At 43.1% G+C, this 288,358-nt stretch overlaps 1 protein-coding gene across 1 annotated transcript; it reads left to right on the top strand.

Moving 5' to 3' along the window:
• The first annotated feature begins 97,023 nt into the window (after positions 1-97,023).
• ANOS1 (anosmin 1) lies at positions 97,024-279,279 on the top strand. The gene is made up of 14 exons (XM_042926553.1): positions 97,024-97,315; positions 132,093-132,140; positions 207,527-207,589; positions 225,249-225,471; positions 233,574-233,758; positions 236,456-236,585; positions 247,740-247,945; positions 251,087-251,231; positions 257,673-257,819; positions 268,829-268,923; positions 270,963-271,134; positions 271,571-271,791; positions 273,990-274,131; positions 275,393-279,279. The coding sequence occupies exons 1-14, from the start codon at positions 97,109-97,111 to the stop codon at positions 275,449-275,451; spliced, it is 2,043 nt and encodes a 680-aa protein (XP_042782487.1). The 5' UTR covers positions 97,024-97,108; the 3' UTR covers positions 275,452-279,279.
• The last annotated feature ends 9,079 nt before the right edge of the window (positions 279,280-288,358 follow it).

Genomic DNA, 288,358 nt, shown 5'->3' with positions numbered 1-288,358 from the left:
AAAAGTGGACTTCACAGGAGCCCCTTTTATTTCCCATGTGCCTACCATGGTAACCAGCTTTCTAGTAGCTACACAAGTACACACTCAGTGAATGAATAGAATGAGTGATGGGAGGTTGGATAGTTCCACTAGGATCTTTCTCTGTAGTAACATAGGAATCCAGGACAGGATAGCACATTTGAATTATTTTTGAAAAATCTAACCAATAATTAGTGTGGTACCAAAAAACCTAGTTTCTCGAATATACCCTCATCTCCTTTTTGAAAAACTAGGGTCTTTACCTGAAGTCTGGGATTTCACCTACTCTATCATCTTCAAAGGTTGCTGATGCTGTTTCTATGGTCATGTCTTTAAGTCTTCTGAATTAGCTGGGATATAGTTTGTCTTGGCATTGATATAACTTATTTTGAACAACCAAGTCCTCTCTTATGCTCTTTCACAGTGGACTTTAATTTCCTGTGAATTATGTTTTCCTGTATATCCACTTTGAAGACTCTCTCTTCATCTACGCATTCAAGACACAATAATATAGAACTATAAAGCTTTCCCTCTGTTTCATTTAACACTATTTTTTTTCTGTCCCAAGTGCTGGATCTATACCTCCTTTGCTCCATGTTTTGCTTCAAATACAGCTCTGAAAATCATTTTGCTCTTAGAATTTTTGCCAAACCTATTAAATGATTCTGAGGATTTACCATCTGGTATAGGACTTAGAGTGAGAAACAAGAAAGAAAGAAAGAAAGAAAGAAAGAAAGAAAGAAAGAAAGAAAGAAAGAAAGAAAGAAAGAAAAGAAAGAAAGAAAGAAAGAAAGAAAGAAAGAAAGAAAGAAAGAAAGAAAGAAAGAAAGAACATAATGCGAATGTGCAATATGATTATGATTCAGGGAGATAAGGCAAAAATGCCCTTTGTGTCTTAACCATTCCTAGTGACATATCATCCCCTTTATAGCTTTATCTTCTGGAGGGAAGCACTGCATTAGTCATGGAAGCAGTGAAAGGAAAGAAAGACCCTTCTCTATTAGAGTTCTCCCAAAGGCAACTTGAACAGGCAGCATTACCCTTCAAACAAGCTTTGACTGGCGTAACTTGCTGGAAAACGTATCTAGAAGCCAATTACTCTTTAAATCACTTGTAAGAACTTAATTTTGAGGGGAAAGAATCTAGAAATTTACATGTGAATGGGCTTGACTTCATTAGCATTTCATAGACATGCCTCTTCTCATGCATGTGGAGTGAGGGAACTTTGCAGCTGAAGTGGAAATTCCACTCTGCGTTTGCATTTTGGAGTGAGCAATCTTCCTTATTGCCTCCGAATTCCTCTCATTCTTTGGCTCACACTCTCAAAAAGTCATTCTTGGTGGGGTTTGCTAATGAGGTGAAGAAAAGTGCCTTTGCTACATAGGAGATCTGTGCTTTACTCTTGAGGGAAACTGTAAAGGTAGCACTCTTTTGGGTTCACTACCCTATGCAGGATTTGGGCTGTCTAATCTATTATACCCTGGACAGTGCACAGAGCTATGACTTGTTCATGCCCTTCTAGGCTGATAATAACCCGAATGCTGGAGATAAGGGTACATAAATTGTATCATATCCTTAACTATCATATTTGGTGCCATGTGTCTAGGAGCAAATGAATAAATATTTATTGAACACTTAGTAGTTGAAAATCCATGTGCAAGGTACTTTTAGATAAACTGAATCATATGAGCTTTACAAATATCTTCATGCGTTATGACTACTATTGTATTTGGTGCAGAGACAGTAAAATAATTCTATGCAAGATGCAGACATTAAATACCAGGATGTAAACCAGCTCTTCCTATTCCAAGCCCTGCCTACTGGACGTGGCACCATGCATTTAGAAATTTTCAAATCTGTCTGTGAATATAGAACCATAGAACCTACCTTTCCCAAAGGACAAGAGATTCATGAATCTATTATCGTGCATAAGGTCCAGTGAGTGACAAAGACCACCAAGGCTGTGAGCAGCAGTAGGTACAAAATCTTTGATATATGTCCTTGCTACCTGGGTTTGCTACCAGCATTCCAGGTACGCACAGAAGAGTCCATGTACACGGGGAAATTGAAAGGGAGTTTCTTTGGACGAACAATAAGGCTTCCAATCACTCATACTGCTCAGACCACAACTTCTTTTCATTTACAAAAGCTTTTCTCTGTTCTATAGCATATGTAAGATTATAAACTGTTAAAAACATAGCTTAAATTAATTTTGCATGCCTAGTGATAACGAATTGAAGAATGCTTTTTGCAGGGTGGTGTATTTATTTCCATAGTCGTGTAAGCAGTGACTGCAAGCTGAGTGGCCTATAACACAAGTTACCATGTCAGTTTCTGTGAGGCAGAAACCAGGCATGGGTTGCTTGGGTCCTTTGCTCAAGTCTTCCCCAGGTGGAAATCACAGGGTTGCCCCTGGCTGCCCTTCTTTCTCATGCTCACGGTCCTCTTCTAAACCCTGAAGGTTGTTGGCAAAATAGATGTCCTTACAACTGTGTTTGAGGTCTCTATTTTTCTGCTGGCAATCTTCCAGGCCCCCTTCAGGTCAAAGAAGCCACCCACAGTTCCTTGCCACATGGCCCACGTTGACAGTTCACAGCATGGCTTTTGCTTCCTTATTTGAGTAGGGCAGTATCTGCTGCTGTATCTTGTCGCTTTTTTCTAATCGATTTTTTAAAAGATTTTATTTTTAAGTAATCTCCACACCCAGCATGGGGCTTGAATGTACAACCCCAAGATCAAGAGTTGCATGCTTTACTGACTAAGCCAACAAGGTGCCCTGCATCTTGCCGCTTATAAGGGCTCAACTGAGTAGGATAGGCCAGCACAGATAATCACCCTTTACTATAACTCCAAGTTCACAGATTAGAGGCCTAATCACTGAAGTAGCATCCATCATATTCATGGACTGTGCCCATACTCAAAGGGGGGTGGATTATATACTGTGTCTACACGAGGGGTGGGAATCCCAACATCCATCCTGTATTTCTGCCCACCACAGGTGAGAACTAAGGTAGAAAAGCAGGATATAGATCTCTAATGAGGAAGGCTGATAGGTTTGACCTTGCATGCATAGAAGTGGCTGCCTGGAGGACCATGAGAACATGCCAAGGCTTTGCAGGAAATAGTGCAAGTAGGAGGACAGAAGGGAAGTGTTTTTAGGCCTTCCCTTGCCTTTTGTGCTTGATGACAGCAGTTATCAATCCATGCACTGTGGCTCCAGAGGTGCGACAGAGTTATGGCAAGGAAGATACAAAGCCATGTGTGCATTGACAGAGTGCAGCTTGAGTAAATAATAGATTTCAGACTAAAGTTTTCAGAATGTATTAGATAGTGTATGAGTCTTTTATAGCTGCTGCAACAAATTTGCAAACTTACTGGCTTAAAAGGACAGAAATATATTACCTTAGAATCCTGGAGGTCAGAAGTCCAAAATGTGTCTCACTGAACTAAAAGCAAGGTGTCAGTCAGCAGGCCTGGCTCCCTCTGGTTCCAAGAGAGAGCCTTTTGCATCTTTCAGAGCTGTACTGCTGAGCTCTTGGCCCTTCTTCCATCATCAGAGTGCATCACTCGAACATCTGCACCCCTATCACCTTCTCTCTTTTTGACTCTGGTCCTCCTGCTTCCCTCAGATGAAAGCCTTTGTGGTTGCACTGGGTCCACTCCCTCAACATCTCCCTCACTTGCCTTCAACTGATTATGAACTTCAATCGCATCTACAGCATACCTTTGCCGCAACACCCAGCTTAGCATTTTGTCGAGTAACTGGGAATTGTACCCTAGCTAGACTGACATGTAAAATTGCTCATCACGGATAGGATGAATAAAATGCAAATTTGAAAGCACTGCTGGATTAAAGGGCAAAAAATTGTACTTTATCACTCTTGACTCTTGTATCTCTTTGTCATGGGTGAGGGGACCCCTGAAATCTTTTGAAGCTAGACAACTGTCTTCATCCCTACCAAGAACAGGAGCACTGGTTGATGAGGGTGGGCATCTTTTTGTTTTTTATGTTTTTTTTAACGTTTATTTATTTTTGAGACAGAGAGAGAGACAGAGCATGAACGGGGGAGGAGCAGAGAGAGAGGGAGACACAGAATCGGAAGCAGGCTCCAGGCTCTGAGCCATCAGCCCAGAGCCTGACGCGGGGCTCGAACTCACGGACCGCGAGATCGCGAGATGGCGAGATCGCGAGATCGCGACCTGAGCTGAAGTTGGACGCTTAACCGACTGAGCCACCCAGGCGCCCCAAGGGTGGGCATCTCTTGGGAAGGAAGAAGCTCCTGGGATCCCAGCGGTGAGCGTGATGGCCCTGGATACTCCCCACACCCACCTGAAAGTGGGTAGCAGAAAGGGAAACGCAGATGAGAGGATGCTGAAGACAGATTTTGCCTAACTCATAATTCTGTAAAACTTAGTCACCACTGCTGTAACTCCAGCCTACTTTGCACTCATTCTTTTTGTTTATTTTGGTCTTGGCTCAAAATGAAGCACAGGACTGTCACCAGAAATTTAGTACATTAGCATTCAGTGTCTTCATAAATTTCCTGCCTAAAAATCACAAGGAGAACCGTGAGAACAATGATTTTTTTCCCCTTTACTGAGCAATTAAATGTGATGAATATGTTACACACAATGGTGAATGTTGGAATTAATAAGCTGAAATGTCAATGTGTGACTATTTGTATACTTGACATCTAATAATTACATCATTTATCATTAAAAAAATCTGGCATTCTTAAATAGAGAGCATTTATAATTAATTTTCTTGCCCTGGAAAGTCCAATTCATTCCACAGTCAAAAAGAGTCAATGTTAATTTCTTTTCCATCAGCCATGGGCCACAAGTTAATGTATTAAAATCAGAACATTTACAATAACAGAATAATTAAATTATTTCCTCTACTGTAGTAGAAAAATGCATGGTTCTTATGCTGATAATCAGTCACCACAATAAACCCCATTTAATTCTCCTTGAAAGTCAAGTTCTTCCCAGTGGCAATTTTAAACTGTCAAGTGGGTTGAGAAATCCGGTTTGCTAGAGTAATAAAGAATATTGACTTTTGCATATCATTATTGTTAATATACTTTAAATGAGACTGAGAAGGAATTCATTAAAACATTATTTATCAATAGATGAGTTTGAGTCATCAGCAGATGAATGAAACAAGAAATTGTCTTAATTCTATAGAAGGAGCACAGATTTGAAATGTTTGTGCTGATGCACTTTCTATGACAAATTTAATTCAGTAAACAAGATACATATTTTAAAACAGAAACACAAGGCATCTCAAAACAGCTTTCTACTTGAGGGCAGGACTTGATCAACCAGGAGCAGTACAAGAAACATGAGAATATCAGTTTGGAATGCTCAAAAATATGACAGAAGAAAATATTTAAAATGTTGTCTGCAATAGTTGTTCTGGAAACATAAGCAAGAAAAAAATGACAGACGTGTAACATCTGTGGATCAGAGATATCTATATGTGTTCTACAAACGTAAGAAAAAACTGAGTATATAAAAAGGCTGATCTTATGCACAATATGGCAATAATGAGAATAACTTGGTGGCACAAATCTATTTCAGTCTCCCAAAAAGGAAGGAGAAAATAGAGAGATAGTCTTTGGTGTCTCTAAGGTAAGATCCAAAGGCTGTCAGGTTACCTCATCCATTCTTTGGTAGAAAGGGAATCTGCCAGAGAATTTTGTGGCTAAGCTGACAAACATTTCCTTAATAAAACCACAGAGGCTCATCAAGGGAAGATAACCTTCTTGGAATGGCCAGTACTCACCAAATTTCCTGGAATGTAATAGGTGTTCCGTATATATCAGTGGCACGATTGTAATTTCTTCCATGATTCATTATTTATTAACATCATAGAGTAGGCCTGCCAGTTGTTCATTTGAAATCCCCCTTTATTTCGCAACAGCTCTGCAAAGGTGGCATTGTCATTAAAGTGTTACAGGCAGGGAGGGTTTGTTCGAAAAATGCTGGTGAGGGTCAAACAAGCTGGCACTTGGCAAAACAAGGATTTGAATCCATCAGTCTTTCTCCTGCTCCAGACTCGACACTGCCCGGTTGCCAGCTGTGTGTGATAATGCAGGGATGAGGGAGGCACAGCTTGCTACATGCAGGGGATATTTTTTAGCACAGGAAGGCTGGGACATAGCTTGCTTTGTCTTACAGTTGTTGGAGGATGTGTGTATATATGTAAGAAGCAGGAGGAGGAGGGAGGAAAGAAGGGGATGGAGAGGGAGAAATTGAGGAAGGGAGAAGAAGGAGAATTAGAAGAAAAATTAGGAGTAGGATTAATATTTGAAGCAGTAGCGGGGCGGGGGGGGGGGGGTGCGTGGGTGGCTCAGTCGGTTAAGCGTCTGACCTTGGCTCAGGTCATGATCTCGTGGCTCATGGGTTCCAGCCCTGCATCGGGCTCTGTGCTGATGGCTCAGAGCCTGGAGCCTCCTTTAGATTCTGTGTCTCCCTCTCTCTGCCCCTCCCCCACTTGTACTCTGTGCCACTCTCTCTTGCTCTCAAAAATAAGTAAACATTAAAAAAATATTTGAAGCAGTAGGAAGAAGAACATTAACTCGTGGTGAGGGATCCCTGACTAAACTAAGAAACAGCATCACTTTCAGTAATAGTGAAGTTCCTAAAAGGAACTTGTAAAGGAAGGTGTGCAATCTTTAATGCCCTTAAGATCCTCAATAAGACAGAAGGACTTTAAATGCTCACGGAGTGTTTCATATATGCTAAAGACTTCACTCAAGCATCTAATTTAATCTTGCAGAGGAAAAGTAATTTGCATTCCAAAGAGATAAAATCACCTGTTTAACAATCCACAGAGCCACCCTGTGAGCCCAGAGAAGACACAATGCAACTCCAAAGGGATGGGGTTCCTTTTGGAGATGATAGGGAGTGAGTCTGGAGTTGGAGCCTGGGTTGTGCCCCTGGGTCTCCTTCCAGTCCCTGGGGTCATGGGTAGGGAGTGTGTCCTAAAGATTTACAAGGAATGGCCATCAAATGCAGCCTGTAGAGGACAGGTCCCCTCCAGCTCCCTATTGCCAATTTTGCTGCTAAAACCCAGCGTGCGTGGCTCTTCCTCAGAGGCTGTGAAGAGCCTAGGAATTTAGCTCCTTCCCCCCTCAGAGGTGACCTTCAGCCAGTGGTTTCCAGCTACAGCTGCGGGGAGCTGGGAGGGGATGCCATCTGGCTCTTGGGCTGGAACCTGAGTGACAGAGTATCACAAGCAGCACCAAACTAACACTTTTAGAGGCTTATTTCTTCAAGTGCCTTAATCTGACAGATATACGGGAGGGGTAAGAATACATATTGGAAAGAAGCTGGTCCTTCAGAGGAAGGACAATGAAGAGTGAGAAGAAGAACAGACTCTAAATTTAAAGACACTTTGGACTATTTGGAAAATAAACGACCTGATGTTCTAGGAAGGCCTGAGTGACCGGATCCATTATTGGTGAGGACACACATTTTCTGGAATTCTACCATCTACACTGCTCCATGCTCTATTAAGGAACCCAGATTCAGTTATTCAATATAAATGAAGTGACTTCAGATCGGGCTGCCTTCTGAAACGAACAAAAAAGAATATCCCTCTTTTTTTCTCATTTCTTTTAAAAAAAGAGCTGGGGCACCTAGGTGGCTCAGTCAGTTGAGTGACTTCGGCTCAGGTCATGATCTCCCGATTCATATCGGGCCCCACGTCAGGCTCTGTGCTGACAGCTTGGAGCCTGGAGCCCCTTCTGATTCTGTGTCTCCCCCTCTCTCTGCTCCTCCCCCCTTCATGCTCTGTCTCTCTCTCCTTGAGAAATAAATAAATATTTTAAAATAAAAAAAAAGGTCATGAGTTCAAGCCCCACATTGGATATAGAGATTACTTAAAAATAAAAATCTTAGAAAAAATAAGTAATTCAGCCACCATTGCCTAATCACCCCATAACACACACACACACACACACACACACACACACACACACACACACACACAATTGTTTATTCATTTTCAGAAGGCTTTTTTTTGGCAGTATATATTGTAGTAGTTGTTTACTTTTTGCAAACTTTAACCTATATGTTTGGCAAATGTGAGTGGACTGCATAGAATTCAGTTGAGTTTATATATTCCTTAAAAAAATCACACTGAAATAAATCTTCGCCAGCTTCTGGTAATAGTTGATATTTCCAACTTTAGTTGGGAGGGTGTGACTTTGAAGAAGAATTCATTCCTGGCATCTCTTGCTAGAATGAGTAAATGAGTTATATATTACATTTCATGCCAGAAACATAACCGATATATTTGTACAACAAAAAAGGTATTATGCCAGTCTTAAATGATTTCATGTCATAACTTGAGGAATACCTTCTGATCATAAAAGGGTCATTCCTTTCAAGAAAGTTTAAATTCTTTAAAATGTGTTAACTCTGCTTTAAGTCACAAACATTCTTCCTGTGTTTAAGGAGCTTATTATGGAATGAGCTGAACAGCAATAAACCATTTTGGGCTCTGAGCATTTAACAACCGTGAGCACAGAGGGAAGGGAGCCAGTATTAACTGCCTTCTTAATTATGTCTGCATTTCAGAGTGGGAAATTTCTGGGGTACAACATGTGAATAGATGTTGTAACATGGCTTTAAGGGGATTAGGAGACCTGATGTTTTTATATAAACTTAATATAACCCTAAATATAGCCCTAAATATAACCACCAATAAATATTGTATTTCCTTAATTCAAAGATAAGTATTTTTACTTATTTACTTTTGTTTATTTTGCGGGAGAGAGAGAAAGAGCACAAGCAGGGGAGAGGCAGAGAGAGAGGGAGAGAGAGAATCCCAAGCAGGCTCCACACTGTCAGCACAGAGCCTGATGCAGGGCTCGATCCCACAAACTGTGAGATCGTGATCGGAGTTGAAATCAAGAGTCAGATGCTGAACCGACCGAGCCACCTAGGTGACCCATAGATAATTAAGTACAGTACAACCTTGGTTTGTGAGCATAATGCATTCCAGAAACATGCTTGTAATCCAAAGCACTCATAAATCAAAACGAATTTCAAAAACATTGGCTCAGTTGTGATCATGTGACATTTGGCATCATGTACTACTTGCATTGCAAGACATTGCTCGCATATCAACTTAAAATTTGTTAGAAATGTTTGCTCGTCTTACAGAACGCTTGCAGAACAAGTTCCTAAAGATCCAAGGTTTTACTGTATTTTTAATTTCTCTTTGTTTTGGTCTTACATTTTTGTTTTGTTTGTTTCTGAAACCAGTCTGCATCTTACCTTCGGAGATGTCGTGGCATTTTTCTTCTCCCTGAAAATCTTCCATGTTAGATTTTTGCTGATTTATAGCTGATGGTGTCTGGGAATTCAGGGAATGGAAAGAATATTGTAAGCAATGTTGAGAACACTGCCTTAGGGGCCTGCTGCTGCCATAAAACATTACCACAGACTCAGCAGTTTAAAACAGCAGACATTCATTATGTCACAGTTTTGTAGGTGGGACATTGACATGGGGCTCACAAAATCATGGTGTTGGCTGGGCCAAGTTCTTAACTGAAGAATTCACTTCCAACTCATGAAAGTTGTTGGCAGCACTAGGTCCCACCCTGGGCTCTGAGGTCCCCATTCCTTTGTTGGCTATCAGCTGGGGGTGAGTATCCCTTCTCATTGCGTGGCCCACCGTCCCTCCCATCTTCAAAGCCAGCAGTGACAGGTTGCTGCCTTCTCATACCTCATATATCCAGCTTTCTTTTTCCCTCTGCACCTCCTTGATCCCAGCTGGGAAAGGTTCTCTGAAGGGCTCAGATCATTAGTTGGGGCCTGCCCAGGTCATATAAAATAATCTCCCCATCTCAGCATCCTTTATTGAACACATCCGTAAGATCCCTTTTGATATGTAAAGTAACATATTCTCAGGTTCCGGGGATTGGGATGTGGGCCTCTTTGGAGGCCATTAATCTGCCAGTAATGTGTCTTGTATGAATAAACTCTTTGTAAAGCACCGAAGCAGAGCCAGAACAGCAGACTGTGGAGGGCCCCACATAGAACAGTGAAATCGCGAGTGTGAACAAAAGTAGACTTTGAAAAGACATTTCTCATCTTGCAATGGAGAGAAATGTTGACACTGTTTTAAGCACACAGGTAAGCACACCTTGTATGTATGTCCGTATAGAGCATTTCTGTACATTGAAAGGCTGCGTGGTAACGACACAAAGAAACAAAACCGGGTCACCTTATGTGTGGCGTTTTATGGGATGCCTGTTAATAATTGATGGGTTTCGCTCTTGTTCATATAGAGAATATCCTTTACAGGCTCTCTAGCAAAGCTCCTGAGCAGGTTATTTCCTGACATCCACTTCACTGAACAACAACAAAATAATAATTTTCTTGAGAAGATTGGGCCATATTTCCAGACAATTGCACATTCTTTTATTACCCTTTCATTAAAGATTGGCCTACGGGCGCCTGGGTGGCTCAGTTGGTTAAACGTCAGACTTCAGCTTAGGTCATGATCTCATGGTTTGTGAGTTCGAGCCCCACGAGGGCTCTGTGCTGGCTCAGAGCCTGGAGCCTGCTTTGGATTCTGTATCTCCCCCTCTCTCTGCCCCTCCCCAGATCACTCTCTGTCTCTCTCAAAAATGAATAAATGTTAAAAAAAATAATAATAAAAAAAAAGAATTGGCCTAAAAATGTAGCTCCTCTTGGTGTCAGTGGAGTATAGTAAGTTCTCAAATCAAGTACTCTGTGCTACTTTTCAAGAGACTACCAGTATTTCCATTTTACAGAAAATAGTACTCTTTTAGTGGGCTATGCCATTTTTTCCTTTAATATTGTTGTTGTGGATGGCCTCGCATGTGGCAGTGTAATGAATTTAAAAGTCATCCTGTAAAAACCACAGAAAATGGAAGATGATGTACCTGTTCAACAAGGGCAGGAATTGACCTGAACGGGGAAAATTGGATTGTAAATTTCCATATACTTAGCTACATGGCTGAACACTAGAAAGAGGAAAGCATTTTTATAACCCAAATCTGCAAACAGCATACACTATTTTATACAGGACATATTAGTAAGTATGAGTCAGATATTACCTCCTTAAGGAAAACATTTCATATAAATGGTTACAACACTTATAGATATTTACATATCTGTATGTAAGCACTTACATATTTAACCTTGTTTAAATTCACTTTTTCACCATTTAAGCTCAATAGAGTTGCATGCCAAGTCTATAGTTCCACAAATGGTCATTTCATAAGACAGGCTGTGATTTTCAGGCGAAGCAAGATTGAGTTTTAGTAAGAGGCTGAAAGTAAGAAAACCCTACCTTTCAACAACTGCCCAGTCTTCAGAGAGTCAGCGAAAGAGTCTTACAGGAACAGAAATGACATATACATCATGCACCTTAAAAACTGCTGCTGTACACTTTCTTTTTCCCATTTTTAGAAACTTTAACAGATCATTGTATTTCCATAGATAACAGGATTTTTAGTCCAGTAACAAAATTGCATACCCGATGGGGTACGGTGATAAAAATACTCAGCATCTGCTTTTGGGAAATATGACTCCCAAATTTTCCAGATGAAAAGGTAATGAATCCATCCTGGCACTCCTTGTATTGCATTTGAATATGTGATGCGTGTCTCTCTGAATTTAAATCTCTCAGTTTTGTGCATGCTTTCTCTCTGCCAATGGTTGGAGATGCACTTTCAAGACTTTTAGTGCTGACTTGTCAGGATAGATATTTCCACTTACTTCTCCCTCTGGCAGGACTATCCTTTAGTGACAGCAGACCGGGCTTCACGTTCTGGGTCCTGCTGGTCTTTAGTCTTCTTTGTCTGAATGTCAATGGAATTTGGTTTTGCAGTTGGTGACGAATGATGTCCTACAGATGTGCATGATGAGACCTCTCAGGTACAGTGTTGTGAATGGGCTACAGTATGGACTTGTGTAGTGCCCATCCTGTACTATCCCCAAGGAAAGAGCCTTCAGCCATGGGTGCTCCCACCCAGACTGTGGACCACAAGGAAATCACTAGTTTAGTGCAAAACCTTGGCAAATCAGCCAACGTCCATCATTTGGACCAAGGTAACATCAGTGATGAGCTGGCACAAAAAGAAAAGAAAGTTGGGACCGTGGATGGTGGAACTAACCTAGCATAGGGCGGAAGCTTAACAGAGGGGGAAGATTGAGAGAAAGCTACTTAGCAGTTTGTCAACTGGGTGGATGGTGGTGCTTTTTCCTGGACTATATCATCTTGGAGGAGGAGCAAGTTGGGAAGAAGATGCTAAATGCAACAGGATATATTGGGCTTGAAGGGCCTGTGCATCTCCACATGCAGCTTTCCAATAAGTTTGTCGGCTCTATGAGGCTGAAGCACAGCACAGAAATCCACATGAAGAGGGTTACTGGTATCAGGGAGGGGAGCTGGGGAGACTGTAAACCAGGGTTTGGCATGCTTTAAAAAAAATTTTTTTAAATGTCTATTTACTTTTGGGGCGCCTGGGTGGCTCAGTCGGTTAAGCGTCGGACATCAGCTCAGGTCACTATCTTGCGGTCCGTGAGTTCCAGCCCCGCGTCAGGCTCTGGGCTGACGGCTCAGAGCCTGGAGCCTGCTTCCGATTCTGTGTCTCCCTCTCTCTCTGCCCCTCCCCTGTTCATGCTCTGTCTCTCTCTGTCCCAAAAATAAATAAAAGTTAAAAAAAAATTTTAAAAATGTTTATTTACTTTTGAGAGAGACAGACAGAGAGCAAGTTGGAAGGGGCAGAGAGACAAGGGGACAGAGGATCCAAAGCAGGCTCTGTGCTGACAGCAGAGAGCCTGATGCAGGGCTTGAACTCATGAACCACGAGATCATGACCTAAGCCAAAGTCAGATGCTTAACGGACTGAGACATCCAGGTGCTCTCTTCTGCCCATTTTTAAACTGGATTTTTTTGTGTGTGTTGAGTTGTATAAGCTCTTTATATATTGTTATTTTCATGTATTGTTTATTATTATATTATTTATATTTATATTATATATTTATATTTGTATTATTTTATATATTATTATATTTATATATATTCTATTTTATCATATATGTCATTTGCAAATATCCCATTCAGTAGGTTGTCTTTCAGTTTTGTTGATTGTTTCGTTTGCTGTGCAGAAGCTTTTCATTTTTATGTAGTCCCAATAGTTTATTCTTGCTTTTGTTTCCCTTGCCTAGAAAACTTGCTACAGCCAATGTCAAAGAAATTGCTGCCTGTGCTTTCTTCTAAGATTTTTATTGTTTCGGGTCTGGCATTTAGTTAGGTCTTTAATCCCATTTTGAGTTTATTTTTGTGTATGGTGAAAGAAAGTGGCCCAGTTTCATTCTTTTGCATGTAGCTGTCCAGTTTTCCCAGCACCATTTATCAAAGAGACTCTCTTTTTCCCATTGCATGTTCTGGCCCTTTTGTCATAGATTAATTGACCATATAATCATTGCTTTATTTCTCTCTATTCTGCTCCATTAATCTTTGTGTCTGTTTTGTGTCAGTACATACTATTTTGATTACTACAGCTTTGTAATATAGCTTGAAACTTGGAGTTGTGATATCTCCAGGTTTTGTTTGTTTGTTTGCTTTGTTTTTCTTTTTCAAGATTGCTTTGGCTACTTGGGGTCTTTTGTGTTTCCATACAAATTTTAGGATTATTTGTTCTAGTTCTGTGAAAAATGCTCTTGGTATTCTGATAAGAATTGCATTAGTGTGTAAATTGTTTGGGTAGTATGGACATTTTAACAATATTTGCTTTCTCAATCCATGAGCATAGACTATCTTCCATTTCTTTGTCATCTTCAGTTTCTTTCATCCAGGTTTTAGTTTTCAGAGTACAGGTCTTTTACATCCTTGGTTAAGTTTATTCTCAGGTATTTATTATTTTTGATGCAATCATCAGTGGGATTGTTTTATTAATTTCACTTTCTGTTACTTCATTGTTAGTGTATGGAATTACAACGGATTTCTGTATATTGATTTTGTATCTTGCAACTTTATTGAATTCTTTCATCATTTCTAGTAGTTTTTTGGTGGAGTCTTTAGTGTTTTCTATACATAGTATCATGCCATCTGTAATTAGTGAAAGTTTTACTTTTTCCTTACCAGTTTGGATGCGTTTTTTTTCTTTTTGTTGTCTGACTGCTGTGGCTAGGAATTCTAGTAATATGTTCAATAAAAGTGGTGGGACTGGACATCCTTGTCTTGTTCCTGACCTTAGGGGAAAGTGGGTTTTTCATAATTGGCCTTTATTATGTTGAAATATGTTCCCTGTAAATCTACTTTGTTGAAGGTTTTTATCCTGAATGGATATTACAATTTGTCAAATGTTTTTTTTCTGCATCTACTGAAATGATCTTATGGTTTTTATATTTTCTCTTATTGGTGTGATATATCTCATTGATTGATTTGTGAATATTGAGCCACCCTTGAATGCAAGGAATAAATCCTACTTGGTTGTGGAGGATGATTTTGTTAAGGTATTGTTGGGTTTGAATTTGCTGATATTTTGCTGACGATTTTTTGCATCTATGTTCATCATAGATATTGGCCCATAATTCTCTTTTTTTGTGGTGTCTATATCTGATTGTGGTGTCAGGATAATTATGGTTTCATAGAATGAGTTTGGAAGCTTTCCTTTCTCTCCTATTTTTTGGAATAGTTTGAGAAGAATAGGTACTAACTTTTTAAAAAATGTTTGGTAGATTTCACCTATGAAGCCATCTAATTCTGGATTTTTGTTTGTTGGGAGTTTTCTGATTCCCACTGGAATTTCCTTGCTAGTAATCAGTCTGTTCACATTTACTATTTATTTCTGATTCAGTTTAAGGAAGTTATATGCTTCTAGGAATTTATCCATTTCTTCTAGGTTGTTTAATTTGTTGGCATATATTTTTTTCATAATATTCAATTATAATCCTTTGTATTTCTGTGGTTTGGGTTGTTATTTCCCTCTTTCATTTCTGATTTTATTTATTTGAGTTCTCTCTCTCTCTCTCTCTCTCTCTCTCTCTCCCTTTCTCTCTCTCTCTCTTTTGATGAGTCTGGGTAAAGGTTTGCCAATTTTCCAGATCTTTTCAATGTATCAGCTTCTGGTTTTGTTGATCTCTTCTATTGTTTTTGTTTGTTTGCTTGTTTGTTTGTTTGTTTCTTTTTCATTCATTTCTGCTCTAATCTTTATTATTTCCTTCCTTCTATTCTTTTGGGGTCTTGTTTGTTCTTTTTTTTTCTAGTTTATTTAGGTGTAAAGTTAGGTTGTTTATGGGAGATTTATCTTGCTTCTTGAGATAGGACTGTAATACTATATAAACTTCCCTCTTAGAGCAACTTTACTGCACCCCAAAGATTTAGGACCAATGCATTTTCATTTTCAGTTGTCTCCATGTTTTTTTGATTTGCTCTTTGATTTCTTGGTTGATCCACTCATTATTTGGTAGCATGTTTAGTAGCATGTAACTTCCATGTATTTGTGTTCTTTCCAGATTTTTTCTTGTGGTTGATTTCTAGTTTCATAGGGTTGTGGTGAGAAAAGATGCATGGGATGACTTTGATCTTCTTGAATTTGTTTAGACTGTTTTGTAGACTAATGTGCAATTTATTCTGAAGAATGTTCCATGTGCACTTGAAAAGAATGTGTATTCTGCTATTTTAGGATGGAAGATTCTGAATGTATCTGTTAGATCCATCTGGTCCAATGCGTCATTCAAAACCACTGTTTCTTTGTCGATTTTCTGTTTGGATGATCTAGTCATTGGTGTAAGCAGGGTGTTAAAGTCTCCTACTATTATTGTATTACTCTCTAGTACTTCCTTTATGTTTATTAGCTAACAGCTGCTTTATGTATTTGGGTGCTTCAATGTTGGGTGCATAAGTATTTATAATTGTTATATCTTCTTGTTGAATTGTCCCCATTTTGATCATGTAATGTCCATCTTTGTCTCTTGGTATGGTCTTTGTTTTAAAGTATATTTTGTCCAATATAAGTACTCTAGCTCAGCTTTCTTTTCAACTGATGGTTGCTTAACTTTTAACCCATTCTAAAAACACTAAATTTTTACTTTTCTTTCCCCACCCATGTTGTAAGTATATGGTGTCATATACTACATTCTTTATTTTGTGAATCTCCAAACTTATTTTTATAGATATAGTTAATGTTTGTATTTTTGTGCTTCCAACTTTTCTTACTCCTGCTTATGGTCTTTCCTTTCTACTCAAAGAATCCCCTTTACCATTTATTGTCAGACTGGTTTAGTGTGATGAATACCTGTAACTTGTGTTTGTCTATGAAACTATTTCTCCTTCTATTCTGAATGATAGCCTTGCTAGATAGAGTACTCTTGTTTGCAGATTTTTTCTTTCAGCACTTTGTTCTGTTTTGTTCTTTTTGTCCTTCAAAATTTTATTTAAATTCTAGTTAGATACCATACAGTGCAATATTGACTTCAGAAGTAGAATTCAGTGGTTCATCACTTACATGTATTTGTGTTCTTTCCAGATGCTCATCATAACAAGTGCTCTCCTTAATCCCCATCACCCCAAGCACCCTCCTTAATCCCCATCACCCATCTAGCCCATCCTCTATCAGCCTCCCTCCATCAACACTCAGTTTGTTGTCTTAACACTAAGAATCTTTTATGGTTTGTTTCCCTTTCATTTCCCCACTCCTCCATATGTTTTGTTTGTTAAATTCCACATATGACTGAAATCATATGGTATTTGTCTTTCTCTGACTTATTTCACTTAGCGTAACACACTCCAGCTCCATCCACATTGTTGTAAATGGAATGATTTCATTTTTATTGGTATCTTTCAGCATTTTGAACGTAGCAGGCTGCTCTGGCCTGCAAAATTCTGCTAAAAAAAATCAGCTGATAGCCTTCTGTGGTTTTCCTTGTATGTAACTTTTCTCTTGTTGTTTTAAAAATCTCTCTTTGTCACTACTTTTTACCATTTTAATTACTCTGTGTTCTGGTGTGGACCTCCTTGGGCTGATTTTGGTGGGAACTCTCTGTGTCCTGGATCTGGATTTCTGTTTCCTTCTTCAGATTCAGGAGGTTTTCTGCTATTATTTCTTCAAATAAATTTTCTGCTTCTCTCTCTTCTTCTTTTGGGATCCCTATAATGCAAATGTTATTATGCTTGATGGTGTTGTTGAGTTCCCTTCATCTATTTTCTTTTTATATTATTCGTTTTTCTTACTCCTGTTCAGCTGGGTTGTTTTCCATTACTCTGTCCTACAGGTCACTGAGCCATTTTTCTGCTTCGTTTGGTCTACTATTGATTCCCTCGCATGTATTTTACTTTCACTTATTGAGTTCTTCATCTCTGATCAGCTCTTTTCTATGTTTTCTATCTCTTTGCTGAGGGTCTCACTGAGTTTGTCCACTCCAGTGAGTATCTTTATGACTGTTACTTTAAATTCTCTATCAGGCATATTGCTTATTTCCATTTTTCCTTAAGTCTCTTGCTATAATTTCATCCTGTTCTTTCATTTGGGACATATTACTCTGTGTCTCATTTTGTCTAACTCTGTGCGTGTGTTTCTCTATGTTAGGAAATTCAGCTATGTCTTCTGCTCTTGAAAGTAGTGGCCTTATGAAGAAGAGGTTCTATAGTGCCCTGCAGTTCTGTGTCCCCTGTTCACCAGAACCTGGTGCTTCAGGAGTACCTCTTATATGTGTTGTGTGCTCCTTACTGTTGTGGTTGAGCTGTGTTTGCCTTCAGTCCAGTCATCTGCAATGGTTCTATGGCTGTCTTTGCCTGTTTTGTGTGGGGTTTGGTCCCTGTGTTATTAGTGGTCCAGTCTGGGGACACCTTGGGGTTGAATTGAGTCAGACCAGCTATTTACCAGAGATGCCATAGCACTGAACTGCAAGGCACTTTCCCTGTGTTGTCTCTTGAGAAGCTTTTGTTGGTGGGCAGGACCAGCAATTAGATAATCTGCTTGCCCTAGCCCATTGCCAGGGCCTCAGTCAGACTGTCATTTGTGGTTATCGTACCCTCTCCCTGGGGCAGGAGTTGCTTTGGAGTGGTGCTCGTGCCTGTCAGGGCTGATGGCACAATGCCAGGCTTGTGGTGGTGCTGCTTTGGATGAGCTCCTACCAAGGGAGATACCATCACATCTAAATGCTGATGAAAAAACATTAGTAGAGAGCAGACATGGGTAATTCAGGAGAGATAAAGATGGATTAATGATCAAAGCTAGGATACTGAAGAGGCAACTGTTGAGGACGAGAGTTCATAGCAATAAGCATATTTATAAAAAGAGAATGAAAGCAAAGTGTCCAGCTGTAGGTAGATTTTGAGGCAAGACGATACAGTGATTCCAACTACAGCTTCTATTGTTTTCATAAGTAATGTGTTAAGTCATCTGCTCAGGGAGAGCAGAGAAGTCCCATGGCTGGTAGACTTGAGGAGAATGAAGTTCCTTGTAGAAGTTGGGAGAAAGAAGCAGGTGGATAAAAAAAAGAAGCAGATAGGAAAGTGGAAGGGTTTGCAGGCAGGGCTCTGCATCCAGACTCAAGTCCACATCCTCAGATGAGCCTTCTATTATTCTCTCCTGGGTGTTTTTCACTTTTGTTCACTCAGTCTAAAAATATCTGTGGTGCAACCGTTGTGTGCTGGGCTATGCGCCAAGGATACAAGATCAGTCAAACACCATCCTTGCTCTAGGGAGACATTAAAAAAAAGCAGTGCATTGTGATCCCTTGTAGGAAGAGAGAAACCAGAGCCCCACCCAGAGAGGCATATACACACAGGGGAGGTTGGGACACTCTTTCACACTTTGCATGCACACGGTCCACACCCAGCTGGGAGCCTTGCTTCCATTCTCCAAATCTTCCTGCTCTCTTCATCTTCAGGTATTAAAAATTGTATCCATCTTGAGAAACCTAACCCAAACCCTCACATGTGTTTCTTCCCATTAAGCACCTGGTGTATTGCTTTTCAATAAAGCATTCTTTATCACAAGGGAGATGGGGCAAGGAATGCCCAGGAGCACTGGATTCCAAGGCAAGCAAAAACCAACAAAGAAAATCATCTAAGCCGACTGCTTACACATCATTATTCCTGTGTGACATTTTCTTATCAAAAATAAATGATCCTGAATCTATTATGATGACAAAAACTGGAACAAGCATCAGAAAAACTAGAGGCTAAATCTATCCTGAAAATAATCACTTAATTCTCATATCCTCCCATCAAAAAATATTCAACACTTCTACTCAAAACAGAATGTCAAATCAATTAAGTGAATTGATTACCCCTTTCCAGTACTGTTTCATGAATAATGGAGCTGTATCTTAAATCAAAAGATCGTTTTCTATTCCTGGCTCACAGGGTAAAACCATTATACATAATGGATCAAATTAATTGAATTATTACCTGTAAAGTTACCAGTAATGGCTTGCACAGAGTTAGCTATAATCATTGTCAGTGGGATTAATTGTACTAATTCTATGTTCATTTTCCAAAGAAGGCTATAAAACATTGCTTCTTGGGATGTTCAGTAAATGCAAAGAGAATTAGAACCATCTATTTGGCAAATTGCTCCAAAGTCTGTCCTAAACAAATATCGAAAATGCACAACAGCAGCAGTTTATGCCCATTCCAAGTTTAAAAGAAGTGTCCAAAGTCATATGCCTACAAATCTCATACATAACTTAGCCCCATTTTGAGATTTTATTTCTTGTTAGAATTGAATGTCATTGCAGACCAGGAATTTTTAAACTAAGCGAATTCCCATCCATTCGTAGAATATTCCACAACCTCTTATGCCAGACAGAAGAATTACAGACTCTCCTTGACCATAAAGGTGAGAAGCGATGAAGAATAAGCTTAGTTCAGAAATGAACACTTCTAGAGTGCCTGGGTGGCTCAGTTGATTGTGTCCAGATTTTGGTTTCTGCTCAGGTCATGATCTCACAGTTTGGGGGTCAGAGCCATGGATTAGGCTTTGTGCTAAAGGTGCAGAGTCAGCCTGGGATTCTCTCTCTCCCACTCTCTCTGCCCCTCCCTTGATCGATCTCTCTCTCTCTCTCTCTCTCTCTCTTTCTCTCTCTCAAAAATACATAAAATTTTAAAACGAGAGAGAAATAAATACTTCTGTCTGAAGTTTAAGTAGACAGAAGAAGAGTGAAGAAAACTTCCTTAATCTACAATCTTAATAAATGGTATGTGACTGCAAAACCTTTGCATTCCTGGGATGTCTGGGTGGCTCAGTCCATTAGGCATCAGACTTCGGCTCAGGTCATGATCTCATGGTTCATGAGTTCAAGCCCTGCATTGGGCTCTGTGCTGATGGCTCAGACTCTGGAGCCTCCTTCGGATTCTGTGTCTTGTTCTCGCTCTTCCCCACCCCTGCTCATACTCTGTCTCTCTCTCTCTCTCTCAAATATAAATAAACATTACAAATAAAAGCCTTTGCATTCTCAATACACTTCTTTAACAAAAATTTTAGAACCAAATTTCCTTGTTTATTTAGTATGCAACAAGTATTATCAGGCACCAGCTGCATGCTTGGTTCCGTTGTAGGTATAGGCGACAGAGAGACAAAGTTCCTTTTTCATATTATAGTGTGTGTCTTGGGGCTGAATGGAGCATATATGGGGGAGAGTGCTTTGGGGGTTAGGGGGTGATACCTAGAGCTCTCTGGGCCCTGTTATATCATGGCCACCAGTAATTTCTTGTCTGGCTGCTGGTATTCCCAGCCCCATCTGACTCATTCTAAATTGATCTCCCTCAGTATTCATCTATTTTTGTTGCAAACACTTGACTTTATACCTTTATTTTTTTTTAAACCACTTCATACTTTTATTTCCCCTGCAAATTACAGATTTTACTGTTGGTGTATTAACTTTATCTGCCCTGTCCACTTTCTTTTAAGGACAGGATCCTACCTTCTTTTTGGAATTTCTCCCCAACGCCACATGGAAAGCATTGAAATACACAGGGTCTGACCCATATCACTGCAGGAGGCATGTGGCCCAGACCTGGCATTAATGGAGCTTGTCACACTGGTCATAGCCAATAGTTCATGGCTGGCAGTATAATCCTGACCAAGCCCATCAGAAGTCTCTTCTTTCTCTCGAAAGAGTAAGAAAATTGCAGGTGTCTTTGGGTTGAGTGCTGGAAATATTTGTTAAGATCTCTCCCAACTGCTCGAGAGAAATCTGAGTAAGCTAGGAGGAATGAGGACAGAACAGTTCAATATGTCCTAGAGAGAACAACCATGCTACACTCGAAATACTCTCTATTCTACACCCATAGCACCTATTTTTGTCCTGTAAAGCCTGCCTCATTTTTATAACCCTTAGCAATATCTGAAATTGTACTATTGGTTTTCTCCTTCTTTATTCACCTTTTTCTCCCTCTGGAATGGAAGCCCTATGACATCAGGGATCTTGTTCTATTTTCTTTCTTTCTCCACTTAACCTTGAAACCTAAAACCGTGTGTCATTATTTACAAGAACTCAGGATATTTTTAAGGAAGGAAAGAAGGAATTTTGAGCCAGTTCCGTGATGTTTCCATACTTTATTATTATAATATTAAAAGTAGGATTTACTTTACGATATCATAGGTTAAGTCTACCCTCATTCATTGCTGCTGGGAATGTACAATGATACAATCAATTTGGACAACTGCCAGTTTCTAATAAAATTAATACATTTCCACGGGACCCAGAAATTCCACTTGTGAGTGTATAGTCCAAAGAAAGGAGTGCTCATGTCTGCAAAAAGATTTATGAAAGATGTTCTTAATAGCTTCATTAATAATAGCCTCAAATTGGAAAAGTCCCAAATGTCCATCAATAAGAGAATTTATAAACACTTTCTGGGATATTCATTTAATGGAATACCACTCAGCCATAAGAACAAACTACAGAGTGGGGCACCTGGGTGGCTCAGTCGGTTAAGCATCTGTCTTCAGCTCAGGTCATGATCTCACAGTTTATGGGTGAGCCCCGCGTCAGGCTCTGTGCTGACAGCTCAGAGCCTGGAGCCTGCTTCGGCTTCTGTTTCTCCCTCTCTCTGTGTCCCTCCCCGGCTTGCTCTCTCTCTCTCTTTCAAAAATAAATAAAAACATTAAAGAAATTATTTTTTTAAAAAAAGAACAAACTATAGAGAAGCTTAACAATACAGGTGAATCTCTAAGTCATTATATGGAACTCAAAAACCCAGACACAAAGATGACATACTGTATGATTCCATTTACGTGGATTTCAGGAGTGGGCAGATAAAGGTCAGAGAAGGTGAACTCCTGGGGGTGGAGGGCAGGGTAGGGCAGTAATGGAGGGGCAGGAAGAAACTTTCTAAAAGATCAAAATGTTCAAATTGATTTGGGTGGTGGTTAAATGGTTATTTATAAATGTAAAGAGCCATGAAACTCCAGAAAATTAAGATTGGCATTTTACTGCATTGAAATTGTTCCTCAATATGTAAAGCACAGTGAGGGAGAAATGAAGATCTGTCACATGTATTCTATGTCCCCAGAGGCAGAAATCAGCTCTAGACTAGACTCTTTAACTGAGGTGATTAGAGAAAAACCTTAGCCATGGTGGCTTCTCTGTGAAGCCTCCCTCTTCTCCATCATGGGCAAAACTTAAGACTGTGTTATTAGAATCAACTCACAGGGCATTCTTAGCCTTGTTGAGACACCATTCCTTCTAAAGCCTCAAAATCTTCTCTGCAAAGTAGTGAATATTTAGATATCAGGTGCCAAGTGATTTAAACACATAAGCTCCAATTCTCGGAACATCCCTGACTGTTGAAGTGATTCGTTCCATTTTCTATATGTGCAGTTTTTAAGGAAATACTTGCCTTAAATGATCCAGCTAAAAGGAAAGAATGCCATATTCCAATGCATGAGGCTTTACCACCAGTTCCAGAGAGAGCACATCCATTTTAATGCAGAGTCCACAAAACAAGACATGCCTGCTCCATAGAATGATTTGTGGGAATGATACACCTATGGCATGCTGTGGGAACTCTGAGGCATGGGGGCACCAGGAGAAAGGGAATTCACTTTACACTCTTGTCTAGGGGAGACATGCTCTAGACTCTGGATTTTCCTTTGTCCAGTTTTGGTTATCAAATATTTATGTATGAACTGGTCAAATGGAAGGAGACATCTAAGCGGATGCCTCAACTGTTCAACACTTGTTACTCCCGTGTGGATAAGCGTCCTCCCTCATTATGACAGGTTATAGTAACAGTCATTCTTTTTTAATTATTATGATTGTGGTAAAATATATATCAAATAAAATGCAATTAATTGATTCTTGAACAACACGAATTTGAACTTCATGAATCCACTCAAAGAATTTTTCAATAAATATGGTACAGTTCTGTAACTGTATTTTCTCTTCCTTACGATTTTCTTAATAACATCTCCTTTAGCTTACTGTATTATAAGAGTACACTATATAATACATATAACATAAAAAATATGTATTGGGGCGCCTGGGTGGCTTGGTCGGTTAAGCGTCCGACTTCGGCTCGGGTCATGATCTCACGGTCCGTGAGTTTGAGCCCCGCATCGGGCTCTCTGCTGACCGCTCAGAGCCTGGAGCCTGTTTCAGATTCTGTGTCTCCCTCTTTCTATGCTCCTCCCCTGTTCATGCTCTGTCTCTCTCTGTCTCAAAAATAAATAAACGTTAAAATTTTTTTTAAAAATATGTATTAATCAACTTCATGTTATCATTAAAGCTTCTGGTCAACAGTAGGCTATTGGTAGTTGAGTTTGGAGGGAGTCAAGTTATACTCAAGAGTTTTGGCTGCACAGAGGGTTGTTGCCCCTAACACCTGCATCATTCAAGCGTCAACTGTATACCATTTTAAACATTTTGAAGGGCACAGTTTCATGCTGTTAATTCTATTCACCTTGTTATTCAGCTTTCACTGCTGTTTCTAAAACTTTTGCATCACCTCGCACAGAAACTGTACCATTAAGTAATAATTTCCCCTTGCCCAGCTCCTAATAACCTCTAATCTACTTCCTGTCTCTGTGAAAACCAACAGCTATTTTTAAAGTGATTTATGGGAGTTACTAATTTCTTAGTAGGAAAGGTTTACTTTAATGCCTTTGGTTCAAGATGCTAAAATTAGGGTCTTACTGGCCCCCTCTCTGTCACCATAGACATTTTGACAAATACCTGAATGACTATGTCGTAAAACACTAACATTTCCAGGAGAGAAAATAGCATTTTTTTCTTCTCTTAAAAGGTTGTTATTTCGCCAGTAGAGAAACACTGCTCTATCATGGGTGTATGTAAGTGATTGAGTGAGTTGTGTGAGTGTGTGTGCCTCTGTTATAGGTATACATGGCAGAAGGAGTTATCTTTGGTTTAGATCTCCGGGATATTATGGTAAAATTAATTAGTAGAAAATGATGTGGGAAACAAAGGCAGAAGGAAATGGCAGATAAAATTAAATTTCTTTAGAACCTGCAGCCCATTGACAAATACTTGAAACAGGCAGAGTAAAACATTTCTCCAGAAACTCTGTACTGTCTTAATGCTAATGCTTTGCTAGAGGGGAAAACAACCCTGGCTTGACAATAGCTAGGCCTCCAGTATCCTGGGAATCTTCTTTAGCATATGAAAATCTCACTGGAAACTTCCCCTGGACTTTACCTCCTCCAGCCCCATAGTATATAATGAGTCTCTCCTCATGGTCCTGGGGCAGCTCTTCCTGCCCATGGGTCCTGTCCCCGTGCTTTAACAAAATCACCTTTTTGCACCAAAGACGTCTCGAGAATTCTTTCTTGGCCGTCAGCTCCAGACCTTGTGAACCCCACTATCACCACAAAAACCTCACCAGAAAATTTAGTGGGGAAAAAATTTCTTTGCCAAATTCTAACGTTACAAATAATTATGGACAATGAGATACCTACCAATCGTTGGTACTAAGCTATAAATTGTTAGGTAACCAGTCTGGAATGCTGGCGGAAAAACCAAGAAGCACTTGGAGATCTCGGTGGATCGGAGATTTATTTAACACCGGCAGGCTCAGAGGAGATGGTTTCTCCTAAGATCTGAGCACTGAATGCAAGTGGGGAGGGTAATTTATAGTTGTCAGCTTCCATATCTGTGGGGGGTTTCTCGCACACAGCAAAGGAAGAAGAACCCAGAGGAGGGGTCTCTAAGCTAGAGACTAGAGTTTGTTTTAGTCCTGTCGGTCATCTTTGGTGCAGTATTTTATTCATTTCTCTAACATTCCTCCCTTTGATGCCTTTAAAAAAAACTTTTAGTAGGCATCACCTTTCAGTTTCACAGGTTGGTACTCTTGGAAGGCTAAGATACGTGCAGGAGTTTGGCGAGCAACATTGTTTTCAATAAAGCGTACCACGGCATTCAGTATACAGGGGCCAATGGATGCAAGTAAAATTATGGAGAAGAGGGGCCCTGCCAGGGCAGGAAGCCAGGATGCCCAATCCGTGAATTCCCATCCTTTCCATTGATTGATACTTTCCTGTTGTCTATGTTGAATTCTTTCCTTGAGTTCCTTGACCTTAGTTGTAACTATTCCTGACTGGTTTACAAAATAGCAACATTCCTCCCCCCAAAAGATGTGAGTCTCTCCTTTTTCTGAAGTGAGGAGGTCGAGGACTCGCCTATTTTGGAGGGTCACTGCTGCCAGAGTTTATTTGGCTTTGTAAGGTTACTAGAGAATCTGCCACCCGTTCCATGTCTTCATTTAGCTCTTGAGATAGTCTATGATATAGTCCTACAGATGAACCTACGCCCCCTTTTCTGGTTCCTATTCCTGTTGCAATTCCTGCTCCTATCAGAACGGGTAGCAGGATTACCCGTTTAGCCTGGGACTTGGGGCTAAATGCTGTTAGGAACTGATCTTCAGTGTATACGGATATCTCTGGGGTTAGGAAGACGGAATATCATATCTGAATCCAGTTGGCCTCTAAGCATCAGCAGGACGAATTAGAACACAGATAGAACACCCCAGGGGTGGAACATGGGTTGTATTCCTCTTTAAGGTTATATTTCTTCCACATAGAGAGGTACCGTTCAAACCTTCAGGAACTGTACAGGTTAGATTGTCGGCATTTGTGAGATGGACCCCAGTGGCCAGGGGTCCAATTAAGACAGAGGTGTTGGATGGGGCGCCTGGGTGGCGCAGTCGGTTAAGCGTCCGACTTCAGCCAGGTCACGATCTCGCGGTCCGTGAGTTCGAGCCCCGCGTCAGGCTCTGGGCTGATGGCTCGGAGCCTGGAGCCTGTTTCCGATTCTGTGTCTCCCTCTCTCTCTGCCCCTCCCCCGTTCATGCTCTGTCTCTCTCTGTCCCAAAAAAATAAAAAATGTTGAAAAAAAAAAAATTTAAAAAAAAAGACAGAGGTGTTGGTTTTGAGATTTTCAGGAGCTTCCAGGTCAAAGGGATGGGAGTGGCTAAGTAATCCCTCCAGCTGAAGGGCAAGCACATCCACCAGGTTTGCGTGTGAATATCTATTTTATGGAGGATTTGTAGAGTAGTGTTGGCCCAACGCTGGAGTGGGGAATTGGTAAGCACCTGATTGAGGGCTGAAAGGTTCAAACCCTAGTAGGCTGCTGGAAGAGTGGTCACCTTTATGGCTTGTATTACCCTATCCTGGGTATCCTTTATAACTTTTTGAAGGGCCCTGTAGTGCAACCCTCCCCTGTTTGAGATCCCCCATTGAGGAAGGTAAGTGTAGCAAGCTCGCTTCCCTCTCTGGAGGCCCTTGTTGTGACATGGGTTACTGGCGTTTTGGATTATCTCCTCAGTCCAATACTTAGTCCTTGGGGAACCCTGCAGCTGACAGAGAGTGGGTGTTTTTCCCTCGTAGGACTCTTTGTGGAGGGAGGTGAAGGCACTGAATGCCCTTGACCCCCCCTTATTGTCATATAACAATCCTGGGGGCAAAGTGGGTAAGTGGCAGTTGTGAGGGTGAGATGGGTTATCATCATAACCAGGCAATACTTGATAACCCTCCCATCCAGAGGAGGTATGTGAGACCCAGCATGCATCTTTTATCCCATGTCCAGCTTGTTGGTGCAGTCTCTATCAGCCCACCAGTAAGAAGTAAGACCAGGGTGATGACACCAGTAAGGGGCAAGAGCTGGCACAGTTGCATCCAAACCCCTGAGCTAGGTTCATGTGTTTGTTCTTTAAGCTTCTGCTGTGCACAGGCCAGCCAATTCTGGGGTGTGGCTGGAGCAGGGCTGGAAGTCTCAGGGGCCAGTTTCCCTTTTGAGGGTCAGTTTAAGCAGGTTGACTGGATCTGGATCACTTTGCTAGGTTGTGGGTTCTTGTGAGTTGGCCTTCTTAACTCTGGAGTGATGGACCCGTGGGGTGATACCTGAAACTTTAAAGGCTGTAGGAGTTGTTAGAATAACAGTATGAGGCCCAGTCCACCGTGGTTTAAGAGGTTCCCTCTTCCAATCTTTGACCCACACAGAGTCTCCTGGCTGAAAGGGGTGAATGGGGATCCCTCAGGAAATAGGGGCCCTCTCTATGGTGTATCTTTGTAACTTGTTTAGGACTGCCCCCAAGGTCTGGAGCTGTTCTCTTATTCCCTTGTCTCCAATCTGGTGTAGGTCTCCTGGGAGTTTTCCTAAACATGTGTGTGTGTGGGGGGGGGGGGGGATTGCCCATATAATAACTCAAAAGGGGAGACTCCCAATGCCCTAGGTGTGCATCTGGCACGCAGGAGGGCCAGCAGTAGTCAATATGGCCATGGGAGATTAGTCTCTTGGTGGAACTTAGCCAGGGTTTCCTTGAGGGTGCAATTCACCCTCTGTACTTTCCCTGAGCTCTGGGGTCGGTAAGCAGTGTGCAGTTTCCAGGTAATGTTGGGGGATTCTGTCAGGGTTTGTATAACGTCTGCCACAAATGCAGGTCCGTTATCACTGTGTATGGTTAAGGGTAAACCCAACAGAGGAACAATCTCCTGTAGAAGAACTTTGGACACCTCATGACTTCATTCCATTCTGGTCGGGAATGCTTCGACCCATCCCGAGTATGTGCAGATTATTACAAGAAGGTACCTAAACCCTTTATTTGGTTGTATGTTGGTAAAGTCCACCCCTAAGTCTTTGAAAGGGGTGGCCCCCATCCTTTGTGAGCCAGGCAGCGGCCGTGGGACAGACCAAGCATTGTTCTTGGCACACGTTACACATTGTTTGTTGACAGCTTGGCGTGATGCCGGCAGCTGGCTGATATAGTAGTTCTTTTTGAAGAGGGCCTCTAGTGCCGTGTTCCCTAGGTGCGTGAGGTCGTGTTTTCCTTCACTGGGTGTTTTCCCATAGACAATGGGACAAAACCCACCATCCCTCTTTGCTTAGAATGTGCCCTCTTCTGTCGAGGCCCAACTTTTTTCTTCATTTTTGTACAGGGGTGGGGAGGCTTCCTTCTGGGGTGCAAGAGTCAGAGTGTAGGTAGGAGCTTCACCTGGGTCACCACAGGCGGCTTCTCTGGCTGTTTTGTCAGCCAAGCGATTTCCTTGAGTTATGGGGTCATCTCATTTCTGAGGTCCCTTACAGTGTAGGATAGCTACCTTGTCTGGTAGCCATACGGCCTTAAGAAGCTTTAGTATTTCTTCCTCGTTTTTGATAGTTTTCCCTGCAGCAGTAAGGAGGCCTCTTTCTTTATAGATGGCCCCGTGTACATGCACAGTAGCAAAGGCATACCAGGAATCAGTGTAGATGTTAACTCGTTTACCTTTGCTAAGGATGAGGGCTCAGGTTAAGGCGTACAGTTCAGCCCGTTGTGCCGACCATCCTTCTGACAAGGCCTTGGCTTCCAGAACTTCCGTGGTGTGGTTACCACATACCCTCTTTGGCTGCACTCCTGTAAATAGCTGCTCCCATCACTGAACAGGGTGATCTCTGGGCTTGTTATACCCTGGTCTTGTAGGTCCAGGCAGCTGGCATAGACTTCATCCACTACTCCAGAACAGTCACGGTCGGGTTCTCCCTCCTCCGTGGGAAGGAAGGTGGCCAGGTTTAGTGTTCTTATACTGTTTCGAGAGTGAGCCTTAGGTTGTGATAGAGAAGGCCTTGGGATTATGTCAGCCGAGAATTGGAGAGGAAACGATATCCTTGGGTGCTCATGAGGGACATGACCACGTGTGGGACCTTAACATTAAGTGTTTGTCCCAGTGTGAGTTTGTCTGCCTCCTTGATGAGCAGGACTGTGGCTCTGAGCTCTGAGGCATGGGGGCCATCCTGCAGCCACAGGATCAAGTTTTTTTGACAGTTAGGCCACTGGCTATTGCCAAGGCCCCATGCTCTGAGTGAGCACTCCAAGGGCTATTTTGTCCTTTTCATGTATGAAGAGGTTAAAGGGCCTTTCTATCTCAGACAAACCAAGGGCTGGGGCTCATCCCAGAGCCAATCTTATGTCTATGAAAGTGGCCCTTGCCTCCTCAGTCCATGCGAGGGGCTCCAGGTTTGGCCCTCCCAACAAACAGGTCATAGAGGGACCTCACTATGGCTGAGAATCTGAGAATTCCCAATGCGACAGAACCCTCTGGCCCCTAAAAATTCACACAAGCCTCGTTTTGTTTGGGGCTGTGGCAGTGTGGTGCCACACTTTCTTCCTTTCTGGTCCTCGTTCTCTTTTTCCTTTTGTGAGGAGGGGGCCTAAGTATTGGACCTGCTGCTGACAAACCTGTGCCTTTCTCCAAGAGGCCTGATACCCCAAGTAGGATAAGAGCTATAGGAGGGCTTTTGTACCTTTCATACAGTCTTCTTGGGTGTCACTGGAAAGGAGGTGGTCTTCTACATATTGGAGGAGGACACACCCTGTGGTTTCCCTCGGAAAGTCAGCGAGGTCTGAACCTAGTGCTTCCCCAAAAGAGTGGGCGAGTTCTTGAAACCTTGGGAAAGTAGTGTCCAGGTCAGCTGCATCTGGCAATCTGTAACAGACTCAGTCCATTCAAAGGCAAACAATGATTGACTTTGCGGAGCCAGGCAGAGGCAGAAGAAAGCATCCTTTAGGTCGAAGCACGCAACCCTTCTGGCTGACCACGGAATTTGGCTGAGGAGAGTATACTGAGGGTTCAGAATGACTGGGTGTAAGGAAACAGTCTCTTTGTTAATGCCCCTCAAATCCTGTACTGGTTGGTATCCTCCTCCTGGCTTCTTGACTGGCAAGAGTGGGGTATTCCAAGCCGATTGGCACTCAATTAGAATACCTCTTTCTCTGAGCTTGGTCAGGTGCTCTTGTATGCCCATTCTAGCCTCTAGTGGAAGGGGGTACTGCCTTTGTCTCTGAGGTTGGGCTCCAGGGATCAGGTCAACAAGGATGGGGGCCCGACTCCAAGCTAGGTCAACAATGATGGGGGCCTAACTCCAAGCTAGGTCAACAATGATGGGGGCCCAACTCCAAGCTAGTCCCGGTGAGTTATCTTCAGCCCATACAGAGGGGAATGTAAGCCTGAATTCTGAGGGGCTACAGGATAGGGCCTGGGCACAGAATAGTCTCCACTTTTCTTCCCTTGGCAGGGTAATCGTCAAGACCAGGGTTTCCTTCTGCCTTGGGTTTAATTGGAGGCTAGTGTGTCCAGTAAGTTCAAAAGTTATCTGGGCCCCAAGTTTGGAGAGTAGATCCCGGCCCAGAAATCAGGCAGTCAGGTAAGTAGAGGAACTCATGCCGGACCTTGTGACCCCCAGGTTCACGTTGTCGAGCTTGACAGAAGGGCTGTTGCATCACGGTGATCTGTGTCCCAGTAGCCCCAAGTATGGTTGCCATCTTTTGGCTTAAGGGCGCCACCGGGGAAGTAACGACAGAGTATTCAGCCCCAGTGTCAAACATGAAAGTTATCGTTTGGCTCCCTACGTTCATTTCGACTGTGGGCTCATGGGAGCCATGAGAGAAAGAGCCCAGTCCCCCTCAGTCTGATTCTACCCTGGCCAAACCAACCGAGGTTCTCTCCTTGAGGTTCCTCCAGACATCGGCTGGGTTTGGAGGACCCCTTCTGATTCAGACATTCATTCTTCCAGTGTTCCTTCTCTTTGCAGTATGCACATTGGTCCTTTGCTAAGGGGTCTCTGGGCTTCCCCCCTTTTGGTGGTTGGGGTCTTCCCGTCTTTGCAGCATCTGTTTTTTTTAGTGCTGCTGTGAGAAGGGTGGGCTTCTTTTTTAGTCTTCTCTCTGCTTCTCTTTCGGCTGCGACTCCTCTGTTACGAAAACTTTATTGGTGTCCTCTAACAGCTGAGTGATATTCATCTGGCAAAGCCCTCCAACTTCTGGAGTTTTCTTCTGATATCTGGGGCAGCCTGTGCCACAAAAGAGGTATTTACCATGTGTTGACTTTCTGGTGCCTCGGGGTCAAACGGGGCGTATACACAGTATGCTTCACATAATATTTCATAGTAGTCTCCGGGAGACTCCTCAGGGTGCTGTGTGGCTGACGATATTTTAGTCATGTTCATGGGCTTTTTGGCTCCACCTCAGATTCCCCGAAGGAGGGCTTCCTGGTATCATCAGGTGTGGGCTTTTCCTTCTTCTGTGGCGAAATCCCATGTTGGGTATTCTTCAGGAGTGGCAGCTTGAGCCCAGACAGTAGGGTCATTGATCCCTGGAGGTGTGTGATCTTCTAGATACTGTCATGTTTCTGTCATTCTTCTTCTTTCTTGTGAATTAAACAAAGTATGGAGTAACTGTTGACAATCTTCCCAAGTTGGCCGGTGGGTCTGGAAGAGGGACTCCATCAAGTCGACCATTGCTTGTGGCTTTTCGGAGTATGGTGGAGTGTTGTGTTTCCAATTGAGGAGGTCGGTTGTAGAGAAAGGTAGATAACACATCATGGAATGGCTGGGCTGGACTGTTCCATCCTCTTTCTGTCTTTCAGGCTCTCTCGTCTCTGTTACATGCATTTGGAGAGTGTTAGGTCTGGGTCTGGGGCACAGTCTGGCTGCTGGCCCTTGTGGGGGAGGGTTATCTGGGTCTGAGAGGGGTGGGGAGATGGGCGGCACTGACTGCAGTGGCAGCTGCACTGACCCTGGCTGTGGCAGAGACAGATGGGGGAGGAGTCTCAAGTTCAGGGGGAGGGGAAGGGAGCTTGAGGAGTCATAAGGAGGTAGAAAGACAATATCATCCTCCGTATCTCCTTTAAATATTAGAGTAGCGGTGGGTCATTTCTTTGGTTCCTTGGGTGAGTCTCCGGATAAGGCGGCTAAAACCTTTGCCTGGCTCTGCTTGCTATGGATGAATTGCACCCAGGGCAGAGGATTTTGGGCAATTTCAAGCCAGGAGTCGATGTATGGAAATTGATCAGGGTGGCCTGGGTTCCCAGTGACTATTAACCAAACCCACTGCACTATTTGAGCATCTAATGTCCCTTCTGAGGGCCATCCTACATTGAATATGGGCCATTCTAGTTCACAAAATGTCCTTAACTTCCTGGGTGTCATTTTCACCCCATAATCACCTGAAAATCCCTTTTTAAAATTTTTGAGCATGACCTCTAAAATCGTAGGCTTACTCTGTTTTGATCCCATTATTAATTTCTTTCTCATGTTTGGTGTCACAAAGACAGACAAAGGGAGGGTATACCGTCAGATGAGAGGACTATTCAGATACTCCTCTGGTCGTGTTCCCGAGGCAAAGTTTAGGTGAGGTTTGGCCGTAGTGGACTCAACTTTGTGACCTGTGATCAGAATCTGATCTGATGTCACCCTAGACCTTATATTCTCACCATGACACAGGAGAGCCCATTCAGACCCTGTAGACTTTGGGGGATCTTAAGGATACCTGTCCATGGAGCCACAAACTCAAACTCGACTGGCAAACCTGGTCTAGCCACACATTCACACACACACACACACACACACACACACACACACAGCAGAGTCTATTACATTCCCTCCTGCAAAATTTTCTACCTGTGAGACCTATTGAGGCCTCCGGGGATTGATCAGGTCCCCCTTCCACCCTTTTGGGTGGGCCTGACTACTTTGGGTCCCTGGCCTTACCAGTTCCGATGTCGATGTCGGGTCCAGATCCTCACTTACCAGGTCTCTTTGAGTCTGGCGGGAATGACGGAGTGGGGCTGGCCTGAGGCAACTGAAGAGACTGCTGAAATTCAGGCAGGGCACACCTTCTCCCTTGCAATCCCTCACTACGTCACCACCCCGCCGTTCTCCCAAACCCGGTGGCAACAATGGGCCAGCGCATTTGGTTGGGTTTCCTGGTCAGGGAACCAAGTATGTTACAGAACCAGGCTGGAACACTGGCAGAAAACCCAAGCGGCACTCGGAGATCTTGGTGGATTGGAGATTTGTTTAACACCGGCGGGCTCAGAGGAGGCCATTTCTCCTAAGATCTGAGCACCAAATACAAGTGGGGAGGGTAATTTGTAGTTGTTAGCTTCCATATCTGTGGGGGTTTTCATGTCCGCAGCGAACAAAGGAAGAAGAACCTGGAGGAGGGGTCTCTAAGCCAGAGACCAGAGACCGGAGTTTGTTTTAGTCCCATTGGCCATCTTTGGTGCAGTATTTTATTCATTTCTCCAACAAAATAAGCACTCTTCTTCATTCTATAGCAAGCATGCAGCCAGAAGTCCTCCTTATCCTCATTCTGCACAGAGACAAGGGCGGGCATCACCCTGTTATCTTCAGCTACTCCTGTCTTAACAAACTGTCTAGCATCTTGGGGAGAAGCAGAGATAAGATTTTTGTTTTAATCCTCACTTCTTGGATGCCCATAAACCATTTCCAGGATTTAAAGATGCAACACTTTAACTCTTTCTCAGGTAGAAAGGATGTCCTGATGTCAGAGTCAAAGCTAGGCAATGATCTCATGACAAAGGAGAGATCTCATGCTTTAATTTGCCTCATTAAAGCAAATCTCTCTGCTTCAAGATTTCATTCTTCAGACAGTTTGTGTTGCATATTAATGATGCCATTTAGGATTTCCTGTTTTGCTCTCATATCTGACTACATATTTTTATTGCAGATTGACAATGGTACGATTTGGCTGTGCTGACTTGCCCCAGGGAGCAAGGAGATTAATCTATAAAAAGAGACTAACATAGGGTTGATTTCTGCATGTTGTCAGAAATGCTCTCGGTGTGGTTTCTTTGCCTCCTTGTTATCACCATCGTTTTCATCTTTTTGTCAACACACCCTTATCAGAACCTTTCTTTTGTGTCAACATTTCCTCATCTGTTACTCTGAAAAGGAAAAGGTCTTTCTAATATTCCATGATGGTTTCACACTCTTGTACGCTTGGCTAATTTAAAACTCTGTATTATTGCAATTGAATGTGACTAGTTATTACATCAAATCTCAATAATGATTTTAAATGGAAGAGTCATTCTTCTTCTTCCCCAGCCTCTGCCCTTCTTCCTAGTCATGCCTCAGGGGGGTCACCTAAATGCGGAACTTAATTTGCTGGGTTTAGTATTTAACAAAGCGGTTGAATGTGCATTGAATTCAGGTCTCCAGAGACCAGAGTTTATTCACCTTTTGCCAAACAATAGCTTTTCCTTTTAAGGACAAAAAAAGGATACTAAATATTTCTTGGCCTTCTTATAGTGTGTCCAGGGTTACTCTCTGTGGAAATGAGTAACATGTGAGAATAAGGACATATGTAATCCCCAAATGGAAACGTTGGATTCCAGACTAAGTTATGATGGACAATATGTATATATCGCAGGCCTTCAAAATATCTAGTCTGTATTCCTTATGCTTTCAGAATATGGATTGGTTTCTAGAATTGCTGTATGCCCTGAAATTTTCATGAAGGCAGCTGTACTACAAAGGGAGGTGTTCTGGGAGAGAGGAGAGAATTGGTTCCCATGGGCAGCTGACGCTCTCTGGTACTGTTCTCCCATAATGAAACATTGTTTGGTGGGCCAAGTAATAAGTGAGGTGAGGGTGTCTCTTATTAACACTAGCAGCAGGAATCCACCTAGTTTGGGAAGCATAACATCACCTGTAATGAAAGTCATACTTGTTCATTCCGAAAGGAAGACTAAAAATGAACCACTAGAGTATTGTCAAATAGGGTTTGCAGAGCAAAGAAAATATGGCCCTTCAATGAAGGAAAGAGTTTTCAAAGGTCCCTTATTTTGACAACATCAGAATTCAGTTTAGTGATAGCATGGAAGCCGGTGTGGATGGATGCCTCCATTATGCTCTTCCTATGGAAGAGTCTCAGTGGTAAGGCATGATGGGAATTAGGAAATAGAACTCAGGGGGAGCATGCCAGCTTCCAAGAGACTAGAGGAGGGCAGAACCTCGTCTCAGCTGCACGTGCCAGTGATGTGCTTGTCAAGCACCATCAGAGGCTCATTTGGATTGTACTCCATAGAAGGACGAAATGAGTAACATCTCTCAAGACCAGAACCCATCTGCAGCCCCATCACCATCTAAGATGAGTCCTCTCAGTATGTCCGTTGTCACCCATATCCACCCAAGGAAAGATGGGTAGATGGTGGGAATTTCCTCAGCTCCGACCAGGGGTAGAGAAAATGAAGAATGGGAATGCGTGCTGCTTATCACTTTTCCTTTTTTACTCAGTGTACCGGCATAAGTAACCGCTCCTCCATGTTTTAATGCCCGGTATAAAATGTGCCCAAGCAATTTTAACCATGCTTGTGATTCAGATGAAGACTGAGTTGAAATAGGCTATCTGTAATCATTCAAACTAGTCTAGAAGCCACCGTGCAAACAAGATATAAATGAGTGTTTGTTAAACGATTCAGTACATGTTTACTGACCACTCAGTCACTGGACTGGAAGTTCTTTATTTTTATTTGTGTATTTTTAAGTTGTTTTTAATGTTTATTTATTTTTGAGAAACAGAGACAGAGCATGTGTGGGGGAAGGGCAGGGAGAGAGAGGGAGACAGAATCCAAAGCAGACTCCAGGCTCTGAGCTGTCAGCACAGACCCCGATGCGGGGCTTGAACTCATGGACCGTGAGATCATGACCTGAGCCAAAGTTGGACACTTAACCGACTGAGCCACCCAGGCATGGGTGGCTTTAAAAGCAAGGCACCCCTCTTGTCCACCATTGTATCCCTAGTACTTGCCATCAGAGCACCATAATAGGTTCATTATGGGGTTGTTGGTTGAGTGAATAACATGCTTTTTTTATGTATCTGATATAAAAACAACTAAATGAATGCTATTCTCAAGGAACTCCCAGTGTGTGTGTGGGAGGGTGGGTAACCAGCCTCATATTAGTGTAATATCGTGTCTGTAATATGAAAGATTATGGTTTATAAATGGCAAACTACAGGAATAGAAAGGAAGAAGGCATTCATTCTGTGTTGGGGAGTCAAGACAGTACACGATGCCAAATTAGGAATGAGTTTGAAGGTTGAATAGAAGTTCATTAGTGAGAGAAGGGAAGAAGGAGGCAGCTTTCCAGACACTTAGAAACCTGGGTGTGAACAGCTTGCTCAGGGAACCAGGATATGTCTGCCATAACTTGAGTCTAAGATTTGCAAAGGGCAGTAGCTGCATGTTGAATAAAATTGCAAGATACAATCAGAATTTTAACTTTCATAGGGCTTCATTCTTTTTATTCAGTAAGATTCTATTTTATCATATGTAGGGAAAGCCCAGATTTAGGAAGCCAACTAGGGACTATGGATATTATTCAGACAAGACATGACCAGTGTCCCTAGTAGAGTATGGAATTGACCAGATCATGTATGATTGATGGTGTGAGGTACATGGAGGGATCTAAGTTGTCAGGAGCTTCTTTTTTACTCTAGAATATTTTGCCCTTCATTTACCTATATATCTATGCCACACCTGCCCCCAGAAACCCAGGTTAATTATGATGAGAAGACCAGGGGACTAGGGTAACCAACAGCCAGTGGTTTATGTTTCCACTCACAGTTTGTTGAAAAAGTACTGCTTACAGTTATGCCAAAATTTTAGCCCAATGCAATAATGTCCCATGAATGAGGGGGAGATTTTTAATGGGGTGGAGAAGGATCTTACATAAAACAGGGCAAAAAAATAGTTCATGTTTTGTTTAGAGAATTAATGACAGAAGCCCTGGATAATTGCTGACAGCCAGGGCATCTTCTCACCTAGAAGATTGATCAATATTTTATTGCAACAGCACATGACATATAATTTATCTAACTCTAGAAAGAAAAGAGAACTCAGAAAAGAGTGTAGGATTAGATGTGGTTCTTTCTAGGAAGGCTGAAGGCTGCCCACTAGGACGCAATTTGTGGAATACATGCAACAAAACAAAGAGAGCAAATAAAAAGTTCCAAAGCCATTAGTAACACAGAGACCATGCTTATAAGACACAAGAACACTGTACGAAATGAAAAATCAAACATTTAGCTTGGTGAAATCTAGAAAACATTTGACTTATGATTGGATCATAGAGGTGTTTCTCATAGGGTGGGAGGATGGAGGTCCTGAGGAAGCACATCAGATTTCTTGAAAAGGGGAGACACACACATGTGTGCATGCACACACACACACACACACACACACACACACACACACACCTCTGCTTGTGTGTGTAAACATATATGTATAGATAATTTGTAAATACATATTCTAGAATTATAATTTGGGGGGAATTTTAAATATCGTTAAAGAAGAGTACGTCATCTTTTCATCTATTCACATGAGACATGTTTCATCATATTTCTTTTTCCTTTAAATGCTCGAGGAAATGGGTATACATCTCTCTGGTTTAATTAGCACTACATATAAGTATTATGGTCTTGGTTTTCTTGTCACGTTAATGGCCAGTTTTGCTCTGCTAGTCTTCATGGGTTACAAGGATGCAAACGCCAGGTACTGTTTCCCATGTCGTGAAATATTTGGCCATGTAGTTTTAAGAATTTAGAAATTGAGGGACACCTGGGTGGCTCAGTCGGTTGAGCATCTAACTTTGGCTCAGGTCATGATCTCGCAGTTCATGAGCTCAAACCCCATGTTGGGCTCTGTGCTGACAGCTCAGAGCCTGGAGCCTGCCTCAGGTTCCGTGTCTCCCTCTCTCTCTGCCACTCCACAGCTCACATTCTGTCTGCCTTTCTCTCAAAAAATAAATATTAACAAAAAATTTTTGTAAAGAATTTAGAAATTGATTTTTAAATTCTCATATCCTATATAATTTAGCTATGGAAAGCATTATTATTAGTTACTTACTCTAATGAAAAACTTACATACTGCCAAAATATTTTGGAGAAGTTAAATTATAGGTATCAGTTTTATCTTGAGCAATTAAGGTTACTGTGTTAATCAAGTACAGTAAAATGTGGTTTTTATAGCCATTTAATGTTTAAAGAGATCTGAGATACTTCATAGGACATCTTTTCAGAAGAAATGTTTAATTTCAAAAAGTTTTTGAAAATGTTCTACAAATTAAGGGGGAAAATCACACAACCCCATAGACAAATAAATTGACTTAAAAATACTGCTTTATAGGGTACAAGTTTAATTTTTATAAAAGCAAAAGCAAAGATATTACTTAATAAAAATATGAGGCAGATTTCACATTACTCTTATGAAGCTTTGTCTAAAGCTGGGCTCTTACTCTAGGGTGGAGAAGGGTCTACAGGGGAATTTTGACCCCTGTAAATTACGTGTAAATTTTGTGTTCTTGTGTTAATAAACGGTCTAAGCCCAGATGGATGTTAAAGTATTTATTCAGTACATGCTTTCATTCTGGTTCTGCCTCTCTGTCACTTAACACTGAGTTCAGAATATACTAGAATTCAGGGGCGCCTGGGTGGCTCGGTCGGTTGAGTGTCCGACTTCGGCTCGGGTCATGATCTCATAGTCTGTGAGTTCGAGCCCCGCGTCGGGCTCTGTGCTGACAGCTCAGAACCTGGAGCCTGTTTCGGATTCTGTGTCTCCCTCTCTCTGTGACCCTCCCCCGTTCATGCTCTGTCTCTCTCTGTCTCAAAAATAAATAAAAACGTTTAAAAAAAAATTAAAAAAAAAAAAAAGACTAAAAATCATCTGTAATGCTCCTATCCAGAAAGAGTCACTATTAATGTTTTGGGGTGTCCTAGCTAGTTTTTTATGTGCACATTTCACTTAACTGCTTTTAAACCATTTCATTTTACTTAATAGTGAAATTCATTTTATAGCTATTCCTTCAGAAAATATTTTTCATGGTTGAGCAGTTATACCATTATATATATCTCATGTGGTTTGTTATTTTTGGATTTCCAGGTCATGTTAACTTTGTTTGAAATATCAGTGATGTGAATCAATGTGCATCTATCTTTTGGGTATATATCTCTAATTGTTTTCTTAGAATTATTTCATAGAGGTGGCATCGCTGGGACTAAGAGTACTGCCAGTTTAAGGTATTTGGTATTTATTTCCACATTGCCCTCTAGATAGATATACCAGTGTAAGGACCCTGTGAATTACCGTTTTCCACACCTGGACTGTACTGGTGGGCTAATAAAAATTCTTTGGCAATTCAGCTAGCATAGGTCATACTGGGAATTAGGTGTGTCCTAAAATACACCACCCAGATTGTTTGCACAGAAATGCATCACTTTCCAGTAGTAGAGATGAAAATAAGAAGTTTAAAAAACATTAGGACAGGTCAGGGGTGCCTGGGTGACTAACTCAGTTAAATGTCCGAATCTTGTTTTCAGCTCAGGTCATGATCTCATGGTTCATGGAATCGAGGCCCGTATTGAGCTCTGTGCTGGCAGTGTGGAGCCTGCTTCAGAGGCTACAGGAACCTAAGCAGGCTCCAGGCTCTGAGCCATCAGCACAGAGCCAGAAGTGGGACTCAAACTCTTGGACTGTGAGATCATGACCTGAGCTGAAGCCAGATGCTCAACCAATTGAGCCACCCAGGTGCCTCCCCCAATTTGTTTTTTCAATATTAGAATGGTTCAGAAGAAATATCATGCTGAAGTATAGGCAGTATACGTGTTTGTCAGCCTAGTGGTGGATGGCATGTTTTAGAATGGTCTCCTATACCCCCATTCTCATCTAAAAATTTACAAGCATTTTACTGTAGATGCAAATATTCATGCTATTCCTATAGCTCATTATAATATAAGGGGTGCCTGGGTGGCTCAGTTGATTAAGTGTCTGACTCTTGATTTCAGCTCTGGTCATGATCTCACAGTTCAGTTCATGAATTCAAGCCCTGAATTGGGCTCTGCATTGATAGTGTGGAGCCTGCTCTCTCTCTCTCTCTCCCCCCGCTTCCTGGCTCTCTCTCCACCCCCTCAAAAACAAACAAACAAATAAATAAGATTTAAAAAATAAAATAAAATAAAATACACCATCCCTACCTTCAAAGAGTGTACAATTTGGTTAAGGACATCTTACTTTAAACCCGTAAAAGGGTTAAACAGTGTTAGAGAAAATAAATAAGAGTTCAGGACCACAATACTAGCATTTTCATGAGGTATTCTATGATAATAATCCCATGGATTTCCCAAGGCGGATGACTGTCATGACAAAGGAGGACAAATTTGGTCAGACCTGAAGGAAAGGAAGGATTGGATTGTTACAACAAAATGGAGGAAGTATTGTAAGAGTTTCAAAAAAAAGTGTGGACAAAATTCCAAAGGAGAACAACTTACGACATCTTTTTCAGCCTTATTTAGGTATAATGGACAAATAAAAGTGTAAGATATTTAAAGTGTACAATGTGATGATTTGCTATGTATCCACACACTGTGAAAGGGTTACTCCCTCCCAAGTCAATTAACACATCAACCACCTCACTTATTTTCCTTCCTTCCTCTTAGCAAACTTCAATTATACAATACGGTGTTGTCCTCTGTAGTTGCCATGTTGTATATTACCTCCTCAGACTTTATTCATTTCACCCCTGAAAGTTTGTACCCTTTTCCTAACCTCTTACTATTTCCCTCATCCTGCAGCTCCTGGTAACCACCTTTCTATTCTTGGTCTTCTACCTATAAGTGAGATCATGCGGTACTTGTCTGTGTCTGGCTTCTCTCACTTAGCATAATTCCCTCAAGGTCCATCCATGTTGTCACAAAAGGCAGGATTGCATTCTTTTCTAAGGTTGAATAAACCAAGACCTTTTGGAAAAGTGCAATTAGACCTTTGTTCCCTTGGGTCCAAGGATTGACTTCTTTTAAGATCTAGATTCTGAGAGTTAAAGACTGGGGTAGGAAGAGAAGGAACACATTGGAATTAACAGGGTAGGAGCACTAATTTTGTTTTTTTTTTGTTTTTTTTTTGTTTTTTTTTGTTTTTTTTGTAAAAGTTTATTCATTTTTTTGAGAAACAGAGAGACAGAACATGAGCAGGGGAGGGGCAGAGAGAGAGGGAGACACAGAATTCGAAGCAGGCTCCAGGCTCTGAGCTGTCAGCACAGTGCCGGATGCGGGGCTTGAACTCACTGACCATGAGATCATGACCTGAGCTGAAGTCAGGACGCTTAACTGACTGAGCCACCCAGGCGCCCCCTAATTTTGGTTTTGTGCAGATTAGTTTATGGGCCAGTTCTCAGGTCAGAAAGAGAATTTAAGGAAAAAGAGAGATGGGATGCAGAGGGAAGGAAGCTTTTGAAGCATAGTGTGGCTAAGTGGTTGCAAGGCTAGATACAATGGACACGAAATGAACCATCTGAGAAGTTGATGTTCAAGCGTCAGGAAGAACGATAATAATAGTCCAAAGACAAAAGTATACAGTATCTTTTACTGATTAAATAATTTTACCTTGTGCTTACCTTGGTCATCATCATGATTGCCCTGAAATGTGTAAAGGTTCCCGGTGAAGAGAACAGAAGCTCCTATGCCATATATTTATAGGTCTTTGCAAATTTGCATGTGTGCACCTCTTAAGGACATTATGGTAGAGTATCACATACATTTTCATGTGTACAGAGACTAAGAAAATTATGAAAATGTATCCCCCTCCCCTTTTCCTCCCAAAAAGCTTTCTTGGTCACCTTGATGGCACCAACTACCTATTTGGAAAATGAATAAAGGAGAGAAAAATGCCACACATTTATCCTGTCTTTCCTGTGCGGACTGCACTTCATAATACCCAGGTAGTCAATGATGGAAAATTATTCTTTGCAGAGAATCACATGAATAAATGAAGGACGGATAGTAGGATTAGAATGTCTTGTTTTGCTACCTCTTAATGATATCATACATCAAGACAATGATCATTAGTGGCTGCTAAAACCTTTAGGTGAAAGATTGACAGGGCATTTCCACATGGCTTCATCAGTGACCCCTCTGGAACACCAGGTCAGTGTTATCAATATTCCACGTGCCTCCTGCTGGGATGCAACAAGGAGCCCCTAGCACCACTAAGGAAGTAGTCTTGCCAAAACAATTAACCCTGAATCTAATCAAGTTTCTAGAGCTAATCAGCGTTTTACATACAAACATTTGCAATAAAGGACCAGGTTAAACATTACCACAAGAATACCACAAGAATACCACAAGAATTACCACAATACCTACTTCAACATGTAGGTAGAATGTGGGACATTTTGTAGGAAAAAGGACTCTGATATTAAAGAAATAAATGACACAGAAAAAAAAAAAACAGGCTGGGGGAGTTTGTCTAGGTGGAAAGAAATGCAAGGGGTAAATTAACGTTAGGAATCCCGATACAAACAAATTAGCTGGGAAAATGTCATCTTTTTTCACAAAGTCAAGAAAAATGAATATGACTGGTATTAAATGATACTGTGGAATAGCCATTAATTTCATTTGATGGGGTATTTGTATTATGGTTAAGTTTTATAAAGCCCTTATTTGTTAGAAGTATATAGTGAACAGGTTACAGGTGAATGATAATGTCTTCACACCCACTGAACCTGCCACACAAAGGGCTTATTTACCAGTTAGACAATGGCAAGCTCAAGAACGAATTTATTTTCAGAGAACATTATTTATTTCTGAGACTTGTGTGAGCATGTATTGGAAATACGGGGCCAATATGCTTATACAGCATCTTTTCTTGAAGGAGCACTATCACTGGCAAATTAATTCTGTGGAGCTAAATCTGAAGTAGGCAGCAAACGGATATTTCTGAGAAACTGACTTGGATCTTTTGAATTAAAATGGCAGTTGAATGGCACAGAGTGAATTTGGAAAGGAAACCGAGACCACTGTCACATAGCCTAATATTTGACAGATGTTTAGACTATACATCCTGAAAGAGGCAAGCCAATGCCAGCTTACCCATATAATGTTAAAGAGGTAAAATAAAACAGTGGCAGGGGATTCTGGTCAGCCCCAAGTATTTTTGCTTCCTCATTAGATATAAGTTGACACTGCATTGGTTTCAAAACATCCTTTAAGCTTATTTACTTAAATAAAAAGAATGTGAGAAAAGCAAAAGGAAAGAAAGCAATGATGCCTGAATATGACAGAAGTAAGGGGAAAGAAGTCTGGAGGAGAACCCATGACCTGCTCCCTGCAGGGGCCCACACAAGAGACCTGTCCATGTCCTGTGTTTGCAGACCTATGTCTTCCAAAGACCTCCTGCACCCAGCAGGTATGTGAAAGTGTTCAGTCACAGAGGCAGATGGGACGCCCCAGGCTACCGATTGCTGTTGACCAGTCTTCTTGGGATTCGGTCATTCCAGCTTGTTTGATGGCTGGCTGTGCATGTTCAACTGCATGTGATAGACATCTGTGTATCCATCCCCAAACCTACACACAGACCCGGACACCACGTCCATTTCAGTTGCAGGAAACCACAAAACATCACACCAGAACAAGGGAGCAGTGGAGAGTGCTGACGAGCTTTTTATTTGACGCTGCCAGTGGTGTCCCAGGCGAGGGCTTGCTGGGATTCCAGATCACTGGCAGGGAGCAACCACCTCTGCTGTATTTTGCTGTCCAGGGGCTCCTAGAAAATCCAGTGAATGGGGTAAAATATGACCCTTTATGCGTACATTGAGGTGAGAGCAGCTGGGTTTTCACTTCTGGGAACTCAGCATTTAATAGAAAGTATCATTTGTTCAAAAAGCTCCAGAAGCAGGTTCTGCCTTCTGAAGGCCAGTTCAGTTGGACATGCACAATTCCCAGAGGAGTGCCAGCAACTGGAAGAAGTTTGCGGGGAGGAAACACCAACCTATCATTAAATCAATGTCTGGAGGCTCCATTGAAGAACTACAAATAAATAGGGAACTCAGAATCGAAGGGGCTGTCCAAGCAAATACCTGCGTGCTCTGAGCCAGTGAGAGGATGTGGGCTTGGAGCCTAAGTAGGATGGAGAGCCAGGAAGAAGAGAGTGGATGGCAGGGGGCTATGGCACCTCCTTCCTCTCAGGCCAGCTGACTGCCTGGCTGGGCCTGGCTGGACTCCTGAGTTCCAGAGCAAGCATGAATTGCAGATGAGGGGCCTTCCACCCTCAGCAGCCTCCTCCAAAATGTCTCTGCTCAGCCGGACTTTGTATTTCCTCTAAGAACAAGAAAAAATAGCCAGAAGCAGCATCGAGGATTAGCTAATGCATGTGGGAATTTCGAAAAGGCAGAGCTTTGCTGGAATCCCAGGGATTTACCCTTTCCTTGCTCTGTGACCTAAGTCATAAAACTTCCTCCTCAACCCATCAGTCTTTGCACTATAAAACGAGCACAATAGAAAAAAAATTCACAAGTTCCTTATGTAGACTAAATGAGACAGTAAAGGGCAAACATCTATGTGCTAAAATTTAACAAAATTCTTTTATTAAATAGTTAACACTAATATATAAACTCCAGTCTTGAAGGAAGAGAAATGGATATAAAATTGTCCCCCCCAAGAAGATGTGATTTGCTTGATATTCCCTTTGATGGGGCAGCAATTATAGAAAAAAGAGGCTCTGAAGCCAGAAAATTCCTAATTTCCTTAGGGTCAGACTTTTTGTAGAAGGATTCATACGTTACATAACCATTTTATTTTATTTTTTTTTTTTTTTTAATTTTTTTTTTACGTTTATTTATTTTTGAGACAGAGAGAGACAGAGCATGAACGGGGGAGAGGCAGAGAGAGAGGGAGACACAGAATCGGAAGTAGGCTCCAGGCTCCAAGCCATCAGCCCAGAGCCCGACGCGGGGCTCAAACTCACAGACCGCGAGATCGTGACCTGAGCTGAAGTCAGACGCTCAACCGACTGAGCCACCCAGGCGCCCCTACATAACCATTTTAAAGAGGGTCTTAATTAACAAGCATTAATAGCTAGAATATTCAGTGTTCATTGTTTTCTTTGAAAAATTTAAAACTATTTATTTATTTATTTATTTGCGTGAGCAAGTATGGAACTGGGGGAGGGAGAGAGACAGAGCAAGCATGGGAGGGGCAGAGAGAGAGGGAGAGAGAGAGAATCCCAAGCAGGCTCCATACTGTCAGTGGTTTGAACCACGAACCCATGAACCATGAGATCATGACCTGAGCTGAAATCAAAAGTTGGGCGCTCAACTGGCTGAGTCACCCAGGTGCCCAATGATTGTTGTTTTAAAGAGCCCCCTCTATGTGATATGTGCTGCATGAGACAATTTCACCAGGTCTTTCATTCTTGAGAACTGGCTCGGTGAAATTATACCTGTTTTTAGAGAGGAATGAACTGAATGAGGCACTGAGAGTGAGGTCTGGCTGGGTTCACAGATACAAACTTTCTCAGATAAATTCTGACCCCTACAGAGTGTATACTATATATATGTTTGCAATCAGTTATGGAATATGTAGTTCTTTCTTAAATGTGTGTGTAGTTTTCATGTAAAATATAAATGACAGTGAATAGTCATCTACCTATTAGTCATCTATGTAAGTTGATAGGACTCAGGTACAATTACATGTTTTGTCATGTAAGGAAAAAACAAACCTTTGCATGAAGCCATAATGTAATGATATTATATACTAGTTTGGCAATTTTACTATTTAATTGTTTTCTTCATTTTTCCTTTTTACTCTCTGTCAGTATTAACATAGCAATCTACCTATATATGGGGCTGCTTTAATAAATAAGAAACAATTAAGGATTGTACACTACTTTTAAAGTGAACTACATGGGAAAAATGAGTTCCGTATCCAAAGTGTAGACAGAATTTCCTCAGTTAAACATGTGCACTTATTGTCAGCTGATTTTAAAGTGCCCCACCCTATCTGGTCACTGTAGAAACACCCCTTTTCCTTCTGCCCGAGGCTCTCTGGGAAGGAAAGGATGGAGACACTGCCATCTTGTGTTGCGTTTCTTAAATGTTATTCAACTTGCCGTAGAGAAAGATTGAAATAAATCTTCAAATTTCCAGCCCTTGGGTTTCAGTGAGTAGGGAAAGCACTTAGTCTCAGATAAATGCCTTCCTCTGTTCTTCAAAGGAAGATGATTATAAATATATTTTAAATTCATTTAATGAATATTTAAATTAAAAATCCAAAAAACATCTGCATGATCATTTCTCTTCATACAGAAGAATTACTCTTTAAATCTGGCAACGCATGGATTTTGTTTGTTTGGTTTTTGGTTTTTGTTTTTTTGTTTTGTTTTGTTTTGTTTTGTTTCCTTGGTCTCATTGCATCAGAATATTGTTTAGTCACCCCAATAACTTGAGAATTCTTATTTAAAAGCTTTCAGCGTTATGAATGACTAGTATATTTGGATTTGAGAAGTTGCTGTTCAAAATGCTTTGGGGCTGAGAGAGTAGAAAAGGCATGAGGACCTGGAACAGGAAGGGATTTATCTCTGCCCATCTGTCTGGAGCCCCCATATGGTTTTGGGGACTTGGATCGGCCCTCTACATTGGTGGTCTTCAAACATTTTTGCTGGAATAATCTCAAAAGAATCTTGCCAGCCTCTAGAGCTTCTAGGACACTTTAATTACATGTAAAATTTTACCTCATCATTTTAACTAGATGGAAAGGATGAAATTTACACGATTGTAAACATAAGCATCTGAACACAAAATTGTAACATCACTCTCTTAAACATGTCTGATTTCATCTAATTACCACAGCAAGTGGATACCTATTACAATTAATTAAAACCCCTGAAAAAGTTCTTCTTCAACGGGGAAGTTTCACATTATTTGTTTTCCTCCTTGAATTTTAGTTTTTATTCACTTTCCTCAGAGAATTTTACCTTAAAGTAATATTACTTGTTGCTTGAAAATCTCTGATTGATAACTTATTTTACTTTCTGCTGTAGTCTGAATGCGTCCCCCCAGAATTCATACGTGGTGATGCTAACCCCCAACGTGGTGGTATTAGGAGGTGGGGTCTTTGGGAAGTGATTGGTCATGAGGACAAAGCCCTCATAAATGGGATTAGCGCCCTTGTAAAAGAGGCCCAGAGAGCTACCTGGTCCCTCCCCCATATCAGGACACAGCTATGAACCAGGAAGAGGTCCCTCACCTGACCAGGCTGGCATCCTGATCTGGGACTTGCAGCCTCCAGAACTGTGAGAAATAAATTTCCATTGTTTATAAGCTACCCAGCCTATACTATTTTGTTATAGCCACCTGCACAGCCTACGACACTTAACTGAAACAAAACTGTAAATTATTTTAAATATTACTTTTAAAAATGTAAAGATAAGATTCAAGGAGTTTTTAAAATTTCCTCTAGCTTGTGCTATTATTACATTTATTATTGTTACAAAATTAATTGAAACAACATAAACAGACATTGCTTAATTAAATTAACATAATTAAACATCAATATTAATTAAATATCAATAATTGTTACATAAAATTTATTTAAATGAATCTCTTAATGAGATAAGGGGAGTTTTTTCCCTTGATTTAAATTTTTTTACATATCCATATATAAAGCCTTCTCAACTTTGTTAGTATCGCACTTGGGACCAGATGATTTCATTGCAGGGGAGAGAGAGCTGTTCTATACGTTGGGGATTTTTAGCAGTATCTCTGGTCTCTTCCACTAGATGTCAGTAGTACATCCCCAGTTACAACATCCCAAGTCATCACTAGAGATTGCCAGATCTCCCCTGGGGAGCATGCCCCCTACTGAGACCCGCTGCTGACTATTCAGTCATGTCCTCCTTCAATTTTGTGAAAACAAGCACTTGCAAACACTGATTCTCCAAAGGATTGAAAATACGTGACTACAAAGGATTGAAAACATGTGACTATGATTGTTCATTTTCTCAAATGCTCATCATTAAACCAAAAGTAGTTATAACAAGACTTATAAAATGGTCATTAATTTTACCTGTTTCCCCCCGCCCCTTAAAGGTACTCTTTTTTTAAAAAATATATTTATTTATTTATTTATTTATTTATTTATTTATTTATTTATTTATTTATGACAGAGACAGAGGGGGAGAGGGGGAGAGAGAGAGAGAGAGAGAGAGAGAGAGAGAGAGAGAGAGAGAGTCCCAAGCAGGCTCTGTGCTGTCAGCGCAGAGCCTGATGTGGGGCTCAAACTCAGGAAACTGTGAGATCATGACCTGAGCCAAAATCCAGAGTTGGAAGCTTAACCGACTGAGCCACCCAGGCACCCCTAGAGGTGCTCTGTTAACCTTAGGAAATACAGAATTCAGAACAATCTGAATATTGTTGGCATTATAATAAATCTTTCTCAATACTACATTTTTTTATATATAAAAAATGTGCCTTACATATGTGCTTGTCAAAACATTGGATCTGTGTATAAGGCTTTCTGAGTAAATGGAAATTTCCACCATGTAATGTAATTAGCAAATCAGCCCCCTCTTTTCAAAGTAATCAACCATATCTGACTTCCTTTCTGTCAAAACAGTCAAACGAAATAGTTCAATTCAAATAAATGAATTAATATGTTTTTCAGAGAACATCATAAGACATACTGAGGAATAAATTACCATAGACATTTTAAGACTGATTACCAAAAGCAGTAAAGAGGTAATGTAATGAATTTATCCATTTTTATTATAGGTTATATAAACAAGAATAAATCTATATCCTGTTACACATTAATTTGCTGTAATACAATGCGATGTGTTGTTTAAAATTGCAAGTTCTTAGGAAGCAAGGGATATGATAAATGACATAATATTCTTTTGGTAAATATATGTACTGGTGTTAGGCTTTTGGGAATAATTAATTAAGAACAATCTATAAAAACTCAGACATAACTGCATTAATTCTGTTAGACATCATGATCTTATTTTCCTCTTTATTTAATGAGAAAGGATATAAAACTAAATTTAATCATTCCAGCAACCTGTATGTTTTATGTCTTATTAGTGAAAAGTAGAATATTAAACATTTTATAAGATGAAATATGGTGGGATTAACTGTAACTTAAGTAAATACAGTAGCACTTGTTTTGGTAAAACAGGTTTCCATTGTTATTGGATAACACATCAAATCCCAAAGAAATCCCATGGAATCTTTTTTATTCTGCTGGTGTTAATTCAAAGTCATGTGCAAATTTGGTAGACACAGACACCTATCAATTACGTCTAATAAAATCTGTATTGATTCAGCTGCTTGAAGATGTTCTTCTTCCCAGACCCTGACACCATCGGACTGTGTGTTTGAGGCTCTCTGAAAAGAATTGTTTGCGTTGAGATTCAGGGGAAAAATAATTTTTCTCATTCAACATTTGAAAATAATTCTCCTTTTGGGGTGCCTGGGTGGCTCAGTCAGTTAAGCATCCGGCTTCAGCTCAGGACACGATCTCACTGCTCGTGAGTTGGAGCCCCGCATCGGGCTCTGTGCCGACAGCTCAGAGCCTGGAGCCTGCTTCGGATTCTGGGTCTCCCCCTCTCTCTCTGCCCCTCCTCCATTCACACTCTGTCTCTCTCTTGCTCTTAAAAATAAATAAACATTTTAAAAAATTGTTTTAATAATTCTCCTTTCGCTTTTTTACCATACTTTCTGGAAAGACAAATGCGGTTCTGGAAAAGAGGAGATTGAGGTTGTTTAAGGAAAATGGGCATCGGTGTCACACTGCTCACACTGTACGTTCTATCTCATTTGGAACACCAGGCAGCACCAAAATTCCTCATTTCCAGCTGTGCCTCCCTCCTCAAATGGTGGCACAGTGTGATCAGAGCCTAGAGTGTAATTTTCGCCTTCCTCTTCAATTAGCATTTCACATTCACTTCCAGTTTCCAAAATTTGTTGAAATATCCTCTGTTACTGTGTCTTCTCCATTCTGTTCATCAATAGGGGTTAAAATCCATTGATTTCACTGCCCTCCTTGGGAGCTTTCAAAATGAGACGAGAATGTCTGTGGGTAATCCATCACGGATAAGCAGACCTCTTCATCTTTCCAGCCCTCAAAATTTAGGTCTTATTTAACAAGCTGGTTGATTTCATTAATAACTAACTCCTCTTAACGGCACTTACCATGGAGAGTTTGAGTTTTTACAGTATCACAAACCAAGCTTTTGAAGTTTCCCATGTATCCTGTTAGAGTAGATTCACAGCGTGGAGTAACCCTTGCAGTTGCTTTTAGTTCCTCTAAGTAAAAATCTTATCAACTGTATGAGCGGCTACCAACAGACTCTTCTTTTGCCTTAGGTCAGTGTTGGCAAACTTGAGCCGAAGGGTCAAATCCAGCTAGCCTCCTGTTTTTATGGATTTATTGGGACACAGTCACACCCATTCCTTTCTGTACTGTCTATGGCTGATTGTCAGCTAGAAAAGCAGCATTAGGTATGTGTCACAGAGACCACATGACCACAAGGCTGAAAAGATTTACTATCAGCCTCTTCACAGAAGTATTTGCTGGTCACTGCTTTATATTTCTACATGGTGGTGCTTGCTGGCTGGTTTGGTCTGTGCCAGCCTGGATTCATTCTATGTAGGAGATTTCAGATGATATAATTTCGGCTTTGGAGGATCTTTGTGACTCTAATATATTTACCACGGTTGATTTGAGCCATACATATTAACATGTGTTGGGCATATGCAACCCAGTCTTTCATTTTGCAGCTAATGAAAGATTTGCTTTGATCGAGGGGATTTTCCACCCAAGTCTCCCTTGAGTTAACAACCAATAGCACTATTGACGTATCCTATTTGTGTTTTGTTGTTTATATGATTCATGAATGGAAACCAATATTGATTCATTCTACTTGAATGCTTACTCTTTTAGGGACATGTACAATTTGTATTTATGGTCAGCCTTGCCAGATTCAGCAAATAAAAATACAGGATGCCCACCTGAGGTTGAATTTCAGATAAACACCAGATAATTTTTTGGCAAAAGCGTGTTCCATGAAAATATAATTCAAATTTAACGCAGTGTGTTGTGCTTTATCTGACAAGCCCACTTGTGATTTAAATTTATAGTATAATGTCAACTATACTTCACTAGTAATATATTTTTTAATATACCTCTCTAATGCCCCCCCAAAGTAAGAATAAATAAGTGTATATCATGTGCATTTTCTAGGGTGCTAGAGCTCTGGGCCCGTACCTCAAAGATGAGGAGTTGATTTGAACTAAAAAACCAAAAGCTCCCAGTTGCACAAATGCTTGCCGTTGTGTTGATGGCTGCCACCTGTGGAAGAGACAGGTTTATGCAGGCAGTAGAGTCCTTACTGGACAGGAATTAGGCTATAACCCAGATTGATTAAATATTGCCCACACTTAGGCAAAACGAGGAAGGAACCCATGCCCAAGAGACAGGAAATTAACAGAGTCCAGCGTGGAGTATGTGTGCCATAATGGCGTCCGAGTGGCAAATACCGATGGAAGCAAAATCAAGACACGTAAGAGTGTACTGAAATTGGCATAAAGTAAAAAGAATTGCTGGGTCTCATCCACAATTATTGCATGTACATTTTTGCCAACACAACTCGGTTTCCTTCCCCCTGAGTTTTTTTATCCCCCTCCTAAAGCTGTTCAACAGTTTCTTACCAGGTCACACTCTCCAAGACTTTGGGTTTCAGCTTGAGGTTAGTGAAAGGTTTTAAATATATATCTTTTATTTTTCATTCATTAATGGTAGCATCTATAACGCCCCACTTATAAAAGTAATATATTCCATAAATCTTTCTTAGAAATATTTTGCATGGGGTTCTACTTAGCAATCCTCCTTGACGTATACATCTAAGACTATTCATTTGGCAAAAGCTAATTAAACTTGTAAGGACAAAGGCAATTAGCCTTAGCTGGTCACCGGTATTTAAATTACATCCCTTGAAAACAAACTTTGATGTTTAAGTGGTGAAGTAAAGTTGAAGGTCCCGGACGATATTGAGATGATTTGGAGGACACAAGCTCATCCCTGATGATTCTCCCTTCTTCCACTTTCTCAGCCTCTCCCGCTACCTGCTCTTCTAGCATGGGAGATTTATTTATCTTTCCTAAGCAGCATGCAACACCTTCATTTTTATACTGAATCTATGGCTTCCATAAATCACAGGGTTTGGTTTTATGTATTATCCTTAGAGTCAAAATAAATGATTATGGATATTTATAATTACAGTTATTCATGGAATCAGCTCAATAATGGAGGGCTGTGTTAGTTTCACTGGGGGCTCTGTTTTATTTATACTGGAATAATTTTGTGACATAATAATATATCAAATAGGATGCTCTAGAGGGTGATTTTAGGGAACGTAGGCCAAAAGCTCTCCCAAGGGTTTACATGCAGTTTTAATAATATTCAGCTAAACACATAATCAGATGTTTCCCATATATTTTCAAAGGCCCCATATGGTTTGAAATGCCTGCCAGATTTCTCTGTTTTGATAAACAGAATGACATTTATTTAAACAGTTCTGAAAAATATCTTCGTTTTCTATACTCAGGAGAGTTAATGAAGTCCTTCTTTCAGGCAATGAAATGCTACATTGCCTGGACCTATCCTATTGATGAGTCTGATTTTATCCCTCAGATGTCATTCTGGAGAGACCCAAAGTATACTAGTCTTGAAAACTTTAAGAGTTTTAAACCAAGGATGGTTGATAGCAAGTGTCTGTGACCTCAGTGGACTGGCTGGCATTAATTTTGTAAAAAGTGATTTGTTATCTGTTACCCATGAAACTTGGTACGCTCTAAAGAGGTTGTTAGTTTTACCACATGACATCCAATATATTTATCAAAAATTCCAATTAATAGAAATCCAAACAGAATGACTGAGACAAATTGAATAGCCCAATGACTGAGTCCTTTTGACATTGTTAGATTACGTTGACATGTTTTCTACACTGACTCTGTGGGTCATTGCGCCTCACTATTTAGATAGCAATGAACTCGAATGGAACCGAAAGTGCTTATCCTTGAAAAATGGGCTGTTTTTCTTTTGTTTGGCTTTTTCCCTGTCAACCTTCCCCATCTTTGAGGTTTGCTTTGACAGCTCTGAAGTTTGGGTTATATAGAGTAATATACACAAGGTAAGGAAATAATTAGGCTGCATGATACATTTTCATTTTGCAAACCACAGCTTTAAAGTATTCCTACAGTTTTCCCCTGTCCTTGCCACCTGACTCCCCATTAACCGGACAAAGGGATAGGGAGCTGACCATCTACCACCTACAGCCCTCCTTCTTCTGTCGTCCCACATCAGGAAGCGTGTGGTTTAGATGAAGCATGACTGTCTGGAACAGATTTCCCAGAGCTATCAATAAATTACAAAAACATTTAGAATTGTGTGTTGTGGCCGACTGTTGAAGGAAGTCTGCACTTCATTTACTCTCCAAGAAACATGGGCAAGAAATATCGTGGTATCAGAATGTCGAGGATTGGAAAATGTGGGTTCATCCTGCTGAGGCCAAGGACAGTCCAGAGAATAAGCTGTGGTTGGCACCTCACAGAATGTATCTCCATGTTGAGTTATTATACCGGGAGTTTCCAAGATTTTCAGTGTGTTCTCTATGCTTTGTGACTTCACTTTTGTAAAATTGGGTGCTTGCAAACTTCTTTTCAGGAGTCAACTTCCAGATTTTCCTGATATCTATCTGTATCGCTTTTTTGAGTGATAACCTTTAAACCATGCTACTGAGTCCATATGAGAAGCTTCATAATAATGATAATCCTTATTTTATTATTATACCAATACTTGCTTAGGCTGATACCAATCCTTTCTCCACTACCTTCCTTGCAACTCTCAAAGATTATGCTGGAACTTTCCTTTTCAATACTCAGAATATCTTTCCAAAAGCATCTTGGTGTGCTTTGATACAACAAGCCTGCATTAGGTAGTTTTTGGTAATTACTAAAATTAATACTCATTTCGAGATGATTTCTGCACTCATCTGATGAAGCAAGTTTCAAAAATAGACCTAAATGTATTTTCAAATAACCACTGGCAAGTCCATCTGCTAACAGAGATTGAAATTTTCTATTTTAAAACTGCAGAATAAAATGCCATTTTTTAATTTGAGATTGTCTAAGATGTTGAAGGGAGAGGAGAATGTGTCAATGTTGGTTTCATTAGAAGAACTGTAGATATTGGAGGTAGAAGTTTCTAATGGCAATATTTGATATCTGACTCAAGTATTTCACTGTTAACAAGTCAGAGACATGCATGTGGGGTCAGGAGGAGTGAGTTTTCTGCTTTCCCCTGGAATGAATGGGCACAAAGGGCTCTCAGGTGATGCCTGTTAGCCTGCCCCATGGGGTCTGACAGGTACACACTGTTGCCTGCATGGCCTTCATTTGTCTCGGTTCCCAAATCATGGAAAATCTGTTGCTCTGTTAGGAAGAAATTCATAAGTTGGCTTCCATTTAAAGTAAGCATATTAATGGTCTAGATTTTGTAGAATTAAAAAAATTTTTTGAATAATTTCATAAGAAGAGGAGACCAGATATGTAGCGTTTATTATGCAAACACAATTTGCATAAACAATTGAAAAAATCACAGTGTGAAATAAAGTTAAAAGAACAGGTAGGAAATAAATCAGAGAGCTTCCATATACCAACACGTTATTTTTTATACTAAATCATCTGACTGCACTGCTGAATTGAAAATACCTGAATATATCACACAGAAAAATGTTTTGCCAATCTTATGAAAAGGAGTAACTGAATAGAATTTTCTGCTCACATTTTTTACTTGTCTTCGTAATAAATTTTTGTTTTATAGTGTGAATAACAGACCCATTGTTCATGTTGTCAAATGCAACTGACTTTTAAGAAATCTTCCCAATACTGATAGGATATTGCATGGTATTTTACTGTTCTCAACCATAGATGGGTCTTACTTTATGCCCGAAAACACTGAAATACAGCTTCAACAGATATGAATGTGAAGGACATATGGTGAGTTAACATTCCTTATATTTTCCAATAAATCTTTCTAAACCCATATGTATATATGTATACACACACACATATATATATATATATATATATATATATATATATATATATATACGAATATATGTGGGTTTAGAAAGATATATATTATATATATTATATATTTTATATATATAATATATATTATATATAAGCTTATATATATTATATATAATCTTATATATATAATATATATAATCTTATAATATATAACTTATATATTACATATCTTATATAAGATATATAATATATATAATATATAATATATATTAATATATATAATATATAAAATATTATAATATAATATAATATATAATATAATATAATATAAGTATAATAATATAATAATATAATATATAATAATATATATAATATATAACATATATAATATTATAATATATATATTTATTTATTTATTTATAAGCAGAATCAAATTTTGAAACAAGCAAGCCCAGAGGAGAAATAAATAAAAATACATGGATATTTTATTATCTCTTAAAATAGCCTTACTTGAAAAGACCATCATTCTGTGGTGAATGGACCCACTTAATTCTGAAATAACCATGAGTTGGATGTATCCCATTCCCATCAGCAAGTCAACTTTAAGGCAACAAGGTGTCCCAGGTCAGCACCCCTGGGGTTCCTATGGCCTGCTTAAGTGGGAAGGACCAGTAGGAAATCACTCGACACTTGACTTTTTTGAAGAAGAAATGGCCAAGGTCTGGGCCATTTAAAAAGTAGCAATGCCAACTCCTAGCATTTGTCTAGTTTTTGTACTGGGCAGCAGTTTGATAGAAGCTTTGTGAGTATTTCACCTGAGACTGAGGCACATAGTGGACTGGATGTTTCTCTTCTATGCAAATCCATCACTCCTTAGTGAGATCTCTAAAACACACCTACCCACTGCCTGCTGGTTTAGCAGATCTTGATATCACTACAGCATATCTGTCTGCTTATGATTACTGATGAATATTGTTAGTATTAAGATCTGAAGACGAGCCTGACTTTCTTTCATTCCCTAATTAAATATAGTAAGCATGTTATATAAACTAATGGACTTTTTTGCATGTAAACTTTTCTTATAATAGCCCCTCAAGGAATAAGATCTGAGAAAGAATGATAATTCAGTATCTTCACAGCTAAAAGGATTTTAATGGTATTTCTTGACATTTTGTTGGCTTGTAAGTGGACCACGTCATCGAATGCAATGTACACAGGGACATTTACTTGTCACAGCATCTTTGACAAGTGAAATTCCACCATTAGACTATAAATAAAAACAGCTGTGCAATCTCAGGCAAGTTGCATGAACTGAAGATGTGTCGAATACAAAAATGAAAGAGTTATTGGGGAATTAACCGCTTTCAGCTTTTAAATATCATTATAGACAACTTAATTTTAGATTAGCCAGGGCTTTTTGGGGAAAAAAAATACCGAAAAAACAAAAAACCCAGAGGCTTCCAACTTTAATCTAGAAAATTGTTTTCATTGTGAGTCCTTCCCAATTATTTGTTATGAAACAAAAAGCAAACCCAGAAAATATAGATAAAAATTCCATCAATAAGATTATTTCAATTACATATTTGATTAGAGGTCTTTTAAATTTAGATCATAAATCAAGTCAGATGGAGAATACAGCTACTGAAAAGCCAAGTTTCAAAGTGTTAAACAGTCTCTTGTCATTTAAATAGAAGCCATTTGTTATTCAGAGCTTTCTACTGATGCTGTAAATATTTTATAAATGATACATACTAGCTTAATATCCTGAGAGCTGAGCAAAGCTCTCTTAAAAATCTGGGTGAATTAAGCATCATTCATTCAAATATAACATGGAAATAGAGAGAAGTCATTAGAACAGTTCAAAAAAGTGTATGTGGTGGAGGAAGGAGAAGTCCTCCAATCCAGCAAAGGGATTCTGCAAAATAATATATAGTTTTCTAATAAAGACCAGAAGGATATAGTCCATGACATTATAAATTCATGGGACTTTTAAGGTTAGTCAGTCTGGGCCCCTCCACATAACAGAAACTCCAAGGACCTCATTATCTTGCTCAAAGTTGCAGGGCTACTTAGCAGCAGACTGAAAAGTAGGCTTTCTGTTGTTCTATACCTGATTGATTTCACTGAAATATCAGAATGTATACATTGTAATCTGAAAATTCCCCAAGATTTTTATTGATCTACCTGCAGATGTTACACCTGGATTCCCAAAGATATCTCACGTTGCCTTTTGTTGTTTGGTTTTCCCTGTAGATGCATTTTCTGTATCTAATTGACCCCTCACACTGAATAGACCCAGGTACTCTGGGAATGCTAAGTAAGACTGGGTAATCTTGCGTGTTCCTGACAGAGGAGAAGTTACAGGAACTCTGGAGGATATACGCAAAAAAAAAAGAGTTCTTTCTCATTTGCCCCTACAGCTGTGGCTCCTGATGCAATCCATAAGAATAGAACATTGCTTTCAGAGATTTCCTGAGGCAACTGGTGGTGAGGCACTTTGCGATAGTAATAGTATAGTATAGTAAGAGAGATCAAACTGACATTGAAGTTTGTAAAAGTAGATCTCAGTCTCCTGTGTGTTTCACACAACATCAGTCCCCAGGCAAATGTCCCCTTGACCACGTCTAGTTGACCATCATGTATACATACCTCAGCTGTGAGAAAATGGACCAAGAGTAGGCAAACTTCATGCTTCCCCTAGACAAAATGTCAATGGTTGGGTTATGCTAATAAATTATCCCTGCATCACAAATGTCAGTAGGTTTCTATGCGCAAAGGTATAATTAAATCCAGCCACAAAATTATGTGCATACTTTGAGCCAATATATATATATTGAGCCTATATATATATATATATATAGCCTATATATACATATATATGTATATATACATATATACAAATATATATATATACATATATACAAATATATATATATAAATTAAGAGAAGATTTTCCTTGCATTTTCATATAAAGGCTAAATTGTAGAGGTGTTTCTGGTGATGGTGCAAAATGCACACACTAAAACTCTTGGGCATTTGAGCCAGAGAATATACCTAAGGCAAGAATTAAGGAGTCCTGATGCATTGCTGCTCTTTGTAATTGTCTTGTCAAGCATTATACAAACCCTTATTAGCTTCATCTTTATGATCAGGATTGACTTCTACCAAGCCTTCAGGTAGAACAATTACATGTAATTGTTGATTTTGTTTCCATTCATTTTTCCTGAGGGCTGTGGCAGGCAGTGAGGACATACTGAGATGAAAGTCTTGTCCCTGTTTACTGAAGTCCATTAAGACCAGGAACATGGTACTTGATGTCTCTTAAACCATAAAAAGGTGACAAATACTCCTTTTGAGCATTCTTTTGATGTCCTAAAAGCTAATGGGTTCAGCCTCTGCTAGTTAACAGAGCAAACCATTTGGCTCTGGATAGAAGTGTCATCAGGCAAGACCCACTGGCATAGACCAGACAGATAATAGGGAGGATCATTAATAGGTTTCCAGGATCAGCAATTCTAGCCTTATACAAAGCTCAAGAGCCTAGATAGAGTGAAGAATATCTTCTTTGAAAAGAGCATCTGCTGGGAAAGGCAAGACAGACCACTCTTTTTTAAAAATATTTTTAAATGTTTATTTATTTTTGAGAGAGAGAGAGAGAGAGAGAGAGAGAGAGAGAGAGAATGAGCAAGGGAGGGGCAGAGAGAGAGGGAGACACAGAATCCAAAGCAGGCTCCAAGCTCTGAGCTGTCAGCACAGAGCCCAACGCGGGGCTCGAACTCACAGACCGTGAGATCATGACCTGAGCCAAAGTCAGATGTTTAACCGACTGAGCCAGCCAGGTGCTGCAAGACAGACCACTCTTAAGGGGAGAGGAAAATACTAGAACTACTTTAGCAACTACCATAAATGGAACCATTGTATATTTTTTTAGTAAGATGTTCACACCTGTAGGCATGTATTCATAAAAATGACACACCAATTACCCTATGGTAGCAAGACTGAGGAGGGGTTTTGTTGAAAAGAAAACACGAAGGGTAAACAGTACTCCTTCTTTGCATGTTCCTCTCTCACCTCCAGGCTTTCCAGAAGCCAGTGTGAGTGAGGGATGTCACACGGAACCTGTTGTGAGCTGGAGGTATGACGTTATCCATCACTGTGATTACTTTGGGTCCAGTTGTTTCATTAGTGTAGACCTTGCTTCTTCCTCAAAGATGGGAAAACTCTATTAACTGGGACCTCATATTCCTTTGAGGCATCAGCCCTCGACACTCCAATGGGATGTGTACTAAATGTTTGGAAAACATCCTTTTGGTAACTGAGGGAAGTTTGCCATAGATGAAACCGTGTAAACCATAGCCGGGCCACTTGCCGTCCAACCTCATATGATCCTCTGTGCCCATTTCTCAGTCCATCACCCATCCGGTCCCTGTGCGGGAGTCAGTAGTCAGTACTGTTTGAGAATCATGGTACCCTCACACAATCCAGTGAAAGCTATGGCCCTTTGCCACAGGAAATATCCAGTGCACACACAACTTAGCACACGTCATCAGGGTGTTCCTGCCCCGTCACTGCCAATGCATACATCCCTCATAACACCCACCTGCTCGCCAGCCCAGCCCTGTAGTCTTGCTGTGGTCTCCTCCACACAGGTTGCTTCTCCAGGGTCCTCCATATCCCTGAGTTCTTAGGTCAAGTGAACGTGGCTGCTGTTAAATGCCATGATCCCCTGTCACAGATATATACTTCGCATTATTATATGAAGGTTTATCTGAAATTGAGCAGGGAAAAAAGTCTTCTTACTTTGTTTCACTCAGCACTGAAGTCACAGGTGCACCAAACCCTATTTTGAGTGACATTTCCTAATGGGTGCAATGACATAATTGGCCAACACCTTGGGGCTGAAGGAGGAAACTTCCAGAATGTTTGCATGAGGAGCTTAGCAAATCCTCTTCCCCAAACGCCGTGATAAAAATGGAAAAGATCAAAAATAAACCAAAGGACATGCAAGAGGTGTCAAGGGTCTTCTTAGTAGTTCTCTTGTCAAAACTTTTTAAAAAAAGTTTTACTGATTTGTTTTGAGAGACACACAGTGTGAATGGGGGAGGGGCAGAGAGGGGGAGAGAGAGAGAGAGAGAGAGAGAGAGAAAGAGAGAGAGAGAGAGAGAGAATCCCAATCAGGCTCTGTGCTGACAGCACAAGCAAGGCTGGAATTCATGAAAAATCAGTGATATCCTGACCTGAGCTGAAACCAACAGTTGGATGCTTAATTGAGCCATTCAGGGGCCCCTGTCCTGTCAAAACTTTAAGATCTTGCATTGTGTTCCCGTTTTGCCCACTTTGCCAAGCCTAACCCTGGATCAACACAACAACTGCCTGCTCTTTCTGATCCAGCATCTGACAACAGTGCCCTGCTGGGAAAAAACAAAAAAAAAACCAACAAAAAACAAGCAACCAAATCAACCATCCAGCCCCAGAGCCCCAGGACTGTGCCACCTGGAGATGCCATGAATTCCACTTGTATCTGGGCCCGGGTACCACTTAGAGATGTTTTCATTTCCCCCTGCAGCCTCCTCTGACATTACCCAAGGCGGTTAGTCTACATTTTTACTTCTCACGTAGGCCTCCTTTCCCATTCTTGTTGATCCTCAGGTAATACATTTCCTTTTTATCCTGTAGGGAAAAGAACAGTCAAGTCAGAACTAACTCAAAGTACCTGCTCACTGAGCATCTTTCTCACTTGTCAGTATCCTCCCTTTGCCCAAGCCCAGAGCCCTGTCCTCAGCACCCTCCTGACCAGTTTCTCTCCCCTTGTCCTCCAGCTTTAGCTGCCTTCTCTATGGGTTCCTTTGCTTCAACTCTTCAAAACCTACAAAAATTGTACACTTACCTCCTTCCCAGGAAGACAAAAGTCTTCCCATCACCTTGTATCTGTCTGTCTGTCTCTCCCTGTCCTTTCCTTGAACTGCCAAATATTTGTCATATTGGAAAACACACGTAACACAGAATTCACCATTGGAACCATTTGAAAATGGCATTTCACCATTTTGAAGTGTACGTGTTGGTGGCATTTAGTTCACACATAATATCTGGCAATGCTCAGCGCTGTCAAGTTCCAGAACATTGTCAACACTCAAAAAGGAATCCCTGTAACCATTAGTAGTGACTCTCTCTCCCAGCCAATCATGAATTGACTTTCTCTCTCTGTGGAGTTTCTGATTCTAGATATGTTCCATAAATCCAGAGCCATATTCCCTGCAAAGATTGTAAACAACTAACAGCGTCCACAGTCTCCTCCCTGCATGTTATTCTCAATCTGACCTAACCAAAACTAGATGCGGGTGGAAACAGCCTCTTGTCTGCCACATGACAATCTAATTTGTCACCCGAGGGCTCTGTAGTCCTTTCCTCCTCCACACTTTGGAAGTATCTGAAACAGATCAGTAGGGTTTACTTGGGTTGCAATCTACATTTCTTGTTCTCAATAAGGAGTACAAGATGTCAGCACCACTGTGAGAGCTACTTATCATGCCATGTCCAGTGGAGGAAAATTGACAAGTACACAGTCCTCGGGCCGGGTTTCTAGACTGACTTTTCACTTCTATGCTTGCCTGCTTTGACTTTCAAAAAGACCATCTTGGGCTCATTTGCGTTTTCGATTTTCATTATAAATGTTGGTTTCCTGTGTTGAGCCCAAGTGGATTTTTCACATCATATCATTGTCTCCTGAGTTTATATACTCTAGGTCTGTGAATGGTTTTTGAAGCCTCTCGTGCATAAGCACATGTTGAGTTGGCCTAGATGTTCAGTTTTTATCAAGAATTGTGAGACTTCATCAGGCTCAAAAAGGAAGAATGTCCCTAAAGACATAAGTCTTCAGATGTTTTAGGTCCTATTTATCATGCATGTTTTGCATGAAAATATATTCTGTCTGCATAGAGAAAGCATTTGCAGGGCTATTACCTCTGTAGAAATGGGAAAATATTTAAAACTTAAAAAAATTCTATCTTATGACTAGAATGGGAATATGGAAAGACGGGAGTAGGATGAGGAGTGGATTTGTTTCTGGAGTTGTTTTCTATTCTTCCTAAAATGAGAGGGATTGTCACTGCTGATCTAAAAGCTAATGCCCTGAATAATTCACAGTTATCCAGGGACACCTTTGTTCTTGCTAGAAGTTGACACTTAACAGATTTGCAGAAGGTCATCTTGTCCCTTAGGCCAGAAGACAGCATAACATTAATTTCCCCATTTAATTAAATCAACTCCAGAGGAACAAGTGATCCAGGACTGTTGCCTAAAAATTATTACCCAGTTTGGAAGAATAATGGAGTAAACAAGAGAACATTATTTGTTAATGTCAGTGAAATAATAAGATTGCGATTTTTTGTTCCCATAAGACGTCATTACCCAGTAACACACTGAGTGCTGGGTTCCCAGCCTCAAGGTAAGCAGCTTATGCTAAGGTCAATAGACAAGGTAAAAAAAACATGTCTTAATTATAATGTGCTTGCAGCTGGAGTTGCAAACTTTCCTTATTATCATCAGTGTTTTTGGAAACCTTCTTTATATGTGAAATGGAGTTCATATAAAAAAAATCCTCTATGCTATATGGAATTAGTATTTTGATTGTTCAAGGGTTTGGGCCATACAATAGTTTAAAAAGTCCTTTCCCATCATCAACTTGGCTAGATGTTTTTTTCCCCCATTTACGTAAGCTATATTTTAAGCCTCTGATTAATTCAGAATTAGGTAGTGATTATTCATCGCTTCTAAACACGCAACTTATTCACTCCCTCGGAGATGAAAGGGATTGGGTTTTCTCTTGTTTCCTTGTTTTGGGGGGTGTGTGTGTGAGAGAGAGACAGAGACAGAGACAGAACGCACATTATTTCTGGTGACATGTGTGAAATATTGTCTACCAGGGAAGCTCATTAAAGAATCGGCACCCAGGTTTTAACTGGGGAGTTGATTACATAGGCACCCCCCTGCCTACCAGCATGTACTAAAGTTCCAGACTCAGAAGGAGAGCAGTTGTTCACCATAAACCACACTGCGTACAGTTTAGCACAGTGAGCCATTCTTGTCGGAGAATGGCGATGATCTTCCTGAACTCCCAAGTCCCCAAATGCCAACTGAGGGCCAACTTTGCAAGCAGGGGATGTCTAGGACAGCAGTCTCAGGTCATGTATGTTGATGCTTCTCTGCATGACCATCAGTCCCTCATGTCTGGCCCCTGCTTGTACATACCTCAAGATCCGTCCGCATCATGGAATCTTATGGTTCGTTCATAGGAACCACTTCCATTCCCTGAGAGTAGCATGTTCTCTCCCACCTGTTCAATGCCTCTTACTCCTTCTTCTGCCCGTGATGTTGTGGAGATGGCTTATACCTTGGTAAGCCAATGCAAAATACTATGCAGCCACTGTGAGACACACAGACATGAGTGAGTCAAGAAAAGACCAGTGTTTCTGAACATTGGTATTTGGCACCCTGATATTTCTGGACATGAATGTTTTCTGCACTATGTTTTTGAAGCAGGTATGTGTTTATTACAGGTTTTACCATCACTCCATTTCATAGAGCAAGCCATTAGAATTTCCTTCTGGAGCTTGTTTGCGTTTTTGTGCGATCATTCTTTTAAAAGGATGAATTGAAATGTGGTTCTATAATAAGCAATGATTGCTAACAAATATTAGTTTGTAGATTTCCTGATTAATGAAGGAAATTTACACTTACTGAACTGCTACCACCTTTAGGTTTTTTCCCCCTTATAATGTGAAATTCAAACATTAAGTTGTTTTTGGTACAGTAACTCACCTCTTCATGGAATATTCATCATTTCTTCTCAGTGATAAATTTCAGAGCATAACACACTGACAGGTGTTGGTCATGATGTGAAGTGTTTAGAACCCTCCCAACACAGCCAGTAGGGATGCAGGATGGAGCAACTGGTTTGGAAATCGCTTTGGCAGTTACCATGTGACTTAGCAGTTCTACTCCTAGATGCATGACTCAGCAGTTCTACTTATAGATGCATACCCAAGGGAACTGTAAATGTGTTCACAAAGAGACTTGAATACGAATATCTGAAACAACATATTCCTACTAGCCAAAAAGTGGAAACAACCCAAATGTCTATCAACAGATGAACAGAGGAATGAAATACAGTCTGTTTCTACAAGGAACTATTATTCACCCCCAAAAAGGAATGAAATAGTGTTTTGTGCTTCAGTAGGAATGAACTTTCAGAACATTATGCTCAGTTAAAAAAGCCAGACACAAAGGTTGCGTATCATAGGAGTCTACTTACATGAAATATTCGGAACTGGCAAATCTGTAGAGACAGAATGTAGATTTGTGGTTGCCAGGGCCCGGGAGAAGGGGATGGAGAATGCTGAGAACTGGTGTGGGGTTTCTGTGGAGTGATGATGGTATTCTGGAATTAGATACTAGCAGAGGCTGTACACTCTTGTGAACATAGTAAAATCATTGAACTGCACACTTTAAAATGGGGGGTTTTGGGGTGCCTGGGTGGCTTAGTCGGTTAAGCGTCCAACTTCAGCTCAGATCATGATCTCACAGTTGGTGAGTTCAAGCCCCGCATTGGGCTCTGTGCTGACAGCTCAGAGTCTGGAACCTGCTTCGGATTCTGTGTCTCCCTCTCTCTCTTGCTCAGTGCTCTGTCTCTCTCTCTGTCTCTCAAAAATAAATAAATGTTAAATTTTTTTTAATGGGGGATTTTATGCTGTGTCATTTGTATCTCAAAAAGTGAAAAAAAATCAAATCATGAATTTCCATTTGAAGATGAAATTTCATCTTCAAATTTTTTTTTAATTTTTTTAATGTTTATTCATTATTGAGAGACAGAGAGAGAGCATGAGCATGGGAGGGGCAGAGAGAGGAGGAGACACAGAATACAAATCAGGCTCCAGGCTCCGAGCTGTCAGCACAGAGCCCGATGCGGGGCTTGTACTCACAAACCACGAGATCATGAGCTGAGTCATAGTCAGACGCTCAACTGACTGAGCCACTCAGGCGCCCCGAAAAAATGTTTTAAGTTTTTCTGTGAAGCACTTTAAAGAAATTTACAACAGAAGATATAATGGCAATTTTAAAGAAAGATGAGAACTGGAAACCAATGTCAGCCCTACTTGATTTGACAGTCATGGGACTGTTTGCAGAATCGTTTCATTCAGCAATTAGAGTTTCAATTGTCAGAGGCCCAGTCACAGCTAATAACGCGTGGTAATGTACACTTAGTGATCCTGATGAAGTAAATTGCTTTCTTCATGTAAGTCTTCAGTCTGCTTACAATGCTTCGAAATAGCGCAGATTTTTCTCACAGATGCACGAGTAGCAGGAGGCAAGGACATATTGAGGTCATTTGGAAATTCTCACTTTTTCCTATAGCTCCACCAGCAAAAGTAAAAAAATGTGAATGATGACGTGCGCAGAAAGCTCATGTCTTTCTCTCTCTTACACTCAACTGAAATGCTGTTACATTTCTCACTCTTTTTAGCTTTGGTAGCTTGTGATCGAGCCAAAAACAATTGCTCAGAAAGAGGAATTAGTTCAAGCAATGCCACAGTTAAAATGGCATTTCCAAATTACTGGTTTTCCGAGTCTGATGACCTTGTTAGACCATGAGGCTTCTTCCTCAGTGTTTATGCTACTTGGACAAATATAATCATAAGTTTATATTATTTCAATGTTTGTGCCCTTTTTATTTTTTTACTTTATTCACACTTCATACTTAAGATATTTTATCTTTAATGCCATGCTATTTGATAAAGTAAAATTGCAACAAACTGCTTTCCCAAGAACAGGGGAGCAGTTGCGATACCTTGATTGTATAAACAGTGTCCTGGTAGAATAAATTAAGTGTCCATAAATGATGACAGTTTTTAAAAGATCCTTCTATTTTGCATTTCTATTTTTATGAACATGTTATAAAATGAGGCATGCTCATTACACGAAGGTAAGAAAAAATATTTATTCATCTGCTTAAGGAATATTGCTAAATATCTACCATCTGTCAGACTCAGGGAATGGAAGGTGAAGTAAGGCGTACAAAGGAACTCTTTGTGATGGCGGTGTCTCTTCGTGCGCCAGAGGGGTGCTCCATCTGGCCAGTGGGTGCATGCTGGTTCCCTGAAGCAGATGATCAGAGACCTCCCCTTACTTTCTTTCTACAGCTCAAAGACCCCACAGTTTGACTTGCCCCCAAGAGTGAAGCTATGCATGGGTGCCAGGAGTAAAAATAGTAAAAACCTAGCAATTGTATGGTCCACCTTTATTAACTATAATCCCATGAAGTTATGAATCAATGGCCAAAAATAACAGGAAACACAAATTACTTGGGAATTTGGGAATACTTCAAAAGAAATCTGAATCAAAGTATAAATCAACATTTTAGGGATGGGATTTGATCATACTTTTGCCTCCCACAAGACCCTTTACAGTAAAAGACAATGGGAAAAGTGATTCTAAAATGGTAAGACATTCTGGGGCGCCTGGTGGCTCAGTAGGTTAAGCGTCTGACTTACGGTTATGGTCTCACGGTTTGTGAGTTCGAGCCCTGCATCAGGCTCTGTGCTGACAGCACAGCCTGGAGTGTGCTTCAGATTCTGCGTCTCCCTCTCTCTGTGCTCCTCCCCTGCTCATGCTCTGTCTCTCTCTCTCTCTCTCTCTCAAAAATAAATAAAAGAATTTCAAAAAATTAAAAAATAATGGTAAGACATTCTAGAAGAGAAACGTCAGAGATGAGATACTTGTGTAACGTGGAAAGCCACTGCACACAGCTTTGGATTGCTTCACACAAATATCAGGAACGGAAGTTTCATTTTCTGCTCTGTGCTGCTTGTGGAGTTACCTGCATCATTTCAGGGAGGGGATGGAGAGAGCAGGACACCATTTGCCCACCATTCATGGTAGAGGAAGGTATGGTAACCTAATTGGAATGTTCCATAAGATTAACATGTAACATAATGGCCATAGACTAAGAATTTTAAGTTCTGTTATCTCGGTTGACCCTTCTGATAGCCTTCAAATTAAATATCATTAGTATCTCTATTTTACAGATGTGAAAACAGGCAGATAGAGAGCTAAATAAGTATTTTGCTTGGGAATGAATAGTGAATAATTGGTAAAGATGGACACAGTTCATATTTGATCATCATCACTTGTCTATTTTCTGTCTGTACTACACTTTCTATCTGTGCATACCAAACACCTACTGATTCATTTAAGACTTGGGTCAAAGATCTATACATCACCTTTTCTAGAATGCATCATCTTTTGGTTTTCAAACAGACTAGTGGTTGTTCTCTCTGTCGTGGTTCATCTCACACCACATATCAGGGCTGTTTACTTACTGGTTGCCCTTAGAGGAGACGTTCTGTTCATATTCATGGTTTTATTACTGGAATCTGGATACTCTCAGGCATACAGGAGGTTCTCAGTAAACATTTACTAAACAAATGGTGATCAATTGAAGGAGTAAGTGTTAAATAAACATTAATTCTCCTTCCTCTGTTTTTATGTGAATACTAGAATTAAGTTTACCTAGTTAAAACATTGCCTTGACATTTATTCAAACTCCCTGTTTTCTATGAATTAATCAAAAACTCCTTTGTTTTTTAAATTTTCACTAATTAACAAGTGACATCTCTTTGGAGTTATGTCATTTTAAAATATGAAGTAGAACAAAATCAGACAGTGCAGATAGTTGACGTCCGGGTGAGGGGTGAAACTCACCCAGCTGCCTTTCCAAGTCCCTACGCAGCACTTGCACCAACGTTGGTAAATGCACATTAAATCAAATCTCCTTCCCTTGCCTCCACATATGCCTGATTCAACAAGTCACTTGGTGATTATCTTCCACCTAGGATCAAGGTAAAACATGTGCTGGAGAAAGTTGTCTTGTAGAGATTCTTGAGATGGCTAGTTATACACAAACAAATAAATTACGAGAGCAAATGCTCTGACCTTTTAGAAAGAGATTTGTTATATGGGTTGAGAGTGAAGAAAATCGATTCTTGTTGAACTGATAAATGTCCCTTCTAGATAGTTTACGTTGCCATTAAAGCATGAAGTTGCCATTTTTCTTTATCTGTCACCTACTTATTTCCTGCATGAGCTATTCAGGCTTTCTAAATCATATCTGTTGGTCACCTGCCAAATGCTTGGCTGTTGGGTACATATGGAGTAAATTACCCAATGAAAAACATCTCAACAATTTCTAGCTATTTTATCAAGTGCACCTGTAAATCTTAAAATGCCTATAAAGAAACATCTAACCAGCACATTGGACACAAGATACAAAGATCTCACATAGGACAATAGTAACTAAAGTTTGGAATGTTAACTCAACTTAGGAAATTTCAGTAGCTTAGGGGGGAAAAAATCCCCAAGCCAAATTTTGAAATTCTGATAGATGGTAAACACTATTTATACACACATTTACGTTACTCTTCATATTGGAGAAGCTGATGGTAATGTTTCGTTTTTAGGGTAGAAGGGGGAATTCTCCAGTAATAGAAGGGGAGACCTACCCAGGAAAAAAAGGAGGGCTTTTTCAGGCACCTATTTTCCCAAGCATGAGGAAGGCTTGCCACTCTGAGTTGAGTATTTTCCTGTAGAATACTTGTCAAGGCTCCCTGTTTGGTGAAAGCTGTGTCCTCAGGCCCAGCATAATGGCAGGATATTAAATATTCGTTGAATAAATGTATTTCATTGCTAGTTCGTACCTTTTGTGCCTCTATCTGGATCATTCTTTTCTGCACGTATCTCTCAATACCCCTTCTGGGATTATGTACATCCTTCAAGATCTTGGAAGGCCTTCTTTCTTTGGGGGGGGACACTCTCTGAGCCCCCCTTGCAGCCTCCATGGGGAAAATCTCTCCACCTTTTTTTCGCGCTCTCTCTTGCATTCGGGAACCTTTATAACACACGTACTTCTTCCATTTCTTGTATGTGTTTGCATTCCCAGGATCTCGCACACAGTTTTGTTCAATAAATAGCACTTGAATGAGTGGGTGAATGAGTAAGCGAATAAAGATAAGATATCCTTTATTGCCTTTTCTCACTCAAGTACATCCTTGTTCTGTGCCTCTTTCAAAGAGGTGCACATTCACTGAGAATGCGGTTGCCAGATTTAACAAAACTAAGCAAACTCTTACCATACCATCCAGCAATCATGCTCCTTGGTGTTTACCTAAATGAACTGATACGTCATGTTCACACAGAAACCTGTATGCAAATGTGTAAGCAGCTCTATTCATAGAGCTTGGAGGCAATCAAGCTGTCCTTCAAAGGGTGAATGGATAACTAAGCTGTGATCCATCCGGACACTGGAATGTTATTCAGCAATGATGTCAAATGGGCTCTAGCACCATAAGAAGATGTGGAGAAAGCTAAAATGTCTGTTGCTAAGAGAATGAAACCAATCTGAAATGGCTACATACCATGTGATTCCAAGTAGATGACATTCCAGAGAAGGCAGGACTATGGAGACAATAAAAAGATCAGTGGTGGGGCGCCTGAGTGGCCCAGTTGGTTAAGCATCCTACTCTTGGTTTTGGCTCAGGTCATGATCTCACAGTTTGTGGGATCAAGCCCCATGTCAGGTTCTGCACTGGCCGTGTGGAGCCTGCTTGGGATTCTCTGTATCCCTCTGTCTCACCCCCACTCATGCTGTCTCTGTCTCTCCCAAAATAAATAAATAAACTTAAAAAAATTTTTTTAAAAAGTTCAGTGGTTGCCAAGGGTTGGGATATAGGGAAGGGAGGGATGAATCAGCACAGCACATAGGCTATTTAGGGTAGTAAAGCTACTGCAGACAATACTGTAATGGTGGATACTTCATTATAAATTTGCCCAAACCCATAGAACACACACATGTACCACTCTGGTGGTGGATGTTGATAGAAAGGCCGTGTGTGCGATGGGGAAGGGGGTAGATGTATGGGGACTATATGTATTTTCCACTCCGTTTTCCTGCTAACCTAAAACAATTCTTTTTTTTTAAATTTTTTATGTTGTTTTTATTTTATATTCGAAACTGAAGGAGACAGAATGTGAGCAGGGGAGGGGCAGAGAGACAGAGACAGAATCTGAAGCAGGCTCCAGGCTTCAAGCTGTCAGCACAGAGCTCAACGCAGGGCTCGAACTCATGAGCAGTGAGATCATGACCTGAGCTGAAGTCAGATGCTTAACAAACTGAGCCACCCAGGTTCCCCCAACCTAAAACAATTCTAAAAAATAAAGTCGACGGAAACAAAAATGCAGGGAACCCAATTAAATGTGAATTTCAGATAAACGTACCTTCTTAGTGTTAGCATGTCCCATACAGTGTGTGTGTGTGTGTGTGTGTGTGTGTGTGTGTGTGTGTGTGTGTGTGTACAAAAGAAACTTAGCTACTGCTAACTTTTATTTATTTGTTTTAATTGAGAGAGAAATTGGGCCACCTAGCTGGCTCAGTCCAAATAACGTGTGATTCATGATCTTAGGGTCATGAGTTTGAGCCTCACGATGGCTGTAGAGGTTACTTAAAAAATCTTTAGGGGTGCCTGGGTGGCTCAGTAGGTTGGGCATCCAACTTCAGCTCAGGTCATGATTTCATGGTCCGTGAGTTCAAGCCCCGCATCAGGCTCTGTGTTGACAGCTCGGAGCCTGGAGCCTGCTTTGGATTCTGTGTCTCCCTCCCTCTCTGCCCCTCCCCTGCTCATGCTCTGTCTCTCTCTCTCTCTCAAAAATAAATAAACATTAGAAAAATAAATTAATTTAAAAATTAGAAACTTTAAAAAAATTTGAGAGAAAACTTATATACTGTGAAATTCACCATGGTATACAGCTTACTGAGTGGTACTGTAGTCACAGAGGTGTGCCAACATCACTTTCTTAAATTCCAGGGTCTTTTTGGCTCCCAGAAGAAAACCCCCCACCAATGAGCAGCCCTTCCTCATTACTCCCTGCCAGGGGCTGTTCTCTGCCTCAGTGGATTTGGGACTGGTTGCTATCGAAGGCCTTCTGGAACTTGGGGAGTCTCTGTTTCCAAGTCCTCCCCACCCAAACACAAGCAGGCCATTCCCAAGGGCAAAGGGAGCCTCAGTGTCCTGGCCTTTCTGTGGAACTTGTATTTGGAATTGAAATAACTTCAAAGGCCCTGTCTTTAAATCTCATACTGATATCATGGCACCGTCTATTCAAATAATCTGCAAATTTTCACTATGTAGAATGCACACCACCTAGTCTGGGGCTTCAAGGAAAGCCTTGCATCACAATACTGACAATGACAGGTTACTTCTGGCTGCGTTGGTGTCTATAGTAAATTGTAGTTTGTATTCTTTTCTGAATATTGTGCCATTACAGATTGGAAGAAAGTGCTCACCCTTCCTCCCTCACTCACTCCCTTCCTTCCTTTCTTCCTTTCTTCCTTCCTTTCTTCCTCCCTCCCTCCTTCCCTTCCTTCCTTCCTTCCCTCCCTTCTCTCCTTTCCTTCCTTCCTTCCTTCCTTCCTTCCTACCTCCCTCCCTCCCTCCCTCCCTCTGTCCCTTCCTTCCTTCCTTCCTCTATCCCTCCCTCTCTTCCTTCCTTCCTTCCTTCCTTCCTTCCTTCCTTCCTTCCTTCCTTCCCGCCTTCCTCCCTCCCTTCCTTCCTTCTTTCTTCCCTCCTTTCTCCCTTTATCTCTATCAGAAATTATAATTCTGAAAAGAGGAACTAGGAATTTAAAAGAGTTTGCATGAAAACTCCCTGATATAGCGTGATTCGAGAAAATGTCTGTGGGCACAACCCTGGTACAGCCTAGGGTGGGTCCCCCCTTGCTCTGTCAGGAGGGCCCAGCAGCACCCACACCTGTCTGCCTATTCCTTTTTTGGCAGGCCATGAAAAGGTTGGCTGCAATCAATCACTGTGCAGCCCAAGACATTTAGGATCAGATAAGTTTTATGATAGGAGCATATTTAGGCAGTGATGAAGAAGTGTGCTTTTTATTCTTAATGTATCACATCTGGGTTATCCTTTGCCAAAGTCTAGTAATGTTATAATTAAGCATGAATTTGAATTCTTACACAATTCAAAACTAACAAGAACCATGATTAAAAACACATGAGAGTGACAGTTCATTGAAAAAGCTAGCACTTTTATTTATTTTAAAGCTATCATAAGAAAACGGCTTATGTGGCCACAGTCAAATCCTCTGCAGTTAGAATTAAATACTTTTCCTTAATGCTGTTCCTGCCCTGGGTCTGTTCAGAGGGCTTTATGAGTAGAGGAGAGGTTCCTATTCTGTAGAATAAGAGTAAGTAAGATATGCCCTCTACGGGAGAGCCCAGCCGGCTCAGTCAGTACAACATGTGACTCTTGATCTTAAGGTTGTGGGTTCAAGCCCCACGTTGGATGTAGAGATTACTTTAAAAAAAATAAAATAAAATCTTTAAAAATATATGCACTCTATGATGAAACACAGCATATTAGTGGCCTGCAAATAACTTTAAGAGCTCCCTTTTTTCCTCGAGGAAGTATTTGTGAACTTTCTATATTTGAGGACAATTAGAGGAACCTCATAAGGTTGGAGCAGTGTGAGAATGTAATAACAACTGTTTTACCAGATAGCTTCCTCACAGCTGCTGTGTGACGGTCCTGGGGCTGCACACAGGAGGATCCCGACCTGTAGACGTGGGAGGCAGCGAGTATATGAACCACTGTGAGACAACAAAAAGTACTACTGGCCACATCACGGCGAGGAAGTGCTATATAGTTGTGACAGATCATGCTGGCCTGAGCTACAGAACATAGATCCCCCAGGAGGAGGCCCTGGAGTCCGTTAACAGAGCTGATGGGAAGATTCAGCCAAGCCGTAAGGCCACACACTCACTAAGCAGCAGCATGGTGGCCTCCACCAGTTTGGCTTGCCACTCTTCCATGGATTCCCAGTAAGAAGACAAGGGTCCCAGTGGATTCAGACAGGACAGGCAGCAAAAGGAGGGTCAGCATGGCATCAGCTGTCCACAACTCCAGTCACACAGGACAACACAGAACCAAAAGGGCCAGATGAGAGCTGCCACAAGCTGTGGGTGGTTGCTCGCAGGGAGATGCAGGAGAAGTGACCATAAAGCAGGGCTGGGATCTGCCTGACAGCGGCTCCGCACAAGGCTTATCTCCCCTGGTTCCAGAAGGAGTCATAAGATACTCCACCAAGCCGTGGGTCAAAGGGTGGCCAGGCTTTGCCTGTGTGGCCCATGGGGAGACATGCAACATGCCAGGACACCATAGTGGAGGCTTTTCCCTACAGATAATTGATCAGTGTCAGAGGAAGGGATCTGTGCCTTCACTTTCTGTGCTGCACAGCGTGTGTCCCCTTTGATCTATCAGAAGCATTCCTGGTGGAAATTCTACAAGGAACTTGTGAAGCCAGCATTGGCTAAGAGGGTGGTAAGATTGCATGGAGATCTTCCCTCATGAAAGCTGGGGCCAGAACTCATGGTTCTCTCTCTTGACTGTTCCCAGTAGGATAGAACAGTTCATTTGTCTTCTATGCCTCCCGCTCTTCCATTCTGTCATCCTGTATCTATTTCACTGTTTGTCCACTAAACACCAGTGCTCTTAAGCATGCCTGGAACCTCAGGGGAATGACCTTCCCCACAGAGACCTGAATCCTGAGGATTTCTCTCTCCCTTATGAACATCTATCAATCACTGTTGCTTGTTCTCAGATGTCCGAGACTGAGGAGAAGACAATAATGAGAAATGTGATTCCTGGAGGTGTGGTCAAGCCAGGTGCCCTTAGATCCCACCAGAAGCTCCCTCCTCCTAGGATTCACACATGGCAGCGTAACACATTTGTCTTCAGCTTTTCTGTGTTACCAACCAGGGGGATTTTTCTTCAGCCATAAAGTCATGGGTTGCCAGAATTCTTGGGCTATCTTGTATGGTAATGTACAGAGCTCAGTGTGCATAATTTTTAATATTTTTAGTTCATTCATTTCATCATTAAATGAGAATTTATCAGGTAACTATTACATTCCAGGCATTGAACTGGATGATGAGGACACAGAGACAAATTTAATGTGTCTCTTTATATAATTAAAATCTCATGATAAATTACTTTGCCACATGTGACTGTGATTCTACGGTACATCCGATTATAGCTCTTGTCTGCAATGGGTGATTTATAGTGCATCTCTCATATGCTAATGAAGAAAACCTATAAAACTAGAGCTTATCGGCTAAACCTATTGAGTTGCTAAGTTATTTGGTTTTATTATGTGGTGAGTCATGTGTGTGTCATTGTCCACTGTCTTGCTTCACTTTCTCTGACCTGACTTGCAAGTTATCTGCTAAAAAGCAGAAAAAATGGAATTGTGTATTTCCAGATCTATTAGGAAAACAGAAACTACTCTGAGTGTTCAAACCAGTGGGAATTTAAGTCAGGAAGGTGGTAGAAGGTGATGGAGATACTAAACAGCTAATATAGGATGATTAAGCAAAGCAGAGAATGACCTGTAGAAGCCCTATGGCTCTGAATGGAAGGAACCAAGAAGGAGGCTGTGACCTCCAGATGCAGGTCTTGGATACCTGGTGGAAGCTGGAACCACAGCCAGCATATCCAGAGGTATTGGAATCCTATAAAAGGCTCAATGACCTGGAGGCACCTACAAGAACCTCCCATTGACCAAACCCAGCTGAAAGTCTGCTTATAGGAGAACCTGGGACCAGCTTGCAGGGATCAGCCCCAGGAGTAGTGAGGGAAGGTGATGCCATAGATGGAATGTTTGTGTCCTCCTGGAATCCATACATTGAAACTTGACTCCCAGTGTGAGGGTATTTGGAGGTGGGGCCTTTGGGAGTTGGTCACAGGTCACGAGGGTGGAGCCCTCAGGAATGGGGTTAGTGCCTTGTAAAAGAGACCCCAGAGAGCTCCCTCACCCCTTTTGCCATGTGAGGGCCCAGCAAGAAGACAGTCATCTTTTAACCCGGAAGTGGCCCTCACCACACACCAGATCTTCTGGTAACTTGATCTTGGACTTCCAGCTTCCAGAACTGTGAGAAATAAATGTTTGTTGTTTAAGCCACCCAGCTGCCAAAGGAATGTATGTCATAGCAGCTCTGTCTGAGTAGGCAATGGAGCAAATGCACTAAGATAGGTACAAGCAATGGAGAAAATGGACAAAGATTTCCATTTCCCTGTGGACCTTACCTTTTAGGGAGACATAAATAAACAAGCGTTGTGTATTACTTATATTTTACATTCTTATTGTACTCTACGTAGTAACAATTTTATGCTGCAATTTTTTCTTCTTTATTAGGGTGGTGAGTCCCATGGGAGAAAGAAAGTACAGCAGAGGAAAGGGATGAAAACTATCAGGGTGGAGGCAGTTCCCAGCTTCAGACATGGAGGGCAAGGTGGGCTTAGCTGAGAAGGGTGCACCTGAGCCAGACTAGACTGGTTACACAAAATGCTCCTACCAGTGTGTTTCATGTGGAGGAAACTACAAGAACAAAGATTCTAAGGGTAAGCAGGACAGCAATGTTCCAGATTCTTTTTTTTTTCTTTAAGTAGTCTCTACAACAGCATGGAACCCATATTCAGGGCTCGAACTCATGACCCTGAGATCAAGATCAGAGCTGAGATCAAGAGTTGGATACTTAATTGACTGAGCCACCCAAGTGCCCCACAGATTCATTTTTTTTTTTAATCTGAAAGGGGAAAAGTGGTATCAGATCAAGTCAGAAAGAGGAGGGGCACCAGGTAACACATCATGGAGAGAGTACAGAGTATAAAGTAGAATCTTAACCTCGATTTGTTCCAAAGGATGTAAATCCCATCAACAGAACAGCAGGATATATGAATTACACAATCACATTTCATCTGTAAACATAGAAGTTTCATCCAATATTCTGTGAATACTTACTGAATTCTTGTTCTGTGTCATCAGTGGCAAATTTGATAGACAAAACCCTGCTTTCGTGGAGCATACATTCTAATTGGAGAGATACAGAACAAATGAGTAAGTAAAACAAATGTACAAATGAATAATACAACTTCAGACAGAGATAAATGTCAGAAAAATGAACCAGGGTCTAGTGGGTGATGAGGGCTGAGAGTTAATATTTAGTACTAGAGATGGAAAAGTCACAAGAACTTGATAAAAACGTTGTTCTCAGCTTAGACAATCCATTTTATAACTTTCTTTTGGTTATGCTGTTGATAGGGAAATGAAAATCTACTCATGTATTGAGAATTTTGAGGAAACTTGCCATTTCTTGTTTCATGACATTCAAAATGCAATACTCATGACAACTAAGAGTGTCTCTGTTGCAGTTTGTGGAAGTGTTTTCCTTGGGGCGAAGAGTGAGATGGTGACATGTAAGCAGAGAAATGGAAGAGAAAGGGAGGAAGTGGTGTAAAAATGTCTCTGGCAAGGGCAAGAGCGTTTGCTAATCCACTGAGGGAAGAGCAAGCTTGAATTCAGCAAGATGTGCATTGGGGCCAGATTGAACAGAATGAGGAGAAGGCAAGATCAGAGGGAGGAGGCAGATGAGGAAGGGCTGTGCAGGCCATGGGAGAAAGACTGGATTTAATCTACGGTGATGGGAAGCCATGGGTCAGGGGGTGGACAGGAGGGGAGCAGCATCATCTACTATGCACTTGAAGGGCTCACTCTACTGACATTGGCCAACAGTGAGAAGGTCAAGTGTGAAGGAGAAACACCCTCTAGAGAGCTAGTGAAGTAGTAAACAGAAAGGAGAGTGTCAGGGATCCATGCAAAAGGATATGGCTGTAAAAACTAGGGCAACAGTACACAGACAAGAGGTGGACCAAGTGGTTTGGTGACATTAAGAATGCTATTCATTCTTTTAGTTTTGTTGATTGTTTCCTTTGCTGTGCAAAAGCTTTTTATTTTATATATTCCCAATAGTTTATGTTTGCTTTTGTTTTCCTTGCCTTGGGAGATATATCTAGAAAAATGTTGCTAGGGCTGATGTCAGAATAATTACTGTCTGTGTACTCTTCTAGGATTTTTATGGTTTCAAGTCTCATATTTAGATCTTTAATCCATTTTGAGTTTATTTTTGTGTATGGTGTACAAAAGTGGTCCAGTTTCATTTTTTTTTTTGCATGTAGCTGTCCAGTTTTCCCAATACCATTTGTTGAAGAGACTGTCTTTTTCTCATTGTATATTCATTCCTCTTTTGTTGAAGATTAACTGACCATATAGTTATGGGTTTACTTCTGGGTTTTCTGCTTCCATTCCATTGATCTATGCATCTGTTTTTGTGCCAGTATCATACTGTTTTGATGACTACAGCTTTGTCATATAACTTGAAGTCTAGAATTGTGATGCCTCCAGCTTTGCATTTCTCTTTCAAGGTTGCTTTGGCTATTTGGGGTCTTTTATGGTTCTATACAGATTTTAAGATTGCTTGTTCTACTTCTGTAAACAAATGCTGTTGGTATTTTGATAGGGATTGCATTAAATCTATAGAGTGCTTTGGGTAGTGTAGACATTTTAACAGTATTTGTTCTTCCAATTCCATGAACATGGAATATCTTTCCATTTCTTTGCATAGTCTTGAATTTATGATTTCATCAATGTTTTATGGTTTTCAGACTACAGGTTTTTCATCTCTTTGATTTAGTTTATTCCTATTTTATTGTTTTTGGTGAAGTTGTAAATAGGATAATTTTCTTTTAAAAAAATTTTTTTAACATTTATTTATTATTGAGAGACAGACAGAGACAGAGCATGAGCATGGGAGGGACAGCAAGAGTAAGACACAGAATCTGAAGCAGGCTCCAGGCTCTGAGCTGTCAGCACAGAGCCCAACATGGGGCTCAAACTCACAAACCGCGAGATCATGACCTGAGCCAAAGTTGGATGCTTAACCGACTGAGCAAACCAGGCACCCCTAAATAGGATCATTTTTTTAATTTCACTTTCTGTTGCTTCAATATTAGTGTATAGGAATGCCACAGATTTCTGTGCATTGATTTTGTATCCTGTGACTTTACTGATTCATTTATCAGTTCTGGCAGTTTCTTGGTGGAGCCTTTAGAGTTTCTATAGACAGTATGTAAAAGGCAACCTATTGAATGAGAGAAGATATTTACAAATGGCATATCCAATAAAAGGCTAGAATCAAAAAAATATAAAGAACTTAACACTCAACACCAAAAAAAAACATCTCACAAATAATCCAATTAAAAATCGACGGAAAATATGAACAGAAATTTCTCCAAAGAAGACCCATAGATGGTCAGCAAACACATGAAAAGATGCTCAACATCACTCATCATCAGGGCAATGCAAATCAAAACTATAGTGAGATATTACCTCACATCTGTCAGAATGGCAAAAAAAAAAAAAAAAAAAAACCCACAAGAAACAACAATTGTTATTGAGGATGTGGAGAAAAAGGCACCCTCCTGCACTGTTGGTGGGAATGCAAACTGGTGCAGCCACTCTGGAAAATAGTATGAGGTTCCTAAAAAGTTAAAAACAGACTTACCATATCATCAAGCAATCACACTACTAGGTATTTACCCAAATAATTCAAAAGACTTTATTCAAAGGATACATGCACCCCAATGTTAATTGCAGCATTATTTACAGTAGCCAAGATATGGAAGCAGCCCAAGTGACCCTCAATAGATGAATGGATAAAGAAGATGTGGTGTGTGTGTGTGTGTGTGTGTGTGTGTGTGTGTGTGTGTGTATACACACAATGAAATATTATTTGGCCATAAAAAGTATAGAACCTTGCCATTTGCAACAATGTGGATGGAGCTAGAGAGTATTATGCTAAGTGAAATAAGCCAGTGAAAGACAAATACCATATGATTTCACTCATAGGTGGAATTGAAGAAACAAAACAAATGAGCAAAGGAAAAAGGAAAGAGAGAGGCAAACCAAGAAACAGACTCTTAACTATAGAGAAAAAACTAATGGTTACCAGAGGGAAGGTGGATAAGGGGAGGGGAAGGATGAAATACTAATATAATGTCAACCATCCTGGAATTAAAGTTAAAACCTTTTAAAAAATGTAAAACAAACAAATAGGCAGAACCAAAAAAAGAAGAAGAAGAAGAATGATATTTGCCCAACAATTGGTCTGTGTTTTATACCAGTGTTGGCAAAAGGCCCAAGTAGTGAATATATTAAGTTTGGTTGATCAAAAGGTTTCTGTTACAAGTACTTAAATCTGTCCTGTAGTGTGAAAGCAGCTATAGATGTTACACAAATGTATGGGAGTGGCTGTGTTCCAATAAAACTTTATTTACAGAAACAGGAAATAGGCAGGATATTTGGCCCTTGGGGTATAATCTACTGACCCCTAATTTAGACTCCTGGATCACCTGTAAAATTTCCTGACCTCTGCTCCATAGATGAGAATGTGGCCATATGTGCTGGCCATCTGTCTATCTGGGAATCAGTGTTTCTAGACATTTTAAGCTGGTCAGCAATGTCTCCTCTTGACTTCTGACCTGTAGTCACTTAATCTTCTGACTAGTGTGATCCTTTGCATATCCTTTGTTCACTGGGATAATATCGTTCTTCTTAGTGTTACTTTTTACTTACAAATCTTTTACTTCTGTGTAAGGTTTTAGTAGTAGCCTTTAACTTCATGTCATTACAGAGGAAGCCATGGGTGAATTTATTCTGCCTTTCCATTTGTCTCATCTTTCCACTAGATCCTTTTATTCATTTTTGGTGTCTGCAAGGATGTCTAATACAAAATGCATGTAGCTGGACCTGGGTTTGGAAAGAGTTCCACACTTACTGGATGCATTGGGCAAGTTGCTTAATTTCTGAGCCTTCATTTCTTCATCTGTAAGACTCACAGAACAATACTTCTTTTGCAGTCTAGTTAATATTAAATCCTAAAGTACCAAAAACCAGGTAATATAACAATTTAGGACTTCTTAACAAAAATCAAGTCAAATGAGAGGGTGCTGAACCCTCTAGGAAAATGCTAACATTTGTGAAACTTCCAATTAATACTTCACTGTCATTCTAGGGTGCCTGGGGGGCTTAGTTAAGTGTCTGACTCTTGGTCTCAGCTCAGGTCATGATCCCATGGTTTGTGGGATTGAGCCCCGTGTCAGGCTCTGTGCTGACAGAGCCCAAAGTGGGGCTCAAACTCATGAACCACGAGGTCATGACCTGAGTCTAAGTCAGACGCTTGACCAACTGAGCCACCAAGGCACCCCTAGTATATTTTTAGAAGATATGAGCAAGTACTTGATCATTCATAGAGAACACAACATACAGAGCAGGAAAACCACATCTTGTAAATTTTTCTTAAAATATCATACCAATTTAATGGGGACAGAAATAGTGAATAGCTCTGTAAGGACAGAGGTTTTTAATACAGTGAGATAGGTAACAGTCACCAAACTCAAAATGTTTAAGCCATCTAGTAGAACTTTGTAAATAGATATAAAGACAGGTCTCACATTTTGCAGCTATAACCATATACCATGCATTTTATGTTATGCTTTCCTCGTCGGTCATGTTATCATGTGCACAAGTCCCACAAACCCAGCTAATGATGATCTCCCAACATCTTTATGTCTTCAGCTTCATTACTTTATTTTGAATCTACAATTTGTTTTTCACTTAAATTTCACATTTGCTAGGCTAGTCATTTAGCACAAAAAATAAAAGTCAGTACAGTCAGTGGATGTAATTGTAACATCTGAAATGACAGTTCTAGAATCACTTTTAAAATATCTTCTGGAAATCTTGTGAGATTGGAAATAAATAATTGCAACACATTCAGCCTAGAGACAGAAAACCCATCCAAGTTGTAACCAGGTGGCAAGAGTAATCATATGTTTCCACAAAGTATAGCTGAGGAGTATTTGAAGGTCATGTTTGAAAGTAACGACTCTGCACATCTCATTGGACTACTGTTCAGGCTTTCGACTTGAGTTTGCAAGAAGCTTCCGGCTGATTTGTAACAAAAGTTTCCTGACTTCCAACAGTATATAATTCAATGATGAGGAAAAATAAACTCTGTGCTTAACCGAATACATGAGCATCTCCCAGGCATTTGAAAGCAGAAATAAATGTGCTTTACCTCCTGCCTTGAATCTGCTCTTTCTCTCTCTCCATAATTCCATCCCTCAGCCTTGTGGCTGGAACAGGAAGATCATTAGGATTGGGGACAAGGTCTCCCTGTCCCCAGGCAGAATTAAAGGCTATGTGCCACTGTCCAGCTGAGCTGGGGAACTCTGGGTGGGGAAGAGAGTCCAACTGGTATGGCTGTGTTGAATGCTGGCTCCCAGGTTACCATGCTGCCTTGTCCTTGCGGTGAGGGAGCAGCCCAATTCAACTGACTTTTTTGGGGATGAGGTTTCCAGTGGCATGTTGAGTGACCTTCTGTCAGTGGGGCCTTTGGGGGCCAGTGTAGGGTGCTGCTTTTGTTGCATGTACCTGTGAACCCGTAGCAGGAGCTGACATACGTATTGCCTCTGCTCCCCTGTTCCATCAGTGCCGGGGGCAAATCTCCCCACCACGAAGAGCCATATGCAGAGAATTACTGGTATTTGGGGGTCTCCTGACACTCACACCCCATTTCAATTATGTTCTTTATGTCTGATGATTTGCCAGTTGGAGCCTCTGGCCAAAGACGGTAACTTCCACCCAGAAGCGGCTGTCATGGCTGCTTGTCAAGGATGAACACCTGATCTGCAGAGCCCTTGTGACTTTTCTGCCCAATACTCCCATTTCAGGGTGCATCGGTTCTAACTCAGTGACTAACAGGGTGGGAAGGACCCAGCATGTCTTGTTGTCTGACTGAAATGGGCTGTTCAGGAAGGCTGCTGCCCTGGCCCCAGAGCATCTCTCTGCCTGCCGCAGTGACTTGATGTGTCATTGTCCCCCATGAAGCAAAGCATCTGGCTCAGTGGTGCCCTTTGTTCCCAGACGTACCCCTAAATGCCAAGGGCCTTGTTCACAAATGGCTTGGCTAAGCTGAAACCTAGCAGTGTCTACTGTGTGTGTTCAGTCTGTGCACCAGCCAGGCAGATCCCAACGTGGGCAGAACCCAAGGCCATTCTCACAGCTCTGACATGGTGAATGCTGTTTTATCTCACTCATGTTGGAAGCTTGCCATTTAGATGGCTTCCAGCATTGAGCTGTGATTGAGTCACATGGCTCACCAATGCACACGGCCCCACAAGGCCCCTTCTTCTGTGAGACTGCATTCAATTCAGCAACGACGCCCAGACTGGCCCAGTGCCACGTAGGCACCAATGACACGGGACCTGCAGCTCACTGTCGGGGCTGTTGAGTGGCCTGCAGTTGGTGTTAAAAAATTCATCGCTTCTGAGCTTATTCAACGTGACGTCAATAATGCTTGTCGACCTCTCAAGATGAAGTGCAGAATCAAAATGCTGCCAGCAGACCAGTGACAGCACCCACTTGCATTCAGGTACCTGTGTAGGCAAGTTCCACATTTCAAAAGCTCATCCTTAGCATTCTTTGGAACTACAGAACTCATGAGTTGAGTATTTGCTTAAAAGAGGCGCTCACACAATAGGAAAATGCAAACCGTAGGGCAACTGTTATCTAGACAACGTGGACGCCTCTGCCTATTAATAAGTAACCTCCACGAGAGCGGAGACTGGATTTTGTCCATTATTGTGTCCTAATGTCTAGGACGTTGGTGGAAACATAGTAAGAGACTCAAGAGTCACTAGATCTTTGCTTGAAACATAGTAAGAGGCTCAGAGGGTCACTGAATGGAAGGATATTATTTAACTTGTTGCTAGAGAGGTAAAGCACAAAATCATGGGCCTGTGGGAGGGGCAGGGGAGCACATGAGAAACAAAGAAACCTGTTGAATTGTGTTTCCCTTCTACCTGGCAGAAGAGAAGGCTAGCGGATGGAGAAGCAATGCTATATTCATTCCTCCCTCCCGGTGGGCTCCTTCTGGTAGCTGACGGAGGTGAAAAAGCCAGTACATGGCAGTTTGTTGGGAGGGGGCCAAGGAAGCTTTAGCTGGTAGTGAGGTGGGGGCATGTGGGGCTGTTTACAGCCTTCCTGGGAGAGGAGGTGGGGAGTCATCTTTACAAGAAGTAAGGCTTCTTGAAGCTGTTTGAAAAGGGAGTGGGCTGAAGGCTGGGTAGAGGTGGAGATCTAGAAATGCAAACTTAAAGAAATGGAAAACTTTCTTGTTGGTTAATTTTGAATTAAAAATGTCATCCAGAACATCATTTAACAATACTGTCTGCCTGTCTCTCTCTTTCACATGATTACATACATATCGCTGCTTTAACTGAAGAACATGTTTATTTTTTTGGTTCTTCTTAGAACTAAAGTACTACTTGGATATTGTAACATGAGAACTGGTTACACAAGTAGTTTGTGAGGCGAGCATTTTTGTCCTACAAGGAACACAGGGCAATGTCTGGAGACACTGTTGTTTGTCCCACTGGTGGGAGGGGTTAGTGGCATTCTGTTGAACATTTACCCGCACAAGATGGCTTCCACAGCAAAGAATGATCTGTCCAGAATATCAGGAGTGCTGATGTGGGTTGGTAAATTTTCATCAAATTCATATTGTTTCTCCCAAAAACATAGTTTGAACTTAGGGACAAATATTCTTGATTCTCAACTAGGGTGGCATCTAAATCACCTACATGCTTTACAAAATACTGATTCCTGGAGCACCTGGCTGGCTCAGTCAGTTAAGCGCCCAAATTTGGCTCAGGTCATGATCTCACCGGTTTGTGAATTCAAGCCCTGCATTGGGCTCTGTGCTGACAGCGCAGAGCCCCCTTTGGATCGTCTATCCCCCCTCCTTCTGCCCCTCCCCCACTCATGCTTTCTCAAAAATAAATAAACATTTTTTAAAAATAAAAATAAATTAAAAATACTGATTCCTAAGCCACCCAAGACCAAGTAAATGAAGACGTCAGGTGTCAGGGTCTGGGCATTTGCCTTTTTTTAAATTACTGACTGTCACCAGCATTGAGCAGCACTGATCCAAATGACATAAAGCAGGAAACCGAAACCACCTGTAACTGATGTATCTTGTCTGCATGGGTACACATAGAGAAAACAATTCAAAACTGTGAGAGTAGCACAAAGACCTCCAATGATGGATGGAGCTAAAGATTAGGTTAGTTTAGGTTAAAGATTAGGTAGATTAGGTTAGTTTATATCTAGTATAGACACATGTTAGGAGCATATAACTTTTCCTAATATTACATTAATCAAAACTTGCACCAAACTCATGCATCTGAGGAAGGCTACATTCCTGTAGTAACTAATGTTCAGGCTTGTGACGTTCTTTTAATCCCTCTGTCTTCTTGTAGCCCCTCTCATTTATGACTCATGCTTGCTCCCCATATGATCTCATTCAGCCCATGGTTTTGAATATCATCTGTATAGGGCGATCCTCAAATCTTTATCTGCTGGGAGAGTGAAGAGTGAAGACCTGACAAGCAAAATGTCCCCCGTCGGTAGGTAGCCACGGGCCCATAGAAGACCATATTGTTGACAGTGAACTCCAGAAGCTGGGTGTCTAAACCATGTTGTTCTTTTAGTTTCCTGCTAAGCCCATCCCCTCTCTTCTATTTTTTACCTTCTAGTCTTTTCTGACAGTGACCTGTTGTTTACTAGGGATTCAAACCAGTTCTACAGATTCTGGAGCGATTTCACTCTCAAGGTCAACTTTTGAACACTATCTTTTCTTGCTTATTATTCACAAGAATAACATTCAATTGCTAAACCCTATTCTTCTCTGATTTTGCATCCAGAAAAATTGCTCTTTGGTTCATTCTTTCAACAAAGAATTCATTAAATGTTGTGTAGAAGCCCTGGACCTTGAAATGTTGCTCAAATGAACACATAGTGTCTGGCACTGTGTTTTTTTTTTTTTTTTTTTTCACTTCATTCTATTTTTTTATTAAATTTCAGGAACATAGAGTTGGATAAATTATAATTCCTGGCTCATCACATTTTGACCATTGTTCTGGCAATAGCCCATTTTACATAGTCAACTAGCTGTTTAATTCATTATTGTTAATAGTGTAAGAGACACCAGCAAATCCCTCCTGCTTTGTCTGCCATGATCCTGCCATCTATGTCACCTATTTCCTTTTATTTTTAAAATTTATTTATTGCCTGTATATGCTCACTAATAAATATATTTTTTATTCTAGATATCTTTAACTCCCTAACAGGGATATTGTACCATATGTACTCTGTTGGCATGTTTCCCTTCTTGTTTTATTCTTGGTCCTGTTCCAAGGTTGATCTTTAACATATACATCTTGGTAATTAATTTATTTTGACAGCTGTTCACTATTTCATTATGGGAATACCTCACAGTTTATGCATCTTCTCTCCCACTGATACACATTTTGTTGGTCGCGAGGTCTTGATAACATGAGCTGTCCTGTTGCGAACATGCTTCTCCATGATTTGTATGATATACATGCAATAGCTTCCCTTGGGTTGCATGGATGTAGAATTGAGGAGTCATTGGCCATGGGATTGGTCAGTTGTTTAGAAATGATGCCTGACCCTTTTGCAGGGTGATGGCATTACTAACACCCCCACCGCCAATGTATAAAAGGTGTGGGGGCACCTGGGTGGCTCAGTCAGTTAAGTGTCTGACTTCAGGTCAGGTCATGATCTTGCGGTTCGTGAGTTCGAGCCATGCATCAGGCTCTGTGCTGATGGCTCGGAGCCTGGAGCCTGCTTCAGATTCTGTGTCTCCCTCTCTGTCTGCCCCTCCTCTGTTCATGCTCTGCTTCTCTCTGTCAAAAATAAATAAATGTTAAAAAAAAATTTTTTTTTTAAAGGTGCGATGGAGCCTCCTACTCTCCGAATTACACTTGGTCACACACTTTAGCCAAGAGAAAGGAAGTGAAAGAACTCTGGTCTTACTTTAGGTATTCTTTTCCTGACCACCAATGATGCCTAACATTTCTTTATATGTCTTTTAGAAATATGTGTTTCCTCATCGGTCCATGTCTGTTCAAAGCTTTTGCTTATTTTTCTGTTGATCTATTTGTGCTGTGTTTTCCTAATGATTTGTAGGAATTCATGCTCTAATCATCATTCTAATATTTTGTCAGATGTGCATACTGTGAAAATATTTTCTTCTACTCTGTAATGAGTCTCTTTTCTTTCTTTGAGATGTTTCAGATGAACAAGGTGTCTTAATTTTAATATAGCTGAATAGATCAATGTTTTATTTTTGTTTTTAGTTAATGTGTTCTGGGTTTTATTTAGGAAATATTTCTCTAGTCCTGAATTCATCTTTTTTTTAATGTTTCTTTATTTTTGAGAGAGAGGAAGAGAGGGAAAGAGCATGAGTGTGGAAGGGGCAGAGAGGGAGAGAGAGGGAGACAGAGAGAGAATGCTAAGTAGGCTATGTGACATTAGCACAGAGCCCAGTGCAGGACTCATTCCCACGAACTGTGAGATCATAAGTTGAGCTGAAATCTCCAGCCGGACGCTTAACTGACTGAACCACCCAGGTGCCCCCTGGATTCATCTTTGATCTGACTCCTGATCTGTTCTCTCATGTTAGATCATGGTTTGAGCTCTTCATCCCCACTTCCCTGGGCCTAATTCAGGTTTTTTTTCTGTGGGGTAAATCAGTATTGCCTTCTGAAGCTTTGGGCTTGAAGCTGCTTCACCTGGGACAGAGCTTCAGACCCCGTTCCAGCCGTCTGCCCTGGCGTCAAATGTTGGTGCCTCCCTGCCCTTGGCTGCCCTTGGCTGCCCTTCCCTGGATGCAGCTGTAACCAGGCTTGCTGCTTTCAGTGGGCCGAAATGCTTGCTGGGAAGCAGAGAGGAGAACGTGCTGTGAAGAATTCCCATTTGTTTCAGGTTTCTGTAATTTCAGATAACTCTGATGCTATGAGTGAACTTCCATACCATACTTTGAAAAAAAACTAGTACGAATAAAGGAACGAACTCTTTTGGCATGAGATACATAGAACTCAGGAGCATTACGCTAAGTACAAAAAAGCCAGACCCCAAGCTTCATCCCATATGATCGCATTTACAGGACATCCTGGAAGAGACAAAAGTCACATCTTGGGTTGCCAGAGGCTGGGGTGAGCAAAGGAGATTAATGCAGACATGAGAAAACTGTTTGTGACGACAGAAGCATTCTGTAGCACAACTGTATTGCCAGTTACACAACTGCAGAATTTGTTAAGAGCCATCAATTGTCCCCTTATTTTTCATTTTATTTTGTTTTAATGACACAGAGACAAAGTGCGAGCAGGGTAGGGGGCAGAAGGAGAGAGATAATCTTAAGTAGACCCCACACTCAGCATGGAGCCTGACACGGGGCTTGATCCCATGACCTTGGGATCATGACCTGAGCTGAAATCAAGAGTTGGATACCCAACTGACTGAGCCACCGAGGCACCCCCTCAATTGTCTCTTTAAAAATCTGTGTATTTTATTTTCTGTAAATTAACTCTATTTTATATATATTTACCTTAACGATGACTAAAAAAGAGTTAAGTAAGGGACACCTGGGTGGCTCAGTCACTTAAGTGACTGACTTCAGCTCAGGTCATGCTTGTGGTTCATGAGTTCAAGCCCCACGTCAGGCTCTGTGCTGACAGCTCAGAGCCTGGAGCCTGCTTTGGATTCTGTGTCTCCCTCTCCCTCTGCCTGTCCTCTGCTTGCACTCTGCCTCTCTCTCTCAAAAATAAATAAATGTTAAAAAAATTTTTTAAAGAGTTAAGTGGGAAAAAATGTAGAATTTAACTCCCACCATTTAATTTTATATAGCAAACACTGACTAGTCTTAAAGAAAATGTTTAAAATCAGGTAGAGTGTTTGCCCAGGTGTCAATAGTAGCTCTTGTGTTCACATCTACTGTGAGTTCTTTTCGGAGAATATTCTAAGTTGAAGCACTTGCCTTGAATACTCTGGAGAAGCAGATAGTGGTTTCCCCGGGTATTTGCTTTCCTCTTTAGTCTGTCCTCATTCATATCTCACCAACACCATTTTTGTCAAATAAGCTGTTTCGGTGAATCATTTTGTAAAGTGGACTTGGCTTTCATGTTCAGAAAGTAATGCCCACTACAGAAGTCATCCAAACATCATTTTTCTCTTTCCTTTAAAGGGAATAGGCTCTTGTAAACTACAGGATGCTTGCCCTAATCAGTGGTTCTCAACTGGGAGCAGTTTTGACTCTCAGGATACACATGGTTCTATCTGGAGACATTTTTGTTCATTATGATTGTTGGGGATGGGTGGGATGCTGCTGGCTTCTACTGGGTGACAGTCAGCTAGGCTCCTCATGGCACAGCATAGCTCCCCACCACAAATCACCTGGCCCCAAATGTCAATAGTGCCACAGTTAAGAAGCCCTGATACAAAGTTTATACTAAACAGAAGGGTAGTTAAAAATGAAAACCAAACTTGTAAATCCATTGGTTAATGCTGTAAATGCTATATCTACCCTGCCTCATTTGAACACTCATTATTTATTGAAGGTCTGTACCTAGTCCTTTTGAAAGATTATCTCAAAATAATCCAGGGGGTTGGTTTCTCCTAAGATCTCTATTTTACATGGGGAAGATTAGATGTACAGAAGTGAGGGAATTTGCATAGGAGACACATCCCTCGTTGCTACAGCTGGGGGGATTCCAAATTCAACACTGGGGTGATTCCAAAATGGTGTTCTTCACTCTTCTGGTCTTCAAATGGTATCATTTCTTATATAATCCCTTAGGATCTGAGTAGGCAATTATGGTAAAGTCATAATTTAAACATGTTTGCAGATCTAGTTATAATGTCACTTGATTGGTGGTGGTGGCAGGGGGACAAAACCTCCATCTCGGGCAGTCTTTGGTATTAAATAAATAATAAAAAATGTGCACCTTATTCTTCGAAAACAGGAAAAGTCTTATTTCTCTTCATTTCATCCATTGTGCATAAGGCCAGGAAGCAGTAATTTCTGTAATGACAACTGGTAATGTGAGTGAGCCAGCTCTGGTCTTGTACATTCTCTGGCTTATTACATATCCATGATGCAGGAACATGTCAGCCTGTATGATGCCCTCAACTGAACATCTCTGCTAACACGGTCCTCACACAGATGAGAAATATTATGAATATCAAGATGTTGAAGATAAATTTCTCACAGATGAATGCTACCCAACTATCATCATCCAGAATAGTAGCCAAGAATTGTTTGTGGCAGAAGAAAAAGAAAGGGGTTGAACACAGGCTGGCTCTTTCACCTAAGTTCTTATTGAACAGAGAAGTTGTGACAGTGTCACTGAGTACTTTCTCTACATGGTGCAGTGTCCAGAAGGACCATGGGAAAAACATTCCCACTAGGAATCCCACGGAAGCAACAGGACAATTCCAGTTACCATTTTTGATCCCTGTTGTCCATCTGTGCTCCAGGAAACACAGATTGCTGAGGAAAGAGAGCAAAGGGAGTCCTGGCAAAGGACTGCTGAGGAAAGAGAGCAAAGGGAGTTCCTCTCTGGAACTCGAAGGCAACATTTTGTGTGGAAGGGTGTGTGAGTGTGTGAGGAAGGGGTGGGCCTTAGCAACTACAGAAGCACCAGCATGGAGAAGAGGAGGGAAGGGGATGACCTTTGATTTCTAATTCCTTGAAGTGCCCAAAATTCAATTACAGAGCAGAATATTCTCCAGCTGGAGCCAGATAGCCACTGTAGAAAAATGCCAGAGGTGAACCAAAACTTTGTTTTTGTTTTTGTTCTGTTTCAGTCCTAAGGGATGCTTTTTTCTCCCAAACCCCTGAGGATGCAGAGGTGTACCAATTCATGCCTTAGCTGCTTCATTCATCAATTCACATATTGCCAGGGTGACACAGTACTTCTCTCTTGTTCTTAAATGTGTTTATCTTAATCTCTTGACTCTTGGTTCATCTTGTCTAAAGTGGTCCGTGAGCATTGAAAGGCATTTCTTTGGTCTTCTTTGTTTTTGCTGACACTGTAGATAAAGCTTGTCAATTTTCTTTGCATTAGTTTCCACTGGGGGTGAATTTTATTCATATATTCTCATATTTTGTGAATCTCTTTTTTAAGAGTTTATTTCTTTATCTTGAGAGAGACACAGAGCACAAGCAGGGGAGGGGCAGACTTAAGGAGATAGAAGCCTAAGCAGGCTCTGTGCCATCAATGCAGAGCCTGATGCAGGGCTCCAACCCACAGACTGTGAGATCATGACCTCAGCTGAGATCAAGTGTCAGATCTGACTGAGCTTCTCAGGCGTCCCATGGTATTTTGTGAATCTTAAGAAGCAAGCAGTGTGTAAGTTGCAAAGGTGTTCTCAACAGAAGCTTCTTTGAATGCAACTCACACACACAGTCGGCCATTGTCGTTCAGTGTTGTAGTGAAGAGGTTGAAAAGTGTTCAGAAGCTAAGAAAAAATTCATTTGAAGACTACAGTACTCATTCCTGTCATTTAGTTCAGCGTGACTGCATTTATACAGGAAGGTCTTCCTGTGTTTAAATCCACACTACAATTAATCTAGTTGGTATTAACTGAGAACACTGCATGATTTTCCCAGTGAGGTTCATGCTCTAGAGTTGACCATTTAGTCCTAATAACAGTAGGTTATCACAGATGAAGGACTGTGGCCGCATTTTATGAATGTGGCCAGCATGTGGCGCTGTTTCCTGTTAAAAGCTGCCTTTTTCAATTTTCAGAGCTCTCCAAATCTATGGTCTTTACAATGGCTCAATGTAAATTTCAATGGGCTTGAAAGATCAAAGAAGAAAAACCCACTAACGTCTTTAAACAGAATACATAGGTTTCTTTTCATGAACAGAACAGAATAAAGTATGATTGTTTATTTGAACTTCCTTTTATGAAAGCTTAAAAAAGTGTGATTTTACACAATTTTAAGTATGAATTTTACTGGAAAATTCATTATTTCACATGATAACTAGGCCAGTCAGAAGAGGAAAAATGAGGTTTTTAAAGTTATATCATTAAAGATTTAGTAAAAATGATATACATTTAATTTCTTGTAATAGCTTATGCTTCTGAAAATAGGAGTTTGGTGGCAAACCAGTCATGTTTTGTTCATGTCTAGAGCCAGAGATACACAAGTTACTCTTTATACTTTCAATGGTCTCCTGCATTTGACTGTTAAGTAGCACAAACTTCATGGCTATCTGTATGTTTTTCAATATCCACTGCTTATATATGAGATGATGTTAGAATTATGCTAAAATCAGTCCATTGCCTGGTCACTGGGACAAGATTTCAGCTTTACTGGCTTTGAACATCCTTTGAAAACACTCGTTTTCCAAACCCCATGGTTTCCAAACCACATGGTTCAGCAGGCACTATGCTCAGTAAGACAATAAAACCAGCAGAGGCCATTAAATGTGCTAAAGCTAAAAACTTCTGGTGGTAGGTGCTGGGAGGGAAAAAGCATTCACAGTTGAATATCACAGTCACCATACAATTGATCCTTGGTGCATGAAAATGCACACATTTTATTTTTTAGTGGTTGTTTTAATTTTAGTAATGACTGAATAGGCTCTTCACATGCTTACATAACGGGTACCAAACTTAATATTACTTGATAGATTGATGGTGACTTTGGGGGAAAGGAGGGCTGAGGGAAGGCAGACAAACTCTGGTAAAGACGTAGTAGCTTGAAATCATGTTATGTGATAATCCTTTTGTATATTTTGTCCCCAAATTTTAGAAGTCTCATTAAACTACTCTTCAACTGCACAAAACCAAAAGCAGTTTAGGCAATGAATAGAATTGGTACCTTGAAACCTGTATATGCAGTAACTGAATTTTTATAATCTTGCCTAAGAAGAAATGTGTCATATGCTAATTTATCCCCAATGGGATATCTACATTGCACGATAATTCAAAAAAAAAAAAAAACAAAAACAACATCACCCACAGATGATTGCAACTGGACGTGTCTTTTTCTGCAAAGCATAGTATATCCAATGGCCCTACGCAAAAAGTTATTTTCATTTGCAAAAGGATGGAATTGGCCATCAGGGACCAGGGCAGCAAACAGTACCACAGAGGTTCAACCCATTCTTGCCTGAAATCGTATTACAAAAGATGGAAATCTGATATTTATCCATTCAGTTGTTAACGGCATCCCACGCTGCCCATGTCGCTATCTTTTCCTCTTCAGAGCTCTGGGTATCCCCTGGATCATGCAGTTCCGAGCTAAGCAGAAGGGGTAAAGTCTGGAGAAGAAGGAAAACACAGTTAAGGAAGAATCTAGAAGAGTCCTGTTACCAAAATTGTGAGGACTTAGCCTGCAAATGTAGACGTGAGAATGAGTCTAACAAGGCCTATTTCTCGGTTTTCTCACATTTTCCTTTCCAGAAGTCAATTGCAGTTTCTGAGACAAGGTGCATGTTATTACATCATCAATGAAGGCAATTAAACTCATATGTGAGTTCCCTCCCCTCACTTCATTGTCCCTTAGAACTTATAACCAATGATGGGGGGCCTCATAAATGGCATCAAATTGAAGTATTGGTCTTCCCCAATTTTAGAGTGAGTTATCTATTTGCTTTTCCAGGAGGGGCATATCAGAGAAAGATTATGCTTGTTTCCTTTATAGCTTACACCTATCAAGTGCAGCTGGAAAGCTTTTGAAAAGACAAGCTGCTAGTCTGAAAAAAATGAGTCTAACAGTATGTTGTTCCTCTGGAATGTACTGGAAAAAGTAGAGCCATGCGATTATTAAGAAAGAGATTTATATGTCCAATCCATATCAACATGTATACCTAAAAAAGTTACCTTAAAAAATAACAAAGCCATAGATGTTATTGAAATCAAAGCTTCATGGGCACGTGGGTGGCTCAGTCGGTTAAGCATACAACTTCAGCTCAGGTTATGATCTCATGATTCGTGTGTTTGAGCCCCACATCAGGCTCTGTGCTGACAGCTTGGAGCCTGGAACCTGCTTTGGATTCTGTGTCCCCCTCTTTCTCTGCCCCTCCCTGACTCATGCTCTTTGTCTCTCTCTCTCTCTCTCAAAAATGAATAGACATTAAGAAAAAAAAAAAAAGCAGTTGAGATTCCAGTGCCCTACCCCAGTGTTGGAGTATACGGTTAGCAAGCTTCCCAGGGGGTTCTGATTCTCTGTTAAAAAAAAAAAAAGGAAAAAAAAAAAAGAAGGAGAAGGAGAAGGAGAAGAAGAAGAAGAAAGGAAGGAAGGAAGGGGTAAAGAAGAAGAAACTAATAACCTAAATAAATTGCAAGGAAGAGCATAGCTAACTTTTTGGAAACTGTGAATGAGGGACTTGTTTGTGTGTTTCTTCTAGAACCTGACCAAGACGGGTCACACAGTTGGTCGCTGTTCACATAGATAGAAATAAAGAGTTAGTTAAGACCCTTTTCCACTGTCCTTGCTGGACGGATATTTTGTGAATATAAAGTCAAACCGAAGTCAATATAAGTTTCATTTATTCTCCAAATTCAGACTGGAGGGCTCATGTTGAATTTGAGGAAAGGCATGCTAAGTTCTTTCTTACCAATGTAGCTGGACGATTTTGACCCATCCATTTGTCCGTCATTCCTTCTATACAGTAATGGCTCTCCTCTCATGTAGTGGATCTTCATGAACGTACAGAGCTTAACCAGTCTTATCAAAAGGTAGACAGCTTGCTGGGGCATCTGGGTGGCTTCACTCGGTTAAGCATGCAACTTCTGAGCTTGGCTCAAGCCATGATCTCCCAGTTCACAAGTTCAAGCCTGACATTGGGCTCTGATAGCACAGAGGCTGGTTGGGATTCTCTCTTTCCCTTTCTCTCTGCACCTCCCTTGTTTGCGAGCCATCTCTCTCTCTCTCTCTCTCAAAATAAATAAACTTCCAAAAAAACGTTAGAGAGCTCCTACCCAGCCAAGTTGCAGGGTGAAATGCATAGTAAATTGAGCACATGTATGCAGAATAAAAAAACGTTAGATTACAACTGTTATTCTGTCTTTACCAAAATGTTTTCCTTTTAAAAGTTACTTTAAACTAAAATTAAAATAAATAACATTAAAAAAGGCCAGCATAGCCACAGAAGATGTCTGTGATAAGTCTAAAACAAGAAAGCAATATAACCACAAGTATAATTTTAACATATGCATAAGGTGGCCTTATATGTTTAATCCCAAGCTTTCTGTTCAACCAACTAGATGTTCTCTGTTGTGGTTTATTATAAAATGCATTTATTCATGGACATGCATATGCTATGGAAACCATATAAGTAGCACACTTAAAAAAAAAACAGTGATCCCTTTGAACATTTAAATGCTGTTTTTAAAAGCTCAGCATGCTTGTCCGTATTTCACTTTCTAGAATATAAATTTCATGATATGACATGCAAAGTTATAAATCAAAGATATAAAAAAATGTAGGCATGCATAATATCCTTGCCTCCACGGAGACCAGGTATTTGTTGAACTTTAAAAGTTAAATGCTCCGCCACAGCTTTTGGACATTTTTTTAGCAATTCCCAGAGAAAGCGATTTTGAGGACAATCCTGTATTCACATGTCACACCTCCATTCACTGCTGTGAGGCTGTATACACCTTCCAGTTTGGGGTCGCCAAGGTTAGCTTCTTCACTCTTGGTCAATAGTACGTGTTTAACATACTCGAGAAAGATTTCCATTCACATTTCTGAGCATCTTTTAAACAAACCATTGAGCTCATGCCTACATTTTTTAACGTTTCCTGCTCAAGGGTAGTATTGTCATGCTGAAACGTACACATAGGGCTGGCTGCACAACTCAAACCTTGTTTGAAATTAAAACCAAGATGGTGACAGAACATTAAACCAAGTGTGGCTCCTTCTATAGTGGGGCTCTGTACGGTTGTGCAGGGTGCACACCCACGAAGTCACTTCTTCCTACAGAAACTTTTGAATTCCCTGATTTTTAAACATGCATTGAGAGGGGCACCGGGGTGGCTCAGTCGACTAAGTGTCTGGCTCTTGATTTAGGCTCAGGTTACGATCTCGTGGTTTGTGAGTTCAAGCCCTGCATCGGGCTTGACAGCATGGAGCCTGCTTGAGATTCTCTGTCTCTTTCTGTTTCTGTCCCCTCCCCTGCTCTGTCAAATAAATAAATAAACAAACAACATTTAAAAAAATCATTGAGAAACACACTAAGCAATGAATTGTATTGGTCTTGCTGACTTAACTATGTGAAGAAATATACACAGAAGATGCTGTACTTGAGGGGTGCCTGGGTGGCTCAGTCCATTAGGCATCTGACTTTTGATTTTGGCTCAGGTCATGATCTCATGGTTCTGAGTTGGAGCCCTGCATTGGGCTCACTGCTGTCAGTGCAGAGCCCACTTTGGATCTTCTGTCCCTCCCTCTCCGCTCCTCCCCTGCTCTTTCTCTCTCAAAAGTGAAAAAACATTAAAAAAAAAAGTGATGTACTTGGAAAAGAATCATAGGTATAATAGGATAACTGTAGATGGTTGTCATTATAATTTAACAGGAAGAGCTCAGAATCACAGAGTGGAGAATGTGCAGAAGAATGGGGTGGGGGTGGGGAGGGAAGGTTGGATACTGGAAAGAGTCTGAGCTTTAGGTGAAGAGTAACCAGACTTTGTGATGTATCTTTGGGCAGGCGGAGTGCCTCTAGATAGACCCTCTCTGTGCTTAGTTGGGAGCCGATGGAGGTCCTGGGGTTTAGAACGTGTGCCATTCTGTACAGCATGTGGAGCCGTCAGGGCACAGGGACGTCAGTCAGGTGGTCTGCACCTGAAAAGGGGTGTGCATGGCTCTTTTTGACTCAGTCCTGTTAAATAAATATCCCCATGCCTCAAGCACAGCCTGCAGGATCCCATCTCGGCCCTCTCTCGGGGCTTCTACAAGCCAGGAGACTGAGCGCTGTCCCTTCCCCATGGAGCTCAGGGAAGCATAAACTCTGTTCCAGGTACCGTCTTAGGGTTGCGCCCCCAGCTCTTTCTGTGGCACGGCCCTCTCTGGGGACAGAAAACATGTGTGCTGAGAGAGCACGGGAAAAGATGGCAAGAAATAGTGGGGCTGCAGTTTCCTGCTACAAAGGCTGAACCAAGAGGCTTGGGACAGATACATGGGGAAGGGTTTGGGAAAGATTTCTGTTTGGAATCACCACACTGGGAGAGTAGCGCTTACCAGGAAAACAGACACCCAAGGAAACAGCGAGTGTGGGGCTGTTGTTTAACAAATGTCACTTGCTAGGTACTCACATGGGTTCCCAGGTCATTATAATGAAGGAAGAAGGGAGGAAGAAAGAAGGAATGGGGGAGGGAGGGAGAGGAAGGAAAATGTCACTGAAATGCCCATTTCAGTTCTGTTACTTAGTTCTTTTCCACTATTTGGGACCAAAAAAAAAAAAGGAAATTCGAATATGCGAAAGTATGAGCGGAGTCTGGACCCGGGGTACAAACTGGAGAGGAAGCCTCCAAGTTCCAGGCGCTGCGTCCTTCCTTGGGCGGGTTGGACGCCCTTGGGGGTCCCCGGGCCCTCCTTTCCAAGAAGGCAGCTACATCGCAGGCCCGGGCTTGCTCCCACCTGCGGTTTATCACCTGGACGGTGGGGGGCGGGGGGGGTGCGGACTGCCGGAGAGCCTGCGTGGGAGCCCGACCACCCAGAGCGGGGCGCACGGGGGAGACCGGGTCCGCGCCGCCCAGCCTCTGAGCGCGGGGGCTCGCTGCCCCTTAGACCGGCCCACGGCCCTCGGCCCGGCCCCCCTGTCACTCACTTTCCTCGCAGCCAATGGCGCGGCCGCCTGTCACCCTCACCCCGCCCCCCGAGGCCGAGCGGGGAGGAGGTTGGCGGGGAAGGCGCGGGGCTGGAGTTGAATGATTGAACTTTCCAGCGGAGTTGCGGCGGCCGCGAGGTGTCCCCGGCAGTGCGGCCCCGGCGCGGAGCTGGGAGCCTCGGCCAGCGCCCGGCGCCCGCGCCCCCGACCTGCAGCCATGGTGCCCGGGGCGCCCGGCGCGGCCCTGACCCTCTGCCTCTGGCTGGCGGCCTGCGGGGGCTGCCTGGCGGGCGGCCCCGGCGCCGCGGCCGCTCGGCGGCTGGACGAGTCCCTGTCGGCCGTGAGCGTCCAGCGCGCGCGCTGCTCGTCCAGGTGCCTCAGCTTGCAGATCACGCGCATGTCCGCCTTCTTCCAGCACTTCCAGGTACGGGAACCGCCGCGCTGGCGCCGCGGGCCGTGGCGGGGGGCGCGCGCGCCGCCTGCCTCCCGGCCTGGGCGCCCCAACTTGTGGCCGCGCTCGGCGCGCGGATCCCGCCGTCCCGATTCGGCGTGGCTTTCCAAGCGGGGCTGCCGAGCCCCCGTCCCCAGCCGCCTCCTCCGAAGGAACCCGAGACTGCAGCATCCTTGCCAGCTCTCCTTTCCCGGCGGAAAACGAGCGGCGCTGTCTGGGGAGGGGGCGAGCCGCCGTGCAGATTCCGAGGCTGCGTGTGCGCGCTTGTGAGTTTCCCCCGACTCCGCGCGCGGGGCTCCGGGCCAGTCCCGCAAAGTCCCGGGCGCGGCGGGGCCCTCGGTGCCGCCGGCGCTGGGAGGGAGGCCGGGAGGCGCGCCCAGCCGCGCCTGGGGACCCGCGCGGGCAGCCCAGCCCCGCAGGTGCCCGCGGGCCGACACTTTTGTCTCTTCTGAGCGCCGCTTTCATCATCCGCGGGCCGGGAGCTCGCGCCCCCCCCCCCCCCCCCCCCCCCGCCTTGGAGACGCAGACGGGGCGCTGGGGCCGAGTAGTCTGTTCCAGAATGTGTGGGTTTGGGGCGGGGGGGAGGGTCGCTGTGCGCGCCCCAGTTTGGAGCTCCGGAGCTTCTCCGTCTTGCCAGCGGATAGTGTGCAGAGTAAGGGAAGCGATGCACGGGACACGGGACTTGGAGGGCCGGGTTTGGGTGCTCAGAGCAGAGCCCCGGGGTCGGTGACTCCCCCGGGCCCCGTACGACCTTCTGCTTGAGGATGGGAGAGCGTGCGTTTGGATGAGCGTGAACGTCGGAGGTTCAGAGAAGCGCGCCTTTGCGCCTGTGGATTGCGGGGAGCCACAGTAGCAAGGGTCCCCGCAGGTCTCGGCGTGGGAACCCGGGGTGCGGGGGGGCGCATCTGCGCGGCCGGCCGGCTCTGCGGAGGCGCGTCCTGTTCCTGTTCCCAGCACACACACGAGTGCGCACGGTGTGAAATCATTCTCGCAGACGCCTTATTTCTCTCGTGTGCCGTCGTTCTCTCCACGGCCTTCCCGCCTCTCTCCTTAGCGGCTCACCTGTTCCAAGCTTTACCTTCCTTCTTGCCTCAGGAAAGCTGTGGAGGCCAGAAGGAGACCCGGGATCTTTGCAAGATCAGCCCTCTGATCTTGGGAAATAAACTGGGCGCCCCTCCCACCTCCCACAGGGGGCTTTCCAAGGGGCCCCGGCTACTAAGCTGCGAGAGGAGGCGATTGTAATGACGGTAGAGTTTGGGACAAATCTCCATAGCCTTGGGGATGTCCCTCGTGGCCCGAGAGCTAATGGAACCTAGCGCCGGGTCGCACAGAACTCAAAGTTGGGATCCTCAGAGATCGCACCCGCTCGCGAAGCGTGCATGTGCGTGAGTGCGCATTCGTGCAACACGTAGTGGGTTTCCGAGGCACTGGCCGCCGCTGCCGTCCTCCCGTCTCTGTGGAGAAAGGGAAAACCGCGTTCTCCTGTTCCGCGCTGACACGACGCGGACATCCTGGAGAGGGCTCCTCCCCGGCCACCTGGTTTCCAAACCGCCCTGCCCTGCCAGAGCCCCTCTCCTGACAAGATGCGATGTACACTACGGTTTAATCCGCCCCAGAAAACAAAACAGAGCAACCCATTCTTGGAGAGAAAGAGTATCTTTTCGTTCCTTCCTTCTTTCTTTCTAATTGAATTGTCAGTTGCTATAATTTATTTGTTTTACAGTTTAAGCGGCTAAAGAAGCAGTTTAGATCAAGCCAATTCCCGTGAAAGGCTTTTCTTGTGGTCTCCTGGCATGATTTCTCTTCACAAGAAAAACTGCTGACGGAACACACATTGCCAGACAATCCTGATTACATTTTAATTAGCTGGGGTGGGGTAAGCTGCAAATTACTCAGGACTTAATAGCTGCTGTTTCTGCAATCAATTGCCAAGCCATTCTTGGAGGTTTAACCCTAACCTGGTAATGCCTATCTGATTTACCTAAATTGCCCGGATTAAGCTTCCTTCAGATTTGAAAAGGCAGCACCTCACTCTCCTCATAAGCCCTGGAGCCTCCCTGTCCCTGCCCCCTTGTTAAATAATTGGGCGACGATGCAGGTCAGGCTGCTTCCAGCTCCTTCCAGGGCACGTGTTGTTTGTTAACAGGAAAGGCCAGGGCGAGAGGAGGCTTGTGGAACAGCTCCTTCCAGGTGCCCCTCCACTGCTGATTTTAGAGATGGAGGAGATCTGACTGTGGCATAAATGTGTCTGCATGTTTTGAATGCAGTCCTATCAACTGCTTTTTAATTTTTCAATTTGAGAAACCAGAAAAAGGTTCAGAGAAGCAACTCTGCAGGGCCGGCTGCAGTAAACATGTTCAGTGCTTTTAAAAGCACTATTTAGTTCTTACAAGGATGCTGGACAGTGGGCAGAGTCGGGGCTCAAAGCCCAAGTTTCTAAGTTGAAGACTCGCAAATCTTCCTGACAATCAAACTGCATCACAACAGAATGCACAGGCTGACTTCCTACCCCTCAAGTTTCCTTTCCCTGGTCAGCACCAGGAAGAGGTAAGACAGATGCGTTCTGATGGCAAACGGGCAGGCAGTCCGTGAATGCTTCCCCCTGGCTGGTCTCAAGAGCCCTACAGAGTTGAAGACCCCCTCAAGGGGAACAACACAGTGAGAAGGGGCACGGTCCATTCAAGGGAAGGAAAGGTGAGGCTACTGAGATCCACAGGCAGTAGGCGAAGGAGCCTGCAGAGGACTGGTCTACAGAACATAGTCACAAATACCCATTTCTCTTATTTATTTATGTATTTTCAAGTTTATTTATTTATTTTTGAGAGAGAGAGAGTTCACACAAGCTGGAGAGGGGCAGAGAGAGAGGGAGAGAGAACCCCAAGCAGGCTCTGCACTGTCAGCATGGAGCCCGACGCGGGGCTCAAACTCACGAACCGTGAAACCACGACATGAGCTGCCAGGGCTGGGCTGGGAAGGACCCGGCGTCCGCACTCATGGTGTAGACAAAGACTTGGAGCGTCTGGGGGCACTGCCCTGGAGCGGCAGGCCCGCACAGGAGGCTGCAATTGAGTGGTCTCTGCCCCAGTTCCACACACCTTCCAGCCTCCTGTGAAAGTGACGAGGCTGTAGGGTCTTGGGTAGATGGGGTGCACCTGGTCCCTTCGCCTCTGCGGTGCTGGTGGGCATCACCTGCCGGCCACGTAGCTATCACCCGGGCCCGGAAGCCCGCGGGACTCGGTGCTGATCCATGCAGGCGGGAATGGTGACTGGGGACTTCTGGAGTTATCTGGCACAGCCCTTGGCTCCCTGTGCGGGGCACTGGGCACACTGCAGGTTTGCACATATCACATACACGATGGCGTTACGATGCCCCCAACAGGGGTGGTTGGGAAGGGCCTCCTTGTGAACGTGAGATCTGGGCTGTGGGGTGTGGAGCAGACATGTGGCCTCTGGAGCCAGGCAGACCTGCTCTCCCGCAGGCTTGGCCACTGGGCACGTGGGTGGTGTGGGCAGGCCACCTCCTTGAACTTCCAGCCTCACGTGGGTCCCATGGGGGACAAGTACCTGCTGGCAAGGCAGAGAGCATGGAACACGGTGGGGATAATGAAAGTGATGGCAGCAACGGAGCTGACACCAACGGGAAGATGAGTAAGTGCCAGAACCATCCGAAGAAGGTAGTGTTTGTTTCCTAACTGATAAAGAAACAGAGGTGCTGAGAAGGTAGGTTACTCACACAGCTAATAGTGGAGCCGGGTTCTGGGTGGCTACAAGTCCTTGGTTTTATTCTTTTTTGTTTTTAATTTTCTTTAATGTTTACTTTTGAGAGAGAGAGAAAGAGAGAGATAGAATCCGAAGCAGGCTCCAGGTTCCGGGCTGTCAGCACACAGAACCTGATGCAGGGCTCAAACCCACAACTACGAGACCGTGACCTGAGCTGAAGTTGGATGCTCAACTGAATGAGCCACCCAGGCACCCCAGTTTTATTCTTATTTTTAGGATTTTATTGACTAGTTGGTTAAAGTTTTTTAGATTTTTAAAATTTATTTATTTGAGAGAGGCAGAGTGAGTGGGGCAGGGAGGCAGAGAGAGCAAGAGAGAGAGAATCCCAAGCAGGCTCCACACTCTCCGTGCGTGTGGAGCTCAAACTCATGAAACTGAGATCGTGACCTGAGCTGAAACCAAGAGTTGGATGCTTAACCGACTGAGCCACCCAGGCACCTTGATTAGTTGGTTAATTTACTTCAAGACTGACTACCGAATTTTTGGGAGCCGGTGCAAAATGAAAACGTATGGGCCATTATTTCAAATATCAAGAAAAAAGAGTGTTGTTCAAGGAACTAAAATATAAAACACTTTTCCTTCCGTGGCTCTTTCAGTTTGTCATGGCGTTTCAAACTGGCTATGCAATGTCATTTGCAGTAAAGAAAAATTGAAAAGTTAAGTTAGTCCTTTGGATTTTAATCTTCATCTTTATATTCAGTGCCAGTGTTACGTGCAAATATCGGAGCATGTCACCTGTCTGCCAAATCAGCAGCATTTCACAATTTGTCGTTCCTGACTCATGCCTGGAGGGTGCCTTGAGATGGGCTAGAGGGACAAGGAGAAGCCAGACTCAGGAAGGAGGGAAGGGAGAAGAGAGAACCCCTCCCCCGCCAAGTGTGCAACATGGGGTGTGCCCAGTGGGCATTTCACAGGAGGATCTGCAGGATGTGTGTAGACCTTCCCAGGTACCTGGGGTCTGCCAGATGCGGACATGCTTACTCAGGTACTCTTGGTACCCTGTTCTGCAAGCTTCTAGACCAATGCATTGCACTTTGTTCTAGATGCTGTCCTCTGGGAGTTGGGCCAAGGGTCTCCTTCTCCTAGTGCTCCAACCATGGCAAATGGGCAACCCCCAAGTATACTGCAACCCCCTTGCTGGATGCAGTAGATACCTGTACCTGGGATGGGCTTGCTCCTTGGGTGTCTTAGACTCTGGCTGGCCACCCCACCCACCAGTGTGGTATTTCCCGCGTGACATGAGGGCAGCCACACTGGATTCTGGGACACTTCAGTGCACGCATGCCCAACATCAACCCTCCCTGACCCTTGTCCAGGTCACGGCAGGGGACAGAGTGTGACAGTCATTTGGGGGCAAGGAGTTGGTGGGGGCAGAAGACTGGGTGCAGGGGACACGGGAGTGGGTAGCCGAGAACCTTTTCTGACAAGGTGAAGGGGCACTGGGAGGCAGGATCATGCGTGATTTGAGGCTCCACGCCTCCAGGATGAGCTTCACTGTTGTGCCAGCCCATATGAAACACAAACTCAAGGATAAAATCATTGAAATTTTCAATATGGTGAGCACAGAGCATCAAACCCCAGACACTGGTCCCCTGAGCATGAGCCACGTGCATTGTTCATAGATCCGTGAAGCCGGCCCTGGTTTGGGCTTTTGTATTTCAAGGGTGCAGAACCCTTGGCGGGGCTTAAGCCCACTTGCCATGAGGATTCTTCACAGGGTTTTCCATAACGTTCCAGCGTATGATGCTGATCTATATTCACTTGGGAATAACCTCTACCCTTGTTTCCTCAACTTCACTAAAATATTAAAGAAGAAAGGAGGGAAGATTGTGTCTGAAATAAGCTTTCTTTTCTGGTGAGTCTCTTTTAACTTAAGAGTGACTCCCTCCCTTATGCAGTTGGGACATTCCGAGCAGACACCGCTCCTGCCTCCCCTGATTTTGCTTCGTTGTGGCAACCATGGAACTCAGCCTCAGGGCCTTAAAGATAGAGTCATTTCTTTCTCTGTATGACTTATTTCACTTAGCTTAACACTCTCCAGTTCCATCCACGTTGCCACTCTTATGTGGATCCTGAGAAACTTAACAGAAGACCATGGGGGAGGGGAAGGAAAAAAAAAGAGCAGGAAACAGCCAAACCATAAGAGACTTAAAAAAACTGAGAATAAACTGAGGGTTGATGGGGAGTGGGAGGGAGGGGAGGGTGGGTGATGGGCATTGAGGTGGTCACCTGTTGGGATGAACACTGGGTGTTGTATGGAAACCAATTTGACAATAAATTTCATATTAAAAAAAAAAACAGTCATTTCACTAAGTACGAGGAGACCCGGAATCTGCTCTTTTCTGTGCCTGTATTTTCTCTGAGGAGGCTCAAGAGAACAGGACTTGAGGACAAATAGTAGGCCATGTGCAACGGAGGAAGGAAAAATGTGTTTATTTATTTCCTTTGCCAGAATTCGCCACTGCTCAGGAAAGGAGCACATCTTCCTGTTAGAAGATAAGTAGCAGGTTGCTGGCAGGCATGGCCCAATGGGTCTAGAGTTTTATTAGTGGTAAGAGATTCTTGTTTAATGGGACATTATTCACCCTATAAAGTACCACAGATAGGCTTGCTTAGGTAGCTGATTAGAGAGATCAGAGGCTTCTCTTAGCAGTAATTGGAAGCTGTTTGTTTTGGCAAAAGAAAGAACTAAGCTAGTGATTAGCTCATTCTACTTAGAGGACCAGCCTCTCCTCCAAGAAAAAGTAAACAAACAATTATCACATCAAAAACCCTTAGGAGCCACAAATCAGCCTGAGGCTCACAGACTTTGCAGCACTATTTCTGTGGTGAATATACCCAGCCCTGGCGTGTTACTTGGCCCTGAGGTGATTTTTAAGTTCTAAGGCAGAATGGCCAGGCATTTGGAGAGGCCCCGGGAAGAAAGGGCATCCTCAGCTTTGGCCTTTGTATTTCCTGGTCTGGGTCCCTTGGATCTCTGGCTGTGTTTCTAAGAATTTCTGAATTTAACCAAACTAAACATTGGGCTAATCATGGCGGACGTTTGTGTTTTTAATTCGGTGTTTCTCCTTGAATGTGATTTAAAAGTCTCTCTTCTTGTGACTGTTATAGAGCATTTTAAACACATATTAAAGAACACTTATTGACTTGCTCATTTCTTTGTTCGCTGTATCATTAAAGAAGAAATACATACTTTCATATGTTTATATTGTATATATTCATATATATTTGTGCGTATAAACAGATGATATACTGTATGCATGTATGTGTGTTTGAAGGCCTAACTTAAAGAGTTAAAAGTTAATGTTGTCGCTGTGTTTCCACGTAAAAAACTTAATCATAAGTTAGGAGGTTATGATTTCTTTGAAATGGATTCACCAGATTCCATTGTGTAACCTGTTCTAGTGCGTTTCGGTGAATGGGTATAAAACCATATACCCATGGTTAGGAGCACCTGGGTGGCTCAGTTGGTTAAGTGTCCATCTTTGGCTGAGGTCATGATCTCACAGTTTGTGGGTTCAAGCCCCACGTCAGGCTCTGTGGTGACAGCTCAGAGCCTGGAACCTGTTTCAGATTCTGTGTCTTCCTCTCTCTCTGCCCCTCCCCTGCTCGTGTTCTGTCTCTGTCTTGCTCTCAAAAGTACAATAAACATTAAAAAAAAACCCCATAGGGTTAGGTAGTTGGGGTGCCCAGCTGACTCAGTACATGGAGTGTGGGACTCTTGATCCTGGGGTTGTGAGTTCAAGCCCCACACTGGGTGTAGAGATTACTTAAAAAAATATTTTAAAAAACAAAACAAAACTTTCCGGTTAGGGAGAGAAACTTATGAAAGTCAGCGGGCTCTGCTTATATTAATTCAGAAACGGACAGGTTTCTTTGCATAACTTGGCAATGCTCTAGAGAATTCTCCTCTCACACAATTTTGAGGGTGGGGGCTGGGGATGCATGTGATATCATCAGAATACATCTTATCTATGAAAAACAGGACAAGGAACACTGCAGATGCCCCACTGCAATGCCCTTGTGCGAATTACTGCAGAACTTATCTTTGGAAAGACTTGCCTGAGCGCACAGACCTTCACTGTCCCAGCGCTGTCTTACACATTTCTACTTCACGTATTTGGGCTCCACGTTGTGAAAGTGTGCAGTCTACGTACATATGGCATTTATTAGGTATGACCTAGTTTTTCCTCTTTACATTAATCAAAGATACCCCTAACTCTTTCAAGCTTCAGATCAGCAGGAAGTCGCCCACACTACAGAGTTGGCTGATGAAGCCGTCTTCCTGACCTTTTACTAATCTGCGTACCATCATCTTAGGAAAATGTGTAATTTCTTTTGGATTCTCTGAAATATTGAAAGTAGGTCATAGACACCTATTCCTTCTCGGTAGATGCTGTTGGTGACCTTCTGTCCCTCACCTCCCTAACCCCCAGCTCCTGTATCAGCTAGCTGCTAATGGCTTACAGCTGCTCCCCTTAGAGACTAACTTTCTGCCCATGGACACCGTATTGCCAGCAAGGCAATGTATCCTCTTCCCTCAATGAGGGCGAATCTTGCCATTGGCTCACTGCTGGAGGCCATAGGAGCCCAGCCCCCGCCCACTGGAATAACTCTTTTCGGTACAGTTTATGCTCCAAAGCATTGCATGGGACCAGGCTTCTGCAGGCCTCCAGCTGAGATCTCTTCCCTCCCTTTCCACTGAGGGCTTCCCCCAATATATCATATATTCAGGAAGCCCCCTTCCAGCCACTGCTTGTAGGAAACCCAATCTCAGACACCTACCTTCGGAGATACCTGATCTCATTCAACACGGTTGTTTTTCAGATTGGACAGAGCCTGGAGCCTGCTTCAGATTGCATGTCTCTGTTTCTCTCTCTTTCTCAAAATAAAAAATAAAAAATTATAAAAAATAAATGAAGAAGCACTTAGAACATTTTCTGTTATTTGGATTTAGCTTATGTCTCCTGATGATGGTGGAGAAGCTTGGAGAAAAGTAGTTATCATTGATAGCCAATAAGTAAAGAAAGGAATATGGGAGCAGTGTTTATGGTTCAAATATGTTTATTTTATTTTATTTTAAATTTTTTTTAACGTTTATTTATTTTTGAGACAGAGAGAGACAGCGCGTGAACAGGGGAGGGGCAGAGAGAGAGGGAGACACAGGATCTGAAACAGGCTCCAGGCTCTGAGCTGTCAGCACAGAGCCCGACACGGGGCTCGAACTCACAGACCGTGAGATCATGACCTGAGCCGAAGTTGGATGCCCAACCGACCGAGCCACCCAGGAGCCCCTCAAATATGTTTATTTTAAAATTTTTATGTTTATTTTGGGGGGGGGGGCAGAATGTGAGCAGAGGAGGGGCCAGGAGAGAGACACACACACAGAATTGGAAGCAGGCTCCAGGCTCCGAGCTGTCAGCACAGAGCCTGATGTGGGGCTAGAACTCACAAACCATGAGATCACGACCTGAGCTGAAGTCAGATGCTTAACGGACTGAGCCACCCAGGTTATGGCTCATTTTAATGTAAATCACAGACTGTAGATGCTCATTCTGTCTCTCCCTTTAAAAAACAAAAAGCACTGCTTTCATCAGTTTATTTCGGCTACTGTGGACAGGCTGCTGCAGTTTCAAAGATGAGACTGTAAGATCCCTGCTTATGAGGAACTTCTAGTCTAGTGGTGGCTAAGACTTTGGTCCACAAGTGCCTGCGAAGATAGTTATTTGTATGAGATCTCTGAGGAAGGAGCATCTCCCTTTAGAGAAAGTGTCCTAGGGGAGAGGACCCTTGGGCAAAACCTCAAATGCTGTGTTCTTCTAGCCCAGAGCAGTCAACATGAGGAAAGGCAGAGTCTTCCGACAATTTTCTCTGTTGCGGACGCCCAGTGCTCCTGATGGACGTGATACAGTATCAGGCTCTCAGCTAGCAGCCAGGCTTTGGGAACTGGTCCTTAGTTGCTGTACTGAAGCTCAGGTCCTTTGCTCTACAGAACAGGCTAAAAGCATGGCCAGGCCATCACACGTGTATGTACAACTCTTCGTGGTTCTTGTTGCTGTGGTTGAACCATGGGCCACACCGCTAAACACAATGATTTTTCTTTACTTGATCTTTGTGAGATCTTGCCAGCAGCATTCAGAGAGAGCCCCGGAGAAGCATGAGAAGGCGAGAGAAGGAGGCTGTCCATTCCGTCTCCTCGCCATAATGCTGCAGCTTGAGATAGGACCCCAGTCTCAATTCATGGGGGCGGACCCCTAGTAAGAAACTCTTCTGAATTACTGAGCCACGGGTTAGAAGAGAGTTAGCATTGCGTTTGACAATGTCTTGGTGGTGACGAAGTAGTTTCACATAAAATATCTGTTTGACCTCCACAGCAACTCTGTGAGGTCAGGAGTGTTATTTTTCTTTTACAGATAAGAAAGTTGAAGGTCTGGAAGAGAGGGAACCGAGGCTTCATAGCAGAAACTCAAGCACTAATTGTCATATTCCCAAATACTTATACGGAATGACCCCGCTTCTCGGGATGTTAACAGGGAGAGAAGACAGAGTGGAAATATCAACTATAACATAAGTGAGAACCTGAGTTTTGGGGGAAAATATTCCTACACTTCTCGTTCTCTCATTGGCTCCTGGAGAGACCAGTGCATCACAGAAGGGTGCAGTTGTGGATAGTTGAAAGATGAATGGTATGACAGGAAAAGCCTGAAAAAATACCAGTCCATCAACACCCATCCCCTGTGCATTTAACCATCCAGATCCTTCTTCCAACCAGTGAGAATCTGTCAAACACCATCATCTTTCAAGTATCTTAGGTTTTGCGGGACCCAGCATAAGTGAGACATACTTCCTGCTCTCACAAGCATTATTTTCTGCTAGAGAAAGGCGGCGGGGGGTGGGGGGAGGGGGGAGAGAAACACTGAAGCAAGTAGTTGCAAAGAGTTATGAAGTGAAGAAACTATTATAATCATGCATCATTTAAAATCTTCATACATGTTGGTTTAATGCATAATCATAACTTCTTAGATGAAGAGGTTTTTTTTTTCTTTCCTATAAATGGATTTTGTTTCTGTCCACCACCGCTAACACTTGTCCAACAAAGTAGAATTGTGATCCTTGCAGAAACATCTTGACCACAGCTGGGCTCCTGGATGCCCTAGAGTTTGCTGTCTGGGAATAACAGAGGTCTCAGGACATGACCTTGCTCTTGGTTCCCAGCTGCCATTGTACTTCTCTGTGGTGCGGGGACATGTTCACACTGTTTGCAAGTGGTAATTGTGCACGTATGTGACAGCTCCTTCCAAGAACTAAGTGTCCCTTCTGTGTTTGCTGTCTTTCTTTTTGTTTTTGTTTTGGGAGACTCTGTGTGTGTGTGTGTGTGTGTGTGTGTGTGTGTGTGTGTTTTATGATTCTAAAAAAAAATTTTAACGTTTATTCATTTTTTTGAGAGACAGCATGTGAGGGGAGAGGAGCAGAGAGAGAGGGAGACACAGAATCCAAAGTAGGCTCCAGGCTCTGAGCTGTCAGCACAGAGCCTGACGTGGGGCTCAAACCCACGAACCATGAGATCATGACCTGAGCCCAAGTCGGACACTTCGGCTGAGCCACCAAGGCACCCCTATTCTTTATGATTCTTTCCAGCATCTCTGTAAGATATAAATATTGGACAATGAGGAGGGCTGCACTTGAAAATGGTGACAAATTGGGGTTCTTTTATACCCAAAGTGCTCAACTCTATCCTGAGGGGAATCTGAGAAAAAATAGCCTATTAAGAGGGGGGAAGAAAGCTAAAAAAACTTTTAATTCACACTGTGTTTACCTTTTTGTTTTAAATTGTAGTAACATTTGTCACTTCATAAGCTATTTACTCTCCTGGTTGTTAATATCCTGCCCAGGTGAGAAAATATTCTGTTACAGTGACCTCAAAGATCTATAATTTTGTTTTGCATATCTATTGCCTTCCTAGTTTGAAAGGTAAGGTGGTTAAGTGGTCACTGCTTAAATTATATAATGTATGGTGATGAGTATCTCTGTCTTGAGGAAGTGTGTTTTCCTCATTGGTTTGCACAGGATCTCAAGTTACCTTCAGCCAACACATATGCATATGTCCCTTAATTTACTATCTAATCATTTCACCGCTAATGTCTGATTATGTCCAAAGAAGTGACAATTTTATGAGTCCAGAAATGAAAATAGGACTCCCTCTAATGAAATAAGAAACATTAATTTTGCAAAGTAATTCATCACCTTCCAAAAATGTCATTAATCGTACCAGTGCTTGGGACCAGAGGAAAATTGGGAATTCATTTCCTTTTGAACTTCAGAGATGTTTTCTCCTTATTTTATTTCCAGTTTATACCCTTCTTCAACCCACTATATTACAATGCATCAGTAAGTCGTAGTTTGCAACACATGAAATTATTTTTGGCGTTCCTCACTCCCTCTAATGTAAGTGACGTTCTTATTATCTAAAGACAAACCAGATAGGTTCCATTCTTGGTTGGGAGGTTGCTTACTGGCAAGTTCCTCTAAAAGAAAGGCTGAAACAGTTGAGAAGGTCTAAATGCAAACACAAAGCTTTTGGGTTAAAGGCAATTTTTACCTATTCACTGTGTTCCTGTTTGGGTTTTAGTATAAAGTGGTTCATGCAACGTAAGTGAATCGACTCTTGTTTAATTTTCTAGTAACACATGATTGAGAGAGACAGCCCTTTTTAGACTGAAATAATGTCTCTGCTCCTGTCTTTAAACGCCTATACAACTGGGAATAATGGCACTCTTGTGAGATGTATCCTGTTAGAGTTTGTGGGCTGGAAAGAAAATTGACGAAGAGTCATGGAAACGTAAGATGCCAGGACAGGTTCGAATGAGGTTACACACCTCATATTAATGTGTCGTCCTGGGTCCGGGACGAGTTTCCATGTCCTGTTCTGAGAAACGAAATATGCCAGGGGGCCTGGCATTTCAGGGCCTTTAGCTTGCTTTCCAGCTGATGAGTGGACCCTGTAGGATGCAAATACCAAGACCCTTTACAGTCATGGGAGATGATAATAATAATAATATCCCCTGCATTTGGAAATGTGGAAATGTTTCCTGACAAACCTCCATGCAAACAGTTTCTTGTGAGATAACTCACATTTCCATTGTCTGTTCTTCACGGCAAGCTGCTCATTTTTGACCTGCTTCCTGATGTTTCATCTCTTGCTTGATGGCTATTTCCACCAGTGAACAGTGATCGGCACATCATAGAGGTGTGCGGTGAACTGAGCAGAACACCACCCCAGCCGTATGGAGATCCAGTGGCATCCAGGCCCCTGGGTTGAAAACCAGTCTTGCCCAACAGCCCTGCTATACGGATGATTCAAGAAAAGGCAAAGTTACAGATTGCATCACCACGTAAAGTCGGGGCTTGCTTTCCAGAGTTGAAGTCTGTTCATTATAAGAATGCTAAGTTAATTATAAGATTGCCACTGATTAGTTCCTGAAAGAAGGAGAAAAGAGTTGGAGAAAAAAGTTGCCGTGCTGTGTTTTGGTAACTGATTCTTTTATTTATTTTATTATTATTATTATTATTATTATTATTATTATTATTATTTTAATGTTAATTTATTTTTGAGACAGAGACAGAGCATGAATGGGGAAGGGTCAGAGAGGGAGACACAGAATCGGAAGCAGGCTCCAGGCTCTGAGCTGTCAGCACAGAGCCCGACACGGGGTCTGAACTCACGGACTGTGAGATCATGACCTGAGCCGAGGTCAGATGCTCAACCAACTGAGCCACCCAGGCACCCCAACTGTGATTCTTTTAAATGTGTTCAGCGTGCAGGAAGTGCAAGAAATAAGATGTTGCATACCGTTAAAGCACTCGTGGTTTGAAGGTAAACACATTTTGTTTTCCATTGTCTCCTCCATGTTTTGAGGTATTCGTAGCCCCTCAAAACAATCTCATCTATGTGGCACTTCCTTTCTTATTTCCTTGGACATAGTAAGCCCTCAGCAGAGGTTTGGTGGAACTGTCCAGGACATCTCTGAATAGAGATGAATTCTCCCTTTCAGTCCGTCCCACTTTCTTCTCTCTTTTTATGTTGACACTTGGCTGTACCATTTTGAAAGCAGCACAGCCAAACTCATCTGCTGATCGTTCCAGAAATGGCCTGCATCTGGGAAGTTATATTCCCATTGGGCCGGGATCTAAAAAAAAAAGTAGGAACATCTTTCCTCTGTTGTTGTGTCCACATTTTTGTATCCGGAATTATGAGATAATGTCCTCACAGCTGCAGAGAAATTAAAACAATTTTGGACAGAATGTATTCACTTGTGAAGTGTTACACTGACTGTTGGAAAACGTATTTGGAGGTGAGACCACATTATAACAGACATACATTTGTATTTTGATCTTTGTGTTATTCAGGAGCCATGGACTTGTATCATATTTTTAACCTATTTTTAATACGGCAAGATTTGTACAGTCTAGTTCCATTATTTACTGCACAATTTCAGAAGAAAAAAAACCAGGAAACTCCTTTTTTGAATAATCACATGAAATGAGGGCTAAAGTTTTGTTTGCATACAGGATGCCTGGCAGGCTCAGTTGGTAGAGCATGTGACTCTTGATTTTGGGGTTGTGAGTTTGAGCCCCATGTTGGGTGTAGAGATTACTTAAAAGAATGCGATCTCGGGGTGCCTGGCTGGCTCAGTTGGTAGAGCATGTGACTCTTGATTTTGGGGTTGTAAGTTTGAGCCCCATGTTGGGTGTAGAGATTACTTAATGAGATCTTGGGGAGCCTGGGTGGCTCAGTCGATTAAGCATCCGACTTTGGCTCAGGGCATGATCTCATGATTTGTGGGTTCGAGCCCAGCGTTGGGCTCTGTGCTAAAGGCTCAGACCCTGGAGCCTGCTTCAGATTCTGTGTTTTCCTCTCTCTCTGCCCTTCCCCTGCTTGTGCTCTCTGTCTCTCTCTCTCAAAAAAATAAAAAAAAATTAAAAAAAATAAGTTTTAATTTTGCCAGCTGGTCCTAAAGTCTGATTCCCTGGGAACTTCTCTGCAAGTAAACCACTTCTCCTTTTCAAGAACTGTTGTCTCCGAACCTTCTTTGAGACCCTTTAACCTCCATTTGCTCAGTCTCCTCACCCATAACGAGGTTGGCGGTGAGTACTATTTCACTGGGTTCTGCTCTGATGGAGTTTAGTTAGAGCGGAACCTCTCATATAGTTAGCTGTCCAGAAATGGTGGCTGTTGTTAAGATGTGTTAGACCAAATAAGTGTCTTGCGCTGAATATCTTGGGACTCAGAAATAAAGAACACGTACCCCCTTGATCCTGGGCACTTCACTGTGTGGTCTGAGAGCCAGAAAAAAGTAATTTAAACACCCGATTTATAGATGGGCCAAAGACTTCACCAGACAAAATATGCAGGTGGCAAACAAGCTTGTGAAAAGAGGCTCTATGTCACATGTCATTGGGAAAAGTCACATTAAAAAACAAGATACTGCTACATGCCTGTCCGAAAGGCCCAGATCTGGAATTTGGAGATCCAAATGCTGGTGGTGATGTGGAGCCTCAGGAACTCGCGTTCACTGCTGGAGGGAATGGAAAATGGCGCAGCCATTTTGGAAGGCAGGTTGGCCTTTTTTGTTTAAAAAAAAAAAAAAGAAAGAAAAAGAAACAGCCCAAAATGGAAGTCATTTGCCATCCAGGACGGCAAAGTAAGACTTAATTACAGTTTCAACCTATCTGAGGAATGTGACCTTTTAACAGTAGACCTGAAATTTGCTGATCAGCTCTAGTGAGCTAATCTGCATGATAACAACCCTCCTATTCCCTTCCCTACAAAGAGAAGATGGAATAATCCTTTCTTCTCCTTGAACAACTTCCTCCTCTACTCTTTTCCTCCGGGGAAACATTCCATTTTGTGCAACACCTCAGAGCATCTCGTACCAGATGGGATGTTGCTTGGGCTCATGAATTGCTTAATAGAGCCAACTACATCTTCAAATTTACTTTGTGAAATTTTGTTTTTTAACAAAAAGCTAAGCATACTCTTTTTTTTTCAATTTGAGAAACTGAGAGAGGGAGAGAGAGAGAGAGAGAGAGAGAGAGAGAGAGAGTGAGTCTTAAGCAGGTTCCATGCTTAGTGCAGAGCCTGATCAGGGCTCAATCCCATGACTCAGGGATCATGACCTGAGCCAAAATCAAGAGTCAGATGCTCAAGCAACTAAACCAGCCAGGAGCCCCTAAACATACACTTATCACTTGCTCCAATAGTTGTGTTCCTTGGTATTGATCCAGATGAGCTGAAGACTCATGTTTATAAAAAAACTTGTGCATGGATATGTATACACCTTTATAATTACCAAAATTTGGAAGCAACCAAGATGTCCTTCAGTAGGCAAATAGATAAACTGTGGTCTGTCTAGACAATGGGATGCTATTCAGCACTAAAATTTAATTAGCTAGCAAGCCACAAAAAGACATGGAGGAAAGTTAAATGCTTACTAAGTGAAAGGAGCCAATCTGAAAAAGGCTCAATATTATGATTCCAACTATATGACATTCTTAAAAAAGCAAAACTCAGGAGACAGTAAACAGATAAGTGTTTGGGTTGGGGTTGAGGGGAGGGAATGAACAGGGTGACCACAGAGGATTTTTAGGGTAGTGAAACTACTTATATGATGCTATAATGGTAGATACATGTCATTGTACATTTGTTCAAAGCCATAGAACGTGCAACACCAAGAGTGAGTGCTCATGTAAGCTGTGGGCTGGGGGTAAATAAGATGTGTGGGCGTAGGCACATCGGTAGTAACATGTGTACCCTCTGGGGGTGGGTATTGATAAGGGGCGGCTGTGCATGTGTGGGGGCAGAGGTTGTATGGTAAATCTCTGCACCTTTCTTGTAATTTTGATATGAATCTAAAACTGCTCTAAAAAATTAAAATTTCTTTAAGAAAAGTAATTTAATTTTTTTTTTAATTTTTTAATTAAAATGTTTTAATGTTTATTTTTGAGAGAGAAAGACAGAGCATGAGCAGGGGAGCAGCAGAGAGAGAGGGAGACACAGAATCCAAAGCAGGTTCCAGGCTCTGAGCTGTGAGCACAAAACCCGATGTGGGGCTTGAACCCACGAAATGTGAGATCATGACCTGAGCCAAAATCAAGAGTCAGACTTAACCAACCAAGCCATCCAGGCACCCCTAAGTTTTTTAATTTTAAAAAGTTACCCTTTGAAATTTCTTTGGAAGTGCTTAGTTCTATGGATAGAGAATGACATTCAGATGTCTTCTATGCATTTGTCACTTAAAGATTTTCTATTCCCATATGATGCATAGCAATAGGTTCAGTAGAATTTTTAATTGAAATTTGAATTCCTGGGTAACTATTGTGTAAGGAGAAAAGGGCATTGAATTCTAGGTCACCTACTCTATTATGAAACCACACCTGACTTCCCTCCTGCTGGGTGCTTATAATTCTGCAGATAACACATTTTTCTTAGAATTGATTTTTTTTTCTAAGTGCAGTCTTTTCTTGGGGTTACTGCTGTTCTTCTCGTCTCACATTTAATTCATCATGTTTTCTCAAGTGGTCTCTCATTAAAGCATACTGTCTTTTGAAGTTCATATTAAAATAACTCAGAATTGTGATGAATGGGCTAGAATATCATATAAGTCAGGGTATAATTGACCACGAGGTGCTTTATTTTAGTCTGATGAATTATTCTGCATTCTCTAATGAATAACACAGAAGTTAGAATGAAAAAAGCATATATCACAAGTAAACAATGTGATAAAAATCTGACTTAAAGTCAATTAGAATGGGAAAAACGTGGTGCTAGTAATTTTTTCTTTCTTGCTTAGATTTTCCCCACTACAAGTTTAAGTCAGTTAAACTAAAGCCTGAGTCTTCCAGCATATAAGTGTATGTCAAGGTGGTGGATTTTGTTTTAGTATTAAAATAAGGACTTCTAGGACTTCATGCATTCTCAAACGTGCTGCTAAAATATCCTATAGGAATGCAAATGGAAATAATTGTTCTCATTTATGAGGCATTGTATGTTCGTGCAAAGTAGAAATTTCCAAACGGTTACAGTGATAATAGCAATAGAGTTCAGCTCCTGCTATCTGGAAACGTGCTCTCTATGGCTACTGTTAATGCTGATGAGTAATTAGCTTGATAACTTAAAATTAATCCTCCGCTGGTCAACATGCCAGAAACCAGGCAGTAATGTGCCTTGTGGGAACTCCTTATTAGCAACAACAGATCACACCTGTCAAGCTTCACAGCTGTCAAGCATCTATTTTGAAAAATAATAGGGAGATTTGAGAATGCCTTTGAAATCCTCTTTATTCTTGTCCTGTTACCCTAAATAGCATCTTCCTAGGGTCATTTCTTAAGAAGATGCCCATAGGGGCGCCTGGGTGGCTCAGTCGGTTAAGCGTCCGACTTCGGCTCAGGTCACGATCTCGCGGTCCGGGAGTTCGAGCCCCGTGTCGGGCTCTGTGCTGACTGCTCAGAGCCTGGAGCCTGTTTCAGATTCTGTGTCTCCCTCTCTCTCTGACCCTCCCCCGTTCATGCTCTGTCTCTCCCTATCTCAAAAATAAATAAAACGTTAAAAAAAAAAAAAAAAAAAAAAGAAGATGCCCATAGACTGAGGTGAGGCCAAGCCACAGTGGAGGCCACTTGGCCTCACCTGTGAGGGATGCTATCGCCTTGAGCGACCTGCACAGACACAGACTTGACTTGGTTGTGTATTACACACGTGCCTGTGCACACATCAATTTACTGCTTGATGTTGTCTTTTTTAATGACTGGCATGCTATGAGCTACTCAAAAGCTGGATGGAGGACTCCATTTACTTGGTAAATTTGATGAGAGAGAAGAAAGAAGCAGTCGGAGTGATGGTTCAAGTCACGGAGGGCAAAGTGAGATGAATTGTCCTCCTCCTGTCTTCCCAGTGAGGTTCTGCAGCTTTAGCGAGGCTCATTATCACCCAACAGACCTGTTAAAAACACAGCTTACTATACCTGTCCCTAGAATTTCTGATTCTGCAGGTCTGGGGTGAGAGCCTAGAATTTGCATGTCTAACACGCTTCTGGCCACTGATTCTGGTTTCAGGGCCCTACTTTGAGAACCACTGCTATGGACTTGTCTATGTGCTAGGGTTTCTCTCTAATGCCTTTCTCTGCTTGGTAAGATGTGCTGGGTTGTAGCACTCAGTCCTCCTCTGCCGCTTGGCCCCAGCATTTTTCTCCTAACCAGCCTTCCTTCATTCAAGGTTATGCAAACTTGATTAAGGTCTAGCTGGGGTGCAGGTTGGGGAGTGGTTCAAACAACGTGGCATTTGTTTCTGCTCTTAGACGAGAACCATTCATAAGCTAGACCGTTCTTTCCACCCTGTGTCCATACCCTCAACTCTATGTTCTTCATTTTTGTTTCATAAATGGACCTCGGCTACTTATGAACTGCCTTCTCTAAGGTTCCTCTTAAGGATTCCTCATCGAGACCTGCATCCCTGAACACAGACGGTCAGAGGAGGCATTCATGGGCTGCCTCACCTATTGGAACCGTAACCGATGGTTCAAAAGAGCTATTCCAACCCTCTCCCTTGACGAATGAGTATAGTAAAGCATAGGTTATGGTTCCACACTTACTTAAGGGGTCCGTTTTCACCAAAAGCAGGACTCCTTGATCATAAACAGTCTACATGATGGTTAGCAAATGCTTCCTTATGATGCAAACATATGCCCTAAGAATTAAGTGCTTTATGTAAAGACGGGACAACTTATTGTCAGCGAGATGGAGGGGCAGATGGGCCCGAGTGAGACACTGTGCTCTGACATATGCCAGGAGGTGGCAAGGAGCCCAAAGTTCAGGAATAAACAGTAACAGTGATGTTTGAAGCCAATGGGACACGTGAGTGAAAATATTAAGGCAGGGCTTGTCACCTGGGGTGCAGGTTGGGGAGTGGTTCAAACAACATGGCATTTGCCCCATGGCTTGAATTTATTTTACTCATTGTTACGGGTTTAATTGTGTGTGAGCGGGGTGAACCCTCAGTGCAGTAGGACCGGGTCCTTTTACAAAGGGGGAATTTGGACACAGACGCACTCAGATGTGAGGGTAGAAGGCCATGTGAAGACTAGACTGGCTGCCATAAGCCAAGGAAATCAGGGAAGTTAAGAGAAAGGCATGGAACGGATCCTTCCCTAGAGCCCTCAGTGAGAGCATGGCCCCACAGACATGTCTTGTCTTGATCTAAGTCTTGATCTAAGACTTCTAGCCTGTGGAATGGTGACGATGAATTCCTGCTGTCTGAACAACTTACTTTGTGGTGCTTTCTTATAGCAGCCTAAGAAATGTGCAGTCCCTGTATTTCATTTTGAATTTTAAATGATATCAAGAACAGTGTGAGATTGTGATTCATAAGAAACATATATTTGGTAATTCAGGTGACCAAAATACATATCTCTTGTTTTGGTCTTCATCCACTGGTTCCTGGCTCAAACCTCTCGAGATGCCCTGTGACAAGAGTGATGGAGGTGTCCTTTGCTGTGCTAATGCACAGACTTTTGGAAAGCCTAAGGCTGGGGGCTACTTCTGAGTGACCCCCAGCCTATGAACTTTCAACCTCACCCCTACATCTGGGAAGGGGAGAGGGGCTGGGGGATGAACTGGTTGCCAATGGCCAGTGATTTAATCAGTTGTGCCTCTGTAATGAAGCCTCCAGAAAAACCCAAAAGAGGTTAGAGAGCTTCTGGGTTGGTGAAGACACAGGGGTGAGGAGACTAGAGAGGTGGTGAAGGCTCCATTCTCTTTCCCCAAACCTTGCCCTAAGTATCTCTTCTGTCTGCCTGTTCCTGAGGTATAACCTGTTATTAAAAAATGATCATGTGGTAGAATGTTTCTGTGTGTTCTTGTGAGCTGCTCTAGAAAATTAACCAAACCCAAGAAGGGGGTTGTTGGAAGCTTCAGTCTTCAGCATGGTGGTCAAAAGCAGGTAACAGCCTACACTTTTGGTTGGCATCTGAAAGGGAGGGGGCAGTCCTGTAGGCGTGAGCCCTTTACCTGTGGGATCTGCTGTTAGCTCTCTTTACAGGCTCAGAAGTGAGTTAAATTCTCTGACACCCAGGGCGCCTGGGCGGCTCAGTCGGTTTGGTGTCCCGCTTTGGCTCAGGTCATGATCTCGTGGTTCGTGAGTTCGAGCCCCCCCGTCAGGCTCTCTGCTGTCAGCACAGACCCTGCTTTGGATCCTCTGTCCCTCTTGCTTTCTGCCCCTCCCCTGCCTGCACTCTGTCTCTCTTTCGTTCTCTCTCAAAAATAAATAAACTGAAAAAAAATTCTCTGACACCCTACTGGTGTCTGAGAATTGCTCAGTGGTATGCAGGGAATCCCAGCCCCCCCCCCCCCCCCCCGCCCCCCGGCAAAAACACACATTGGAATTGGGTCCTGGAACCCAAAAGAAGCAGTATTTTTTAAATATGTTTTTTTCTAACTTTTTAAAAATGTTTATTTATCTTTGAAAGAGAGAGAGAGGGAGACACAGAATCTGAAGCAGGCTTCAGGCTCTGAGCTGTCAGCACAGAGCCTGATGTGGAGCTTGAATCCACGAACCTTGAGATCATGACCTGAGCCAAAGTTGGACGCTTAACCGACTGAGCCACCCAGGCGCCCCCAAAAGAAACAGTATTTACGTTGTTGGATTTTCATGTTCTCCAAAAGGGGGTTATGGGTTACGAATATAATTTAGTGCAGAACTGCGTTGAAGAGCGCATTTTATGCTTTCTGTGGATATTGTGCCTTTGGAAAGACTTGAAACAACACGTAGAAATTCATAAGATTGATCTTACTCATAAACAATTGAAAACCATTTTCTTTATTGTTATATCAAAATGTATTAAGGGCTCTTAGAATTCGACTTCTCCATGGTTAATTACATGAGCTACCCAGGACCTTGTAAATTATTAGCAGTCACCTCTTATGTGCAAATCATTCATATTGATTGCATCTTGCCAGCTAGACTAGACGTCACTAGTCACAGGTAGACGTCACTTTGACTTTAGATGATCACAGGTGGTCCTTCATAAACATGTCTGTGACCATCTTATAAAACCACCTTTCTTGTCATTTTGGAAAAGAAGACATTAATTTTTTTTTGAAAGCTTGCAATTTATGATGGGTAAGTGACCTGGAATGTGAAATAGGTTCTTTTGACTCCCAAGTTGGGCATGCTTTCAATTATTAGAATATTTTTTTTTTGTTCAAAGGAGCAATGTGTTGCATATTTTTTAGACTTCCTGGGTTCCAGTATCTTCATTTACAAGGGGAGAACATTGGGCTTGAATCTTTCAACCCTGGCGATTCTTGCGGTGATGTAGAATGTTCCTCAGAATCTTGTGTTGCCAGTATTCCTGATGGCTTTTGCATATTACTCAGATCCACAATAATGAGTAACCTGGCGTGTCCAGAAGAGTCCTTGGTGGGGGGGTGCGCTGGAGGTTTAGCGCTATCATGGGATGCTTAGATCCTCCCTCCCAGCCCATTCTGCACTTTCCCTTTCTCCTCAGACCTTGGTGACCATTTTTCAGAAAGTTCCCCATGTCATGTTCACTTCCAAGATGTGAGTGGTTTGCATCATCATTCTGGTCCCACCCTGAGTATTCTGGAATGGAATAATCTCTATGTGATCTTCATACTCTCACAGGATGGACTCTGGGCTGTGTCTTCTCCTCCAGCTTTGACCTTTTTCTTAGGCTTATGTTTTGGAGACAGTGATCAGAGTATTTCGTTAACTAGAGAATCAGCAGGCAGAAGGTCTGAACCTTAATAATTCCTCACCCCTTTGCTCTTTTGGTTCGCAAGGTTTCAGTGGGGATTCAGGGATGGAAAACTCAGAACAGGGTGATGTGTTACCGAGATGCGGAAACTCTTTCCCCTGGAAAGTTCCTTGTATTACAAGACAATTACACGTCATTCACGAGTTAGATTTGTTTTGTTTCCAGCAGGAACATGGATTAAATGACCCTCAGAGGTCTTCACTGATTTGTAATTATATGGTATCATCTGAGTCAGAATTCTACAGTTTACAAACATTTTGAGAGCGTATTTAGAAACACATTTCGAGTCCCTTTTCTGGTGTTGGTTGTGTTTACAGAACAGGCTTGGCCATATTTGGATAGATTTTATTCTTTTTTTTTTTTTTCTTTTTAACATTTGTTTCTTTTTGAGAGAGAGGGAGAGACAGAGTGCGAGCGGAGGAGGGGCAGAGAGAGAAGGAGACACAGGATCTGAAGCCGGCTCCAGGCTCTGAGCTGTCAGCACAGAGCCCGACACGGGGCTCAAACCCATGAACTGTGAGATCATGGCCTGAGCCGAAGTCAGACGCTGAACTGACTGAGCCACGCAGGTGCCCCAGTATAGATCTTATACTTTCACAGACAGGAAGTGGCAGAAATGCCCACTGATGCAAATGCTCTGCACAGAAGGTGACTTTATGAAGATCTAAGAGAAGGTCTCAGCTGATTACCTGCGGAGAAGTCAGAATTCTAACAGCTCTCAAAACATCTTGAGATCACCGTAAAGTGCTTGTTTCAGTTGGTATCAGTGAGAGGAGCAGTCGTACAGCAGTCTTTCCGGGTAGGACACGGTTGAATCCTCATGTAAGTAAGAGAGCTTATGACGTCATTGTTTTAGTGGCCGCCTACATGCCTTCGCTTTTTGCTAAAATTTCTCTTGATCAATTTTCTGTTTCGTCCATGTTTAAAACATCCTACAGTAGGGGCGCCTGGGTGGCTCAGTCTGTTGAGCGTCTGACTTGGGCTCAGGTCATGATCTCATAGTTCATGGGTTCGAGCCCCGCGTTGGGCTCTGTGCTGACAGCTCGGAGCCTGGAACCTGCTTCGGATCCTGTGTCTCCCTCTCCCTCTGCCCCTCCCCTGCTCGTGTACTCTGCGTTTCTCTCACTGTCTCAAAAATCAACATTAAAAAAAGTTTTTTAAACATCCTACGATAAAAACGCAGCAGCAGCAGCAACAATAACAATTAAGGAACAGAAAATGCCAAAGAAATCTTTTACGCATCGCTAGTGAGTAAATGTTAACGTCTACTTCGGCGTGCTGTAAATTTGCGTACCATCATAGTCTTTCCAGAGAATTCTAGTAAAAGATGTAATTAAGAGTTGTGTAAAGTTATGTTTTTCCACATTGCTCTTGCATTTTTTCCTGCTTTGATAATGATTTTAATTCCTCGCAGGAACTTTGGAATGGTGCTGACATGTTTTTTTAAAAAAAGATTTCTGTCCTGCCTTTCAATTGTTTCATCCACAGCCTCAGGACAAAGTTGCTTTTAAATGCACAAATAAAAAATAGCTACCAATGGCGACTTGAAACATATTGAAACAATACCATGTTCTTCTTCTGAATACTTTTTTTAAATTTATCTCATCTTTTTATTATTATAACTTCAACCCTTTCTTTTTTTTTTAAATTCCCAATGTTGAACTTTTTTTTCAATATATGAAGTTTATTGTCAAACTGGTTTCCATACAACACCCAGTGCTCATCCCAAAAGGTGCCCTCCTCAACACGAATCACCCACTCTCTCCTCCCTCCCACCCCCCATCAACCCTCAGTTTGTTCTCAGTTTTTAAGAGTCTCTTATGCTTTGGCTCTCTTCTTCTGAATACTTTCAAGAGGACACAATTCTGTTCCTTTCAGGAAAGCATGTATCAATATGAAGTCATGTTGTCATGCATCCTCAGAGAGGCTGGCCCCCTGAGAAGGAGTTTGTGGGGACTTAATGAGATCTGTTCTTGGGCTAGAATGCTCTGCAGCTCACCTGCTGTTTCCTGTCGATCCACCTTCCTCTTCTGCACGGGAAGGGCTCGCTTTCCTGTGGCTCTTGAGTCCTGCCACTACGTGGTTAACTTCTTCAACACCCTCACCTTTTTCAAAAATTATGCCTCATATCTACTTGGCTTTTTCCAAAAGCCTCTCAAGTGGAGAAAACTCATTCTCTCCCCCTGCACATATATGGGAAGGTGATTGGTTTTCACAGGTTGTGTTAGTCATGAAGCATATGCTAAGCTCTCGAGATGTGAGCTCACGTTACCGTACTGGGTGACGTTCCCAGGATCACCGCCTCAGGGGAGTGAAGGACACAGCATGGGGCAGGAGTTGGGCTGTCATGCCATCTGTGGCCACAGCCTCAAGTGGATACCATAGCATCATCTGGAGCTGGAAATGCCTCGGATGTTACTGTGAATGGGACAAGGGGGTTGGTCCTTTGTGGCCCAGCATCAGCCAGTACTCCATGTGGGACTCTCCCGGAAGCAGTGTGGCCTTGGGTTAGGTAACCTCTCCCAGCAAGTAGAGTTTATGGGAGGGGAAAGGAGGGGTTTAGGTAATACCCATCAGTACTCGACACTCCCAGTAGGCACATTGATCTTGGTTCTGGGGTTGTAGGGACATCTGGATGGTGCAGGAGAAGATTCACTACAGACAATTACTGTTTTGTGTGACAAAATTCTCCCTCTGGGGTAGAAACAGCTCCAAACATTGGCACCCATTGGACCTATCATCCTCTAGAACTCTTTTCTACCTTATACTTTTTAAACTACACTTTTCCTCCCTGAGCATAAACACTTAACCATTTTCATGCTTTTCTTTGGTTTCTACAACTGCTCTGTGTCTTTCATCACTAGGCCTTCGTTCCATAATCCCTCAAAGTTCGGACAATCTGTTGGCCTAGTGTTGACCACGTGTGTCCCATTATAAGAAACATTTAGGGCATCTGTCGGTCTACAGATTCCAGGGTCAGATTGAGATCTACTGAGTCAGTCCCGGAGAACCGCAATGTCTAACAGATTCCCTGGGTGATTCTTTGCACCAGAAATTTTGGAAGCATTGTTATTACTGGTCCTTCCCCTTTTAATTTCCTGGGTAGTCCTGTCTATATGTACTTTCCATACGGGAGGCCATCGAAACTCACACTGAGTGTCCTCAGTGGACCTCCATCCGGCCACTGATAACACCTCACTGCTTAGAATCGCAGGCTACTGTCTGTAACATACAGATCGGTTTCAGAAGTCCTTCACTAATCGTTTCCTGAAAGCAGACTGGGGAAGGCAGGGGTAGCCTGCCCGAGAGTAACTCTCAAAGATGTGTCAGTGTGGCAAAGACAAGGAATTGGTAGAGGGCCAACATAAATTTGTATGAGATTTCAGTGAATCTAAGAAGCCATGGATGGAACATCTATTTTTATGCAACCCCAAGAAACAAACATTGTACTAAAATCATGACACAGGTTCGGAGATGGTCTTTGTTAAAAGAAGCATCACTGGGTCACACTAATATCTTGTTGCTTTGTCATACGTTCTGTCTGGTCCGGGAGGTTTGGTAGTTTCTTCTGTGTCCATTTGCACTTTTTTGTTCATCTATCGGTAATCATGTGGCACACCTCCTTCTGTGTCCCATTGCTTCAGTCCTGTAACGTATTCGTTACTAGTGGCAAGAAAATAGGACAGTGCAGTCTTGTGGCAGTGAGTCTTACCTGCACTCTTTCGTTCTGTGTACACCACAGTTTTGCCTTTCAATGCCCAATCATTGTCTAATTACATTCATCTCATTTTAAACGGCAGTTAAACCCAACATGTGTAGAACCAACAACGTACAGAACTCAGTGTCATTGGTGACAGTAAGCGCAGCTGGGACCAAGGTCACGTTCATGGAATGTTGACCACCACGTCACGGCTGCTACCAGGCCAACATTCACGGCGTCACACCAAACTACAGTTGGGGAAAGCGCACCCTGACTTTGGGGACAGTCTGGCGGTGCATCTCAAAGAAGCACAGTGTCTCACAGCTTTGCCTCAGGCTGTTGAAGGGACATATTGTACATCCAACAAGCTGGATCCTGGGCGTTAATCTGCTTCTAGAACTCATTGCCCTTTTCATTTCTGCCAATCTTTCTTTCTGTGCTTTGTCTCGAATTCCCGTGGAATACAGCAGGTGTACCTGGGGCCCCATGTTAGTGGGGACCCCGTGTCCCAGACTGGACAGTACTGGTAGTTGCCATGGAGACTGAGCTGAAGCTATAGAACCGAACCTAGCATCAAAAGTTCAGACGCTGCCACGTCCCCACTCAGACAACTGCTGAAGGGACCACTGATATGCAGCCCACTGAGCCGGTGGAGGTCCCCACGCCAGTGGCTTTTCGTGCAGTGATCTTAGTGCAGATTTCCCTGTGCCTTTTGATGCCAAAAATAATTTCTGCTTGTATATTTATATTATTTTATATAGAAAGAAGTCTTTATATCTCAGGTTTATGCCCAGAGACTCAATATGCCATTTGCTCTGGCCTCTTTGGATTCTTTCTGTCCTCCTTCCCTGCTCTGTCCCCTTCCTTCTCCCTTACTGCTCCTTCTCTTCTCCTCTTCCCAGTCTTGTCTTTCTCAACATCACTCACACACAAATGATTAAAGTCAGGAAAGCTTCGAAGAAGAAGAGGAAGAAGGAGGAGGAGGAGGAGGAGGAGGGAGGAGGAGGAGGAGGGAGGAGGAGGAGGAGGAGGAGGAGGGAGGAGGAGGAGGAGGAGGAGGAGGAGGAGGAGGAGGAGGAGGAGGAAGAAGAAGAAGAAGAAGAAGGAAGAAGATGCAGGTGTGGCTGACCACGGTGCCCACCTTGGGGAAGGTGGGCGGTTGTCCCTACACAGTAAACATGACAGGTCTGCCTGGCGGGACTCACCACTTTAGTCCACAGGCATGTGTTTACCTTCTAGAAGAGCCGAAATGGCGATTGGCGAGAGGTTCCTGGAATTGGAGGAACTCACGCACAATTGGCACGTGAAGTAAACATTTCAGAGTGATGAATGAGAAGGAGGGAAGGAGACTGACATTTATAGGGACTGTTCTTTATTGCTCAGGTCTCCCATCAACAATGCTTTCGGTGTTCAATTTATAGCAGGTACTCTCTTCTCACGCTTCCCTTGCTTTGTAAAACGAGTCATTTACTAAATTTTAGTTATTACCTTTAATGCTCCCTCTAAACCTCCTTACGGCTGGATTTATTTCAGCCTAAGTCATTTATTCTGCCTTGAAATCTTCCAAGGTTTTATGTGATTCCATGGAGATGGCTCATCTTAGTGGAGGTGTCTCTGGAAAATAGAAATATGGCTTTAGACAATACATCTCTGAAATCTTAACTGTGGCAAGAATGCATCAGTAACTAGCATATCCTTCCGGAGATTAAACTTGGTAGACTGATGTTTGAAACGTCCTAAGAAAAACCAGTCCTCTGATCCCCTGGTGGGTCCTACCATTCTCATAGGGACACTAAGGAGTAAAAATTCTGTCTTGATCTGATAGTCTCCTACATGTAGAATCCTTTGGAATATTCCTTGTCAAAATTCATAGTAAAATGTTAATAAAACGTAATGTTTTCCCATATGGCATAGTCTGGCACTTGGCTGTTCTATAAATTTTCTTTAGATAACTTTAATTACATGCGTCTGTAGCAAGATAATTAGCACGGTTATGTCTTAAATAATTTATATTTTATACTGCATGCAAGCTTTGGTTCCATTTTTAATATTGCCATGACGAGTAGAAACAGAATAATGAACCCACTTCCTAAAAGCACCTGTCCAAGAAGGTGAAAAATTTGTTCAGTTCAGTCTACTCATTTCATCCTTTTTACCTCCTCATGACCTAATGATTAAAGTGTAAATTTTTTGTACGACTCCTTATCCATTCGTTTACTTATTTCATCAGTAATAATTGTTAAGGTTGTGAGGGAGCCAACTGTAAGGAAGAGATATAGACAGACTGTGTCTCTAATGTGTTCTCATTGCATGAGTGTGTGTAACAGGGGGTCTGTGATAGTCGGGGTGTAGGTGGTCAGGGAAGGCTTCCTCAAAGAAGTGGCATTTGCAGTGACCCGAAGGACACACGGGGTCTGGCTTGGCGGAGGCACAGGTTCCTGATGGAAGGTTCTCATTCCCAAACAAGCTGCAGGGTGTGAAGAAGTGACACCCAGACAGTGTGGCCAGGCATGCATTCCAGTGCTGGGCATTTGGAGAGAGGTACATTGTGTATGGCCAAACGTTGTTCTACAGAATTCAGCTCAATGTGAGATATTTGTAGAATCCAGAGAGAATTTTTTGAGAGGGAGTAGGGGATGAAAGGCCATCGATTTACTGAGAGTAATCCATAACATTAGAAAGAGATCCTACTTACGAACAAGTATAAACACAAAGCTCTCTTTTTTTTCCTATCCTTTGAAGTAGACTTTTTTAAAGTTTATTTATTTATTTTGAGAGCGACAAGAGCACAAGCAGGGGGGAAGGGGAGACAGAGGGAGGGAGAGGAGAGAGAGAAAGAATCCCAACCAAGCTCCACACTCTGAGCATGGAGCCCTATGCGGGGCTTGAACTCATGAACCATGAGATAATGACCCAAGCTGAAGTCACATGCTTAACTGGCACCCAGTAGATTTTATTTTTTAGAGTAGTTTTAGGTTCACAGCAAAACTGAGTAGGAAGTACAGAGGTCTGTAGACTTCGTGCTCCCACATATGGATAGCCTGTCCTATGATGAACATCCCTCACCTGAGTGGCTCATTTGGTTAAGGGTCGGACTCTCAATCTTGGCTCAGGTCATGACCTCACAGTTCGTGAGTTTGAGCCCCACATCAGGCTCTGCCCTGATGGTGTGGAGCCTGCTTGGGGTTCTGTCTCTCCTTCTCTCTGCCCCTCCTGTGCTTGTGCTCTCTCTCAAAATAACAATAAAAATAAAGAAATAGTTCAAGCCACATAAATGCATCATCCAATGTCCTTCTGTTACATTATCTTTTAGCTGCTGTGGAATGTGTGAGAAAGTTCCAAGTATATTAACAGTAGAAAAGCACATCCTTATGATAACAAATGAAATTAAGTATATTATTCCATGGTTCAAATTAATAGGAAATTATTCTGGATTAAAGTGAATTCCTAAATTTTAATCCATGCCTTCATTTTATTTTTTACTTTTTAAAAAAATTGTATTTATTTAAGTAATCTCTACACCCAGTGTGGGGCTTGAACTCACAACCCTGAGATTAAGAGTCACAGGCTCTTCCGACTAAGTCAGTCAGGCTCCCCTCAATGTTTTATTTTAAAAAACTTAACAATGAGGGGTGCCTGGGTGGCTCAGTCAATTAAGCATCTGACTTTTGACTTTGGCTCAGATCATAATCTCACAGTTGTGAGATTGAGCCCCGTCAGGCCCTGCATGGAGCTGACAATGGAGCTTGCTTCAGATTCTCTCTCTCTCTCTCTTGGGCTCATTCAGTTAAGTGACAGACTTTGGCTCAGGTCAGGATCTCAGGGTTCGTGGGTTCAAGCTCCACATCAGGCTGGCTACTGTCAGCACAGAGCCTGACGTAGGGCTTGAACCCACGAACCCTGAGATCCTGACCTGAGCAGAAGATCCTTAACTGACGGAGCCACCCAAGCTCCCCCAAAAACTTGTGTTTAATATAAGAACAAAATTGTTAACTGAAAGTCACAGTTTGTAGGGTTGAATGGTAAATGTTTGGTCCATAGTGGGTTTTCTGGGATAGTTTCAATTTCAAATGTTCCATACTGCCGTTGGACAATGGCTTAGTGCTGTGTTTCTGAAATGGAAAATTGATTAGTCCTTGTTCCACACTTACACCTGGTTGTGTTAAGGAAAATATGTGGGATCTGTTCTCATTCTCTATTCTTTTTTCAAATGGTTGTATCTCGATAGCTAGTTTTCATTTATCTTTATCCTTGTGGGTTGTCTTTGAGGGAACGAAGTGTTTTCTTTACCTGAAGCTTTTGAAGAATTATTTTTCTTTAAGGAGAAAAAAAATCAAAAGGCTAGAAGAGACTTTGAAAATGTCATTGAAATAATGTCTGGGTGCAGTTGAGTGAACTTATATAAACTCTTTGAAAGTTGGATTGACTAGCATTCATGTTTGATCTAGTTAAACCAATAAAATACAGGATGTAATCTTTATATAATTACCAAAGTCCCGCTGTCTGATCCTACCTGGAGGTTACAATAATGATTCAACAGGCAAACGCCTTTCTTGTCTGATGTACTTTGACTCTTTATCTTTGCTGGCTTTAACCCAGAACAAGACTTGATTGCCAATACTGTATTTTATTTTTGTTGTCAAGTGGCTTAACTGGGGAAGGCTATTGTAATCTGACTAAGAACTTCCCCTAGGGCGGGTTGTTGAAAACTACTGGATTCTTGTATTTTTCCATTGCTCTCCTGCTCAAAGAGCATCACAGGTAAGCAATGTAGGTGGATGGTAGTGTGTGTGCACCTGGCTGAAACACAGTAGCTGGAGTTAAATCAGGGGTTTACCCACATCCTTGATGCCATTAGGCAGGGTTTTTAGATGTTCTTTGTAGAGATAAATAGAATGCCAAAGGCTGATTGATAAAGGCAAAAGCACAGAACAGCTGCAAAACCTTTACATGGGCGGGGGGGGGGGGGGGGGGTGGTTTAAGAAAAACAGGAAACTTAAAACCCCAAAAGGAAATGTAGAGACACATATCTATGTGTGTGCATGTTTGTGTGTGTGTATAGAAAATTTTTTCATGGAGCAAACATCATGCATAAAGTCAAAAGGCCAACGATCACTGGAAAATTTCTACAACACCTATTATAGACAAATGATTATTCAATCTAATTGGCCCTCGTAGCTGCTACAATGGCTATGGTTAAGCATTCAGAAAAGAAATGGTAAAATGCACAGACTGTTCACTCTAAAGGAAATACAAATGGCTGAAGGAAATTAAACCAAAAAGAATACCATTGCCCAGTCATCATATTGGCAAACATGGCAGGATTGTTACCATCCAAGGAGAAAAACATGACGGGCTGCCTCTTCTGAGCCTCACTAATAAGATTGCATTGGGTTATACAGAGGAACTGGGAGATTTTAAGTACAGGATTACTCCCTCCTGAAAACAATAATCGTGGCAAACAAAGTAACGTCAATCATAATGGACTTTTTTTCTGACCTCTAACTCCGTGCCAAACATTTTGCTCAATACTTTATGTGGATTATGATTTTAATCTTCTTAAGCATTCTAGGACATACTGTCTTCAGTGACAAAAAAACCTATTATGACCAAAATGATCTTTCATGCTTGCTTGCTATTGCCCCAAATATTTCTGTATAATGATAGTTTTTCAATTTGTGATTAGTGGGAAATTTTGCTTAAAATGAAAATGCCTTGGTTGAGGAAATGCATTGATGTTAATTCCCCCCGAATGTAAACAGCTTAGCAGATAGGCTCTGTGACTATTAGTTTTTCTGTAATTTTGACAGATGTATGGTCCAATACCATAGGGAGCACTGGGTTTCCGCATGGTGCCAGGCACTAGAGGATGCATTTGCTGGGCAGCCAAATGCAGTCTTTGCTGGAGTTTTGGTGTTTTGTTGTTGAGGTCTGGCCATTTTATCTATAGTCAAAGGAAACAAAAGGAAACTAGTCAAGGTGTTGTAGGTACACGACTTGTCCAATCCTCTCCTTTTTTTTTTTTAACCATCTGACATGTAGTACATAACAAATTTTATTTCCAGCAATAAGTCCAAATCCACTGTAATCTGCATTCTATCTGTTTACCCAACCACCCCTCCTGTTCTCTGCTTCAACCCCTCAATCTGATCTGCTGCTTCTGGAATGTACGATACTCAGGACCATCCCAACCAATTCATTCCTGTCCTTCCAAGGTTCTGAGTCTGGAGATTTCCTTCAAAACGCTCCATAAAAGTCACCCTTTGTTTAGCTAAACCTTTACCCATTGTGGTGTGACAACTGTGTTTAACCATTTGCTTCATGAATGTGGATATTTTACTTGGCTTCTTTGAATCCCAGTTTCTTGACTTTAAAAATGGGTAAATGAAGTTTATGTCATTATGTGGGATGCCTGGGGAGGCTGAATATGGCAAACACCAAAGCAAGTGCCTGCTGTGTAGATGTGGTCATTAGTACGATAGTATTATTTATTGATAATAATCCTGTCAAAGGCATATTACCCGATTGGTGTTACCGTATCAGCCAGGCAGCAGTTGCCATGCTGACTTTGCAGCCCCAGTGTCTCTCACGTGACTTTTGATGGAGGCCGTCTCTGTGAGAATCAGGAGCTGGTCCATTTGCTGGTGTGAAGCATTGAAGCAAAGAGGAAAAAGGAAGCCCTGTCTCTGGGACCACAGTCTAGTTTGGGAGCTGACTTAAATAAAAGACCTATATCCTAAGACAAGAGAGGATGGGGTACATACTTCTCTCCAGAGCAGCCCAGCAAATGCAGAAGCAGTGAAGACACCCTTAGGTTCTCCAGAGGTCCTCCCCATCTATCCAGGAAAAGAAAGACTTAGAAGGGACCGGGGTGGAAGCTGGGCCAGGTCAGTAGGGGGACGGGTAGGTTGATCTTAGTTTAGCTGAAACTGGAGGTACATTCTGGGATCTGGGGATGTAAGGCTGCCGAGGAGAGTTAGGGCCATATGATAGATGTAATAGCTAAAGCTTTAACGTGGGGCTGAGGCCGTTTAGCACGATGATCCGAGCCTAGTGGAAGAAACTTTCTGATCCCATAGAGATGAGATTGACTCAGTAGGAATCCTAGATTATGAGCATATACTATTGGACATAAGATATATTGAGACAGATTATTAGGAGCAGAAGAGAAAAATGTGGTATATCCGTACAATGGGATTGGACAATAAAAAGGAATGACGTATGGTTTTTGTGGCAATATAGACAGAGCAAAAATACCATACCGTTTAGCAAAATGTAAAACATGATGCCCAGTGAAAGAATCCAGACACAGAAGGCCACATGTTGTATAATCCCTTTTCCATGAGGTTTCCAGAATCAGTCTGTAGGAAAGGAAAGTAGATGAGTGGTTGCCAGGGGCTGGAGGGAGGGAGATGGCGGAGTGAGTGCTAAGGGATACATGTTTCTTTCTGGGCTGGTGAAAATGTTCCAAAAATAGATAGTGGTGATGGTTGCACAGCCTTCTGAATATACCTTTTAGTATTTAGAACATACTTTTTACTACAAACCGCTGGTTTCTATACTTTAAAACAGTGTGCTTTCTGTGTCTACGTTATGTCTCCATGAGCTTGTTATAAAAGGATTTTTAAGAAGATATATTGATTTTCTTTTCTCTGAACTGAGCGCCAATGTAATACTAATCTATGAATAGAATATGATGTTGTCAAAATTCAAAGTTTAGAGATTCAGACAGAGGAAATGGACTTACTTGATGTCATACCCAACCGTGAACTTCCAAGAGCTGGAGGCCACGGCATCTAAATTATGGGGTGGTGGCGTTTACTATCTCTACCAGCTACCCCAGTCTAACACACACGCACATAACCTATCCCAGCCAAAGGAGGAGTCGTGACCAAGATGCCAGTCATGTGGAGTAAGAGATTTCCCAGAAGAAATGCTAACGTTAGAGACAGTAAACTGTAGTCCTAATCTTTGTTCTGTACCGAGTGAATATCAGGCCGTGCTAACTGGCGTGTGGGTATTATTTCATTTCCTTATGCCAGTGACCTCACGCATGGCATATGGTTATGTTTTATAGATGGATCAATTGAGGTACACGGATAGTAAATCCCTTGTCCCCCCGTCACACATCCAGTGACAGGGAAAGAGAAGGCTTTTCAGTGAGGTCTGACTCCCAGGCAGCCAGCAGGAGACATGGCTCAGACACTTTTCCTTTTAGGCAGCTTGAAATCCTCATTAATTTATATGTCTTTGTTTCTATCATGGGGTCAGGGCCAAAATTGGACTTACATTAGAAGCGCACTTTCTATTTTGGGAAGAGAGAATGATAGGAGGGCAAAAACGGGTCTTTTGTTAATGATAATATTGAAAAATGAAATTCACACTATGTAGCCATGAGTTAGAAAATTATTGAATGAGCCAATATTTCTTTTTCTTTTTGCAGAACAACGGTTCCCTGGTTTGGTGTCAGAATCACAAGCAGTGTTCTAAGGTATGTTCCCTACAACTGTATCCGTGTTGTCTACAACTGTATCCGTGTTGTTAAAAGCGTTTAATTTTGGAATGATTGTGGAGTCACAGGAAGTGGCAAAGACAGCAGAGAAGGTACGTGTACTGTTCATCCATTCCCCACCAAATGCTTACGCTTTCCATGTTTGTAGAACACCATTAGAAGCAGGAAACCGACACGGGTGCAATGTATGTATATCCATCCGTGACGTTTCATCACGTGCAAATTCAGTTCAATCAAGATACCTGTGGCGGTTCTTCTGTATGTCGCCTTATTTCTCTGCTTGTACCTTTTTCAATCCAAATAAATTTTAAGGAGAAAACATCTTCTGGTTGGAACCAGAAGGTTTACTGCATCCTACCTACCCTTACGTGATTTTGTACGTAGTTTGATTTGCAGGAATTTGCAATACTGTCATTCATAAGGAATGCACAGTTGGTCATTCAGATGACCAAAATATACTTTCCATATATTTGATCTTTCTCTACGGTTCTTGGCTCACAGTTCTCAAGACCTTGGAATTTTCTGAGCAGTAAGAGCAATGGGAACGTCTTTTGTTATATTTGGTCTCTTGTCCTCAGTTTCTAGAATCCTTTCAGAGCCCTACAGGTGAATGGGTGTCCACCCCTTACCATCATAACGACCCCTGGCCAACACAGTGGGGTTTATGTGAATGACGTGACTTTTGGAACATGTCTGAGGATGGGGGCTCATTGCTAGGGGAACCCACTCTGAATAGAAGGTTGGAACTTCCAGCATCCCTGCCCCTGATTGCCAGGGAGGGGAGAGGGCTGGAGGCTGAATCAACCATCAACTGCCAATGATTTAATCAATTTTGCTTAGGTTAGGAAGCCTCCATTTAAAAGCAAAAACAAGAAAAGAGGGTGTTCGGAGACCTTGCAGGCTGGTAAACACGTACAGATGTAGATTTGGGGACAGGTGATGTACCCGGAACATCATCGTCATTTCCCTGTGCGTTGCTTTGGGCTTCGGTTCCATCTGGCTGTTCCTGAGTTAACATCTGTTTATAATAAACCCGTCTAAACTGATTAATTACTAGTAAGTAAAGTGATTCTCACGTGTCCTGGTGAGCCGCCCGAGCAAATGAATGGAAACCAATGAGAGGGTCAATTGGACCCTCCCATCTACACCAGGTCAGTCAGAAGCACAGGTGACAAGGGGACTTGCCAGGTTGGCATCGAAATGGGTGTGGGGGCATGGAGGAGGGGTTGGGGAGCAGCCTCCTGGGACTGAGCCCTTAACTGGTACAATCTGATACCGTTGCCAGGTACATGGTTTCAGAATTGAGTTAAATTGTAGGACACTCAGCTGATGCGGGAACGTTGGTGAACGGCTGGGGTAAACTGTCCCCCGACCATCCACACGCAGGTTGGAATTGGTTGCCGAACATTTAGAATTGCTGGTTAGTTTGATCCTTTAAATTCAAAAGTGTCTTCTCCATTTTTGAGTATTCCTTCCTGCACACACCACTCTGAAGTTGTCATTCATACATTTCATAGCATACATTTTACCTCAATCCCAAAACATCGCAAATTAAGAAAAAAAAAGAATATATATGTATTTGTAATATGTAGTATATAAATGAGTAAAGTTTACTACTGGCTAAAAATATTGGCAACTTTGGGATCATAATAGTGTTTGACGAAATTTATGTCATAAACATTACTATTAGACCGAAAATTGAAACAGTCCTTTATTGTATAACTAAAATTTTATCTGAGCCATACATAATACTGAAATAGCATATTTATGAGGAACACGATTATTTTGAGAAGTCTTTCAAACACATATCTCACAGTAAATGATTGTACAATAATATTCCTAAGCCAAGAACTTTACTGTAATGATAACGTTCCAACATCCATGCACACATTATAACATGGAATACATGTGACTATTACTCAAGATAGAACAGAATTCTTAGGTAATGTGAAATAATCTGGTGAAAATAAGCTTTGCTTAGCTCTGACTTGCTAAATCTTGGGCAGAAATGAAATGTCTGGTTTGGGCACTGTTCCTCTTTTTATGTAATAACATAAACATTTGTTCTGAGAAGACATTTTCTGGTGTCTATTATATTAATTGTTCTTTAGTTGGAATGTTGGGTAACTTGTTTATGTCACGATTGCAGGGAAGTATGTGTGTATATAAACATAGAGAGGAAGAGAGAGAGAGATGATGCCGTGATGCTGATAAAGTCTCCTAAGTACTGCTTTTGTCCAGTTTTATATTAGTTGAGTATTACACGAATTGCCAGCATTCTCTTATTTAAGCTACCCCTTTTTTCCCTATTACGTTAAAAAAAAGTAGTTCTTTTTTACACACTTCAAAGAGATTTGAATGGAAAAGTTCATTTCAACTCTTTTTTCTTTTAAGTATCCTAATTAAAGACCCTTCGCCCTGCCAGGACAGCAGGTTGTTAAACCATATCTTGTTATCGAATGATCAAGGCTGACACGAGAGACTGAATTTCACAAGCAGAGAAATCAATTTCTTTTTGCCTGAAAGCAAAAATGCATTAATAAGTCACAGCTAACCCCACCAGCAACTTTGGAATATAGTACAAAGCTGACATAAGTTTAAGGGTTGTCTTTAGTCTGAATCTTTGGGAATGAATCTTACATATTAATCACAGTCTATCTCCTTTGGAAATTTTCACCACTGGGCACGTTTGCAGATAATTACAGTTTGCATTTCTTTTGAGATTTGTGGAGCCTATGTAGTCTTTTCCTCTTAATCTTTAGGTTAATGAGGTAAATGGTGAGTGATAGTAACTCCATTTTACAAATGGGAAAATTCAGGCACATACATATTTGATGACAGTCCTGGAATCACTCACCAAAGGGGTAGACGTGTTCCAAAGTTTAGAACGTTGCCTTCTGCATCGTGCTAACAGAAAGGAACAACTTCAAAACCAATTTTGAACAAATATTGGGACTGAAGAGTAAGAAATAACACCCAGAAGTAATGATGATAGACAAGGTTTACATAATGTTTTATAGAAACCACACATGCTCATCATTTCTGCTTACTGTCTGCAAATATGGGCTCTTCCTCCGATCTCAGTGCCCCCACCCCTGCTCCTGGTCCGTGTGCCATCATCTCTTGCCTGGACCAGTCCATGAACTTCCTGTTGTGTCTCCCAGCCTCCTCTTTTGCCTCCGTGTAGTCCCCACAGGGCTGCTGGGAAGACCCTCTACACGTATACGCTGAGTCATGCTGCTGTGTACCTCACACCTTCTGATCTCTCTCCATCTTGCTCAGACCAAAACGTTGGCCCTGTGTCTCCAACTGTCCCCAACTTCATCTCCTCCTACTTTACAGCCCTTCGAGGTTGCTCTCCTCTCCCCACAGAGCTCTCCTTCCTCAGAGAGACACCCAGTTCACCCCCACCCCTCATTCCCATCTCAGCCTCGCCTCCCCAGATCACCCCCGCCATTTGCATGCTTCATTTACACCCTAACGTGGCCCCATGGAGTTATTCCTTTATCTCTCAGAGTCTGTCTCCTTCGCCAGAAAGTAAGCAGCCACTATGTATGAATGAATGAAACCTGTACATTACATTTTGTCCTCCCTCAAAGTACATCTTTTTTTTTTTTAATTTTTTTTTTTTTAACATTTATTTATTTTTGAGACAGAGAGAGACAGAGCATGAACAGGGGAGGGGCAGAGAGACAGGGAGACACAGAATCTGAAACAGGTTCCAGGCTCTGAGCGGTCAGCACAGAGCCCGACGCGGGGCTCGAACTCACAGACTGTGAGATCATGACCTGAGCCGAAGTCGGCCGCTTAACCGACTGAGCCACCCAGGTGCCCCTCAAAGTACATCTTTACTGCATTACATTTAGGAGAAAAGTAATATGTAATCCATTTTGCATATGTGCGAGTTTGCAAGATTGATTATTGTCCATTTGGAAAATCTACAGCTTTGTCCTGTACTCTGTTCTCCATAATGACATCAGCACTATGAACTCAAGGGCCTTTCGCACCATTCGACTCCTAGATAATATAGAGTAGTGACTCATTCATTGTCCATTGTAGGACATTGTAGGCTTAGGTAGTCGTTTTCAGCCTGGGGCGATCTTGCTCCCAAGGGGACATTTGGCAATGGCTGGAGATAGTTTTTGTTGTCACAACTGATGGTGGAAAGCCACAGGCATCTGGTGGGTGGAGGTCAGGGACACTGAAAAACAGCATACAGCACACAGCACAGCCCTGTACAGCCAGAGTCATCTGGTCTAAGTGTCAGAAACGCCGAGACTGAGAACCCTGCTCTGTGCATTTTGGCCATTATAAAAGACATTAAGAACACAGCTCTCTTCTCAGCATATTCTTATATGGCGGAAAACAAGAGTGGAATTTACTAGGCATGTGGTACGTGTGGAGCCCCGTCAGGGGCTTGTTACGTACAGGAATTGTAATTCTCATGAAATACTCTCTAATGTAGGCAGGTGGATTGCTCTTTACCTCCTAATCCACTTTCTCCTCTACTAACCCAAAACTAGTTCTTCAACCGAGGACATTATCACCTAGAATTAATCATCTACATTTCCCAAAGCTTTTTTGCTGCTAACTTATTAAAAGCCTATTCAATGCAATTGGAATGATCGTGAAGGACTTTTGAAATGCCTCTCTATAGGAAACTGATTTAGCTAGAAAATGCACTCCTGGCTGTTCCCCTTCTCTGTCCTCTACTGCTTAGGATGCAGACCGATGGTAGGGGCTCCGGCAGCCGTCTTGGTCCATGAGTTACCCTTGACGATGGAGGCCAGTGTGAGAATAACCAATAAGAAAGACAGAGGGCATCTGGGTCTTTGATGCCATGGACTCCCCATTATAAGTCTTAGACTTCTTAAATTATTTACACATGAAAGAAAATTGTCTATGTTACTTAAGTCACTGTTTTTACTTTTTTGGTGTTGTTCTGTGAAGATGCACCTGAATCAGTGAACCTGATCTTGACTCTGTAATTGGCATGACCATCTCTGTTTCACGGATGCTTAGGAAGTTTGGATGATCTTTGTATAATGTCACTCAGCTACTAAGTACTGGCAAGTACCAGAGATGGGATTTGAACTGGGTTCTGATGGAGTCAGAAGCCAGTAGTTTTCCCATCGTGTTCTCCACACATTTTAAGTATCATAGAACCTTACAAAAATTACAAAAGATCTTTTGCCCATTGTAGAAGTTGATGCCCCTGGGGCGTTTGGTTTCCCCCAGACCACTTCTATAGCTATTATGAAATGGATCACTTCCTGGCCCAACTCTAGGGAAACAATTGTGGCCCAACTCTAGGGAAAGAATAATGTTTTCTCCTTCTCTCTCTTCAATCTCCATTGTCCAATGGGAAATCAAGAAGAGGCTGTTTAAAGATGGCCCGTTCTACTGGTTCAGCTTCATTCCGCAAATGCCTGGAGAAATGGATTTCTTAGAAATTCTTCCATTAAGGTGATTCCTCACACTGAGAAAACACGTAGCTCAGAGGAACACAGGTACTCCAAAATAAACTGTTTGCAAAATTGACACCTGAACTAAGTGTCAGTTTAGGATAAGGGGCAAACTTTTAAAATATACCAAATCTACCAAAAAATGATACCTTTTAGAATAACTTACTTTCAGGACTTCACTTTTAGTAATAACTAAATATTAAGATCATCTCTTTCTTTTTTTTAATGTTTTTTTTATCTTGAGAGAGAGAAAGTGCACTCGTGACCATGGGAGGGGCAGAGAGGGAGAGAGAATCGCAAGGGGGCTCTGTGCAGATCTGGGGCTCGATCTCACGAACCATGAAATCGTGTTCTGAGCCAAAATCAAGAGTCAGATGCTCAACCAACTAAGCCACATAGGCACCCCAAGGCTGTACTTTTTAAAAATGTTAATAATTAACTAATTTAGAGAGAGAGAGAGTGTGTACATGCATGTGTGTGACCACAAGGGGCAGAGAGAGAGAGAGACAGAGAATCCCAAGCAAACTCTGCACTCTCAGCTCAGAGCCTGATGTGGGGCCCGATTTCATGAACCATGAGATCATGCTTTGAGCCAAAATAGAGTCAGATGCTCACCTCACTGAGCTCACGGGCACCCCAAGATCTTCTAATTAAGACAGTAAACATATGCCTTTGGCATAAAACCGAAAGGCATTTTTCTATTCTATCTAAATCTTTGTAACCCATTTTTATCTAAATGTTTTAATCTGCAGTCCTAAATACATTTTGGAATGAAACATTAGTGGGGTGGTATAAAAACGTAATAAAATGTCCTAATAAAATGTTTAGTTTTGACAATGTACATTATTTTAAGAACTTCTTTTAATTAAATCTGTCTCTTAACACATTATTCTATACCAAATGTAATGTAAATTTCCTAATTTTTCCCATATAACACAATGGGATGGCTTGTTCAGGTTTTTCACTTATGTTTTTATTTTATTTTATTTTATTTTATTTAAAAATTTTTTTATTATTTATTTTTTATTTTATCTTATTTTTGAGAGAGAGAGAGACAGAGCGTGAGCAGAGGGAAAGGGCAAGGAGAAGGAGACACAGAATCCGATGCAGGGTCCAGGCTCTAAGCTGTCAGCCCAGAGCCGAGTGCAGGCTCAAACTCGCGAACCGTGAGGTCATGACCTGACCCGAAGTCGGACGCTTAACCGACTTAGCCACCCAGGCAGCCCTGTTTTTATCTTAACATTCTCTTTACATTTCATTTACTTGTTCTAATAGAGTTTGATGATTTCAGTCTCAACAAATACTCATTGAATTGTTCTGTGTCCCAGGCCCTCATGATTAAGTAATACAACAGCACGTTTGGTCTTTGCCCTTACTTTTTACTGTTTTGGCTTCCTGAGCAAATCCCCTTTTTAAAAATCTTACTTCATTCCTTTGAAAAAATTGGCCCAGGATCCCTTAAGAGTCCCCAGTATTGCAATGACCCACCTTTCCCACTTTGTCCTTACCCGCTGGAGCATTTGGGCACTTTGAGGATCCGTCCTTCCTTTGCTCTTTGCTGATCCCGTAATTCTTTTCCAATTCTAGCTCTCCTCCCTTTCAACCACTCTGGGGTTCCCCTGAACTCATCCGTTAATTGGTTATTGTATAAGTGAGCGTGGCCCTCTCAGATTCTGCTCACCCCCCCACCCCCGAGGTTGTTCACAACCTGTAAGTCATTCACGACTCACCTGGATGGCAATATTTGCGAAAGACAGAAGGGTTTGAAGGAGACCCCAGCTTCTGGATGTTTATGGTAAGAGTTAGATGGGTGGGTGGAGGTGAGGGAATGTGAGTGATGTGGACCGTTGGGATGGCTCTTTGTAGGAAGGATGGAGAGAAGAATTCTGAAGCTAGAAGCCTTTAAGGAATATTCCAATGTAACTCTTTCACAGTGCAGTTGAGAACTCTGATCCTAAAGTGAGACTTATCCTGCCCAAGGCGACCTCCATAAGTGGAGGATTCTAGTTCCACCCCCAGACCTGCAGGGAGGAGACAAGGGCAGGAGTTCAGTCTTCAGTGGCCAGTGATTTAATCGATCCCACCTATGCAGTGAACCCTTCATAAAAACACAGAAGGAGGGCTTTGGAGGGCTCCAGGTTGGTGAACACAGCCAGGTGCTGAGAAAGCAGTGCCCTTGGTGAGGGTATGGAAGCCCCATGCTTCTCTTCCATCTGGCTGTTCCTGAGTTATGTGCCAGATGATAACCTGATAATGTTGTCAGTAACACGTTTCTCTGAGTGCTGTGAGCCATTCTAGGAAATCGCTTGAATTCAAGGAATGGGAGGTGTGGAAATGTCTGATTTCCAGCTACTGGTCAGAAGCACAGATGACAAGCTGAGGTGGTGAGAGGAAAGCATCCCTCTAGGACTGAGCCTTTGACTGTGGGAACTGATGTCATCTCCAGGTAGATAGCGTGAGGATGGTGCAGACTTGTTCGTTGGTGTGGGGAAGCTTATTCTCCCCGCCCCCCCCCCCCCCCCCCCCACTGTAATTAGCGTCTAGTACTTTATGCCAGGGGTCCGCAAATCACAGTAACTATTTTCATCTCTGTAGTTCTGTAGCTCGTAAGGTCTCTGTGGCAACGATCAGCCTGCCGTTGTAGCATGAAATCAGCGATAGAGAATACATAAACAAATGAGTGTGGCTGTGTTCCAATAAAACTTTATTTATGGACGCTGAAATTTGAATCTCATGTAATTTTCACATGTCATGCAACTTGATTTTTTCCTAACCATTTAAAAATGTAAAAACAATTCTTAGCTCACCAGCTGTACAAAAACAGGTGCCAGGCCATTGGTGAGAGTTTGCCAGTCTGGTCTATGGCATTGCATTAACTTGTGCAAAACCAAACTTCAACAAAACAATAAAATGCATTCTTCCCTCAATACAAAGACGTATCTTGATGTATTCAAACTCAAACAAGAGTGGACAGTTTCTAACATCATTTGTGGAACATTATTGGTTGGTGTGTGAGGATTTTTGAATGAATGCGTTATAGACAATAGTAAGAAAACGTCAAAGAAATCACAATTTTGGAAAATCCACTGTTGGAATGGGATTACTCGAGCCAGGAAAAATTGTGAAGGACTTCAAAATGAGCAAAACAAAAACGACTCAGAATGAGTGTGTTGGGTTAGACCCTTCCAAGTTATCTCCAGTGTTCATTGTCTCTGAGCTATTTTCTTAGTCTGCAAATGGTAGAAAGCTGATAATAATGCAGATGATTCTTGTCCATGGAAATGCAAATGGTTGTGGCCAGTGGAATGCAATTGATGCTCCCCCATGAATAGACCATTTTGCATCTATTTGTTAATCCGTTCCAGTAAGTCTGGTTGCATGTGAATATATTTATATATTTCTTGGATTCCTCCTTTGAACCAAATGTAACCTATTACTGGTCCTTGCACGATTTCATGGGTTCAATCTGATCTTTGACATGTGTTCATTTTATGTTTGCATGAGTGTCATACATCCACTTTATAAAAGATTTATCCTTTGCCATGATGCTCTGCTACCTTGTAGGGAGGCATAGCACTGTTGATGACAACCCACCTATCTGTGAGGAGCCTGGGGCCTCATCCTTCTCCTTTTGGGTGCTATAACTCACGCACTCCACTTGTTTCCCATTTGGTTTTGAGGAGATGTGTTGAAAAGCAGTAATTTAGGGCCCAGCCTTGGTGCCTTGGCAGGCTGCTTTGATCACCGTGGGAGTTTGGTTCTTACAAGGGCTACAACTCCAAATTCTGAGTCCTCTTCCAGGTTTATTCAGAGCCAGATTTTGAGGTGAGGAGTATTGGTTTTGCTTGTATGAACATCTGGACAGCTTCATTTGACATCTGCGAAATTTACTGGATAAGGGTCAAACCTCTGAAATAGAATGGAATGTGACTGTTGAAGGTTTTTGTTTTGTGTTAGATGCTTTCTATCATTTACATGATAATGATTGTGAATCCATAGAGCTGAAGGAAAACATATCTTAAGGAGAAAAGTGAAAACTCAGACACACATGGAAGGTCTCTGTGTCCAAAAATCTAAGACCAAAGTTGAACATTGTTTACTTCTTTGCAACTCTAATAAATAGTGGATGAAAACATTTAAAGTCTATGGTAATACTGATATTCATATAGTTTTCCCCAACTTTATACATTCAACTTCAAGGACAAAGTTGATGTGCAGTGAGTATCAGTTATCTACATACTGATGTCTCTTGGGAATTGCCAAATATTTCATAGGCAAAGCCACCAGTGACACTGATTGCCAAAGAAGTGTACGTTTATAACCATGGAAGAAATAGCTTCTTGTAGAAAACTTCCCAAGTGGTATGATGAATTCCCTTTATTGTACCCGTGGTCTCTCCATCAGTAAAGATCATGACACTGTTTCTCAGGAGAAAGTAAATAAGATATCATGATCTGAGAAGAGAAGACAGAAATTCCTTAAAGCAGTGGTGGAATTAAAATTTGCATGGAATGCATATGAGAAGAAATTGTTGGGTGTGTGAAGGTTGGACTGGTGTGGTTTTGACAAAGCCGTCTGTACCTACATCATATTAGCATGGGTAATGAAGATTGTTGAATTGTCTGACAGTCATATCACATCATGCCAGAGAATGGCATGATTTTAGGTCCCCAAAGATGAACCCTGGTCCTGAGCGCTTACCAAGAGATGAAGCCTCTTTCAAGGGAGACCTGAGTCCTTGAACTTTACGGTGTAAATGCAAATGGAAATCAAATGAGCAGCGGGCTGGGATCAGGACTATTTGTGAAACATCATTCTCCAGTACACTGTCCAGGGTCCCTCTGCAGGAACACGCAAAGGGATATCATCTGTGATGCAAAGTCAGAGTTGGGAAAACAAGAGAGAAAGGTGAGAGAATCTGAAGCAAACAAAAGCAAAAATAACTTATAAATGGAGTAGCTAAGCATCTAGTGCAAAAACTTCATTTCTTAGATGGTGAGGAAGGCCTGCTGAGATGTGTGAGAAGGGCTGAAGGCTTCCAGCCGGGAGAATGCAGGTGGGTCCAGGAGTTAATGGTTGAAACAATTAGAGGTTTGTGCCCCCTTCCGTCTGCCCCAGCCTCCTGGAATGCACGCCCCCAGTTCGAATTGCAGCCTCCAGCTTTGAAGGCAGCCTGAACTGGTGTCGCTGATTTGCTTCTCCTCGCATGTCATTCTTATGGTAAGTGTGTTCTCCCCTCGTGCTGGGAACTTTTATCAAACATATTAGTGTGCTTTTGGGTGATCATTAGCCTGCAGTAGCTGGAACATTCCAGGGTTTTTTTTTCTTATCCTAGAAACTGGCCTGAAAGAACACACAGAGCTCCCTGCTAGGCTCAGAGCACAATCAATATGTAAGGAAAAAAACAGGTTCTTATTTAGATTTAAATCCAACAGGTGACATGTTAATCGCCCAACGTGTTTCTGATTTTCCGTATCATTTTTTATGGGTGTGAAACACTCTTCCACCTGCTGTAAACTTCAAAGCCAAGACCCGTGGAAGGAAAAATCACCTCCATGTAAGTCTTCATTGTCACCCTTGCCTACTCTTTCGGGCTATTAATTTCTCCTCCCGTCCGATGAAAGAAGATGCCAGCGAAAGCTCTTACTTGGTTTGCGATTGAAGAAGGGTTCCCGAAAGCTGGCGTTAGCAAGGGAATCTGTTTGAACATATGAAAAACATCTCAGTCAGGATGCATTACATGGTGATTACGGTCTGACAGATGTGTTCAAGTTGTAATGTATTCATCAGAAGGCGCACGGAGCACAGATGAGTGCCGATTGCTTGAAGATGTTGGGGTTTGATTTGGCAGCTGGCAGAGAGCACCCGCGTGGACTGAAGGTTGGGGATTGTTAGGTTTTAGAAAGGAGACCACATTGACTTTCAGTGGCTGGGTGTGCAAATTTGGGCTCTATCTGTCGGTGATCCTTGACATGAAGATCAAGTCTAGTTGTATTTACCTATTCACACACAGGATTTCCTCTCAGACATCTGATTTATGCTGGTGCATAATCTACCTTGGGCACATGATTTCTTTATGTTTTTAAGAGAACAATCATTATAAGAAAATAAATGTAGGTTTTATTTTTATGTATTTTTTTTTAAATTTTTTGACTTTTTTAATTTATTTTTGAGACAGAGAGAGATAGAGCATGAACGGGGTGGGTCAGAGAGAGAGGGAGACACAGAATCCGAAACAGGCTCCAGGCTCTGAGCTGTCAGCACAGAGCCCGGTGCAGGGCTGTAACTCACTGGCCGCGAGATCGTGACCTGAGCTGGAGTCGGACACTTAGCTGACTGAGCCACCCAGGCGCCCCTACTTTTATGTATTTTTTAAAGTATATTTATTTTCTTAAGTAATAATCTCTACACCCAACGTGGGGCTCAAACTCACGACCCCAATATCGAGAGTCATGTGCTCTGCTGACTGAGCCAGCCAGGCCCCCAAAGTCTTGGTTTTGACTTTAACTCTCTTGAAATCTGTTTTTACTAGCTGAGTGAACAAGGACACTATCTAACTTGCCTGGAAAAGTATAGGCTACCGACTGCAAACTAATTTTCCTTTCTCAAAAGTTCTTATACCTCTTTGATTCAGAAGAACTTCCATCGACCTATAAATAAATAAATATACCTTGGTATATTCCTGCTGCAGCTAGGTTGGGTCAGAGAACCCCCTTGTCAGATTCATTGCTCAAAACATGATGTTCTTTGGGTGATTTGAAGGGCGTATGTGTGTAACGGCTAAGCTGGAGATTTGTTTTTTCCATTTAATTCTTGTGGCCATGCTATCGGGGATACACTACTGAGGTTATGCCTTCTATTTTCTGGGTTGAAGGAGAAAATAATTTTTTTCTAAGGAGGATCTTTGTGAAGTACTCCCTTTACCTTCCATGTGTGTCTACACAGAGGCCCATATTACCTTTTTCCTCAGGCAAACATCTTTGTTAGGATCTTTTGTTTTTGCAGTGGATACTGGAGCTAACAGCAGGTCTGCTGGCCATGACGTGGCAGTGACATGTTAACAAAGCCGCCATACCCCTGATACTTGCCCAGGGGCAGGGCATCAAACTCTCTGTAGCCTCATGGTACCAGGGGTCACCAGGGAGAAGCATGATTTATATGTGCCCGGGGCGTATATAGTTTCCAGATGCTGTGCAACCTTTGTCTTGATTCCAAAACTATACTTTGTACCTTTGCCACCTCAAAATTGTCCTTTAGCCCGTGGTTTTCATGGAATGCACGTTGCTGCTAGCAACATGTATAGTATGGTTAGAAGCTGTCCCACAAACCCAGCCTTTGGGACTACCCTGAGGAACTTGGGGGCTTTGGGCTGTTATTCCCTGCCATCCTTAGAAGGAAGCTTGAGGCAGCCTTCCTTGTGCTGGCATTATTCGTACTAATGATGTTTCCCCCAGAAACAGGTAGATGTTGTTGTTGTTTTTGCCTCCTATGGGTACTGTGTACCTTAACCAACAGTGTTTTCCCCTTGAATTGGCTGTTTGGAAGCTAAAACATAAGTAAAAGGAGCTATCTTTGACAAGGGTACTGAAATTAATCTCATGCGATTTGGAAACTAGCATTATCCCTGACTCCACCTGCTTGTTTATCATCTGTTTTTATTGCCCTTCATCTCTTTTCTCTCACATGCCTAAGATTGGTTTATGGATCTCGGTCAGTTGTTTCAGAATGCCTTTAAGAGTGAGAAAGGCCAGGAGCACCTGGATGGCTCAGTCGGTTAAGCGGCCGACTTCGGCTCAGGTCATGATCTCGCGGCTCGTGAGTTCGAGCCCCGCGTCGGGCTCTGTGCTGACCGCTCAGAGCCTGGAGCCTGTTTCGGATTCTGTGTCTCCCTCTCTCTGACCCTCCTCCGTTCATGCTCTGTCTCTCTCTGTCTCAAAAGTAAAATAAAACACTAAAAAAAAAAAATTAAAAAAAAGAGTGAGAAAGGCCAGGGGCACCTGGGTGTCTCAGTCAGTTAAGTGTCCGACTTCGGCTCAGGTCATGATCTCACGGCTCGTGAGTTCGAGCCCCACGTCAGGCTCTGTGCTGACAGCTCAGAGCCTGGAGCCTACTTCGGATTCTGTGTCTCCCTGTGTCTCTCTATCCCTCCTCTGCTCATGCTCTGTCTCAAAAATAAATAAACATTAAAAAATTTTTTTTAAAAAGAGTGAGAAAGGTCAGTGATAAGTTTATAAACTCATGAAATAACAAATAACAAAAAGTTGCCATATTGTGGCTGAAACCGTGCCTGATGAGTCCTCTGGTTTCCTGGACTATTCCATCCACGATTTGGTGGTTAGCCCAGATGATTTGACAAGACATTTGTATTCAAGGCAACGGTCTTCTCGCTGGGTAGTGATGATTATGGCATCATACTTGGAAGGGAGCAGTGGCTGCCTCTGGTCAGTTAGGTAATGGCTGTAACTGGGCAAAAGAAACAAAAAAGTGCAGTTTCAATGATGAGCCCAGGGGGAGTGCAGTATAAACGTGTTCTGATGGGAAATGAGGTAAGTGGAGCAAAGGTGGAAAGCTTTTGTTTGTGTGCACCCTTTGGAACCAAAGGGCTTTGGCCCGTCTTCACAGATCTTAAGTCATAAATAGCAGAGGTCAAAGAATAGTCTTTAAAGCTACACAATAAAGAAAGGACCTCTCTCCACTGGGTCTTTTCAGCGCGTAGCTACCAATGTGGGTGAGTTCATTTTCCATTTGTGTGGAGGAAAAAAATGACTTAAAGTGTGCACTTTGTAAAGATGTCTTTCTTTCTCATTCTCTCTGTCTCTCTCCCATTTCTGTTAATAGTAGTGGTAATGGTTTGTGTTGGTCTCTATGAAGCACTTTCTCAGTCTGCCGTCGGCTTTGGGAGCCCATATTGAAATTTTTAAGCATACAGAAACACATGTAGATAAACTGGGTTTTCAACTTCTTCAACTACAGTGGAAAGTGCAGTCAAGTGACTGTGGGAATCACGGTGTGATTTTCATTCCACCAATAGCTCCGTCCCTGTCCTCGTATCTCTTCACGCTGCGAGACAACCTGTGGATGAGGCAGGGAAGAACAGGAGAGATTTGCGGGTGGTTAGAAAAATGGGATTACATGGCATCGCCTTATTGAACGACGTGCATTTCAAGTGATTACAAATGCGTGATGCTGCACCAGGTTCTGCAGAAGGAACACTGTTCCCAGGAAGGGCTGCGAAAGCCGCTGGGGCCAAGATCAGCGTGCGCCGTGCAAGCAAAGATCATTTTGAGAAGTCGGGCCGCCCGCAGATGCGGCCGATTCAGCCTTTTGCAGACTTTCCTGGCGGGCGGCATTGTTGAGTGCAAGGGAAGCCGTCCAGCGCCTCCTTGGGGACACAGCTCGGAACCCAGCTCGTCCTGGGCTCTGCTTGCTGATGAAGGTGGGGCTTTGAGGGCCGTGCAGCTCCCAGTTCTCACAGCTGAAAGGTTGAACTTGGGTGGTTGCAGATCAATGAGCTGCGTTTCCCAAGAGAAACTGCACAATGGCCCCGGGACCATTAAGCTGTGAAGATTCATGCCTTCGTGTTGGGGAGTGTGTGTTCAGCAACTTTTCCTTGGGGAGGGGAGGGCAGGGGAGGGGGGCATGTGAGCCGTGGCTTTTTACATCCAACTGTATGCACATTTTCCCTTTTTGTACGGGGAAATAATGCCTGCACTAAGGATAACCCTCCCCTCCTCCTAAATCCTTCCACAAAAAGATACTTATTAAGGCTGGCATTCTGAAGAACTAAATGCTTCTTTAACTTTGCTTTATCTGCTTCAATGAGCACAATGTACGGAGTCCGGGGAATTCACATTACGGCCGCGAGCGGCCCTCCCTATTCTCTAGGGCTCTTTGGGCACAGAAATAATCCCTTCCTAGGATCCTTTGAGAAAGCAACTCAACTATGCAGGCTAATCAACTGTAAATCGTGGCCAACTCCAAAGTATTGCATGAGGTAGCATCGAAGAGTGTTCCGATCGCCAAAAAGGCCTGTTGCTCAGTCTCTTTAAAGACAGACGGTGCTTCCAACACCCAGGACGGACTCGAGGCGAATACGTTCATTTGCTGTATTTTAAAGCTGAGGAGTACTGCTCCCTCCTGACCCCTTCTTCCCTTTTGTCCTGCGCATGCTGTGTCTGTTTCCCTGTTTTGTTTGTCGTTTTGAGACAAAAAGACAATGAAACTCCTTACAACTTTTGTTTTCCAAGTGGTAATGGAGAATATATAAGGAGAATTGAACTCCGATGCAATGTTAGATTACATACACTGGGAAGCTTTCCTGGGTTGCTTCTAAAGGCATTTTCTGCCCAATCCTGGTATAGTATTGGACAAGAAAAAACCCATCCAGGCTGGGAGAGACGCATCTCCACGCGCGTGTGCTCCCGTGCTGAAACGCCTGATGTTCTAATGTTTGATGTTGTTCTGCTGAAAGGCTGTGTCTCGATCTGGACTAAGAGAGGACTGAGACAGGACTGCATTCTCCTTGGCTTGCAGGATAATGTCAGTAATGCATTTATAATAGCACAAATCCAATGTTAAGTAAAGACTAGAATTTTGAAGCTTCTCTTTCTGAATCATGGAAATCTAACAGATGGGACCTTGGCATTTGCTCTCTGATATTTGGAAGGCAGAGTGAGAAGTCCGTTTTTAGCCAAGGACGTGTCCCTTCCTTACCTGCTTTGTTCTTGGTATACCTTCATGTGTACACACACAAACGGCTGTGATAGTTCTCTCCCGAGTGGTGGGTACAGCTCCATACTGGTCGCTCCTGCTTGACGGTCCTATAGAAACTCCTGCAGTTACCGTGTCCTACTTTAAACCCATTTCTTCCACTGTTTGTGTGAGGGGTGGTGAGTGGCATCGTGGAGGGTCTGGGCTTTGGGTTTCTGGGCTGACTGTGTAACTCACAAGCTCCATGACCTGGGCTGAGTTGCTTGTTTGCCATCGCTACACTTATCTCTCTCCCTGGGTTTTCAGTATTAAGTAAAAACGTGAATATTCACTCATGAGTTAAACGTTTCAAAATCCTGGGGCACCTGAGTGGCTCAGTCGGTTAACCCTCCGACTCTTTTTAAAAAAAAAAAAAAATTTTTTTTAACGTTTATTTATTTTTGAGACAGGGAGAGACAGAGTATGAACGGCGGAGGGTCAGAGAGAGAGGGAGACACAGAATCCGATACAGTCTCCAGGCTCCGAGCTGTCAGCACAGAGCCCGACGCGGGGCTCGAACTCACGGACCGCGAGATCATGACCTGAGCCGGAGTCGGACACTTAACCGACTGAGCCACCCAGGCGCCCCAAGCCTCTGACTCTTGAATTCGGCTCAGGTCATGATCTCACGGTTTGTGACGTGAGTTTGAGCCACGCCTTGGGCTCTTGTGCCCATAGTGCAGAGCCTGCTTGGGACTCTCTCTTCCCTCTCTCTCTGCCCCTCCCCAGCTCACGCTCTTCCTCTCTCAAAATAAGTAAACAAACATTTAAAAAAACCTGCAAATCCTTCTTAGTGCCTTCTTCTCCTTCCCCTTATGTCCATTCTCTTGAACAGTTTTTCACACGCGTCTCTCGGACTATGTGGCCATCCCCTCTGCTGGAGCTCAAGCACGGCTTGGTCCCTGAAATATACAATTTTGAACAAGCGTATCAATTAAGAGCAAGAAAAAGAAAATTTCTTATTTATCTTTACATATCCCTTCCTTCATGTCCTTCCTTCCTTTATGTAGACTGGAGTTTCTGACCTGTGTTATTTTTCTTCTCCCAGGAGAGCTTTTTAACATTGCTTGCAAGGCGGGTCTATTGGCAACAGATTCCTTCACTTTTCGTTTGTCTGAGCAAGTCTTTATTTCTCCTTCACTTTTGAAAGATAATTTCACAGGTACAGATTTCTAGTTGGTGTTTCCTACCCCCGTACGACTTAAATGTTTCTTCCCACTCTTCCTGGTGGCACTGTTTCTGAGGAGAAGCTGGGTGTATTCTTATCTGCATTCCTCTATAGATATTTTTTCCCCCTCCAGATATTTTGGGTTTTTTTTTTTTTTTAAGTTTATTTATTTATTTTGAGAGAGAGAGAGAGAACGATTCTGAACGGGGGGAGGGGCAGAGAGAAAGAGCCAGAGAGAGAATCCCAAGCAGGCTCCACACTGTCAGCGCAGAGCCCAATGCCGGGCTTTAACCCACGAACCGCGAGATCATGACCTGAGCTGAACCCAAGAGTTGGATGCTTAACTGACTGACGCGCCCCTCAGGACTTACTTTTAATCTTTGGTTTTCGGTAATTTGAAAGTGATGTGCCAAGGAATGGTGTTTTGTCCTGCCTGTTGTCCCCCGAGCTTCTTGGGTCTGTAGTTTAGAGTCTGGTGGGATTCTTGACTCAGCTGTGTTCTTACCCATGAGTAAGCCCCCCACAAAGGCCTTCTTCCTCTCTGTCCCCAGGTTTCGTTTGGTTTGTTTTATTTTATGCTGTATCGCTAGCAGGATCCCTTTTTGATTCCTTCGTGGGATTTTCATCTCTGTCCCGACACTGCCTTTCTGTCTGTCCTTGCATGTTCTCTACTGTTTCTGCTAGAGCCCTTAGCATATGAATCATAGTTGTTTTAAATTCTTGGTGTGATAATTCCCGCATCCCTGCCATGTCTGGTTCTGACGCTTGTGTTTCCTGTTCAGATTGTGTTTTTTTGCCTTTCCGTATGCCCTGTAATTTCCTCTGGAGAGCCGGAGGTGACGTAGCAGGTAAAAGGGACTGCTGTCAACCGGCCTTGAGTAACATGGTGGAGAGGTACGTGCAGAGGGCAAGTGTCCTGTAGCTTATGATTGGTTCTCAGTGTTTTAGAGCCGTGCCTCTGGGTTGTGAACCTCACAAGACCCTCACCCCTTTCAGGTATGAGAGAATGGCTAAAGCCAATTGGCACTGGGTATCTCTCTTCCTCACATCCGTTAGGTCCCGATAATACTCTAGCAGGCGAGGGTCTGCCTGACTAGTGTCCCTGAAGGCAGGCCCTCCCGGAAGAGACCGCCCCAGCAGATTTCAAAGTGGCTCGTTTTCCGCCCCACCTGCCAGAATCTTGCAGGGGATTTTCCTCCACTATTTGCTGTGGTGATCTTGTTGGGCTCTTGGAGGTAAATCTCACAATATCGTGGGGCCCTTTATTACCGGACTTTTTAACTCACTGAGCCTCCAGCCATCTGCCGGTTACAGACCAGGTTTGCCGCCACCGAGGTGGAGTGGTGACTTGCACATTCTTTACGTGTGGAGCTGAGAGCCGGCTGCGTCCATTCGGTGGCTTTCTGTTGTCAAAGTCTTCTTTTCCGCTAATGGCCGATGTAACGTCTGTCTTATGCGCAGCCTGCCCCGACCTTTATATTTCTTTAGTCCTGGGACCAACTAGTCAGTATCTCCCGTGTGCGAAGGAGATATCTCCATTCCCTTCATCATCTGTCTTGTAGTTTGTTTCTGTGTGTTTGCAGGTGGAACCTCATTACCCTCACCCCCCTCTTTATTACACTTTGTTTCTCCTTCACAGCTCACTTTACATTGGTTAGGCTTTAATTATAGGCCATCTGTGTGCCCGACCCAAAGCTCCTGGAGGGTTAAGTAGGACGAGGGGATGGGATGTAGATAGGATATAGATTTAGTAGTCTGAATCAGAATTCTTAAGTTTTGTGCTCTCAGAAGGCCCCTGTGATCAGTAGGATTCTCTCGTGTCCGTAACGTACACGAGGAGCAATGTGACATTTTTATGGCTTCTAGATTCCTCCTGAAATGTGTTGCTATCGCAACTTTCCCTTGATCTTCACTTATGAAGTTAATATCTATCATTTGGTTAAGATTTATAGTTTGCAGACATTGTCACATGAATGAATACCATTGGGCTTTCAGAGCATCTTCCCGAGAAGGGAAGGGAAAAAGCATTAACTTGCTCTGGCTGTTGTGCAAGATACGATGTAGACAGTAGGCTCCGGCAGGTCCCGTGGCTGAGAAGATGTGAGGACAGTAAAACAGACCACAGTGTCCTTGGCAACTTTGAAAGACGGATCTGGAGGAGCCTGGACGACAGGAGCCTGACTTCATGTTAGCTGAGGAAAACGTGGAAAGGGAAAAATTTGATTCAGGTTATGCTGACCCCTTCTTTTGGTACTTAGGCTGTAGAGAGAAGAGAATAAAGAGGGAAGTCAGGAATTTGAGAGGCTGGAGAATGCCTCCACCAATAGATTTTTGCCGTGTTCTCTTGAATGCTTGCTAGAAAATATCCCTCTTCACACGGCACTAGTTTGCAATGATCCTGTTTTTCGTTGCCCCGTATAGAATGGCTAGGTGGGGAGACTTGTGTAGGGAGGAAACTTTTTCCTCTCCCCTGTTAGGGTCTTTAGCTTGGCCTGCTGGTTAGAACTTGGCGTTGATGCTGATTTTGAGGCAGGGGTGGGGGGAAAAAAAAAAAAAGGAAGACCCTTGGGAGGATCTGAAAACGTTTGCTCCAAGGTGGCACTTTCCACAAGTCACTGCACAGCCCAGCAGCCAAGCAAAGTCACAGAGCTCAGGGTGACGTCAGTGGGACTGGGAGGTATATACAGTTGTCACGGACCATCCTGTTCTAGAAAGGGCATTTGGAATCGGCATGCAGTCTACCTCACTTGGAAAGTCACGTAGAATGATGGAAGTTTTTTTTTAAAGTTTCTTTATTTTGAGAGAGAGCGAGTGAGTGAGAGCACATGTGATGGGGGAGGGGCAGAGAGAGAGAATCCCAAGCAGGCTCCGCGCTGTCAGCACAGAACCCGACGTGGGGCTCGAACTCACGAACCGTGAGATCATGGCCTGAGCAGAAATCAATAGCCGAACACTTAACTGACTAAGCCACCCGGGCGCCCCTAGACGGATGGAAGATTGGTCTTAATCATTGGGCATTTTTCAGATCTGCAAATACTGGCAGTAGTAGGAAATACTTGAACTCATTTATGTCTTCGAAATCTGAAATGAAAATGAACAGGTAGGAAAAGTGATCATAGCGTTGCCCCCGAGCCCTCGCATATTTATTTAGCTATGAGGGAAAACGGTGCCTTCTCACACTAACGTGGCCATGAGACTACTCTGAGAAAGGAGTCTTGAGTGATACGGAAGTAGATGACATAGTGTAACTTTTTTTTTTTAATGTTTATTTATTTTTGAGAGAGACAGAGACAGAATGCAAGTGGGTTAGGGACAGAGAGAGAGGGAGACACAGAATCGGAAGCAGGCTCCAGGCTCTGAGCTGTCAGCACAGAGCCTGACGTGGGGCTTGAACTCACGAGCCGTGAGATCATGACCTGAGCCGAAGTCAGACGCTCAACCAACTGAGCCACCCAGGCGCCCCTAGTGTAACTTTTTTAATGTGTGAAATTTGAGGCAGGGTTTATTTAATATATACTATATGCATAATGCTTTGCGGGAAATCATTTTCCTATCGGTTAAAATTTTTAATTATTTTACATGTTATTCTGATTCTTGTCTTGGCATTACCCCAGGGGGGCAGCTGCTCACTCTCAGGCTTGGGCTGTATCTTCCCTCCTTTACCCACTTCCTTTTCCAGTCCAGGAATCATGTGAAGATGCAAATGTGTGAGATTTGTATTTTAGGTGAATTGTCTAGGATCTGCCCACATTGATTTATTTGACACTTACTGGCTGTTTTTGCCATTAGAGACTACAAATTATTGGTGCCATTTCATAGATCATAATACAGTGCACATTTGTGTCAAGACCCCCATTTTGGAGGCCACTCATTTAGAACAGATACTGTTCAAACTTTAAAGCCCATCACCTGGAGATGTTCCAATGCACATTAATATACAGCAGGTCTGGATACAGCACAAGGTTTTGCATTTTACGTTCCTGGGTGATGGTGATGTTGTCTGTCCACAGACTACATTTTGCATAGCAAGTGTCTAACCCACTAAATTGGGAATACTGGACCCCGTGGGGGCAGCATCACATCTAGAATAATTTTGATTAGTGGCAACGGTCACTCTACGTGGTTGAGTGAACTTTCCCTTTTAGTAAGTGTTAATATGCGGTGTTTTTTTGTTTTTTTTTTTGTTTGTTTTTTGCTCCTCATGGAAATTATTCTGTGCCCCAAGCCATTAGTTAGTTTTATTTCACCACAAACTAAAGTTCATTCAGACAAGCTATGTTCCAGGAATTTTTATCACCATTATTTTAAAAAGGAGATACCGTGTCTAAGATGTGAGTTTTGTTTTTGTTGAGGGAAGGAGTCTTTCATTGTTAGCAGCGTGCTCATGGGCCAGAAGGGCCGCTTTGCCATGATGACAGGGCACATGGAACACTTTACCCCGTAAGATGTGAGCACACGGCAGGCACAGGAGTGAGCTCATGCATTCTGTCTGCAGCTACTCCCAGGGAGGGAAGTGTCTGCTCTTCTCCCGTGTTCTTTCCTTAGCACTGATTGTTTTAAGTAAGCAGTTTAGGCTTACTTAAAAAAAAAAAATCATTATAATCACTTTTAAGTGCACATTTCAGTGGCAGTAAGTACATTCACACTGTTGGTAATCATCATCTCCTTCCATCTCTAGAACGTTCTCGTCATCCCAGACAGAAACTCTGTCCCCTCTCCCCCCCTTCCTGGCACCCACCCTCCTATCTTCTGTCTCTACAAACTTATCTGCTCTAGGTCCATCCTGTAAGTAGAGTCAGACAGGATTTGCCCTTTTGTGTCTGGCTTATTTCACTTAGCATAGTGCGCATGTTTCAAAGCCAGGTCTTATTCAGTTAATTATTATTATTTGTAGTCTAAATTGTTGAAATAAAGGCTGGCGGACAGTGTTAGGACTCTGTATTCTCTAGGACTCTTGAGCTGAGTCAGTGCTCAGTGAATCAGAGCTTTTTGAACTCGTCCTTTGGAAAAGCCCTTGAACATAACAAATGCCTGACAGGTTTTGTTTCACAATTAAAGAGAGTTGTTTATTATGTTCTTTTGGTCGCCGTTCGCTCGTTTGGGCATTTTCTTTCCAGATTATATGACCCGTGGAGTCCCAGGGGCTCCCACAGTAAGTGGTCTGTTTCCAACGTGGACTTTCATCTACCTTGGTGTTTATGTGTTTGTCTCCTTAGATAGATGGGCGTCTCCTTGAGGAGACAGATTGTGGTTACAACCTCTAGGGCTCCCCTGAGCTCCTTGAAGGGTGGGTGAGGCAATCTTACTCTTCTGTACCTTTGAGCACCGAGATTGGGCACTCTGTAAAGCGGGATGAAGTTTAGAGAATGTGCTGTGGGAAAAATAGATGGGTTGGGGTACTCTAAAGACGCCCTTTCAGTTTTTGCAATAACCCAAGGAAGTGGCTGCTATTTTACTCATACTATAGCTTAGAAAGCTGAGTTCAGGTGGAATAAGGCTTGTCCGACGTTCCTGAAATTGGCTGGTTGTGGGCAAGATGGCGGGACTGTGCCTCTAGAGCCCATGTTTTCTTTTTGTACTTTAAATGGTTGTTCCTGGCATCAGAATCTGTTACTAGATACACCCTCTGAGAATCTGAAGGGGAAATATAAAATTTTACCGTCCTGAATATTGTTTCTTTTCAGCAGTATCTGTACATCTCTTGAGACATAGAACTGGAAAGACATCTCTGTCTCTGCACTTGGGGCTCAGGTGAGTTTTTGCAGTTGCATGGAGACTGTTTGGTTTAATATTCCCTTTGAACATGGACTCATTTTGGGACTCTCAGTCTATTACAAGATTCTCTAACCTACCGCAGTTATCTCACTTTGATAGGGAGTTGTTTTCACTCTTCAGATGAGGGGATAGTTACTGAACTTTTCAAAGTGTCCCATAAACCCTTGGAACCACACCTTCAAGGGCTTGGCATTGGCTCAGAGTCCAGTGATAGAAATGAGGGACGACCACAGCAGGTCAGCAGAGAGCTGGTGGGGTCAGGACCCTGCTGACGCCCAAGAACGATCCTGACCTGCTCCTGCTTGGTGTGCGTTTCGTGGGCAGAGGCCTGCGGCCAGCACGAACAGCTTGGGGTGGCTACGGCTGTTACTTTTTCCTTTGCTTCTGGGCCTGCTGCTGGTAGATATCTGTCTGTCTCATTATTCCCTCCCCGGGTGGCAGGTATGGATAGAAAACCCCTGCAGTGTTTTTTTGTTGTTGTTGTTTGCTTTTTTTTTTTTTTTTTTTGGCTTTTACTGTTAATTTTATATCTTCGTACACATTGCTAGGTTAGGGTTGCCCTCACTGCTCTGAGTTGAAGACGGTGAAGACAGAAAATAAATAATTATATGTAAATAAATTGAAAACTTAATCGTTCAACCTAAGCTTACCCCTTTAGGAAAACAATATTCGAAACTTCCCAACATAATTGTCCTTTTAATGTTTGTTTGTTTGTTTGTTTGTTTTATTTATTTAATTTTTTTTTAATGTTTATTTATTTTTGAGACAGAGAGAGACAGAGCATGAACAGGGGAGGGGCAGAGAGAGAGGGAGACACAGAATCTGAAACGGGCTCCAGGCTCCGAGCTGTCAGCATGGAGCCCGACGCGGGGCTGGAACCCACAGACCGCGAGATCATGACCTGAGCCGAAGTTAGACGCTTAACCGACTGAGCCACCCAGGCGCCCCAATGTTTATTTATTTTTGAGAGAGAGAGAGAGAGAGAGAGCGCGAGCGAGCCGGAATGAGCGGGGGAGGGGCAGAGAGAGAGGGAGACACAGAATCTGAAGCAGGCTCCAGGCTCCGAGCTGTCAGCACAGAGCCCAATGCGGGGCTTGAACTTACCGTGAGATCATGACCTGAGCCGAAGTCGGATGCTCAACCGACTGAGCCACCCAGGCGCCCCTAGATTTTTATAATAATCTCAGAAGTTGTAAGGCAGCTCTGCCCAATATCCTATTCACTCACCACATTTGCTATTTAGATATAAATTGATTTGTATCAGATAAAATAAAAAATTCATTCCTCAGACACACTAGTCCAGTGGTTTTCATCCAGAAATAATTGTGCTGCCCCGAGGGGACGTTCAGCAATGTCTGGGGACGTTTTTGGTTATCACGGCTGAGGGGAGGAGATGCTGCTGGCAGCTGGTAGGCGGAGACCAGAGATGCTGCTATACATCCTGTGTTGCACAGGACGCCCCCACAGAGCAGTATTTGACCCAATGCGTCAATAGCGCTGAGGTTCAGAAACCCCACGCTCGCAGCATGTCAGGGGCCAGTGAGCACTCGTGGCTGCAGGCAAAGCACAGATACAACCATGCTGTGCCTCACTGCGGACAGGTAGAGCGGTGGGCACTGCCTAAGTTGAGACAGGAGGTACCGTCCAGGGAGGAGGAGCGAGGGTGCGGAAGGCATTTTCTTGCCAAGCAGGTGCTTAGGACGAGCTACTGCAGATTCTAGATTTCTTTTCCATCGACTGTCTGTCTTGAGCGTCAGAGATCCCGGTATCCCCGAAACCATGCGACTAGTGATGTTTGTACCTGTACTCGTTGGTGCAGAACTCCGTGATTGGCATCAATTATCTCACTGAATTTCTGCAGAACTCTAGAACAGATAAGCTCTCCATTTTACAGATTTCTAAGAATGAGAAGGTAGGCGATTTCCTTGGCCTCCCCGACATGTGAAGGAACAAATGGACTCCCAACGAAACTGACGTGATGATCCTTATGTCAGAGGAGGGGAGCCCGGGTCTCCTGGCTTGGGGACGCGTGCCCTTTCCACTCTGTCTCCAGTTTTTAACGATTGAAGCAGTCAGTGTACAACGTAGAAATTGGCCAACTCTGCAAACCCAACATGGTTTTTACATCTCAGCTTCCCAAGCTGCTCTCGATGGGAAAGCAAGATGTGAATTAAATGCGACTCTTTGTTTCTCGTGGAGCTAGTCTGAGACAGCTACGGGTTCTTCCCAAGTTGACAGATCATGTTTCCCTAAATATCTTTTCCTGGAAGATCTCATTAAAGAAGAAAAGACGTCCTTCCCCTCCCATGCCCCGCTTCAGCAGATTTTATGGACAAATAGTGCAGCATTTTTACAAAGAGGATCAGCTCATTTTTTCGTTTTGGGGAAGACCATTTCTCCAAACTGATTCATGCAAATAAAGATAACATAACGCATGGGCCTTCATTTTCTGTACTTGCACTTTGGAGAGAAAAGTTGTGGATGTCTTTAAACACTTATACTAAGCCATCTTGGCCTTTTGGAGAGGAAATCAAAGTGTATCATATTAAACCAGATATATGGAACTCAATACCCAAGTTGAGTTTCTCTGCCATTTGAGTTAAATCAACACACACACACACACACACACACACACACACACACACACACACCCCAATCAGTCAAAACAGCATTTTGGTAACAACAGCAAGGGGTATCAGTTAGGACACCCAAGGAGAGACTCCTCTTAATTATTTCTTTTTTATTTATAATGTTTATTTTATTTTTGAGAGAGACAGAGCATGAAGGGGGGAGGGGCAGACACACACACACACACACACACACACACACACACACACACACACACACACAGAATCTGAAGCAGGCTGCAGGCTCCGAGCTGTCAGCACAGAGCCCAACATGGGCTCAAATTCGTGAACTGTGAGATAAGACCTGAGCCAAAAAAGTTGGACATTCAACCGCCTGAGCCACCCAAGCGCCTCACCTCTAAATTATTTCTGAACGGGATTGTGGGGGTTGAAATGTTTGAATTTAGAGACCAAGGGATGGGCGTGTTCTATTCAAGCATTTTCATGATTGCATCCTGCCAAAGGCTACGAGCCTTGGTTATTTTCAGCTCCGCCTTCAGATGGAGACTGCTGTTGCCATTAATTTCTTGAGACTGTTAGGCATATGGGTGGAGTGTCCCAGAGCAGCACCCCAGAGGGAATGATTTCTGCTGAAATGGTGACCATGCCTTTTGTGGAGAGCCTGGTCCTCTGTTTTGAGAGTTGCAGGCAACATACGATCGACTTATGTATTTATGTATTACCACATGTTTTGGCCTAAAAATGCTGCCTCTGAAAATGTGGAATACATTATGTTATAAAATACTTGGGAGCTTCTCTTTCTCTCTCAACTTTGGAAAGGAAATATGTGCTACGCAAGGGGTGCCAAAGTCACAGCTTTGGGGTTTTGAAAAGTCTCTTTCTTGAGTCAGATGTATGGTGGTCCCAGCATGCTAGACTGCATTTCTGGACTTCCTTCTGGGATCCGCATGTGTATTGCATATCCATTTTGGGACGAGCGACTCCACAATGGAAAAGGGGCTGAGGGTATGAGGATTTGCTATCATATTACACAGAGCTGACAGGGCGGAGATGGCCTGGCAGGGACGGAGAATGTACAGATATTGCATTTTGCCCGAGAAAATCTATTTGGACTTTCTCTACTGCTCCTGAGCTCCCGTTTCAAGGATGGCTCAGGGATTTCCATGTGTGAGTTATGGATTCCATGGGAAGGGGGCGTGTGCATCCCATCGTGAACTCCTCCGGCTTATAGCTTCATGCTCTTCATAGGACCTGTGTATGTCTTTAACACCTTAAAAAATACACGAAGCCTCGCCATCACCCAGTGAGTAACGTTGGTCACTGTAAGGCATGATTTATCCTTTATTTGTGAAACTTGTTTATTTTATGGTCTGATTTATCACAGAAATGATAACAGAAGCGACGAAAGAAAGTGGCGTGTTTTTTTCTTATTTCTAAACAAAAAAATAACAAGAATAACTGTTTTGGAAACATAAATTAGTTGAGACTTGGAGGATGTGCTTTCTGAACCCTCACAACAGATTTGCACCCTGATCCTGTGTCTCGCTTCTCTGTCCCATGTTAAACAAATAAATCCAGACCATGAGTTCCTCGTTAAAAAGGAAAGAGATAAGCCAAAAGGTCCTTACATTTGGTGTATGGGGGCCCTTCTGGGAAGCTTGTGAAGTTTCCTTTCCTGCTGGCATTTGCAACATGAGGACAAACTGAGTGTCCCCACGCAGCTGGCTGACACCTGGAATGAAGAAGTGAGTGTGGGTGGGAAGCTGGTCCTTGTCAAGGCTGGCCCGCCTTTAAGGTGTCAAACTCATTATAACCCTCTCGACTGTCTCTTTCCTCCCGGTATTAGCTTCTCCATACCCGTGCACATCTGGCCCTTGAGCGCACTCATCCTGCAAAATGAACTAAGCATTCATTCTGTAGCAGTTTGGGGAAACTGACCTAACTCGATCATTTAAAACCAGAAGTCGGCTTTCTTTTCCATGTTAAGGCAGAACGGAAGTCCCTGCCGATGTCTTATAACCTCACGGTACCAGCATGGAGAACACTTTGGGAGGAGGGGTCATGTGTGCTGTGAAGGGGGGGGGGTCCTTCAGGGCGACACTGTTACAAGTGTCATCCTGGGCCCCAGGGGCAGACTGTCCCGAGCTGTCGCAAGAACCAGGCTACTGTTTATTTGACCGCATTTGGAAAAAGTCTCCAGTTCTGACAGAGACTCTCCTTTTGCATGAAGTTTGTAACGATGGTGAACAGAAACGGGTAAAACTGCCAAGTCTCCTCGTTCTGATTGGTTTTGAAGCATCGCCGTGTCGTATGAACGCGCCTGTCAGTCTGTGGGAAAAGAAAAGAACGGCAGAACGTCGCTCGTGGTGACCTCAATGAATAGAGAAAAGAACCAAATTTGATGTTGCACAACAGTTTCAGAGATTCATTAGATTTGTGGGAGTCAGCCGTGCACAAAGCTCTGACTAGTGTTTACCGAATTGATGGGGTCATGATTTAACAGTTTTAAATCGTGGGCTGCGTTGGGGCACCCGGGTGGCTCAGCCAGTTAAGTGTTCCACTCTTGATTTCGGCCCAGGTCATGATCTCATGGTTCATGAGCTCGAGCCCTGTGTGTGGGGCTCTGTGCTGACAGTGTGGAGCCTACTGGGGATCCTCTCTCTCTCTCCCTTTCTCTCTGTTCCTCCCCCACCTGTGTTCTCTCTCTCTCTCTCTCTCAAAATAAATAAGCTTAAAAAATTTTAAGAAAATAAAAATGAAACATGGGTTGTATCTTAAAATCACGTTACCACACCTTCCTACTTTTATGTTGAGAGACATGTAAAATAACAAAGGATTCTAGTGTGAAAAATAGTTGTGCACTCTGGTTTATACCATCGTGTGTCTGCAGAAAGTTGGATAGTGGACCAATACGCCCAGTAGTAGTGACTTAGTATGCACTGCTAGATAGAGTTCTACTGTCTTGGTTGGTTCTCTCATTTTACTAGATCTTATTTGCCCTAGAGCAATGAAGAAAATGCCTTTTCCCTCTTGTTTCCTCTGTGACATCATCTGCCCTCGAACTGATTAGTTTTTCTGTTACACTCGGGAGATGAGTGGTATTCAGGATGCACGCCCCAGCGGATGAATTAACAGATTTCCAGATCTCTCGCTTGGCCAATGAGGTGGGGAGGGTGTCCCATTGTCCACCCTTCGTCCAGGGGACAGGACATAAGCCCCTCTGCCCACCGCTCCTGGCTCTCCCAGATGTAGCGGAACTTGTTAGCAATGAATGGCTCACGCTGGGAGCAGACGCGCCCCTGGCCCCAGCAGAGATTGTAACACTGACCTCCGGTCACTTGACAAGGGGACTCTCCGCCATGGCTCGACTTCCCACTGCTTCCAGCCAGGCCTAAATAGACTGTTCACGGGGGCCTGAGCTGACAGATTAGGAATTTATATGCACAGATAGGGGCCCGAACAGCAGGATTTCCTCCATGGAAGGCTCTCCAGGCATGTTACATGCAGTGACCATTGAGGGCTGACATTTTGCTCGTATAAAAGTAGGTTTGTAAACTCTCATTGGCATGACGGGGTGGGTTGAAGTTTTAATTCTTTCTAATGTCAAGGGAGCCATGGGAAGTAAACAGGCTGGTGTGTGTGCGCGCGCGCGTGTGTGTGTGTGTGTGTGTGTGTGTGTGTCTATGTCTGTGATTTCTCTGGTAAACTGATTTTTGCATGCAATTTAAGAAAATTGATTTCTGTCATTCAGTTTTTAGGTTTTTTTTTTTTTTTTAATTTTCACTTATTTTGAGAGAGAGAGGGACACAAGGATTCCCAAGCAGGCTTCGCACTGTCAGTGCAGAGCCCGACGCGGGGCTCCCACACACAAACCGTGAGATCATGAGCTAAGCTGAAATCAAGAGTCGGATATTTAATCGAATGAGTTAAGTGAGTGAGCCACCCAGGTTCCCCTCTGTCATTCAAATTTTTAAAACAAAGTGCCAGAATAGGGGCTTGAACCCTGGACTTCAGATTAAAAGTCTGATGCTCTGACCTATCTGGGCTCTCACACTGTCATTCAAGTTTTTTTGTGTGTGTGTTTGTGAATGGTATTCTGTACACATAAAGTATTCATACACAAAATATGCAGCATCATAATACAAAATATAAGTCAATGTTGCTTTATTTGACAAAAGGTTGTTTATGTGTGCAGAGGTATTTCCTAAGACATAAAACACACATGACTCAATGACGGGTCTGGACATTTGGACGAGTTTACATTGCTACTCAGCACTGAAGGTTCAGAAAGATGTTTTTTTTTTCTCTTTTGAAATCAGCAGGAAATTACTACTCAGAAGATTAATTTAACACTGCGTCCCTCAGCAACAACCAGAAAGGACATGTAATTTGCACCTATCTACAAATATCCTCATATCTGATTGTTACATGCCTTGACCCACTTTTCTGGAAAAAAATATATTTGAATGTTAAATATTTAAATAAAGCAGTTTTCCCTTGTGGAGATGAAAACATCTTTCCTAAAAGTAAATCATTTGACCTTTTATAGATACCTCTTAGCAGTGTTGGTGAGAATCTAGTATTTAACCTCTGTCTTCAAGCAAAGTTTTCTCATAATGTAACAGGTACCTTCATATCACGTAATGAATGGTAAATATTATGAGAAGGACTTTTCCCCTTCTTGTGACAAAATGAAGGGGGAGATGGTAAATACTTAGTAAAAGAATGAATTCTGATATCTAACATATTTCTCATGTTTACTTTCAAAGAATTCATTTATTCTTTCATTTAAAATACTCATTTTCCATCAGTTCCATGCCATACCTACCCTTTCTTTTTTTTTTTAATTTTTTTTTTAACGTTTATTTATTTTTGAGACAGAGAGAGACAGAGCATGAACGGGGGAGGGGCAGAGAGAGAGGGAGACACAGAATTGGAAGCAGGCTCCAGGCTCTGAGCCATCAGCCCAGAGCCCGACGCGGGGCTTGAACTCACAGACCATGAGATAGTGACCTGAGCTGAAGTCGGACGCTTAACCGACTGAGCCACCCAGGCGCCCCCCCCCCCCCGCCATACCTACCCTTTCTATGCCACGTGCTCGGCAAATAGGCATAGACCTTGTGTTTATGGAGCACAATTGGTATTACAAACACAGAAGGAAGAAAGGAAGGCAGCCATTTCAAAAATGAATAGACATTGTGTCAAATGTTTGAAAAATGATAGGGTATAATAAGTAAGATAAGAGATATGGTTGTTGAATAGGGTACTATAATAAGAAATATAAGAAGATTATGAGGACAAAATTGCTCTGAAATTTTGAAGAATAGGCTTAAGAACTTTCTAGGCAAAAGGAACAGCATGTGCAAAGGCACTGGGGCATGAAAGAACTCGCTATCTTCAGAGAACTTTAAGAAGCTGTTACTTGGTGGCCAAGACCCGAGAAAGCAGGCAGGGGCCTGACCTCTGCAGGGTCTCCGAGGAACAAGGATTCTATAGTCTGTATGAAGTGTTATCGGTAGAAGTCACAAAAGAGTCATAAGTGTGGGGGTGTGTTACAGCAAAGTTACATTGAGGGAAGATTAACAGGGCCGAGAATGGAAACTGGGGGCCCATTCAGAAGAAGCATGTGACAAATTCAGGCAGAAATGTGAAACTATGGTAAAGGCAGCATGAAGTGGATGGATGTGGGTTAAACCCAGGCAGAATTGGCCAGGCTTGGATGCAGGGTATGAGGAGAAGGAAGCCTCCATTCAGATGCCTGCGTTTCTGGGAACCTTGGGAGAAGCATGGGTCGGTTACTGAGATGAAAGGGAAGTTGAGGAGCTGGGATTTTCCTGGTGTGGAGGAGAGCCACGCCAAAATTCCTCTTGGACACGATCAACTTCAGCCTGGGAGATAATCCAGGGGAGCTCGTAAATGGACCGTTGGGTAACTGGGGTCTCTAGTTCAGAAACACAGTCAGGACTTGGGATATAAATTTGAGGAGTCCTCATAAGAGACTCCTAAAAACTGAGAACAAACTGAGGGTTTATGGAGGGTTTATGTGGGAGGAAGGGGTGGGTGGGTGATGGGTATTGAGGAGGGGTACCTGTTGGGATGAGCACTGGGTGTTTTATGGAAACCAATGTGACAATAAATTTCATAATAAAAAAAGCAAATAAATAAACATAAATAGATAAAGAAATCCATCAATAAATAAATTTGAGGAGTCCTCATAAGAGACTCCTAAAAACTGAGAACAAACTGAGGGTTTATGGAGGGTTTATGTGGGAGGGAGGGGTGGGTGGGTGATGGGTATTGAGGAGGGCACCTGTTGGGATGAGCACTGGGTGTTGTATGGAAACCAATGTGCCAATAAATTTCATAATAAAAAAAAGCAAATAAATAAATATAAATAGATAAATCAATCAATCAATCAATTTGAGGAGTCCATGGTTACACAGTGTTTATGGCCACCTCGGAAAACCGTTGGTTAAGTCCAGTGTTTGTTGAAGAGTATTTGTGATTGCTTCCCTCCCTGGTAGTTTAACAAGCATTGTTATGTTGATGAGGATGGCACTTACTGGAACCTTGGATTTGGTAAGAAGGCAAAATGGCGGACACAGTGATGCAGCCAACTGCTGGAAGCAGAGGCTGGGTCAACGCGGAATGCGGTTACGAGGCTCCCTCCACTGTATGGCCACAGCCATTGCCTTCATCTCCCGCCCTTTTCTTCCCCCACATGAAGACTGTAAAAATCCAGTTTTGCTTTCAGGTTCACAAAATGACAACCACATAAGGGAACTCATGATTTATGTAGGTCACAGGTGCCATGCTGATAGATGCTTTGTAAGCTCGGGAAGAAGGATGCCATGAGCCCAAATGCTGGAAACTGGCAGACCATTGCTGATGTTGTCTCATTCCACAAGCAGTTTCAACTGGCAGACCATTGCTGATGTTGTCTCATTCCACAAGCAGTTTCATTCTCCAAAAGTAGGACCAACATGCTACTTTTATTTATTTATTTATTTTTTGTTTATTTTTAATGTTTATTTACTTTGAGAGAGAAAAGAGTACATGCTCATGTGCACAGGACTGGGGGAGGGGCAGAGAGAGAGAGGGAGAGATAGAAAGTCCCAAGCAGGTTCCGCGCTGTCAGCACAAAGCCAGACGGGGGGCTTGATCTCATGAACTGTGAGATCATGACCTGAGCTGAAATAAACAGTTGGATGTTCAATTGACTGAACCACCCAGGCAGGCGCCCTGAATATCCTACTTCTAACCAGGTATTGATAACATAGTTGCAACACCTATTTCAGGGAGGTATTTCCGATTTCAAAAAAGATGAATGTTTCTTTTTTGTTTGTTTGTTTTGTAATCTCTTCATTTCTTTCATTGATTATCTATTTGATAAGCCACCTTTACATCCCATGCAAACTGGCATTTTTACTGCTTTTACTGGTAAAATCATTAAGATGATAGTTCCTCGTGTGTACTTTAAAACAATTCTGTATAGAATTTTGGGCTGTGGGGCACCTGGATGGCTCCGTCGGTTCAGTGTCTGACTTTGGCTCAGGTCATGATCTCACGGTTCGTGAGTTCGAGCCCTGCACCGGGCTCTGTGCTGACACCTCAGAGCCTGGAGCCCGCTTCAGATTCTGTGTCTCCCTCTCTCTCTGTCCGTCCCTCACTCACACTCTCTCTCTCTCAAAAATAAACATTTAAAGAAATTTTAAGAAAGAATTCTGGGTTGTATTTTCTTTATCATCTACTATATCAACTCTGTCTACCTACTTTGAGTGGACGTTAATTTCAACATAGTTTTTGTACTTATGATAAGTTTCTTTCTGGAGGTATCATTTCTAATTCAGTGTTCGTGTGTATGCCATATGTAAGGGAATATTAAGAGATCTTGAAATTTTTAAATAGACTTTCTGATGTTTTTTTTTCCCAGTAGTTTTAGGTTTACAGAAAAGGCACTGGCCCGGTCTTTAACCTCCTGCTTTAAGTGTGGTCCATTAGACTTGACTCTTGGTGCTGTATGTTGTAGGAGTTTGAACAGATGTATAACATCATGTTTCCATCATTATTGTATCATACACTGCAGTTCACTGCCCTCACACCCCCTGCTCTCCACCTACTTCTCTCTCCCTCCCTGCACACTCCTGACACCCACTGATCTTACTGTCTCCAACAAAGGCTATGGATTGTTACCCGCGTTTTCATTTTTTGGCTAGTTGTCTGTGTAGCCACAATGAAAGAACTTGCTGTTATACCTTTGAAGGACGAAGGCACTGCTGAGCGCCCCTTCTTAACCTCCCACACGCAGATTCAGATATCTCCAGTTACTGAGGGCGGCTTTGCCTCCCCTGACCTCCAGGGTAAAAGGCTGTCAGGAGACAGACAAGAGGCTCAGATAAGCAAGGAGAAGAATGAAAAAGACAGTGACATGTAACTTCTCATGGGTCCAAATGCTTGATTTCCCCCCCACTTTCACTGAGATGTAATTGGCACAACAACATTGTGTAAGTTTCAGTGTACCATGTGATAATTGGATATACAGAATATATATTGTGAAATGATGACCACAGTGAGTTAATACATTCATCACTTCACATAGTTACCATTTTTGTGTGTGTGGTGAGAACACTTAAGATCTGTTATCTTAGCAGCTTTCAAGTATGCAGCTTTCAAGACTCGTGCTGAGTCTACAGAACTTACTGGGCTTCTAACTGGAGGTATGTACCCTCGGACCACCTTTCCCTATGTCCCTCTGGACCCCTCGCCCCAGCTCGAGCTGGGGGTGCCTGCCTCAATCTAAAGCTCTTGGATCAAATTTGTTGAATCAAGGGGCGCCTGGGTGGCGCAGTCGGTTAAGCGTCCGACTTCAGCCAGGTCACGATCTCGCGGTCCGTGAGTTCGAGCCCCGCGTCAGGCTCTGGGCTGATGGCTCGGAGCCTGGAGCCTGTTTCCGATTCTGTGTCTCCCTCTCTCTCTGCCCCTCCCCCGTTCATGCTCTGTCTCTCTCTGTCCCAAAAAAAAAAAAAAATTGTTGAATCAAACAATTGGGTTTTAGATAGGACCCCGGGAAGTTCCCACGTTGTTGACTCGCCTTTCCTGGGTCGGTGTTGTGCTGGAAGCTGATACCTGCCCTTCTCTTGATGATAGCAGTTCTGCTGCTATGGGCATAGAAGTTTTCGTTGTTGTTTTAATTGAATAGACCTAAAGTACTCGTGGCAGTTGTAAGCACTCTGCAGGTATTGACTCACTTGGACCCCGTTCAATCCTCTCAAGTAGTCACCTTTCTTTCCCTTGTTCTAGATATAGAGAATCTACGAGAGACTGAGTTTGAACCCGGGATACTTGGCCCTACAGTCCATGCTCTGACCTTTCACCCTCCCCCGGCCCTTCATGCCTCAGTCTTGCCCTTCCAAGCAAGTCTTGCCCTTGCCCTTCCAGTCTTGCCCTTCCAGCCCAGCGCAGACTTGGGGCGGGGGGTTGCCCTCAAGAAAGTGGCTGGTCCTCTCTGGTCTTTGGCAACGAAATCCCTTAACTGGCTCTGTCCTCCCCCTCAAAGGAACCCAGTGTGTCCCTGATGCCATTCTGTGTCAGCGTGACCTCACAGTGCAGTGACCTGGACGAGGATGGTGACCTACGTTCCCATCAACTCTTGGTCTCTGCCAGCTGTGGAAGCCCTGTGTTGTTCGTTCTCCAGAACTCTGATTTTCTATTTGAAAAGTAAAATGATGGGATGAGAAGCTGTCCTGGCTTTTTCTCTGATGTGAAGGATGACATTCTAAAACCTGCCTGACATTAGGGAAGATTGCATTGGCGCAGTACTGGGAAGGCTCGAATCTCTTGTAGAATACATGCAAACTCAGTTTTCTCCTCATTTTAGACTCGTATTTTGTTAGCTGTGTGCTAGAATTTTAAGGCTAAGTTTCAGCAACACTGAGCACAGGACAGGGTAGGGCTGGGTGAAAGACTGTGGACACGGTTTATAATTTCTATTGTACACAGAGTTCTGCACTATTCAGCCCAAGGCCATCGCTGATGGCTGGGATTTCTGTTCTTTTCATGAGTCCAGTTGGCCTAGAGTGGGATGTATTTTGTCCCAGATGGCTCCTGCTGTTGGCACTTGGCATGTTTGTTTGGGGTGGGAAGCGCGAGGGTGGTTTATTGGCATGAGGTGATGCGGTCAGCTGTTGGGCATCCCTGGACCTCATCCCAGGGCACGTAAGGTGAATTGAGTGGGGGTGAGAGAGATTTTCCAGAGTCAAGAAGTCTAGAGACTGGGAGGAAATACAAACTTGAGGGCACTTACCATAGATGGTATAAATCTCCGTGTTCTGGGCACATACCATCATTTCATTTAGTACAAAACCAGTTTTTCTATTTTTGCTTCTTGGACATTGGAAAATATCGAGTGTGTCTTCTTAAGGGTCTTAACCATATCGTAAACACGATCTTATGCATTTGGAACATAGAAATGAAGCCTTCCGAAATTCCACTGTGACCAAACTATAATGATGCAACAACTAAAAGTTGAGAATTTTTTACTCCATTGTGTGTGTGTGTGTGTGTGTGTGTGTGTGTGTGTGTGTGTGAGAGAGAGAGAGAGAGAGAGAGAGAGAGAGAGAGAATGAATGTCCCCTTGGGTCACAGTAGCAGCATTATTTAATGTTTTATCAAAACATCTATGATACTAGGCAAAAATCATCTAATAGTAAGTTGAGAATCACTGAACTGCTACTAGTGAAAAATGGATATTCTCAACCTCTTTTTCCTTTGCTTCTTCATAGCTAAATTTTATTATTTTTTGAGATTTCCTTTTTTTAAAGTTTATTTATTTATTTTGAGAGAGAGAGAGAGAGAGAGAGAGAGAGAGCAAGCGAGCGAGCAGGGGAGGGGGACAGAGAGAGAGGGACAGAGAATCTTAAGCAGGTTCCATGCTCAGTGTGGAGCCCAGTGTGGGGCTCGATCTCATGACCATGAGATCATGACCTGAGCCACAATCAAGAGTTGGATGCTTAACTGGTGGAGCCACCTAGGTTCCCCCTACATTTTAATCTTTAAAGTATGTTAAATACAGCTGGCTCAGTAGCATGCGGCTCTCGATCTCAGTGTCGTGAGTTCGAGCCCCACATTGGGGGTAGAGATTACTTAAAATCTTTTTAAAAATGTGTTAAATGTGAAAATATGAACAAGGAGATTTCATACTGCTGAAAATCTGTCAGAGTATGCAATGAGTTTGAATTTTAGGATCTTTTTCCTTTGTGCCTTCTTCCCTCCTTCCTCTCTCTTTATCTCTCTGTGTTTCTCTGTCTCTGTCACTTTTTGTGGAGTGCGTATGATTTGGATGGAGGGAATATCAGTGTTTTCAATTTTAAGTAGTATCCTCCAAAGTCAATAGCTCTGCCAGAATGAGTGCTGTGAATATTGCCACATTTACCTGCTTTCATGTCTTGAGGGTCAAATTAAGTGGCCACTTTATTTTCTAATACTAGTAACTTACGTAACAGAATAACAGTTTTTAAACATTTCCATGAATTGGGTCCCCAACATTTCAGTACCTGAAATATCCACATCGTTCTTGAGTAGGTTCAAGAAGGAAATAATTTCATGTTTTAAACTTTAATAGTTCTAGTAAGTGCATAGTATAAAAAATGTTGCTGGCACTCCTGGGTGGCTCAGTTGGTTAAATGTCCAACTTTGGCTCAGGTCTTGATCTCACAGTTCATGGGTTTGAGTCCTTGGCTCAGGTCATGGTTTGTGGGTCCAAGCCCCACATCAGGCTCTGTGCTGATAATGCAGAGCCTGCTTGGGATCCTCTGTTTCCCTCTCTCTCTGCCCCTCCCCTGCTCATGCTCTCTCTCTCTCTCAAAAATAACTAAACATAAAAAAAATATTAAAAAAATGCTGCTTCCATGATAAAGGCAATACACACCCATTCAAAAATAAGCAGAGGGGCGCTTGGCTGGCTTAGTCATTAGAACATGCAACTCTTGATCTCAGGGCTGTAAGTGTGAGCCCCATGTTGGATGTAGAGATTACTTAAAAGTAAAATCTTTACCAAAAAAAACGTAGAGAACAGAAATAGAAAACATGTCACCCATAGCTCCACAATTCCAATGTTGACACGTGGCACCATTTCCTTCCCATGTTTTTTCCTAGGAATAGAAAACTTCGTTATTGTGTCACCTCTCAGTGGTGGTTGAGGCACTTGTGAGACTGGGAATGGTTCATCTCTCGGGCACAGCTCGGTGTGTGGCCAGCTCTGGGAGCCACCACGTTCCTCTGTCCCTCTGCTTGTGTTAATCTGCACTCTGGTCTAAGGAAGAGCTTTATTGTCATGATCATGTTTGTAGTATCAGTACCACTCATCATTCTTATTTACTTTGCAAAGAACACCGGAGCCTGACAGCAGAGTGGTAAAAAAAAAAAACCAAAAAACAAACAAACCAAAAAACAGATTTCGGTTGGTAATTGTGGCAATAGCAGCAAAGAGACCTCAGCGTAGAATGAGCTCAACTCTGAACCTGGCACGGGTGAGTGGGGTTTATGCCAAGGAGCAGGGTTGGGGGAGTGGAAGGAAAGTGACTAAAAGCAAACACCAGCACTGAAGGGGGATCCTGGGTACACCTACCTGACAGGGTTCTTGTTGAAGGTGGACATCACGTGGAGGATGCTGGGGATGAGGAAATTGATCAGATATCGAAGGTGACCAGATGTCCAGAGTGCGGGTTCTGCTGTACTGACTTAGCAGGATTCTTGTTAAAACAGGGCTCTTGAGAACTGGCCGAAGGATGGAGTAAAACGCAAGCTCAGAGGAGCCTGTGCAGAGTTCGGTCCAGGAGAGTCTTTGTTCGCCTCACTGGACTGTCATCCCTCCCAGCACTTTTTTTTTTTAATCGATCTCCGTTTGTCACTGCTGGGGCCACCAACAGCATCTTCAGCCACACTCTTGTGTCTTTGTGCTTGTCGATTGATTTTTGAGCCCTTATGAAATTCCTGACACAGCAGGATGTTGTGGGCTCATCTTGTCACTGCTTCGCCCCATACCTACCAATCAGTGGGCATTTCTCCAAGGAGCCATGGGAACATGTCCTCCCTGAGTTCACACCGTTTCTGGTGTGGTGTTTACAAGAAAGTGCAGTGTGAGTGAGACCACAGATCCAAAAATATTTGCCTATGTAGACCTGTGAAATGTGTCCCCAAAGTGATAGAAGTTGGTTCTGCATAAAGACACATGGTGCTGTAGAACAGGATGTGAACAAACCCATGAGAGCCACAGAGACGGAGCCCAGCACCTCCTTTCCTTGTGGTCCTCTGCACCTGAAGAGAATTTACTGTTCGGGAGAGCTTCTCTACAGACACCATGAGATCTCTGGCGGCAGCAGGTTTTAAGCTTACACCTTAATTGGTTCTGAGGTTGTAATTTAAGGCAATTTGAGTAGGGTGAATCTGTTTATGAATGAGGCCAATTGAAAAGGTAAAGGGGTGTGTGTATGCATGCATGCACAGAAGTTTATTTTTCAGTGGCACAATGTCTGTATTGTCTTGGAGATTACTGATAACTACTTTAAAAAATCACAGCAGAATGTTTTCTGGGAAACTGCCTGACAAACCCATTGTGGGTACAGAAATACCTGGTAATGATGTGGGTGTCCTCCTTCCCCAGACCAGAGCTCCATTCTACATGTGACATCTTTCTGCATTTGGTAGTCTCACATCCCCATGTTCCTCACGTGAAGTTGGAATTCCGAGTCATTGTGCTAGTTTATGGCCATAAACTCGTACACATATTGATAGATTTAAATCGTTTATACACATACATACAAATTGCCAATTGTGTGGAGGAAAGTCCAAGTGAAATAATCCGCCATACAGAATCAGTAATGTGGTTACAGATATGTTTGAACAAGTATTTAAAAAAAATTCCCACCATGCTTTCTATCAGGAATTGGGGTGCTGGATTTATTTATTTTATTTTATTTTATTAAAGTTTATTTGTGTGACAGGAGCAGAGAGAGAGGGAGAGAGAGAGAATCCCAAGCAGGCTCTGCACTGTCAGCATGGAGCCCGATGTGGGGCTCGAACCCACACACCACAGGATTATGACCTGAGCTGAAGACAGATGCTTAACTGACTGAGCCACCCAGGTGCCCCCTGGATTTATTTTTTAAGATAAAAAGGAGAATGCTTCAGTTAAGGACCGAAGACGCTTTTGCAAATGAAGAACTCCAAGATGGCACCAGCAAAGCATTAACTCATGGGTGGTCCTTTCCAAACGTGGGGCCCTGAGTTGACACCATGGGCCATACACTCATGAAGCCAGCCCTGCCTAAGATGTTGACTGGCCATTTACAGAACAAGATCCTGTGATCGCTGCTTTAATTGCAGAGCTGGGAGGGGGGTCTTGGACTTTGGGGGCCTGTGCACACCACAGAAACACAGACACATCTGCCTTGAACATAATCAAAAGCTGTGGGCAAACGAGCTTTGTGTGATTTACCAAGAACCAGGGTTGGTGAACTCTCCTTTCTTGTTTTGCCTTCATTGATTTTTCTTTGCTCAGTGTGCTGTTTCTGTTCCCTTTAGTCGACTCCATTTCCAATTACTGCTTTCAACTCTTGTAGTCTCGTAGCTCTTCTGAGACCATCTTTCCCTTTTTTGATGTTTGGCCCCACAGAATGTGATTGGCCTTGCCTCCCAGTTGCGGAGGGCAGGTTGGAGGGTGGATGGTGCTGTCTGTCGTGCTCTCCCAAGTGACACTGCTGACCGTGATCATGGCTGGTTGTGTCCAAGACTGAGCAGTCCTATGCCATGGGGAACGCTGGCCACATGGGCGGCGTGGGGTTGGTGGCTGTTTATTATTTTCACCATGGCAGCATTCGCTCCTGGTTAGTGCCAGCTTTTCAGCTTATGGTCACATCGGAAACTGACCTCTATGCTTCAGAGTCAATGCAAAGACAGAGTCTGGGATGAAGAGGAACAATGGCTTTATTGCTTTGCTGGGCAAACGATAGTGCAGCAGGTGACGGCCTTCAGAAAGCTGCAAGTCTTTGTGGAGGAAGCTGCTGGGGCGTTTTGCAAGAAAATACGGGATCTAGCCAGTTGTGACAGGAATTGTGTCTGTGCCTCCTTAGTCGTGTTCAGGGTGATACCAGGTTCCTGAAACAGAAGGGCTAAGAAGGCAGGAGGGGAAGTTTCCAGAAGAGAGAAAAAGGTGACTGTAAGATTTTATTTTTTTAAGTAATCTCCACACCCAACATGGAGCTCAAATTCACAACCCCAAGATCAACATTCAGTCACCCTGCCAATTGAGCCAGCCAGGCACCCCTAAAATCGAGCTTTGCTGAAGTATTAGTGCAGCCATTTTGATTTTTTGTTCAATTTTATGCTTTTTAAAAGTGGTTTCAGTCAGACTCAATCCTTTGTTAAAATCACATGAGTAATGGAGATCCCAAAAAGTCTCCTGTTGGGGATGAAATAAGCCCTCCCTCTGGTTTCTGTGTTGAAGCCCGACCCCCTCCCCCCCCCCCCCCCCCCAGAGAATGTGACTTTTTGGATTTAGGGTCATTCAAGGGGTAGTTTAGGTAAAATCGGGTCACTAGGGTGGGCCCTGATCCCATTGCACTGTTGTCCTTAGAGAAAAAGGAGATAGAGACAGGCACAGAGTGGGAGGACCATGCAAGGACGCAGGAGGAGACAGTGTGCTCACCAAGGAGGGAGGCCTGATATAGATCCTTCCCTCTTGGACCTCAGGAGGAACCAGCCCTGCCCAGTCCCTGATCTTGGACTTCCAGTCTCCAGAACTGAGACAAAGTAAATTTCTGTTGTGTAAGGCGCCCAGCGGGAAGGTCTTTGTCATGGTAGCCCATGCAAATGAATACATCTACCAAGTTCCTGATAGTTGCTCATTGGACTGGTCTGTCTTCGGCTCAGGACAGGATCTCATGGTTCACGAGTTCGAGCCCCACGTCAGGCTCTGCGCTGACAGCTCGGAGCCTGGAGCCTGCTTGGGATTCTGTGTCTCCTCCTCTCTGCCCCTCCCCTACTTGCACTCTGTCTCTGTGTCTCTGTCTCTCAAAAATAAATAATAAACATTAAAAAAATGCTTTTAATTTGTGCTGTAGCATTTCTCTGGTCCCCTGTGTCTGCTCTTTAGCTTTCCGGCTATCTCTCTACCTAGCACATCTCACTGTCTGCACCATGCAGTTCTGCTGTTGTGATAAATATATAGTGAGGGCCTACAGTCTAAGAGACCCTCCCCACCTCTTCTGGGGTATGTGTACATAGGGTGTCGAAATACAATTTGTGTAGTCTACAAGATTGGAATGTACTTGTGGGTTAAGGCATATATGGGTCGCTGTTTTCCAGAGCATTCTGGTGCATGCCTTTTCAACACAGAACAAAACTGGAAGAAGTAGACATCCCCAAACTGACTCACTCAGGGAGCCTGGGTCACGTCCATAGTCATCGCATTAGAGTTTCTTGGGGCCCCTTCTCAAAGGACAGTGTTCCTAAGAGCAAGTATTAAATCAATTCATACATTTATTCCTAGAATAAATCCCTTCATCCATCCAGCAGATATTCCCCAAACACTTACCAAATATCTTAGGCTCTGGGGATGAACCCGACAACCTTGAGGCAGTGCCCAGTCTTATGGGGGGAAGAAGACAACAGGAGGAAATTATAACAGAACTTGAAAATTGCTGTGGGTGAACAGATAGGGCAAATAACAGAAGGACACCAGACCGTCGGACGACATTGACGTTAATGCCTGAAGGTGAGTTAGCTCATTGCAGCAGCGGGAGGTGGAGGGCTTTGTTAGTGTTCCTGGCAGGTGGCAGCATGTTGTAAGAAAGCAAAATGGACAAGGGCACGTGTGAAGAATTAGCACTGGAAGAGCCAGGTACAGACAGGAGTTTCCTGTATCCCCTCTGTGGTGTTGGCTGATCCCTTCAACACCCGTGGCTTTTTCTGGAGCACCTGTCATACTCTGCCTGAGAACCTGTGCCCTCTACCAAGTGGGGGTGAGGCTGCAGGTGCTGGGAGTTATACCCTGATGGTCAGGAGAGGGCGGATCCATACCTTGGCTTCCCTGTCACTTGAGTAGGAGAACAGTCTCCCACAGTCCCCAGTGCCATTGAGCTCATTATGTGTGTCATAAGCCTTTGTGCGAATGTATCCTGGACTCTTCCACCCCCTGCCTTACTTCCCTACTTCCATACTTCTCTGTCTTGGGAACATGTTGACCTTCAGTTGTCCAAACTGTGAGGTTAAAATCACAGTCTTCATGACTGCCACGTACTTTCAAGGTGTCTACACCAACTACAAATTCTAAGATACTATTGTGGGTGTGGCTAGAGCATTACAGTTGCCTGAGGTTGGTGAATGCCTAGAGGCACAGCTAAGAGGCGAGCAGGGTTAAGTCATGCAGGGCTGTGGGAGCTGTTGAGTCTGAACTTCGTGGGCAGGCGGGGTCCATCCCAGGCATAAAGGTTCTGGCTTCCGTGGGAAGAATAGATTTTAAACAGTGAGTTAGGAAGGAGGACGTTGAGGTAAAAGACGCTGCCAGTAACCCGGGTGGAAACACTTAGCAGCCTGGATGACGAAGTGTCCTAGTGGACCGAGACAAATGGGTAGATTCGGAGCCTGGTCCAAAGGTGTAGGGCAGGAAAGGTTCTCAGCAGCTGGGTAAATAGGGTATGACCAAATATTCTAAAGGGTAGCCAAGAAAGGAGAGCCTTCAATATTGCTGCATAGGACTGGGAGGTATATTTTTCTCCCTCTTGTGTTGATGGGAAAATGGAGGCAGAAAGGCTACAATGAGGCATTCTGTGCTCAGTCAGTGTTGGTCACCAGGGCCACCGTGTCCTACGTACTGAGGAGGCAGGATTAACTTTGCTGTGGTACGAGGAAGGCTCTTTCCCCAGTCGGAGGCATTTGCGGGCGTGCAGCAAGATGTCCTGTGCAGGTGTTGGAAATACACAAGCAGGGGGCTGGGGCAGACATGGCAGGTGGAAACCCGGGAGGCCTCCTTCAGTTTTCTGATGCCTTCCTGCTCTTCCCTTCTCCTCCACCGGTACCCATCAGATGCCACACCTGGCCAGGCCCGTGCTGGCATCTGATGATGGAGCTGTGTGTTGATTGTAGGGTTCTGGGACTCAGAGGGTCTACTGCCCAGTTCCGCTTAGTCCACTGATGCTCCTGCTGGTGGACTGACATCCCCCCGGATAGAGTGTCTTTTCTACTTTATCACAGTGGGTGAGTGAGCTTCCTACAGCAGATGAACTTGCTTTGTACCTGCCAGAGCCCTGTTTTGCTGATGGTATCGGAAGTGCTTTATGAGGGGTGCCCGGATGGCATCTGACTCTTGATTTCGGCTCAGGTCATGGTCTCACCATTGTGAGTTTGAGCCCCACGTCGGGCTCCATGTTGACAACACAGAGCCCGCTTGGGACTCTCTGTCTCTCTCTGCCTCTCTCTCTGTCCCTGCCCCACTTGCCCTTGCTCTCTCTCTCAAAGTAAATAAATGAACTTAAAAAAATGCTAAATATTAAAAAAGTGCTTTACGAGATAAAAGAGCAATTTTGAGGTCTGAGACTCTTTCCAAACATTAGAATTCTAACAACTTTGGTTCATTTTAATAAACATTTGGTGAATGCCCCCTGCCCTCTCTGTTCCGGGTTCCCTCCGTGTTGTGGGGCGGAGATGATGATTTAGATAGGCGCTTGGCAAATTCTTCCTCTCATGGGCCAGATCACGAGGATTTGGGGCTTTGTGGGATGTAGTGACCCTGTTCTGGTTACTCAGCTGTTTGCTGATGGCCTGAAAACCTCCACAGATAGGATGTTTAGTAAATGAATGGCCGTGTGTGCCAGGAAAGCCTTGTTTTCAGACACTGATGCTTGATTGTCATATAATTGTCACATACTCCCCAAATCATATTCTTGTTTTGATTTTTTTTTTCAACCACCTTTAAATTAAAAACTATGCTTTCATTGCGAGTGGGACAATAACAGGTGTCAGGCTGGTTTGGCCCCCAGATGACCTTGGCTTACCAAACTCTGAATGACACACACAGCCCCTGATTTTAAGAAGCTTATAGACTATTCTAGAAGGATAAACAGATGGGTAAATCATGTCACCACCTGTGAAGTGAGAGCTGTAGTCATGGGATAGAGATCACAGAGTGGGCCCTGGGTTAAGTTTGCTACTGGACATTGTGCAAGGTTTAATTCTTAAAAGTCTGATCTAGTTCCTACATTTGGTGAATTAAATGGAGATAAAAGCAAGAATCAAGGAAGGCCAAATCTTGTTTGTGTGCTGAGAAAGCACCTTTTTTTTTTTTTTTTTTAATCTTCATCATGGCGAGTTCTTAGGAGAAGATCAGAAGTATTTTTTTTTTGCTGAGATAAATATCTCATTGGATCAGTGGAATAAAAATAGACCTTCAACAAGACCATAGTTTATTTGTTTTTTATGGTATTATATTTCCTAGTCGTAGGGCACAGATTTATTTTCAGGAGGGAACGGGGTTGTGTTTAATTTCATGGCAGGCCCATCGACAGAAATATGGTTCATGAATCCTAAAGTCCTGTACTGGTGGCCTCAATCAGGGATGCAGACCAAAGGAAGACAAGACACGGGTCTAGCTCCGAGGACTAGGGTCATGGCCTGGACAACAGAGGTATCGTGCTGGCTGAGGCTGCAAGGTTTGGAGTTGGAAGTTAGGTCAGAGACACGGTCTGAGGCTGAAGCTGAGGTGCAAAACCATGCATTTTATCCTGTTCAGGATCAGTGCCAAATGATTTCACTGGAAAATTCCCCGAGGGCTCCAGCCGTGTCTATTTCGGTCACCGCTGAATCCTTAGCACCTGGCACCATGCTTGTTACTCAATAAAGTCAACTGGAAAATGAAGACCTTGGTTTTGTATCTTCAGTCCTGTGTTATGCAGCTCATTCTTTAAATTTTTTTTTACAATCTTTATTTTTGAGAGAGAGAGAGGGAGTGTGTGTGAGTGGGGGAGGGGCAGAGAGAGAGGGAGACAGAGGATCTGAAGTGGGTTCTGCGCTGACAGCAGAAAGCCTGATGTGGGACTCGAACCCACAAACCATGAGATCATGACCTGAGCCAAAGTTGGACACTTAACCAACTGAGCCACCTAGGCATCCCGCCAGCTCATTCTTTACCAGTTCATTGAATGTTTACTGAATGCCTACTGGGTGCCAAACCCTGTTGTGGACTCGAGTGATACTAAAATGAAAAGGTAGAGGGGCACCTGGGTGGCTTAGTCGGTTAAGCATCCGACTTCGGCTCAAGTCATGATCTCACAGTTCGTGGGTTTGAGCCCCGCGTCGGGCTCTCTGCTGACAGATCAGAGCCTGGAGCCTGCTTCAGATTCTGTGTCTCTCTCTCTCTCTGACCCTCCCCCGTTCATGCTCTGTCTCTCTCTCTCAAAAATAAATAAACATTAAAAAAAAAAAAAAAAAAAGGTAGAGCGTTCCAGATCCTCATGGAGCTACTTCCAATGCGGGCAATGTACAAGAAACACAAGAAGCAAATTTAAATGTGGTGGTTGGCAAGGAGAGCAAAGGAGAAAAATTAAGCCAGGTGAGGGAGAGAAGGAGTTGAGAAAAAGAGTGATTGATTGATTGATGCAAAAGGGAATCGCTGAAGGTCTTGCATAGTTGCACGTGTATCAGTCATCTGGAGGGGGTGAGGGAGACAGTGTGGTATTTGGAAGGCGGTGCCAACGAGATCTGCTTCACTTCCTGTGTAGACAGTAAGACTTTCTGTGGGCACTTCCTTTCACTGCAGGACAGCTTCCAAGCCATGTGACAGGACAGTGGGTTCATATACACCTGTTCATGGATCGGTCTCAGTTGAGCTCTGTGCCTTCTGTGTTCCACCTCAGAATCACCAAAATGACAACAGAGGCAGTGAAGAGATGAGCACATGACAAAAATGAGCATGAAAGAAATGAATGAGTGTGAGGGTTGTGAATTATATCCAGTGTTCTAAATGGGACGAAGAACTGCTGATGCACTCACAGTTTGTGGAACCCTTTAGAAGTGCGGGTATTGACTTGGCTTTGGTGAGATGCTACCCTCTCGTGAAACATGCCATGAGAAGGAACTCTGTGAGCCCCTCAACATGGCTACTATGAAGGCACTCTTGAGTCCATTCTTTTAGTAGAATGTGGTATTTCTGAACGTGAGGAGAAAATCCTTTTTAGTATTTGTGTCAGGAAGGCCTGTTTTCGCAGACTCCTTCCTGGCTCTGAACGGAGGCACACTTGAATTGTGTAGACTGATCAGTCCTTCTCGTGCTGGTGGGAGGAAGCTCAGACCCATGCTCTTGGTCCCCACCCAAGGGCGGTAAGGCCTCTGGAGAGTATAATTGGGTATCAGACACTTTATTGGTTCCATTTCCTGTGCTCATTTTGTCTTGTTTCTTCTCATTCACTTCCAATTTAGGCTAGTTTTCTATTGTTTATAAATGTGTGTGTCGTTTGAAATCATACCTAAAAACATAAGCCAAAGACTGACTACACCAGGGTGCTGCTAATGGCATTCCTCTCTCTTGAGCTGCTGTCCAAACGGCGTGTCCAATGGGGAGATGTCACCCTGAGACAGGACCTCTGATCCCTGTGATCACTAACTGTGATGGAAACTCGAGGAGTGTAAGTGGCCTTCCAGCTACCCTTAGACAGGAGCCTGGTTCACATAGATACGAAAGCCAGCAGTCTGCCCGTTTTTATGCACGATTTCCCACTCAGAAGTGATTGCGTGGCCTTGTAGAAGCCAGTGGAGAAATCTCAACTTGGGAAATTGTTTCTTGAGTTAATATCATTTTAAATGGTTTTCAGTGCACCCGCTTGAGAATCCCACAAAGCAGAGGCCCGTCCCTCTGACACACTTCTGTTGTAAGTCAGGTAAAAACGGTGAACTTCATGACACTTGACTGCCCGTTAGATCAGAATATTGCTCTGAAATTTTAGGACTCCTCTTTAATGTTCCCCAGATAATCTTTCCTCTTCCTCCTCGACGAGGTGACAGTTCTATTACTTTGCCGCTCTCTGGCTAATTTTATCGAACATTTTCTACCCAGTTCCTCAAGGCCTTAACATATTCTGTTCTCCTTTTCACGCACGCGGTCGTACTGGAGAGTCCTGAAAGGCGATTTGCATCAGTTTTAAGAAAGAGGGCATGGGAAGGCCATCTGCTTTTGATGAGGGGACGTGTCTTGCGGCCCGAGAGGGACGGGCCATCTCTGAGTCCCTGGGGCCGGCCGGGATGGCGCCTTCTGCTGCTTGGCCGCCCCGAGCGAGCGGTTCCAGAATTCCCAGGGTATTAGGCACAGACCTCTGTGTCCTCCGGCGCCCCATGCCTTCCCAGTATCTCCCCAGTCTGCAGACACTGCGTGCTTTCTTTCAGGTGTCAGTGCGGATCAAAGCCACCCAAAGAGCATTTGCATGAGAATCCGTAGAATGATTAATTAGCAATGGGCATTAGTAATTTTTCTTTTAAGGCTTTGAAATGTCTTTCATTGATAAACTAGTTCTGTTAAGCCTTGACTCCTTTTCAAATGGTTTCCCCCCAGTCCTCCCTCTGTGACTACAAATTGGATTTCTCCGTCTACACCTCTCCTGTTGGTTTGATTCCGCAGCGTGGTTAAAAGGACAGCCTCCTGCGGGTGATATCCGTCATTATCAGCCTGCGCCTCTTTTTCAGACTCTATTGTATGGGACTGTATCATCATCGATCCTCTGTGTTTTGCTTTTCTTTTTTTTTTTTTTTTTTGTCATTCCTACAATTGTTCTACTTGTCCCATGTTGTAGCTCTAAATTCGGACAATGCTCTACCCTCACTTGCAAATAGAATATGCTTCAGCACTGTCTGATTCTCACTTGCCTTTTCCTGATTATCCAAGAAGCCTCTAGGGCGGTTCTCATAAAGGGCACACGGGACGTACATCAACAGACAGGTGTATGCGCACATTGCGAGGCAGCAATTCATCGAGTGCGGAGATGCTGTGGTCTTCTGCAGCAGCCTGGAGAACTCCTGGGAGAGTCCCTGCATCCCTGGAGCCCATGGGAGATGTTGTGAGTCTGCACGAGGGGATCGCACCACCTCTAGAGCAGTGGCGGGCTCCCCGGGCAGCTGTCCTGGGCAGCAGATACAACACACACTGGCCAGCCCTCTGCCGAAGATGATGCCGCTTGCCGAAATGTGACTCAGGTGTGTGGAACGCACACTTAGGTAATGAAGAAACATGAGTAACGACATTACGTTTGCCAATTTTGTGTGTGAACACGTTGCGAGGCCATCTTCTGGGGCCTTGGAGGGGCTCGTGTGGAGTGAGGAGCCCAGACGTGGAGCTTGCTCAGCTCCCTGGGAAATCTACTTCAACCCCTGTGGAGAGAGGCAGCGTGCTGTGCTGAGAAGATGTCCGGGAAGTGCTGGTGCTTGTCGGAGCACCGTCTCGTGCTGGCAAAACTCGAGGGGGCTGTTGCTGCTGGAGGGAAATTTTAAATTGTAGGACTTGGTCTTGTGAAGCTTCAGGGTGATGGGATCTTATTGGATGTTCATTCATTGAGTACCCCCTTCTCGTGCAGAGTTTCTCGGAGGCTATCACTAGGAGCAAAGACAAAAGTCTTGGCCTTGTGAGTATAAGAGAAGATAACGATAGGATTATGGCAAAAAAAAAATGAGGTGAAGGGGGAGATAGGAATTTGCAGCAGGTGCATTCTCTGTGGGCCGGGAAGATACCGTGGCTGGCGGGTAACGGCGTGGGGCGCAATGGAAGGCTGGCAGTGCCTTGGTGAGCTGTGTCTTCCAGCCCTGGTTTTGTGCTGAAGGAATTCAGGCATCATTCCTGGAAGAGAAGTAGACTAGGGCAGGAGAGCATTTGTCTGGTGCATCTTCATGTCCTTGAATCTTTCTCTATTGCAGCCGTTGTAACAGAGGGTCTGGTGATACAGGGGACGCTGACTCGGGAGAGTGTCACTCCTCGCTTCCTTTTTCTTTTCCCCTAAGATTCTATTTTTAAGTAATCTCTACACCCAATGTGAGGCTCAAACCTACAACCCTAAGACCAACAGTCGTACGATCCACGTACTGAGCCAGCCAGAAGCTCCCCTTGCTTGCTTTTTTATGCTAAAGAAAAAATACCAAGGTTATTTTCAGTCATGGATTCCAATTTTATTTACTGCACATCTAGACTGTATGTCTCCTTCTGTATGGTGTCCTTCCACTTACCATATATCCACATATCTATAACATCACTTTTAAAGATTTTAAGTTATCTCTACACCCAACCCGGTGGGGCTGAAACTCACAGCCTCAAGATTGGGAGTCCTATGCTCTACTGACTGAGCCAGCCAGCTGCCCCTATTAGAGAAAGAAGAGATGTACAAGAAATTAAAATGGAAATGAGCTTTTTTTTGTTAAAATTGGCTGTTTACTAACATATCTGGATTTTGCAGAGATTCATTGGAGTATTTTAAAAATAATGTTGCTACTCTATAAGTAGAGTAACACATTTCTATGATTCCTTAGTTTTTATGAAGTGATAGTATTTGGTTAAAATATAAAGAATATAGTGGGGTACCTGGGTGTCTCAGTCGGTTGAGCGTCTGACTTTGGCTCAGGTCATGATCTCACAGTCCGTGAGTTTGAGCCCCGTGCCAGGCTCTGTGCTGACAGCTCGGAGCCTGGAACCTGCGTAGGATTCTGTGTCTCCCTCTCTCTCTGCCCCTCCCCCGCTCATGCTCTGTCTCTCTTGCTCTCTCAAAAACAAACATTTATAAAATATATATAAAGAACTTTCACTCTTCAATTTGGCTTAGGTATAGCAAAATTGTTAAAAATTGCCTATTTTGAATGATTTTGCTTATTTTAGACTCCAGAATTATGGCCAAGTTATTTATTTTGAATGTTTACTTATTGGAAGCTTCTTTTTAGCAGGTGATCCAATTAAATTTGTTTTCTTTGTTATAAAATGGTCTTTATGTAATTATTCTATTTTAATATACTATTTGGTCAACTTTAGAGGCATATAAATTATTTTCTACTCTGAAGATTAATCTGAGAAGCGTCTAAACTTTTAATTGGCTTGTCTGTCAGTTTGTGACATGATTACAATGTAATGAATTTCACTGCATTTCAGGTGCTTTGTGGGGAGTTTTGATGTTTGTTGCTCCCATTTAGATGGCTGAGCTGAATCAAACAGGTCATGGTGTTGAAATGAGGTCAAATCAAAATGTATGTGGTTAAGATGCTTGTTTGGCTCCAAGAAGTATAGAGCAAGGATTTCAATAATATAATGATTCATTCTTTCATCTTCATGGAAGTCTTGGGTTTTCTCAGGAAGGTTGAGAGGGAAAGCTAAGAGGGAAAGTATTTCTAAAATAGCTTCTAGCTGGAAACATTCTGTTCACTCAAAAGCTAACAGATTTGACTTTTTTTCGCATGAATATTCCAGAAGTCCCACAGAAATATTATTCAAAGCAATGTTGGCTTGGAAATACTTTGCAAGCACCTAAAGTTATTTTCAAGAGTTAGTTAGAATTGTTATTTGTTTTACTTCTTCTTTTCTTTCATCCTTTGAACGGTTGCAGTGAGTTGCTTTTGTTCTGACCTACTTGTTTTAGCCTCATGGCAGAATTCCCATCTGGATTCTGTTATTGAAACATCCATATCATGGCAACAAGGGTTCTGATTCAGAACCAGTAGGACTGTTCTGGATGCTTTTCCCCTGGTGGTGACAGTTTTGAGCTTAGTCATAGCCTCTTCACCCTGTCCCACTGGTTCTGCACTGGGGGTACTTTTGCCCTCCCTCCCTCTCCCGGGGACATTTGTCAATGTTCTGAGACCTTCCCATTCACAGGTGGGGATCGAGATGCTACTGACATTTAGTGGGTAGAGGCTATGGATGTTGCTAACATTGCACAACACACAGGACAGTCTTCCTGAACAGAGATTTAGTCAACCCCAGATGTTACTAGCGCTGAGGCTGAAAAACCCTGCCTGTTTCCACAAGAGGGATAGTGCATTTTTTACCAGTGGTCTGCTCAGAGAGCCTTTCGAGGTGGAACAGGTTGCTTTGCGTACAGCAAATCGTGCCACATGGGGATTGAGCCCTCGACCTTGATGTCATTAGAGCCTACAAATGCTGTATGAAATATTCTCTTAAAGTATGATTCAATGGCTAACATTACCAACTCAGGCAACAACAGATGTTGGCGAGGATGTGGAGAAAGAGGATCTCTTCTGCATTGTTGGTGGGAATGCAAGCTGGTGCAGCCACTCTGGAACAGAATATGGAGGTTCCTGAAAAAACTAAAAATAGAACTACCTTACGATCCAGCAATTGCTCTACTAGGCATTTATCCACAGGATACAGGTGTGCTGTTTTGAAGGGACACAGGCACCCAGGCACTATCAACAATAGCCAAAGAATGGAAAGAGCCCAAATGTCCATCGATGGATGAATGGATAAAGACGATGTGGTGTGTGTGTATGTATGTGTGTATATATATATATATATATATATATATATATATATATATATATATATATATATATAATGGAGTATGACTTGGCAATGAAAAAGAATGAAATCTTGCCATTTGCCAACTACGTGGATGGAACTGAAGGGTATTATGCTAAGTGAAATGAGTCAGAGAAAGACAAAAATCATATGACTTCACTCATATGAGGACTTTAAGAGACTAAACAGATGAACCTAAGGGAAGGGAAATGAAAATAATATAAAAATAGGGAGGGGGACAAAACAGAAGAGACTCACAAATACGGAGAACAAACTGAGGGTTACTGGAAGGGTTGTGGAAGGGGGGATGGGCTAAATGGGGACGGGGCACTAAGGAATCTACTCCTGAAATCAGTGTTGCACTATATGCTAACTAATTTGGATGTAAATTTTAAAAAATTAAAATTAAAAAAAAGTATTCTATTTTCAAGGCTTCCACTTCCCCCCCCCTTTTTTTTAGCATGCAGGAATAGGCTTTATTAATAATTGCCATCTACAAAAGATATAAACCTTTCTATTGTAACCAAGTATAGATGGAAAATGGGTGTTAGTGCTTTACATTTACAATCATGCTGAGGAATATGACATCCTTGTAGTGTAGCAAAGTATTTCAGAACTCTGACAGTGCTTCCAAAATCACTAGGGCTACAAAATTCACATTCACATGCCTGAAGATGTCTTCCTCGATTGTGCCATGCTGATTACTCTTGTTCCTGAACTCACCAGCATTTCCTTATGATTAACTTAAAAAAACAGAGTGTGACAGACATGATCATCTTGCTTTTCTTTCCCAGCAAAAGATTCTCCTAAGGTTGGATGCCTACTAGAGCTAGAGGTAGCCTTGCTTCTTTTGAAAAAGTAAATTATGGAAAGTTTTAAAACTACCTATTTTCCAGAATCCAAGGTCATCTGTATGTCTCTATACAGCCTCCCTACTCCCAATCTTCGTGTAAGAAGAAAAAAAAAAACACTAGGGGTACCTGGGTGGCTTAGTTGGTTGAGCATCTGACTTGATTTCCGCTCACCTCATGATCCCAAGGTCATGGGATCAAGCCCTGCATGAGGCTCCTGAACACGGAGCCTGCTTCAAATTCTCTCTCCTCCTCTGCCCCTCTCCTGCTCACTCTGTCTCAAGAAGAAGAAGAAGGGGAGGGAGGGGGAGGAAGAAGAAGGAGAAGAAATCTCATACAAACTTATATATAATGGATGGACCCAACTTTCTAGATTCAGACAGAGTTTGAAAGATAAGATAGATTGCAAAATAAATGGAAGAAACAAAAGAGCTTAAGGACCACAGATTCAAAAGGTGAGTAAAGAAATATAAAAAGAGGAAGCAATAGTAAAAACAAAGTACAATCCCATAAATCTCCCACTATGTTAGTTACACAAGGCCATTTATTAACATTTAAAAAGTTCAGGTGTCTTGCATATAGAATCTGAGGGTTAAGACAAGAAGTCTTTCTTCAGGAAGGCCAGTAGTTGAAATTTTAGTCAACTGATGCCCTGCCAACATTTGCAGAAAGTTTTTTTGGTCCACCCTTCTGATTGAGGAGGGTGTGGACATTTCTGCTGCTGGACAGCTGGACATGTTGACGTTCCCCCATCAATGTGAGGTTGCACACAGCTCCCTCTGTCTCGTTGCACTTTTCCCAGAGGAACCTTGAGTTGCACACGAAGGAGCTCTCATTTGAAATTGAGATCCTTTTATGGTAAAAGCATTTCATTTCAAAATGACACGTGGGAAACGCATCTCATATAATGGTAAGGCCAAAAGGTACTATACATAGTGATATTCTCATCAACCTAAATCTTAAACAGAAGCAGGACAGAATAATAACGTAACTTAGAATAGGAGGGCCCAATTCATTAGTGCAACATCTGATTTTAAGCTTAAAGTTATAGTCACTGGTATCTTGGGTTGATAGTTATTTTGACTGATTAGACAAAGATCCATGGGTACAAGTTGCAAACACACCTTCCCCCCCACCCCAACATAAAGACCTCTTGTGGGTAACATAAGCACTGTTAGGAATCCATAAAACGGAGTACCAATTCTTGCATTGGTATGTCTAGAATTTATTTTAAAAGATTGATGGAGGGTCGCCTGGATGGTTTGGTTAATTAAGCATCTGACTTTTGATCTTGGCTCAGGTCACGATCTCGTGGTTTGTGAGTTTGAGCTCCGCATGGGGCTCTGTGCTGACAGTGTGGGACCTGCTTGGGATTCTCTCTGTCCCTCTCTCTGCCCCTTCCCCACTAGCGCATGTATGCTGTCTCTCTTGTTCTCTCAAAAGAAATAAACTTAAAAACTGATGGAATAATTGCATCCACGTCACTGAAAGTAAAAACAAAATGATCACAAGAACTAAGTTTAATGAGAAGATGAATGTAAGGATTGCTATTTTATTTCATTGAACATTTTGTTGAGAGCTTCCTTCTTCTTATTCCAGACATCGGATTATTCCCCCACTTACCAAAGATGAATTGTTTAGTTGGTAATGTATTGCTTTTGTGTGTGTGTGCGCGTGCATGTGTGCGTGTGTATGTCTGTCTATATCCAATTATGTTTGCAATGACTCGTCAGATTCATAAAATTTTTTGTTCCTTATTGCTTGCATCCCCTGAAAAATTCCTTACTCCTTGGGCATTCTATCTGTCTGACTACCCTGCTTATTTTCATAATTTAAAAATGCGTATCTTTCCACATATAGGTTGAACTTCTGAAGTAAATTTCTAATCTTGGGACAGCTTTCTAGAAGGAAATATAATCCTGTTACAATGAGAAAGCTTTGTTGTGTCAGTTATAATTACATTAGGAAACCCTCTCTGTGTTCAAACTACTGATGCGTGTCATATTCAATGATTTACGTTTTTAAGGGCAATCTCTACTGGTCGGTTTCCTTCTGGAGCAGAAATTGTCATGATAGTTTACAGAAATGATCGACATTAATCATGTGCTGTAAACCTTTTCACTGGGGACACTGTCTTTAGATAGAACAACAGCTTTCTTGTATTGAGAAGAATTAAATTCAAAGTTCTCCGATCTAATTGCAAGTGGGGAAAAAAAAAAAGACCCAAGAAATATATCTTCATTCTTTCCAGTACTATTTTTTGCAAGTTCTTCTTGGTGATTAAAATGTCTGAGCTAAAGGCTGTGCTTTGCTTTTCTTTCTCTTTAAAGCAACAAGTGAGAACTCAGCCTTGCAAGAAAGAGAAGGCCCTGTCCCTTGCGGCTTAATCAAATTGATTTGGTAGGGCTATCAGCGCGGTGGGCAGTGGATTCACATTTGCCCGATTTCTGTCTAGTGGCAGAGGGGGCTGTGCCTCCGAGAAAACGTTTTCTGAGACTGGCTTCTCTATGGAATTCCCTTCCTCTCGCCCCCATTAGCGGACCTCAGCGTGAAGGCAAACAGATTCCTGCTGCCAAAATGCAGGACTTAACCTGACCCTCAACTGGGCTCACAAAGGAGGGCTTTGAGGTCCCCAGGGAAACAGCCCCTGCATTTTATCACGCCGTGAAATTCAGGCTGAAAAGCCCCATGCCTCTGGCTGCTTAGCCGTGTGAGGATATGGTGGTGGCAGTGCTGGGGGTGGGGGGGGGGGGCGGGGAACGTGGGGAGCCGGTGAGGAAAGACAAAGTAACTGCGGGCACAGAGGCGGCCTTTACCCCCTTCTTTGATTGTTAGGTGGTCTATAAAACTCCTGAGGAGCAGTCGACCCGGGGCACAAGAGCATTTTGTTGTCACTGGTTTACTGGGCTTCTGGGTGGGGATGGGCTGGGTGGGTTGGAGAAAGAGGGAGTCATGTGGGTGTCACTGGCTTTGCTCACTAACCAACAGCAACTCTATGTCCCAAATAAGTAAAAGACAGAGGAGCGCATTAGTGCATAGGAAGGGCTGAATCACCTTGTTGGACAAGTCTTGAGTCTCTAAAACTATTTGGAGGATGGCATTCTGATGCTTTACTTTGCTGAGTCTCCTCTTTGCAGTGAAGTGTGTGCACCAGTCCGTCACATTTGCTATTTAAAGTTAATGCATTGGGCGCGAGTTTCTAATGTTTTGAATAAAAACATAAAGACGTTTCTTGCATATTAAAGAAATAGAAGAAGCGCATTCCACAACGTAGAAAAGTGCACTAAGTCCATCAGGAACAAAGCAGATCTGGTTGGCTCTCAGTGACGTGGCTGTATTATGATCAGTCAGCGGTGACTTGGTTGAGTTTGGCTACCATGTTATTCTGCAGATTCAAGGTGTGTAGGGTCACTCTCGCGAACTGACACGTGAACTGAACAAACTGAATTGGGAAGCAAGTAACAAAATGTGTGAAAGAAATACCCTTTACTGCTTGTTCTGTGCGTCATTGCCCAGTTAGACTGTTAAATGTAGTGGTCCTAAATTATATGAAACTGCCTGTTCAGATTTATGGGGTTTGCACATCTTACCTAAATTTCTTGAATAAATTTATGTGTGAGTGAGACTGTTTTTAAGCTTCCCCTGAATGGGATAAGCAGTCATTAACTACAGTCAACTGTGTCATAAGTGCCATACAATATCACTGTGTCCACGTATATGTTGTTCTCAAGGGCATATATCTTACTTAGGGAATGTTAGCATTTCGTAAAGCAGACCTCTCTGTGCTGTCTTTCTGAGGTAATTAAAGGATTGTTCTTATAAAACGGCACTGGGTATTTGGAGAAATAGGAAGCTAGATCACTTGTCTCTGATAAAGGGAACATAAATTTCTTCAGTAACAGAGTCATTTTCTTTCTTCTGTTTTGCATTTCGACGTCCTGCCTGCTATGCTTCTGGAAACACATTCAGCAATTACTCTAAGGATTGCAAAGATCCCAGCTTCCATTTGCCCACAAGCCGAGAGTTTACTCTGTGTGTTATAAATCACATTATGTCTCTCATCTCGCAACACAGCAGAAACCTCTCGGGTGGGTCTGCATTGCTGAAATTTACAGCTTTATTTTCATGCTTCGGAAGATCACATCTTACAGGATCATAATCTTTCCCCCTTCTTTTTCTACTCATTCTTTTCTTACTCATTACTCTGTTTTCTGCCTACACTTCACTTCATCCTGAGGGTTTTTGCCCAGCTCCTTGTCAGGGTTAGCCTGCTCCATCAGTGCATCTCTCCACTTTTCTTTCGTAGCGTTGACCCACTGCGTTGTAATGGTGCCATGAATTTTGTCATCTGTTGCACTTGAGGTTGAAGCTGGGAGGCTTCAACGTCTGTGTGGACGTGTACTGCCCTTGTGCCTCGGACTGCTGGACACGTAGATGTAGCTCAGTAAATGTATATGCAGGAGAGGGAGGGAGGGGAGTAAAGCAGGTGGAGAATATTACTTTGTTTACTTACTCTTGTTTACTGCACAGTGAAGGGGTCATGGGATTAGAGGTGAACATTGGTGATGGTAGACAATCAGAGAAGCTGAATCTACGTTCTCTGCATTTTTGATGGTGTAGGGGTTAAGCCTGAATACACATCTAGCATCTTGATCGGTTGTATCAGGCAGTGAGAATGAAGAAAAGAAACCACTCTAGGTACATAAACTGGAAGGAATTTAAACACGGGAAGAGGTGCTTCTCAAATTGGAAGTGTTGAAGGAATGATGGGGCTATCTGCCCAACCTCCAGAAATGACTCCAGACCAGTGTAGAGCTGGCCCTCTCTCTTGCTTGGGGGCTTCTCTGGAACAATGACATCAGAGTTAAGAATCTCCCCCTGATGAAGCCTGTCCACATATGCAGGATGCTGAGGAAGGAAGATGAGGGTGACAGTGGAAATAGTGAACAGGGGACAGGCAAGAAACTACCTTCTGCTTCATTTCTGTCCCCAAGTGCTGCGTAAGTGTGTTAATTAGCACAGCCTAATTGATCCAGAATCTTAGTATCAAGGTCATCTGGGAAACACGGATTTTATTTCCTCTCCCACTAAAAAGAGAGTGTACTGGATGTTGAATGAACAGGTTTGTACTTTTCTAATACTCAGTTTGTCATCTCCAATATGGTGGCCACTGGCCACATATGGCTCTCTGGATTTAAATGAATTAAAATGAAGTGAAATTAAATATTTGGTTATTAGTCACATGGGCCACATTTCAAGCACTCGGTAGCCTTCTATGGCTGATTTTTTGTTCAGCAGATGAATGAGTGGGTAAAGGAGTCCGGAGTAAACATTGAGTTCATTAAACGGTGTTGAATTAGCTGACTTAAACACAAAACAACAAAATGAGACTGCTGTGTTTGAGTTCTTACATTTTTTTTTTAAGTTTATTCATTCATTTTGAAAGAGAGCAGGGGGAATGGCTGAGAGAGAGGAAGAGAGAGAGACTCCAAAGCAGGCTCCATGCTGCCAGCACTGAGCCCGACTCAGGGCTTGATCTCACAAACTGTGAGATTATGACGTGAGCCAGAATCAAGAGCTGGACACTGAACCGACTGAGCCACCCAGGCACCCCTGTGGTTGGGTTCTTGATTATGTGTTTCAGGTCAAGGGAGTTATGAAGGAAAGTACCATTGGGAACCCATGTGTACATTGCCCACAGTATAAAGAAAGCCATTCTAGGCTCTGCAAAATCTCCTGAAAGACTAGGAGCCTTTTTATTTTTTTATTTATTTATTTTTTTTAATTTCAAATCTATTGTTTATTTATTTATTTTTCAATATATGAAATTTATTGTCAAATTGGTTTCCATACAACACCCAGTGTTCATCCCAAAAGGTGCCCTCCTCAATACCCATCACCCACCCTCCCCTCTCTCCCACCCCCCATCAACCCTTAGTTCTCAGTTTTTAACAGTCTCTTATGCTTTGAGGAGCCTTTTTAAAAAAAAAATTTAATGTTTATTTCTGAGAGAGAGAGAGAGAGAGAGAGAGACCGACAGATGGACAGACAGTGTGTCAGCCCGGGAGGAGCAGAGAGAGAGACTGAGACACAGAATCCGAAACGAGCTCCAGGCTCTGACTTGTCAGCACAGAGCCCGACCTGGGGCTCAAACTCACGGACTGTGAGATCATGACCTGAGCCGAAGTCGGACGCTTCACCGACTGAGCCACCCAAGCTCCCCTGAAAGAGGAGGAGCCTTAAACAAAACCTTCGCTGTGATCCACACTTACTGAGTTTGCACTTGCTGCTAGTTGTGAAAGGGTTCACAAGTAGCTTCAATTGTTATCTTATTATAATGGCGTTCTATTGGACACCAGAAACTCAATATCAGTCTTTTGGGAGCAAAGGAAGAACAAAATCACATATCTAAATGAGATCGTGTGAGTTCTGAGTTTGGACTAAAGGTCAAATATGTTCTATGTAAATAGGGCTTCCCGCCCATAACTAATATATACCCTCTATGGCAGTGTTTTCCTTCCAGCTTCTGGAACGTTATGAATATTGTGACTCACTTGTTAATTTTGAGCAGACCTACCACATAAGGCCAAGTTGAATGGGTTTGTTGAGGGATGCACTAATGTCTTCGAGACGCTTTCATGTGGACAAAGCTGGGGTGATTTGATCTGGCAAGGCAGACAGGAAGCATGGAAGTCCTTGTGAGTTTCGGTTCCCTGGTCCTTTCAAGAGCACGCCATGCCTTCCTTGAGCTTGACAGGTCAGACAACCAAGCCACACAGATAAGATATTAAGCTGTCAATGTTACAGACTGCTTCTCTCTGGAACGGATTAGTGTTGACAGTCTTGCTGATTTGTCCAAATAAGGACTTGCTTTCAGGTTGTCTTTTAGAACCTCCTACAACCCACTCATCTCTCAGACACAGATTTAATTTCTCAGAAATAATAATAAGCTGACAGTGCGTATCTACCTATGCCATCCATATATAATACTGATAGGAACAATCTTATTAACTCAGAGCACATATAGGTATTGAAAATTGTCTCTGTGAGATTTAACGTGGGGACAAATAATCTAATTTCTCCTGTGATGTGTGCAATGTTTTATAAGGTCAGTAGCACAGGGAGAAAGGACTCGAGGCCACCCAGCTTGGGAATACGATTGACACGGTTCTCCAACACTACCAATTACATGATTTCTTAGGAATTGTGTGTTGTTAAGAAAATGTGTAGAAAAAATACATACGGAGATAAGGATCAACGCTAGACTTGCATAAGCTTTTAAATGTAGCATGAAGTGATGGAAATCCTAATCTCCATTCAACTTGAAGCATGTCAAGGAGAAGTTCTTTAACCTGGGGGCTCTGTGGTGTCAAAAGCATGCTGTGCAGATTAAATTCTGGCTTTCACTCAGGAGATGGGGTCTGGCTGTTTAAGCCTGCCGGATGCTGTGACTGGTGATTCCAGGCTATGCAAAATCTGACTGCGTGAAACCTTGAGATTCTGGGTGCTCAGTATGGCTCTCCTTAATTCGGCCTCTAAGACCCGACTAATGGCTGGGACAGGGTTTTGAGTTATTTTGATTGCCTGGGGGTCAATATTGGAGAAAGATGAGTGGTTGTTTTGGCTTCCAGACCTGAGGCGTCTGTGTGCAAATCTCCACTCTTCCTTATTTCAATAAGCCCATCGATGCCCACTTTATGATCTTCAACCCTCTTTTGGCAGTAGATGTATGTCCATAATAGCTTTTTAATGATGCCAGATGAAGAAAATTTGTGATGTTGAGATTTCAAGTCATTTTAAGATACTTTATGTACTTCTAGTGTTTAGCTTGATTATTAAAAACTCAGACAAATTATGAGAATAGTACAAAGGATTTCCACATACCTTTTATCTAAATCAGGGTACAGCAAACTTTCTATGACAGACGAGTAAATTTTTTTGGCTTTTTGAACATACGGTCTCTGTCGCAGCTAGTCAACTATTGTAGCACAGAAGCAGCCACAGATAGCATGTGCGTGAATGGGTGTGGCTGTGTTCCAGTAAATTTTCTTTACCAAAACAGATGGTGTGCCAGATTCCATCCCTGTCTTTTTTTTTTTCTTTTTAATGTTTATTTATATTTGAGAGAGAGAGTGTGACCAGGGCAGGGGCAGAGAGAGAGAGAGAATTCCAAGCAGGATTCGTGCTGTCAGTGCAGAGCCTGATGCAGGGCTTGAACCTACAAACCGTGAGAGCATGACCTAAGCTGAAATCAAGAGCTAGACGCTTAACCTACTGAGCCACACAGATACCCTTGGGCCCTGGTTTTAGTTGCTGATGCCAATCTAGCTTTGCCAGTTGTTAACTTTTTGTGTGTGTGGTATATTTGCCTCATCACTTAGTCTCTATGTATACATAAAAAAATTATATGTATGTATGCCCTCATAATTGTTACTTTTTTTTCAACCATTTAAGAACGCGTTGCAGACATCATGACTCTTTTACTCCTCAGTGCTTCAGCACGCATGTCTTACTATGGAATTATCAAATTCAGGGAAATTAACCTGGATGTAATGCTATTCCATGTATAGTCTGCATTTAGATGTTCCTGTGGTGCCAGTAATGTCCTTCATAGCATTGTTTTGTCTGATTCAGGATCTGGCCCCCCATTATGTTTTGCATTTGCTTGTTACAGATCTTTAGTCCCCTTTAGTTCGGAAGCATTCCTCTTTCTTGGTCTTTCATGATGTTAGTGTTTTTTTGTTTGTTTTGTTTTGTTTTGTTTGTTTTGTTTTGTTTTTTAAGACTAGAGGTTTGTTGCTTCATAGAAGGAGCCTCATGGTGGATTTGATTGATATTTCCTGTGGTGATGCTGTGCCTCTCCCATTCCTGGAGACGTTACCTTTGCTACTTCATGAAGGCAGTCTCTGCCTGTGTTTTCCACTGTAAAGTTGTGACTTTCTCTTTGTAATGAGTATCTTTTTGATGTGAGAAATAGCCATGCGAATAGTATTTGAAACTCCAGTGCTGTGGTAAAATTCTGTAGCAGAAGAACAGGCAGAATATCTGGACGCTAAGAAAGCATGTGTGGTCTTCAGTGAAACGGGATTCGGTGACCTGTCTGCCTCCAGAGAGTTAATGATATGCATAATGACATAGTTTAGGTGAGAAAGAGCTACGAGCAGACAATGGTTCTACCTTGATTAATGTCATTTTCCCACTTCCATTGCTTTCTGTTTGTTTGTTTCTCAACACCTTCACTGAAATCTAAAAAGCTTCTGATGTCAGAGTTCCCTTTATTGTGAGAGATAGTTGTGATAAAAGGGAGCCCAGATTTGTAGATAGACATGGTGGGAGAGGAATTATCCTTTGATCGTTTCAAAGAAAGTTGATTTGCGACATGAGATGTCTAAGGCGTAACGTTGTTGTGCTGGGTTGGCATGCTAATCCTCTGTGGTTTAGGCTCTGATGATGGTTCAACTGTACTTCCATAGGATGTCTGCCAAAAGATTTCATTATTTGGGCAAGACCCAGTGCGCTTTTCGACACACAGGATTGTAACAATTTCTATACCAATTTAGAGCTGGAGGGAGTCCATGAATACTTCTAAAGGCAGTCGGGTGCACATATTTTAGGAAGTATATTGAAAAAAAAAACCCCACTTCATCTAAAAACCAGATCTACAGTTTCCTGGAGAAACTGCTGCCATTAATTTAGAAAACAGAAATGGTCTTTGGAAACCTCTCTTGATAGTATTATTATATGCTATGAATCTATACCTGTCTGAAATGAAAAGTTGGATTTTTGTGTGTATTTGTATGTGGAACGCAAAATGTACTCCTTCTCTCCAGGCAACAATGCAGACAAAAATTAAATATAAACTATTACTTGCTTCCCTATTATCCAACGGGAATTTTGTGTGTGTGTGTGTGTGTGTGTGTGTGTGTGTGTGTGTGTGTGAAAGCATACCGTATGTGCTACAAAATGCACAGTGCCCTAGTCTCAGATTTTTCCTTTTGATCCCACCTTCTGGCCACACACAAGAATAATACCACCCCACCCAAACATAGCTGTTGGAATTTTGGCAAAAAAAAAAGAAAAATGTGGCACTTTTAAAACAATTATTGGAACATGCTTGAGAGACAGGAATGAAAAGAAATTGTATTTTCTTCTTCAGTTAAAAGAAAAAAGGTAGGTATCAGGGAAACAGGAAAGAACTAAAATTCTTTTCATTGGTCCTTTAGATATGGAACAGAACCAGATTCACCGAGCACCTATTTTGTGTAGGTCTTTTAAAAGATTGTCTTTAGAAAATTTATTTCAACATGATCTTCTTTGGCAAAAACATTTGTACTCTTTTCTGTGTCGCAAACGTATGGTTCAGAGAGGTTAAAATAAAACTCTAATGGGGAGAAAACATGTAGCATGTGGTAGATGAGGAATTCTCCTCCAGATTAATCTGACTCTGAGGATCCATGGTCAGTCTCTTGTCCGCAGACCTGGCAGGAATGATCCACTTCTGTGCTCTTGTCTCTGAGACCTCTGAAGCTCAACCAGAAGAATTGCACTTATGGAGGACACCTTCATCTGATCACTTTCTCACTGTATTAGAAAACTCTCACTGGAACGGCTATTCTTGAACACTGTCTTATACCCCTACATCCAAATTCTTACATTCTCTAAGCCGAACGTTGGAATTGAAGGACCCGTGTCCAATCATAGAGCCGTGGACCGAAATCCTGCTGACCAGCCATGGTGTCTACAAAGATATTTTAGTTTCTGAATCTGGAGGATGTAGGGTTGGGATAGATGACCAGCAGAGCTTCCTTGCCTCTCTAGAATTCTATGTTTCCATATTGTAGCCCCTGAAACATTCGCTGGGACCTTGGTCAATTGATTATTTCCTGTTTGTCTTCCATCTTCAGCCATCCCTTCCTTCTCTTCACCGACATGGTCCAACATTTATATCTCCCTGAGTTCCAGTCTCCTGTTCACAAACAGAAAAAGGGGAGAGAAAAACATTTTTGCTGAAGTATTCAGTGTTGCCATTGTAGCTCTTGAATATCCCAACTCCCCAAAGTCTTGACACTCTAATCTTCATATTTTCTGTATTTCCATTTTCACATGTAGCATGGACGTTTGCTTATAAATAAACACACCTTCCTTCTTTTCTTCCTTCCTTCCTCTTCCCCCTTCCTTCCTTCCTTCCTTCTTTCCTTCCTTCCTTCCTTCCTTTTACTTTCTCTTTCTCTTTCTCTTTCTCTTTCTCTTTCTCTTTCTTTCTCTTTCTCTTTCTCTTTCTCTTTCTCTTTCTCTTTCTCTTTCTCTTTCTCTTTCTCTCTCTCTCTCTCTCTCTCTTTCTCTTTCTCTTTCTCTTTCTCTTTCTCTTTCTTTCTCTTTCTCTTTCTCTTTCTCTTTCTCTTTCTCTTTCTCTTTCTCTTTCTCCTTCTCTTTCCCTTTCCCTTTCCCTTTCCCTTTCCCTTTCCCTTTCCCTTTCCCTTCCTTTTCGTAGACTTAGAGAACTTGGAGGAAGTTTTTCCTGTGCGTGTAGTTCATAGATTTAGCAGACCTATCACCTAGTGTGACACTGTGGTAGATGAATTCTGGAAATATTTATGAAAGGAATGAACGAATGAATGAATGGTGTAAGAGGAAAAGCAGAGAAACTTATAAATGCCCATCGTTTCTTCAGCCTTTCTGCAAAACTCCATGTCCACAATTCCAGTAGCTTGTTGGGCATTCCTTTGTGTACATCCACTGGACACCTTGAACTCCTCACGTGAACCCCTCAATTGTTAAACACCTGCCCTACGTTTGTTTCTCCCACACCCTCCATCTGATGGACACCATGGCTTCCTTTCAGATGGAGGTTAGAAGTGTTGGGGTGTTTTCCTGTTCTCATATCTCCCTCATGCCTATCTCAAGGCAAACCTGTAACCCTGTCCGGAGCAGCCCTACATCGCCTTTCATGGGTTCACTCTCCTTTTCCTTGTATGCAGTGTTCTCTGCCATCCAGATGCCATATCAATGCTATAAATAGTGGACAGAAGCTTTGGAAGACATTGCAAAAACTGCTCTGCTTTCATTTGCTGCAAGACCTCACTTCTGTAATCTAACACCTATTTCAGCTCTTTCAGGGCTCCTGGACCCAATTCCAATGTGAGGGGTTGTCCCCCTCTCCCAGCACCAAGCAATTCCCAGACACCAGCAACATGTCTGAGAATTGATTCAACTCAATTCGGACATGACAGGGAGGCATCAGATCCCACAGATCCTATGAGACTGCCCAGCTTGCCTCCAGCTTCATTGGCCAATGCCAAATCCAGACTGGCGATAGATTGGAGATGCTCATGACTCCCTCTTAGGGTCTGACTGATTTCCTAGAGCAGCTCACAGAACTCAGGGAAGCACTTACATTAACCAGTTTATTAAATATATGATACGGGGAGGGGGGCACCTGGGTGGCTCATTCGGTTAAGTGTCAGACCCTTGATCTCAGCTCAGGTCATGATCTCGTGGTTTGGGAGATAGAGCCCTGGCTCTGTGCTGACAGCATGAAGCCAATTTAGGATCTTCTCTCTCTCTCTCTCTCTCTCTCTCTCTCTCTCTCTCTCATTCTGCCCCTCCCATGCACATGCTCTCTCTCTCTCAAAGTAAATAAATAAAACAAGCAAACAAAAAGATACAGGATATGAATCAACAGGCAGGTGAAGAGTTACATAGGGCAGGGTCCCCAACAAAGCAGCTTCTGTTTTTATGGAGCTTGGGGCCGAGCTCTATGGCACATGGAAGTGTTCGGCTTGCCCAAATGTGAAAGGTACCTGGAAAGGATTAAAAAAAAACCACCAGACCTCTTGTGTGTGTATGTGGTTGTTTTTTTTTTTTTTTTTAGGTTTATTTACTTATATATTCATTTTAAGTAATCTCGACACCAAACATGGCTTGGACTTAGGACCCTAACATCCAGATTTGTGTATTCTTCCAACTGAGCCAGCCAGGTGCCCCAGTCCTATTTTGTTTTTATGAAGGCTCCATTACACAGCCATGATCAACTAAGTATTAGCCGATTCAGTCTCCAGCCCCTCTCCCCTCCCCAGAAGTCAGAAGGTGGGACTGAAACTTCCAATCTTCTGATCAAGTGATTGGTCCTCCTGTCAATCAGTCCCTGCCCTTTGGTGTGGTGGTGGGGGTGGGGGTTCCTAAAGTCACCTTCATTAATAACAAGACACCCGTTCACCTTTATGGCTTTGAAGCATTTGCAGGAACTGTGGACGAAGATTAAATATATCTGGCAAATATATTTTGGTCATCTGAAGGACCAAATATATATATTTTACAAGTCGTTGTATTGCATCAATACTCAAGTTGTCTTAAACACAAAGTGAGGCACGCACCTGTCTGTTCTAGGAGAGTTAGTGGCTTCTCACTGAATCCCAAGGGCCATGCTGCTAGCCTTGTGTTTTGCCACGCCTTCTCCTCTGTTAGCTCTCCTGCACCATATCCCCCCACATCTATCATCCATGCCCCAGATCTGCTAAAATCGCTCAAGTCCTGCTCTTCCTTCTAAGTTAATTCATGAGTCCTCAATTCTATGAAATTCTCTCCAATTTTCCCATATGGAAATACATATATCACTTCTTTAGTGTCTTCTGGCACATTCTTCTCTTGGTTATTTTATGCTTCATTGCTTTAGACTTATTTACATGCTTTTCTTCCATGCAAATTATATACTGCTTTAGGGGAGAATGGCTGACACATTTTCCTTCATCTTGGAGACTAGATGAATACATTGCATATAGGAAACACTAATCCTTGTTTGTTGATTTAGCAGATGTTAATTTGACCGGGTTGGATTGTACAGAATGCTGACTGCTTTGTTTTAACCATGGGTTCTATTTATTTAATGTAACGTAATTATGGGTTCTGTTCCTTGATTATTGGACATGTGTGAAAATTTGAATTTTATACCAACCTTTTGTGCTTCAGAATTTATTGTAATTGCTAGTTAGGTAATATAACTTCCTTTGCTGGTAATGTATATAAGTTAATATAATTTCTTTTTACGAAAGTGTTTGGTTAAATGTAAGGTATGGAAATTTGTGCTAACCTGTCCAGATGGAGGTTCACCAAAGCAGTAGCAATAATTTCCCTCTCTGTTACTACTTTGGCTCGTGGGAGTTGGGTCTCTTTGTCTGTGGTATGAAATACTGAGTCTTATTGGTTATGATTTCCTAAGTACCTTGGAATTTGTAACACCCAGGGCATTTTGGAGCTGAATCCTTTCCGAGATCATAGTAATTCAGTAATCTTACAGATTTGTGAAGTACTTTTCAGTTTCCAAATCCCTTTCACATATATTATCCTGTGAAGCACTTGTAGCAGGTGGCGTGAACAGCACAGTGTTCTGTAATGGAAGTAACATTCCTTTGAGTGTGCCAGAGCAGGGGTCCGGCTTCCAGTTCCGGAAGTTTCCACCACAGTCACTTCCTTTCTTTACTCAACCTCTCTAAACTGCAGTTTCCTCTCTGTAAAATCTACGAATAATAGTACCGCATTGTATGTACCTCCACAGATCTGTTGTGATGAGGTGCCACTAAACAATTTCAGAAGTGCTTTATAAATCGGTAAAGGGTTCTGGCGCTCTTTGACGTTCAGTAAAATTTCGGACAACAGGAACAACTGTACTCTCCTGGTGGAGTTAGCGCGTGGAGACCGAATATGTGATTTTCCCACAGCTGCAGGTTAGACACATGGCAGAGATGGGGCTCACACCCAGGCTTTCTGGGCCCCTGTTCTGCGCTGGCTGCATTTCTGTGGTGCACGGGATGTTCCTGAGAATCTGTTCTGGTGTTTGTGTGCTTGGTCCCACATGCCTTGCGAACGAGGCTTGTACACGGCCAGCAGACACAGCCCTCCTGAAGAGTTTATAGTCAATTGGAGACAGTGTGACTTTAGTACAACTCATAGTCAACATGAAAAACTTAAAATGTGAGAGGTCTTGGGGAATGCTTGAGTTGCAGACGGGGAATCCATGTGTGCTGTGTATGTAGCAGTGGTCAAAAGCAGGTGGTTTGAAAGAGCTGTTGGTCAGAGTGGACAAGGACAGAACAGACTCTCTTTAAGGAAGAAATATAGTAATTCAGTGGAAGTTGAGGGGTCTTGCTTTTGGGGAACAGAAAAGAGACCAGCTTCATGGCAAAGCAAGTCATAGGAGGCTGAAGAAGTTGGTTAGGCAGGATTTGCTGGTTGACCAGATAGATGTTCTGTATGTAAAACTGTATATTTGGGGCTTAATTGGATAATTACTGTCTAATTTTGTCAGAGAACTCACATTATCAAAACCATGTCTTAGAAGGATGGATGTGACCAAAATATGTAGAATTGTGGCATAATTAGAGGTGACAGTTCTGAGTTAACCTTTCCTCCTCTATCCTGGGCCACTTGTTTCTCAGGATCAACTGTTATTACGACTAATCCACTGCATTTCGGTTGCCCCTTTTTTTTTTTTTTTAAAGAAATTTCTCAACCTCAGCACTATTGAATTTGGAGCTAATTTTTTTTTATCACTTTGTGGGGGGTGGTGAGGTGGGTACTATCCTGTGTGTTGTATGATATTTAAGCAGCATCCCTGGCCTCTGCTTGCTGGAAGGAATTGTTACTTGTTTTCACTTGTTACAAACAAAACCATCTACGTATATCACTAAACATTCCCTGGAAGGGCAAAATTACTCCCATTTCAAAACCACTTAGAGCAATTAAAATAATGTATCTAATATTTTATGCTGTAAGTAAATAGCAATAAAATTACCTACACAGCACTGTGCAATACATTTAGAAGTCGTAAAGGTTTACATAGAGTAAGTATCCTGGCATCTCTGAAGTTTCGCATGCTGGGCAGCTCTGGCCGAGAACTAGAAGGCAGTGAATAGCACTGTGTCCTAGTCATTGGGCGAGATCTCCACTTTACGATTCTTTTTAATCGTAACTTATTCCTCCTTCACTCTCACTCATTATCTGCTTGGTCCCTGGGCATCTTTGAGTGTCCCAGCTCCAGGAACTGCTTATGAAAACATTTTAACTCATCAATAAGTTTGCTTAACAGATGTTTATTGAGCTGGTACTATACGTGAAGAATCTTGTAGTAAATGTCACAAGGTTTCAGTGCTCAGTGCTTACATTTTAGTAGAATATCGTATGTACAGGTTTTGTATTACTCTATGTCAAAATATAAATGTAATACAGAATTATCACCTAAGGAAGTGATATTGTAACTGTGTCTTTCTACATGAAGTGAAAAATAATTGATGCCTAAATTCCAGATGATGATCTATGTGATTAGCTCTGTCAGCTGATTGTTTAAAAATTTTCTCTGAATTTTGAAGTTTTTCTTTCTTTGCATGAAGCAGTAACGTGGGAAGGAATAATTTCATAGAGTTGATCATCCTAAGGTGTGAAAGCTTAAAACACTTGCTAAAATAGTAACTTGTTGTTGTTGTTGTTTCTTTGTCATTTGATCAGGGCACTTACAGTTGTCATATGTAGTAAATTCCAAAGCAATCGGCTGCTTGTAGTAACCTTTTTCTCATGGAAATGAGATTTCAGTCTGCCTTCTTTGACAAACCTTTTTTTTGTTTTGTTTTGTTTTTAATCTGGAGGAACAGGATGCTTTTTCTTGTTTGAAGTGTGCGAGAAATGGTTGGGCTTTTTGTTCTCCCCCTCTCTGGCTTTTATTGCAATCATTCTACCTGGCTAAGAGCACTCTAAAGAAATAGAGCTTTGGCAGACCTATCCTGCAAAGATTTACTCTGATTTCTATATCCAGGCTTTTCTTGTCAGATAGCTTTCACAGAGGATTATTAAAAGAAAATGTTGGTTGGCATGAATAACATTTCGTGATATATCTTTAGACACTGATGACTACTGGTTATTGGAAATAAGGCAAAGCCTGCAATTAAAATAGAACTTTAAATGAATTGCACATACTGATGCTGCACTTGGCAGATAGATTTCAGATTAACAAGAAGACAAGTGCGTTATGTATTGCTTCCATTAGCATTTCACAAGTAGGCCTGTGTTTGGAAATGATATTTCTTTCGTATAAGGTATTTGTTCCACAGTCTGTCAGGAATTGGGTTATGTGGAATTGTGGAGGTTTCAAAGGATTGAAACTTAAAAACACTTTTTTTTAATGTTTGTTTATTTTTGAGAGTGAGAGAGACAGAGTATGAGTGGGGGGAGGGGGCAGAGAGAGGGAGGGAGACACAGAATCTGAAACAGACCCTAGGCTCCCAGCTGTCAGCACAGAGCCCGACGCGGGGCTTGAACCATGAACTGTGAGATCATGACCTGAGCCGAAGTCGGACACTCAACCGCCTGAACCACCCAGGCACCCCGAGGATTGAAACTTTTTAATGCACTGATGTCTGTAGTTGTGACAATGCAGCTAGGCACGTATGTAGTATCGTGTTTTCACAATTTACATGTTTGGTAATGATCCAAAGCTAGAATGACGTAATTTTGAGACATCGTTAGCCACATTGCATCGAGCAGTTTTACGTGGAACGAATGTTCTATGTTTCCTGAATGAAGTGACAAAGACTTCATTTGTAAGTATAGCTGAACTTGTCTCTCTGAAAAATCCCTAGACCTTATGGAGTGGTCCTCAAACATGATGGGGCATGTCTTCAACTGAACAACATCTCAAGGTATCCTCAAGAGTGCCATTTATTATCCCCAAATGGTCTTGAGAAGGAAATAGGTCTAGATATACTTAGTAAATGACTACTAAACTTTGTGGCTAGGAATCAATGCCCAAAAACGTACAGAGAGCTCTGAGGATAAGGAAGTGGACTTACCTTCAGGAAACAAGACTGACTCTTTAAGGAACTCGTAAAATATGTCGGGTAGACAAGTTTTTAAACAATTTCATTGCTGTTAGAAACCGGTGTTCTTTTAGAACTGTTATATCGGCAAAACCTGTGATTTGCTCTAATATGCTTGGGAGGGGTGAACACCAGTGAACTGGGGACAAATCCGTGCAGGCCTTAGAGAAGTATCATGAAAGAGCTCAAGTTTTAAAAAATAAAATACGGGCGTTTGTGGGGCTCAGTCCGTTGAGTGTCTGACTTTTGATTTCGGTTCAGGTCATGATCCCAGGGCCGTGGGATGGAGCCTCATGTCAGACTCTGTGTGTGGAGCCTGCTTGGGACTGTTTCTGTCTCCCTCTCTCTCTGCCCCACCCCCCCATGCTTGCAGGGTCTGTCTCTCTAAAGTAAATAAAAAATTAGGGGCGCCTGGGTGGCTCAGTTGCTTAAGCGACCAACTTCGGCCCAGGTCATGATCTTGCAGTTTGTGAGTTCGAGCCCCATATTGGGCTCTGTGCTGACAGCTCAGAGCCTGGAGCCTACTTCAGATTCTGTGTCTCCCCCTCTCTCTACCCCTCCCCTGCTCACACTCTGTGTCTCTCTGTCTCTTAATAATAAATAAACATTAAAAAAATAAAGTAAAAAAAATTAAGATTGAGATAACTGAAAAATGAATTGTTCCTATGCAACACTAAAGAATATAAAATATAAAATATTCTTACAAGAAATAGGTTTTTCTTAAAAAATAAAACAAGAGACATTGTGAACTCTTTTTTTCCATCGAATCCTGTAGCCGTTCTTTTTGCTCCCCTAGCTTTATTGAGATTTGATTCACAGCATTGTAGAAGTTTAAGTTGTACAATGTGCTGATTTTTTTTAACTTTTTTTAATGTTTATTTATTATTGAGTGACAGAGAGACACAGAGCGTGAGCAGGGGAGGGGTAGAGAGGGGGATACATAGAATTTGAAGTAGGCTCCAGGCTCTGAGCTGTCAGCACAGAGCCCAATGCCGGGCTCGAACTCACAAACTGCGAGATCATGACCTGGGCCGAAGTCGGACGCTCAACCAACTGAGCCACCCAGGCGCCCCACAATGTGCTGATTTGATACAGGTATCTCTTGAGAAAGGTGTACCACAATAAGGCAGTTCTTTTTAAAGTTTAGTAAACTTCAGAATTTCCCGGGAGAATTTGTTACAAGGGATTTCTGGGTCCCCATCCCAGAGATTCTGACTCTAAGCCTAGGGGCAGAGGCTGTGAATTTGCATTTCTGACAAACTACAAGATGAAGTTCATGTTATCCGCCAGTGATGACAGTTTGAGCACTTTTATCATGACAGATTGATAGTTGACACATGGACAGCACTTTGTTTTCATATGTATATATATTTTTTGATGAAAAGAAAAAGACAATGGATACCTGAAGATTAAGTGTCACCATAGAGTCTTCGGTCTAACGGTATTTATTTATTTATTTATGTATGTATGTATGTATGTATGTATGTTTATTTTTGATAGAGAGTGACAGCAAGTGGATGAGGGGCAGGGAGAGACGGGGACAGAGGATCTGTGGAGGCTGTGTGTGGTCAGCACCGAGCTCGATGTGGGGCTCAAACTCATGAACCCTGAGATCATGACCTGTGCCTAAATCAAGAGGCGGACACTTATCGGACTGAACCACCCAGGTGCTGCCAAACTAGATCTTTATTTTAAAAACAGAGGGGGAGGTGACTACCAAGGACAGTGAAAAAACACTTTCAGTATGTATCCTGAGTTCTTGAGTATGCATATCTGGAATTTAACTGAGAATTTTGACCTTAATTGAAAACTTTGTCAATAATGAAATAATGATCATAGATAAAATAATAAGGACCTTATGGGTGCCAGGGTATTTAGATGACTGACATTTATTTTATTTTATTTTATTTTTAATTTTTTAATGCTTATTTATTTATTTATTTTTAATAATTTTATTTATTTTTTTTAACGTTTATTTATTTTTGAGACAGAGAGAGACAGAGCATGAACGGGGTAGGGGCAGAGAGAGAGGGAGACACAGAATCGGAAGCAGGCTCCAGGCTCCAAGCCATCAGCCCAGAGCCCAACGTGGGGCTCGAACTCACAGACCGCGAGATCGAGACCTGAGTCGAAGTTGGACATTTAACCAACTGAGCCACCCAGGCGCCCCTTAATGTTTATTTTTGAAGGAGAGAGAGACAGTGTGAGCGGGGGAGGAGCAGAGAGAGAGAGAGAGAGACAGAATCGGAAGCAGGCTCCAGGCTCTGAGCTGTCAGCACAGAGGCCGACGTGGGGGCTCAAACTCACAGACCACAAGATCGAAACCTGAGTTGAAGTCGGCCGTTTAACCAACTGAGCCACCCAGGCGCCCCTTAATGTTTATTTTTGAAGGAGAGAGAGAGAATGTGAGCGGGGGAGGAGCAGAGAGAGAGAGAGAGACAGAATCGGAAGCAGGTTCCAGGCTCTGAGCTGTCAGCACAGAGGCTGACGTGGGGCTCGAACTCACAGACCGTGAGATCATGACCTGAGCCAAAGTCGGACGCTCAACCGACTGAGCCAACCAGGCACCCCTAGATGACTGACATTTAGCTACATGACTGTTAATTTTTTTGAGAGTTAGAGAACACGTGTGAACGTGTGAGCCAGTGGAAGGGCAGAGGGACAGGGAGAGACAGAGAATCCCAAGCAGGCGCAATGCCCAGCACAGAGCCCACTGCGGGGCTTAATCTCTAGCCCCTGAGATCGTGACCTGAGCCGAAATCAAGAGTCAGACACTCGACTAACTAAGCCACCTAGGCTGTTAATTTTTACTAATTAAAACTTGCTTTAAAACATAAAGTTGAGAATCAAATCTCCACTGTATTAATGTAACATTTTAATTTCAACCATGAGGACTGGGTGTTATCTCTTATGTATTACTATATGTTATATAGAGTGTATATAGTACTATATATTATTTATAGTACTGTATTTTGTGTGGTATATGTAGTGTATATATAGTGCTGCAGTATTCATAAATGTGTGTGTGTGTGTGTGTATGTGAGTATAGATAGATAGACCCATGGTATAGTATATATAAGGTATATAGTATACATGTAATATATATAGTACTATAACTTATATATTATACTAGTGTTATATATAGTAGTAAACTATATTATACATGTATATATACTTTATCCCATAATCTTTATTGTTACTTATATAAATATGTATACATTTCATATATAATATATACTATTATACGTGCTGTACATTATTATTAATATTTATTATGATGGCTGTTATTGAACAATGGAGCCTAGCCATCACCTCTGATGTGTTTAAATATATATATGGTAACAGATTTTATACATATATTCAGGCTTTATTCTGTATTCTGAATAGTTTTTTAATATTTTTAGGTTGAATTTATATATTCTTTATATTTATTTCATAAGTCTTTATGTTACAGTGTATGAAATGCATTTTGGCAGAGTAATTAAACTGGATACGTGTTCATACTGGTGGACCCATTGAGCTGAAGGCATTAGTTAACAAGTACCTATTACATATATTTAACACACTGAAACTTCACCCAGTCACCTGCGGAAGAATATATAGAAATAGAGAAAAAAGGGGCGCCTGGGTGGCTCGGTCGGTTAAGTGTCCGACTTCGGCTCAGGTCATGATCTCCCAGTCCGTGAGTTTGAGCCCCGCGTCGGGCTCTGTGCTGACAGCTCGGAGCCTGGAGCCTATTTCGGATTCTGTGTCTCCCTCTCTCTCTGCCCCTCCCCTGTTCATGCTCTGTCTCTCTCTGTCTCAAAAATAAATAAACATTAAAAAAAAATTTTTTTTAAAGAAATAGAGAAAACAGGCCCATGTTGCCGGTTGAAAACAAGTCCATGGTAGAGTTTATGAAAAAACAAAATTCATCTGTGACAACAACCTGTAGAAAACATTTCTTCTGTCCTTTTTTTAAAGACTTCGTTTTTAAGGGATGTCTCCATCCAACGTGGGACTCAGACTCACAGCCCCGAGATCAAGAGCTGTGCGCCCCACTGACCAAGCCAGACAGGAGCCCCTAGAGAACCTTTCTTACTGAATGCAAATACTTGTCATCTAAATAGTGTTCTGCCTGGTGGTGGGCACCACTACCTTCCCTACATGGCACCTGCAGACGGGGCAACTTTTCTCCGGTTGTGTTGGTTCCTGTTCTGTAGGGATGGCCCTGCTCATACAACGTTGATGCGATCCACCGGGGAGCTGGCTTTGCTAAACAAAGCAGATGAGCAGACACGGAAAAGTGAGGCACATGGGGTTTCTTCCTTTGGCCTTGTTCCTGTCCATTTGTTTATTGACTCTTCTTGTTGCTCTCTCCCAGTGTCTGGAGCCGTGCAAGGACACCTGGGACCTACAGAAGGAGCAGTGCCACAGCCTCTGCGAGGTAAGACCGCGCCCGTGTCCATCAGGGGAACCGTAGCACGCGGTGTAAATCTCCACAGGGATCACTGGTATGGAAGGGCACCCGCCTTCTTCTGCAGGTTGGGGAGATCAGTTTACTTCGGCAATGTGTGTGTGTGTTTCTGTGTGTGTTTCCGTGTGCGTGTGTCTGTGTGTGTGTGTTTCTATGTGTGTGTGTGTGTGTGTGTGTGTGTGTATGTTCACGTAAAAAAGAAAAACATTATTGAGCTTTCTTAAAACCTAGCGACCCCCTGCTTCCATTATTGGTTAATCAGACACACAAGAATAGCTTTTACTACATATGCTTCGAGACTAGAACCTTTTTAAAAGAATTTTTTTTCAAATGTTTATTTTGAGAGAGACAGAGACAGAATGGAAGCAGGGGAGGGGCAGAGAGAGAGGGAGACACAACATCTGAAGCAGGCTCCAGGCTTTGAATTGTCAACACGGAGCCCAATGTGGGGCTCTAACCCATGAACTGTAAGATCATGACCTGAGCTGAAGTCAGACGCTTAACTGACTGAGCCCCCCAGGCGCCCCAGGAGACTAGAACCTTCTTAAAGGTATAAACTACGGCTGCCCTCATGGGCTATTCTGCAAGTAACTGTCAGCATGATGTTGAAGTTTACCTGCTGGTGGGAGAAGACACCCATTTTATATGTAGTGTGGTGCTCAACATTTCCACATCATTGTTCACCCCCTATCCTGGGCGGAAGGCTTAGCTACTTTTAACTGTATGGGAGGTATCTTACTTGCCCTGTGCTCTCAGGTAGGTCATGAAGGGTGTTATTGTCCTGGAAATTTCCTGCCTAAACTCATCAGTCATGCTCCAGAGGGGACAGCTGCTCTACTGGGCTGTCTCCTTCAGAGCAAACCAGGGGTCTGACCCAGCCTAGGATGTGCTCAGACACAGCCAGGAGGAAGGGGAGTCGGGCTGAGTGCATGGTGGCCTCTTGAAGAAAGGAGAATGGGGGAAGTCCACAAGGCCTGTGCAGAGCAGTGGTTGGGGAGTCTACTGTGGCAATCCAAGAAGCTCTGTAGGGAGCTGTGGGGAGCCAACCAGAAGACACGCCCCACGGCATCAGAGTGACATGATGTTACCGGGCTTCTCTGAACGGAACTGGAGGCTGATAGGGAGCTCTTCTGAGCTCCTCCAGAGAGACCTAGCATTCCAGCCTTCCCCCGCGTGAGGTGTTCGTGTGGTCCCGTTGCCTGTGTGTCCCCTTGGATGGCGTGCAGATTCTATTCTGAGAATATGAATGTGGAGTTGGGCTAATAAGAGCTCCATCAATTTTATGGGGGATAAAGTTTCTCCACAGTCCCCTGATATCCTTGGCCTTCCCAGTAAACGTGGAGATAAGAGAAGGCCCATAGCAAGTCCATGAGAGTCATGTGTGGAAGCACTGGGAGGCTGGGGCTCATCAAGTCGGATGGCTCCCCAACTCTAGGTAGAAAGACCAAGTCTGACACTTTTCCCTGTGTCCAGGTGCAGCTGGGGCTGGGCATGCCTCGGACAACTATGAAGGGTGGTGGTGTAATTGGGTTCTCCCAGGAGAGCGTTCGGCATTGTTTGGGAAAAGCGGAATGGAAGTTTCTCAATTACGAACATGATCAATATGAGGTCTTCCTAATCTCGCTTTGGTTTTGCTCCAAAAGTCGTACTCCGCATTTTGTGACTGCTTGGAATATTGGCGGTTTGCAAACTCTTACGGACTGACGTCTGTGTTGCCAGAAGCACTTCAGACCCGAGGATTGCTGTCAACGAAGTCTTTGGAAGCATTTTGTAATCGCAAACATGAAAATGCCTGAATAATACATACAATTGGCAGATACGCAAAGTTTTTTTAGCCAGTTGCTCTGTAAGGACACTCACAGCGAAGCTAATGATGTAGTGTTACATCGGATGGAAGAAGAAGCTTCATATGTCTTTGTCACCAGCCCTTTTCTGGATGGTGGGGATGCTCCAGAGTAGCGTAAATCATGGTTTCTGTCCTCCATCAAGGGAGCTGACATATTACCCATCCGTTTTCCCAAAACATTTTGGCTTCTTCAGGGATTCAGGCCAGACTTCTCCGGAAAACATATGCTGACCTGGCATTCAATTTAATGTATCTCTTATTAGTTATCTACTGGTACCTAACAAATTACCCCCAAGCTTAGTGGCTTAAAACAACACCCATTTATTATCTCACAGTTTCTGTGGGTCAGGAGTTTGGACACGACTCAAATGCATTCTTTGCCTCCGGGCCCCACAAAGGCTGTAACCACGGTGTTCGCCGCATTCCATTCTTGTGTGGGGGCTCGACCGCTTCTGCTAACACTCTGCTAACAGGCTCATTGCACTTGTTGGCAGAATCCATTTCCTTATGGTTAGAGGACTGAGGTCCCGTTTTCTCAATGGCTGTTGGCCGGGGTCCACTCTTAGCACTTGCAAGTAGCCTACAGGTCCCTCACGTGTGCCCCCCCGCCCCAGGCAGGTCACAGCATGGCTGTTCTCCAGCAGGAGAAGCCTGATCTCCAGTCTGCTGAAACCAAGTCTCATATAACACAGCATATTCTCAGGAGTGACATCCATTCCACTTTTCTGTATTCTACTGGTTAGAAGCGAGTCAGCAGCCCTTCACCCCCAAACACACACACACACACACACACACACACACACACACACACACACACACACACATGCAGACATCAGGAGAGGTTGTGACTCTGTGGGGCTCACTCTAAGGTGTATCTACTCCAGGAAGCAAATAAACTGAAATGGTTCAGGCCCCTCGAAGCATAGAACAGAGCAGAGTCATCAGGAATAAAACAAAGGTCATGAGCTGAGGCAGTGTCTTGTATGTTCCCTAACACACACACCTACTTATATTTTGTATTTTGTGCTTTGCATAAACCATACATCCACAGGAGTTAAAATATGCTGTTGTAGGATCTTGGGGAACAAGATGTAGCACGCTATTTGCTTCATAAACACATTACCCCCTACTATCCATGACTCTGGGTTGACACTGTTACTTCCGATATCCGAGAAGGAAGATAGAACTGAAGGTCATCTGAAACCTCTGTCCCTGGAAACTCCTAATGTGACAGCACGCTTCTGTAATAACCGTTCCCTCTGAAGCAATCATGAGGCCTTCTGAACCAAATGCAGTTTGTTAAAATGGGACTCCTGTACAAATGGTGATTCCTAGTCTGGCAGGAGAGGTTAATTGAAACTCAAGAGGCGGGAAAGATAGGGACCTATTAATGTGAGCCCTCTGTGGGCGCGCCTCATCCCACAGTCAAATAACTTGAGCCTCGCTGTTCGATTTCAGTTCCGTTGGTCACTTGTACAGCTCTGTATATGTTTCCTTTCTGTTTTGCAGTATGGCTGACTGTTATGTTGAGGTAGACTGAATCTTGATGGACTGACCCCTGTTGTGGCATTTTGGAGGCTACGCACTCACTGAGGCAGACCTCACTACTCACTCACTCACTGAGGCACACCTGACACAATGCTGCCTTCCTCTCGGTTATCAGCGACTTACTAAGAGTGCATACAGGCTCCCTGTTTTCATGATCTAAACTTTCCTAAACGTTGAGACCCAAAAGGACTCTAGATTCTTCTACAGGTAGAACAGCTAAACTGTTAGATATGTTTGACCCACTGTGTTTATTTGTAAGACAATCTCAGCTTTATTTGTCTTCTAAGGCACAGGTTTGCAAACCATGGTCCCCGGAGCAAAACTGGGCTGCCTCCCGTTTTTATAAGGAAAGTATTATAGGAGCGTGGCCACACCGGGTTGTGTATAGACTGTCTGGGGCAGCTCCCGTGTTACGGCAGGAGAGCTGAGTGGTCCATGAAGCCGGGGCTATTTCCTGTGTGGCCCTTGACAGAAAAAGGTTTCAAACTCCTGCCTCAAGAAAAAAGAGCAGCGGTCCTAACTATATCACAAAACCTGCCCAACTATTCAGAATGTTGTTACTTCCTAATCTGTGTCACCAGCACCCTTTTCTAAACAAAGCATGATTGTTTTTTGTGTTTTAGTCCTAAAATAAATTTTCCTACCTGGAAGAGACTTTTGAAGGCATGTTAATACACCTAGAATTGGTTTGTGGCTTCTTCACATCCTGATCTCTTGAACTTCTCATTTGATTTTCTATACAATTCTACTTTTTGCTACTTTTTGGGCTTCTGTCAGAGTTAAAAATGCTTCTCTTTAAATGAAGAGGTTAAATGTGTTAGAGCAAGCATCTTTTAGGATTCCTTCTATGGATCACATGGGATAATTTTCCCTGTGTCATTTTTTGGAGCATGTTGGGTCATGACAGATACATAGAAAGGTCAAGACAGATACATAGACATTGTAGGAGTCTAAATTATTAAGGATTCTTTTTCTTTCATAATGGCACAAAATAATTATGTCCATTACAATTGATGTTGTCTGAGCTTTGGTGAAGCGTGACACATGGTAGTTTGACCTCCTTGCTGGAGGACACGCTTCTCATCTTTAAATCTGACGTTTGTGATTTCACATCCTGGTATGAACTCACTGAGACCTCAACACTGGCAGTTTGAAGTGTGCATTAGGGTCACAGAGAATTGAGGCCTAATCTGCATCAGTGATATGCCAGTGAGAGAGGGATCCAGGGTTTGTAGTAAAGCTGTTCTCGGACCAACCTGGATTCTGATAGATCCAGTTCTCGTCAGTGTGAAAATAGGAATAGGAAGGAGGTTTTCCCTCAACCAGAGATAGGATTGTTGGTTCATTTCTTTGTGTGTTTTGCCTTTCAGAATGTTTTCCAAGCTTATTATATTTGATTTTCATAACCATTCTTGGAAGTTGTGTCTGAATTTTACCAGGTGAACTTGATGGTCAACAGAACTGATGCACAAGGAGGAAAATGGTTTTGTTTGCCCAAGATTGATTCCATGTTTGGTCGGTAGAGGAACAAGATCTGGAATCCAGGTGGTGGTCCCTCTCTGGTCCATTGTGCTCTGCCCCCAGCACCTGCTCCTGACTCTGCTGTATTCCAGCGAACAGAGTAGAGGATAAAGTTGTCCTTCCCCCACCAGGAAATAAAGTAGAGCCTGTTTCTCATGGAAAGTTGTTGGCCCCACCATCTGTCGCTTGAACACGCTTAGCAGAAGGGAGTTTTGATGATGCAAAATCCTAGTGAAGTAAGGGTACGTCAAGGAACAGGGGGAAGAACAAGGCCCCTTACTACTTTGGGTGCACTGAGCCATGGAATGTTCCAATACTACTGAAAACACATGTCAGAAACTAAAGCTGTGAAGATTCATCACGCTCCTACAGAGGGTCTCTTGCACTCAAACATGTTACCCTTCCAATGCTCCAAAACCCAGCTGTGCGTCTTAAAATCTCGGGTGCTGGGTAAATGCATGCATTCGGGAATGGAAGCAGTGCCTTCTCCTGTTCTGGAACATCTGTGCAAGAGTTAGCGCTACTGAAGGATGCTGATGAATGGTGGACAAGAACATGGTATCGTATGCCAAGGTGTGTGTGTTCTCAGGATACGATAAGAGCTCAGCTACGTTGCTGGGTGTCAGTGTGGGATTTGTGGAAGTTTCCTTCTGAAAGCTTCACTGTCCTTAGTGAAATCTGCTGCGTGGCCGGGAGTGGTAGGTGAGAGAGGCAGTGGAGCCTGGGGTAACCAGTGAATAGCACATGTTCACAAAGTGCTAATTTTTCTTACCTTATAAATAGTAAAATTTTATTTTTAGGAATGATAAACGTTTACCTCTTATTTTTACAAATGATAAACATTTACCTTTCAAGGTGATACTTATATTTCTGGACTGTGATCTCTGGGCAGTGGGGAAAGTGCAGACTCTGTCCCAATTTCTTTTCACCTTAGGAATCGCAGGTGTCCTGGGACCGAAACATGGCCAGGCATGCTTATGGCGTTTTACAGTTCTTGTGAGGCTGCCTCTACCAGTCCTCTCTCTTTTTTTTTAATTCTTCAAAAAAATTATTAACATTTATTAATTTTTGAGAGATAGCATGAGCAGGGGAGCGGCAGAGAGAGAGGGAGGCACAGAATCCAAAGCAGACTCCAGGCTCTGAGCTGTCAGCACAGAGCCCGATACAGGGCTGGAACTCACAAACTGTGAAATCACGACCTGAACCAAAGTCAGACACTCAAGCAACTGAACCACCCAGGTGCCCGGACCTCTTTTATTTTTAATGGTTATTTATTTTTGAGAGAGAGCAACCAGGAGGGGAGGGGCAGACAGAGAGGGAGAGAGAAGATCCCAAGCAGGTTCTGAGCTGTCAGCACAGGGCCCGACATGGGCCTCAAACCCATGAACCGTGAGATCATGACCTGAGCAGAAGTTGGATGTTCACCTGACTGAGCCACCCAGGAGTCCCTACCGGTCCTCTTATAACAGAAGCTATCCTCATTATGTCACATTTTATAGTCCTGCAAAATGAGAAAATCAATAATATTGAGTGACTTTTTAGGGTTTTTCAGTAGTTTATTGGCTTGATGGGACATATTCTCCATGGAATGTAGGATGTTTCACCCCCATTTAAAAAAAATTGAAATGAAAAAAATTTTCATTGAATTTTTATTTTTATTTATTTATTTGAGAGAGAGTATGCATGCACGTTGCAGGAGGAGCAGAAGCGGGGGTGCGGGGTGGAGAGAGAATCTTAAGCAGATTCCACACTCAGCACACAGCCCTGAGCCACTCAGGTGCTCAGTTTTCATTGAATTTTTTTAAAGATTATTTATATTGAGACAGAGTGCAACTGGGTAAGGGGCAGAGAGAGGGAGAGAGGGAATGTGAGGCAGGTTCTGTGCTGTCAGCACAGAGCCCAACACGGGGTTCAAATTCACAAACCACGTGATCATGGCCAGAGCCGAAATCAGGAGCTGTCGGATGGACATTCAACCAACTAAGCCACGCAGGCACCCAGTTTTCACTGAATTTTTGTATGACGCTGGGGAATACAGAATCATATGTGGTTCGCTTGGAGGAGAATTGATGAGTTTTGAAATTTTACAAGAAGTGGAGACTGGCAATTATTCTGAGTGATTTAAAGACCTAGCTCACCTGGAAAGAGGGACAAGGCAGGTGGGAAGCATTAAGGGCATATAGCATGGAAACTGCAAGAGCATCAAATTTGAGTAAAAAATAAAAGATGCATGTAAAACATTTAACCAGGGTCTGAACATGAGAAACATTGAATAAAGATTAGCCATTTTTACTCCGAAGGGGTGGGCACGGTTAATACTTGTGAATTCTGCGATAGGTACAGACTTAAAAGGGATTTTGTCATCATGAGGTGACTAGAACCCTGTCAGAGGGTTTCTGTGGAGCAGTGGTCATCCATCTGTAGAACTCTGGGCCGTAGAATAAAAAGTACAGGAGGAAATGTCGACCAAATCCACACAACTGTCTGTGTCCATTTGTTAAGAGTGTCTGTGTGGGAGGAGGGGAGGGGAGGGGCTGTGGCCAGGAACCTTCAGTTTAAGGATGTGATTTTTGTGTACCTTTCCTTTGGGAAGATTTGAATACATTCGTATGCTGGGGGAAACGAGTCTTCTCAGGGGTGTGAGGTTGCAGGTGCTCTGGGTAAAAAGCCCAGGGTTCTGGAATGAGAAACCAGGAAGGACGTGGAGAGACACTCACATCCGCAGATGCCTCCTGCAGCTTCTAGAATGGTCCAGAATGGCGCCTTTCACACTCCCTTGTGCACACAGATCACCTGGGCATCTTTTAGACGTGCTAGTTCTGATTCGGGAGGTGCATGCTGTGGGCACCCAGAGTCTGCATTTCCATTAGGCGGCACTGAGCTGAGCCCGTGGAAGCAGGGGCTTTTCCTACGCAGGAGAACGCGCGTGTCCCGCTTGGATACTGGGGTGCCCTGTCAAGGGCTCGCTCGGAGTTGTGCGCTGATTGTCTGAAGTCTTTTGTGTTTTCTTCTGTGATATTCTGTAGACAGAGCAGATGCGAATTGCTGATAAGGACTGAAAAGAAACCAACAAAAAATGGTTTTTAACAGGGGAAACCCCTACTTTTTTATTTCTCAAAATGCAGAATTTTAGTTGCTTCTTTGTTTCCATCCTCACATGAAAGGTATAGGTATAGAATTCCAGGTTAACACTTTTTTAAATTAGTAGTTTAAAAATATCTCTTGGGGCGCCTGGGTGGCTCAGTCAGTTAAGCGACCGACTTCGGCTCAGGTCATGATCTCACGGTTAGTGAGTTTGAGGCCTGCCCTGGGCTCTGTGCTGATGGCTCAGAGCCTGGAGCCTGCTTCAGATTCTATGTCTCCCTCTCTCTATGCCCCTCCCTCTGCTTACAGTCTGCCTCTCTCTCTCTCAAAAATAAATAAACAGTAAAAAAAATTTTTTTTTAAATCTCTTCATTTTCTCCCCAAGAGGAAGTTGAGGTAAACCTAAGATGACCATAATTTGACAAATGGGACACGTACTCATTGGAATGACTTCCCTAATGCATGTTTCTGATGTTCTCCTAATTTATATTATTCATGGTCAGGGTCTTTAACTTGCCTGGGAACCAAATTAATTGTAATCCCATCTAATAAATTAGGATGCATGATTGAGTTTCCAGGCAAATTATAATTGCATTTCCAAACATAAATTAGAAACATTTGAATTGAGACTACTTTTCCCTATTTTATGCATACTTAGTATTTATGTTCCTTCTCTGAAAGATGCAACTAGAGATTTTTTTTAACAGTGTAATGTTTTTATGGTTTTGTGGAAATTATATATGCACATTAAAAACTTAATGTAACAACTACACAGGAGGGTAAAACCAAAGCATTACTCCAAATTCTACCATCCAGAATATCCATGGTTATCTGTGCAAAAGAGTTACCACAGCAAACCTAAGACCACTCTCTTAGGAATTCCTAATTAGGGTCACCTGGGTGGCTCAGTCGGTTAAGCGCCTGACTTCAGCTCAGGTTACGATCTCAGGGTCTGTGGGTTTGAGCCCTGCATCAGGCTCTGTGCTGACAGCTCAGAGCCTGGGGCCTGCTTCAGATTCTGTGTCTCCCTCTCTCTCTCTGCCCTCTCCCACTCACCTCTGTCTCTCTCTCTCAAAAATAAATAAACATAAAAAAAAAAGAAATTCCTAATTAAAAGATTGGCTCTTGGCTGGCATGTGGGAACTCAGGTTTGGGCTGGGTTCCCCCCATTCCCTAACTGTAAGAGGGGCTCACTGTCCCTAAACTATTAGTACAACAGTATGGTTGTGATGGCCACCAGTTTCCCAAGGGCTGTCTGGGTATTTGGGCCGCAGCCTGGTGACCAGCCTTGTCAAAAATCTGGGCACTGAGTGTCTCCTTAATGTCTCTGGTGACGGCATTTCACATGTATTACCTGGTTTCCTGTGGACTTCATGCTACACATGTTTTCCCTGTTCTTGCTTTTACTATAATAAATCATAGCCCAGAGTAGGACTATATGCTGAGCCCTATGAGTCTCCCTAGTGAATTAGCAAACCTGGGGTTGTCTGGGGGACCCCAATACATTACCATCAAGCGAACATCTTATCTGGTATCTCAATGCTTGATAGTTTTTTTAATAATAATGCTTGAAGTTTAATACTGTTTGAGCTTAACAGAAGAAAAAGGAATCTTCAAATTTGGGAGAGAAAATGATTATGAAAAGTATTATGAGATCAAAAGCATTATTTAAAAAATTTTATATTGGGGCGCCTGGGTGGCTCAGTCGGTTAAGCGTCCGACTTCGGCTCAGGTCACGATCTCACGGTATGTGAGTTCGAGCCCCGCGTCAGGCTCTGTGCTGACTGCTCAGAGCCTGGAGCCTGTTTCAGATTCTGTGTCTCCCTCTCTCTCTGACCCTCCCCCGTTCATGCTCTGTCTCTCTGTCTCGAAAATAAATAAACGTTAAAAAAAAAAATTTAAAAAATAAAAAATTTTATATTTGCTTTATTATATACTGATGCCCTAAAATTAAGTTCCACGCAAGTTACTTATATGTTCTTCACACCAGTCTTTGTGCCTCCCAATTTTTCTAACGTTATTATTTCCTAATTGTTAGTTTTATTACATTGAATATTCTTCCTTCACCATAATTCCTGGTTTATTTAATTTTAGTTATATATTTATGTGGATGATAAAGCGATCAAGACTTTTACACCTATTTCTTTACACTTGGCTTCTAAATTTGATCATATCTTGGGGTGCCCGGCTGGCTCAGTCGGTAGAGAATGTGACTCTTGATCTCAGGGGTTGTGAGTTTGAGCCCCACACTGGCTGTAGAGATTACTTAAAAATAAAATCTTTTATGGGGTGCTTGGGTGGCTCAGGGGGTTAAGCATCTGACTTTGGCTCAGGTCATAATCTCACGGTTCATGAGTCAAGCCCAGTGTCGGGTTCTGTGCTGACAACTCAGAGCCTGGAGCCTGATTCAGATTCTGTGTGTCCCTCTCTCTCTGCTCCTCTCCCACTAGTTCTCTCTCTCTCTCTCTCTCTCTCTCTCTCTCTCTCTCTCTCACTCTCTCAAAAATAAATAAAAACATTAAAAAAATAAAATCTTTTAAAAATGTGATATCTTTTGTTTCTAAAAAGGAGTCCATAGATAGCCATTTTCTTTGAAATTGTTCACAACAAACTTTGCCTACCACTGTACATGAAGTCCAACTTGGATTGCACACGCTTCTCTCACATAATATATAAGTATCTGCATTATTTTCTTTGAGTACTGAGCATTGTACTAGCTCATTTATTCTTGTTTCCTGCTTATCTGTAGAATGGCTGAATTTGGCATTGCATCGATTTGTAACAAAGCCTCACGGGTGCTATGTTCTTTGAGTTTTTTGAGAATGTTTCTGTCACATGTACGTTTGAATAACAGCTTAGCTGATTTTATGTGTGTGTGTATATATATGTATATGTATAGTTTATTTTCTTACTATTATGCAAACATTGCCATATTAGCTTCACACATTAAATTTTGTAGGGAGAAATTGACATGGGGGAAAACCATATTTTCTCCATCGTGATCAATTTGCCCTTTTTACCTGGATGCCTGAAAAATTACATTTTTATAATTTTTTTCTTCCACATTTTCATTTAAATTCTAGCTAAGTAGCATACAGTGCAGTATTGGTTTCAGGAGTAGAATTCAGTGATTCATCGCTTACATACAACACTCAGTGCTCATCCCAACAAGTGTGTCCTCCTTAATATCCGTCACCCATCTAGCCGATCCCCCCACCCCACCCACCAGCATCCCTCAGTTTGTTCTGTATTATTAAAAGTCTCTTATGGTTTCTCTCTCTCTCTCTCTCTCTCTCTCTCTCTCTCTCTCTCATGGTTTGCCTCTCTCTCTCTCTCTCTCTCTCTCTGTTTCTATTTCCATTCCCGTATATTCCTGTTTTGTTTCCTAAATTCCACATGTGAATAAAATCACATGGTGTTTGTCTTTGTCTGACAGACTTATTTCTCTTTGCATAACACACTGTAGCTCCATCCACATCATTGCAAGTGTCAAGATTTTATTCTTTTTGATGGCTAAGTAATATTCCAGTGTGTGTGTGTGTGTGTGTGTGTGTGTGTGTGTGTGTGTATCAATATGACATCTTTTTTATTCATTCATCAGTCAATGGACACTTGGGCTCTTTCCATAGTTTGGCTATTGTTGATAATGCCACAAAATTATATTTTTCTCCTTGAAGTTCAATAGCACAAACTGTGTCTAAGTGTTGCTGATTTTTATCAATATTCCTGGATAAAATTCCTTGTCTTTTGATTTGCATATATATAATTTACATATATACGTGTATATCTATGATTTCCACATATACTTGTTTATCAGAACCTATTTAGAATGTGTTCCCTCTGTGCCTTGACATTTTAAGAGTGTTAGAAGCTCCCAGGTGATCCTCCTAGGAAATCAAGTTGAGAGCCACTGTCTTTGCTGCCTTCTTAGTTTCCCCTGAGATATGGGATGGTCTGTAGGAAAACACTGTTGCAAGAGTGGCCCACACTCTTACTTGTTTTGTGATTTCAGATAAATTATAATCTCCCTGAGTTTCTGTCTCCTCATGTGTAAAATGGAGATCATAATGGTTATGGGGACTGGGGAAGAATAAGTGAGACGAGCAAGCAAAGCCCCTGGGGGACGGATTCTGCCGTCAACGTTGCATGTGTGTATTGGCTGAAGCAGGAAAAAACAAACCCACCCAAGCCCTGGCTTTTCTCAAAGACTGCTATATTTGATACATGACACAGTTCTGTTGAGTTGAATTAAATACCAAGTCCGATGTTCTCTCCATATCTGAGGCCTCATATTTACGTGATTTCTAACATATTAAGATAATTTACTGAATTTGATGTTTTTATGTTCATCATTCCATGATTACTACACAGATTATTTGATTGTACAGTACCTTGCATTTTATACCAAACAAAACAAAGATAATAGTATCTTCCACAAAAGCATCCAAGAACTGGTAACCTAATATTTATTGTATTTCATTGTATTTTTATCATTTGCCAGGTAAGTTGAGCTTATTAGAATATTGCCCAGATAAGGCACTAAAATACATATTTTAGTTTTTAAGCAGAGAGATGGGATGTAGGAGAGATTTATAAGAAATTTATAAGAATCAACAATATATAATATTCCATAAAATATTAAGGATTTTCACCTAATCCATTGCACCAAGGGTATTTTCATTGACTATAATACTTTGTCTTATTTGACTGCATGATGACACCAGTAGATACTAACTACTCTAGAAAAATACATGATCTTTGAAGAGTATTCTGTTCTTAGTTTTGCGTCGGGTAAGGGCAGAAAAAAGAATGAACAAAAATTAATGAGCATAGTAACCATGATTTTCCCTAATTTTAAATTAGAGCCAATGACTTGGCAAAAGATGTATGATTTGTATGATTTGCAAAATTATTCACGTTTGTAGTTTTAAATTTTTTTGGTTTACTTATTTTGAAGGAGAGAAAGGGAGTGAGTGAGCACACAGCAGGGGAAGGGCAGAGAGACAGGAAGACAATCCCAAACAGGCTTCGTGCCATGGTGCCATCAGCATACAGCCCAATGCAGAGCTCGAACTCACAAATCATGAGATCATGACCTGAGCCGAGATCAAGAGTCGGACGCAACTGTGCCACCCAGGCACCCCTCATATTAATAGTTTTATAAGGAGTTGGAATTACATTAATCTTACAATGAACAGTTTGTGTTAGTAGCTGGTACAATTTTATAAACAAGTATAACATTTAGCACATCCATCCGTGTTTCCACACATGTTTTCGTTTCCCATGAAGCTGATGGCCATTGTACTCATCATGATGGGGGTAACTTACACCTTCCCTAAATTTTTCACATCTCTTGACGAGTCTCCCAGTAATTAACTCGTAATATCACAAGAAATAGTAGGTGCTTATTGGTCAGGAGTATCTTTACTGACACTGAGTGACCTATGTTCGCAGGATTTACAACTGGCCATTAGTGGCCCAATTTACACATTTTCTTTATGTCTAGAATACTAATATTCACACATCATTTTCACTGACTTGCACTCATTTTTGTCTTTATTCCATTCAACTAGTGCATTCTCAATAAGCTATGTTTAAAGGCCTAGTGACAGACCTGCATACAGAGACCATATATTCTCCAATTTACATTCAGACCACTAATAGTTTTTCAACCTAATCCAAGATAATTATCCAAGATAATTGATAGAGAACATTAAAATCTGCCTTTAATAAACAATGGAACCATTGAATCCGAGTCATCTGTAAGACAGTTGTACCAAATCCATGTATTTGTAAGACGAACCCCCAAACTTAGACTTTTTTCTTTCTTATAAGTGCCAACAGGGCAACGTCCCCCCACACAGATTTCAGAACTTAATCTGGCAGTAGCATGTTGGAAACTTGTGATGGTCACACTGTGGAGAAGCAGAGCCAACTTTCTGTCTGTGGCTCTTAAAACATTTTTGTCGGAATAACAGAAGAATTTGGAAATGTTAAACAGTAAACTTGTAGCATGGGAAAAGAAAAGAGACACCAATTACTCCACTGCTATTGAGTACCCATTGGGGTGCATAATAGGGCTTCGTCCTTTGTATGCACCGTCTCATGTAATATTCATAACGTTATTTGTATTACTTCAGGCTCATGTACCCGTCGAGAAAGCTCCAGGGCAAGGATGAACTTTTTTTGTTCACACATTTGTTTCCACGGTTCTCCAAACACTCACATGCACACAAAAAAAATCACAGTTTTGAATCCATACCAAGAAGGAGAAATATTGAATGAATGTACAGAACGCCTCTCACATCAACCAGAAGATCTAAATGAGTCTGCTAATTATCATTGTTCCTGTTACATGGCATTCACTGGGAACAAATGTTTTAGACCTGGGAAGGCCACTGTTTTTGTTTATTTGTTTTTAATTCTGCCCCATTTGCTCCATCAGTAAATTGTTAAGATGAGGAGATACTGTCTCTGACCGGGAAGTCTCTCACGGTTCAAGGGTATGGCGGTTGGCGCAGTGATGGTGAGAGTCACGTGAGCAGAGAGCCCACACTTTGTTATCTGAATCTCGAATCATACCCTGTTTTCATATGTGACGACGAAAGAGGCCGATGTGATCGTGCCGTAGCGCAAACTGAGTCATGGTGATATCCCAGTTAGCAAGCCGTAAACACTTGCCAGATTTAATAAAGTTATTTGTACACGGCCATTTCAGCCCATGCAGGCCAATTGACTTGGGTAACTAAATATTTTCTTTCAGTGCATGTAATGTATACGTTGTGTTGAGAGAGAAACTGGCCAGCACTCCATCATTGTCATGGATCCCTTTACGTCCTTCCTTGATTCCACAGTTAGGGTTGGACTTAAATTTAGGAATTCAAAAGCCAGTGAAGGGAAACACACCTAGCAGCTAACAGAAAAATGAACTGTGAAATTAAGACAGAAAAGCCTTAAGAACTGACGAGGCTTTCAGTGTTTTACAGTTAACAAAAAATTAGCTACAAATTTATGGTACTTCTGTATTGAAACCATGGCCTTTCTTGTAGGTTTTACCCGGGAAGTTCTTCAGTTGAGACACTGTTTTGACTAATAATCATTTATTTGACATCCACGATTGTAACTTACACTTTGGGGTTATACCTTTTCTAGCCAATGCTTCCAGTTTTCCCACTTTTGTCAGAGTCTGAACTCTTCCATCATATTTAATGGTCATACAGCATTGACACCTGAAAGTACATTAGTTTTACGCTATCAGAAAGACCACGTGTCTGTGAGAGAGCGCTCGTATCTGATACCACACATGTCCTCACAGTATGCACACATTTCTCGCTCTTAGGTAAATTTTTTTTGATTGTGGTAAAATACACATAATGTAGCGTTTGCCGTCATAACTCGTACGCAGATTTTTTTTAAATTTTATTTTGAGAGAGAGAAACAGGGAGAGAGAGAGAAGGAGCAGGGGAGGGGCAGAGAGAGAGGGAGAGGAAGAATCCCAAGCAGACCCCATGCCAAGTGCAGAGCCCGACGTAGGGCTCAATCCCATGAACTGTGAGATGGTGACCTGAGCCAAAGTCAAGAGTCGGACGCTTAACCAAGGGAGCCACCCAGGCGCCCCAGGCAGGTTCAGGCACCATCGGGAGAAGGAGAGGAGAAGCAGCATGGAGGACTGCCCTGGGGTTGGAGTTTTCCTGGGTGACTGGGACGCGTCCTGGTGCTGGAGTTACCATGTTTGTGGTTTCCAATGACATTTCAGTCACCATCAACATGAGGAGTAAACTGGCTATAATTAACTCCCTTTTTGGAAGCAAGGTAAAGACGTGGGTGTCGCTAGCTGCGTAGAGGGTCAAACTCGGTCATCAGTAAGAAGCAGTGGTCAGCATGCTGGCAGGTGTTTCCCAGCATGTGGTAGAGACTCGTGTTCAGTCACTGAGAAACAACTGGTAACACATGGTAGGTCTTACCAGGTGGTGGGCAGCGTTATCAGGAGATGCCCAGATGTTGCCAGGTAGCGGTGAGCCCTATGCAGTCATCGGTGAGGCCAGTGTTGACTCCGCCACCAGAAGTGTTGCCGGGTGCCATTCAGGGGTCCCCAGGTGCTACCAGTCATGAGTCATGGCTAGTCAGCAGTGTGGAACAGCACCTACCACATGCTGTTCACATCGCACCCCGGTTCGTGGTCACCAGTGCCACCACATGTAATTCTGCTGTCGCTGACTCCTATTTGACATCAAACAGTAAACAGAGAACCTTCCTTGGTGGTCTCCTACCTCCAGGAGGAAGGCTCTGAGTGGAGCCCCTCTCTGACACTGCTGTTGGCATTGCTTAGGGCTGACTGAGCACAGCCTCACCAGAGTTCAAGCCCGTGCAGGTGAACACTTCGTGCACACGGAGGGGACAGTTCCAGACAGTTCCCCTCCTGGCGGGGTGCCTGCGGTTCGCCACGTGTCACTCAGTGCCCCAGTTCTTGGCAGAGGGTGGGTGTGGGAGTGCCATCCCCACTGCCTGGGAGCCTGGCTCACAAAACCTTCTTTAGCAACAACATGGCACCCTTACAAAGGGGATGGATGGAGGGCTGGGACTTTACCTGGCTGGACAGGTGCATTGCAGCTGACAATGGGTTTAGGGGACTGGTTGGGGTTAGGGTAGCTATCTTGGCAACCAGCCATCAAAGCAAAAGGAGCATCACCAAATGCTGTCCTGAACCATTTTTCCTAAGGAAAAAGACACATTTGATAAGTGACCATTTCCACTACTCACACTGTTTCCATAATGCGACTGACTCTCTAAACAAGCCAAGGAATACCTGTTCTCTCTAGTGTTTCATTGATTGTGGGCGCAACTGAAATATCATCAGCCATATGCTATCCAGAACCTGACTGTGTCACAGGTAACAACGATTCACATTCGTTTTCTGCAGAATTTACTGACAATTCCATATTGATAAGAGGTCCCATGTGCACATTAACTCTAGAAGCTGGATATTATTAAAATATGTTCAATTAACTGAGGCTTACACTACTATTTGATAAGCTATCACTAAATGTGTTCACTGATGTGAGGGTTGTAAATGTTCCGTAGGGCTACAGCGAACACATCTTGATTAGTATTGACCGTGCAAAAACTAAATGACTCATTAGAGAATGAAAATATGTGTACAGTGGTCCAAAGAGCCCCTCAAATGGTACTAACATCCTTTATGAATATTTGTAATCAATTATTTGACAACCACATTTAACTCACAATGTAATACTTTGTGAATGTGTGTTTGTATAATTCATGTGTATCTGGAAAGGTAGAATTCAAGGGTTGGGTTCCTTTTAGAAATTAACATACAGTATTATGGGTTTGGGGGGAAAAGAAAACAAATCTATTTATTTTGTAAAATATTCCAGGGAAATTTTGACCAAGTAAGAATTTTTTTACCTTCCTTTCTGATGTTTTGGAAATCAAGCGTCCTGAGTCTGTCATAAGAGAAGTTCTCTTTTAAGGGCACCAGGTTGCCTCTGTCGGTAAGAGCGTGTGACTCTTGACCTTGGGGTTGTAAGTTCAAGACCCACGTCGAGTGCAAAGATGACTTAAGAATTTTACATCTTAAAAATAAGAGAATGGTTCTTCTTGTCTCTTTAGCCTCTGTTCCCCAAGAAGAACTACGAATGCCTGACGAGCTGTGAGTTCCTCAAGTACATCCTAGCGGTGAAGCAGGGGGACTGCCCGGCCCCCGAGAAAGCAAGCGGATTTGCCGCCGCCTGTGTGGAAAGTTGTGAAGCTGACAACGAGTGCTCTGGGGTTAAGAAATGTTGTTCCAATGGGTGCGGACACACCTGCCAGGTGCCCAAGACGCTGTACAAAGGTAATGAGCAGAGCACCCACTGTGAAGGGACCCTCACAGTGGGGTTGTGTGTGCATGGGGAAGGGTGTCAGTCAAAGATGGCCCCACGGGGGGTGCCCAGGGGGCACAGTCGGTTGAGCGCCTGACTCTTGGTTTCGACTCTGGTCATGATCTCACAGTTGGTGAGTTCAAGCCCCACGTCAGGCTCTCTCTGCCCTCCCCCACTCACTCACTCTTTCTCTCAAAAACGAAAACCAAAAACAAAGATGGCACCATTGTAAGAGAAGAAAAATGGTAAGAAAGTGTACTTTGTGCCACAAACATCTGAAAATACCACTGGATTGTATAGATCAGCCACAGCGCACACATTCTGGGGCAGAGCAAATCATCCTTATCACATTTAACATTTCAGGAGGACAACATCACTTCAGGAACTTTCTCGTACTCTTCTCCAGTAAGAATAAATCAATTCGGCTGCCCTGGGTACATTGGAGTAAATGGATTTCAATCCTTGGAAAATGGGCTGGGGGTGGGGCACCCTCGAGAAATGCATAACCAACGCACCAGTATTGTGGATTTCCTGTTGGCATAATCCAAGAACACAAATGTCATTGTGTGGACGGTCACTATTTTGAGTCGTGTCTTGAGAACCAGGGGGAGGAAGAGCTATCTTCCAGAGATGGGGAGTCAGTTCATCAAACCATTTATATATATAAATATTATTATTGATATTATTATTATAAGTAGAGAGAATAATCTTTGATTCTCCTCTCTTTCACACCAACTATTTATTATTTCCAAATATAGGTCAGTTATTTTTAAACCGCATGAAACACTATCGCCAGCAATATGCCCGTTTTGAATTATGTGCTGGCTGGCGAACTATTTTCAGAAGTCCGCTCTTACATCACTCTCATCTCCCAGGACTTATGTCCCTGCCCCGGTCTCCTCTGGCCCACACTGAGAATTACTCCAGTCTGAAACCTGTGTAATCCATCCGGCTTTTCTTTTCTTACTGCACACCCCCCCCCCCTTTCTTTTTTCCATAGGATCTTTGGAAAACTGGCATAAATACCTGTCTCAAATTCAAAATAATTGCCGCTTTCCCCTTCTTACTGGGTGACGTTTCTTTAATAGATTTAATGTTTTATTGTTTTCATGCCTCTCATTGTAAACTACATAAAATCGCTTTTGCAAAACCGAACACCATTTAATTTTTCTAAAGTCTGTTATTATGAAACCTTCTCTGTTATTATAGATCATTTGCTATTTAAGTATTAGCATTCACCACAAAAATAGCATGCTTTTATAATGATTGTTGAAAACCCATTTGTAAAACCCTTAGTGTTTTTAAAGTAGGGTGTTTTAAAGAGGCATTATATGTTAAAATATGCTTTTTATTTAAAAAGCATTGAAGAGCCAGTGTGAATTTCAAATATGCCTGGTTCACTAAGAATAAAGGAAATAGTCTGTGAAGGGCCAGCATAAAATGATTAATTATTAAAAGAGACTTTTGTAATTTAAACCTATGCTTAACTCTGTCTCTCTCTCTCTCTCTCTCTCTCTCTCTCTCTGTCTCTCTCACAAAAACATAAACATTAAGAAAAAAACTTTTTAAAGGGGCGCCTGGGTGGGTCAGGTCATGATGTCGCAGTTTGTGAGTTCAAGTCCCATGTCAGGCTCTGTGCTGACAGCTCAGAGCCTGGAGCCTGCTTTGGATTCTGTGTCTCCCCTTCTCTCTCTGCCCCTCCCCTGCTTGCACTCTGTCTCTTTCTCTCTCTAAAAAATAAATATTAAAAAATTTAAAAAAAATTGAAACCTATGCTTAACTAAATATGATGGACTTTTAAAAGAAGTGTTGAAGTCTGTCCCCTTCTATGAAGTAGCTCTTGGCTTTTTATGGAGACGGGCAGTTCATGCAGAACTCATTAGAAATAGGATGAACAGTCTCTTGACCTGATGATGACTTTTGCCCAATGAGACTGGGATTATATTACTGTTTTTTTGAGCACACACATAGCTGCAGGTAACTATTTTCCCCTACGCTCTGTTGGGCAGTCCCTGAAGGCGGGCTGCTTTCCATGTCGGGGGCGTCTGACCATGGCAGTGAGGGTGCAACCTGTGCAAGTCGGAGGGGCCCCACACAGCCGGCCAGAATGCGTCCCGCCACAGCCTTGGCTGATTAGCCACCCGAAGCGTGTAATCGTGTTCCCGACTGGAGTCACACCGAGGAGCGTGGTGGGGCTGATGACCCCCTATCTCCCAGGTAGAGGGACCCAGCGCTTGGCTGTGCAAGGAAAGAAAGATCTACTACCCAGCCAGACATCCCGCACCCAATCCCCCTGGGCTCGTCTGTGGGGGACCAGCCCCCACCATCCTTCTGGCTTGCATGTTGCCTTCTTATTGTCCTAAACCAGCCACGGGTCAGAAGCTTGCCCTCTGCTCACTGCTCAGGCTAGGTCTGTGCCGTCTCTTTCCTTAGGAAGAGGGCACCCATCATTGGGTGAGACGGGCTGGTCCTGACCCCAGTCCGCAGGTGCTGACACTGAGCTTGCAAGCTGGTTCTCAGACGACTTGGTATTCGGTGGCGGGAATACATCTGCCCCCTGGTTCCCAGCTGGGCCAGCTCTCCTGCTATTTTCACTTGGAGTCTGTCCAACTACCACAGCAGGGCCTGAAACACAGTATTCATACACTGTACTGGCAATTCCACTGTATTATACAGTGTAGGTCAGTTAAATGATGTATCAATATCAGATATATTTTTTAACATTTTTTAACGTTTATTTATCTTAGAGAGACAGAGATAGAGTGCAAGTGGGGAAGGGGTAGAGAGAGAGGGAGACACAGAATCCGAAGCAGGTTCCAGGCTCCGAGCTGTCAGCCCAGAGCCCAACGTGGGGCTCGCACTCAAAAACCGCGAGATCATGACCTGAGCCAAAGTCAGACGCTTAACTGACTAAGCCACCCAGGTGCCCCCCAATATCAAATATTTTAATAAAAGCACTGATCTGTCAGTTGTTGGGGTATAACATCAGGTCCTGTAGTTTCTTATCAGAGTACTCATGCACATAACGCTCACTTGTGGACAAATAATCATCTCAACTTTTGCAGTAAATTGATACGTACTGGCCTCTACTGTATTTTTCCTTTCATGAAAGCTTATTGGGTTAGTAAAATTTTCTTAAAGTACAGAAATACATACAAATGTTCTGTTCAGCCTCCCGTGTTTGGGGTAGGGAAGAGGGGGACTTCCTAGATTCTATAGCTTCCAAACCTGATGATGCTCTTAAAATCAATGCATGTTTTGAAAAGATGGTCAACAAACTGCATTCTATTTGAGCGTTTAATTTGGCTTATGCTGTAGGAATTGTCCTAAGCCGTTGTCTCTGACTAAGTTGACCTTATAGACTTGTGTTAGAGTTTCAAATAAAGCAGGACAACAGACAGCTTTTCCTTCTCCCTTCAAATAACATTGTTAGCCACACCCCGGGATGCTTGCAAACATTAACGCAGGTAAATGCCCCCTGAGCAGCCAGTACCCTGCAGTGCAAACCAGAGCATGGTCTCAGTTGAAAAGGCTGATTCTCCACAGGTAAAACATCAACGCTTGCACATCGGGCACTTGTGACTTCCCCCCATCCTTGTCTGTTTTAAGTCTGATTTATAGCTGACCTACACTCTCCTCCCTCCAGAAGGTGATATAATTTTTTATTTTACTGCCCAAACTGGTGCTTCTGACTCACATCTCTGGCACTCATTTGGATAGGGAAGGTGAGAACCTGAAATTGTTGTCCAAATGTAAAGACTGAGATCAATTTGTGGCTCTCCGTGATCTCTGTTTTCTCTTTACCATGCGCAAACCAACATTAATCATGTATCGCTTTGTTTCCAGAAAGATCTGATGATGGTGTTGACTTAATATCTCCATGAATGTCTTCATATTTGAAATATTTAAAGCTCAGCTCTTTAGAGATGGTCTAATAACACTTTTCACAAATCCATTTTTTAGCATTTTGAATACAGTGACCCGATTCCTGGATGTGATATGAACACAAATTGCCTGAGTACTGATTAGCTCTGTGAGAGATAATGGGTAGTGGCTAATTATTGAATCGTTGGAACACTGTATCTTGCTACATTTTCATAACATTTAGACTCATGATAGAAACATTTTTACAGGAGTAATCAGATCTCGTGATTTACAACTGCCGACTGATCATTGAGTTTTCTGTCATTCTATTTGCAAAGTTTTTTACATCATTGGGTTTCACTGAAATACTTGTCACGCTTTAAAGAAAATGCACCTGTAATGTCCCATACGGTGGGATGTTATAGGATAACATGTTTGACAGAACAGCATAGATTTCAGGGGACTAGGTTGTTCAAAACTAAAGAAGAAAAATCCTAGTCATTTACGTAATAAAGGACATACGGAGAAGGCATGCCTGGTGCACATCTGGTTGTGCAGCATGGATGCTGGCTAAGCTACCTAGGACTCTTCAGAAGGCCGGGCTGTGGGGGCTGGGTGTCTCGGGGCTGGGGGGGCCGAGGGGCCGAGCCCCATCTGCACACAATTACAGCCGAGTCCTGGAGCTCCTTCCAATCAAGGGAGCCAGCTGACCCTAATGCAAAGCAGATGGGCTGTTTCTCCACATGCAAATCGCAAGATTGTTGTACGTAATAATTAAAGAGATTGTTAAATGAAGAAATGGGAACTGACATCACTCTGATGCTCATTATGTTCGATTAAGGCTCTTGGTCGTTGAATGATATTCAAGATTAAAACCATCTAGCAAGGGGATTGTTATGCTTGCTTTTGCTGCTGATGAGTTCAGGTAACTTCAGCGGCCGGAGTATTTACCGGAGGTGCATTTATGCTAGAGGATTACGCATAGGAGGGCCAAGGAGAAACTTGGATGGGGAGTCTCAGAGAATGTGCTTTATGAGTGTAAAGAACTCCCCAGTCCTCTTCTCTTTACTCAGCACAAAGAAACCGCATGAATCCTGAAATGTCCTCAGAGGCCACCCCCTCCTCGCCCATGTGCGTACCCTCCCTGGCAGAAAGGGTGCCTATTACCCTGCCTGCAGTGCAAACACGATGCAATCATTTTGTCGAGATTTGATCTCAATCTTTAGAGAAGCTACTTTGGGATTAAAACTCATCCACAACGAACTTTCAGATTTTCCAGCATATCAGCAATGGTTAGCAATTGGTCTTTTCTTTTTAACTGGGAAAGTTATGTCAATGCAATAAAACGATTCCATTTTGTAAACTTACCAACATAGTTTTGTTACTGTTTAGCATTTACTTTTCATAAGAGTAAGCAAATACCTGTGCTAAATTTTCTTCCTTCTGCTGAGTGCCCTCCGGCAGCGAGGGGGTTGCCCATTGGTGTCAAGATGGCATTCCTGTATCCTCTTAATTTCTGCTGACAGGGGGTTAGGCTGTTCCTTCAGCACACATTTCCTGAGCATTTGCTGTGACAGAATGTGCTCTCCTGAGCCATGATGAGGTGTGGGAATGAAGGAGAAAGTGAACATCGTCAAATGACCTGGCTGCAGTAAGAGGCAGTTAAGTGCACATGTTGACTGTTGCAGGCTAAGCTTCGGAGAGAGAGCGGAGAATGGGACCTTTATTTCCAATGGGGAGGTTTAGGGTAGGTCGCTCTGAGGGGCAGCATTCAGACTGAGCCCAGGAGTATTCACGTGTCCATGGTCAGAAAATAGGAAAGACAATCCAGACTGAAAAAATCCGTATAAACGTGTCGTGGTGGTAGGAAGCAGCTGACAGTGTGTTTCTAGAGAAGCTGGGTGTAAAGGTAGGTTGTGTGACCAATATGTAAAATGTACCAAGAGACAAACGAGAGATCACTGGTGGTAGATGATAAAGACGTATGCCGTGACGTGATGTTGAGAAGTTTCCCTTCGTTCCGCAGAAAATAAGATGTGATTGAGTAGTCTGAGAAGGTGGAGGGGACAATCTGTCCCGTACTCTAGGAAAATCATAGCCACAAAACACTGTGAAGGGGGAACTAAAAAGATGGGCTTGTGGGACATGGGACGGGACGTTGTTAGGAAGGTCCAGACAGGAGATAGAGGGCCTAAGAAAGGGTGGTCACCGTGGAAACAGGATGATTGGGGAATTCCTGAAATTATACTCTGCAGTCAAACCACGAGGTGTTGGTAGGTCCAAGAGCAAGTCGAGAGGTCCCTTAGCGATCCAAAAGAATAGAGTTGCCATGCAGATACCATCAGGAGTGGGGACATCCTCAGGAGGGGCATTTGAGTTGGGACTCGTGCAAAGAAATTCATCTGGCCAGCAGGTGGACAGTGGGACCTGCAGCCCTAAATCAGGGTACAGAATCGAGAGTCACATACTTAGCAGAAATACTCTAGGCGTGAAAGCGAATGTGACTCTCAATGTAAGGTTGTGCACCGAAAACAAAAGTTTATGACCTGAACCTGAATAAACCCTCACACAATGGCAGAACAGGAGACAAATTCCACCCCAGCCAGCAACATCAGGGACATTCAAATCAGAATCTTTAAGGGATATGCAGAGCTATGAAAAGTGCCTCCTTTCTCTACTTTTCTCAGTAGCTCTTCCTCATTCAAAATGTGGCAAGAAGCAGAAAACTCAGAGAGAAACCAAGATCAGGTCATCGCTGTAGGCAACTTCATCTTCCTCAGACTTGACTACTTGATGTTCAAAATGGAGGTAATTAACCCTTCCCCCACAGCACAGACCCACAGTGAAGATCACTTGAGACACCAGCATTGTAGTAAAGGGACAAGGGATGCACATAACCCATCAGCAAAGCAAAACGGAGACTGCAGTGGGCATGGGGAATGTTTTCTAGAAAGTATTTTGTACAACTCATTGACCTTTGACTGGATATATTTGGTGCTGTTTAAAAATTACCCAACTCCACCCACCTCAATGTTTAAGGACTTTAAAGTGTCCCCAAACAAGACGCAGCATAAATTAAGGTCAACGTGAAATCAGAGTTGATATTCAGTAACGTCACTAACAGGCATTAGGTATTATCTACGTTTCGTAGTTGCACATTTTTCAGTTTCCTCTCTGTTTAAAATGAAGAAGTGGAAAAAGAAATAGAGCATTATCAAATAACGTTTTCAAACGAGTTGTCAACGTGTTAGGCAAATGCTCATTCTCAAGAGAAAATGATCTTAATGGCATGTGAAGTTCTAGGTTGTCATGGCGTTGAACATCGTGGTGCCATGGACTCTACCTAATCCAATTAGTCTTACACATCCTATGAGTACATAATCTTATTTTAAACTTCCCTTTCCATAATGGCTACCATTTGGAACTATGGTTCTTAAATCTGTCCGTCGCCAGACCACTTGAACGCACCATGGGGAGAAAAAAGAAATCAGAATGATGAACTACTTTAAAATGAGCCACCTGTGAGGGACTTTTGAAGCAAGGCGGTCACTCGTGCCAAAACCAAACATTATAAATTCATCATTTTTCAATTTTAAGCCATAAGTCTATAGGAGGGAGCCCAGCAATCAATTGGGGAATGCTAAGGACCCATGCTTTGGAAATCATTCTTGTAATGTTTGACCACATGAGAGCATTTTAGGCTTATAATTTTTTTCCTTAGAAGGCAGACATTCTGAGATGGAAAGGCAAGTAGACCGGGGAACCACGTTGTAATGACTTTAGACTGTATCAGCAGAAACAGAGCATGTTGGATGGGAACAGTGTCTTCAAACTCTTCACGACCATGGCGTCACATGAATTCTTGTTAACTGCGTGTGATGCCACTCGGTAACATGGCTTATTCAGAAGAACGCACATAAAAGAATTGCTCTCCAGATGCCTGGGTGAAAAATGCTTGTTCAGAATCAGGAACCAGTTTAGAGTCTCTTTTTAAAAAAGGGAAAGCTAAAAGAAAAGGAGGTAATTCTCCTGAAATGTGGTGGGCTGACCTCAGTGTGAGAAGCTCTCAAATGTGAAACCGTGATAGGAAGAAGCCACTTTCCTGGAAGGAAGTGAGGATCTGTTGTCATTACACGAGATTTGTCTTTTCTAAAGGTTTTCTTCCTCAGCTTTACCTCTGATCATTTTAATTGCCATGGTCCTGTTTTAGGTGTCCCCCTGAAGCCCAGAAAAGAGTTAAGATTCACAGAACTGCAGTCTGGACAGCTGGAGATTAAGTGGTCCTCGAAATTCAATATTTCCATTGAGCCTGTGATCTACGTGGTGCAAAGAAGATGGAATTATGGAATCCATCCTAGTGAAGACGATGCCACACACTGGCAGACGGTAGCCCAGGTCAGTGCTTCCTGCGCCCTACCCCTCCCCGCCTTGAGGCAATGTCGACCACATACCTGCAGGCAGAAAATTAACTTGCTGGGGCCCCTGGGTGGCTCTGTCGGTTATGCGTCCGACTTCAGCTCAGGTCATGATCTCATGGTTTGCATGTTCGAGCCCAGTGTTGAGCTATAGGCTGACAGCAGGGAGCCTGGAGCCTGCTTCAGATTCTGTGTCTCCCTCTCTCTCTGCCCCTCCCCTGCTCACACTCCGTCTCTCTCTTCCTCTCTCTCAAAAATGAACCAACATTAAAAAAAGAAAATTAACTTGCTGTGCCCCAGCCAGAGTAGCCTGACTGCCAAAATAACTCACTCAGACGCGGACATAATAGCATGTGTGTGTACGGAAGACAGGACGAGTCCACAGATATAACCCGGTACAACTAGCGACTTGACTATTGGCCTACTTTGCTCAAAATACATGTGCAGTGGAGATAACTCTCTAATCTGAGTGTTCACATTTACTTCCTCCAAGAACTGCATTTCCTTGAGATAAACTTAACACCGGCCAGAGTCAAAGAAACATGACACTACTAGGACTAGTTCACGGGACATTGGACCATCTACACGACTCCTGTTTCCCCTGCATTTCAAGCCTTCCTTCTACACAAGGACTTGAGTAGCATGGAGGAAGATTCCTATCGCAAAAGTCCTTAGTGGGAAGTAGCCGTCAGCTCCTAAATCTTTGCTAAGTGCTTCCTCCGTCCCGCTCAGCTTACACACTGATACCCCACCTGCATGGAGTACGCTTGGGGTTTATCTTGACCCGTGCTGCTTCCTTTTCTGTCTCGCTGATGAGAAAAGCAAAATATTTTCTTTCTTTTTAAGAGCTGCTAAATGGACTGCCAGCTGCAAGAAAACTACACGGTTCTAGAAAATGAACAGATTCTCAGTGTGAACCTGCCTCATGTCCTCAGCAGCTGAAACGCCTTCTCCACATGTGTCTGGAGGCACAGATTCTGACCTTAAGTGGATCGGGTCATTTTTCTCCAAGGACCCGATTCCCGATATTGTTTCCAGTAGTTGCAGAATCAGTTTGAGGGTGCAAGTGTTTGGAGGAGGAATTTGGTTCTTTTCTAATAGTATCTCAAAGAGGATAAACACTAAAATAATTTAGACACTCCTAAATAAATGAACAAATGAGTGGGGAAAATGCCTGCTCAAATAAATTTAGGAATTGTTTCATTCCTATTTTCTTAAAATTTTTTTTTTGCTTTACTAAAACATAAAGGTGTTTGGCATACAGCCAACATACATGATATGTTCCTTAATGGGACAATCTCACTTGTAAATTTTACGAATTATTTAAAGATTTATGAGAGTAATGGACAAGAAGATCATGTCTCTTATTCCTTTTTTTGAAGAGAGGGAAGATCTTGAATAATAATAATAAATTTTATAAATGTATATAATATTTTATATTACAATTCTATTTATATTAATATATAATACATTAATAGTAATGTAATTATTACTATTATTATTATTAACTAGTTCACATCTTTCTTTCTCTTCCTTCCACCCTGCCTTCTTTGTCTGCTAAATGCTATGGGGAACGTGCTGGCTTCAGGTTTTTAAACTAAAAGTTAAACGTAAATGGTGATATCTGTGGAAGGGTCACCTCACAGTTTGCTAAATGAGGTAGAAAGCCACACGTGAGAGTTCGTAGCTTTCCCTTGGTCTCGGAAATGTTTCTCTTCCCTTAGATATTAAAGTAAATGTGACACGCCTTTGCAAGAAGTTATTGTGGACCCGGGCTAAGGAGGTTTCAGTTCAATCCCACTTGCCCACTTTCACGCACTGAGCGCACACTGGGTTTGGCACTGGGCAACTCACTGGGTCAGTGAGGCCCTGCATGTGGGGACTTGGCTCTTGAAGTCAGTGCAGGGGTCCGCAGGTCCCCCCCACAGATTGTCAGGAAAGCGGGTGTAGTTCCCCTCAGCCTGATGAGGTGGGAGGTTAATTGAAGTCTTGTGACTCCAGCAGGAGACGCAGCCAAACCCGGGCACCTCTACCACTGCCCACTTTTTTTCCTTTGGACATTTTATTGCACAGAGAGATATCAACACACCTCACCCTTGAGAAGCACGACCGGGTCCTTGTAGATCATACATGATTTATTCAAATAGGGAAAAAAGGCTCGGGTTGCAACATACTTCCGGAAATTGTTAGCGCTCTTTAAAGCGCGTGAGTCTCCATCCGACTCCCAAGATCCTATTTGGCAAGCAAGTTAAAGAGGCATTTTTCTTCTATAATTGAAAGATGATTTCATTTTCTTGCCTATAATGTAATGATTAGCTCATGTATATATTCGCTCATATGTATAACTTAGCGATTAAAACCCTCATGGGTTTAACGCTGTATTTAGTCACCAGACTTAAGGAGCTCAGCCATGTTCATATGGTTTTGACTCCAGAGATCTTTAACTCTTTGGAGTGAAATACCTATGAATGGAATTAAACACCTGAAACGCCCTAGAAATTCCTTGACCCCTGATAGCTCTTCTCATAACTGAGCACGGTCCCCACACTTAGGCACAAGGGCACAGGGATGTCAAGGCAACGTGGCGTTGGCTGATGAGGTGGTGCACTTTTACGACAGACCCAGTTGACATGTCTGGGTAAAAGGGTTCTCTGTGCTCTGTAACATCTCCCCCCAGACCACAGATGAGCGGGTCCAGCTGACTGACATACGACCCAGCAGGTGGTACCAGTTCCGAGTGGCAGGTGTCAACGTGCATGGGACCCGAGGCTTCACCGCCCCCAGCAAACACTTCCGCTCTTCCAAAGGTCAGTCTCACTTTCCTGACCCCTCGCTCCCCTCCCCCTCCCGGCATACCTGGGATGCACATCCCTCGTGTCCCCACGTTCCTATTCACAGCTGCTCAGCAGGTGGCTTTGCTGTTGTTGGTGAAAAGGACCAGATGTGTTTGAAGGCAGCGTGTGAATATACGATTAAGACCGTCATTGGGCTTTATACCTTCCAAACATCGCACAAGATAATCTAGTGGGGTTTTCTCAACTTCGAACTGGTGGTTTTCCATTATCAACTTGTGTTGAGTCTTAGCCTCGAGATTTTCTGTGTCAGTCACCAGTGAATTAATTTTTGGAGGGGAGGGTTTAGTTTGAGCTACTTTAGACTGTGCGGCTTTTCTTGAAACGGTTGTCATATTGAATGTGAGTTAATCTCTTTTATTTCATCACACCCAGAATCTAAACCCCGAGTCACCCCGAGTCATCTACTCACAGTCACCGTATTGTAGTTGAAGGACATACCCGGGTTAGATACGAGTGTTCCCTCCATCTGTATTCCCCCAGTCGTGTTTAGATGGCTGTGCACCTCCAGCGTTCATGATACGTGTGTTATAAAACCTCATCTCAGAGCCGGGCTGGTCGGCTTGTTCACCTACTAACCAGTCGCTGTCGTCTTATGTGGAAGCGAATTCAGATTTATTTTAAACAAAACGCTTTGTGATATTAATGCATAACAGAAGGCTTATGACATCAGTCCTACGTATGCTCGTCCTACGTGGAAGCGAATTCAGATTTATTTTAAACAAAACGCTTTGTGATATTAATGCATAACAGAAGGCTTATGACATCAGTCCTACGTATGTTACGGGAGGGTTTGAACGGGCTGCTCTGACTTGCGACTTCTGCTGCAGGATTGGTCTTCAGTGGAAAGCTTGCAACCGAAATAATTTCATATTTGGATCCTATTACACTGTGTGTTGTAGACTTTTAACTCTCTCTTTTTTTTTGAAAAAGAACTTTTAAGAAAGGAAAAGTGCATTTTTTCCCCTCCATGGAGGCAAATACACTAAGCAAGTTTAAAAGTGGAATCACGGACATCAGACCTTGTCTCGAGGCTGTCTCCAGTTGGCCTGATGATTTAGAGAGGGAAGTGAAATAATTAATTGACAGTGGGTTCGGAGGTGAGGATCAACTTGGGTGTCATGATTCAAAGGTGAGCCAGGCACATCGTGGCTAAACTGTGTTCCCATCTGTTCTGCTGCTACAGGTTGTCTGGTGGCTCAGGTCAGGGCTGCAAATACGTGGGCAGAAGCACTTTGCAGCCTTTGGAGACACATGTGGAATACCTTTAGGGATGGGGCGGGATCTGGGCAGGGCTCTGTTGAGTTTCCAGGCTGGTCATGTAGCTTCCAACTGCCTAAGAGGCATCCGTTCCGAGGAAGCAGCCAGGCCATGCTGTCCCAGTATCCCTGCCGTGTGTCTGAGCACCTTAGTCGTCTAGAATCACGGCTGCATCCCTCAAGTTTAAAGGGGCTCTTGTTGAATGAGAATGCACCATGTTGGGGAAACATCACAGTCACCATTACTCTCTTCTAGTTACTCATTTTCCAAACACATCCAACCCTCAGCATCCCAGACTCCAGTTATTGCAAACCAAAAACGTCTGTGCAGAGTTCATAGTAGATCCTAGTCTTTTTCCAGCAAAAATGCATCACACTACTGTGGAAATGTAATACACTGGCTAAATGGTCAAAGACATTTCCTTCCAGGACTGGTCTAAAGGATCCTTAACCATTTACAGGGTGACACCACGTCTTTCCCCACCTTACTCCAGTTTCATCAAATGTAGAAATGGGCCTCATTGGGAAAACAGTTTTTAAACCCCTTGAAATATAACTATTGCATCATTACAATCATTCTTCTTAAGTGTACAATGGAGTGACTTGTGGTATTCACAGTGATTTGTGGGGCACTGTCTTCCCCTGTTAGAACCCCCCGGGAGCCTCCATGCTGTAGAACAAAGTTAGTTTTGCATCTTTACCTTCTCCTTGGATCACTCATGTTTCATTCCTTTTTGTATTCAACAAATATTTGTTGAGCACCTATATGTATCAGGCACTGCTCTGGGCACAGGGGATAATAAATGAACAAAAGGAAAAAAAACTATCTGCTCTTGTGGAACACACACACACACATTTATTCCAGTTGGGGGTGTGAGGAAACAGTAAATAAGATTAGTAAGAAAAATACTGTTGTAAAGTAGGATAGTGATTACTGACGATAGAATAGAACTCAGGACAATACTAAGGAAGGGTATTTGTTTTTTTTTATAGTCTTAGCGAAGGCAGACAAGGGTTTTGCTGAGAAAGAGATGTGTGTGAAAGGAGATGAGAGGGGAGAGGAGGGGAAAGCAGGGATGCCGGGGGAGGCCACTTGAATGATCCTGGGCGAAGGTGATGGTACTTTGGACGAAGCCAGAAGTGAGCTGCCTGGGAAGAGTGAAGGGTGAAGCTGACAGATGTGAGAAGTTGCCAGTGAGTGATGCTGGTGGGCCACCTCAGTAAATTCTAAAAGTCACTGGCTGGCTCATTTAATGTGAGTGAGTTTTATCATATGTAAGTTAAATTCCAATAAGGTTGTTAACACAATTTTTCCCCAGTAAGATCCCCATTCTACATTTGACGAGATCGGGTAACTGAGGAAAGATGTGTCGCCGTCTTGTAAATGGTCAGGCATCCTTTGGACAAGTCCTGGAGGAAATCTTCATCCGTTGAGTGCAATTAGAATACTCCCATCATTTTGTGATGCGACTTCACTGAAACCATATTAGAGGTGATTACGAAATCTGCACAAACACTTTAGGTTTGTGAGAGTGCAAGAACCACACAATCTAGAATGTTCCTCCCAGGGAGATCTATAGCTATGGAGCATATTTGCAAAAGCAGGAAATAAAACATTTTAACACTGCCATGTTTCAAAAAATGGTACGTTTTCATTTAATAAAAGCCCATTTATTCCCGCTGTGCTCCAGAACTGAAACTATACCAGTTGTAAGTCCTCGAGTGGTTTAAAATTGCTTTGAGAAAGAATTATTGCTTCTAAAATAATAGTCTGTGCAAAGGGTAAGTAATTTCTAGTGTATTTGAGTTGGGTAGAGGGCCAGCCTTGATCACTTAAGTCTGGGTCAAGGGAAAGGCGAAGGGGGAAGGGATTTTTTCCATCTACAATAAACACATCTGAAAATAAAAGGCAAATTAAATACAGAGAGAAAAAAAAAACTTGATAAAATGGGTTTCATTTAGCTTATGCTTTCTGCCTGCTATTCATTGGCCTTAATCCTGATTTTCGTGGAGAAGCCAAAATTCTTGTCATTCTCTTCTTTATGGTTATGTTTAAATACAAAATTAGTCTGTGGTTTGCCAGAATGGATTGGCTGTTAACTAAGTTAATTTCCTTTTAACTCATGTATTTTCCAATAACTTAATCTCAGCCCCTCAGAGTGATGATTTGTACAGAAAGTTCTGAGTTGTTGCTACGTTGGTAGATTGCTGTTAGCCCGTACGTCCCCCAGAAGAAATGCATGATTATAAAACAGAGAAAATCAGTAATTTTTGCTGGCAACAGAAAGCCCAAAAGAGAGGTTGGGATAATTTCTGTATTCACTTATTTAAATCCTCTCCCACCTTTCCCCCGGTACTTAAGAAGGAAAATCGGCTTTGACGTCAAAAATGAAGATGACAAATAATTCAGTATCCTAATGTATAATGTCTCTTTCTGGTTTTTGTCTCCTTATTGGGAAACTAGGAAGGGTAATGCTTCCACGTGGAGACTTACCTTCCTCGGTCACTGCTAGGATGAAGTGCCTTTCTTTCACCCCGCTGCCACATTCTAGGGTCTACCAGAATTTTTGTGTCCTGTTGCATTGGAACAAACCACAGGAAGCACGGCGCATAGGAACAGAGGGTGCCACTGCGCCTGAGAGCTTTGAGCGCAAGTGGCTTACTTGGGAGGCCGTCCAGGGAACAAGGGGGATGGGAGGTGACGCAGGGAGGAAGAGAAGGAAGAGGGTAAGAGGCCAGTTCCCATACTGGCTGTCACTGTGGGCAACCGAACTCCTTGCTGTGGGGACTGAGTCCTCAGATGCACGCTATTCTGCGGGGACATCCGTCCACACATGGGCAGAGCTCTGGCCGCTGGCGGGGCCAGCTGAGGAGCTGGGTTCCCAAGTTAGCCATGCGTCCTGAAGCCGTGAGGTGCAGGGACTGACACTGGGATGCGGGGGTCTGCAGGGCTCGGGCTCCACGGCCACGGGATTCCTGCTACAGCAGATCACGGACATGTTCTGCTGTGGTTCAAAATAAATACATTCACAGTTTCACAAAAGGAATGCCCGCGTTCCTAAAGATCCCCGGTCCCCTTCCTGTGTCAGACGGCGGCAATAACCCGAGAAAGGTGTGCCTTTCTGGCCTCGCTGTGCGCCTCTCCCCTGATGACACCCTCTCCCAGCCTCTGGCAGGCTCCACGGTGTGTCCGTACCAGAGCCACTCATGTCCAACCCTCAGAGGCCCCAGATGTGGCAGTGAGCCATGGGGAGGGACAGCTGTAGCTACAGAAAACCTACTTTTTGGGTTCCACGCCATAGTTGCTCATCTTTTTTCAGCAAATTGGTGTTTAACCTTCGCTTGATCATATTGATCCTTATTGAAGGGGCAAAAAATGGGTCAATTGCACGCTCTGTATGGGTAATGTATATTGTATATTGTTGGACACAAAATGCATGTGTGTTGCATGCCCCATATTGGAAATGTATATTGGTGAGTCCTACTACCTGGGCCAAACGTTTGCTGAATTTGGGAAGTAATGTCCCTGCCCATCCAGATGACTTCTGTGTGTCAACGTATGTAGCAAGAGAAAGAAGGAAGTCTTCAAGTTTTGTAGGTTGTACAGAGCAAAATCTGAATTTTGGGTTTTTGGTTGTTTTTTTGTTTTTTGGGTTTTTTTTGCATGTTGCCGAAAGCAGGCAAACATTTGGATGTTTAAGACTGGTCAGTATCAGTTGACCATTCTGAAACAGCAAACGTTAAAGGGACGTAGAGGGAACACTGTAAAACTCCACCTTCTGTTGCTAAGCTAATGTCATTTCCTAGTTATTATATTCAGGTCCCTCCAAATTCGAGGCTTTTCCTACACGTTTCTTGTCTGTTTTCCCGTGAGCCCAGGATACGTTAAAAAGGAAAGGACGAAGACAGTGTTGTTTTTAGAGCACACAGGTCTCACGCTGGATGTTGTTCTGTGCGTACATTATGGAGTGTTAGTAAAATGAGAACAGACATCACTGATAGTAGTAAAGTCCCCCCCTGCTCCTCGGGACCAGTGACTTTTTATGCTGTCCCACAGCTGATGTGTGTGTGCCATTTCCACTGGGCAAGACTCCACGTTACATGTGTCCTAGAACTATTTACTAGTTAGGGTACCTTCTGCAGCTTTTCAAAGACTTAGGAGTTGTGTCTCTAGATACTGCACGGTGATTCCTTCCTTCCTTCCTTCCTTCCTTCCTTCCTTCCTTCCTTCCTTCCTTCCTTCCTTAATGAGGGAAGGAAAACTATCCCAACTGCTGAGTCTGGAAAGAAAAAGAAAACTGACCTATTAGAACCAACCTTCTAATTCAGGTGGAGAACTTGTGGGTAGTAATACCACTGCTTTAAAAATATCCACTTGGGGGGCATCTGGGTGGCTCAGTCAGTTAAGCGTCCGACTTTGGCTCAGGTCATGATCTCACCGTTTGTGAGTTTGAGCCCCACGTCGGGCTCTGTGCTGACAGCTCGGAGCCTGGAGCCTGTTTCAGATTCTGTGTCTCCCTCTTTCTCTCTCTGCCCCTCCCCCACTCAACGTTCTGTCTCTCTTTCTCTCTCAAACATAAACATTAAAAAAATTTTAAATATCCACTTGGTCACTGTCACTTCCCTTAAGACATATTCCTGTGATGTGTTTCAGTGGGAGGTTTCGATATTATTTGAGGAAATCAAGTAGGTGATACAATTTACATCCATTTTCTTAGAACGTATGTTGTTCCTCTATTCGCGCATGAATATACATGTGTATGTGTATATTATTTATTTATAAGGGTTGTTCTCCTTGCTGTTTGTACGCTACCCATTCACTTGTGGCATTCGTTACCCACCTAAAGTTAAAGACAGAGTGAAACCTTAAACCTCTCCTTCTGAAACCCACACCTCCTTGGCTTGAAGCACCACATAAGATCGTTAATGAAAGGAACTGTTTCTGTCCAGAGCTAACATTGGCCATTCGTGGCAAATGGTCAACACAGCCTGTGCTGGAAACTGTATGTAAGCAGAAGCTAGCACAGCCTTGCTATTTCAGTTATCTTTGGAAGCGTGATTCCTTTCTGCTTTCTGAACTGTTTCTGCAGGTAATTGGAGAGATCTCACAGAGGGAGTGGAAAGCAGCAGAAAGGTGGGGGAGAAGTGCCCTGATTTCAGCCCAGAGGGAGGGGTCCGAGAGCACTGGTCTTGTGATGTGACTCTGACCCTCCCCTTGCACACACACACACTCTAGAATGTAAACTCTCCAGCCCTCCATTTCCTCATCTGTAGAATGGGAACAAAACTCCAACGTTTACTCAACAAAGCACAACCATACACTTGTAACATTAGAAATGGTGCTCGTCTCAAGTTTCAAAAAGCTAATGGTATCACTGCTTTTGAAAAGACTCTCACTCAGGGGTTGGCCATCTATGGCCTGGGGTCCAAATTTGGCTCGCTGCTCTCTTTTACAGATAAAGTTTTATTGGTACACAGCTCATGTGTTGACGTATTTTCCATGTCTGCTTTTGAGCTATAGCAGCAGAGTGAGGTAGTCACCACAGAGACTGTCTGGTGTGCAGATCCTGAAGTGTTTACTCTCTGCCCCTTCCCTGAGGACATTTGTCAGGCCCTGCACTAGGCTACTAGCACGGACACCTTCCCCATGAAAGGGCTTTCCAAGTTTTGTGTCCAGGGACACTGGCCCATAGTTGTGGTGAGGACATATAATACGTGTAGGGATGTGGCATGTGTGGGTGTGTTTTTAGAGCCTCACCTTCCTCTTCCCTCGTTTTCATTCTCCCCACCCCCCTGCCACCATTACCTGAATGACCTTGGACAAGTCACTTCGTCTCTCTAACCCTAAGGCCTTTACTGTTCTTTTAAAAAGCACCAACGAATAAGCTGTACAGTACCTTAGGGCTTTATTATAATAGATTGTGTGTGTATTTCTTTTTCACATTTCTAAGTTCTAATGCAATTAAGACATCGGGCAAATGGAAAGAAGAGACTTTGTGTAATGCAGCAAAGGGAATATATTTTCCTTCGTAATGAAGGGAAGCATGTCACAAGGCAGGGGATGTCTTGACTATGGGAATTTTAGGACTGCGAGTGAAATCCTTCAGATTAGACAGATAGGACAGGCTGCCTCTCCCCTGACATCTACAGCGAACGAATGGCCATGTGAGTATCTGGCTTACAGAGGAGAATCAGGGCAATAACCAGATGCTCTCTCCAATTCCTGTTGGCTTCGTAATCGGACAGTGACTATTTTGGGGGTGTCTCATGGTAACGGAAGTACACCGTCTTGATATTGTGAGTTGTCAGAAAGGGCTTCACTTTTAAGGTAAGATAAAGCACATGTTACCAATTCAAATATTTGAAAGCATTATTTGTGCATAGGTGGTTCTCATGAGTTATGTTGCACGTTTCATAACGTTCCGTAAACTAGAGAGTATTTTTCTGGATTATTATGATCACATCCAAGGTGCGGGACAGTTTTCCAGGGAACTAAGTAATTATGTACCAAACGGAGCAGATTAAGACAACACAATACCTAATACTAGCAGACCTTGTTAAACTTGAATTTCTCTATTAGGAGAGGAGATGAGTTTGAGCTCTTCCTATGAACCTACAATAACTGGAGAATTCACCTGTTTTCAGCATAGAGACATTCATGCACACCTGTAATTATCCTTATGCATTAAAATTTTTTTCTTGCCTTGAAGAGATGATTAGCTTGCAAACTAGGTTCCCTCTCAGAAAAGTCGGTAGGTCCTTTTCCTAGGATACAGGTCGAATCCTACAGGAAGGGGGATTGCTTCCGGTCTCTTGTTTCAAGCCAGAGACAGCCCCTCGGTTCACTTCACTGTCTTTTTAGGACTCACTCATTCCAACTGACAGGGTTTAAAATGGAAACAGAAATACCGCCTCACAAATCAAAGTCATTCATCTATTCATCCAGCAACTGTTTGCTGAGAGCCTGATGTGTGCCAGGCACTGGCCTCCATGCTGGGAAGACAAACAGATAAAGCGGATCTGTGAACAAAACAGATAAAAAAACAAATCTTCCCCTCATACAGCTTTCATTCTTGTGAGTGGAGGCGGACAGGACATAAAGGATGTTGTAAGTCAGTTGGTACTAAGGGCTGTGCAGAATAAGGGACGCCTGGCTGTATATTGAGGACGGGCTCCAGGGAGGCAGCCGCAACGTCAGGGAGCATTGAGAGGAGGTCTTGGCAGTGATGGGGGAAGGAAGGCGTTGGCGTGGTGTGGGTGCTGGTTGTGGTGCAGATATTGTGCATATATTTTGAAGTCCGTGCTAACAGTTTGCTGAGGGGATATGAGAGCCCCAGAAGTGTCTGACTTCTAGGTTTTCAGTCTGGTTAAGTGGAAGGAGGAGTTTCTGTTTATTGAAGGGTTGGCTCCCATGGCGTGGGGACAGTTATGACGTGAGTGCTGGACACATTAGTTCTGAGTTGGCTCTGGCACCTCCAAAGGCAGCTGACTTGAAGACCACCAAATATTTGACTCTGAGTTTGGGACAGAGTCTGTGTGGAAGACATACATTTGAGAGTCAGCAACACACAGACTTTGGGTAAAGCCGTGACTGGACGAGATCCCTAGAAAGTGCGAGCACATGAGAGAGAAGAGGTCCCTGAATTCGGGGGCCGGATGCCGTCTTGTTGAGTCACGGCGGCATGGGGATGAAGTTGGGGTGGGGGGGGATCAGGCAGAGAAGAGAATCCGGGTCCCGCAGGACCGAGGGGAAATTCAGCAGAGCCGTGTGTCAGGTAGAGAAAGTGCCTGTAACACCAGGCAGTGCTCGGTGGTGTCATAGCCACATCGATGACCCAGGTTCGGTTCCTGGGGCTCTGCTCAGCCAGCAGAGCAAGGAGTCCAGGGCTTCCCACGCCCAGGGTAACTGTGACCAGTGTGTTCCAGCTTATACTGAGCTGAGTCATGTTCACACCTCTTGGCTTGTCGCAGGCGGGTGCGAGGCTTTCCAAGTTCCAGATTGCAGGTAGGTCATCAGACTTTCATGTGTGTTTTACACAGAGAAAGATCTTTTACATAAAACATAAATACATGTTTATGTAAACGTATAAACTATCCATAGAGGTGCCCCACTCAGACTCACCGAATTAGCGTATCCCAGTATATGTCTTGGGTGCTCCCAGAAGGTTCCTAAAGTTGACAATATTAGAATCACCTCGTCAACACTGTCACGTAACATGCTTTGGATTCACCTTACCTGAAAAACAACAATGAAATATTCTCATCTTTTTATCTATCTATCTATCTATCACCGCAGAAGAGAGAGAATGAGAAATAGAACCCCAAGCAGGCTCTACACTCAGTGCGGAGCCTGACGAGGGACTCAATCCCATGACCCTGGGGTCATGACTTGAGCCAAAATCATGAGTTGGTCTCTCAACCAACTGAGCCACCCAGGCTCTCCTGTTCTCATTTAAAAAAATTAAGCAATCTGTGGCACCTGGGTGGTTCAGTCAGTTAAGTGTCTGACTTTGGCTCAGTTCATGATCGCAAGGTCTGTGAGTTTGAGCCCCGCATTGGGCTCTATGCTGACAGCTCAGAGCCTGGAGCCTGCTTTGGATTCTCTCTCTCTCTCTCTCTCTCTCTCTCTCTCTCTCTCTCTCTGTCACTATGCCCCACCCCCATGTGCACTCTGTCTCTCTCTCTCAAAAATAAACATAAAAAATTTTTAAAAATTAATCAACCAAACCTCCAGTCGTTATATACCTCTAGAAAAGCAAGAGACTTAAAAAAATAATCCATGTTTCCATCGTTCCAAAACCACGAACAATCTTGACAGTAAAAACATGGCTAAATCCCCTCAGTCATCTTCATTTATATCAAGTTAGGTGTAACTTCTTGGCACTTGTGATGCACATGGCATTACCCTTCCAATTATTGACAGCATTTTTCTGGGAAAGCATCTTCAAGCAAATCCATCTGTAAATCATTTGTGGTGAGTGGCATCTACACTTGTTCAGTTTGTGGCGGAGAATGAAGGAAAGGCCGTCTAGCTTTGTGTGTATGTGCTTATCTTTGTATATATATTGAAAGTGGAGATCTGTAGAGTAACCTCATCTGTCTTGTGAGAGGCGAAGAAGCTTTTGCTTTATGCGACAAGCCAGAAATGGCGAAATTACAGAAACGGTTGTTATCCGTATGTCATCCAATTTGTAATGTAGATTAAGAAAAAAATGCTTTTGGGCCGCCTGGGTGGCTCAGTCAGTTAAGTCTTTTGATTCTTGATGTGGGCTCAGGTCTTGATCTCACGAGATCAAGCTTTGCATCGGCTTCTGTGTTGACAATTCAGAGCCTGCTTGGGATTCTGTCTCTCTCCTTGCCCCTCCCCTGCTCTCTCTCTCTCCCTCCCTCTCTCTCTGCCTCTGTTTTTCTCTCTCTCAAAATAAATAAATATATTTTTTAAAAAAGACAAAAATTGCCTTACTTTTGCTGACATCCCTTTGTTGCTCTTGTTTGAAGTGAGGATCAAAAGTTACAGAACCACTGAGATGAAAACAGTCATACGAGCTGCATTTCTCTCTTTCTCTTTCCAGAGTTTTCCAAGGCAGTTCTGCGTTGCGGACCTACTTAATGTCAACCCACCTAAATCAAATTTTGCCATGTTTTATAAACATTTATCAATTTCAAACACAGTGAAGATGAAGCTGGGTTATAGTGATACGTAAATGCCTCCAAGGAGCCTTCTAGATTACAAATATGGCCCGTGCAGTGCTCATGCGTTGACCATGTAGTCATTAGACCTATAAGGACATGGGTTTCGTTGTCACCTGGGTACTCAAGTCCTATGGTTTGTCTTTCTCCCTGATTTCAGATCCCTCTGCACCCCCAGCGCCTGCCAACCTCCGGCTTGCCAACTCCACCGTAAACAGCGACGGCACCGTGACCGTGGCCATCGTCTGGGATCTCCCTGAGGAACCAGACATCCCCGTGCATCACTACAAGGTATTTTGGAGCTGGACAGTCAGCACCAAGTCACTTGTCCCAACAAAAAAGAAGCGGAGAAAGACTACGGATGGGGTAAGTGGGAACAAGAAGAAGGCTGTTGTACCGGAGGTCAAGGCAGCTGACCGGAAAGGTGGCCTCTGCTGAGCTGAGAGAAGGAATGGGTGAAGGAAAGGTTCCCATCCCTCTCGTTTGCGCCGAGGAAGTTCGAGGAATGGAGGGCTGTGCCAGATGCTTTTGCCTTTGACGTTTTAGGTACAAAACAGCTGCATTTAGTCCGTTGACTGACTCACATCCAAACAGCAGGCTAAACTCCTGAAAGAGAAGGAACAAAAATCATTTTTGTCTTAACTGTCCAGTCATAGAAAATGATATAATTCAAAATGTCTTTTACGTTTAGATCTTTTTTTGGGGGTGTGTTTGAGATCCTTGTAAATCAAAGAGCAAATGTTCCTGGCTTTTCTGTTGCAAGGTATTTCCATCTGTAACCTAATCAGTGGAACAGTAAACAGCTTAGAAAATGCATGTTTGACAATATATTTCTCTCATTGATTAAAAGAACTCAGAGTGGTTTATTTTCCAGATGGAAAGAAAGAAAATCTTCACTGAACCATGTTCTGAAATGAGATTCTATGATAGTGAACATTTTGCATTGTATGAAATTCTTAGTGCATAAAAAGGAGTTACCAGGTTTCCTTTTGGTACACATTCCTTTGTTGTTACAAAACTTACATAAACAACTTCCTCCTAATTTGTAAAGTTGAATTCCATAAAAAAACAAATGTTTGAAAATGTTTTAAACAAGGATAGCAGGACTTTTTTTTTTTTTTTTTTTTTTTTTTTTGCGGTGAAGATTCCAATTTCTGTGCCATTTAGAATTCTAAAACATGTCTCCAAAACTCCGTATCCTTGGTATTTAGCTCTGATGCCTAGTTTGTTTTTATTTTTAAGAAACTTCCTGACTGTTCCATCTTTTATTTTGAAGGACTTCACAGCAGGCGATCATTGGCAATGCATGATTATCTCATAGGGAGATCTGAAGGGATCATAGGGGTCGGAAGCAGAATATGATGTGTGAAACGCGTATGGTACCCATACACACACAAACACACCCACCATCAGTCACCAAACAGCATCACGGGTTACCAGGAAACTTTGCAATTTACTTCTACTCTTTATCAATTAAATAAATAAAACATGAACTGCAAATTTAATTGAAAGTATTAATGGGCCAGAGTGGCCAAAATGGTAGGTCACTGTCTTACGGGTGACTTCTGTTTTTGAATCCACTGCGGGCAAGCTGTAGGTCATGTGGATCACTGAATTCTCCATGTTAAATCTGACCAACTGACATTAAGATTAGAAACTGGGAACATGCGTAAGAATGTGAGAGAGTATGAAATTTTCTTCTTGGGAATCAGTAGGTTCCCATTTCCTAAGATACCATTCTAATATCCTTGGTAAATAAGGAGAGAAGGGGTTTTCAAAGGGGATGCTTTTTCAAAAGTGAATTTTCTTTTACCTGAGAGATAGTAGTTTAGGGAGAATGCTAGGCAATCTGACAGGAAACCATGACTAGGAGAAATTGAGAATCGGTAGTTTAGGCAGACACGCTAAAGGTTGAGAGAGGTAGAATGTCCACCACGAGGCCCTGGGAGGGTTTTTCTCTAACGGTACCAGGTAGCGGGCCGCAGAGCACAGTCCCCACCTCACCGGGAGAAGCAGCCACAGTCTGGAGTCTGACGCTCAGTCTTCCCATTCTGGAAGTGCAGCCCCATCAGCATTGCAGAGCCAAGCTGATGAGGATGGCCAAGTGCTGATAATTCATCCCTCAAAAGCCCGAATCATACAGCGATGCCGTGTATAATTTACAGCGAGGATCACACTCACAGTTCTGGAATGCCCATGAGAAGCATGTTCTCTTGCTGAAAAGAGATCTCACAAGACCCAAAATGAAGACCAGAATGCCAATAGGTGATTGCGGAATTTACACACGTCTGTGATTCCATCTTTGGTGATCTCAGACGATGCCCTTCGTGCAGCAGGCACACTGCACACATAACACTGGAATCGTTCGCACTGGAAAGTGCGTGCCACCATTGGCCTGCGATTGGGTGTTACATTACTGACGGACACTGACTTTCATAACTGGTAATACCACCACTTGGACCAGTTGTAGGCAAGTCTTGCAGCCAAGGAGCTCTTTCACGTCAACACACGCATAATAGTTTGACAGACATCTTGAATTCTAAGACAGTAACCTTATTTTTCTTCACTGCGAGTTCTTGCAAGGGACTTTGGTATCCTACTTTTCCTGTAACCCTAGGAAGAGCAGCAGACTCAGACTTATCGAAGCTGTGCTCCTGTCTTGGAGCCACCATCCCACAGCTGGTTCGCTCCGATGTCACCGGATCTCCCAGTCTTTAGTAGAATTACTCTCTGGCCTCCATCCATCAGGCAAATAAGCAGGTTTTTGACTTGCTTCATTTAAGGCTGTGCATCACACACAGAAACTCTGATGAGTGCTTGACATTAATGATGACAATGACTAAAAAAAATCTTAAAGCATTTTCTCGCGATGTTTTTTGCTACCACTTTTGATTGAAATTTACTCATGGAAGATTTAGAATAAATATCAAAGAAATACAGTTAAGGACAATTCATAATTTTTCCAGGTATCTGCTAACACGAGCCTCCATCAGTTTATGGCAAACATGTCTCTTTTCTCCATGAGGTGGTGTCTAGAATAGTCAAGAGCAGAATTATTCATTTTTTTTTCAAACTTTTAAAAGTTTATTTATTTATTTTGAGAGACAGAGACAGTGAGCAGGGGAGGGACAGAGAGACAGAATCCCAAGCAGGCTCCGTGGTGTCGGCACAGAGCCTGATTGGGTCTCAATCCCACAGATGGGAAGCTATGACCTGAGCTGACATCCAGAGTCTGATGCTCAACCGATTGAGCCACCTGGGCGTTGTAGAATTATTCACTTCTATACTCATGAAAGAGGATCCAGTAATTGGATAAGGAACACAATTCCCAAATAATATGTTTGGGCGTTCTACTTATATTGATAGTAAAACTGGATTTTTTAAGGGCACATGTACGGCAGGGGCTGACGAGATGCTTCCTGAGGACCGTCTGGCTCTGTGAGGAAGAGGAGTGGCAGAGGCAGAGCGGTCTGTAACGGGCTTGGCGAATCTTCTCTTTTCCTGCAGTCCCAGAATTCGGTGATCCTGGACAGACTGCAGCCAGACAGTGGCTACACCGTGGAGCTGCAGGCCATCGCGTACTGGGGGCAGACGCGCCTGAAAGGAGCGAAGGCGTCCCTGCACTTCACGCCCGCACGCTCTGCCAGCCACAGTAAGTGTCCTATCCTGTCCCTGAACTTCACGCCCGCACTCCCCACCGGCCACAGTAAGTGCCCTGTCCTTGTGGAGGCATGCCTTTCTGGCCTCGCTGTGCGCCTCTCCCCTGATGGCACCCTCTCCCAGCGTCTGGCAGGCTCCACGGTGCGTCCGTACCAGAGCCAGTCATGTCCAACCCTCAGAGGCCCCAGACGTGGCAGTGAGCCATCGGGAGGGACAGCTGTAGCTACAGAAAACCTACTTTTTGGGTTGCATGCCATACTTGCTCATCTTTTTCAGCAAATTGGTGTTTAACCTTCGCTTGATCGTATTGATCCTTATTGAAGGGGCAAAAAATGGGTCAATCGCACGCTCTGTATGGGAAATGTATATTGTTGAGTCCTGCTGCCCGGGCCAAACGTTTGCTGAATTTGGGAAGTAGCATCCCTGCCCATCGAGATGACTTCTGTGTGTCAACACGGGTAGCGAGAGAAAGAAGGAAGTCTTCAAGTTTTGTAGGTCGTACAGAGCAAAATCCAAATTTGGGGTTTTGTTTGTTTGCGTGTTGCCAAAAGTAGGCAAACATTTGTGTGTTTGAGATTGGTCACTGAGCCATGTTTCAGTTTTACCTTTGACTTTAATTTGTATCTATTGAATATGCAATATTTTGGTGTCATAGTGGAAATTTAGCAAGAAAACTTACGTCTCCTAAACCTGGGGATGGGTGACATACCTGTGGTAACAGGTATTCCACAGTGGTCACGTTGCTTCTTGAAAGGCTACTTAATATTCCATTGAGTAAATTTTTCCCATATTGGTTTTTCTTGCTTCCAGTTTTTCTAAACTAGTATGTTTGCCACAAACTGAGCAAAACAAGAGGAGAGTCTTACATGGCAGTCATATCTGAGCCAGAAAATAAGTTCCTTTCTTGTTTTTGGCTTTGTTCACGAGACGGGGCTAGTTAGAACTGCTCAGGAGAAGCGCGTGGCAAGGTTTCCGGGAATGGGAGAGATTAAAGGACCATGTGATATTGATTCCCTAGGAGTAGAGCCCCATGGTATCTGCCTTTCATCATGGGCCTGCTGCAGAAGGGTAGAAAGTGCTAGAAGCCTGTCTGAATATAGGAAAGGCAAGCCACGCTCTGCAGAGTTAGACGCAGTCATTGCTTATAATTATTTTCTACCACCTGGGAAAAATAGGATCGGAATGAGCAGGTCTGTTTGAAATGATGCTTTCAAAAAAGTTCTAGAAACAGCTTCCTAGCTCCAAGAGAAACCATCTCTTTGGAAACTAAGTGTCTTTGAAACAGTCTACTATTTTTAAGCATCTCTCTGAATATAATACAACTTTTACCTAAAATTCCTCTTGGAAACTTTTCTATAGGTGTAGTAACTTCATGGATTTTTTTAATCCTGTCATCCATCCACTCCTCAACCTGAAATGTATGGCCACAAAATATGACATTACTGTCCCTAATGATGGAGGTAATTGCTATATTATACTGTATTGTACCATAAACATAGGTCCAGTATATATAGAATATATACTTATAGACCAAGTATACATGATATAGTACATATGTACCATGTATTTGTTTATGTGTGCATGTCCGTGCACACAGACACACATGGATACAGGCACACATAAACATACACATGCATGTACTGTTCATGCACGTAGACGTACGCACACATACACATTATTGCAGCACTAGATGCATTTTGAGCTCTGCCCAACATTGAGTTTGGAAGATAAACATGTACACATGATGGCACAGACATCAGTCCACTGCACACGTAGTCATAATGGACGCGAAAGAAGCTGAAGTTTTGGTGGGGAATGAGATCCCTCAAGAGTCATGAGTGCCCCGTGGGCTCACAAGGCATGGACATCCGCCCACACACGGGTGGGTGTGCATGCGCATGCGCAGAGATTGGAAAGTGTGCTGTGTGTGCAGAGCACTCAGCATTGGGGAGAAGGAAGGAAGAGGGGGGAGGTAGCGCTGTCCCTGGGAGAGCTCAGTGAGTGTGTGGACTCAGCGACCATCTTTGTGCTTCTGATGCCCTCTCTGTGTGTCTGGCTGCCAGCTCAGCACCTCTACGGGGGTGGCTAGCAGGTGCTCAGACAGCACACCTGCTCCTCTCCCGGGATCTCCCATGGCAGACGGCTCCCCCCTTCACCCATCTGTTCATGCCAGAGATTGAGAGGCCAGTCTTCATGTTTCTATTTTCTTTCTCTCCAGAAATGCAGTACTGCAGAAAGTCCTTTTTGTCTCTAATGTCAAATGTTCTTGGGAATCTATCAAGTTCTTTGCCATGTTTGGGCCATTCCCATCGCTTTCTTACAATTAAACAAGTCTCCTAATTAGTATCTGTTTTCACTCTTTCTTAACTATCCATTCTGTAGATGGCAGCACACATGTGCTTTAGAAAATAGCAACTGTGTAACATACTTCTCCTTCTTCTGAATTCCACCCTCAAGAGTGTCCCCTAGTCATCTTCTCCCAAAGTTCATCCTTCACTCCTGTCCCCTTCTTCCTCCCCAGCCTCCTTCTCAGACCTGAGTCCTATAGACTTCTGCTTCACCAAAGACCTTTTTCTTCTACTGGTGGGAGGGATTTCATGTTGTGTAAAATAAGTTTGCCTTTATGTGTCCTGGTTTTTCTGGTAAACAACATTCCTTCCCCATTAGAAGCTGGTGTGGGATTGCAGACTCGCATAATTTGTGTTTCTTCCCACAACCAAGAACAAGGAGTGAAGAATCTGACCTCAGCTTGCTATTGTGGGGGTACATAGAGTGCCTCAGCAAGTCCCCGTGGACACAGAGCTCTGGTTGGGCTCTGGACCTCCACAGCACATCTAGGGCTTTCTCACTCTTCCTGGGGCATCGCCATACAAGCCCATTGGCTTGCTGAGATCCTCTTTAACTAGTTTCTTCTCCCACCCTCTCACAGGTGATTGTAAACCTGTCTTTCTCTCATATCTTAAGCCATAATGCATAATATAGTGCACATTCCTCCCTCTCAGAATGGCACACAGTTCCCCATACATATGAACACATCATGTTTATCTTCCCCTGTCCTCTGTAATATGAGGTGGAAACATCCTTCCTTTTGCATATGGCAGACCCCACCATGTGGGGTTGAGACCCACCCCTTCCCAACTTGGAAAAGAACATCCACCAACCCAAAAATCTCATCTAGATCATGGAACATGGGTTATCTGTCCATTGTGCTCTGCACCTATATGTGTAGTGCGTTAAGTACGGCTCCATAAATATCTGTGAAACACAATCAGTAATCCCTATCTTATCTACAATGTCAGTCAACTTTCCATCAGACAGGTTTATTGTGAATGTTAATGTCACTTTTTAAAAAATTTTTTAAAGTTTTTTTTTTTTTTTTTTTTTTTTAGAGAGAGAGCACGTGCACAAGCTGGGAAGGGACAGAGAGAGGGAGAAAGAGGGAGAGAATCCCAAGCAGGCTCCATGCTGTCGGCACAGAGCCTGATGAGGGGCTTGATCTCATGAACCATGATGAGATCATGACCTGGACTGAAATCAACAGTTAGATGCTTAACCAATCGAGCCACCCAGGTGCCCCACTAATGTCACTTTCTAATCATCTTTAAAATTAGATAATGTTTTAACTGATCAATAAAGAGATACAAGAGTTAACCTATCAAAGGCCACTTTATTCTAAGGATTAACTTACTCATGTGGATTCAGAAAGGTGATAAAGGAAAAGTAAACGAGAGAATAGTTCAGAGTACCTGTCATAGCACATATTGTTTTGTCTCAGGGTATCCCTTGGAAGAGATGGGCTTTACCAAAGATTATGCAGGATATAGCTGAATATTTGTCAGGATTTCATACACTGATGGTGATATATAATCTCATAAATGCTAGTACATGACTTTTACAAGAACACCATATATTTCATCACAGACCAATGAGAAGTAAAGAATAATTACAACTTTACAGAATAAGCAAGGGAAATTATATTTTATAGGAAAGAGAGTAGTAAATGCCAGCATGTAAATTACTTTTTGAATTATATTTTCCAGGTCTGCAGGCTGCTAGGTGCTTTAATGACAAAAAGTTCTACGCCAACAAAGGCTGAATGTTCCTGCCATTTTGTAAAAGGGCCCCTTGAAGGAAGAAAAATGTAACAGCGTCTTGAAAGGAAATGTTGCTTGCTCTTTTGGAGGCTGGAAGAATCTTTCCAGGGTTGACAGATTACTGATGTTTTAGAGTTGCCTCATGCTGCTGGGGTATTCTTCCAGCTCTTCAAATTAAAAATGGAGCAGAGAGAAAATATCCTGGATCTCCTGATCTGTGAAATTAATCAGAATTGTGACATTTGAAAAAACAGCCTGGTCATTCACTTCTCTTAACTTTGGGACTATTAAATAAGAGCATAAATCAGATCTCGTATCTTTCTACAGTATGCAGGAATGATTTTATTCCATTCTTATTTAGTCGTGTAAGTGCAGGACGCCCCTTTCGAGTCAGGTCCAGGCTCCTAGGACTGACGCACATGCCTGTCTGTCCATTACATGTGGCCTCAGCAGCACTACATGGTGATGCATTTCTCTACTTGAAACATTTCAAGGGACCAATGGCAGTTCAAGAGACCAATGCCAGTTCACTCTTGAGATACAGAAAACTATGTCCTTACATATACGTAATGAGAAATAAAAGTTTGCATAGGATATAATAAGAATGCAGGAAGATAGAATTCACATAGAGATTAAACATAGCGTCTAAACCTCTATTTTGGTGGTCCTTGGCAAATTCTCAAAGTCACTCCCTGATAGTACAGGGATTAGAAACCTACATGGCTTGCGAAAATCTTCAATCCTTAGCTAGTCAACAGACACATTGCATGTGGGCAGCAGGATTCTTTACCTCCATGGTGACCAGGAACGGAATGAGTTTTGGCCAAGAGCCCTGTGTGTTCTCTGTCCTGGTTCAGTCTTCTCTGGGCTCCAAGCTCTCTGTGCTACTGGGCACACTGGCTGTCTCTGGAGGATGACACAGGGCCTCTCAAAGTGGCCTGTGATACTGTGATTTAAAATAAGAAACATGTATTTGGTCTTCGACCCCATTCCTGGCACTGGGACTCCATAAACATGCACAAGAACAGGGTTCGGAGAACTTCTGGGTTAGTGAACCCAGTGTGTTCAGTCCATGTGGCAGTGTGGGCACAGTGGCACCCCTAGGGAGGGCACGGAGGCTGTGTGCCCCTTCTCACATAGCTGACCTTGTGTAGCTCTTCCTCTGGCTGCTCTTGAGTTAGGGCCTTTATAATAAACCGATAGGTACTCTAGTGAGTAAAATGTTTCTGGGTTCTGTGAGCCACTCTAGAAAATTAGTTGAATCCAAGTTGGGGGTGGTTGGAACCTCCGACCTATCGTGGATAGTGAGAATATCACAGGTGCCAACCAGGACGTGTGAGTGCTGTCTGCAGTGGGGGCCATCTCGTAGGATGGAGCCCTTACCCTGGGGGATCCAAGGCTATCTGCAGGTGGATGGTGTTGGAGGGGGACCCCCCCGAAAATGGATGGTGTCCCCGGGGGGGATCTGAGGCCATCTGCAGGTGGATGGCATCAGAATTAGCTGAACGGTAGGACCCTCACCTGGTGTCTGAGGACTGCTGGTGATGTGATGAAACCCCCGACACACACATTGGCTTTGGGTGCAGAAGCCTGAAACCTAATGTTTCTCAGGGATCCATTTATTTGAACTATTTAAGATAAGACAGTCTAAGTTAGAACCTGCGTAATGCACCCATTTCCTTTGAATCCTGGAGCAGAGGATGTAGTGGGCACACTGGTGACAGGGGGCATGGTAGTATAAGTGGGCCCCACAGTGACAGTGGGCACAGCGGTGTCAGAGGGAATGGAGGTATCGGGGCACGGCAGTGTGAGCAGCAGTGGACGGTCCATGTGGTTGTTCTGCATTGGGGTGCTGGGGTCCTCAGTTTTCCTCTACTTGCCTCACCCAGGTCAGGAGTGTCCTCCCTGCCCCTGCTTTGTTCCCTCTTGCTCCTGTCTTCCCAAGCACGTGGAAGGGAGGGAAAGGAGGGAGGAAAGGAAGGAAGAAAAAAGAACCCTTAAATTCTATTCCCCCATCTAACGTATCACTGCATCGCATTGCATTTGCTGACTCAATATTTCCCGTACAAGTTGATTGAGTAAGGTTTCCATTTAGGGCCTCGCCCCAGGTGTTGGATAGATGATGCTGGTACTTCTGTGAAAAGCTATCTGTATTGTTTTCATGATACATGGTATTTCAATGTCATTTTACTTACTTTCTTTATAACTACAAAAAAAAATCTATAATGAGAAATGCCGTCTATACCTCTTTGCACCAGAGCGCCTTTCTCGCCGGGGTGAACGTATACTGATCACCGATTACGTTTAACAAGGGAATCACAGTGTTGTACTTTTTTCAGAAGAGCAAGTTGGGAAACCCAGGAAGAGTGTGGTGCACATACAGCCATCTTTCCAAAGACGACGGCCTGCTCGCCTCCTGGAAATCGGAGCTCCCTTCTATCAAGACAACCAACTGCAAGTGAAGGTCTACTGGAAAAAGACTGAAGGTGCGTCAACGCTCTTTGATGATTTGTTATTTGCATCAAGTAGCCCAGTGATCTCAGGGTGCTGGTGAGAAAGTCAAGTCGAGACACGGTGTTGATATTAAGGAACATGGCAGCTGAACAAAACACTTTAGTCCTTTTTTTTGTTTTTAATGCCTTGCTGTTGTGAAGTCTGGATGGGCAGCCCCGTCTTTCCCAGGAATCTGTATCACATTTGGAAATCAGTATCAGTCAGCTGCTTGCACGTTAACATTTCAGGGATGTTAGCCTGTCTTCACTGGGTTCTCAGAAGGCCAATCTCGTCTCCAAAATACTCATTATTTTGTGCTGTAAATTTTTGTTCTAAATGAGCTTTTTGTTTAAAAAAAAAAAAAAAGGCAACCCAAATAATTGGATTTGGAGATGGAAATGGAGAAAAAAAGTCCGTTATCTCAGTAGTATTTCATAGGAACAGCATTTAGGTGGATGTCCTTACGGAAGTTATCTGTGTTTCTGTTCTTCCCTGATTTGTTTTATGTGTATGTCCCCCCACATATACTATTTATATGTAAAAAACACACACATTTTCATATAACATATGAGCATTCTACCTTGTCGCGCGTTTCCGGTGACATTTGTGAATCGCTACTGTGCACAGACACGCCACACTATCCCAATGCTCCAGTAAAACACACCAGTCAGGTGCCTTCAGAAGTTCCATATGCTATGATTCATTCTTCAGTAAAGATTTGCCCTCAGAATACATTCTCTTCGTTCTGAGTCTTTGCTGGAGTGGCTGTCTTTGGGATAAATTCATCTTGTTTTCTTTATTCGTAGCATATTTATCTTGTGTTATTGAAATGGTCCTTTTGGAACTCCTGGTGTACTTTTATCCTCTCTGATGCGTTTTGAAAACATACAAAAAATAGATTGTTTCAAGAGCTCAGTTTTTACAATTCTTCCATTTCTTCTGGAAGGGCAGTGTTGCTTCGGTATTCACTCATGTGCCATACAGGAGACTGGTGTCGGAGTTCTTCTTGTTCCAGCAGTTTCTTCACAACTGTTGACATCTGGGGCACCTGGGGGTCCCAGTCGGTTAAGCGTCCAACTTCGGCTCAGGTCATGATCTCATGGCTCATGGGTTCGAGCACCGTGTAAGGCTCGCTGCTGTCAGTGCAGAGCCAGCTTTGGATCCTCTGTCCCCCTTGATCTCTGTCCCTCCTCTGCTTGCACGCTCTCTCAAGAATAAATGACACATTAAAAAAAAAAAAAAAATGACTGTTTCCCCAAAGCTCTGGGCTGCTACCTTGGCCCTAAATCAAATATTATGGGAAAGTTAATTTCTTTAACTTTCTGTAGAGTCATTTGGCATATTTTTCCAACTTTCTGGCATTACCACATTGTCTTAACTACTGTAGGTTTATACATATTTTTAATAATAGCCCTTCAGTTTTTTTTACTTTTTTTTCAAATTGTCTTGATTATTCTTGGCCCTTTGTATTCTTGTATAAAAATTTGCACTAGTTTCTCGATTTCCACAAAAATCTTCCGAGATCTTTACTGAAATTACAGTCAACCTATATGGTAATGACTGGAGGGGCGCCTGGATGGCTCAGTTGGTTAAGCATCCGAATTTGGCTCAGGTCATGATCTCACGGTTCTTGAGTTCGAGCCCTGCGTCAGGCTCTGTGCCGACAGCTCAGAGCCTGGAACCTCTTCGGATTCTGTGTCTCCCTCTGACCCTGCCCTGCTCCTGCTCTGCTTCTGATCACGCTCTGTCTCTCAAAAAGTAATAAATATATGGTAGTGACTGGAGAAGTCACTCTTTAAAGATCTGCACACTTGACATATCACTTTATTTATTCAGGTTTTAAAATTTCCTCTCAACAGTCATTTGTGACATATAATGTGGAAGCTGTAATACTTTTTAATATGATTATTCTGAGGTGTTTGTGTTTATTTGGATCCTATGATATATACATGCATACATTTCCCTCCATTTCATTCTCTAACTTTTGCTGCCATATATAAAAATGCATCTTCAAGGCAACTGGGTGGCTCAGTCAGTTAAGTGTCCCGACTCTTGGTTTCGGTTCAGGTCATGATGTCATGGTTCGTGAGTTTGAACCCCACGCTGGCCTCTGTGCTGATAGCACGGAGCCTGCTTGAGTTTCTCTCTCTCCCTGTCTCTGACCCTCCCTAGCTTGCACTCTCGCTCTCTCAAAATCAATAAACTTAAAAAAATCCATCTTCTATTTATGTCTTGATGGTGAATCCAACTATATTATTATATTACTTTGCTCATTACAACATTTCCTCTGATTCTTTTCCATTCTTCTGTAAAGGCAATCATGTAGCATGTAAATAATGAGAATTTTATAGTTTCCTTTCCAGACCTTTGACATTTTACTCCTTTCCCTTGCCTTGACGTTCAGTACAGGGTGGAATACAAGTGATCATTGCAGACGTGTATGGTCAATATTCCCATACAATAATGACTGGAACCCACAACGACCAATCTGTCTTCAAGTGAGGATTAAACTGAAACCACCGTGCAGTAGAGTTACTTTGCTGGCAGATGTAGGTTGATTTCACCAGATCACATGGCCACTTAGGAACTAAGAATAAGTCATGCTCTAACTAGAGTTTTGTCTTCCTCCAGAATGCGCTTTTTCTTAAATTATATCCATCCCATTTCCCTTTTGATTTTAAATTTGAAAGCCAAATTAACATATAAAACATAGGGGAGCCTCACTGTACCACAACCCTCTGTAGAAGGAGACTGTGGAAAGCTTTGGAGAGTCCAGCCCTCTCTGAAGTGGAAAGCATGTGTGCCGAACTTATTCCACATTTGTTCTCCTTCTAGAAGCCTGTTAGGCACCCTGTGACCTACAGAATCCCAAACCAAAGTTCCCCAGACGCTTATGAAGCATGTGTACATTCATAATTATCACAAATGTAGGAAAGGAAACGCCTTTTAAATCAAAACACAGTGCTACTATTTTACGAATTCTGTTCAGAATGTGAAAATGAGCTCTCTTTCTGTTATGAAAAGGACACTTTGGCTGGCTTTCTGGACGTTTTCACTCTGTAAAATTATAATTGTGTGCACTGAATACAACTCAATAGACCCATCTCAAATGGTTTGAAAGCCTTAGGCACAAGTACCTGAGTATTCTTTAATCGTAACTAATTTCCACTGTTGGATACACGGAGTTGAAAACCTAAAAGAAATTAAGTGTTGGTGACAAATCAGAGAAGAGAATCTTGTTCACTAATTGAGACAAAATTGTAAGTAGAAATTGGTTTCTACCTATCTGTTACGTTTCCTAAAAGTGAGGGTGGCCAGAACGTTGGTTTTAGACTTGGGAGTTAGGAACTCAGAAGCACAAATCTGTTCACTCACACTGAATATTCTCACAGAGAGAGAGCTTCAGTTGTTTTGTATTATTTATGATGACACAGCATATAATTTTGTAGGGAAGTGACTCAAACATCAAATATTAGCCCACCTTAGTGCATATGGTAGTTGGCTTATAATAGTGAATGCTCTGGAAGGAAAGAAATATCCTCAACAGTGAATTTCTGAAACAATCATTATTTATAAAAGGAATAGTTGTCCTTTTGTTATTCTACAGACATCAGTTCCAAATAGAATCTACCATTGATTATTTTAGGCTTTTTGGTTTAGACTTAGTGTTTGCACTCCAAAAATATGAAAAATTAGCTCAGAGAGAGAAAACATACTTCTACTTTGAGTAGAAATGCCTTCTGCCTAGGAGGTGTTCAAAATTCTTTTACAGAATTGTACAAAATCAGCAAGTCTGTCTCACCAAAGCATTTTTACAAATATGAAGAGAACGAGGCATTATTTCGTGAAAGGATATCATCCAACTAACATTTATTGAGCATGTACTACCTACCAGGTGCTATTTCTGGTGTTAGAGATGCTTAGAGAACAAACTCCCATCTAAGAAATGGGCATTTTCTGATGCCTCTCCACGTGTATGTCCCCTGCCATCAGTGTGGAGAGTTCCCCTCACCGCAGCTATTCCACGGTGCTCAGAGATGGTCTCTTTCTCACAGCTCTGAGTTCAGTCAGGCCAGCATTCTTGATCATTAGATGTTTGGAATTTAGAGATTAACATTGAATTAAAAATTGTGCAGCCTTTAGTTTTTGCCAGACACTGTTGGATACATTTTACTTTTTATTTTGAGTTAGGTATATTTCAGGAACAAATTAGAGACATCTACTTTTTGAAGCATAGTTGAAGCATGCTGAAAATAAATTTCAGTATTTAAAAATACTTCTCAAGGACTTTTTAATTCATTTGTGGAAGGAAGAACCTAAGCTCAAGAACCAGAACAGCAAGGCATTTAGGATAGAATTTTCATATGTATCCCCTTAGGTAACATTTGATTTAATGACACTGTTTTTCATATTCTAGTTAGACACTTGGTCCTGAAGTCATATCCTAAATACGAGCTTGCAGTATTTTCATACTTGGCAAGATGAAGCTGAAGACAAGACTGACTGTCTATCTGTCTATCTTGTCTAATTTATCTATTTATTTTTGAGAGAGTGCATGTGAGCAAGTGGAGGAGGGACAGAGGGACAGAGAGATAATCTTAAGCAGGTTCCATGCTCATTGCAGAGGCCATATTGGGACTCGATCCCATGACCCTGGGATCATGACCTGAGCCAAAATCAAGAGTCAGATGCTCAACCGAGTGAGCCACCCAGGTGCTCCAATGGTCACTTAAGCTTGAAACCATTCTTTATTCTTCTCCCCTCCACATGTTAGGTATATGGTATCATACTTTACGTCCTTTTATTTTGTGAATCCATTCGTAGAAAAACTTACTGCTTGTGTTTACTGCTTTTCTTATTCTTGCTTATGGTCTTTCTTTTCCACTCAAAGTGGCCCCTTTAACATTTCTTGTAAGGCTGGTTTGGTGGTGATGAATTCCTTTAGCTTTTGTATGTCTGGGAAACTCTTTCTCTCTCCTTTTATTCTGAATGATAACCTGGCTGGATATTCTTGACTGCGAGCCTTTTTTCTTTCAGCAGTTTGAATATATCATGCCACTCCCTTTTGCCCTGCAGAGTTTCTTCTGAAAATCAGTGGATAACCTTAGGGGGCAACTGTTTTCTCTTGCTGCTCGTAAAATTCTCTCTTAATCGCTACGTTCTACTATTTTAATTACTATTTATCTTCTGTGGACCTCCTTGGGTTGATATTTTGGGGGCTGTGTCTCCTGGATCCAGATTTCTGTTTTCTCCCCCAGATTTGGTTTCAGCTATTATTTCCTCATACTCATTTTCTGCCCCTTTTTCTCTCTCTTCTCCTTCTTATATCCCCCTATAATGTGAATGTTATTACGTTTCATGTAGTCACTGAGCTCCCTCAGTGTATTATCATTTGTTGTTATTAATAGTTTTCTCTCTCCTGTTCTGCTTGATTGCTTTCCATTACCGTGGAAAGCACTGCCTCTCTTCTTCTGCTTCCTCTAGTCTCCTGTTTATTCTCTCTTGTTGATTCTTAGTTTCTGTTATTGATGTTTTCATCTCATTGGTTCTGCGTTATGTTTTCTATCTCTCTGTTGATGTTCTCACTGAGATCCTCTAGTCTGTTCTCAAGTCCAGTGAGTATCTTTATGACCATTACTTTAAATTCTCTATCAGGCATCTTGTTTAGCTCTCTTTCTGTGATTTTGTCCTGTTGTTTCATTTGGAACATAATTCCTCTGCCTCCTCATTTTGTCTAACTCTCCGTGTGTGTTTCTCTGTGTTAGGGAAGTCAGTGACGTCTCCTGCTCTTGAAAGCAGTGTCCTTATGAAGAAGAATTCTGTAGTGCCCCATATGCAGTGTCCCCTGTTCACCAGAGTCTGGCACCTCAGGGGAGTCTGCTCTGTGTGTTGTGTGCACTGTGCTCTTGTAGCTGAGTTGTGTTTCCCTTCAGGCCAGTTGTCTTCCATGGCTCTATCTGCCTGTTGTGGGCAGGGTTTGGTTCCTGTGTTGTTAGGGGCCAGACTGGGGTCACCTTGGGCTTGGGTAGGGTCAGACCAGGCATTTGCAGGGCATTCTTACTGTGTTGTCCTCTGAGAAGCTCATGTTGGTGGGTGGGGCTTGCAGTGAGACCCGAGGTCTGCCTCCGGCCCACTGCTGGGGCTACAGCTGCAGTTGTCCTGGCATGTTGGTTACTTTCCCCTTGCCCTGGGGCAGGAGTTGCTTTGGGGTGATGTTGGCCTCTGACAGGACTGTTTGCACAGTGCCAGGCTGGGTGCACTGCTTTAGATGGGCTCTGGCCAAAAGTGTATTGGAGGGGGTGGGTCCCACAGGAGAACACGGGGGCAGGGGTGTGCAGAGTTAGCAAGGTTCCTGAGGGCCACGTGCAGCCCAGATCTGGCTTCAGGGGGCGTGTCTGCAGAGGAGCATTGTTAGCAAGCAGGTAGAGAGTATTTGTCCTGCAGCAGGTGTCCCTGTTTCGAGCCAGGGAGGTTGGGGAGAGAAATGGTGCCTGCCACTGTTGTTCTTGGAGAAACTTCCCAAAGATCCCTTCCCTGCAGCACATATTCTAAGGTTACTAAACAGATCTCCCTCCTGTGAACCCCAGGTGTTTCTCATCCTGTTGCTTCTGTGCTGTATCTCAGAAGGACTATTTGTTATGCTGTCTCTTTAAAGGCGGGGACTCTGTCTCCTCACCCTCCAGCTCTCCAGAGTCATCCCTGCTGAGTTTAATGTTTAAGCTCTACTGATGGTAATAATTCAAGAAATTCTGCCCCTCTAGTTTGCAAAGCCAGACGTTATGGGCCTTGTCTTCTGTGTGTGAGTCCCCCTGTGCTTTGGGTGCCTGGTGTGAGGGTCCACGCCCATGGAGTTTCTCTCCCGGGACAGTCCTGGGGCTCTGGTTAATTGCCAACCATGTCTCTGCTCTTCCTACCCTCTTCACAGTGCCTCTTCTCTACATGTAGCTGTCATGAATCTGTTCTGCTAGGCTTCAGGTCATTTTCTGGGTTGTTTACACTGAGGTGGGTGTTATCTTGCTGTATCTGTGTCATTATGTGAGCTTGGGATCTTCCTCCTGTGCCCTCTTCCCTGGAAGTCCAAGAAAATGATATTGAAAGCCGTGGGACTGAACAAAATTATTCAGAAAGGGGACCATGAACTCAGGCAAGGCTGAGCTCATCTAGAGCTGATGGGGGGGAGGGGATGGAGTTGAAAGCGGGTGTCCAATGTCATTTGTTTTTTTATTTTTTGAAAGAGAATGCCTGTGAATGGGGGAAGGGCAGAGAGAGGGTGACAGCGGGTCTGAAGTGGGGGCTCTGAGCTGACAGCACAGAGCCAGACACGGACCTTGAACTCAGAAACCGCAAGTTCAGACCTGAGTCAAAGTTGGATGCCTAACTTACTGAGCCACCCAGGTGCCCCCAATGTGTCATTCTTAGCACCTCCTCTTATGAAAATAGAACCATGTTGTAAACAATGCATACGATTTGTAGAGTCCCAAGAGTACTCAGCTATCACTGTATGCCATATCACAGTATTAGCACAAACCAGAATCAGTCCCCTCAGCAGGGAGTGTCAGCCCCAGAGCAGAAAAGAGTCTCTTCCCATCTCACGACTTTTTTTTTTTTGTAACATTTATTCATTTTTTTGAGAATGAGGGAGACAGAGCACAAGTGAGGGAGGGGCAGAGAGAGAAGGAGACACAGAATCCGAAGCAGGCTCCAGGCTCTTGAGTTGTCAGCACAGAGCCTGATGGGGGGCTTGAACCCATGAGCCACGAGATCGTGACCTGAGTCAAAGTTGGGCGCTCAACCGACTGAGCCACCTAGGTGCCCCAAGGTCAGGACAGTTTTGAAGGTCTTGAGCACAGAAGACCCAAAGTAAAGACAAGTGGCCGTGTGGTATTTACGTAGTGTTTTGGAAACATGAGGGTCAGGGATGCTAAATTAACAGGCTAGAATAATCAGGGTACCAGAAATTCATACCGGGACACTGGCTCTGCTTCTGGTTTGTCCTACTCGAGCTGCTTTGACAGGAGAAGCGTCCCGCAGACTGTCCCCGGCTGTGGATGACTTCACTTCACGTGGGTGCCACTTTAGTGCCCGTGTGCTCCGTGCTGGGGACGTGGAGGGACTCTGTTGATGGGGCCAGCGGGCTGCTGTGGGTGATGGCAGTGAACTAACTACAAGGCAATGTGCAGAGACCTGAGGGCCCAAATCGGCGTTTTATCAAATTGCGTTTTCCGTTTGGTGATCTCATTGCACTAAAGACAAGCCTGAGAGACGCTGAGGCAGAAATGGCGGGTGACCAGTTTTATTCTGTCTGCCTGCGTTTAGAGTGACTTTTTCACAGCAGAGCCAAAATCAGTTAAGTCACTGTCATGAGTTTAAGTATGAGACATGAGTACAAATTTTGTTTGCTGATTTAATTTAAATTATTGTAATTTAATTTTTTGTAATTTAAAATTTAATTTTTAAAATTATTTAATTTAAAATTATTGACTCAAAAAAATTATTTTTTATTTTTTCAAGTATCAACATACAGTTTTTACTTATTGGCTACATACTATCATCTCGTTCTGTTTACCTGCTGTCTCTGTACAAAATAATATTTTAAAAAAATGTTTTTTAATGTTTTATTTTTTTTTAATTTTTTTTAACGTTTTTTAATTTATTTTTGAGACAGAGAGAGACAGACCATGAATGGGGGAGGGGCAGAGAGAGAAGGAGACACAGAATCGGAAGCAGGCTCCAGGCTCTGAGCAATCAGCCCAGAGCCCGACGCGGGGCTCGAACTCACAGACCGTGAGATCGTGACCTGAGCTGAAGTCGGATGCTTAACTGACTGAGCCACCCAGGCGCCCCTAATGTTTTATTTTTTGAGAGAGAGACAGAACATGAGCAGGGAAGGGGCAGAGAGAGAGGGAGACACAGAACCCGAAGCAGGCTCCAGGCTCCAGGCTCCAAGCTGTCAGCACAGAGCCCGATGCGGGGCTTGAACCCACAAGCCTTGAGATCATGATGTGAGCTGAAGTCAGACGCTTAACCGACTGAGCCACCCAGGCACCCCAAAATACAATTTTCGGTTCTTATCTACGTCCCTTAAATTTTCTCTTTGACCTTTCTTGTCACTTGTTTTGCTGGGAAAGGTATTTTTGGTTATCCTTATTGCTACAAAATTTAGTTGGCAAGGCCCCTAGAGCAGTTTCTTCTTGCCAGTGTTGTTAATGAGGAAATGATCCCAAGTATCAGGTTGCTATGCCAAGGAGGTCAGTAACAAGCCATTTTGAAGTTATTAAAGAGGGAAAGTGCATATTGTAAATGTTGTAATATTGTAAGCTCACCCAGAAAAAGTAAGTAGAAGTCTATTTCAAACTTCTACAATCATAAACAATGTTATAGCATGAAAGGAGATAAGGTCTTTAAATATTTTTAAATGTTGTTTTTTAATGTTTATTTTTGAGAGAGAGAGAGAGAGAGAGCGCGTGAGAGGCAGAGGGGCAGAGAGAGGAGTCACAGAATCCGAAGCAGACTCCAGGCTCCGAGATGTGAGCGCAGAGCCCGATGCGGGGCTCGGACCCACAAACTTCAGTTGCTTTACAGGCATGAGTGACTAGGGGCCACCACATGCACGGTATTTTTGTCATCGCAGACACTTTAGCTGGGCAGCGGCAGGCAGACGGCCTGCTCACGGCCGCGTGCTCTGCCCACAGCAACCGCCAGGCCTCCTCCCCACGTTCACTGCAAAGTTCTGTCTCAAGGAGATAAGCCAGTGAATCAATAAGGCAACACACCTGCCTGCTTATCTTCTGTATTGATCTGTAGCCAAATTACCTTCTAGCCTAACGTACATTTACATGCTTTGTTTGTTGTTTATGTAGCTCTGTGAGCTTTTAAGTCCCGAGAGCAGCGGTTTGTATGCCTGGAACGGCACCACTTGAAAGAAAGCATATGAATTCATTCATTGACTTCATTCTTGTGTGTAATGTACGATTCTTCCCCTGGAAAAAAAAAAAAAAAAAGTCGTGATGCCTGTTGTGTAAATCTTAAAACCTCTGGTAAGTGGTTCCTGGAACTGATGGTGCCCGCTTGATATCCACCCGTCCTCTCTGATTGAAAAGCTCCTCTTTTCTCGATCCAAAGTGCTGCAAGTGAATTCCCACTAGAACCACCCAATCCCGTCAAAGCTTTAACCCTCTGGAAACCTCCATTAAACACTTGGCGTGAACAGCGGGGACGCGGCGTTAATCAGTGGCAGAGAAGTGCCTTTCCACACCTTCGGGCACGCGGGTTGGTGAATAAACCTGATGCCGGCCAGACCTCCTCTTCCCATGCTCGGCGGGGGGCTCGTCATCAGTCCGTCCTTTATCTGAGAGATTTGCCCCAAGCGAGGCCACGTGTGGACAGTGGACACACTGTGCCAGGGAACCCACGTTCTGTCTTGGACAGCAAGTCAGGGTTCCGCAGAGATCAGACACACGGGCGTGTGAGGATATGCACCTGTGCACGCTGGAAGGGAAAGGTGCCCACCTGGGTCTGTGCTGGGGAACGTGTGAGGCACACAGGGGAGCTCGTCTGACTGCTCAGTGCTCCCAGCGTGAGGAAAGTGCTTTGATTTTGCCTGGGTCTGTCGGCTATGTCAGCCACCTGTGGGATTCACACTCGGGATGCTCATTCCCTCTCCCAGGAGCAAAGACGCCCACGGCCGAGTGCCGCCCTTTCTTGTGGGGGTTCCGCTCAGCGCCGACCCCGCGGCTACGTTTCTCTCAAGACCTCCTGACAGCCCCGTGGCTGTGACTTTCCTGTGCTTTCCGGTTGGTTCTCGCATTTCGCCAGGTTTCCCCCCAGGCTTTCCTCCCGACAGTGAGTTCTGCAGGCCCGCTCGCCTCCTCGGCTCTGCGTCTGCGTTTGTGGCTCACTTCCACAGCTTCACTTCCTTCCTGCCCGTTGTCGCGATCTGAGAGCCGCGGGCTGTGCGGCACGTGGCTCCAGACCGTCCTCTCTGTGCCCTCTGACCTTACAGATCTCAGCGTCGACCGATACCACGTGCAGTGGCTCCCGGAGGTCTGTGCCCACAACCGCAGTGCCGGACCAGAGACCTCTTCTGGCATCACCCAGGTAAGAGACGGTCACACCGCCCGGTTCTCAGCGCGATTTCACTTCCCTCGATGTGCGGAAACAGCGGACTGCGAGCTGTGCCCGGGGTACGACGCACACAGCTCGTTCTCACGGATTAGCTGTTGGGTGATCGCGAGGTGGAAGTGAAAACACAACGGTCCTTGTGTTCAGTCCTGCAGTATCCGCTGAGGGCTCCGTCCCGTGGGGGCACACGGCAGGGCCTGAAACGCGGAGGCTGCAGACGCGGTTCGTGGGGAACTCCCAGGTCAGGGGGGAAACGCTTCTGAGACCCCCCGTGTGTCTCAACTTAGTTGGACAGAAGCTTTGAATTGTTTTGAGTCCTGGGTTGGCAGCACGATCTGCAGGTGGGACAGTGCCTGTGAACTTCCGTCTGACCCTGCCATGTCCCATCTTGCTCTGCCGCGTCACTGGCTAGTTCCTCCTTGTCCAGGGAAGGAAAGACGTTCCCTGAGTCGCACACGGTGTGCCAGGACCGTTTCTGACTTTTCACTTGAATAGAACACTACGTCCTTGCAGGCAGGAACCCTTCGGTACCAGCCAGTGTGTTATTCCAAATATTTGGGGCTGATGCACGAGTTACAGAGGGCCATCAAGGGACCAACAACAAAACGGTGCAGAGGGCGGTGAGGTGTCCAGAATATCGATGCCAGCAACTTGTCTGTGATCTAGCAGGACAGTCTAAGATTTCCAAAGGCATGGCCCCACATGTCTCACATGTTGATATATGCTATTTCAGCAGAACATTTTTCTTTGGACTATTTTCTAAAGCAGCAAGTGGGGTATTTTTAGAATCCTATCTTGATCACATAACTTTAAGGTAATAAGATAAAACATGTCAGTGGGTCTGCAGAAATACAGCTTTTTACTGGATTTGACTTGTCCCATCTCATGCTCGCCAACGTCATTCCTTTTATGTTTTCTTAAGTGGTTCCCAAAGTTTGTGGCGTTCACTTAAAAATAAAAAAGAAACATTTTTAAAAAGGGAAAACTACTTGAAAAGCAGAGAAAGAAATGACCGGAAGCGGGGCTTATTAAATTTTTTATGGGCAGAGGCGAGGCTTCTAGTAGTTTTTTTAGTTATGCATGCGTTGGAATTGTATGAAATCTGGCTTATTTTCAGGGGACCACCCAATCCTAGGCTTACCCTCTCTAGAAAGTCTGAAGGTCATAATAAGCATTTGCTGAGCACGTATCCTGTATCTGGTAGAAATAAGAATGAAAATCCCGAGAAAGCAGTCTGCTAAAGGCTCACACCTCGTCCACTGCCATTTGTAAAGGACGTTTAGACCCATTTATTTTCAAGCTCTAATGGAGCACGGGCTACTTTATCTGCAGCTACGCAGGCCTGCCTTTCCCGCCACTCGCACGCATTCTTTACGTAGCTGCGAAGTCTGTACTTAGTGCCTGACGTGGGCTTCCAGAAGATTCCCATATGGACTGTAGATTTGCTCCAGAAGAGCAGTGTTTCAGGCAGAGGCTGCCATTGGTCCCGCTCTCCTCATGGCATGCCCGGTGCCCTGGCTCTGCCCGCCCACCTGTCACCCCTGGGCAGAGGGCCAGCTGCTTCCTCTGTGCGCCTGTCCCCCACTCCGCCCACCACTATGGCCTCCATCCTGACCCGTGACCGAGGCCGCGGGCTGAGCCCCTGCATCTCATACACATGTGCCTCAGGCTCTGCTACACACTAGATGTCAGGACAAATGAGACTTGGGTTCACAGTCTGGCACTCCCACCTGTGTGGCTGGCAACCATCACACACGGCCTGGAAGGTCCCATGAAGCTGCTTCGGTCCTGCCACGCCGCGGTCCTGTTCACTTCCAGGGGCCGTGTCCCATGCCATGAGACGGCCCACAGTCGTGAGGAACCAGAACATGCACAGTGTCTCCTTCGTAGTTTTTATAAAAGCCACACTGCACGCATGCACAGGAAACTCTCCTTGTTAGAACAGGACTCATCTGCCACGTCCTGATCCCTAATGAGACGTATGGCTAGCATATTCCCTCTCTCTCTTGCTCTAGGAAAATTATATCATTCTTCAGGATCTGTCGTTTTCCTGCAAATATAAGGTGACTGTGCAGCCGATTCGGCCCAAGGGCCGCTTGAAGGCAGAAACCGTTTTCTTCACGACTCCGCCGTGCTCTGCCCTGAAGGGGAAAAGCCACCGGCACATGAGCTGTCCCGGCGAAGCAGGTACGTCTTGAGCTGAACGTGCATCTGTGATGCCAGCCACACTTGAAAAACCTTTTGGCGAAACGCAGCTCTGACACGGGATCACTTCTCACAGCGTCACTACCCACCCCGGTCATGGCACTCACTTCTCCTCTTGAGGAAGTGGCCAGATCTTGCCACGTGGCGGGGACCTCTCTCCTCCCGTCCCCAGAGCTGGGTCCTAAAAAGAGTCCCCAAACCAACCCAGCAGAGTGGCCACACTGAGACCACCTCTGGCTGACTGTCCCCATAGGTCATGGAGGTGATGGCCTGAAGCCCTGCATGAGGACCGAGCTCAGACCGCGTGTGCCTCCCCTGGGGAGCGGCTGCTTGAAGTGCCCGCGAGATGTGCAAACAGCTCCCATGTCCAGTCTGTGTCCCGCAGCCTAACTCTGCCTCTTATGTCCTCTCCCTCCAGGTCACGTGCCTGCCAAGGTGCTCGCCAAGCCCGAGAACCTTTCTGCCTCGTTTGTCGTCCAAGATGTTAACATCACGGGCCACTTTTCTTGGAAGATGGCCAAGGCCAATCTCTATCAGCCCATGACTGGCTTTCAGGTGACCTGGGCCGAGGTCACGACGGAGAGCAGACAGAACAGCTTGCCCAACAGCATCATCTCACAGTCGCAGATACTGCCTTCCGTAGGTGTCGACTTGCTTCCTGTGTGCATGTCGTCATGTCCGTGGCTGGTCGTCAGCGGCCACTGGGGGGGGGGTACTCGTGCCACACTGCTGAGGCGTCTTCCCACATTTTCTTCTTCTGGAGCCATTGTTGTGCAAGTATTCATGACCTAAGATAGGTGCTGTTGTGAGCAGGGAAAACGGTCAGCGGGACATAACCTGTGATTCCTTCAGCAGCCCCGAGCCTGTCCTGTGGGCAAGTGGTTTAACCGTTGTCCCTCGGGTCCAAGTGGACCTGCCCTGTTTGAAGTGTTAAATCGGGGGAAAACAGCTCAAAGAAGCTTGTTGTTTCTCTCCCTTTTCCCCCTTCAAATCTGGCAAGAGCCCATAATGAATTGGCCTGTCTTCCAGGCCACTTAATTCCTTGGCTTGAAGAAAAAAACAAAACAAACCCCATGTGTGGGCTTTTACCCTCTCTAAAAATGCCCTTAGGACATCCAACTCCTGGTCCACTGAGAAAGAAAGGAAAGAAAAAAACAAGTCCGGAAGGAAAAATTCCTTGGAATTAGAAAGTAGTTATTCTATGAATGTGTTAGGTTTTATTGAATTCTGAAAAGAATGTGTTGGCATGAAAATAAACATGTTCAGTCCTGGGCATTGACAGATACTGTGTTTTGTGGAAAACTCTTGGCTCGTTGACTGAACTTTGGATGATCAAGAATTCACATCACAAGATGTGCAGATGAAAACTTTCAACCATGGGAAAGTCTTATGTTAAGGAACAAACACTGAAATCTCAAGGGTGAGCCCTGAGAACTGGCACTTTGGCACACATGAACCCTGCCAAGTGCGCTGGGCTGCCAGGGTCGAGCGGGGTGCTGAGAGGCGCTTCGGCACAGGGCTCTGGCCGAGTGGGAGCCGCCAGTCTCCCCTGTGAGGCTGCTGCGCTTCCCACCTGCTCTTCGACCACTGCCTCCTGTCCTCCAAGCTCCCACCTGCTCTGACCACTGCCACCTGTTCTCCGTCACCTGTTCACCACACTCCCACATGTTCTCCAACCACTGCCACCTGTCCTCCATGCTCTCACCTGTTCTCCGACCATTCCCACCTGTCCTCCACGCTCCCACCTGTTCTCTGACCATTCCCACCTGTCCTCCATGCTCCCACTGTTCTGACCATTCCCACCTGTTCTCCACGCTCCCACCCGCTCTCTGACCACTGCCACCTGTCTTCCACACTCCCACCTGTTCTCCACGCTCCCACCTGTTCTCTGACCACTGCCACCTGTCCTCCACGCTCCCACCTGTTCTCTGACCACTCCCACCTGTCCTCCACACTCCCACCTGTCCTCCACACTCCCACCTGTTCTCTGACCACTCCCACCTGTCCTCCACACTCCCACCTGTTCTCTGACCACTCCCACCTGTCTTCCACACTCCCACCTGTTCTCTGACCACTGCCACCTGTCCTCCACACTCCCACCTATTCTCCACACTCCCACTGTTCTGACCACTCCCACCTGTTCTCCACACTCCCACCTGTCCTCCACACTCCCACCTGTTCTCTGACCACTCCCACCTGTTCTCTGACCACTGCCACCTGTCCTCCACGCTCCCAACTGTCGTCCACACTCCCACCTGTTCTCTGACCATTCCCACCTGTTCTCCACACTCCCACCTGTTCTCCACACTCCCACCTGTTGTCCACACTCCTACCTGTTCTCTGACCACTCCCACCTGTTCTCTGACCACTGCCACCTGTTCTCCACGCTCCCACCTGTTCTGACCACTGCCACCTGTTCTGTGATCACTGCCACCTCTTCTCCACACTCCCATCTGTTCTCCACGCTCCCACCTGTTCTCTGACCACTCCGACCTATTCTCCATGCTCACCCCTACTCCACACTCAGGTCTATTCTCTGGCCACTCACAACTATTCCACAGTCACATATCCTCTGTGCTCCCACCTGTTCTCTGTGCTCACGTGTTCAAGGGCTCATACCTATTCTTCATGCTCACACCTGTTCTCGGCCACTCCCTTTTTCTCCACAATCACACCTATTCTCTGGCCGCTCACACCTGTTCTCCGTGCTCACACCCAGTCTCTGCACTAACACCCGTTCTCTGACTGGGACCAGCCTGCGGGAGAATGCATCTGTACCGTGCCTGCTGTTTTCAAAGGGTCACTGATGAGCATTTCCTTTTGTGTGGTTCCCTCAGGATCATTACGTCCTAACAGTGCCCAATCTGAGGCCATCTACGCTGTACCGACTGGAAGTGCAGGTGCTGACCGCGGGAGGGGAAGGGCCGGCCACCATCAAAACTTTCCGGACGCCCGACCTCACGCTGCCCTCGGTGCACAGTGAGTGTGGGACACAGAAAGTCAGCAGATGTGGGGAAACACTCGGATAAATGACCGAGTTATCACAGATCCCTGTGAAGCGGGGGGTTCTCATCATCTCAAGTCCTTCCGCCCCATGTGTGTCCAGCACGGGACTTGATTCTAGCCGCATTAGCATCATCGTGTGCTTGGTGACTAAGTGCTCCCTCCCTGCCTGGCATCCCTTTCCTCCCTTCTGTTTTCTACACGTATCAGGGCTCTCTACTTACCTTTTACACTGTAAATACACATGAGGGAGAAAAATCTATAACCTCACAGCAATCTGAAATTGTTTTAGAAACTGCGATTTTCACATGTGATGATCTAGGAAACACGTTGCTAAGGATTATTTCCTCACGACACACATTTGAGTGTAATATATTACATAAATTTTCTTCATACTATGACCCAAATCAATCTACTGGATTTACTGTGAAGTCCAGGTTTTTAAAAAGAATCGTCACCCACTGTTTCAAAAACACTGAGACTCTTGCCGATTTTTAGCGTATGGACTTCATCTCTTTCCAGCTTAAATTTATAAAGCGGTGCCTCCAGATTTGTCTGTTGCTAAGAAAATAGAGCAGGAATCCTGGTTTTACATTTACAATTGTACTAGCTACATTTGCCCCGATTACTGTTCGCGGCTAGAATTGAGGCAGACGCCAATGAGCCTGGGAGAGCTCGGCAGCCCCTTCTCTTTGTAAAGGTCGGGTGAATGCTGTCCTGATACTCCTCCTTTGAAAATGGGTTCACGGGAGGACTGGTTACGTTTCTAACTTCCAAGGAAATAGAAGGACTTTTTGGGGGGGGAGGGGCGCACCTGGGTGGCTCAATAGGCTGACTGTCCAGCTCTGGGTTTCAGTCAGGTCTGGATCTCATGGTTCGTGAGTTCGAGCTGCATGTCGGGCTCCGTGATGACAGTGCAGAGCCTGCTTGGGATTCTCTCTGCTCCTCCCCTTCTCTGTCAAAAAACAAACCTGAAAAGAAAAGAAAAGAAAGGGCTTTGGTGTGCTTGGATAACTGTAGAATGCAGGAAAGGGGGTTGTCCTAGTCCTCTTGTGAGTTTATGGATTTGGGGGAGAAACCGAGGGGTGGGCAAGAGCAGGAGGGGAGGCCGATTCGGAGCAGGGAAGACGAGGACGTGGGAGGGAAGACTTTCTGGCTCCGATGCTTTCACTGTCAGCCGGTACCCGGCTTCCTGCAAAGCAGCAATGACTGATACGTCTGTCCTGTCACCCTTCAGGACCCCACCTCAAACATCGGTATCCTCATCATTACAAGGCTTCCCCAGAAAGATACTAGACGGCTCCAAACGACCTCTAAGAAGTGAAGGAATGTGCCGGCGTGCTGAGCTGCCGGGCCGGCACGTGTGGCTCTACAGGCAAGCGCCCCACACAACTCCCTCCCCCCGTAACTCTGCGTCCGAGGAACCTCTGCTGATCTCGGGCACCTCTGGAAACTAGCGACACACAGCCAGTGGGGACGGACCCAGCTTCCTGCGGGGACGGAGGAAAGGAAGGTGAGGCCCGTGACACTGGAGGCTAAAATATCCACATACGAATCCCCATCGAATGACTGCAGAAGTGAGATCTCCCTGCATTTGGAGGAGCACATTCTCCCTGCATTTGGAGGAGCACATTCTCAACACAGTCCACACATGCACACGAAGCATAACGCTAAACCAACAACACGTTTTTAGATTCAACGATGGCTTTGATTTGCAGAGTCAGCTGAGATGATGCAGTTTTTAGGCCCTATTTTTTCCGATCTTTCCTAAGATGATTTATACCACGTGTAATTTTTAACTGACAAAGGTTAACCTCAAATACAGCAATTAATTTAAATCTCCGCATGTCCCTAAGCTACGTTCACACAAAGGCGAATGAGCATTGCGTCTGTGAACTGCGGTTTTCAAAAGACATCCAAGACAGGAAAGAGTCAGCCAATCACGCTGCTATCCAGAGTCTGCCTTGGAGAAATGAAACTTCTTTCCTGGGGATACTTTTTAACATTTCATCCTGCAAAATGAGACATTTTCCTGACATGTTTTCTTACTTCCCTTGTTCTTGTTTTCTTAATGCAGAAAAGAGCTGCTGATAGGCTTTGTTTTACCACTTCACGAACCTAAAAATTTACAAAACCTCTTGCTTAAAATGAAAGAATCCCAACTACTGGGTATCTTCCAGTCCTTACTAAGTTTTGCCTTTTCTTAATCAAAGTAAGCTACTTGTATGCTAGAATATTCCCTATTCTCGGTAATGTAGGAAACACGAGCCCATGATTGACAGAGGACGGCTATTTAGTCTTTCAAATCCATTCTATCGTACTGTTTGCCTCCAAACTACCCCTTCGTAGCATGGACTCGGGTCAAGACATATCAACCATATGTGATGTCGCAGTGCACCCTGGGGCACCCTTACACCCAGAAGCGTTTAGTCGGATAAAGTTTGCTCTTGAGGGAATATCCATGTTTATGGTTTGAAATGCACAGATATGTTTTTGTGTCTGTGTACTTGTTTGTGTGTGTGACACACACACATCACAGACCTTGAGACTCACCGAAGAAATGGTTTTCACAGCTACCGAAGGTGGATAAAGACACAGTGCTTCTAGAGAAAAGGATTATATATTTTCCCCACCAGTGTCTCTTCTATGAGGAAAGAGCAATGTGTCAGAAGTTAAACATTTAAAAGGAAAGCCTTCCTCATCCCACTATGTACCTACGTAAACTGGGGAAGGTTTCAGTACCGTCTTCTTGGGTTTTGATGGTGGGACTGGGTACTTACTGTGGTCTGGTTTCCTGAGAGCGTGCAGACGCCCTGAACGCTCCTGGAGGAGAGAACTCAGGACTCCTTCACTTCTTGTGGCTTGTCCACAGTGTCAGGAAGCAAATGCACTACAAAACAGAGACAGACTGTTTTTCCTATCCTGTCGATGCACATCTTTAGGAAACACGGTCCATACGCATGGATATGTGGTGACAGATACTGAAAACTGGTTCCTGTGTGGTAACGACTTTTAAAAGTCGATGACACAGGCAATATTTTGCAGCTGAGCACAAGTGGCGCTCCTGGGGAATCTCAGCAGGAAGCGCGTGTTGCTTCCTAAGTGTTTTCTGCAGCTCCCAACAGGGTCTGCGACACTCTTAGCACAACGTGGTGTGAGGTCACCTGGTTCCTAGAGTTTCGCATTTGGAACGCCCAGCACAGAAGACACCCCTCCTTTCAAACAGCCCCGAGCTTGACCCAACACCACAGTATCTTCCAGGAAGCTCTGACTCATGCCAGTGCCCTTAGCAGCAGCTGAATTTCAAATTGTCAAATTTCCACAAATGAAGATGTCTAACATTGGCTACAAGTTTGTCTGTTACTTTGTCACGAACAAATCCAATATTTGCGCCAGCAAATTTTTGTACGGTTGTATAGTTCAAAATGGAGGCGTGTATACATACATACAAAATATTAAATTATTATATAAGTTTAATTTTATGAAGTTTAATTATGTTTCTTTTATCTGGGTAAGAGACGATGAGCAAATCTATGTTTAGTTTGGATGAACGTTCTGAAGCTTACAGCTCCCTTAGGAAATCGAAAGCAGCTCCTAGGAGCATCTAATTCTGCAGTAACATTCGTAACTTAAATATTATTCACATTTTTGGAAGAAAAATGCTATTGATTGGGTAATTAAGGAAACATGAATTTCTTCTATGAATTTCAATCATATGCAAATTGGCCAAAATATACAATTTTTTTAATTTTAAAAATTTGAGTGCCCTAATAAAGGGATATAACCTATGGGTTGTCTTTTTTTTTTTTTTTCTCTAAACACAGTCTACATGGCTAAGTGTCGAATACATCTAATTGAAATTAAATGCATCTCTCTTCTATGAGGACACATATATTCAGTGACAGTATTCACTCTTCAAAATGCCCACCAAAAACAGCAAGTCCTCAAGTCCCGGCTTGTAGCTTCACGGCAGCGGCCGGTGAAGTTACCTGTTCTGCCCTCTTTTTCTAACCACAGCCCCGTGGGGCGACATTTATAAGTGAGCGTGTGCCCTTTTAAGCCATTTGTTGTTTTAATATGACATAGTAGAGACACTAACATTGATGGCAGGGAGTTTTTTGAAATGATTATGACACAAACCCAAGTTTAAAGATACGTCTGTTTCCTGGGAACCTGAAAGAGCCCGTCACTAACTCTACAAAGCAGGCTTTCTGCAGCTCAGCAGATGGGGCGCTGGGGCCGGTTATGCTCTGGGGTGTAGCACAGCATCCCTGGCTCCTTACCCGCCAGATGTCCCCAACTGGGGACAGCCAGTGATTCTTTGCCTGGCATAAGGAACTGAGTAAATTACAGGAGTAAGCCCCGGGAAGTTACAACATTCGACTTCAAAGCCCCCGTGTTGTGTCTTATGTGCTCTGAAACCCGTGATGGCGACGCTGAATTTTGACTCGTGTCTGTATCGTGCAACTACACACAGTAATTCTGTCCTTCCTACTAGTCAGCGTCACTTGTGATAATGACTTATTTATTTACTGCCCTTTCTTACACTTTGTGCCATGGGTTTAGTAAACTAAGTTTGCTCATTCCCATGATTCCAACTATCTCTGAATCTTTTTATACAAACCTTCACGTTGTAACCAGAACAGGAAGGCTAACTGTTGCATGTACTTATAACTCACTGAAAATAATAAATGCATAACGATGGTGACTCTTACCTATGATTGTGCATGGCCAGACTCCGTTTCTTACCTCTACTGAGTATTTTAGCAAGTTCTACCATTGACAGAGTGATTAACAGAGGTCTGTATGTAAAGTTACTATTTCTTTACTTAATTATACTGTAGTGTGCAGATAACAGAAGAGCTACCTTCTCATCCAAATGGCCAACAGAGATCACGCCTCTTAGACTGGTCATTTCACGTCAATATTTATTTATGTCTGTAATAAAAAAAAAAGTGATTTTTGTGTGTGTCTGTCATGTTATTTAGAGAGAAGTAATCCTGTAAAAAAAGCATTTTGTAAAAAAAAAAAAAGTATTGTAAATAGTCTGATATTCTGTGACTCATTATTTTCATGTTAGAGTTTGTACATACTGATTCAGTAATAAAGTATCCTTACACCTGCCCGGTGGACTAGACTCATTTATTAAAAAAAAACAAACAAACAAAAACCACACTTTCGTTTTTCCATTTTTTTCCCCCTATGTTCCCAGCGAGAGTCAAAAAGTCAGTATGAATGGAATTTGAGGTGTGGCAAACGTACTTCATCCTAATGAAAGTATTCTGGGGCCTGGAGATGACACTTGAGATTTCTTTCATAGTATTTACTTACGGCTGTTATTGCTGATGGCTTTGGTGGCATTTTTTGTCAATAGTCTACAATTCAAAGTGTCCCCCTCCCCCATGCATGCATACAAGGCTAGAGGTACGAAGAACTTCTCTTAGTCCTTGTCCCTGCCTCTGTGGTTTTCAACACCATGCACTGTATTCAGAGCTCCCGGTTTCCAGCATCCAAGGACAATTGTGAGCCTTTCCTGCACTTCCCACTGGGACATCAGCATATCTATCTGCTCTGAATGAGCCAAATGCCACCACATAAAGAGTGAGGAATAACGTGGTGTTCTCCAGGGGAACCTCAATCTTCTCCTTCCTCCATAAAATCACCCACTTGATTTATACATTCATTCGACAAACATTCCCTCAGTTTCTGCTTTGTACCCGGTCCTGTTCTAGAGGTGGGACATTGCCTACAAAAGGAAAGCTCCCCGTTTGCTTTCTTCCTCAAAGTAGGCAGAGGCGTGATAGATAAGACATGACAATAAATGAACAGCAAATAATAATAAATGGAAATGCTCAGAGGTGGGGAGATGAGACGCTGTGGGATGCAGGGAGAGAGAGGCCAGGATAGGAAGTTCAAAGTCTCGCGAATATTTTTAAAGATCACTCTGGCGGCCATGGGCAGAAGAGCTGGTGTGAAGAAAAATAAGGGGGCAGATCAGGCCGAAGACGTGGCCTTTGTCCTGGCAAAGACGGGATTGCATATTAAAATGCAACGGTCACAGATGTGCAGGGAAGCCAACAGATTGGGGACACGTTTTGGAAGCCACAGTGATAAGACTCATAACTGGCAGGTGAGCCCCAGACAGAAACATGTTCTGAACATCACTGAGCAATTTTCAAATCACAATGGTGACAGATTCTTTAAAAACAATTAGCAATAACATGTAGGAATCCAGATCCCAAAGGCCACATACTGTATGACTGCATTTTTTAAATGTTTATTTTTGAGAGACAGAGAGAGAGAGAGACAGAGAGAGAGAGACAGAGAGAGACCGTGAGTGGGGGAGGGGCCGAGAGAGAAGGGGACAGAAGATCTGAAGCAGGCTCCGTGCTGACAGCAGAGAGCCTGATGTGGGGCTCGAACTCATGAACTGTGAGATCATGAACTGAGCCAAGGCCAGATGCTCAACTGACCGAGCCAGCCAGGTGCCCCTGTATGCCTGCATTTTTATCAGACGTCTGGACTCAGGAAGTCCCCATGCAGAAGGCAGATGAGTGGTCGCCAGGAGCTCGGGGTGGGGGCATGCCAGTGACTGCTCCACGGGCACAGGGCTTCCCTCTGGAGTTAATGGAAATGCTCTGTACCTACAGGATATGGTTGCACAACATTGCGAATGTACCAAATGCTACTGGGTTGCACACTTTTAACACTTTGTGTTTACGTGAGTCTTACTTTGATAGAAAACAAATGTTAGCAATCCTAATATAGATACACCTGTATACCTAATATATCTACCTATATGCCCAGGTATATGTTTTGGTGAAGAGGCTGCATGTCTGAGAAACCTGTCTTGTTCAGTGAAACTAAATTTAAGTGTAATTAAAACGTATAGATTTGAAAAGTCATTTCATGGACTAACAGTAATCCAGGTGCATATCCATGGTCTACAAGTAGCTTTGAGAAAGAAAAAAAAAAAACGAAACTGAAATTCATTATCTACAACAGTAAACGCTGCCCAAAGTAGGGAAGTTTCCAGTCTCAGATTACTGTAACATGTAAAGATTGAGTTTTGAATGATCACCCCTGGTTATTAGCATGACCCTGGGTCAGTGGCTCTCAGAACTGGCTGCCTACTTGAATCCCCTGGGAGGCTTTGAAGAAGGCCAGTGTTTTCTGGTACCTTCAGACGTGGAGTGACGTGTGGACAACAGAGCTGTTTGAAAGCTAATTCCCCAGCTAATTCTCGTATGTGCCTGATGTGGAGAACCACTCTTCCAGACGATGGGAAGATACGAATGAACGATACATGGTATAGACATTCTTGCTCACAGAGCTGAAGGAGTACAGAGTCATACCGTAGCATACAATTGGATTGCACCGAAGTTTTCTGACCACACTTTATGCTTCACTGAATCATATGCGAAGACAGACACACAGACACTGAGTACACATGCAGATAGTCCCACATGTAGACAGACGCAGGTATACCTAGAGATAGCCCAGTCTTCTCTTGGTACCTGGGGATTTACTGTGGCACATACTGATACAACATATAGGTGGTCAGACACAGCTTGGATATTCTAGTGTGCCGTTAGTGGAAATTATAATCTTTTCTGGCCTGGTGAAACAGCTTTCAGAGAGGCAGCTTGTAGTGATTTACATGTAGTCAAAGACAGCCAATTAGAATCGATCTGTCAGTGAACTTCCAGCCCCAGACTGTGTGCAATCCAAAACTGATTCTGATTGACCTCTTTGTCCCAGATATCTCCTTCCTCATCTCAAACGACAGCCCATCAAAAGCAATTGGCTGCATTACGAATAATGGAAACCATTCCTCATGCCTTCGTGGAGTGCACCCTCTGGGTATTGCGCTGGGTCGATCATAAGGCCCTCTCTGTAGTTTACAAGGGAAACAGCTAATAGAATTGACCCCTACAGCTAACATTTACTGAGGGCGCAGTAACAGTGAGGCACTTGGCTAAGTGTGCTATTTGCATGAGTTCATTCATTTCTTCAATCATCCTAAGGGGATGGCAGCATGTTAAAGCTGAGGAAAGTGAGATACAAGTTAAGTCAGCTCCAGATCAGGTTGCTAGTGAGTTACAAAGTCTGAAAATGAACCTGGGCCATGAGTATCAGGCCACTAGACTCTTCTGCCTGTCAGCCTGTCCTCCATAAGCTCAAGTTACAAAAGGTACTGTGTACAACATGGCAGAAAGGAGGATCCTAGGCTCCCCTCGTCCTACAGCTATAATCATATGAATGCACCCACATGAGTGTAAATAAGCCAGGAAATGACCCAAGACTCTCCACAACTATATGTAGAAAAGAGGCCGTATTGAGAATAGGAAGGGCAGAGACATGTTCGGGAACCAAACACCTGCAGGACTGTCTGCGGGAGGGAAGGACACTGCGGGTACAGAGAAGGGAGAGGAGGAGAAGCCAGAGCAGGCACTCCCCAGCTCTGGGGACCCACATGGGGAAAACAAATACCCATAATGTTTGGCTTTGAAAACCAGAGGCACTTGACTTCTAACAATCCTGGGGCTTAACACCTAGAATTTTAAACATCACCAGGCTCGGCTCTGGGAGAGCCAGAGGGTGAGAGGAAACTCAGTCTTTGCCCATCAAGTGGCAGCATAACAAAGAACTGTTGAGGTACAACATAGAAGCAACAGTTTGAACAACAACTGGGGTATATGGGAGGGAGATGTGTTGACTAATCTCAGAGCACAGGCTAGAAGGGCACAAATCCTCAGGAGACTTCTTCAAGAACTAAAGAGCTGGTGGGCACCATTCCCACCACCAAACCAGCCCTACAAGAAATGTTAAAGGCATAGTTTTGAATGGAAAGGAAAGACCATAAGCAGGAGCAAGGAAAGTAGGAGCACAGAAGCAGTTAAAGTAAGTATATCCATAAAAATCAATCAAGGGATTCACAAAATAAAAGGATGTAAAGTGTGATACATATAGGGGCGCCTGTGTGGCTCAGTCGGTTGGGCGTCCGACTTTGGCTCAGGTCACGATCTCACGGTTCGTGGTTTCAAGCCCCGCATTGGGCTCTGTGCTGATGGCTCAGAGCCTGGAGCCTGCTTCGGATTCTGTGTCTCCCTCTCTCTGTCCTTCCCCCACCAGTGCGCTCTCTCTCTCTCTCTCTCTCTCAAAGGTAAATAAACATTAAACATTTTAAAAAAGGGTATAGGGGCATCTGGGTGGCTCAGTCTGTTAAGCGTCTGACTTCAGCTCAGGTCATGATCTCACAGTTCGTGGGTTTGAGCCCTGCGTCGGGCTCCGTGCTGACAGCTCAGAGCCTGAAGCCTGCTTCAGATTCTGTGTCTCCTTCTCTCTCTGCCCTTCCCCTGCTCTCTCTCTCTCTCTCTCTCTCAAATATAAATAAACATTTTTTAAAAATTATTTAAAAAATGGTACAGGGGCACCTGGGTGGCTCAGTCAATTGAGTGTCTAACTTCAGCTCAGGCCATGATCTTGCAGTCTGTGAGTTCGAGCCCCATGTTGGGCTCTGTGCTGACAGCTCAGAGCCTGGAGCTTGCTTCGGATTCTGTGTCTCCCTCTCTCTCTGCCCCTCCCCCGCTCATGCTCTGTCTCTCTCTCTGTCAAAAATAAAAATAAACATTAAAAAAAATGGTACGAACATAAGCAACTACCTACATAATATACACTGCTATATGCATAAGATGTTATATGCAAACCTAATGTAACCACAAATCAAAAATCAGTAACAGATATGTGAAAGATAGAGAAGGGAATCCAAGTATGTCACTAAAGAAAGCCAAGTAACTGTGAGAACAGAGCAAGAGAAGAGAGGAACAGAGAAGAACCAGAAAAACCATACAGCGAGTAGCAAAATGACAATAAATACATAGCTATCAATAAATACTTTGAATGTAAAGAGACTACATGCTCCAATCAAATGATACAGGATGGCGGAATGGATAAAAAAAAAATCCATCTACATGCTGCCTACAAAAAACTCATTTCCGACCTAAGGACACATGAAGACAGAAAGTGAAGTGATGGAAAAGCATTTATCATGCAAACGGAAGTGATATGAAAGCCTGAGTACCAATGCTTATAATGGACAAAATAGAGTTTGAAACAAAGACTGTAACAAGAAACAAAGAAAGACACTCTCTAATCATAAACAGGACAATCCAACAAGATATAACAATTGCAAATATTTATGCACCCATCATAAAAGCATCCAAATACATAAAACACCTAAAAGCAAACATAAATGAAGTAATCAATAATATAAAATAGTAGAGGACTTAAACACCCCACTTATGTCTATGGATAGATCATCCAAACAGAAAATCAACAAGAAAACAGTAGCTTTGAATGATGCACTGGACCAGAAGGATCTAATAGATATATTCAGAACATTCCATCTTAAAACGGCAGAAGACACATTCTTTTGAAGTGCACTTGGAATATTATCCAGAAAAGATCACACGTCAAGCCACAAAACAAGTGTCAACAAAATAAAAATAGCTCAAGTCATGTCGTATATTGTTTCCAACCATAATGCCATGAAACTAGAAGTCAACCACAATAGAAAATCTGGAAAGAACCCAAACACATGGAGGTTAAATCAGATGTTACTAAATGATGAATGGATCAACCAGGAAATCAAAGAGGGGGAAAAAAAAAAAACACAGGCAGACAAAATGAAACAGTCAAAAATCTTTGGGGTGCAGCAAAAGCTAATCCAGGAGGGAAGTTTATAGCGATACAAGTCTACCTCAAGAAGCAAGAAAAATCATAAAGAAACAACCTAAACTTACAACTAAATAAGCTATACAAAGAAGAACAAAGAAAACCCCAAAACAGTAGAAGGAAGGAAACAATAAAGATTACAGCAGAAAGAAACAAAATAGAAACTAAAAAACCCAAAAGAACAGATCAGTGAAACCAGGAACTGGCTGTTTGAACAGATCAACAAAACTGATAAACCTTTAGCCACATTCATCAAAATATATATAAATGAGTAAATGAATAAAGAGGGAGAGAGGATTCAAGTAAAATCAGAGGTTAAAGAGAAATAAGCAACCAACAGCGCAGAAATACAAAGGATTTATAAGAGAATATTATAAAATATTATATGCCAACAAATTGGACAGCCTAGAACAAATGGATAAATTCTTTGAAACATATATCTCCCACAACTAACTCAGAAAGATATAGATATGTAAGTGAGGAACCACTGAATTCTACTCCTGAAACCAATATTGCATTGTATATTAAGTAAAATTCAAATGTAAAAAAATGCTCATAAAAATATATTTAAAAAGAAATATATCATTCGAACAGCCTGACTGCCAGAAATGAAATTGAATCAGTAATCAAAAAAGCTCCCAAGATGACCCTAATATAACGATGTATGTTAACTATACTGAAATTAAAAAAAAAAAAAAAATTAAAAACCTCCCAATAACCAAAAGTCCAGGACCAGGTAGCTTCACAGAGAAATTCTACCAAACATTAAAGAAGAGCTCATAACTATTCTTTGCAAGCTATGCCAAAAAATAGAAGAGAAAGGAGAGCTTCCGAATTCATTCTGTAAGGCCAGCATTAGCTTGATATCAAAACCAGATAAAAACACCATAAAAAAAGGGAACCACAGGTTAATGTCTCTGATAAACATATGTGCAAACATCCTCAACAAAACAGTAGCAAAAAAATCCAACAATACATTAAAAAATTTATTCACTATGGCCAAGTGGGATTTATTCCTGGGATGCAAGGATGGTTCAATATTCGCAAAAGAATCAATGTGATAACATCACATCAACAAGAGAAAGAATAAAAACCATATGATCATTTCAATAGGTACAAAAAAAGCATTTGACAGAGTAGAACATCCATTCATGATAAAAACCCTCAACAAAGTAGATTTAGAGGGACTACACTTCAACATAATAAAGGGCATCTGTGAAAAATCAACAGCCAGCATCATGCTCAGTGCTGAAAAAATTTCAGCTTTCCCCTAAGATCCAGAACAACACAAGGATGTCCACTCCCACCACTTCTATTCAGCGCAGTACTGGAGGTCCTAGCCATAGAAATCAGAAAAGGAAAAGAAATAAAATGTATCCAGGTTAGAGGAAGAAGTAGAACTTTCCCTATTTGCAGATGACATGACATTATATGGAGAAAACACTAAAGACTAGTAGGAGTAACAAAGGAATTCAGTAAGGTTGTATGATACAATATCAATATACAGAAATCCGTTTCATACAGGAACCCTCTTGCACTGTTGGTGGGAATGCAAACTGGTGCAGCTGCTCTGGAAAACAGTGTGGAGGTTCCTCAAAAAATTAAAAATAGATCTACCCTACGACCCAGCAATAGCACTGCTAGGAATTTACCCAAGGGATACGGGAGTGCTGATGCATAGGGGCGCTTGTACCCCAGTGTTTATAGTAGCAATTTCAACAATAGCCAAATTATGGAAAGAGCCTTAATGTCCATCAACTGATGAATGGATAAAGAAGATGTGGTTTATACATACAATGGAATACTACTTGGCAATAAGAAAGAATGAAATCCGGCCATTTGCAGCAATGGAACTGGAGGGTGTTATGCTAAGTGAAATACGTCAGGCAGAGAAAGATACCATAGGTTTTCTCTCATATGTGGATCTTGAGAAATTTAACAGAAGACCATGGGGGAGGGGAAGGGGAAATAAAAAAGTTAGAGAGGGAGAAAGGCAAACCATAAGACACTCTTAAATACAGAAAACAAACTGAGGGTTGATGGGGGTGGGGGAAAGGGGAAAATGGGTGATGAGCACTGAGGAGGGCACTTGTTGGGATGAGCACTGGGTGTTGGATGTTAGCGATGAACCATGGGTATCTACCTCCAAAACCAAGAGCACACTGTATATACTGTATCTTAGTCAACTCGACAATAAATTAAAAAAAAAATCCATTTCATTTTTGTACACTAACAATGAAGTAGCAGAAAGAGAAATTAAGAAAACAGTCCCATTTACAATTGCACCAAAAATGTAAACATCTAGGAGTAAACTTAACCAAAGAGGTGAAAGACCTATACTCTGAAAACTATAAAACTTTGATAAAAGAAACTGAAGACAGCACAAACAAATGGAAAGATACTCCATGGTCATGGATTGGAAGACAAATATTGTTAAAACTTCCATACCACCTAAAGCAATCTACAGATTTAATGCACTCTCTATCAAAATACCAACAGCATCTTTCACAGAGTTACAACAAATCCTCCTAGAAACAGCCAGAGCAATCTTCAAAAATAAGATCCGGAGGAATGACAATCCCATATTTCAAGATACACTACAAAGCTGTAGTAATCAAAACAGTATGGCACTAACACAAAGACAGACATGCAGATCAGTAGAACAGAATAAAGAGCCCAGAAATAAACCAACAATTACAGTCATTAATCTTTGACAAAAGAGGCAACAATATGCAATGGGAAACAGTCTCTTCCACAAATGGTGCTGTGAAAAGTGGACAGCTACATGCAAAAGAATGAAACTGGACCAGTTTCTTACACCGTATACAAGAATTAACTCAAAATAGACTAGGGACTTAAATGTGAGGCCTGAAACCATAAAAATACTAGATCACAGCACAGGTAATAATGTCTCTGACATAGGCTGTAGCAACATTTTTCTAGATATGTTTCCTGAGGCAAGGGAAACAAAGTGAAAAATAAGCCATTTGGACTACCTCAGAATAAAAAGCTTCTCCACAGGAAAGGAAACCATCAACAAAACTAAAAGACAACCTACTGAATGGGAGGAGATATTTGCAAGTGATATATCCAATAAAGGGTTAGTATCCAAAATATATAAATAACATATAAGTGAACATCAAAACGCCCCAAATAATCCAATTAAAAAACGGGCAGAAGACAAGAACAGACATTTCCTCAAAGAAAACATACAGATGGCCAACAGACACGTGAAAAGATGCTCAATATCATTCATCATCAAGGAAATGCAAATCAAAACCATGAAGAGGTATCACCTCACACCTGTCAGAATAGCTAAAATCAGGAACACGGGAAACAACAGGTGTTGGCAAGGATCTGGAGAAAAAAGTCTTGTGCACTGTTGATGGGAATGTAAACTGGTGCAATCACTTTGGAAAACAGTACGGAGGTCCCTCAAAAAATTAAAAATAGAACTACCCTATGA

Source organism: Panthera leo, chromosome Y, assembly GCF_018350215.1.
Source record: "Panthera leo isolate Ple1 chromosome Y, P.leo_Ple1_pat1.1, whole genome shotgun sequence".
NCBI classification, from domain to species: Eukaryota; Metazoa; Chordata; class Mammalia; order Carnivora; family Felidae; genus Panthera; species Panthera leo.
Note: the sequence above shows the minus strand (reverse complement) of the source record. Positions and strands in the feature narration are given on the sequence as shown.

Coding starts and splice junctions, on each gene's coding strand:
- ANOS1 (XM_042926553.1), top strand. CDS start 97,109: ATGGTGCCCGGGGCGCCCGGCGCGGCCCTGACCCTCTGCCTCTGGCTG. Junction 247,946..251,086: donor GGAGAAAGACTACGGATGGG/GTAAGTGGGAAC, acceptor CTTTTCCTGCAG/TCCCAGAATTCGGTGATCCT. Junction 271,135..271,570: donor GAGCTGTCCCGGCGAAGCAG/GTACGTCTTGAG, acceptor CTCTCCCTCCAG/GTCACGTGCCTGCCAAGGTG.